Source organism: Lutra lutra, chromosome 4, assembly GCF_902655055.1.
Source record: "Lutra lutra chromosome 4, mLutLut1.2, whole genome shotgun sequence".
Classification (NCBI taxonomy): Eukaryota; Metazoa; Chordata; class Mammalia; order Carnivora; family Mustelidae; genus Lutra; species Lutra lutra.
In genome coordinates this window covers 126,653,065-126,941,422 of record NC_062281.1, presented here as the reverse complement: position 1 = coordinate 126,941,422, position 288,358 = coordinate 126,653,065, and the positions used below count along the sequence as shown (strand labels likewise).

Sequence of the window (288,358 nt, the reverse complement as noted above, 5' to 3'; positions counted from 1 at the left end):
CCCCAGGTGAGAGTGGGGCTAGATGGTATGCGTGCTCTGCCCAGATTCCCTTTATGGAGTGGGTCCACCAGTCCCAGGCTGCTGTGATTACTGTGTACAGTGATTCACAACGGCCTACCTCCCAACTTTGAGAATCATCCTTAGCAGACAAGAGCCCCCTCTCTAAAGAAATCACACTCACATAACGCCTCTTGGCCCCAGCCCAGGGGCAGCCCACAATGACTTAATTGGAGCAAAGAGGTGGGAAAGGCTTGTCCGACCCCTTGCTGGACAACTCTTGTGGAATGATTAATGCTTCAGAACTCCCTCCTTCCAGTAGATCAAGCAGCCAAGGCTGGCCTTGCTCTTACCCTGTCTCTATTCTCACCCTCTCACAGTTTTTTTTTTTTTTTCTCCTGAAGTGCACACTCGATAAATCAGGGGCACAGGAACTATGTCACAGGCTCTGCTCCTTGAAAACCTAAATTAAGACAGGTGCTGGGTTTTTTTTTTCTTTCTTTCTTGGCATAGATTTAATAATCTCTACAATACAGGCAATTCATGAAGATGAGAAACCTAAATCAGATTGTTAACTATTTAAGGGCTTACTGCTTTAAGTCCTGAGAGAAATCACGAGAAGAGGCAGTTCCAGGCCACAGGGGAATAGCATTTAGATGGGAACACATAACAAAGTATAAGCAAATCAAATGGTAAAATTAAATCATTGAAGATGACACCAGCTCTGTCAAGATGGCACACGATTAATTACCAAATGTATGGTGAAGATAGTTGCTCCAGAAATTGGTACAACCGAAAGTCAGACGAATTTCATTTCATTTTGCTTCCTGTGGGAATGCGCACAAGTCGCTTGATTTCTCTGGGCCTCAGTTTTATCAGCAAATGAAGGTGAATGATTAGATAATCCCAAAGATCTTTCTCAGTGTTGGCCTGGTGAGTGTGCTGCCTGGGGCGGAGCGGGCTTCCAGGCAGAAGTCCACGATATCAGAGATGGACAGAGTACTTTGCAGAGAGTGTGAGAACAGGTGCCAAGGAGTAGAAGTAGGAAAGCAAGTCTACTTGGATGGTTGGCATTAGAGTATTTTCTTAGAGTGTCTCAGAAGGTTGTACTGTCACTGGAAGCCAAATGGTAAAAGTATTTAATGCCAAGGAGAAGAAACATAGACCCTGTGCTATAAAATGCAATGTAATCTCATTGGCAAGGCCAGGATGGCACCCTACCTACCTTTCCTACAACCCACACCCCCCCCCGTGTACATGCATATACTCTGTGCAGGAATAATGTACTATCTGCAGTTTTTGGAAAATACCAGAGCCTATCACACTCCAGGGCCTTTGCACATGCCACCCCTTTGTCAGGAACATCGCCCCCACATTTCCCCCCTTATTAAGCCAGCTCACTTCTTAAGCCTCAGTGTAACTACCGCGTGTTATATGAAACTTGCCCTCCACCATGCCCACAAGGCAGAGCTGGCTACTGCCTTCTCAGTGCTGCCCTTGCACTTTGTCTGTATCTATAACATCTCTAACACCACTTCCCACATTGTATTGTGATGACCCATTCACACACACACACACACATTTTTTTTGAGAGCAAGAGCACCCACTTGAGGGGAGAGGGGTAGGCAGAGGGAGAAGGGAGCAATTCATATACTTTTCTCACTCATTGGGAATTCACATGTTCCTTGAAGACAAAAGATGGGTCCTCTTCATTTCATCTAATCTACCATTTCATCCCACTTTCTCCCCACCCCACACATATATCAGTTCTAGTGTGGTCCCTGACAAGTAGCAGGGAGTTCAGTAAACCCTGTTTGAATGAGTGAATCTGGACCAGTGACTCATGCCCATATCTTGCATGGGCCCTGGGCATTTTTTGCCTTCTTGGGTGACTTTTTCCACTTATAAATTTTTTTTTTTAAATTCTATTTTATAATCACAAGGTTATAAAGATGAATATATTAATATTATCTATTAAAACATTTCCTTTTACCTAAAAGTTCATTTTTTTCCTTCTGACTTTAAACGAACACAGTTTTGTGTGCCCCTGAGAGAGCTGTGGCTCCCCTACACTCTCCCTACTGAGCATAATGGATAAGCCAAACCCGAAATGAATGGCTAAATGTATTAATCAATGAAACTCAACTTACAAATATTTATCTTTACTTACATAAGCTGATTTAGATTTATTTCATCTGTTCTGAGTAAGATATAAAATGTTTGATTATATATTCCTTTGGCTTTATTTTCTTTTTCTTTTCTTTTTTTTTTTTCTGCCACAGTAGTTATTTTTTAATCATAAGTAACATCATGGGAAATTTAATAAAAATGCTCCTGTGAAACACTACTCAGTCTGTTTTGAATAGCAATTTAAAATGACTGGTCAAAATTATCACTAAGAGGGCACCCTACCAGTCTTTGAATAGAACAAGAGAAATGTATTAAAATCAAAAGGGAAAAATTAATTTCATAGTATAACATAAGGAATGATGATTTCAAACAGCACTGTATATTATTAGTTCATAACGACTATCTACAAAATGTCAAGAAAATTAGATTTCAGATGGTAGATGAGGTTTGTCTCGCTGAAAAAAGGGTTTTAATAAATATTAAGCACAGAAGTATTGGGGGATGATGAAGATTCAGTAATTAAGCATTGAACATGCAATGATCCATTTGACACCAAAGAATTAAAGGCACAAAAAATTGGTGAGCTAAATGCAAGTGCCAAGAGGGTTGAACTCACTATTTTTGTGCTCTAAAGAATGATAATTCATCTAGCAGCAAATCTTTCTTCCCCATTTATGAGTTGTTAGAAATACTGCATATTAGGATGAAATGGGATTTTTTGAGACACGGATTCTTAGGAATGAAGCAGGTCTTAGGCGATCTATTCCCTTCTCTGTATAGAAATAACAGCTTCAGCATCCCTGGAAAATGTTAGTGATGGCTCAGAATTCTCAGATTCTCAGATTCTCAGAAATGGAAACCAGCTACCTCCCAAAGCAGCCTATTCTGCTGCTACCCAAGTCTAATTAAAACAAAAACAAAAAAACCCCACCCTGTTCATGTCAAGCAGAAATTCTATTCCTCTCCCCACCAAAAAGTACACCAAGATGAACATTTCACTTTTGTGATACGTTGGGGGAATTATGGATAGATCTGGATTGATTCAGTTTCCAGATTAGCCAAGTATATAGGCATTAAGGCACTTTTTTTTTTAAATCTTAAACTGTTAAACTGAAAGATCAGCATCTTTCAGGTTGTGTCGAATCGTGGAGGGTTTTCAATCAGAAAAATCTAAGTTTGAATCCTGGCTCACTTACTAGCACTTGTCTGAATGACCTTAAGGAAATGGTTTAAACTCTGGAAGTCTCATTTTTCTATCTCCAAAACCTTGAGGGTTGAGAGGATTAGAGATAATGTATGTAAAGCACCTAGCATGGTTTTTGCTACAAAGTAAATGCTCAGAATATGCCAGCTACAATGAGTTTGTCTCCTTAAACGTTTGACATTTTAATGATTCGGGGTTTGATAATGATGAGCATTTACTAGTGCAGAGCACTTTGAAACAAGTCACAATGTTTATCATAACTTTAAAAGTGTCCCAAACTGCTTTTTCAGATTTTATGGTTGCTTTTTAATTTCTTTTTTATCCTTCCTTGCTGTCACATAATTCTGTCCGAGTGCCAGGCTTTCTCACTCCCATTTCTTGGTCTCTTCACTCAGTTTGCTCTGGTTCTGGAAACAAATGAGCAAAACCAAACTTGTTAGCACTGTGTTTAAATTAAGTGCCCATGGGGTCTTCATAGAAAGTCTGAAAAACTCTTAAATTAAGTATTATCATTTCAGAGCCTAGGGTTTAGTGCATGTGTCTTTGGCACATATTTTAGCCAATGCCAAGAAAATTTTGCCTGTCTCCTGGCTTATGACTATCTTTCAGAAGGTGGCAATTGTCAGATAACTGACCTTTAGATAAGTACAGAGGAGAGATGGGTGAGTGGGTGGATAGATAGACGGATAGATGGATGGATGGATGGATAGATGGATAGATGGATGGATGAATGGATAGAGGAGTAGATGACTGGAGAGAGATACATAGACACCTATCTTATGACATATGAACTAAAATTTTCAAATTGTTGAAATGGAAGATGGTTCAATCAAACTACATCCCCAACGTGATGGTATCATATCTCTATTTTTCATCTGTAAAATGGGGCAAAAAAACACATTTAACCTGACTTATTTCATAACTAAACTATGAGCATAGAACAAATAGGAAAGATATGAAGAACAGACATGAAAGTCCCCTATAAATACAACATGTTGATGCTATTATGTATTTTATACCTATCTTTTAAAAGGTGGAAGATGAACTCTTTGCATTTTTATCTAGTAGAGTAAATATTAAGCACATTGGCTCTCAGTTATACGGTTCCTTCTTTTCTTGAGATCCCACTGTATGCTTGCTTCCAACACCTTGCTAATCTAAGCAGAGTTCAACGCACAGATCCCATCTGTGAGCCCTGATGCTAAATTGTGTTGTGATTTATTTATGTAGTACTCAAGGTGTTTTTTAGCAATGCCATGCCATACCTAACTTTTTTTTTTTCAGATTTATTTATTCGTTTGAGAGAGAGAGAGTGGGGAGGGGTAGGGGGAGAGGGAGAGAGAATATCAAGCAGACTCCCCACTGAGTGCAACCTGAGGTCTCACAACCCTGAGATCATACCTGAGCTGAAGCCCAGAGTCAGACACTTAACCCACTGCGCCACCTAGGTGCCCCCATGCCTGATACTTTTACTAGTGAGTAAAAATAAAATACATTTGCTTATTTTTCTATTAAGTCTAATAATATTTCACCCAATGAACCTATTAAGTAAAACAAAAAAATTAGTATAAAGTCTTCCCTTGGTTAGATTTCCTCTTCTTTTTCTGATGGTATATATATATATATATATATATATATATATATATATACACACACACACACACACACACACACAAATATGCAAATATCTCTCTGCTTACAGAAACACACAATTGTTGGGATTAGTACTTATCTATTGCTTGTGGCAAATTAGCCCCAAACATAGCAGCTTAAATCAGGCACCATTTATTGTCTCAGAGTTCTTGGAGGCTGGGAATCTAGGTGTGGCATAACTGAGGGCCTCTGGCTCAAGGTGCAGTCAAGCCTTTGACTAGGGCTGCAGTCATGTCATGATTCAAGTGGCAGAGAAGAAGTTCCTTCCGATCCTGCTCGTGTAGCTGCCGGCAGGATGGAGAAGCTTCCATATCAGCTCGCTGGTATGGGCATCTCCACAGACTTGCCTGGGTGTCCTCCCACCATGGCAAGTGGCAATGACAGAAAGAGACAGAGAACAGAGAGAGGGAGATGAGAGTGAGGAGGAGAGATATGCCAGGGAGTAGTCAAGACAAAAGCCATAGTCTTTTTGTACCTCCACCCCAAAAGTCCCATCCCACCACATCAGCCGCATTATGTTCATTAAGAGGGAATCACTGCATTCTGCTCACATTCAAGGGAGGCAGGAATTACCCAAGACCGAGAGCACCAAGAGGTGGGGACCACTGAGGGAAGTTTTCAAGGCTGCCTAGTGCAGTGGGATAAACAAGTCTTACAATTGCTCATTTTTCTTTATCCTGATAGTTTAGTTATAATGTAACTTTTTTATTTTAATTTTTCTTTTCTTTCTTTTTTTCTTTTTTTAGCTTAGCTAATGACAGTTCAACAGAATCATGAACTAGGTGCTTATTTCATTTATTACAGAAATATCCTGGTTAAGCTAATACCAGAAACATTCAAGCACACTCAGTCTTTTGTTATATATAGCCCTTGTGGCATGTATCAAGTTCCAGTGGAATTATCTGTGTGCTTGTCTCCCTCTGTCTGAGGGAGCATGGCCCTGTGAGCTCCCTCAGGGCGGTGATGGACAAGGGAGCTAACATTTAGTGAGCTCCTATGCTCTAGGTAGGCCCTGTGCTAGACATGTTTACATAAATTATTTTTAATCTTCATCCAAACCTACTAAGAAGGCCCTCTTACTCACAATTTATGGATGAAGAAACTAAGGTTAAGTAACTAGCCCACAGCCACACAGGTTAAAAAAAATAATAATAAGCAATGGAATTGGAATTAAAAGCAGGGTTACAGGGGTCCAAAGACCATGACTTGTCTACTGATAAACCACACTGTGCCCATGTCATTGTGCCAAGGGCCTTAATTTTCCTCAGGAAATGCTTAATGAACGAATGCCACATTTTGGAAATTTGAAAGAGGAGATCAGAGACATCACTAATTCTAAAAGTCTTGTGAGCAAACAATAAATCAATAATAAATAAATTAATAATAATAAATATGTTGTGCCTGAGTTATAGTCCCTCCTAATTCATGTGTTGGAGTTCTAGCCTCCAGTACCTCAGAATATGACTGTATTTGGAGATAGGTCCTTTAAAAAGGTAATTAAGTCAAAAAAAAAAAAAAGGTAATTAAGTCAAAATGAGATTGTTAGGACTGGTCCTAATCCAATCTAGCCGGTTTCCCTACAAGAAGAGGGAACAGGGGCGCCTGTGTGGCTCAGTCGGTTGAGCCGCTGCCTTTGGCTCAGGTCACGATCCCGGGGTCCTGGGATCGAGCCCCACATCAGGCTCTCTGCTCAGCGGGGAGCCTGCTTTCCCCTCTCTCTCTGCCTGCCTCTTTGCCTACTTGTGAGCTCTGTCTGTCAAATAAATAAATAAAATCTTTAAAAAAAAAAAAGAAGAAGAAGAGGGAAACAGTGGAGAGACACAAGAAATGTAAATATACAGAGGTAAGACCATGCGAGGACCCAGAGAAAAGACGGTTGCCTGCAAGCTAAAGAGAGAGGCCTCGATAGAAATTAAACCTGCCCAGGACTTAGTCTTGGACCTCTGGCTTCCAGAACTATGAGAAAATAAATGTCTGTTGTTTAAGCTACACAGTCTATAGTTTTTTGTTATGACAACCCTAGCAAACTAATATTTTACATATATATAGAGCGTTGTATATACCTATACATATGCACACACTTTCATAAGTATATGCAATATACTAACATATGAAAATACAACATACAAAAGCATGCATATAATATAAATGTATATGTATATGCCTGAAACCCTTAAAATAAAATTTTATATTAAACTCTAAATAACATTCTCCGTACTGGGATTTGCATTAGGTGAGCTCACTAGGTATATTATGCTAGATTCTTTACCTGTCATTTTCCAAGAACTCCTGAGGCTCTCTGGTGGGTGGCAGAGAAGCAGTTAGGGAGTGAGCAAAGAGAATTAGACTCAGACAAACTGGCTTGAAGTTTTGGCTCCATCATTTATTTTCAGCTCTATGACCTTGGGCAATATGCTTAGGCTTTCTAAGCCCGTACTTCCTTATTTTTCCACTTCAGCTAACATTTCTTGAGTATCTACTATAGGCCAGTCTGTGCACCACTTGCTTTTGCATAAATCATCTCAATTTGTAAAATGTGATAACAATGCCACCTAGCAGAGCTGCTGCGACAATCAAGTGGGACAATGCACGAACAAGGGCTCTGCAAACCGCACAGGCTCGTACAAAGATCAGGGTGTGTCATTTTTCTGTTTTCCACATCAGTGCTTCCAAATGATAAAGCTGTAATTTTGACCTTAGCAACAACTGCTCATCTAGTTTTATTCTCTAGCTAAATGATCCAGAGGTAATCTAGGAGTTATTTTAATCATTCCCAAGCTCAGCTTTAAACCTATCACTCCCCTGCTGAATAAACAAATAAATCTCAAAAACCAGAGTAATATCCAAAACACCTGTGTAATGTGTGAATTTTTGGTCTTCCACAATCTAGCCTCAACCTCACTTTCCAGCTTTATTTTCCATTATGTATTCTGCAGAAGGTTTTCGACAAAGCAAAATGATTAGCCGGCCACCTATTTAAACCCTGAACTTTGCATGTCCTGTGCAGGGGATCCCCTTCTCTGGTCTTGGCAATTGCTGGTGTTTGCAAAGCATTAGCACAGAGCCTGGGATGTAGTGTGTTCTCCGTAAATGCTACCTGCTACTATTCTTTTTTTTTTTTTTAAAGATTTTATTTATTTATTTGACAGAGAGAGATCACAAGTAGACGGAGAGGCAGGCAGAGAGAGAGAGAGAGGGAAGCAGGCTCCCTGCTGAGCAGAGAGCCCGATGCGGGACTCGATCCCAGGACCCTGAGATCATGACCTGAGCCGAAGGCAGCGGCTTAACCCACTGAGCCACCCAGGCACCCCAACCTGCTACTATTCTTACTACTACTACTGCCACCACCACCGGTCTTACTGAATGAAATGTTTCCTGCGCTAGGAACCTTCTGAGTTACAGATGATTTTGTTTTCCTCTGCATGCCTGGAGCACTGTATCCTAAACTTCTGCAGGGATTTCAGCAACTTTCTGTGATATACTGAAGTTACATCCATGCATGCGAAATCAATGTGTTAAGCACCTACTTTGTGGGAAAGCCTATGTTGGAAAGGATACCTTGGCCAAGATGTGCCTTTGCTGAGACAGCTTGCGGTCAAACAGGGGAAGTGGACAGTGAATCAGACATATTCCGGTTGCCCCTGGAGCGCACAGCAGTCGCTGACTATGTCTCCCTCCTTCTAGCACCTCCACAGCCTGTCCTCAGCACGACCGCTAGCGCGAGCCTTCTGAAATGTACATCCGGTCACCTTGCTTCTCCGTTCCTCACCCCGCTGTGGGTCTCCATTTGACTTAGTTTGCACGTGCGAGGGCCTGAGAGACCCTATGCCACCCGACACTATGAACCTCTCCTGCTTTCACCACCTGCTGCTCCCCAGACACCCTGACCTGCCCCTTGTCCCTCACCCTACCACGTGTGCTCTCACCCTTGGCACTGACCCCTCCCTTTGCCTGGAATGCTCTTCCCCAAATATCTCCTTGGGTCACTTCTAAGTCCTCACTCAAGTGTTACTTCCCGTAGAAACCAACTCTGATCTCCCGGTTTACTTGGCTGCCCAGCCCTCTCACTTGTGATCAGTTTCTCCTTTGTCTATTGCATATATCCCCTCCAGCCACTATATATGTCACTTACTGTGTTAATTGCTAACTGTTGGGCGCTCCCCACTAGCTCAGAGGACAAGGAGCCAGGATTATTGTTTGTTATTCCCCATGTATTTATGAAGCTACAACAGTGGGTGAAACAAAGTAGGGCCCGATATTTGGCTTCCTCGGAGCACCTAGTACATCACGGTACAGCTAGGAGGTATTCAATATGTACTTGTCATTGAATCATGCTTAGTCTCTTTAAATCCTGTATTTAGTATTTTCTTCATTGTTCTATGATCCACTTGTATCTTTTTACATTTCTGGTAGAATATATTTCAAACAGGTTTTGGGCTTGTGTGAGAGAGTGTGTATATATCAGGATTTTATGAACATGTGAAGTTTTAAGGAAACGTTTTGCTTTTAAGTTTTATAGAAGTCATCCAAGTATATACTAGCTTCATGTTTTCTGGGCCTTTTTTTCTACTTAAGGCATTGATGTACATAGTGGGCATTTATCATTGGTAGAGCAATACATCTCAACGCATATTAGAGAGGAAAAAATCAATATAACTCAGCAAATATTTAATGAATGTCTACAATGTGAAATATTTTTACAGGTTTTACAAAGGTGGAAAAAAAAAAAACCACTTCCATTCCAAAATTGCCTGTAACCTCCTGGGTGAGAGAAATATATGGACAAGTCGCTATTAAAAAAAAAAAAAACAAGTACAGAGAAAGTTACAAAGCAGTATGGGGTGACTTGTTAAATTATGCACACCCAAGAAGACATGCATCTTTCTGTGATCCTTGGCCAAGCCCCTGCCCTAGGTAAGCTCTGTCCGTAAGTAGGTTAACCAGAATTTCCATTAATCAGAATGCCTTACTCCTCAAACTTGTCCAGTAACAAAGGAGTTGGCATTCTTTCATATTTTTTGTGCATCTATGCTATGTTTAAATGGCCATGTAAGCAGTAACCCTGAAGCTAGACTTTAAAGCTGATCACATTTATTTAGTAACTTGACCCCCTCTCCCCCAGCTCCCCACCATCCTGATGGATTTAGACAGGGGCCGCTCCGAGTTCCTTTGTAAGAATTTATGCTCAGGATGACTGATTGACAAGTGGAGCCTTTTCCTTTTCTGGGGGAAAAGAAATTTCCAGGGTCATGCTCCTGGTATTTGCAAAGAGCTCTAAAAGCTCCAGAGAGTGAACGAGTCAAAATTGACTTCTTGCTGATGATCACAAACTTCATGACAGGGGAAAGGGAAAAGAGAGGGGTGGGGGGAGATTGAGGCCACAGTACAGAATGTCAGGATAACTACAAGGAGGACGATTTCAAAACAAGCCTCCAGATAAATAGGAAGTTATATACTCGACTAGAAACCACAGGCATTAGATAGAGGGTGTAGAGGCCAAAAAACTTCCACCCCAATCAAGATGGTACCGGCGCCAGCTGCCTGTCAACAGAGAAGGATGACACTGTCTTGTGTGGATGGCTTTCTTTAAAAAAGGCACAATGCCCATCACAGTATCCGTGGACTTGCCATTCTTTCAATATGATCTAATGTCTGTCCTGACACATGTTTCAGTTGTTCCAGGAAGAAAATTATATTTCTATTATCCATATTCATATGCCTATAAACTATATCTGTATTCTAATATTCATCTTGATTTATTTATAAGGGCCTGCAAAATTCATGCTTTAGTGAGGAAATGTTTTAGCTCTTCATATCTATTTTGTGGTCATTTTCAAAACCAAATGACTAAAAGGTAGGAGTTTCAAGCTCCATTCGCTTCTGGAGAAAAAAAAAAAAGAGTTCTATATACTTTAGATCTTCATTTTTAACAACAAAGTTCTGGATTTTGAATGGAGGTATTTTTATCCCCAGGAAATAATCTTCTTCAGAAAAAAAATAGCTGGAAAAAAAAAAAACTAGTTATATTGGTATGTGTTTAAGCCTTTATATTGAGAAGGGAGATTATTAGCATAGTGGTTTGAGAAAATAAGTAGGATTCCTGTTTAATGAAATCCATTTTCATTACTGCCGGTCTTCGTGACTAGATAGCCGAAGGCAGGGAGGATGCAGGGACTGGTGGTGAACAGAGCTGTTCTAGAGTCTGAGAGAAAGGGGACTGATCACCCTGAAGTCACAGGAGACAAAGTGAGAAGCTGGCGGCATGACGTGTGAGAGCACAGGACCTGCAGAGCTATGAAGAGGAACTCTGAGAAGACAAGTGAGAAAGGGACGGGCCACAACAGGTGTCTGCCGTCTGTGTGACACCTGGATAGAAGCTGCTCTGAGTCACGTTGCTGAGGAAGCCTCCGATGCTCTGTCCTTTCCGTGACTTCCTCACTAACGAACCTGACTGCATCACCTGTGAGAACGAAAACCATTAGATTTCACGCAGTAATATTCCCAGGAATTCATTTCACCTTGGAACATCTCTAGTTTTACATCAGAGCTCAGAAACAAACAAAATGAAACTATGCTCATTTAGCTTTGCCCAAAGAAAGCACCAAACACAAAGGAATCATGAAATGTTAATGAGGGTGTATAGAGCCTTAAATATGGACATTTCATGTATGAATGCCCCATTTAGGGAGTAGCTTTTGACCAGGGATGCAAAGCCTGAAGGTGAGATCTGGTTCATCCCCCAAGGAAGACACGTCATAACATCATGGCCCCGTCCGCCCCACTGTAAAATAAAAAGTAAATAAATACACATTTCCCATTTGGCAGATAAGTATTAAATGGTTTAATTCAATAATTGACATGAGGGACATTGAGTTACTCGAATCAATGAGGTAATATGAAGGGGAAGTCTCACGAACTTTCATATCCGTGTATCATTCACGATCCCCCAATCATTAAGCAAGGTCTCTACAGAAGTATTTTTCCCATAAATCATTTTCTGAACATAAAGATAAAAACCCCAATGCTCTAGGAAGCATAAGGAAGAGCCATGCTATATAATTAGTTGACAGTGGAGTTGTGCTGGTCACTCCTCCAGCGCCAACACTGTCATCCAACCTCTAAAAACATTCAATCAAGTCATCCTATTGTTTACAAATCGGCTGCAATCCCAAATACTGCAAGGTTAGCCTGTTCTTCAAATAGCTACACTTCTGGCATAATTTCACAGCAACCTAGAAATACAGAGATTCAAGAGCTTTCCCAGTTGTTGTTAATCTTTCCACTCGAAATTATGCTGCTGTTCCTGTATTTTCTGCAACATTTGCTCTTTTTCAGGTGGAGTTGACAATTCTGAGGTCACACTGAGTCATCAATGGCAAGCTGACAGTAGGACATGGCTGTTTGAGCTAAGTTACTAATAAGTGAACCCATGGAGTGCCATTTCATTAGGGAATGTATCATTAAAAGCATCACCTCCATGACTTACTCATTGTTCTTTGCCCAGTCTCATCCCTGCCTTGAAGCCTTAAAAATAAAGAAACCATGCTAGCCTAGGGAAGGGCTGGGACCAGCTAATTAGTGGCCCCCTTCCTGCATATTCTCTTCTCTCTATGGCACGGAGGAAGAGCGCTTCTCTTCCCACTGCAACTACAGTTATGAATGAATGTATTTGAAGAAAAGAGGGAGGAAGATAATGAATCAAATAAGAGAAATAAAATCAAGGATCAAGGACAACAGCAGCTTGGGGCCAGTGGTCCAGGATCAATAACTATATTGATGGTATTTTGGTTGAATTTGTAAGTTGATGCTGGGGTTAAGCAGCCCTTTATATAAACCCATCTCTACCACTCAGCAGCTCTGTGGGCTCAGGCAAGTTACCTGATGTCTCTAAACCTTACTTCCCGCACTGATAAACTAAGAGTAATCAAAATACATGTCTCAAATGAGACACTTAATGTGAAGAGTTTAATGCAAATGCCTAAGTATTCCTATTAGCTTCAAAATTTGGCATCGACATCTCTAAAGTGATTCAAACATTTCCTCCCTGGGGTCTACTGGGACATTCTACATTCCCCATCCCCTAATGACCTTGTTGTCCATCTGAGTCCAGTTCCCAAGAGAGAGTTTTTGTGCTCTCCAAACACTTCTTTCACACGGTACTTATTAATCCGTCTCATCTCCTGTTCAAGATCATAAATATTTGGGGACATACACAGCTGAAAACAAAGTTGCATCTTTCAAGATGGCTTACTAACAACATTATCTATGAGGCAAGGCAGTCAGGGATGATATGAAATAGAGAGAAACTTGACCTGGAAGAGCCTTCTTTTATTCTTCAGCACACACTTGTCAAGAACTTACACATGCCATGTGCTAAGACAGAGCGGTAAACAAGATATAGATTCATTACCATTGTGATAAATGTTTGCAATGTGTCATCGTCTTGAGGCCATAGGAGGTTCTCCTTGTGGAATGATATATTAGGCAACTATGGTTGTAATTAATGCTGCATAACAAACGAACCACCAAACTTACTGACTTTCAACAGCAAGCACTTCCTCCTCTCAGTCACAGGTCTGCAGGCTGTCTGGGGCAGTTCTGCTTCAGACTCCATCAGCTGGGACCAGCTACAAGCCTCTGGTCAGATGCCTGTCTGCTCCGTGTGTCTCATTCTGGGGCCCATGGTGAAGAAGCAACAACATCATAGAACTTGCTCTCCTTGGGATGAGCAGAGGAGCCCAAGGGATCAAGCCCAACCTCACGAGCATACTTAAGGCTTTTGCTAGGGTCATAGCCTCTAATAGTCCAATGACATAAAGCAAGTCATACAACCAAGCCTAACATTGATGAAATGGGAAAAACACCTCCCCTACTCTAGCGATCTTGACAAAGAGTCTCACCTTGAGCAAACGTAAGCCAGGGTCCTCTGAACTCTCTCGTCAATTAGACCCTAACTTGTGAGCTTCTGTGTTCATTTCTGCCTTCTCCCATTTTCCAAGAATCCTGCTAAGTCAGTTTAATCAGAATCCGCCATCCTCCACTGATCACCCTCAATGTCTATCAGGTTCCTCAAACCCTTCTGTCCCCCATGATGTTTGATCACCAACCTTCTTCTCTAGCCCCCTCTCCATGTCCCTTGAGGAGATGGGCAGTACACTGCAATGGCTGTATGGGTATGCTGGGAGACTTTTTCCTATTCCTACAGAGAATTCTCTAAGACCTAAAAAGCTATATAAGACAATATGAGCACATGTTACAAATGGTAGCACTTATTCTCCTTAATTGAAATGTATGAGTACTGTGGAACAAGGGTAAAAGTAGGATTTGTCTATCTATCATTGTGACAAATGGACAGTTTATCGCCTTGCATTTGCTCAGCACTGCAGGAAAAGGGTATAAGTTCAGAAAATCTATTTCCCACAGAGCAATTATCAATTTTAATATTAAATTTTAAAATGATTTTTAATTTATCAACTGGCCCCTGAATTCAGGGTTGGAACTGTCAGATCTCTGCCTTGGATCTGAGGCCGATGGTGGTTCATATCCAAAGTCCATAGATAATGAACATTCTGTAAATCTGTAGGTGTAGTTCTTTTTCTTCCTCTCATTGTAAATTAATTGATTTTTTTTTTTTGTCATTAGGGAGATAATCAACTGCTCCACTTTCCTCTCTGTCTCCTTCACCTCTTTTTTGGTTCAAACACAAAGCAAAACATTCCCCAATACAACCCAATTTTAATTAAAGCTACCCTGGTCCCTGGAAAAGCTGCGTCCTCCTGCTTCACTGAGACTTTAAAGTTTCCTGCTTTGATGCACTGTTGAAAGTACAATAAAACAGGGGTGAGCGGCTTTAAAGCGAGAGGTCAAAAAAGTACGGGTCTCCTTTTGCCCTTCACTCTCTTGGCAGTGGAACCTTTCGCTGATCCACAGTTCAGAGTCCAAGAGAAAATTTGCATTCAGGAAGACCACAGACCAAAGTCAAATCATGCTCACCAAATCTCACCCGTGGGAAGCGGAGGCCGCCACCATCCTGCGTGGCCCTGACTTGACGCACACAATTGGAAGTGTTTGAGGAGGGCAAGCAGCCCCTGGGATCCGTAACGGTGCAGTTTAGATTGCCGTTAACAAAACTTAACTTTTTACCCCCCATGTTTAAAAATCACCCAGGCCTGTTCCAGCTTTAAGATACATAACGAAGCGACAGAAATTCTCTTCCTTAATCAGGTGAGCTGACTGAGAAATCAATATAGTATATTAATTCCTAGTCTTCCGCATAACTTCTAAATATAAAATCTAAATATACCATGACTTCTTTTCTCCCCCCCATCTTTGAGAATTGCTCTAATATCTCTAAAAGCCCATTACACCGTGGGAGAACTGAACAAAGTAATTAGTAGATTATTGTCAAGATTAGTGAATCCAAAGGTAAGCTCCTTATCACAGCTATCTTCTTTGGTAAAAAATATTCTTATCATTTTATATGGAAATGAGGACAACCAACCACACAAATAAATTGTGGGTGTAATTTTCTCCCCAATTTAATGGAAGTTAATGGGCCTAAAGCTCCATGAAGGTAAGTGTGACGTCTGCTACAGTCACGGCATCATCTCAGACACTTTGCACACGGCCTGGCGCTGGAGAGCCATCAAAATCCACCAGGAACACACAGATCAATATTTAAGTGTATAAATATATGAATGAATATGTAAATGACTGCCAAGCCAGCACAAGACTGTTTAATAACTCAAAATAACCTAAATCAAAAGAAAGAAGAGAAAACCTGGTTGTCTGGTAAAAGGTGTGATACTCCCCCACGCCCGCCCCAAGGAAACGTTTCAAGACCCCTTTCCCACTCCCAGGGAAAGAAAAGATCTGCGCCAGCAACACAGCAGTGGCCAGAAGCCCCACAGAGTATGCAGACCTGACAGAGGAGAGAAAATTGAGGCGAGGAAATAGATTTCACTTTTGAGCTTTAAAGCAGTTATTATAAGCAATAGGGAAGAAATAATTATTTCTAAAATGATAAGCGCTACCTGGACAATTGTGACAATCTTCTATGTAAATGCAACCTTGTGAAATGTGGCTATTTGGTGGGGACACGGGTCTCCTGCTCTGGATGCCTTGAGTCTGCCAGTGGGAAAAATAATTTTAAGAGTCAAAACACATCAAACAAGAAGCTGTTGGTTGCTGCTCTCATTTTCCCAAAGAGCATGATGGAAGGATCACTTAGCTCTCTTTGGAGGACCATAACATCAACAATCTTTTTTAAATGATTCTTATTCCCTTTATGCAAAACTAAAGAGGAAAGCCTTTTCCACCTCGTGACTTTCGGTGGCGTGTTTTAGTTTGTGATTTTATTTTTCTTTTTGATAACTTACAACCTCTTCAATTACGGAAAGAGAAAGAAGCAAGAGATAGCATCACAAACAGGACTCTGGCAGCCTTGGAAATTAGAACCTGGCCCTCTCTTCCTGAGCATAAAATTCAGAATCCTGCCTTTCAGCTGGCTCCTCTCATCTACCCATCCCCCGCCCACGATTTCCTTTCAGCACCTACAGAACACCTACAAAGAGGATGAGAAAAAATCGTCTCTTTCTCTTGATATGTCTTTTCAGCTTTGCCCCTCCACCACCCCCATCTTTGCACCAGTTCTAAGAAGCTGCTGTAGCAGGCAGGAACTATCAGCAACCTCTGTCCAGCCGACCTGAAGCAGAGAGGAGTCCCAGCAAAAACAGACAGAACCGGTGTAGCAGATCCAAGGACTGGACTATTTTCTCGTGGAACCTACTGAGTCTTGTTGACCAGACTTTTAGTCCCCAATAGAGTTGACTTGAGGCTTTGTTGTAACATGTGATGACCCTTAAGCACCAAACTGTCGGAGCTGATGATCATGAAAGAGTGGTCTCCACGAGGCCATGTGGAAATTGCCTAATAGTTTCCCATCCACATCAGAACCAAAGATCTGGAAATGGACCTTCATTCCTGACAGGGTTTCTTATAATTAAGTATGAATGGCCTTAGAAGTAAATACAGACTCTTCATTTTAAAAAAGTTCAAGGCAACTAAAGATCTACAGAAGAACCAAGGGCCAATGGGAGCCCCAGAATCCACAAGACCTAAGGAACCCTGATTAATATGGAGAAGAGGCTTTGGAGCAGTTCTTGAAATAATCCACTAATATGTAACTATAGAAATGGACGTGTGTGCAGATAGATAGACAGATGATAAATAGATAGATGATAGAAGATATATTTTATTCCATTCTCAATCCTGGAGAGTTATCATTCTTAAGGAGTTGGCTGAGCAGGAAGACCAAGTTTGTTTCCTTTGCCTTCAAGTGCTTCATGTCAGCTCATAAATGTACAAATCAGTCAAATATCTAAACTAACAGCATTTCATCAGTCTTACTTTGCCCTTAATAATTCATCCCTCTTATGTTTACTCTATTACTACTGCAGCATAAATATGCATGATACGCGGCTGTGTATGTTCAAGCACTTTCATGGATAGACTAACAGCAGGGGACTTTTGACCTTGGTCTGAAGAGGGAAAAGTTACTGCAATAACTAATGACAGAAATGACAGTCTCATACTTTAAATTAAAGAGGAAAGGGAGAAAAACATCCCCAAGAGAGAATTCCTTAACAGCAATGTAGATTTCAGCCTAAGAGGTGCTTTTTGTAAATTACATTTGAAAACAGTTGCTTTTCCTGCACCAGGTTTAACAAGGATAATACCTATCCTCTCGCAGAAAATCTCACAGAAGATGTTGTAAGAAATAATAAAAGGATGTCTGTGGAGGCTCTGAGCTACCTGGAATAAAGAGGCTGGTAAATATACGGGCTTCTTATTAATTCTAGTAAATATCCTTCTAGGAGGGAAAAAAAAAAGCCCACAATAAAAGTGAGAGTTGGGTGAAATCTACTAACTCCTAATCCAATTATTTCTGATGTTTTCATTATTTTTTCTGACTCCCTTAAATGTGTAAGGAGTGTATATTATGTATTTAACATCGTATTTTCTCATTGTTCAGGCTTCCCCCTACCCCATAGCTTGGCAAATAATACCAGATATTAAGAAGGACCGTGGATTGCTGGCAACTCAGTTTCTCCACTGCAATGAAGACACTATAAAAACATGGAGTTGTTGCCTTTGTTATGTATCACATGTTTTCAATCTCAAAGGGATTTTTCCAGATGTTTCAGACAGTCTTGTTGGTGTGTTTGAAAATGCTGGTCTGTTCACTGAGTCCATTTCCCCTAAAATATACAAACTCAGATGCTCAGGCTGAATTGAACTCAATCATCTTCTTTACCATCTCTCAATGAAGCGTTCTGTTCTGTCGTTAGGTGAAAAGGAGAACAATACCTTCAAGATCTCATTTGCAGATATAATATTATGAGAAACTTGACACAGATTTATGTACCAGCTTGTAATGGCACAATTAGGATCTTTATCAGTGCAGGGGAACGTAGGCCAAAAGGCATTTTTCATTTTCTGAACAAGGACCAACCAAACTTGGAAGGCCATTGAAGCTAAAGGAGAAAGACACAGGGTGCAGTGATAAGGTTTACTTGGTGATGCTTTTCCTGGACCCAAGAATGACAGACCCAGAAAATAACATTTGTCCTAGCAGCGATTCAAAACCTGTCCTGCAGCTATTACTGATGTTGGGAGGGTCACAATTAACATACCAGATGAGCAAAGAAAAAGAAACTTCTTTATTTTCTACAAGTGATAGAATCTTTTTCATAACCTCTCGCCCTGCTGGGAAGCTGATGGGGGTGAAGGGTGGGAAGCAATAGGCTTTGACTTTAAATTTGCCTATTAAAGATGTTTCAGCTCCTTCGGTTCCATAGTTTTTTGGGGATAATTTTTCAGTCGATTCCAAGTTCACTCCCTAATGAAACTGCTCCACTCTTTCCTCTCTTCCTTCATCAAATGGTGTTTGCATATAGGGGACAAGTTACAGCCCTCGTGGTTTGGGGATTGGGAAGTCCTGGGTTTCATGGCAGATGTCCACGATAGGCTGACTAACCTAGCCTTTGAGTGTGTCGCGGTTGGACATCCTATTGGGTTCACCTTTGAAATGAACAGCTGTGAGCAGCAAAATTCTTGGAGACCTAGGACATCTTCCTTGATGACTGATTCCCAAACTGGGTCTCACTAGCCAAACTTGAAGCTATATTGAGGTCTGTGACCTACATTTGGTGATCTCCTGGATCCAGACCTGTCACTCAGAATAGGTTTTACCATTTGTTTCATTACCCCCACCTTTTCTCCTTCTGCCACCCCATAGGGCAGTAGGCACAATCTATTTTCTCTTCCTCCTTAACCAGGACATCCCTCTCATCATTGATTTAGTAAGCTCAGGCTGCTATAACAAATTATCATTGACTGGTGGCTAAGAAAACAAATATTTATTTCACACAGCTCTGAAGGCTAGGAAGTCCCATAGCATGGTGATGGCTGATCTGGTTCCTGGTGAGAGCCCTCTTCCTGGTTTGCAGACAGCCATTGTCTCACTGTGTCTTCATATGGCAGAGAGAGAGAGAGGAAGCAAACTCTCTCATGGCTTCTTATAAGGACACTGATTCCATCATCAAGGCCTCTCAAAGGCCTCTTCTCTTCTCCAAATAGCACCACATTAGGGATTAGGGTTTCAACATAGGAACTGGGTTGGGGGTGGGGCAGCATATGCATTCTATCCTTAGCAATCATAGTTTTGATTTTTTTGTTCTGGGTCATATATCCGAACCCACACATTCCCAGGGATCATCTGATTCATGCTCAGCCTTGGCAGTGGGAGACTTCAAGGGAACAAAATTTAAGAGGCAATAAAACATGTAGTCTAATATTTTTGCAATATTGCCCTATTATAAGGCACCAAAATTGGAAGACTTTTTTTTAAAGGTGCAATTAAGAAATTAGCAGTATCTGTATGTGTGAAAAAGTGTATATGCGCATGCATGTGGGTGTGAATGGTCTTCCATGTGTGAGTATATACAACATGAGGTATGGGTCTGTAAAGACTCATAGGGAATGCAGTAATCGCAGCCTATGAGGGCAAGACCCTTTTGAATTATTCCAACCTTCACCATGTCAGAACTTACAGAGTATTTCATCACCTGCCATAGGTAATGGTGCTTTGAAAATAGACATGAGCTGTCAGCCCAAAACACACTCCCCTCTAGGAACCTGAATATTTCCTCCAGGAGGTATCAGGGAAATGTCAAATCATTTGAGACTGCCTTTCCAACCCCAGCTGGCCCTGACCTGGGATAAAATGCATGTTTCCTGAAAACACCTCATAATTTAGACTCTGTGACAGAGGTCCCTTCTGGATTTTCCACACAATATTTATTCTGCTCTTTCAGACTTCCTCATGGAGAATAGACATAGTGCTTCTGCTCCATTCTATGGATTAAGCCGATGTTTGAACAATCTTTTGTTTTCCCTCTGGAATAAAGTAAGTCTCTGTTTCTCTCCCAAATAGTATCCCAGAAGTTATTTTAAAATAGACTCAACCTTATGATGAAAGAAGGCAAGTAAAGAGGAAGTCAAGTAAATGAAATTTCTTAGGGGAAAGTCCATCTGGTAAATAATTATTCGCCATAAACTCTGGAGGAGTAAGTTGACCTAACATGGTAATCATCACACCTCACTTATAACCAATCTCTTTTTATAGCCAAGAGTGTAGTGTGTTGGCATCATCACACCTCACTTATAACCAATCTCTTTTTATAGCCAAGAGTGTAGTGTGTTGGCAGCTTTTAGCTATTCACATATTATTTATGAGTTTTATCCACATAAAATTTGCAGGTAATCTGCTTTCCTCATAACCTTTCTATTGCTGATAATTGAGACATGAAGTGTAATTGAATTAAACTTTATTGATTCAGGCATTAATTTTTTTTTTTTTGGTCAAGAATACGTAATTCTAAATAAATTAGTTTATTCTAAACTTTGCTTGAAAAATCCTGGGGTTAAAGTTACTCTTCTAAGTAGTGTTGTACAAAAAACCATGATTTGGGAAGTTAGAACTAGTTTCAAACCCTGACTCACTGTGACCTTTCTATTTTAGGAGAAGTTATTTTCAGTCTTATTTGATCATCTCTATAATGGAAATAATACTACCCACAGGAAGATTAGGAGGACTAAGTGAAATTAAGCTGTAGTAACCAGCAGGTTATTCTTGTCATGTTTAGAACACTCTCTCTCTCTATTTGAAAACCAAATCTAACATCAGCAGTTTAACATGTATCTAGGGAGGAGAGAAGCCACAGTCAGATAAAGAAATTTTTATCCAGGTCCTCCTGCATGATTGTGTTTCTTCCTTGGACTCAGGCTGAGTCACTTATATAATAAACATTGTAAGTATCGTAGCATAAGAGTCAACATAAAGAGGATGGTAGATTGGTAGATGATAAAGAAAAACCAAGATCCAACCCCAAAGGACAAAGCTACTGGAACACGGGTGCTCTGCACTGTCAACCCTGTGACATTATCAACAGACATGTCCCTGTGCTCAGTTTGCCTTGTAAACGGAGCAAATGTTGAGCACTCAGCTAGATAAGATGGATATAGTGATGAACAAGACAGCCCTTGCACTCAAACTGCTTATCTTCAAGTTGGGGATCAGGAAGTAATCCTGCAATTCTAGTTTGGCATAGTAACTGCTGGTCAAAGGGTAAGGACTGGGTGCCATGAAGGAGGGTCTCTCAGAGGAAGCAGTACCCATCCTGCAGAACAGGGATATTCTTAAAGCCACCAATGCCAGTTCATACATGAGGAAATCACCTACCTTGTTTTCTGTACTGTATAATTGGATTTAAGATTTCTGCTGCTGCCATATCCTCTTTCTCTCCCTTAGATAATTTTATGCTGTGTATAGTCTTATTTTTAGTTCTGAACCACAGTTTATTTACTTTCCCAATTTTTCTCAGTTGCATGTGAAATTAGTTATTAACTACTAGTTATTTAGTTGAATTCTTCAGGAGTCCTTGGATCCTGAGTTCACATTCATCTGAGTGTAGGCTATAGAAGCTGCTATTATGGTAATGTAACATCGTGTACGTTTTATAGCATCAAGCACATGCCATTTTTAATTTGTTCAAAAATATGTGCACCTCTATCTTGTAAAGCTTATATCATTTGTACTAATATAGACAAAAAGAAAACATGTTTGTTTGTTTATCTGGAGTCTTTTTGATAGAATTTATAGAAACCTAATTCAACATTAGCTTAAACAGAAAAAAAGAGAATTTTTCAAATTTTCAAAGATTGCTAGAGTCAGGTCCCCAGACATTGTCATCAGTGATCCTTCATTTTCTCTTCCTCCTTTCATCCACCCATCTCTTGGTTCTAATTTCTTTTTGTACTTGGCAAGTTTTTTGTACCTGGTGGCAAAAATAGTCCCCAGCAAATTAAATCAAAGCTTCTGTCATCTTTACAGCTTATTGCAAAGAGACTGGCTTCTTCCCTAACAAATTCAGCACTTTGTGAGGATGACTGTGGTTGGCTAAGTATGGGTCATGTGTCCACTTCTGGACCAATCATAAGAACAGAGAGGAGTAACCCAGATTGAGTCACATGCCCACCATCATGGCAGAGGAGGCAACAGCGTGGGATCAACATCTTCACCAGGTTGGAAGGGACAACTGGTGAAAATAAAGAAAAAAGATGGTGAACAGACAACATAGTGAACTATAATCACATGAAATAATCAAGCACACAGCGTTTTTGACCTAAACCAGGAGAGTGAGTAGGTGAGGCCAAATTGCTGGTTCACCTTGCAAGAGTGTCACCTCTGCTAAAGAATGAGTGAGAATTATCCCTAGAATCTACCTATACTTACAATTTTATTCAGCTCAAAGGGAATGAACCCCTCAAAAGTTAAACCCAAACCACAAGCTCGTGGTGAAATAGAAAACTTTAACTCTCTAGAAAAATGACAGAAAATTCAGAGAAATCTCACTTGGAAAACATCTCTATGAACACACATGGGCATAGAATGGAGCTAAGAGGCAAGTTAAGGGCTCTGACACAAAAACCCAATGCATGAATACTGCATTTGTGGGAATTTCTCAACTGGTCACTTAAATACCCAGATACTAAGCCTTGATGGGAAGTCTACATTTTAAAGCATTTGTGAGCAAGTTAAGACAGTTCCAAACTGGACAATGGAGATTTACAGAATATAAATACTGTCAAAGATTAGAAAAATATGGATTATTTAACAGATGAAAAACAAAGTGATCCCTTCATTCCCTTTTTGATTTCCCCAGAGCCCACGTAATAGATTAATTGTAAAAAGATGCTTTAAGCAGTCATCAAAAACACAAAGCTGCTCTGTGATACGAATTGTGCTAGGGGCTGAGGCATTGTCTTGTCCTCAAGGGAGTCATTGTTTTGTGGGAAAGAAAGCCCCTTCAGCAGACTATTAAAATATAATATTCTACATAGAAGTTTGTAAAAGGTGTTATTCTAACATGTAGTGTGAATTTAAGAGGTCACACCTGCAACTCTTCCAATAATTACGTTCCTCCATGTTGCCTGAAATCCACCATCAGAAGTTGATTCATCTGGGGTAGAAGATAGCTCTTTTAAATTTTCAATAGCCTAGGTAAGAATATCACTTAATCGGGATCTTCAGTTGTTCATGCTTTGTGTGAATTAATCAATCAGATCACTTCTGCTAATAAGTACCTCAAATCAATAAATTCGGGAAGTTGGTTTTGGGGTTTGGGATGGGAGGGTTTGTGCTTAAAGAGCAAAGATAATGAAAGAAGGAAATATTGAATATGCAGGACTAGAGAACCCCGATAACCAGACTTCCTCTGAGAGACCAGTTAAGTCTCAAGCTGGCCCAAAATAGCTGTGTTTACTCCTTCAATACACTGATGCATTCTATGAGAACATTTTAGGAATTCTTAACTGCTATAGGTTGGACAATTGAGTAATGATGTCTTTTTTGGCTGGCTCTAAGCTCATCAGGAAGAAATGAAATGCATTGGCCCCAGCACACCTCCTGTCTCCCTAGCTAAGGTACCAGGTATCTGGGTCCTAAAGGTTTGGGGGGCATTTTTCAGGTAGAGATGGACCCCAGCCAACAATCACTAACAGACTCTGCATACCCATTAAGGCAATTACGCTGAATTTGTCTGAAGAATTTAACTTCTGGTACCAGGTAGGACTTGGTTCCACAGGCCCTGAGAATTAGATTTGCAGGTTTTGAGAGAATGTGGGGACCTTAAACCACATGTGAGGGACGCCTGGGTGGCTCAGTTGGTTGGACGGCTGCCTTCGGCTCAGGTCATGATCCCGGAGTCCCGGGATCGAGTCCCGCATCGGGCTCCCAGCTCCATGGGGAGTCTGCTTCTCCCTCTGACCTTCTCCTCGCTCATGCTCTCTCTCACTGCCTCTCTCTCAAATAAATAAATAAAGTCTTTAAAAAAAAAAAAACACATGTGAGAAGACGTCATAGGGTTGGGCTGGGAGCACCACAGTGAAGCACTGTGGACTCAGGACCAGGAGTTCCATGCAACCTCTGGATCTATGTGAATTGCAGGATTCCCATCCATCAGAATGAAGGAAGGAAAGGAAACCATGAACAATAATGGATAGGTGACATCTCACCAGTCTTCATGAATAGGGATCAACCAGATTTAGTTTGTTCTTCACAAAGAAATGAGGAAGTGTTTGTACACAGGATGGCATGGCACCATCCCATGCTTATTACAGAGCCACCTAGAAGTTATTTCAGTAGGGGAGAAAGAAGATCAAAAGGAAAGGTAGTAAAAAGAAAGCATGGCTTGAATAGTAGTTGACTCTCCAAAGTCAATACTTTATCATACTGATAAAACTTTATCAGTAATTGGATTAGGAATAGGCATTTGACTTAATAGGGCTAATGAAAATGAAGGGAGGCCTGATGGAAATTTCTGGAAAGGATTATTCATTCCAAAGAAAGAGACATTAAAAAAGGGTGGGGGTTGGCCTTCCCTCTGGACGTTGTACATTTAGATAAGTCTTCTGGAACAGCTGTGGCCATCTTGCCACCAAGCCAAGGACAGTCAACACAGGAGCCACACCTAAGAGAATGGCTGAGAAATGGAGCTGGATCCCGACCTTCTTAACCTCTTGGAGAAGAGATGCTGTTCCTGTTTTCTGCCACTTGCTGCCGAAAGCCTTTGAGGTACGTGATATGACTGTTTCAATAGGATCACCCAGCACTTCGCACAGCAAGTTCATTAGGCTTCGCCCAAGACAGTGTTTTACTCCACGGTGTGATGGTTCCTCTTGTCCCCACTTCTGCCCATTCTTTACACTTTTTCAAAGTGCCATCACCCTAAAACAATCCAATCAGACTCTATCTCTGCCTAAACACATCTACGGCCTTTCTGTTTTGTAGAGGGGAAACTGTCAAGTCTCCCACGATTCCATCCCACGCACTCAGCATTCCATTCAGGCCATTCCTGTTTTCCCCAAGAGATTACCACTCTGTGTCTTTGGGACCATTTGTATGAATGTCATGCTGCCTGAAATGCCCTTCCTCATCTTTTCTGTCTAGAAATGCCCTTCCCATTCATATCTACCTGTGAATCCTTTCCCTGATTTTCCATTTCCTCTGTATTTCATAGCACCTGTGTCTTATCTACTGGGACCTTTTCATATATTTGCTTAAATGTACCTATGCTCCCTAATTGCCTGTGTCCCCTTGAGACCGTCTCTGCCACCTCAGCACCAGGTTCAGTTCTGGACCCATAACAGGCTTTCCATTAGGGGATGAATAAGTGAATGAATGAACAAATGAGTTCAACTCCCCAGGACTTAAGAGAGTTAAGAACAAATTCTATAATAACTGGAGTCCTTCTGCTGAGTAAACAACTACTTCCCACATCTCTTGAGGGTATCACAGCTAACCAGTTCTCTAATACTCACAAGCTGTACAGTTATTTATTCTACCACTGTAAGCTACATTCCTGATGACTGCTTATCCAAAGGTCTGGATCACTCTGGTGGGCATGACATTTTTATACCGTGTTTTAAGTGTGAATGTGAAAACCTGACTTCTAGCCACCACAGGGCTATTTGCAACGGTGGCTTAACACACGTATGGCACTGTGTTAAGAAATCTAAATTAGAAGCATGTCTCGTTACATGACATGCTTAACCCTGGGACCAAAACAAAGATCTTGTACATTTTTAATGAACTAGCTCTTAAATATATTTATCTATTGATCAGACAGAAAGCATATATATATATACATACACTATATATAATATATTCATATATATTTATATATTATGTGTATTTATATATTTTAAATATGTATATATATTTTTATATATAAGTATTTTCAAGGAAGAAAAATGTTGCTGGGAAAATTTAGTCATATTTTTATGTAAGATGGTATAATTAATACCAATTATGCCTGCATTAATCAGTATGAATATAGGTGGAAAGAATAAATATGTACGGAAAGATGAAACAGGCAAGAACACAGAATAATGTACCTAGGCATCCTGTCGATGCCATGTTTCTCAACAACTCTGCTCAGCTGCTCTCCATTAGGTCACAAACCATGGCGTTCGGGGTTTTGACAAAGCAGCACTGGTCTCCGGCAGTTTGGAACATTGGCTGCCAAGGGAGGCTTTCTCAGTGGTTGCCGACGATGGCATGTGGGTAGCCTCGGAGCCTGGGAGACACCGAGAGCTAAATGCTTCCCGTATTTCATTTTCTAAATTTCATAGCCTGATAGCAGTCGGGCTGCAGGCATTGTATTCTGAAAGGATTATTGCACTTTCAGAGAAGTTAAGTCACTCAGCTTTGGCCCCTATGGCTTGGGACACCAACCGAGACGTAGCGCAATCACACAGCTGCAATCCGCGGTCTCTCGTGGCTTCCCGCTTGATGATATTCCCAACATCAGATCCCCTTCTATTATGTAGACACTTTGCCACCAACTCCCTTCTGCTTCTTTCTAAGCCTTTTTCCATTTGCGTATTTACCTTATTTATCTTACCTTCACACTTCCCTGACCTGATTACCCTTAGACATAATCAGCTCCTCTTTTTCCTTTATGTCTCAGTGGCTGCCGCTTGATATTATGGCGTTATTTTAATATCGTAACGGAAAATGATAAAGGCCAATCAATTACTTTGTATTATCTATTGTGCTCCATTGGGATTGATTTTCCTCTATGTAATCATGTCTGCAGCCATAAAAACAAAGATTAAAAAGGGGTTTCTTTCTATTTTTCATGTTCAGAGGAGTCGTATCAGTGTCATCATGTCGCTGTGAAGAGAGCTACATCTCATCTAGAGGAGTGGAGCCCCTGGGACGGGACAGAGCCATGGGCAAGACTCAGTGCTGGCCCTTGGACTTTGGCCTATATCTTGTGTATTTATTTTCCCTAGTGCTCTTTAGAAAAATCTGGCATCACATTAATTATCTAATAAACGGCAATTCTGTGTTGGCTTCATGTTTTTGCATGTCATAAGAGGCTCGCATGTTGTCACTTTGCCTTCTCCTCACCACGTAAACTGCTTAAAATCTCCCACGTCAAATAACCTAGAAATGTACAGCTAATGAATCTTCCCCAGTACCGCTGTGCCATTCACTCAAACTCCAGGGCTCGCCGAGGCTCCTAGTCCTTGAGAATAAATATACATTAGACGCAAGCAGGGCGTGCACAGATGCCAGGAGATAATACAAAGCGAGCCAAGCAGCTTGCTGGGGAGACCTGGGGAAGACTCCCTGTCTCTACAGCAGGGAGCTTCTCCGAGCCAGGAATCCGCTTCAGGGAGATGGGCTACAGGAGCCTGGGTCCTCTACTCACAAGCCTTCTGTGCACGGAGATGGAAGGGCTGGACGGCAGCCACAGCCCCAGACCCGATGGAGAAGGAGCCGCCCTGCCTGCGATCCCTGTGACACAGTGGGTGACTGGCCGTTTGTCTTTTGTTTGGTAACACAACAGGAAACCTGCCTGTAGGAAAGCTTTGTGACTCTACCATTCTGTCTGACCTCACTTTTATTGCTCTCATCTTCTGACTATCCTTGCCCTCCTCTTGCTCCTAGACTGACCCTTTTCCCTGAAGTAAGCAAACAGCCTACATTCTAAAATCATTCCAGGTTGGGGAGTCGGGGAGTGGGGGCTTGTGGGGCGAGCATCGGGGTTTGTGATGCCGACATTCCCCTGCAGCATCCAGACGCATCCCGATGCATGTGGAATCTCAGAGAACGTGGGTATCTCCAGTGCAGCAACCAGGAGGCTCCCTGGGGGCCAAGTTCAGTGGGGCCACTCTGCTTCTCTCCAGAGCCCCATGAGACTCGTCTCTCGGGGGAAATCACAGATTCTGACAGTTGCCACAGTTCAGACTCTGGACCTTTAGGGTGTGATGTGAATCTTATTTTGCTCCTGTTTTTGTGAAAGCGTGTATAGAGACAGTGTGCCGTGGACCTGTGTATTCTGGACGGTGGCTCCAGGAGCTGTGTTCCGGTCCGCCCCTCCCAGAAGTTTCTGAGCTCTGCTGAGCCCTTCCCAGTCTCGGTGGCCGCTGCCTCACCCACAGAGTCCCGCGGGGCAGGGCTGGTGCCTCAGGAGCAAATGAAGCCTGAGGAAGACCCGCCACGAAGCCGGCTCTCCTCACAACAAAGCCCCAAGCTTCTGTTGGTTCATTTAGTTAAAACAAAGTCTCCAACTGCCTCCCGCAGCACCCTCCCTTTGAGAGGTCATGCTCAGAGCCACCAAGTAATTTTTATTATAGAACAAACAGTGGCTTCAATAGGTTGTCTCCAAACAGTCATTATCTCCCGCTCCACCTCCACCTACCCCAAGTCTCCTGGGGCGGGGGGGCGGGCAGGCCTCACAGCTGCTGTCAAGCCGTGCCCACTGCTCGCCTGTCCTCATAAATAAGCCCCAGGATTAGCAGACTGAGGGACCGGCTGCAGTGGGAGTGGTCGAATGATCTGGAACTTCTAAGAAAGCATTCCAAATGCTTCGCGGCACACAACACTTGGAGAGGAGGGCGGCGGTAGGAACGGGGTCAGCTTTCTTCCTCGGGGAAATTACTCCAATAGGTTCTTAAATTTATAGTCTGTGTTGTGATAATAAATAAAAATAAAATATACCTCCAAAGTCGGAGTCTCTTCGGCTGAAGAGGTCCTCGGGGGTTGGTCTCTCCACTGCTATTCTGTTTTGACAGGAAACTGGAGAGTAGTTTTCCAGAAAACACTCAGGGACGCGTGCCTCTGCTCGCCCTCGGCTTTGCCTCCCAGGGCTGCCTGCCTGCCACCAGCTTGCTTCCTCCGCAGAAACGGTTCCACTGCTGACACCCTGCCCCTCTCACCAGCCCATGTCCACTCCCACCGTGGTTCCTCCTTCTTTAGTCCTCTCCAGCCCCAGCAGAGAAGCCATCCCCAAGCAAAAGAAGCTTCGCTCCGCCGCTAACAGCACGCTGATGTCTAATAACAAAGCCTCAGTGGCCCTCAGCCTGTTACCCCTGCTGTCCCGGGCTCCCCCCCCCCCCCCGCGGCACCCCACTCCAGCTCATACCTGTTTGCAGCACAGCCCAGAAAGGCAACATGCAAAATTAAGTTTTAAACACTTAAAATCTAGAGTTCCAAGTTTGGGTGCAATTACACAGTCTACATTCATCACATTATGGAATAACCCAATTTGGGTTCAGGTTTTGGAGTCGCACTCAGGTAGGTGTTTTTCCCTGTTTTCTGAAAAGAACTGTGATGCACTGAAGGGGAGACGTTACTCCCTAACACATCTGATGAGCTGTGCCCGAATATGAGGAAAGCTTACTATTTTTGAAGTATCAACATCTGTCTTAATTTACTTGCTTCTGATTTAGGAGTCTAATTGCACTTGATATAACCTATTGTTGGATTCCCCCAGGGGTCTTGGAAAAAACTAGTGAAAACAATGTGGAATGGATTCCTTGTGTGAAAGCCACAGACTTCTTTTTTTGCCCCCCTTTTTTTCTTTGCCTTATATTAAATTAGAATTTATAACCCTCTATAGCCCATATGAAAAGCATTTCAAGTGATATGGCTGAAGTTATCTCCTAAAACTAATTTCTCATATGAAAATTGAACTGGCTGAACCTTTCTCGTAAGCAGCTGACAGGTAAAGAATCTTCAGTGAGTCAACCTCAGTTTTGGAATATTCTTCACATTAAACATATTATTTGGGCAAATACACCAAGTCATTTATAAATAGCATTTTGAATGTGTGCGTTTGTGCGTGTGTGTGTGTGTGTGTGTGTGTGAAGTCTGCTTTTGCGCTGATCTTTAATTTCAGGGCGCAGCATTAGAAAACATTCTCAGGGTACCTTCCACTGTTTTGTGTTGTAATCATAACAAAACATGAAGCCCATCTCAGTAGATTTAAAAAACAAAAACAAAAAAATTGCCCATAATGTATTCATTAGTGGGGAAAATAACTCGCAATTATTTCCCTTAATAACAGTTAATATTTTTAGTGCTTAAAATGTGCAGGGTACTGTTCTTAGGACTTACCAACATCATCTCTTTGATCTTCACAATGACTTTTTAAGGTAGTCTCCTTAGCCTCCTTTTACAGGTAAGGAAACTGAAGAGGTTAAGAATCACGCCCTGGGGGTAAGGGGCAGTCGCTGACCCAAACTGCAGATCACAGAAGCATTATGAAAACAGGGAACCCCCAAAAAGGGTGTTTGTTGTTGATGACTGTTTTGAACGTAGGCAGAATTTAGTGACTGGAGAATAGCTTATGTTTGAACAGGTAGAGAGGTTCCCAGAGGAAAGAGTTGGGTCTGCAAGGAAAGTGAACTTTTATGACTGTGTTGTTTCAGAAAACTTGGCAGTGCGGGTTACTCACAGCTCGCCTGTATCGCTCCGTTACTTAATCAGTATTATACAGCGCCACTTAATCCTTTTTACGGCTTAGCTTGTCTTGTAATGTTGTTGTACTGCTGATAAACCCATTCGCAGAAATAATGTACCTGTAAAAAAATCGACACCACGCGCGGTTTTTAAAGCAAGGACGCCTTGTTTGTGAAAGTTTCCATTATATCACAGCATTCATTACAGCACAGATGCTAACAACAAGTAAAGACTCGAGACAGATGAAACCGTATTTTAAAACAAATATTTATTGCACTGCCCTGTGAGATTCTGGTGGCAGGGTATGAGTGAGTCCTCTTGAACCACAGGTCAAAAACACCCAGATTAAATTTTTATCATGACATACATCAAGTTCTTCCACCGTTAAAACCAGAGTAAAAAAAAGAAATTTTTTTTTTTTTTTTAAGTAGAAAAGCATCTTAGTCCTGAGAACTAACACAGCTTTCCTTTTTTGGGGTAAGAAAGGCAGAATGTATTATCACCTCCTGCATAAAGGTTTTTCACAAATGTCCAGAAAAGGTGGCAGTTTTAATTTCACAAATACAGGCATGCTTAAACTGAAGAATTTTTAAGGACGCACTGTAGGAAAAAAAGGGGGGCAAAAAAAGAAGTCTGTGGATTTCACACAAGGAATCCATTCCACAACATCATTCTGCTTCCTCTGAGAATCAATTAGCAACTAAACAACTATCCCGGCTCTGTAATGATGCCGGGCTGTGGTATTTCCCCAAAATCACCTGGAGCAAGGTAAATGGCAGGAGAGTTTTGGTCACCAGGGAAAGCATGAAAGGATATGCCACACCTTCATGAAGGTATTCAGGAAAAATCTGTAAAAAAAGAATAACTGTATGACGCTACACGGCAGCTGTTTCAAATAATAAAATATCATTTGCATCTCAGCTGAGGGTTTTGATTTTGTCGGCTGGTGGTGTCCCGTGCATTTTTCCTGAATTCCTTTATTGCTCATTTTTTTTTTTTTTGAGCTTAGCCAGTTACAATTAAACCATCAAGTAGGTACACTTGTTTGTTGCAGATCTACGTGAGACAGTAAAGCTTCATTTCAAATAGGACGCCCAAGAGGAAAAAAATAGAAAGTGCTGTGCAAAGCTGTGAAACACTGGCAATTTAAATTGGAATCAGACAATTCAGCATGAATGGGGAAAAAAGAAAACGCTCACATACACAGTGTGCACAGTGGAGGGGGTGAGGGACGGTGAAATGGGTTTTATTTTTAGAAGGTTTTGCTAAGTTCTTTATAAGCATCTCAATCTTTGTTAAAAAGAAACAGCAGATATGCACATTTTCCTTAGGGGAGCATTTTTTTTTCCATATAAAATTTTAGTAGTTGGCTGCCTAGAGTGAGGCTTTTTGTAACAGAATATACAAATTGTATTTTTTATGGTTCCTTATTTATAGGGAAACAGCCGTTTTAATAAAATGATTCACTTAGGTTATTTTACTGCTTTTCATTACAGATCTTCATTTTTTTTTCATTTGTTCTTGTCTTTCTCCTCTTTAAAATTAAGATGTTTGACTCTGCAATTAATCCTAAATGCATTTGATTTTGAAGTACTGTCTCCTTTCAAAAATCTTATTAAAATATCTTTCTACAAATACGAATTTCAAAATCAATACAAACCATTTGACTGCTCATATAAGTCATCCCGGGACTGTGTTAAACGTTACTCAAGGCAAATATCTATTTCTTGGGAGTGGGGAGAGGCGATATAAACTTAGCACACAAAAAAGAAAAAAACCACCCTCGTCCCTTCCAATTATAGGAGCAGTATTGATACATGCTTAATGCATTTTTCCACAGTGGCAAGGCAATTGGTTTTTATTTGTTTTGTTGGAGGGATAGAGTTGGCTTTTGTTTTGTATTGGAAATATCATAACTTAAAGTGTATTCTATCACAGGGTTTTTCATGTGGTATGTACCATGGTTTATCTTCAGTGGAGAAGGAGAAATATTGTATTCAACAATGTAACTAGTGTTAAAGAAAATTCTTAGAATTATATATCTGAACACCAGTAAATCCATTTTAAAGCAACAGAGTTTATATTTGTGGAGATGAAGTTGATAAAATGTATCATATTAAATGAATGCCTTTCTCATGCCTGTTAGCAACTTAGGAGCATCATGACAGTCAACTGAATGTTTATGGCTCTTAAAAAAAATAGACTGTATCAATAAAAATTACTTCTCATCTTATTTCAAATGCAAGATCAAAATCAATGTTAAACACAACTGATGTTGTTAATGTAAAATTAATCTGCTAAAAAAATTGAAACTAGGGAACTTAAATACTGAAAAATTCAAGAGAACATTCTCTTTGTTTTGAAAGTATTATATTGCTGAATGTTCCATATATTGCTTTGACAACATACAATGCACCTAAAGATTTATAAAAAAAATGTGAGCGATTCCAATTAGAAAATACAGGTAAAGATAAATGTTGCCTTTATTATAAAAACATAGTCTCCCAGAACATGTAGGTGAATGTAAAAACATACATAAACACACACTGGCACAGAGCCTCTCCTCTACCTAATTTGCTGAGTTAATGTTCCTTCTCAGAAAATATATACTTTGAATAAGATGGATTAAATATCTTGGTTGGATTTTAGAGTGCAATAAAATAATTACATTAAAAATGACCGTCTTTAAGGGGAAAATAGCTATGTTGGGCTATTTTTGTTATTATTACTCGTTGCATTTAAAGAAACTTGGACCAGCGATCAAAGTGCATTTTGATTTGTTTGAAAATTGTAAATGACCCATTCCCAGATTTCCAACCCCATAAAGTCTGTGAGTACTCCGCGCTCTAATCAAGAAGGAAGGGGCTTCAGCTTCAAATGTCAATGCTGTAAACATGTTAAATCTGGAAAATATTTGCGAGGCAAGCAACCATGTGTAAAATTTACCGAACTTGTCATGAAAGGGCTGCAGCTGCAAACCTGCAAACTTCCCACTTCCATGAAGGCTCCAGATGTTGAGACGAGGAAGCGAGGTTTTCATCTTGGCTTCCCAGCTGTTGCACCTCAGACTTCGCCTGCCTCTGTCCTCACCACCAGTTTTTCCCCCAGGTAAAGGAGCAGCGACCAATTCTCGCCGGGAAAGCAACTCCTGGGCTTCTTTCAGAAAGTGTTCTGTATCATTTACGATGACATTGCCAGCCCAGCATCCCACCGTAAATGAGGGTTTGCAATCTGTCCGGCTGCCCAGATAAACCGAGCTAGTTTAACAAAAGCTTCCAAAATGCAGAGGGAAAATCATCAGCTAATTATAAAATCAAGCAATTGTCATGTGCTACTGCCAAAGACGATTGCCATTAAATTACACTTATGCATCATTTCACGAAAACTTTTTTAAAACCATGTTTGGTGCACATAACTAAAAACATCTTGGGATAAATTTAAAACTTTGCTTTACTACAGAAATGTAAAATCTGCCAGATATCATCATAAACAAACACAATTTGATGAATTTTTAAAAATCACTAACACTTCTTTTAACACCACTACCATTATATGTAATATTTACAATATGCAATCTTCTTTTATAATGTAAAGTGTTTTTAAAATGAAATCTGCACTTAAATGCCAATATCCTCTCCTTCTGGCTTCTCACTTTATGACACTAACATAGGATCTCATTCACCAAGCCAATTGAAATTTTAATAAAAGAAAGCAGGAGTTTCTAATAAACTCCTGCAGTGAGCTGATAATACTAAACATCTTTAGCAGCATGGTGTTTTTTATTATTATTTTAGCTGTATATTAATATGCTAGTATTTGTAAACTCCCCAGTGCCGCTAGATTTATTTCAGAAGCCTTCACTACATTCTTCTGTTGTGAAAAGTTTATCTGACAAAGAAAAATTCTTTTCCAGTGGTTTTCCACCCAACAACTCCATGACAGGAAAATATATGGTTGACAAATGGGTTGTGACTATTGCATTCAGTCCTGGAAGGAAGAGTGACGGATTTCACTTATGTGGTGCTGGTTCTGGGCTAACCAGGGAAACTGACATAATCCACTACAGTAAAGAGAAGCACTATTCGGGCTTTTGTTCGTGATTTAACAAAATATACTGACCTACATCTCACACCACCATACCTCCTAAATAACCTTGTCTTCTCTTCCACCCCCTCAATACCTCCACCCCTCACTTCCCCACCCCAGCTTCCCAACTAGACCACCATCACTCTTTTACCCAAGCAGTAGGGACTGTGGCTGCAGAGAGAGTCCACTTAAAACATAATATACAAGGATCCGTGTTTACAATGTAGTTTGGATTATGGAATTCAAATAAAACCGTGGGGGATATTCTTTTATGCTGCTGGGTATGACGCGGAACTGTTACTATCAATGGGCAATGAAATCCAACATATATTGTATATAATAAGCATCAACATTTAGACCGTGTTTATGGTGTGTCAGGCACTGTTCTGGGCACTTTACATGTATGGAGCCTATTAGATCCTTCCCACGCTCCTGGATGGCAGATACCATCCCTACCTGATAGATAATGAAACTAAGATGCGAGAAGACGACTTGCCAATGTCATGCAGTTAGAAGGACAGTGCAGGATTCAAACTCAAGAAGTCTAGGCAGAGGGTCCAGTTGTCCATCACTCTGCCTCTCTAAACTACATGCCTTTCAGATCAAGACTGTCTCAACAATTAGTTTTCACTGAGGCCTCTCCTATGGATCACACCCGTTCCACCGCTTTGTCACCCACAGGCTCTAAGTAAGCAGGATATCTCCGGTTTTCTTAATCTCAAGTTTAGGAAGGGAAACGAATCCTCTTACCTCCATCAATACTACTCCTTCCAATCCCATGAGGTAAAAACAGTTACAAAAGAAAAAAAAAAAAAGTTACCAAAAAAAAAAAAAAACAAGAAAGAAAAAAAAAGCATATATATATATATATATGCTTTTTTTTTTTTTAACACAAAGCTGAAAGAACACAGGAACAGCCCAGGCTATGCTGACCATTATGGGCCTTGTGAGTTCAGGATAAAGCCCAAAGATGCATGACTTGAGAAGCAGGGGATCCTTGCACAAAATATTACAAGTTACCTTTTCCTTGAGGCTGTCGGAGCCCAGGTAGAAGGCTTGGGGAGAAGGCGGCTTGGTGAAAGGCCCCACCATTTTCGGGGAGCATCCTATACAGAGCTGGGCTGGTCTAAGGTGGAAGAAAATGTACCGGCCCCTGGGGCCTGGCCCATAAAACCCTGATGACCAAAGCACGCATTTCAGGAAAGGAGAACTTTATTTCCAAAGCCGGCACACCGAATCAGCTCAACAGGATAACGGCAGCCCCAGGGGCAGAGGTTGGGAGCGAGTTGAAGCAGATGCACGATCAAAGCTGCCCCCAAGGCTGCAAGCTGATGTTCTTCCCAAAATGTCTTGTCTCCATCGCAAGGCCGGGGTTGGTTTTGAGCAGGTAGCGCAGAGGGCAGCACTCCGTCACTTCGGGAACTGCAATGGCAATGCGCTCACATCAGATGATTGACCAGTATGGCCGCTAATATTCAATCATGTATTGTCCATTAGGTGTTCTGGAACTGGTTTCTCCAAGCTGGCTACCAGAAGCTATAGGCACATTTGAAAAAAAAATAAGGTAACATTTGGTGAGAGAAATACCATATATCTTTGTTTAGAAGTAGTGGCTTCTATTAAATTTAATTACTTCCCCTGTGGCTTTAAATCAAGGGCAGCTTCTGTTAAATTTAATTACTTTCCCCTGCGGTTTACATGGCAAAGGTGTCAGTGCTACTTGCCGAGCGCTTCTGGCCAAAGTAAAAGCTTGGGTATGATTTGCTTCATTATACCAATGCCTCCCCTCCTAATTTTACTTTCTCCCTCTATCCAACATTTTTGTGGACATTTTATTCATGAAATCTGCCTTTGGTATCCTGAAAATTATTCAATTAGCAGCATGTGATTGGCAGCTGCAATCTGAAGAAAAAAAGAAATTCTAATAAATTTCAACCTAAACATAGCCTGCGTTCACTTTGCTGCTCTATTGTACCAATGTTTAGTACAACAGCACATTAAAAGTATTATGCAGAATCTGCATAAAGGTGCACTTTCTTAAATTCTCTGGATAAGGTGGTTATTACTGCTTTAGTTTTATTAGCTGCATGCCCAAACTGACAATTTTTACCACTGATCATGTCAACACCAATTCCAATTGCTCTTCTGCCCCCTAATTGTCAAAGCGCACATTCAACTGTAGCTACCTAGGAGCCTTGCCCTTTATGGAGTTGCCGCTGGAATTATTCACAGAAGTGAATTCCTAAAAGTTTGCTTCTCTCAAGATGAAGTGGATCTTCATTAACATTCTGGAAATGAAATGCCGCTTCATAAAAAAATAAGGCAGCTTTCAGACCATTTTAGAATTTCAGAGAAATTTTGCATTATCTTTCCCATGATTCTATGCTGATGTCAGGCTGTATTTCAACCGAAATGACAATGAAATCATTTCAATTCCATGCAATGTGCAAAAAAACAGTCAATTTTTCACTTGGCAAGCTGAAGTCTAAAGTAATTAAGCACTGCTGTGTGGGAGGCAGCTTCCTGCTCTGAAGTCAGCCTGAGATAATTACCATATTAAAGTCAAAACATCGTGTGCCGCACTGATAGATAGATGGATGGAGAGATTGGGCATCTATTAAATGATCCATTTTGTTATGCTTCCTGGGAAATGTGCCATTGATGCCAATTAAGAAATATATATTCCAAGTGAGTATTTCTAAGTGACAAAACTTCTATCCGGTAAATTGAATTTATTATTTACTGATCATGAAGTACTTAAAGTCATAAAATCTAGAGAGAGAGCAACCTATGAGGAGAATTACATGCTCTGACTCGGTTTACAAACCCCTCATTACCCAATTGCCACGTTAGCATCAAGTTTTCCCTGATAATATTTCTAGCCAAGGTACTAAGTTATTTCTGTCAGGAAAACTCGAGCTGGAATAATAATAATAGGATATTGCAGGTAAAATGGAAGCATTCAGAAGTTTCAAAGGCACCAACAAGTTAAGTGAAAAATTCATGTTTTATGTGTTTTAAGGAGGGTAAATGAAATACACTTCAAAGAGTAATCTTTCTTAAATATCTTTGAATCTCTGCTCATGGCATTGAGAAATGAACTGACCTCCTCTCCCCAACACTGAAGCTGGGGACTAAGCTATTCACACGGTACAGCTGAATGCACAGCAGTGAGATTAAATTATGTTAAAATTCTTAGCAGTCTCATTTATTAGAAGTTAATAATTTATTATTCTTTTTCCAGTGACCAAACATACGTATTATTTATGCTTTTATCATGATACTTGGTTAAGAATATACTTAATAAAGCAGTTAGGCCTGTGATTTAAATCTGCCCCCTCTTTATCAAAGTTTGCATTCCATTATAGAAGACAATAAAAGACAAGTTTATTTTCACATAAATATTAGCGAAAGAAGAGAAGACGATGCTGGCTTTCTGTTCTGAAAGAAGAGGGCATCTCCAAGTCAGGATCTTTTTTTTGAGTAAAAAAGAATAGGGACCTCTCTGTCTGCAGTGAAGGTTATGTTTGATCTTCTCTAACTACTTTCTGTGGGATTTATTCGTCACCATTTCCACTAGCGTATTGATACCATAAAGGATAGAGAACTAAAGCAGTATCCCTTTAAAATCAGAGACAAGAACTTTGAGGATCAAAACTAATATTTCTCTCATTGCCCCCCCCCCAAAAAAGTAGACCTTAAAATACAAAAATCCACCCATACAAAGATTAAATGATAATTATTTTCCCTAGGAGGTAATCTAAAGAATCAATAGTCTGCCTTAATATCAGATTCCGTCTATGCCCTCTGGCATATCACTTGATGGCGGGGGTTGTGGGGGGTGGTCCCAGTGAGTCAGGCACTCAACTGAGCAAGGCTGGCATCGCTAAATTCCAGGCTGTTCCGATAGACAGTTTCAGGCCTTTGGTTCTGTGTGTTTCAACAGAAATCCTAAAATGAATGCGATTTTAAATTACTTTGTGTGGGGGAGAAAGAAAAATGGAGTTTTTATTAGGGCTGGTTTCATGTGCCCTGGAATTCAAGAGGATAGTTCATTGCCTGACTTACCGTCCTCCTGCTGGCATTTATAGCAATACCATCCTCTCTTTCCTATCAATGGATAGAAAAATTGAGAAAAAGTAATAGTAACGGAGAGTAGGAAAGGATAAAGATTTCCTTTGATTCTGTGTATGTGTATGTGTATATGTGTATGTGTCTATAAAGACAGATGCACGCATATCCACACAGGCGTATATGCAGTAAAAGCTTTCCATTTAAAATCAAAAAGGGAAGCATCTGAATTAGTTAAAAATGAAAATCAAGATGTTTTTATTTTTAATAGGAGTTATGTCCTAGTAAACTATGACATTTTGTTTTGCTTCTACTTTGTTTTTACTTTCAAAATTTTCTGCAGTGAAGACATGCATAGTTGAAAAAAAAATTGTTTCCACTTTAAAAAAATTTTTTTTTTAATTTAGCAAGGAATATTTAGTCATTTTATAATACAGTCCAAAACAAAAGGGAGCATTTAGGCTTCAGGGTCGGGGAGACCACTTTGCAGCAGACAGTCCTGCTAGAAGAAACCAGAAAAGAGGCGTTAAGGTCTCATCCAGAACAGTCAGGAGTGGGAAGCCAATCCAGGCCAGAGCAGGAGCACTTATTTGGGGCCACTTGTGTTCCATTTTGCAGATGTGAATAAACGAATGCATTTAGAATGGCCCAGAGAGAGGGGATTTGGTTCAGTGACTAGAGCTGGAGTCTGTGAGTGAGGAGATCCAAGTTTCTATTTGTGACCTTACCCCTGACCCACTTTGTAAATTGGGACCGTCGAGAACTCCACTCTCTTTCTCCATCTGTAAAATGGAGGCAGTAATGTGCCCAGCTTACCCTTTAGCACAGTAGAATTAGCAAATAGTGTGGGAAAGAAAGTGCATACGTTCAGAGCATGATTTGTTCTGAGAGAATTTTGGTTCTTCGTTGTGAATTCTAGCATCGTTTTCAGCTGCCAAAACCCAGGTGCTACTCAGAGAATTCAAACTCAAACATTGCATTTATTTTCTGCCCTTTAAATGTCCATGGTTTTGAGGGTTTTCTCACCATATTAACTGCAACAGTGAAATTAGACTGTTCAGCTTCAGTTTATAGCCCATTTCATTCTTTAATTTCTGTGTTCAGAGATGATGAGTTTTAGTTTGCATTCACACTGTTCCAGAAAAATAACAGATAAAATGGGTTTTCACTGAAAACATTTAAACTTCATGAAAAAAAAAAAAAAAAGCAACAGCAACAACAACAAAAAACAAACCTGGCTTTCCCTGTTGCACTGCAGTATCGTGAATAGAAACAGAATAAGACATGTGAAAGCAGTTTAGGCTTTTCTAAGAACAGAGTCCCCGACTCTCATCCCCACCCCCCAGCACACACTTCTGTGCAACTAAAACTGAATTAAATCTTCCTTCTGAAGCCTCTTTTGATACCTTTCGGTTATGTACGGGAAAGCATATCTTTAAGATAGTTCTCCTAATATGCTAAAAACTGAAATAGATTAATTCTATCTCAGACTCCTAAATCAAATAAACAAGACATCAGGGCATGTAACCTTTCATTCACACTCCATCCTTTACTCTGCCGCATTTCACCCATGGTAATCTTCCATCTCTCAACAGATGTCATATCCAGTAACTCAATCATACATCTTCATCAAAAGCAATACGTGTAACACCTGACATGAATGAGAACCTACATAAACATAGGTTTTTGTACCTTCAAGTCTCTCTCAGACTGACACTGTTAACACTAGACAGCACTTCTCATCACTGGAAACACACCCCTGAATTCGTTAAGTGTTCAGCACCTTCTCTGACATCATGCGACGACAGCCAGCAGCAGTGTCATTGGATTTTAAAGCAGACTGGCACAGAAGAAGTTTCAGCTTCAGAATCAAGAAGAGGTAAAGGGAGTGTTTCCTTCACTACTGAGATATTTCCCCCACGTTGCTAGAATAATTACCCACCTTCACATAGTGTTTGTATGCCCAATTTGTCCCATCACTCCTGGCGACTAAGGTGATAAGAGGGATTTTCTTCTGCCTTCAAATTTCAAACCAGGGCAAAGAAACAAGATTTTTGGAAAGGACAAGCCAACGGATTTTCATCATGATGGAGTTTCATGCCCTGTTCACCAAGGCCATCGCCTTGCGAAGTAGGACCACTTCCACTGGGTACCTATAAGATATGGAGTCATTCTCTTCCCTCTCGTGTTTCTACAACTTGATGGGCCTTCTGATACTGTGGTAACACCACGTTAATGGTCAAGAGGATACAGACAGAAGAAAGGACACTCACATCTCTCGAACCCCTTACACAGCGTAGGCGCCCAGCTGGATGGCTTTGAGCATCTCATGACAATTTTCACAACAGCTCGGTTAGGCCAATCTTACTGCTCCTAATTTTTCACAATGAAGAAAAGTACTAAGCAAATTAGGAATAAAGCAAGCAGGTCACAGGCTGGAAAGGGACAGTATCAGGTGGGACTGCATATGGGAGATACTCCATGAATATTTGTTCGTCTGTGTATGAATCCATATCCAGATACCTCTACTGCTCAGGATTGTGCTGAATCTTTAGTTTCCATGCACAGCGCCCTCCCCCATTATCTTCCATCATCAACAAGTTAGAGATGATTTACCCCATTGTACAGCTGAGGAAATTGAAGTTCAGAGAATACAGTCATACAGCTAGTTAATGTCAATACAGCCTCACAGTGGGATTGCCCTTTTGGTGAGCTCATATATGGATATTGATGAAGAAAATCAGGCATAGTACCACCAACCAATAAATTTACCACCAGAGAGAAAAGTCATGTTTATCATGAATCTGTATAATGGTTTTGTTTTTGTTTTTGTTTTTGTTTTTCCCAATCTGCGTATCTCATAGGCATGATTATTGACCTGGGCATACTTGACCACAGTGCAACGTCAGGAGATTTGGTTCTGGTCCTGGCTTACCATTTATTGTAGATACTCAGTTTTTTCATACAGAATCGGAGAGTAAAGTATTTCCTTCCATTTTGGCTTACCGTGCATTCCAGGCATCAGTACCTGGAACAAATCAAGTCCTCAACAAGTACTTATTGAATAAATACATGAAATGATTGCCTCACAAGCAGTTACAGGAACAGTGCTTGTTCTCAGTAGAGTTGAGGAGTGATAACCCCACATCTCTAGGCCTTAGTTTTTTGTTTTTTGAAAATACAAGTTCCTAAATATTTATTTATGGAAAGCAGCTGCCTTTTAAAGTTGTCCAAGATGGTACATTTGTGTAATTTATCTTTTAATAGTTCATTTGGTCTGGTTTTTATATTAGTCTTTATTATGCTTTAAGCCAGTAATTGTCTTCTTACTACACAATGAAAAGATTTAGGTCAGGGGTCAACAAACTTTTCTGTAAATGGCCAGATAATAAGTATTTTAGCCTCGTGGGCCATATGGTCTCTGTTAAACTACTCAACTCAGCCATCAGAGTACAAAATCAACCCGACAATATCTAGACAAGTGAATGGGCTGAGCTGGGTGCCAACAAAAATTTATTTTAAAAAATAGATAGCAGGCCAGGTTTGGGCTGTATGGTTTGCCAAGCTCTGGTCTAGTATCTAAGTGACCACCAGAGAGCACTGTGTCTATCATTATAATGTTATCACAGGTGCTTTGTAGGGAGTTAGTGCTCAGTACACTTTGAGGAGCTAAAAGAACTTTTTGAGTTGCGCTAACCACCATATTGTGCACCCTACAGAACATAACGGAAAAGAAGATGGCAGGCTTGATTGCTTATGTCCAATGGCACACCCGAGAAAAGAGTTCATCAAGAAACACACCCAGGAGGGCTAATTGGTCCATGCAGTCCCTTCCTTGATAATGTTAACATAGACAATAGAAGGTGTTAGAATAAGATGTTCCTTTAAGGTTCGGGGCACATTCGTTCACCTACAATATATTAAAGTTTCTTCAATGATAAACTATGAGCTATAATATCACACCAATGACAAAATGAGAAACACATCTGAGTGATCTTTGTCAAGTCGAACACATCGAAAAAAGGTCTTAGCAGGAGCTGATTTCAGAGCTGGATTTTGGGGGCAGAGCATGTAGAGAGGAAGAGAAAGGTAAAGGCGTTCCAGGTGTGAGGGAAAACATATGCAAAGCCACAGACCAAAGCCAAGTAAAAGAGAAGTAGGTTCGTTTACATGAAACGCTTGGTAAATAAGACACAATATCAAAGATTTGCACAAGACCTCGCTCCCTAAGAGTCCCTCTTCTTTGTACACTTTATTTATCTTGAGAACTGGGACTATAGTCTAACAAAAAGTTCTAAAAAGCTGGCCATGTGGAATGAGATGATTTGTGGAAATCGTTCTTCCTAAGCACATTTGCCAAAGGTGAATGTTTTAGTATGATGGGTAGCAGATGAATGACAACAAAAAAGTGAAATTCATGAAAAACTTCCTGTTGCTACACCAGCTTTGACCCATCAAAATTCCATCAAGTAAAATTCTACCCAAACAACAGGGTATCCCAAGTGTAAGACCTAAGCACAACAAGAATTTCCTGGACTTGCCAGGGATGCTGAACTACCTTCATTCTATGGTACACTTAAGGGATAGTATAGTTTGTCATGTACTGGCCCCTTTATGGTCTTGAACTGACAATACTTGCAACAGACCACAGCTATCAAAATGCAGCTGGCTTTAGTGGGCAGGCAAACCTCCGTAGCCAAATCTCTTTTTTTTTATTTTCACCTTCATAGAAAGCAAAGGTCATTTTTAAGGCAAAGGACAAAATAGCTAACCCATATGCTCCCCACTTGGAAAAGCATCCTGTTTGTCCTGGGGTTAGAGTTTTTTGGCCTTTCTGCATGAAAAAGCTGTCCTCAGGGCTGGGAATATTCAAATGTCTCCCAGGTCGAGGCAATACATATAGCTCAGAAATGGGGTCTCTCTTCACCGTTCATCCTGGAAAAAACAAGTGTTAGGGTAGAAGGTGGGAAGAGGCCTTGGTTCACAGACCCGTTTAAGAATTTGTGAGTTAAAAAAAGGAAAAAAAAGGAAAAGAAAAGAAACTTCTTAGTTAAAGGAGAACTTTAGTGCCTGGAGAATGCCTCGTGAAATACACATTTCGTTTTTCTAGCAACTCAACTTGGCTAGATTTCTAGTTTTGTGGAATCTCCAGCTTGGCGTAATTCAAACCAAAAAATGAAAAAAGCCTAATCAGTGCAAATTAAAATAAAAAAGCAGAGCAAAGAAACAAAACCAAATGGCCAACAATAAGCCATGTAAATCTTACATGGCAAGGAGTCCTCTCCGAGATTCTCTGTGGTCCTGTGATCTACCACACGCTGCAACTGTAAAAACCAAAGTCACCCATTACCTGGAATGCCCGAACGGGTAGATACGCTGAAAACACTTCTCGGATTGACCTTAACTGCAATTAGTAAATTACTCTGTTTCTTTCAAAGCCCAGGCCTTTTGCTGGAAGACTGAGATGGAATTTGTCTTTGATGGGAAGCAGGGAAGCAAGTGCTTCCACGGGCCGAAGGCGCCAAAAGGAGGCACCGCGTCTCATCTCTCGCACCAGCTCTGCCGCGTGCATTCTTGAAGACAGAGTGACATCTAAAGGGATTTTGAAATAGCCAGGGCTGCTCTATGGCAGCAATCCTGACAAAGTCAAGGGCATGTCATATTTTGGAAAACTGATGAGTTTTCAGGTTTCCTGTGCTTGATTGTCCCAAGTAACCATGAAAAGAGGATCAAATTCCAATTTTAATGACATGCCTCAGGGTGCCCTCAGGACAACTGCCATTTTTATCTTAGATTCTGCAGGTCCTCAGTGAACAAAAGGGGGGAAAATCAGCTTTGAATAGATTCCTTACGCTCTTGTCAAAAGTAATCCAACTCTGAATATCTATATCCTAAAATATCATCATGCGGGCAGTTTTTATTAACCTAAAGAATTAATAGAGCAGAATATTTAAAATGGGGTTTCAGTTATTGATTCTCCAATTAGATCTCGTGTTCCCTAGGTGCTGTGTATAATAATGGTTTTCGCTCCGTCTCCCGCGCTCGCTGGCTTGCGCTCGCTCACTGCCTCTCTTTCTCTTGGTGTCTCTGTGTTTCTCCTGAGCAGACATGCTCTGAATACACATGTGATGCATAATGACCAGATCCGGGAGGCGAGGCTGCATTTGCAGATTCCGATTATGCTTTTGAAAAACACCCCCAACCCCCAAATTCAGTCTTTTCCAAGCTTATAATCCCCCGCTCTCCTTCCTTCGGCACAAAATCATTTTTACTTTGGAGTTGACTCCCCTAGTATGTGGCAGCTTAGCCAGAAAGCAGGGCCTGTGTGCTTGTTAACTGCACCCTGATGTTAACAATGAACTAATTACTTTTACTACTGATGTGCTCTGGGGCATTATTTCCTCTCTGTGCGCTTTCCTACTGAACTATTGTCATTACTCAATCAGAGGACTGAGAAAAGCAAAAGCAAACAACAACAACAAGGAAAAGTGAATGCGTTTGCCTTCCCAGGGCGGAAAGCAAAGTCCATATCCTAGGTCTCGTTTTTTTTTCTCCGCTTTCTTTAATTGTGCCTTCCTTGGGAAGTACGAATGCCTTCCGATGCGTTTTTACTTATTTATGAAAAAGAGTATAAAATCATGCAAGGCTCCCGGGATCCTCTAACACATTTATAACCATGATGCCCCAGTGAACCGCCAAAGCACAGATCAGCCGCAAACGGAGAAGTTACTCTTTCTTCTTTACCGAAGCCGAGTCAAAGTGGTAAAACAGTTTGTGGTGTATTCCCTTTTCGATAAAAGCGCCTCTGGAAAGGAGAAGTATGTGCGTTTCTCCATTTGCACCATAGTATTTCCAGTTTTATTGGAGTTGGGGGGCATGGCAGGGAGGGGAAGCAATGAGAAAGGATCACATTAGCCCAGAGAAAGCGATGATCAGAGAACATTTGCAATGGGATGGCATTTGCAGCAAAAGTGTTATTTTGCCTGAAGACAGAATTTGCTCACACAACTGATTTTCTGTGATTGTTTTTATACAAAACACCCACCCTAGACCCATTCGCACATCTACCCAAACAACAATATTTCACTTTCACGTCAAAAGAAGTTGGCATAGAAAATTCAGAACAAAACATGGAACCTGAGGCGTCGAAACGACAAATAATGACAGGACCTTTCAGCTCATCTTAATAAAGAAGATTAAAGCAACATGTAACCTAAGATTTATGTTAATAAAACAAGCGGTGAAAAATAATAACTTGACTACCCTAATAACAGACACATATCTTTACATTTCAATTAGGCTTTTGCCGGTGCTGTCTTTTTTTTTTTTTTTTTTTCAACACTTACGAATATATTGCAATCGTAGAAAAATGATGATTACCAAGCCCGAGCATTCTTGAAAATATGACTGTTCGGGTTGTTGTTTGAAAATAAGTCATCTTTCTCATTCGGTAACTTTTCATTCCAAGCCATCTCAATTAGAGCAAGGATCAATCATTGTGTGCTCAGACGCTGCTCAGTTTCCCAGGGCTGTCAGTGCCCACAGCCTGCCTACCTCAGAGGGCTGGAATTCTCATAAGAAATCAGAAATGTAAAGGCAGGGATGAGAAATCTTGGGGCGGGGGGCAATAATAATTAGAATCGTCTTTACCTCTTCTAATTCACAGACCAGCGTTTAGGGCCGGAAAGAAATCGGCTTCCTACTAATAATGCAGTTTGAACTTCATTGCTGAAATATTTCTTCGAGCATGAGTTAGAGATTCTCATTTTGATTCTTTTGTTCTCCCAATAGTTATTTTTTGCACTAAGATGTTGAAAGTTTAGCCATTTTCCTGCAGGAGAGAAACTATGCTAATACAATAGGGCTTTGTTCCTGCTTCTTGACCGAGTTGAGCAATAACAAGTGAAAAGAAACAGTAGAAGTGAGGAAGCAGACTGATGGCATCACTCGTCTATTATGCTGTATTAGCGTCACCATTCAGTTGCTAAGTCTGGCTCAGCTCTCGTTCCCATGTGAAACTGTAATTTTATGTGGCCATATCAGAATTTTAGGAAGTTGTTTCTTTTATAAAGGAAACATCTTGAAGACAGGATTTATGAAAGAGTACAAAGGTAAGCAGTGGAAACTCTATCAGAAGAAATATCTCTGAGAAGGATTATACTAAGCTATATACCACTTAGAGATCTTTCAATAGCGGTAAATAGAATCACAAAACTAAAATGCGGGCCAGTGCATGAATCCAGCAAAAAAAGAAAACCTTACATTTAAAAATTTAAAATCAAAGCGTCACCAAAAGTCTGCTGACTTGATATTTTTAAAGAGGGAGAAAAGCTTCTGATTAGAAAACAGATCATTTCAAGATTCTATGGTCTATTTCAGCGAGAGAGGGAGAAGGACAGGGAGCCAGAGCAAGCACGTTTGGGAGTGAGGCTGCCGATTCATTGCCAACCGCAGTTTTATTACTTAGCCTCTGTGGATTTCCCTGTGTCCTGTGGATGATGGACTTGACTAGACATAAACTCTTTATCTTGGTAGAAATTAATGAAGGCTTGAGCAATACCAAAATTCAAATAATGTTTTTTAAAAGATTTTCTCGGGAGTTTCTACAAGTTTACATCTGAATTATTTGGCCGCGATTTGGACTATTATGAAATAATCTGCTTTTCCTTATGCTGAAACAAATAATCCATAATATCCTCATGCATCACGTGTCATAATTTTTTAAATGGTATATGATTTAGGCAACTCTGGTGTAGAAGCCAAAAGGAAGAGAAGGACGAAGGGCTTATCTAGAGGGATTTAATTCCACGAGCCCCATGTGGCCAAAAGCAGGGTTCCAAGCACTATTTTCTCTTTGACAGGATAACGGTCATTAACATCCAGGAAGAGTGCGCGTAAGGTGTGCTTTGGACAGACCGTCATCAGTTTAAGTCCTAACAAACTGAACGATGCAGAAATTGATGAATTCCACACCCGGCGTTACCACATATCCATCCATATTGTGAATGGAAAATATAAGATGTAATTACAACGTTGGCTGAGCTTAGCTGACACTATTTCTGTCCTGAGTTACCAACCACTTCCACTCCTGGCTACACACGTGCCCACCCCAAACCCCTCAAGGAGGGTGTCTTTTCCTAGTTCTAATTTTAACTTGAAAAATCACATCTCAGGAAACCCAATATCTTTTTTAAGAGTAAGAACAATCAAAAAATGTATAATATATTCAGTTCATAGCAGAGTGAATCATTGGGGCAACTTCCAAGATATGAAATGTATCTGTTAAAGCTTAGACTTGGCTTTGTCAGAAAAGCAGTATTAAAAATAGCAAGGTGATTATATAACTGTGGGAGGGAAAAGTAAGGCATTAGCAAACAATGAATGAAGGGAAAAAATAAATCTAAATACCATCTTTATGAAGGTATCAAGAAATGAATTGTCCCAGAACAAAAGTGTAAGTTTCCAGCCAATGGGGAATCCATGCAAGAAGATAGATGTATTTTCGTTGGAACTAATGAAGCACCAGTTACTGATAAATATGTTGAATGGCCTTGTACCTTCTCTCAAAACATCACCCTAGGCTCCTTTCTTGTCGTGACCGTGCGTTTAGAACAGTATCCTTAACACCATTTTGAAGAGGACATAGCTATGACCTACATTTAATTCTCCTAATTTTCTTTTTTTTTTAAATGATTTTATTTATGTATTTATTTGAGAGAGAATGAGAGAGAGAGAGAAAGAGAGAGAGTGAAAGAGAGAGCATGAGAGGGGAGAAGGTCAGAGGGAGAAGAGACTCCCCATGAAGCTGGGAGCCTGATGTGGGACTCAATCCCAGGACTCCAGGATCATGACCTGAGCCAAAGGCAGTGGTTTAACCAATGGAGCCACCCAGGCACTCCTCTCCTAATTTTCTTAACATCAACTCAGACTTTAGTCTTTTTCCTTTCTTTTTAAATACCTTGAACCCCATCTAACATAAAAGACACGTGTTTTCCATAAGAGACTCAAACAAACTGAGGGTTGCTGGGGGGAGGTGGGTTGGGAGAGAGTGGTGGGGTTATGGACACTGGGGAGGGTGTGTGATATGGTGAGTGCTGTGAAGTGTGTAAACCTGGCAATTCACAGACCTGTATCCCTGGGGCTTATAATACATTATATGTTTATAAAAAAATAAAAAATTAAAAAAAAACACGTGTTTTCTAAGTGTCTATTGAATGAGGAAACAATTTAATAACTAACTCTGTAGGTAAAGATGTGCAAAAAGAAAAAAAAATATATTCTCGAAGCACATTCCAAACTTCTGTCTCAATTATTTTTATTACAGATGTTACCTGCAATCAGAAGACATCCCAGATTGGCCACAGCATTCATTTATTCAATAAATATTAATCGACCAACACGGTGTGACAGATGTGCAGATACAAAGATGAATATAACCCAGTTTGTGCTCTCAAGAACCCCAAAGGACTGCAAGGCAATGTCCCTATAGTTATAAAATGATATGATAAGTATAGTAATAGACACAGCCACAGGATACTACAGTAGTTCCAAGGAAGAATACAAAATACAGCAGGGAAATGAGGGGGAGATTCAGAAGCAGCTCCCTGGAAAAAGTTATCCAGGTAAAGAGGGAAGGGGAAGGGCATGGGCAGGGATTTCAAGCAAAGGGGTAGCACTGGGGTCCCCAAGGCTACCCTCAGGCTTTATGGTTCTCTAGGAAGACATATGGACTCAGCATATACTCACAGCTATGATCTCTTGCAGGGAAAGGATACAAAGAGAAATTGACAAGGGGGAAATGTGCATGGTGGTTAGGGGAAACCGTAAATAAGATTCCAAGAGTCTTTTCCCAACCGGGTCACACAGGATCCACCTAAATCTCCCAGAAGAGTTGTACCAACAAGTGTGAAATGTTGCCAACCAGGGAAGCTTGTTAGAGACATAGAACCCAGGATTTTTACTGGGGGATAGTCATGGAGACATCCTTTACCTAGAACATACTAGCATTCCAGACTCTCAGAAGGAGAGCAGGTGCTCAGCATAAACCATATTATTGGCATAGTTATCAGCTCCAGGAATGGCTGGAGCCCTCCTGAAATCCACATTTCCAGATGTAAACCTGGGACCATTTGCCACCAGGCCTCTCAAACTAGAGCTGTTAGGCCTCCTGGATCAACTTTTTTTTACACAAGGGGTTAACATGAATAACTTCAGATAAGCAAAAACTAGCTAAAGGCTTATAAGAGTAAAAGGAAGATCAATTAAATGCTAGGCCGGATGAAAAATGCCCTTGGTATGGACACACGAAGCAATAGTTCCGTGTGGCTAGAGGGCATGAGCAAGAGTTGGCTGAGGCTAGATCAGGGAAGGCTTTGAATTTTCAGAAGTTTAGGTTTTATCCATGGTGGTGAACTAATGAAGAGTGCTCCATAAGAGAAGAACAAGGCCACAGTTGTCCGGAAAATCTAATATTTTTAATTGATGAGAAACGCAAAAGAGAAACTGCTTCTCCTTTTCCCTCAAGTACCACGGCAATATAATGCACAGTAAAGAGCATAGACCTAAGCCCCAGACTCCAAAATTCTAATCCCAGATCTGCCACTTACTAGCTGTGACCTTGAACAAGTTAACACCCCATGCTTGAATTTACTCACCTCTAAAAATGGATAATAATAGTTGGTCCCTTCATGGACATTTATGTGGGAATTAAGTGACGACCTAATATTTCATCAGTTGGAATTCACCATCAACTGTAAGACACAGCAGACAAAAGAAAGCACTACCAATTAAACAATGGCTCATTGCCTTCTTATCACTTAAAATTTTTGTTTTAGTTATGAGTTAGACACAGCTTTTCTCCAATATTACTATTATGCATACATAAAGGGGAAAACACAATGAAATAAATTGTTTGTTGCTTTACAGGAAAACATCCAAATTATGAGCAGTCCTCCTACAACATTTACTTCACTAACACTACACTTTACTGGCTTTTCTTGCTTTTCTGAACACATGCTATCTTTTGGTTTCAGCGCTGAATCATAACGTAATCATTTTTACAGTGTTTACCACTGAAACTCAACGTAGGTACCAAAACTGCATACAGCTCAGCGGAAATGATGCCGGTAGGAACAGCCAGCCTCCCCAAGGTCATGCACACACGTAGGCAACAATGACTGTGCCGTGACTTCTGCCTGGCTGACAGCAATTACAAGATGCCGCAGCTTATAGCACATGTTCCATTTCCAGAGATGTTAAAATGGTGTTGGGGGGTGGGGTGGGATGTGCATCTCAAAATAAATGAAAGACAGTAATAGAAGAAGTGGATTATTGCAAGCCTGAGGAAGCTTCAGCTTCTCAATCATAGGCCCTTTCCAAAGCCCTGCTGGGAGCCCTAGGAATGTATTGACACAATTACATTGTTTTGAAAATCTTGTTTATCTATTAAAAAATAAAAAATAATTAAAAATCAGGGATCCAAGCTTCTACTTAAAGAAGATAGAAAAACAAAATCATATTAAACCAAAAGTAAATAGAAAAAAAAAAGCTAAAAAAAAAGAAGAAAGTAAATAGAGAAATAGAATATAGAGAAAGTAAATAGAAAAAAAAAATACAGTAAGTTAGGAAATCAGATAAAACATAAAAAAAAAAATCAACAAAGTCAAAAGTTGGTTCCTGGAAAGGATTTGTAAAATTGATAAATCCTTCAGAAGACCAATCAAGAAAAGAAATGAGAGAAAATGCAAATAGTTAATATCAAGAATAAAAAAAGGATATCACTTGACAGGTATTTAAAAAGATAAGAGGATACTATGACTAACCCTATGCCAATAAATTTGACAATTTAGACGAAGTGAAAAATTCCTTGAAAAACACAACTTAACAAAATTGATATAGGAATAAATGGAAAATCTGAAATGGCTCCATATGTAGCAGACAGATTCTAATAATTACCTAACAATTATCCCCACCTCCTAGTATTCATGTCCTTGTGTAATTGCCTTCCCTTCAGAGTGGGTTGGACCTGACTTGCTTCTAATAATAATGTAAGGCAAAATAGAGGGGATGTCACTTCCACAACTATGTTACATGAGATTGCGATCCCTGTTGTGCCAGCAGACTCTCTACACACATTACCCTTTGCTGACTTAGTGAAACTGCCACGTAGAGAGGCCCACATGACAAGAAACTGAGAAGAGACTCCAACCAACAGTCAGCAAAGAACTGAGGCCCATATTTCCTGAAAGGAACTAAATCCCATCCATACCCAGATAAGCTTGGAAGTAGATCTTTCTCTGGTTGAGCCACAGATGAGACCTCAGTCCTGTTCAACACCTCAACTGCACCCTTTTAAGAAACTCTGAGGGAGAGAATTCGGCTAAGCCATGCCTGCCTTCCTGACTCACAGAAAGTGTGAGATAATAAATATCTGTTGTAAAGCTGCTAAGTCTGTGGTAATTAGTTACCTGGAGGAAAGGCCTTGATGAGAATAAGGTACATTGTCCCCGCAATTCCTCACACTGGCCACCTTTTCCCACCTATTCCCATTTTATTTAATTATTTATTTATTTTTAAAGGTTTATTTATTTCAGAGAGAGAGAATGAGCAGGAGGGGCAGTGAGAGGAGGAGAGAGAATCTCAAGCAGACTCCACACTGAGGGCAGAGCCCGACTGGGGGCTTGATCCTGCAACCCTGAGATCATAACCTGAACTGAAACCAAGAGTCTGATGCTTAACCGACTGAGCCACCCGGGCGCCCCTCACCTGCCCTGTTGTAATAGCAAACACTGTCCTTTCTCAGTCCGATTGATCCATTTACTCAGGCCACAGGGTGACTTCTCCAATATGGAGGAGGATAAAAACAATTCATGAGGGGGACAAGGGATTAGCTGGAGTCAGGGTACTTCAGGGATATAGCAGGTGTTAAAATTCTCCTTGGAGGCAGCACAGGGCAGGAGAAGGAGAGACATGCCCAAGATGTCCTGTTCCATCTCTCAGAAAGCTATCCCAGCAATAAATAAATACAATTCATTTTTTACTGAATGTGCAATAATGTTCTCACTTCAAAACTTCAGGCCCAGAAGACACCAGTGGTGCATCTTACCAAACAACTAAGGAAGAAATAATACTAATCCTACAAAAACTTATTTCAGCATACAGAAGAGGATTTTATGAAGCCAACATAACCTTGAAATCAAGATCTGACAAAGTTTTTATAAGAGAAGAAAATTACAAATACATTTCTTGAAGATGGATATAAAAATCTTTAACAAAATACAAGCAAATTAAATCCAGAAAAACATAAAAGAGAAAACACACTGTAACCAAATGGGTTTATTCCAGGAATGAAAGTTTGGGTCAACATTTGAAAATCAATCAATGTAATTCACAGCAGAAGAAATGGTGGGGAAAGATCATCTAAGTAGAAGCAGAAAAAAAAATGGCAATGCTGATCTATGATAAAAACTCTCAGCAAGCCAAGAGTAATAGGGAATTTCCTCACCCTGATAAAGGTATGTAAGAAAAATCCATAGCTAATGTCATTATTTAATGGTTAAAGGTTAAGACTGAAGACAAGGTAAATATGACTGTTCTCACTACTACTTTTTAACATTACACGAGAAGCTCTAACTAGTGCAATAAAGGAAGACAAATACATAAAAGACATAACTATTGAAAAAAATAGTAAAACTGGAATTAGTTATAGACAATACGATTGTGTACCTATAGAACCCCATGAATCCACAAAAAATGACAACTGATAAGTGAATTTGGTATGGTTACAGAATACAAGGTCAATATTAAAAATCAATTTCATTTCTATATATTAGCAATGAGCAATTAGAGCATGAAAATGCTGTATACAATACTACCAAAAATATAAAATATCTAGGAAAAAGTTTAATGAAAATGTGCAAAAATGTTATACCAGATACTATGAAACACAGCTGAGAAAAGTTATTAGAGATATACATAGATGGAGAGATATATCATATTCATGGATTGGAAGACTCAATAGTGTTTCTTTGTCCATTTTCCCATGTTTACCTATATTGTCTACCCAATGCAATCCCTATCAAAATTCCAGCAAGCTTTTTTGAAGCAATTGGCAAGTTAATCCTAAACCTTAGATGGGATATGATAGATCTAGAGTAACAAATATATCTTGAAAAGAAGAATAACCTGGAGGACCCGTATTACCCAATTCCAAGAATTATTATGAACCACAATAATCAAGACACTGTGCTACTTAGCATAGGATATTAAAGCAATGGAAAAGTCAGTCAAGAAATAGACCCTCATATAGAAGGTCAATCAGTTTTGCACCACAGTACCAAATTAGTGGGGAAAAGAAATCCTCCTAACAAATGATGCTGAAACAACCAGATAGCTATGTGAAAAATGAGTACCAGGGCGCCTGGGTGGCTCAGTGGGTTGAGGCCTCTGCCTTTGGCTCGGGTCATGATTCCAGGGTTCTGCGATCGAGCCCCGTGTCGGGCTCTCTGCTCAGCGGGGAGCCTGCTTCCTCCTCACTCTCTGCCTGCCTCTCTGCCTACTTGTGATCTCTGTCAAGTAAATAAATAAAAAATCTTAAAAAAAAAAAGAATAACAAACTTGAGTCCCTATTTCACTCCACACACAAAAGTTAATCTAAATGGATCATAGACCTAAACGAACAAACAAAAACCCAGAACCATGACACTTCTAAAAGAAAACATAGACACAAGAGCATGTTTTTGCAACCTTGAGCTAAGCAAAGATATCTTGGACGGGACACAAAAAGCAATAACCATAAAAGAAAAATTTGATAAATTAGACTTCATCAAAATGACACTTTTCTGCTTATCAAAAGATGCTGTTAAGGAAGTGAATGGGCAAACCACAAAATAGGAGAAATATCTTTAAACATGTATGTATATTGTCTGTATATTTGAAAGGCCATGTAAATATGCACATATATTAAGAATACATAAACAAGTCCTACAACTCAAGAATAAAAAGACAACTAAATTTGGGCACCTGTGTGGCTCAGTCGGTTAAGTGTCTGCCTTTGACTCAGGTCATGATCCCAGGGTCCTTGGATAAACCTGCATCGGGCTCCCTGCTCAGTTGGCAGCCTGCTTCTCCCTCTCCTCCCTGCTCATACTCTCTCTCTCTCTCACTATCTCTATCTCTCTCTCAAATAAATAAATAAAATCTTAAAAAAAAAAAAAAAAGGACAATTAAATTTTAAAAGACCAAAAGCCTGGGATACTTTACAAAAGAATATAAACAAGTGGTCTAAAGCACCATTCAGTGTTCAATATTGGGAAAAAGCAAATTAAATCCACAATACGATGCCACTTCACACCCACCATAATGAAGAAAATTTAAAATATTGAAAATGCCAAATATGGGAGAAGATGTGGAGCAACTGGAACTCTCACAGTGGTGGACATGTAAAATGGCACAACGGCATTGAGGAACCGTGTGGTAAGTTCCTGTAAAGTTAAATATACATTCTTTGCAAACCTGAAATTCCATCCTAGGTTTTTGCCAAGAGGAAATAAAAATTATCTACACAAACAATTGTACTAGACTGTCAATGGGCCAAAACCTGGAAACAACCGTTTGCTATCCATCAGTAAAACAAATGGTATTATATCCCCAGAATGGAATGCTACTCAATAATAAAATAGTGAAGTACAAATTCAAGCAACAATACAAAGGAAACTCAAAAACATTAGGATGTGGAAAACAATCCCGATGCAGAAATATACTGCATGTTTTCATTGGCCTAGAATTCTAATAACGGGCAATGGAAGTAGGAAGTGGTTGAATTCAAACATGGGAGTGGACTTGATGAAGAGACATGAGCAAACTTTCATGGTGATGAAAATGTTCTGTTTTGTGGGGGACCAGCACTTACAGGTTAGAAAGAATCGGCAGACCTCATCAAATGCATAACTGAGATGTGTGAATTTCATTGTATGTTAATTATATGCCAGTTAAAAATTTTAAATTCCCAATCAGCAAGTGTATATTGAAAACCTACTATTTAGAAGACACTATTGTACTGTGAAAATGCCACATTCTTTTTTTTTTTAAGATTTTATTTATTTATTTGACAGAGAGAGATCACAAGTAGGCAGAGAGGCAGGCAGAGAGAGAGAGGAGGAAGCAGGCTCCCCGCGGAGCAGAGAGCCCGACGTGAGACTCGATCCCAGGACCCTGAGATCATGACCTGAGCTGAAGGCAGAGGCTTAACCCACTGAGCCACCCAGGCGCCCCAAAATGCCACATTCTTGAAATTGAGAGGAAGGTAGATAGATACACACCCTTAGCCAGGTAGCCCCATCTCTGCCAGCCAGTTAGTTAACAAAAGTTTAATCAAACCTGTATATTCACACCAAGTACACAATCAGGAAATATTTTTGTTCTTAAAATTCAGAAGAAAAAGACGGTTAGACTCATTCATCCAGACTAAATGGAAAAATGGCTGCCAAGAAGTGTTTCCTTGAAATGAAAAGTCCAGGGCATTCAAACAGGTAGAAAACACCAGAAGTAAATAAAAGGTCAACAGGAGAAGGGAGGATAAGGTTGATCACGCAAAGGCCCTTTGGCTAGGATGCCTGTGATCTCTCCTAGTCACCAAGTGACTGGCTCTATCGTTGTTATCGCTCGGGGCTCCCACCGAGTTTCTCACCGCAAAGACCAAGGCCTTATCCAATGAGCTCTCACTTAGCACGCAAGATAGTGGGAGAACCTATTCCACGTGCTTTCAAAATGCTGCACTAGGTAATTTCATTTGATTTAGCAACTTAGTTATTGCAATAAGGGGGTAAGGGAGACTCTTTATGGAAGGATTTGAACTTAAGTTACCCTGATCAGTTTTTATTTGTGTTTTTGTGAGATTTTTGCTGCTGCTAAACATTTTAAAATGAAATCAGTTAATTTAAATATTTTCTGGGATCAAGCCTAGAACCATCTACCTCTGCCTTTGATTAAACATCTTTGCCACCATTTCTTCATCCTTCCGTGGTTAAGGAAATATTGTGCACTATTTTATAAGCCACCTAGAAGCCATAGACATACCACATGGTACACAATACATGAGTTCTGACAAATATCTGTTGCCTGAATAAATGAACAAATGTGATGGTTATAACCAACATTTCATAACACCCTGTTCCAAATCCAGAACCAAATGGTTCAAAATACTGTTCAAATTATGGGCTTTGGGGTCAGTCTGCAAAATCTTGATTCCCAGTTTTCAAAATTATGAGATTATGAGATTATGGGCAATTTCTTAATTTTTTTTTTTTAGTCTTGATTTCATCCTGTGTAAATGGGGATTAAAAACTATTTATACCTGGACGCCTGGGTGGCTCAGTTGGTTAAGCAGCTGCCTTCGGCTCAGGTCATGATCCCAGTGTCCTGGGATCGAGTCCCACATCGGGCTCCTTGTTCTGTGGGGAGCCTGCTTCTCCCTCTGCCTCTGCCTGCCACTCTGTCTGCCTGTGCTCGCTCTCTCTCTCTCTGACAAATAAATAAATAAAATCTTTAAAAAAAAAAAAAAACTATTTATACCTGGGATGCCTGAGTGACTTAGTTGGTTGAGCATCCAACTCCTGTCTCAACTCAAAGACTCAACGGTCGTGAGTTTGAGCCCCACAATGGGTGCAGAGCCTATTAAAAAAAAAAAAAGGAACTATTCACACACCTAGTATCATTTAATGCTTACAAAGCATTTTGCAGCTGGCTTGTAAAAATCTCTCAACACGTACTTGTTGCTATTATTTTTAAGTTGTTTTCATCACTGTTTTGTATTATTTTGTTATGTCTGATAGCAACAGCACAAACTCTGGAGCTCACCCTCTCTGGCCGTTAGTTTTCACATCTATATGATTACTGGTAATGGTGATGGTACCTACTGCACGGGGCTGCAAGGAGGATCAAATAAGTTAACAAGTGACATGCCTAGAACTGTAAAAAGTTGTTCCTGTTGGTGGCATTAAGTGATATGTCCACCTGAGTAAGTGTGCTCTCAGTGTCATCTGGGTTTGAATCCCAGCTCTGCCCATTTCTTTGCTCTGTGTTTTTGAGCCAGTTAATTAACCACCCTGTGCCTCCTTTTCCTCATGCTCAAAGAGAAAATAATCACAGTACCCATCGCATGAAATTAGAGTTAGGATCAATGGAGAGAATGCACATAATGAGATTAGGCACCAAGGAAAACAAGCAAGTAACAAGGGTTTGCTGGTATTGTAAGGGAGTAGCTGTCATCATCACCATCATCTCTGCCAAAGGAATCCGTACTTACGGTCGAAGGCATTAACAGGAAGGAGCTCTGTCTCGAATGAACGGACAGTCAAGATTCTCATGTAGCATTTCTTTCATTCCCAAACCTAATGGTTCACAGTTTCAAGGTCCTAAATCTCGTAGCTGTTTTTTACACTTTCTTGTCCATCTAAATAGTTCAAAACTTCCCACCAACAAAGGCAACTCTTCCATATTAGATTTGGTAGGCCATTTTCACAAAAAGTCGCTATTTCTTTTAAACTAAAAAATATATAACTACAAATCCTGTCCCATAAAGACCAAGGCATATGAGTTCTGTGCCTGAAATTGCCACTAAATTAAATGTCGTTGGCTTACTCATCAGTTCTCTGAGTTGTATCCATTGATCCTAAGCAAGTATGTCCACAAACTAACCTATAAACTTAGGCACACCCAAGCCTGCATGTGAAAAATAAACCAACTCAGGGCACCAAACAAATACTCTATATTGGTTGTAATTACCATCATTAAAATTCCAAGAAACTCCATCAGGGATACGGCTGTAGTTGTCCTTCAGCAGTACTGGCCAAAGCTGGCTATTATAAACCAGCCATGCCCCCTTCATTCTGTCCAGTGGACAAGTAATATTTAATAGCTACTAGGGAAAAAAAATAGAATTAAAAGGTCCCAAAGCTGAGTGGGAAGAGCTATTACAGATCAATCAATCTGGGTAAGGAGAAAATGATAGTAAAAGATGTTAAATAACTTGACCAACACTATTTGTTTGGGGTAAATTTAGAAGTCAATTATTAATGATGTTAATAAAAGTATCTTATGCAGAAACCCCTTTACAGTTCTGAGAGCACGTTTACACTATTATATTTGATCCTCATGGCAACTTGTTGAGGTATAAAAACAAAAAGAAGTATTATTATCTACATCTCATAGCACAGAAACAGGCTAAGAGTGGTGACATGATTTAACTGAAGTAACCCAGCAAGTGCCTAGCAGAGCAGAGATCAGAAGTCTGTTCACCTAGATTCCTGTCTCCTGCTTTTATCTACTGTCTTAGACTATAATGTCAAGTCATCTAATAAAAGAAAAGCTGTGTGTTATTATAGTCTGAATGTGTACCCTCAATATTCATGTGTCAAAATCCTAACTCCCAAAGATGATGGTATTAGGAAGTAGAAGCTTTGGGAGGCTCTCAGGCCTTCAGGAATGGGATTGGTGCTCAATAAAAGCTCAATAAAAGCTAAGGGGAGAACCCGAGCTTCTCCACCATGTAAGGACACAGCGAGAGGCACTGGCTATGACCAGGAGAAGGGCCTTCAGTAGGACATGATCATGTTGGTGCCTCCATCTAAGACTTCCCAAAACAGTGAGAACTAAATGTCTATTGCTTACAAGCTACCTAGTCTGTAGTATTTTGTAACAACAGCCTGTAAGATTAAGACACGATGCTTCAAGAGTGTGGCTTTTTGTTTTGTGGTAGGAAGAATACAGAATATTTCTTATGTATTTTCCTCATATTGTAGAGATGGAAGGATCTCTGAGACTTGATCTGTTTTATCCTCCAGCATCAAAGCAGGATTTCACATAGGTCATATCTGGTGGACCAGACATTTATTTGATAAAGTGTTTTTCAAAATCCCCAGGGAAAGTAGTCTCAGCCAACATCATTCACAATATGTTTTTTACAAAATAATTTGACCAAATTGGTCTTTTATGCTTTACTTAATATTTTATGGAACTCCTCATAGAAAACTAAAATTTCTTTTGTATTCTAATTCAGAATAATTCAACTATTCTAAACTGAGGAGAATGTTTGAGTATCAATATGTATTTTATTTTAAAATAACAAAAATGATTGGTGGGTTAAATACTTATAAAAGGTCCTGATCAACCTAATCTTATCAGTGAACCGCATCTCTCAGGCTATTGTGATTGGTTCAATGATGGGCACATAACCCAGTCTGGACCAGTGAGACAATAGGAGATGGCTCCGAAGTCTTCTGGGAAAGGAGAGATGTTTTCACTTCCTGCTGGATGTGGAAGAAAAGGCACAGTGCCTCAGGAGCTGATCAAAGCACTTTGAGTCAGCAGTCTTGGGCGAAAGCCAACACTGGCAGTTTGGAAAACAGCAACAACAAAACCAGGAGTTTGGTGAAATGGTTGATGCACAATGTAACAGCCTTGTTTAAAACATATCTTATTTATTCACTTTAAGTGACTCGAGCCAATAAATGCCCTTAACTTTTTAGTCCTTCTAAACTTCCCAGTTTAAATGCAGTGTATGCAGTGTCAGTGTGTGTGTGTGCGCGTGCATGTGTGTTTGCGTGTAGCAGGCAGTTGACGCTGGCCCTTCCATGAAGCAGAGGAAACAGAGAGAGGGAAGAGGTCTTTCTCTGGCCACAAAGACAAGTGACACGTGGCATTACTAAGCAATATATCTTGTGGCCTGCCCATGAGAGATAGCCAATGATACACTGGCAAGCCCCAAGGGGGGTGGGAATGCTGCCCACTTTCCTGGAGTCTTCTTCTTCACTTGCCCAGTGGTCCAGGAACATAAAAGATGCAGAAAATGCAAGCTTTGCTATGAAGGCCTTCAGGAGCTAGTACATCAGCTACCAAAAGCTAAAACTCTAGGTGCTAGTAGATCAGGCTATCATGACCTAGAGACAGAAAAAAACGTTGCTATTCAGTCTTACCCTTAACTATCAAAGCCTAAGGATAACAGGTGCCTCCAGATGGAGCAGCTGATGGGAGAGTAGCTATCATTTTTTGAACGCTTTTCCTTTTTACTTTCACAAGCATCAGGTACCTCAAAATACTAGAGAAAAGCCCTATGTTGGAAACAAGATTACAAGAGAAATTTCATCTCTACCAAACTGCTACTTCCACCCTTGCTTAATGGAGAGACTACCTGCTTCTGTGGTCTGTCGTGCTACAGTTGAATTTTAACTGCAGTTCCTAGAAGGTCTCAAAGCTCATAAGAGGACTGTTTAAAATTGCCCAAGTTTTAATTTACCCATCCTAAGACTAACAATCAATTATTATAAATTTGGTCCTTGAAGAATAACTCCACTTCCCAGTTCCTGTAGACAGCAAACCCCACCACATCCTTGGCTTCTAGAACTCACCACACTCCTCAAACCACAACACTCCCTTTAACAGTAACTATAGCTTACAATTGTATGACCCTTCCCTTTCCTCATATTACATACAGTAGGAAATAACATGTCCTTTGAAAGACCCTTAGGAAATCCTTGTGTTAGCCGAGGACTCAGATCATCATTTAACAGAAATTCTTGGATAGGAAGTTTCATGGGAGATAGTCTGGCTTTTTTCTAAACCCATATGGAACACTAAGCCCCAGAAAGAAGCTGAGGAGGGACATATGTGGGTTTTCACTAATGCTTTTGGTCTTCCAAGTACAATTTCTTTTTTTCCCTGAGCACCCCCCTCATATTCTGCTTACCATATTCTACAGTGGGAGTACTCAGGAAGGAAGTGCTAGTGTATTAGTCCAGTCAGGGCCCTATAACAAAGCACTATAGGCTGGCTGGTTGTTAGACAGTTGCAATTTATGTCTCATGGTTCTGGAGACTGGAAGTCTGAGATCAGGATGCCAACATGGTTCAAGTTCTAGTGAGAGCCCTCTTGTGGGTCACAGACTGCTGACTTCTCATGCTATCCTCACATAGCAGAGAGCAGAGGGATGCAAGTTTTCATGATTGTTAAAAGGGCACTAATTCTAATTGGAGGGCTTCACCCTCATACCTCATCCTAATTACCTCTCAAAGGTCGCACCTCCAAATACCATCATATACTGTGTGTGTGCAGGGGATGGGTGGAAGGGGTTCAACATACAAATTTGGGGGGACACAAACATTCAATCTATAACACCGAGATACACTGAGACATCTTGGCCAGCTTAAATACTCTAGCCTTTGGAAAGTGTGGAGCCCAGATTGCTAGATGTAGGAATATGACTCTAACTTCATACCTTTTTTCATCAGATATTAACTCTGAGTAAATCAGGAAAACTCCAGCTCATTTATACCTTTGAGCTAGTCCAGTACTCTCAACAGCTGTAATATTTTGCCTCCTGTTTGCCCTAAACATGTCTTATCTTCTTTCTATAATATATAGAAGATAGTTTCACCTGTTTTCAATGTGTTCCCTAACACTGAAAATGTAGTTCCAGTCTAATTTTTAAGTATACTCATTAGGGTTATGTATTTCATAACTGATAGTGTCTAGTTTAAAGGGTAGCTTTCTATCTATAGGGAACATTTTCTTGATTTGGGGCTTCAGTCAGGCTATCTCTTACCACTTCATAAGATCCCCATGACTCTTTTTCTAGAAAGTAGGTAGACTCTCAGAGGGGCAGAATGAATATCAGACATTGACACATTAATGAAAGGTATATAAATAATTGTATTAATATATAAACAACAGCTTTGAGTGAGGCATAAATTCTTTCTATCACTTAAAGCCCAGAACACACTGGCACTAGGGAAAAAAAATCAGAGACTCTTCTTTTCCTTCTTCCTATAATTTTCTTGCAAATAGCATATTCACTGATGTTTTTGGAGAGTTCAGTTACTCGGATGAAATCTTAGAAGGAGAAGTAGGCCATAAGATTGAAATATTAATTGATAGTTACCATATTTCCTGCAAGAAATAATCTTTCTCATATTCAAAAATAAAATTAGGATATCTTATCGTTTCAGGTAACCAAATTCAAATAGTTAGTAGACAATTATGTATGGTATTTTATAGGCCACGAAAAGAAGCAACATACCATTTCTGATCTTAAAAGCACACAAACCTGGTTAGAAAAATAGTAAAGGTTTATAAATGTTAGAATATAGTCATTTTTCTTTAAAATAGAGAGCCACATTTTTTAAGACCGACAAAAAAGGTTTTAAGCTTTATGGAGATGGAAACTTCAAATCAGGTCTGGAGAAATTAGGTATGATTTCCAGAAGGAGCATTCTGGGAAAGATTGAAGTAAATCAGTGAGGAAATAAGTAAATTCTTTGATTAATTAAGTTATGTGTTAATGACAGAACTAAGAAGCTCCTGAATGAGAGCATAATAAATTGTTGCATATAATAAATAAGTAAATAGTATATGCACAAGTAATAAATACATGAAACTTTTCAGTCGTTTCATCTGGAAGGACGTTGCCCTCAACAAGAACACTTGATGTTACCCTCTGGCAAGATACAGCTGGAACTGTGAAGTTGAGTGCCAGTGGTTTAAATTAAGAAACAGCTTGTGATATTAAAATTAAGACTTTTGAAAAAAGCAACAAGACATATCACAAACTTCACAGAGCTATAAAGCCTTTCATATGGTTCAGCAAATACAGGAGCATGATTCTCTTTATTTATTAATTTGATATGCATTCATTAGGTACCACTGTCTACCCCATATTGCCCTAATTACTAGGAAGATGTAAAAGAAAGCATGGAAAGAGTCCTCTCCCGACAGGTTGCCTAATATCTAAGAGGTGAAATAAAATGTGTAAAAATAAAGTGGGAGATATTTCTGGACAAAATATGAGAAATTGAGAAATGCAAATGCTACCTACAGTTTTTCCTCTCTCCCAGGGGGCTCACAGCACATCATAATTACCTGGCAGAAAGTATCATTCTCATAAGCATTTTGCAACGTGATTGGCAGGGATGCAGAGAGTCTAAGCAATCTGTATAAAAACCTTGCGAGCTGAGTGGGAGAACTAGAAATTAGTTTTCTGTACGGTATATTGCCAGGAATATTGGTAGGTCCAGAGGCAAAAGTCCTCAAGGTTATTTTTCCCTCTACTTTTGAGGTATCAGGTGATTCCAGGAAAGTTATTTCTGAAATAAGGTTTCTCCCTCTGGGGATGATATCCTGGGATATCTACCTTATCTACCTCACAGGGGTCCTGTGTGAATTGAATTAGCTGAGAGAGGGGGTGGGGAATTTTAAAGAGCTTCATGATCCACAAAGCATTTTGTTAAGTATCTGGTAAAATATCAATATTGATTGATTGATTGATTGTGAGCCAGGATGTAGGTGAAAGGTGAAGAAAGTGTCCCTTAAAGACTGACCATTTGGAGAAATCTGCTATTCCAGTTGGTAAGCCTGCCAGTAGGCATAGTGTTAAGCTTTGTATGGAGAAGAAGTGAGAAGAGCTGAGAGATAGATACAAAAAGCCTCAGGTGCCCAGGCACAAATGCTAGAGGAGAATAGAGACAGCTGTGGAAGCATCTAGATTACAGAGGATCTGGGCAGCCCCACTGCATCTCTCTCAACTATGAAAAAAAGCACTGAAGTCTTTCCAATCCCACAAGATGGGTTCATAAATTAACTGAAAAAGAGAGAAAGCCAGCTGGCCCAAATGAGACTACTTGGTTGTCACAGAGAAGTACCACAAGAGAAAGCAATAAAGACCATAAAATCAGAAACAGTATAGAAACACGGGGATGTGGCTGCTCAGTGAGCACCATCATGGAGCAATGAACATGCCCAAAGACCTGCTCCAGCAGGGACAGACACCCCTGAATGGCCGCTTAACTCCCAGGTGATGCCATCAACCGTGTCATTCCCTCGGAATCTTGCCGCCAGGAAAAGTGAGGTGAAAAGTAAAGCCTGGCAAAATCACGACCAACTGAGTTTCAACGTGAAATGACTAAGAAAAACATGAAGTAACTGGGGTCATCTAGAATGAACTGGAAACATTTTCCACTATGAGTGAGTATAGAAAACCTGACATAGAAGTGAGGTATGGAAAAATTTGAAGCAGATGAGTGGCATCATCGGAAAGGAGTAAGAGGATGTTGACAGAAGGAAGTGGGAGGCGGAAGCGCGCTACAGAGCAGTCCCCAGGACCTCAGTGATCCTTAAATGGTGATGTGCGCACAGCTCACCTAGGGGGCTTGTTGAAACATATATTCGGATTTTTCCTGGTCCTAAGGGTGTCACTGAGGCTGATGCTTCAGTCCACGGAGCGTGTTTTGAGTAGCAAGCGTCTAAGTGACAGGTGACCTAAACCTGAACGAGGCAGTGACAATGGAAAAGCAGAAGGGATGTGGCTGAGAAGCAGTCAGAAATAGAAAAGACAAGACTCAGAGACTGATTAGGGAAAGAGGAAACATTATAACTCCAAGATTTTTAGGCCTGGACAATAGGGCAGGTCATAGGGCTATTAACTGAGTCCTTAGTAAATAAAGGTCTGTGCAGAAACACCTCAAGACCTTTCCATATATGTGTTTTATGCATACTTACTTCTACCGAGTTACTGAGAGATGCTCCTACTGTGTGAGATTGCTTTTTGGAGTCGTTTGAGATTGGAATCCACCTCTCTTTGCTTCGTGGGTCTGGGCTGCTTTGTTTTCATTGCACATTGCTCATGGCTTGACCCTGAATAAACTGAAAATAGACCATTAGGGAGATTGGCAGACATGGAATGTAAAAGCACGCTAGGGCAGCAGGAAAACTATTAAGGGAGTTCTTCCTAAGTAAGGAAGAAAACGTGGCAAACAGGTGTTTTAAGATTTTCCAAGTAATAGTCCAGAGAGGGCCCTGGACTCCAGCAGCCATCTTCACTGGCTTGTGAGTTTAGCTCTCAATCCGTGGGAATGATAAACAGATCAGGGGAGACCTCAGATTCCGCAAACGCTCAAGAGTCATTATGGGTGCAGGAGAGCATCCGGAGGGATCTGTGTAGTTGCCAAAAAGCATCCACCTAGATGAGCTTTTGGAAATGGTCGTGAGATTGTAGTTCTTGTTCCAGAGTCTTAGTGAAGTCAGACCAGATTAGACTCAAGCCCCAGTCTGTGCTCTGTGTGTGTTAGGAGGGAGGGGCGCCCCAGGGACAGAAAGACAAGGGGGGTAGGAAGGGTAGTATTGTGCTTCTGTGAACGGGTTTCCTTAATGCACCGAGGTAGCACTTAACGGTGGTTCATGGCTTCCCCAGGAAACCATTCTAAGTGGGCCAAGTGCCCAATGGTTTCTATCCCGGTTAAGTAAATAAATGAAATATGCTAATTAGCACCCTATTAGCTCACAGCAGGGAGTAATCCGTGGCATTTTGATTGGAAAGAATTCTGTCATCCAAAAGACTGGTCTGTAACAAAATGCAAACTGGCCCAATTTCCTCCCTCCCTTCCCCATGGCAGTTGTCCAAACGTCTGAGACGCAGACCTCACAACTCCGTGCAATTCCAAGGGTGTCGCGGGGCGCCGTGAGAGCACCTCCTGGCCTCCACGGAGCCTGGCGCCGCGCCGCGCTCTGAGAACAGATTTATACAATCCAGAAATGGGAGCCAGAACTCAGAAGCATCGAGCAGGTTTGGGAGGCGCTTTAGGGGGCAGCTCTTTTTCCTTTCGTTAGGACAATATCCCCACTTTTATTCTCTGGCCCTCCCCGACTCCAATCCAGAGCGCATTTCCTTGACTCGGGCAGACAGGCACGGGACCGTGGTCCTGTTCTGCAGAAGGAGGGCTTCTTAGGAAAACGCTAGAGCTGCGGGGTTTCAGTTGGGGAAAGGCAAGCTTGGGTAGGTTATCCTCTTTATATTTTTATTGTTTCGGCGGCAGAGAATCCACCTAGTGCCTGTTCTCCTATTCCCGTTTAAATGTCTAGATTCACATCTTGCCCATCTCCTACCATTTTGCAGAAGGAAGGATCGGGGGGCAGCGTGGACCCTGAAGGAAAAAGCCCAGGACAAAAACAGCGTGTTTTCCAATTTGGTCTTTTAAAACATCCACTTTCCAAGAGCTCTGTTGTTTACAGGGATTAGACATCATGACACATCTGTCAGGCTGCCTCAGAATTTATCAGAAATCCCCATCAGAGTGGGACTTAGGCAATGAAGCTTACTTATATCACCGTGAGGCTTCTAATACTTTTTCTGTTCTTGATACCAAATATTATAGGGATCACCTTGTATTTGCTGACAGCTGCTTAATAAGAGGGGTGGAGTGGGGAGATAGGGTTTTTAATCATCTGAATGTTATAGAGGTAAGTTGCCAGTATTGTTGGGGTTTTTCTCCCCCCTCAAGTTTGGCCCTTTCTATGCTGACCTATGCAAACCACATAGATATTGAATGCTTATGACAAGCCACGTGAAAACACTTTTCTCTGCACGCTCTTGTATTTCCTCCCTAATAAAAAAAGTGATGATACTTACTTAAAGTTTAAAATTGTTAATGGAATGTACTAGCTACAAATACATCACTCTTTTTCTCCCCCATACTCGTTTTTCTTTTTCCTAGGAAGAGAATCTATTAAATCTTGACTAGTTACAAATTCAAATCGAATGCTGAATACCAGCTGTTGTAAGGCAGCATTTTAAAATTCAACTTTAGATGAAATCTTTAAGAAAGCAAGTCCAAGAAAAACCTCATAGTAAAATTTAGGTCTCACTCACTAACATTACTACACCACATTGATTGCAGTACCTGAAGAAATCGTTCAGAACCATATGACACTGATGTCTGTTTAGAATGTTGTTGTTTTTTTTTTTTTTTAAATCCTGTATTGGAAAATAAGGCACATTACCTAAATGATTCAAATGACAAAAAAAAAAAAAAAAAATCATTCCTAAAAGCCATCTGTGAATTAACATATGGGCTTCTGGAACCCAACATCTTGGTTCTGTATGTGAGTCAGAAGAAAAAAAAAGAAGAAGAAGAAAAGAAAGAAGGAAAAGAAGAAAATGTGATCCTGTCTTTGAGTATGAAACATGGAATAATTTTCTCCAATCAAGGGGACTTCGAAGAGGGCAAGCATTTATGACAATGCAGCAATCAGCTGGACCTCACAGCAGATTGCCCCAAGACTGGTCCCAAGAGCAGTCACAAAACTTTGAAGCGAGCCAAGACCAGATTCTGCGAATGGAAAAATGTGTTCCTGAACCGGGGCTCTGTAAATCTAGGCACGTTCTGAACGCAATATAGGCTCTGTTGCTTTGGCAAATCTGTCTTGAACTGAAAAGCAGTTTAGTAAGGAATCAAGCAAGAACAGATATGAGTTAACAAGAAGCCTAGCAGTGGTAGCAGCCACTGAGATTACTAGGCAAGTGTTAGCGAGCATTAAAAGACCCTCATCTGCACAACTCCCTGTCCCCAACCTAGTTGTCAAAGTGTAACTTCTCTGCCTGGTAAAAAAAAAAAGCTGAATGTTTCTCTTGCATTTATCAGATACTGTGTATCTGGCTTGAATATGGAAGCTGATATAGCCTAGCCAAATCATGCGGATAGAGGGATGACGCCTAAATGCTTTTACATATTTTGGGTTTCTGGGGAATTTTTTTCCTTGAAATTCACATGTTCCAAATATCTGTCTTACTTTGAACCTGAATCCGCAACGGAGAACTCACAACCTGGGAGTGAGAACAAAAGACAGACAGAAACTCTGTGTTGACACTTTAAATTAAATGTGGTTTCGAGGCCACTCAAGATGAAAACTACCTCCACTGCAGTCCTGACCGACAGATTGCAAGCAAACATGCCCACTACCTGGTAATTCTACCTGATAGTTACTTGGAAAGATTCAGATACTCAACAATGGACCTGAATGTTTTTGTGAGTTTGAGGGCCCATTAGCGAGGGGAGTGGGGAGGACTTTAAAAAAAAAAAAAAACTGTGCAGTGAAGTTGACCACAGTGAAGTTGACAACAGGACCTGTTGAAATTCCATCAAAAAAAGTTTTGCATTTGAAAAAAAATATATTCTTGCAGCATAATGAAGCTTTTCAGGCATTCGGTCTCCTCAGACTTTTGCCTTTGCCAACAGTTATAACAATAAGGGAAACTGTATTAATGGTGTGGCAATTGTGTGCATTTGTGCACTGCCCCTAGAAACGCCCACTGAGCTGTCCGCCGGCTCTGCCAAGGGGCAAGTGCACAGTGAATTTCAGATAAGAGAAGACTTTGGATTCCAGCCCTAAAGTGATACTTGGGAGGTGCATGCGTGTCTTTCTGCATGGAGGAGAGCAGACGGGTGTGTGTGTGTGTGTGTGTGTGTGTGTGTGTGTGTGTGTGTGTGTGTTAGGGAAGCAAGAAAGATGAAAAGAAGCAGATGAAGAAATTCAGAGACAAGCTAACACTGCCTCCTTTTGCTTGTTTTTCTTCTCCTTGTTCCCAGTCCTCCCAGTGGGATAGCATCCAGGGAAATCCTGGGCCTCTCCCTGATGAGGACCAACATCAGTGCTATGACTGGCTCTGGCAATGAAAAGAACTGACCCCTGAAGGGAATCCTGGCCATGGAGCACTCCTTGGGGGCAGAGCTGAGAAATCCAGATGGTGAATGACTTGGCAAAGGTCACACAGGTTGCCATTCAAGGTAAAAATAATTAGTTCATCCATTCAGTGGAAATTTGCTGAGTGCCCATTATGTGCTCGATGGTAGCGATACATGGTCCATATACATAATTTAAGCACAATCATAACTGCTATGGAACTCATTCACTAAAGGATGAAAAAAGCATAGTTCCCCACCTCTAGGAAGCTCATAGTTCTAGAAATAATAACTATCCTTATATCTTTACTTTGTACTGTGACAAAAGCTATTTTAGTGTATCTTCATTATACCCCTTATAAGGTAAAGAGTATTATCCCATAAATTTATAATTGAGGAAAATGAGCCTTAACCTTGCTTAAGGTCACATAGTTAGGAAGCAGTGGCACCAAAACTTGAACTCAGGTGTCTTGATTCCCAGGTGTCTGGGACCACCATCCCAGCTGTCTGGACCTTGGCACACTTGTGAGTTTTGGTGGAATAAAACTCAGTTGAATTTAATACCAGATATCTCCAATCCCCCACTGGAAGCTGTCCACACTCAAAGATGTGTACCAGACCACTATGCCAGACCACTACTACAAAGATGTAAGAAGAGACACAAAAAAGATATGAAAGATCTCAAATCAATAACTTAACTTTACAACTTAGGGAATTAGAAAAAGAAGAACAAACTAAACCCAAAGCTAGTGGAAGGAAGGAAATTATAAAGATTACAACAGAGATAAATTAAATAGAAAACCAACAGAAAAAATTAACAACACCAAAAGTGGGTTCTTCAAAAAGATCAGCAGAATTGACAAAACTTTAGCTAGGTGAACTAGCAAGAAAAGAATACTCAAATTATTAAAATAAAAAATGAAATGTGAACATTTCTGCTGATTTTACAGAAATGAGAAGGATGGTAAGAGAGCGCACTGAGCAACTATATACAAATAAATTGAATAACCAAGATGAAATAGTAAAGTTCTTGGAAACACAAAACCTCACAAGACTCAACCACAAAACAAATAGAAAATCTGAATAGACTTCTAGCTAGTAGAGAGATTTAATCAGGAGTCAAAAATCTCTCAACAATAACAACAAAAAGCCCTGGAGCTGGTGACTTCACTGGTGAATTCTACCAATAATTTTAAAAAGAATTAACACCAGCCTTCTCAAATTTTTATTTTAATTAAAGTGGAGGGGCCACTCCATAATTTATTTTGTAAGACCAGCATTACCTTAATACCAAAGGCAGACAAAGGTACAAGAAAAGAAAACTGTACGTCAACATTGGTGCAAAAATGCTCAACAAAATATCAGCAAATGAAATTCAGCAGCATATTAAAAGGATTATACACCAAGAGCAAGTGGAATTTATTTATTCCTGGCTTGCAAGGATTGTTCAGTATAGGAGCACTGATCAATATAAAACACCACATTAATAGAATGAAGGAAAAAAATATGATTATCTCAGTTGATACAAAAATTCAATACCCTTTCACGATAAAAGCACTCAGAAAACCAGTAAGAGAAAGAAACTTCCTCAATATAATAAAAGCAATATATTTAAAAAAAAAAAAAAGCAACTACACCCAGTGGTGTAAGACTAGAAGCTAGACTAGATTGGGAACAAAGCAAGACGCCTGCTTTCATCGCTTCCATTCAACATAGCACTGGAAGTCTTAGCCAGAGCAATTAGGCAAGAAAAAGAAGTAAAAGGCACCTAAATTGGAAAAGAAGTAAAATGATTCTCTTCACAGATGATTGATCTTATGTATAGAAAATTAAAGATTCCACACACACACACAAAAAAACCCTGTTAGAACTAATTATATAAATTCAGCAAAGAAGCAGGATACATTGCATTTTTATACACTAACAATGCACAATCTAGAAAATGGAATCAAGAAAACAATTTCATTTGCAATAGCATCAAAAAGAATAATACTTAGGAATTAACAAAGGAGGTGAAAGACTTGTACAATGACAACTATAAAACATTTTTGAAAGAAATTAGACAGTTAAACGGAAAGCTATCTCATGTTTATGAATTGGAAGACTTAACATTGTTAAGATGCTGAGGCTACCTAAAGCAGTCTCCAGACATAATGTAATCCTTATCAAAATCCCAATGATGTATTTTTTTAGAAATAGAAAATTCATCCTAAAATTCATATGGTATCTCAACATCCTAGAAGGGAAAAATCTAGAGAACTCACACTTCCTGATTTCAAAACTTACTATAAAGCTATAGTAATCAAAATAGGATGGTACTAGCATGAAGACATACATGCAGACCAAAGGAATAGAACAGTCCAGAAATGCATCCTCACATATATGGTCAAATGATGTTCAGGGGAACCTGGGTGGCTTAGTTGGTTAAGCATCCAACCCTTGATTTTGGCTCAGGTCATGATCTCAGGGTCATGACATAGAGCCCCTTAACCAGCGGGGAGTCTGCTTGAAATTCTTTCCCTCCTCCCCTCCCCCAACTCACACATGCTCTCTCTCGCTCTCTCTCTAAAATAAAATCTTTAATAAAATGATGTTCAACAAGGGTGCCACAACCATTCGATGGTGAGAAGATAGTCTTTTCAACAAATGGTGCTGGAAAAACTGGCTATCCACCTGCAGAAGAATGAAGTTAGACCCTTACATTTTTCCACACACAGAAAATAACTCAAAATGGGCCATGACTTAAATGTAAGACCTGAAACTTATAAAATTCTTAGGAGAAAATACAAGGCTAAAAGCTTCATGAAACTGGATCCGGCAATGATTTTTTTTTGGATATAACCAAAGACGAAAATAACAAAAGAAAACATAAACAAATTGGACTTTATGAAAATTAAAAACTTCTGTGCACAAAAAGATACTAATAAACAGTAAAAATATAAATCACACAGTGACACGGTGGTTCATGAGATCACAGTCAAGCTGTCAGCTAGTACTGCAGCCATCTGAAAGCTCAACTGAGATTCAAGGATTTGCTTCCAAGAGGATTCAATCACATGGCTGGTGGGCGTCCTCAGTTCCTCGTTGTCTATTGGCAGGAAGTGTCAATTCCTCACCAAGTGAGGGCTCCATAGGGCTCCCTGAATGACCTTTCAAAATGGCAGCTGTCTTTCCCCAGAGCAAATGATTCAAGAGCAAGGAGGAAGCCACATGTGTCCTATGATGAAGGCCTGGAAGCCCCACATTATCACAACCAATACATTCTGTTTGTTAGAATCAAGTCACGAGGTCCAGCCTTCACGTAAGGGGAGGGATTAGCTTATATCTTTTGAAAGGAGGATTATCAAAGAATTTATGGATATATTTTAAAAGTCACCACAGTAATCATATTAGGGTTATAAGAGTGTCAGTAAGTTTTTCTTGATTAAACCAATTTTCTGTATTGTATTAATTGTGTTTCTACAATAAAAAAAACTTGAAAAGATAAACTTGTATTTCATTATAAACATTACCTCTGTATTTCAATGCACTCAGAAAATTTTTTTTAATAAAGACAACTCCAAAGGTCAAATTCAACTCTGTCAATTATTCCTTTGGTCTTTATCACACCCTCTGAAAATAATACACATGACAGACAGTTCATCCTCAAATGGCCACCATACTTGGAGAGGAGGGAAGATTTGGCGGAGCAAACCTAAAGCACAGAACCCACATCTGTCTACTTCCTGAGGCATTCTTGTGTCTATCCATCAGTCCAGGCCAGTGCATCAGCCTAGCTGCCCTTAGAATTGTCTTAAGCTGTACGAAAGCCCTGTGCCTTCAGATTTTCTCAGTTCTTACAAGAAATAGCCATCTGAAACCTGTTAGTATAAATTTTGTAAATCTGTTTTCAAGGACATTAAATACTATGCCTCTTGGTGTCATTTATAAAAGATTCCATTGGAGAAATATTTTCTAGAAGGCACTGCCAGGAAAAAATTGTTCCTGTGAAGAGTAAGTGTGCTTAGACATCTCTGAGTTATAAAGCTTGACATTTTTTTTCTTTCTTCTGGCTACAAGGAAACTCATAGTAATGTACTGTCTTTTGCAATTAACATAGGTCTCTTCTTTTCCACTATGTTGATATTACAATACTGTGAACTTATTTTGCATCAGCCCTTTATTCAAAGCCATGAAAAGTTTTTGTTGTTTTTTTTTTTTTTAGAAAAAAAAAAAGCATGTAGGAACCATAGCTACTATTTTAGTGCTTATCATGGTAACCACAAGCTAGATCTCTATATATGTAGTGAGGTTTCCAGTAAAGGAGGAACTTTTATTTTCTTTTTAAGCAATAGAAGTACTATTTGGGAGTGGTTTACAGTTTTCCATTCTCTAGATAGAGACCTTTGGAACATCCTTTTGGTAGTAGAAGGTTGAAATTATTACCAGGAAAATGTATTATCAATAATGCAAAGCAAGTTCCTATCCATAGTTTTTTTGGGAGGAAAAAACTGGATGTCGCCATAAATTTTAATGATCATGATACTAAGATAGTGAATGTCTTGTTTATTTCTACAATATAAACTAGATCGAGCTTTAACTATGCTATATCTTGGAAGTTGTTGAGAAATGTGTTTCCAAAATATAGATTTAGACTGGATTTTAGAGTCTACACACAACATTGCTTAAGTTGGAAAAAGCCTACTTTTTCAACAATATACTCTTAGCTTTTTGATTGTCTTGTCAGGACAATAGAGTTTAGACCATACCTCTGGGTGGGGTTAGGAACTGCCCTGAAGAAAATAAAAGTTTCCACTGTCAAACGGGAAACAACATGATGTCCTTGGACCCCCACCGATCTCATGCTGAGGACTGAGACAGGTGGGGGTCTGATGTGAAAAGCACTGTGATCTCTAGACAATCTCATGATGAGTGGGACCTCTCCTGCATGGAAGCCAGTGGGGATCAAAGCAAAGACCTTCAAATGAGGGTCAGAGCCTATAAGCCCCAAAAGTAATTACCATTGGCAGTAGAGTATATCATCACTTTTATGTCTTCACTGAACATTTATTGAAGACTTTCTCTTAATCAAAGAGTGTGATTTTTCTATATACTTCTAACTCACTTCATGTTATTGGCCACAATACTGACTCATATTTGTTTTTCTCTAAAATATTTTCCTCAAAATAAAAAAATTTAGAACATAAACATTTAATTGGCCATCTACTAGAGTCCACTTACTGCCTGTGGATAATACACCAGAGCTGGGGTTGCCAAGGAACAAGGAGGTTGGATGCCACAGACACTCTCATAGAGTAGAACACATTCTGGAATCTTCACTTCTCTATTGTTCCTCTTCCTGCCATTCATTTTTGGCAAATAGTTCTGATGCATAATAGCTGATAAAGGTAAGCAAATGAAGTGTTCTATTTGCCACAAAGAATGAGAATTATACTCAATGGTTCAAATGCAAGTTTTCTGGCTGGTCAAGCATACAATGGAGCAAACCAAGGGTAAAGATCAACAGGCAGAAGGGATGGTCTTTTTTCTTTTCTTTTTTTTTTTTTTTTGATTTGACAGAGAGAGAGAGAGAGAGAGCGCGAGTGAACAAGCAGGGGGCTCAGCAGAGGGAGAGGGAGAAGCAGGCTCCCCGCTGAATAGGGAGCCCCATACAGGACTTGATCCTAGGACCCTGGGATCATGACCTGAGCCCAAAGCAGAGGCTTAACCATCTGAGCCACCCACGCCCCCCAGAAGGGATGGTCTTTTGACATTAAGAAAGGCTTCGTAACTTCACTGCGGAATGGAAGAATATACCAACATTCTTATAAATGGTATCTACAAGAAACTAACACCTCAAAGCATGTCATGGCCTGTCTGCTCTTGTACCCCTTAGAATGTTAATTCATATCAACCCTATTTTTTTGCAGATTGGGCAACTAGAATCGCAGAAAACTTTGGATAAAGCTACTGAATGTTTCCAGCTAAGAATTATTATACAGCCAGTGTTTGGACACACGAAATCCTACTCTAGAACCACTTAATGGGTCACCACTTAATGAACTACTTCAATGGGTCACCTAGAGAGAGCTGAAGGCTCTCTGCATTATTATTTTCTTATTCTTCTCTGTGCTCAATTAAACTTCATCAAGTAAGACTCAAGTGGTTTTGAGCAGGGAGATGGGGTAATGGTAAGGGAGTGACTGGGTCCATGTTTGGAGCAAAGTAGAACTGGGAGCAAGAAAAACCGTCTGAGAAATTACTAGTTGCCAACTTCCAAGATCCATTTTCCCCTCCTCCTTAATAAGAGAATCACCATATAACCATGTACTCAGCTAATAAGATAACATTTCTGTTCCTTTTCAGGCACTTGTGTCATATGATTATTTTTTGGTCAATTTGATTTATGCAAAATGATCCTTATAAGCACAGGGTCATGCTCACTTCATCCCTGCTCCTTCCTACTTCTTAGAATTTGGATAAACTAGTGCGAGCTCCTTGGCTATCATGAGCCATCAGATGGCCCGGATGATATAAGCCATATGCTGAAGACAGCGGAACAGAAAAACAGGAATCTAGTGCTCTCTTGACACTATCACGTGGTCAAATCAGTCCTAGAAGACCTACTTCATTTGCATGAGCAGGAAGTAAACTATTATTTTGTTTAAGCCAGTATTACTTCGGGATTTTTCCATTATATGTAGCAAGGGACTATCCTGTTTATCATGGTTGTATTTTTTTTTTTTAATTGTCCAAAAGTATCTGGCAGAATAAGAGGGATGGGGTCTGAAATCCAACCTGTACCTCCTCAAATACAAACCATGAATCCTGAGATGGAGCTGAGTGCATTTGGATAAAGAGGACACTCTTTTCTCACGCATCCAAAGGACTAATCTTCTCCTGGAGGCCATGACCCTATCAGAGGGGACACCTATTTGTACTACATGGACTAGCTGAGGTTTCCTTCTAACTGATTCAAGTCCAGAAAATTGAGGTATGCAATGGCATGGGTTTTTTGGGAGTAACTGGAGCAGACATCTCTCAGAGAAATAATAACTATCACCTTAATTTGCAGGATTTGTATTTTTTTCCAGTATTCCCAGAAATAACTTGGGGGAAGAGGATCCAATGGCCTTCCTGCAATCTCTAAGATACTGGCCCAGGGTTAGTTTCTGAAAGGGAATGTGACTTTATTTTAACCATGGACTATTGTGCATTTATTACCTCATTTAATCCTCAAAACTACTTTATAATTTCATTGTCTCCGTTTTACCGAAGAGAAAACAACCTGGGAGTAAATAAGTTGTCCGAGAACACAGCTAATCAAAGGCAAAGCCAGGACTCCAGCCTCGATCTCTCCAGCTCCCAGACCTACGCATGTAACCACCACTCAGTACGTCAGCCTGGCTGCACCTACGTTCTTGCATGTCCAAGTTAGTGAAGTCCTAAATTTGGTCAAGCTTAAGCTTGGTGGAATCCTGAAAACCCTTTATGACAGGCGCTGATGTGTGAGACTCCTGTGGTTTAGAAAAAGAGGTTGCCTCCCTTTTACAGTTCTTTCTGCTTCTGAGAAAAGGAACACTCCACAGATGTGTGAAGCCGCCAGGATTCCTACTCAGCATGACACAGCCCACCCAGCATCAAGAAGCCAGACCCCGAACCCTCTGTGGAAAAGGGCGAGTCCTCTTTAGCGAAATTTCTCCTGTGGAGCCGCAGCTTCCTTCCCTCTGGTGCTCAACTTCAGTTCATCTTGGGATCGCCGTATCCTAAGTTATTTTAAGGCAGTATTCATGTTTTATGACTCATTTCCTAGTTTCCTGCTGGGAAAAAAAAAAATCACAGCTAGGCATTCGGTCTCAGACACTGAAAACAGCTGACGTGTAATTTGGAGATGTGTATTTTATTGTGAGTGGGAGGATATGCAAGAAATAGGAAAATATTTCTGTTGGAGTGATATCTGCTCCTTGTCCTTGCTTTATCCTAATGCCCCAGCAACCACACACACATACACCTGGGCTTCTGCCGACCTCTGCACTAACATCTCCTCTAGGACTATAAAATATCCCCTGGAGAGACCAGGTTTTGTTACGGAGCAATTTTTGCCTCAAAAAGTTGACTCGAGATCATTTTGTGGCTATGTCCTTGGATTATCTTGCTTTTTTATTCTATTGGCTTCTTCTTCTTTAGCCTCAAATGTGTGTGTGTGTGTGTGTGTGTGTGTGTGTGTGTGTGTGTGAGAATGTGAGTGGGCATTCGTGTGTGTGTGTGTGTGTGTGTGTGTGAGAATGTGAGTGGGCATGTGTGTGAATGTGAGTGGGCATTTGTATGTGTGTGTGTGCGTATTTGTGTGTAACAATTTAAAATAATATATATTTCTTCCTCCAAATAAAAGTTAATCCTAAATAAAGAGAACCCTAATGTAATTGTCCTAGTACCTAGGTGAGATCAGTAATGCATGTTTTCACATGTGGTTGAAAAGGACATGAATTGTTAGTATCTCCCTCTGAGTGACACAAAAGGCCCTGGGCTGAATCCATTCCCAGTGAGCTCTCCCACTGACCCCAATGCATAGGCAAAGCAGCCATTCCTTAGGTCTGCTCCTGGAACTGCTTCCACCACACCAGAGGGGAGAAACAGGTTTCCTATGGGTAACTAGTACAAACTGTGCTAAAAATAAAAATAAAAGCAAAGATAAAACAAACAAGAGGGAAAAATCAGGAAAAATGGCTTACAAAAACAAATTCTGAAGTCACTCACTCTGCCCGACGGTTGAGACCTGAGGTGCTAGGGTCATGTAGCTGGCTGTAGTCAAAGCTGTGAGGACAAGTGTACGTTAGAATTAAAAAGCATTTTATAGAACACAGATCTGCCACCATCTTACATTTGCATATTGACAAATTTGAATTTCTACAGATTCGTATGATTTTTAAACATACATCCTAGGGGTGCCTGGGTGGCTCAGTTGGTTAATCATCTGCCTCCCAAGGTCCTGGGATCGAGCCCCAGGTCTGGCTCCATGCTGGGCAGGGAGTCTGCTTCTCCTTCTCCCTCTGACTGCTGCTCCCCCTGCTTGTGCTCTCTCTCCGTCAAATAAATAAATAAAATATTTTAAAAAACAAATATATATACTAGGAAAAAGCATTTCTTTGTCTCATGTTAGAAAAGAACTTTGGCGGGGAGGCCAAGAACTGACTTTCCTAATTTGAAATACTTAGGTCCCTTTCTTTTAAAAAAAAAAATTTAACAATTGTTGAAGGATGACTTTATGTTAATCACATTACTTATTATTTCATTTACTCATCACATACTACATACCTGATATTGGTATTATTTTTCTCCCCTTTTAAGAGATAAAGAAGCTGAGGCATAGAGACTAAGTAACCTATTCAAGGCCATATACGTTTGAGCCAGACCTGTCCCGATTTACCACTCAAGTTTGGGAACCCAAACTTATGCTCCCAGATGCTTTGTCTAAATTTGTTCAGCAGGAGATGGTATCAGTGCAGACTGCTGGGATACGTACCAGGGAAAAAGTCCGAAATTGTAGGAGGCTCTGCTGTGATCAAACATTCTGTGGACATCAGTAACTGTGAGCATAATTTTCATGATGCACTATCTTAGTATAATAGTTTAAAGATGCACATTTTCTTTGTAATAACCTTATAATAAACTATTGCACATTTTTCCATAGACCAAATAAAATTAGATAAAATTATAAGCTCATGAATGATCACAAACAACTTGTAGATTCCTGCTAAGCAAGGCATCACAATGCTCAATAAATTGAAACTATTACATTGTTGTTGTTTTTGTTCTTATTATAGAAGACGTAGTATCTTGATGTCTTTAGAGCAAATGCATTTCCGCAGTGCATCTCTAACCAAACCACAGAACATATCAGGGCTAATCCTAAATGAATATATCTCTTCATTGAATCACCAAACATTTACTGAGGGCCTTCTCTAGGTCTAGCACTATTCTAGGCTCTGGAGCTACTGCAGGGAAGGAAATAAAATCCCTACATTCCAGGGATCCTCCATTCCAGAGCAAAAGACAAGCTTTGAACAAATAACAAATACATGTTTGTATATATAGAAAAAGTAAGCTGATTAAGGGACAGAAAGTGGTAGTGCTCGTTAGCTGGCCTTAATATAAACAGTGTAGTCGGGGAAGTCCTCCCTGAAGAGGTGATATTTAAGCAGAGACTGGAATGTCCTGGCTATGTGGGGAGATGGGCATCCAGGCATGGGAAGCAATGAGAGGGAAAGTCTTAAGTTGGGACCTGAGCTCTGTGTGGTGGGAAAGCCGGAGAGAGGTCCATGGGGTTAGAACACAGTGACTAAGGGAGAAAACGAGGAGATGAATTACAGAGTGGGCAGAGCCAGGTCTCTTAGGGGCACCTAGGCCATGTAAGGCTCTGACTTCTATTCTAGGTGAGATGGGAAGCCCCTGGATGACACCGAGCTGGACAATACTTATTATCTGACAAATTTTAAAGAATCACTGCACTCTGGCTGCTGTTTCAGAAATAGACCATAATAACTTGCAGTGAGAATAACATAATGTATAGACGTGTCCAATCACTGGGTTGTACACCTGAAACTGATGCAACACTGTGTGCCAACTATACTTCAGCAAAAAATAATAATAGTAAATAACTAAACAGACTGTAATATGTAATGATACTAATGCTAGGCGACAGCCACTTAGTGGTTTGGAGGTGACCGTGGTAGTAAATGTCAGCCGCACTGATTGCTGGTGTCTCCACCCTCGGCACACACAGAAACCGAGCCAAGGCAATTCAAACCTGCCCCTGGGGGAAACCTTAAGGTGGGCGTGTGTGAACTGAGCAGGAATGTGAACTTATGTCATAAATATGAACTTAAAAAATGTACATGTTTCTTTTTTTTAAGATTTTTAAAATGTATTTATTTGAGAGAGAGCATGCATGCATACAAGCCAGGGGGAGGGACCGAGGAAGGGGAAGAAGCCACCTCCCTGCTAAGCAGGGAACCCAACACAGGGCTCTGTCCCAGGACCCCAAGATCATAACCTGAGGCAAAAGCAGATGCTTAACCAACTGAGCCACCCAGGCGCCCCAGGAAGTTTACATGTTTCTCCTGAAGCCATTATAGTACAAAGTAACAGACCTCTGTTCTGGCATAAGGTGACCTAGGGCACCTCTGGGAATTCCAAACTCTAAACCTCCCCTGTGACATGGAGAATGAGATCCTGATGGAGTAACACAGGAATGGTCCAACTGTGGAGTGAACTGGTGATTATTTATTGGCCTCAGGTTAGAGCCAGGAGAGAAGGGGAACAGGGAAGGACAGGCATGAAACAAGAAAGCCAGGGTGATGGAAAGCAAAGTGGGCCTGCAGGAAATTAACTAGGAGGAAATTAACACTGCAGGCCTACTAGGTGCTGGGCACTGTACGAATATGATCTTGTTTAACTGGCACTACACCCCTGTGAAGAAAATGAGGCTCAGATATGTTCAATAGCCAGTCCAAGGTCATGCAGTTGGTGAATGACAGAGCAGACATTTAAGCTCAGGCTTTTTTCTTTTTCCCCAAAGCGTGTGCTTTATGCAACATCTAGTTATACTGATGGCATTGGCACAGTGACAGTGAGAAGATTGTCCTAAATAAATGTAAAAATAAATCCTGGGCTATTCATCACCCAAGCTTTATAAAAAAGCCATCTTCCTTGTGGCAGGACTGAGCTGAACTCAAGAAATCTCAATACACACATAAAGAAGCATCATTTAGTTTACAGTGCCCTTACTTGCTGGATGAGAGGGGCAGGGTCTGGAGGAGGAAATACCCCCAAAACTCTTTTACCTGGAGCCCAGTAAATAAAAGGGAAACAGAATTCCAGCTAATGGAAAAAGATCTCTCACATCAAGCTCTCCCTTTCATGCAGAAAACATTCATTATTAGTTTTTTTGTTTTATATATATATATATATATAATTTCATTGTTAGTTTTAACCAATTCTTATTAAATCTCTATCTGCTTTGGAATTCCCATGGAGAATGCAAATTGCAAAATGTTTTTAAAACATAGCCAGCGGCCTGAGTCCACCTCCATGAACATCAGCATCATTGGTTAATGCTTTCTTTTATGACTTCGTTAACAAATGTTTATTGAGCATCAATTTTGTGCCAGGCACTGGGGTAATTTGGCCAAGAAATTTCTAAATTCTGCTGGTATTAATGCTAAAGAAGCCAAGTCCCCCCTGACACATCACTAATTCTTTTTCTTTTTTAAGATTTTATTTATTCATTTGACAGAGAGAGAGATCACAAGCAGGCAGAGTGGCAGGCAGAGGGAGAGGAAGAAGCAGACTCCCCACTGAGCAGAGAGCCGGATGCGGGGCCTGAACCCAGGACCCCAAGACCACAACCCAAGTCGAAGGCAGAGGCCCAACCCACTGAGCCACCCAGGTGCACCTACATACTAATTCTTTTTTTTTTTTTTTAGATTTTATTTATTTATTGATAGACAGAGATCACAAGTAGGCAGAGAGGCAGACAGAGAGAGGCGGGGAAGCAGGAGGCTCCCCACCGAGCCGAGAGCCGGATGCGGGGCTCGATCCCAGGACCCTGAGATCATGACCTGAGCGGAAGGTAGAGGCTTAACCCACTGAGCCACCCAGGTGCCCCTATAACACTAATTCTTAATAACAAACACCGACCAGAAAGACCCCCAGTAAAATTGTATATAAAATCTACTGCCTTTGGAATTTGGAAATTTACACGATAAGAAAAAATAGGACGTACCATTTATTGCCCTTTATTTTTCAGTAGTCTTGCATCTTGTTCTCATTCTCTTAAAGTCTGGTTATTATTAAGTAGAGAGCATTCTCGGAACACTACGGCATATTAATTTCCTTTGGCAAACTGTCAACTGGAATGACTGATTTTTATGTGTGGTTGGCATGTGCGTGGACAGAGGTTGCTAAATCTTCCTCATGAGTTCTGAAACTCAGACAGGCCTGAGTGTGGGGAGATGAGAATCCCTTCATGGACCAGTGTTGCTCCTCTGGCTCGCGACCTTCTGGCTCCGCCAGCATCTCCAGAATTGATATTTGGAGGCCCTCCAAGGAAGTGTTCTCTGTGGCCAGTTCCCAATTGAGCCTCGAGTCACGCTGCTGGAATTATTCACGCCAGAAGAGAGCATAGATTTATCTCGAAGGCCATCTCTGTACTATTAGACCAGGGTGTGCTCCCTTCCTAGAGTTCCGCATGTCGGAGACACTAATTCTCCTGCCTGAGGAGAATTAAATCAGGCCAAGGTGACCAAACTGCCAAACCAGGCAGCCCCACATTAGTCAGAGACCTCCCTGGGATAGCTAGATACAGAGAACAGAGAGCTTTGGAACAAAGACCACCACAGAGCTGGTGGTGAGCTATAGTACATGAAAAACAGGAATCAGGGTGTTGAAGTTGAGAGCTGAAAGAGAGCTACATCAACCTCTCATTTTACAAATGAGGAAAGAGCCATCCAGAGAAATTAGGTGCTTTCTCTAAAGACATTCCATGTTAAATGGCAAAGCCAGGCCTGGACTCCACAGTGCCAGAACGCCCACCCCAGCTGTGCATGTGGAGCCACCGTGAGCAAATTTGTGCTGTATTTTCCAGAGATGTGTTTGCAATGGGCTATCCATGTAACCCCCATTAACATGGTAGCTGAGAACATGTACAGGCCTCTCCATAGGCACTTCTCTCCCCCAACTCTTTTTTTAAATAATCTCAAAGTTAGAGAAAAGTTGTACACAGAGTACAAAGAGCTGTTTTACCTAAACCACTTGAGAATAAGTGGCTAACATATTCTCCTGAATCCCTAAGTACTTGAGTTTATACATCCTATAAACACAGACAAGTCTCTCATGTTATTTTTAAAGCTCTCAATATATTTCTCTTATATCATCAAAAACAATCATCAAAATTAGGAAGTCAACACTGATACATTACTACCATCTAATCCACAGATCCCGTCCAAGTTTCCTCAGTTTCCCAAAAACATACTTTACAGCAAAGGAGTCCAGTTGGAATCATTAAATACATGTAGTTTTTATTGCCTTTTTCAACATGGAATGGTTTCTGGGTGTTTTCTTGACTTCTGTGACCTTGACACTTTTAAAGATTCCAGGGCAGATTTGTAGAATGGACTTCCTTTATCTTTGTCTGGTAAGAGTCAGGTTTTTACACTTTGGGCCAGAATATCAGAGAAATGATGCCGCGAGTCTCATTGTATATAATCAGGCTGCACATGATTTCGGTCTTTCCTTCTCGTGATGTTAGTATTGATTACTTAACTAAAGTGGTTTCTGCCAGGCTTCTCCACTGAAAAGTGCTTTTTCTTCCTTTTGTAATTAATAAGTATCTTGTGAGGAATGAGTCAACATACATAGTTGTCCCATCCCTCATCAAATTTTCAATGTATTCATTCAGTTACATATATCAGCGTGAGTACACAGATTACTAGTTTATTCAAAAGGTTATAAATAATCTGTTACCAGTGTTATTCATTTTGATGCTCACGTTGTCCCACGATTGGTCAGTGAGAGTCCCATCAGGCTGGAACCTATGTCCTTTTGGCATGTTCTCATCATTCTTTGAACTCATCGCTTCCAAAACAACAAGATTTTGCAGACTTATCTTGTTCTTCCCCTGCCCAACAATTGAATCAGAGAAAGACCTGGATGTTTGGTGTGCTTGTTGCTATAGGTGTGTGACCCTTGGCTTACAGGCTTGGGAAGTATAGATACACACACCAAAAACAAAACAAACAAATAAACAAATGAAAACAAGTCATACTCTTATATTTGTTTCTGACTCTCTCTCCACATATTGAAAATCATGAGTTCACACTGAAAACACCTAATTCTAATACAACACTACAGTGATCGATCTCATTTTCCCAATCCCATATGTGGAATTCCCTTCTCCAGTGGTAGAAAATCTGCTTCACATTATACTGAATATATTTACTTCCCTGATCAATCTCTACTGTGGCCAATGCAGTCTCCTCCCTAGATACCTTCCCCCTGTGCTTGAACTCCGACATCACATGGAGACACTTCTGTGGGCAGCCCTGCTTGCCCCACTTTGACTCCAACACCCCAAATTAGGCTGTGACTAGCTGTGTGGACACTTTTTCCCCTTGTTTGGAAGGACCACAGAGGCTTCCTCTCACCTTCTGGAGACAACTAGTAGCCGGTGCCTGGGAGGCTCATTCAGTCAAGCATCTGACTCTTGATTTCCGCTCAGGTCATCATCTCAGGGTCATGAGATTAAGCCCAGTGTCGGGCTTCCTGTGACTCCATGCTGGGAGCCTGCTTAAAATTCTCTGTCTTTCAGGGCACCTGGGTGGCTCAGTGGGTTAAAGCCTCTGCCTTCTGCTCAGGTTATGATCTTGGGGTCCTGAGATCAAGCTCCGCATCGGGCTCTCTGCTCAGTGGAGCGCCTGCTTCCCCCTCTCTCTCTGGCTGCCTCTCTGACTACTTGTGATCTCTGTCTGTCAAATAAATAAATAAAATCTTTATAAAAATTAATTAATTACAAAATAAAAAATAAAAGAAGATTCTCTCTCTTTCTCTGTGCCACCCCTCTACAATCTCTCTCTCTCAAAAAAAAAAAGACTACTGGTTGGTAGATTCAGTCCTCCCTAAAGCCTTTGTGGAGAATTGTTCAGGAGGGGAAGCAAAGGGGGGAAATAAAGAAAAAGAAGAAGAAACCCTCCTCCCCTTTTTTTCCCACATGACCAACACCCATACTCAGGTCCAACCTAACACTACTCCATGGTCTCCAGAACCCCCATCACTTCTTTCTTATGTGTAAACTGGCATGAATCCCATTGTATGTTGATCACTTGTACACATGTCTGTCCTTCTCACTGACTCTGACCTACTTGAGGCAAGGGGTATAGCCTACTCATTTTTTTATCCCCATAATCCAGCATAATATTTGACATAAAGTAGTGACACAATATATACCTGTCAAATAAATAAATTAAATACTACATAAAAGTTATAACCATGGTTATAAGTTATAACCATCTATTCGCTCCTTAGAAGCATTTTCCTTTTAACTAATATCTCTTAAAAATGAAATGTTTTCTAGAGCCAAATGAATGGAATAGTTTGGTTTAGTAGGAGTAGATAGATAGTAGCTATCTTGGTCCATGAGCCCATTTGGGCTGCCATAACAAAATACCATAAACTGGGTGGCTTTTAAACAAACAGAAACTTACTTCTTATAATTCTAGAGGCTTGAAAATTCAAGACCAAGTTGCGAGCAGAGCCAGTGTCTGCTGAGACTCCACTTCCTGGTTCATAGATGGCTGTCTTCTTGCTGTGTCTTCACATGGCAGAAGAGGAAAGCTTGCTCTCTGGAGTCTCTTTTATAAGGACACTAATTTCACACAGGAGGTCTCTATCCTCATGACATAACCACCTCACAAAGGCCAAGCTTCCTAATATGATCACAATGGGAATTGGGATTTCAACATATGAATGATACTCAGTCTATAGCAGTGGGAATGATATTTTTATACAGGGTTTGGGGTATTTTGGATCTTTCAAATCAAGTATTCTGCAGGAGCTCCTTGCTTTGCCATCTTGAGGAGCTAGCCATGTAATAATAAATGTAATAAATACTGTTTACAGTGCTCGAGGCACTTAACAAAAAGGTGTTCTACTTGATGCTTCACGTTTCTTCTTTTCTACCAGTTCATAAGTTACTTGACCTTCCAGGCCTAGATCACCGCTTATGCCATCCAACCATAAATCTTTCCTCAAAGTCTGTAATCCAGATGAACTCCTATTGCCTGAATCTCTATTGCTCTTATAGTCAGTACCACAAAGCCAGCACTGCATTTTTATTCAAATTATCTCTCAAAATAGGCTATAAATACCTTGGAAGTAGTGAGCATCTTTTTACTTCCTTATTTATTTCCTGCAGTATGAGAAAAATATTAAGTGCCTAATAAATATTTGATTGATTGATTGGTATATTGATTAACATCTGGTAAGTGATAATAGTAATTTTAGTAGTCAATACCCTTTAACCTACAAACATACTACTATTTTTGAATAATTTCAGCTGGCTCTAGGACATAGGGGCTGTCTGTGGTTGTCTGGTACCTGTCCAGAGTGTGAGAGCCTAATAAGTGAGATGACAGGGGATGTGGATTTAATCAACTGTTCAATAATGGGAATAGAATGATCTCTCCAACCAGGGCCTCAAAACTGGGTCAAGACAGTATTTTTTAGAAATGTATTATATTAAAACTTATTGTGCTAAAAAGAAATGAGCTATCAAGCCATGATAAGATATGGAGAAATCTTAAATGCACACTGCCAAATGAAAGAAGCCAATCTAAAAAGTCTACATACTGTACCATTCCCATTACAGAACACTGTGGAAAAGGTAAAACAGTGAAGACAGTAAAAAGATCAATCAGTGGTTGCCGGGGATTAAGGAGGAGGGTGGTATGATCAGGCAGAATGCAGAGGAGTTTTAGGGCAAGGAAATTCTTTTGTATGATGTTATAATGCATTCGTCTGAATGCCACAGAAAGTACAACACCGAGAATGAACCCTAATGTCAACTGTGGACTTTGGGTGATCCTGGTGTGTCATTGTAGATTCGGCAACTATACTATTCTAGTGCAGGATATTGGGAGTGGGAGAGGTTGTGCGTATCGGGAGTATATAGGAACTCTCTGTACTTTCCACACAATTTTTCCATGAACCCAATGCTGCTTTAAAAAAGGAAAAGCTATTCATTTTTTAAAAGAGGGGACATATGAAAGTCATCTAGAAACAAAAAAACTAAAGGAGTGATTCCTCTAAAAATCAAGAAAGAAAGAATGGGGACAATTATGACACCATTATGCAATGAAAAGTAGTATAAAGGTAGGTGGTAGAACCCTGTTATTACTAAAAGACAACCTAGAAAACAAAACCAGAATCATAGAATGTTTATTGGAGGCAGGTTACATGCCAACCATCATAAAAAGCATTCAAATAATGAGACAGTATCTCATGTCATCCTATTTAATCCTTATTTATTCCTCATGTAAAGGTGTTATTAACCTATTTTAAGTTGAGGAAATTGGGGATCAAAGTTGACAGGTGGTTTGTCCAATTTGATTAATTCAAGAAAGCAGAGTTATCTCCAGTGGACCAAGCAGTGCACTACACTGAGAAGATCCCACAATAAGTAAGAACCATCTTCTGTAGAATTGACAATTTCAAGAGAAGGCGGCCATCTAACCCACTAACCATATAGCATTCAGGGTATAGGAAATGTAGAAATGCGTGAAACAACAGACTTCACTTGGAAGGCATAAGAAGGCTCCATAAACAAGACAGCATTTAGAGCTGGGACTTGAAAGGTAAGTACAATTTCTAATAAGCATAAGATGTAGGAAAAAGTATTTCTGATCGGAATAATGGCAAAGGCAAAGAAATATAAAGAGCTGTAGGCCCAGAATAGATGAAGTGTGGCCCCAAAGTGAGATAGAAAGCAACTGTATCCTTTGAGGAGGAAGGTTACACAGTTCAATATATGGTTTGGGAATATCACTTGTGGAAAATATCAAATATCCTTTGGAATATCACCGTGGCAGTGTAGGACTGCCAATCAGAACCAGCACTGGGGGGAAGGAGACCAGAAGGAGGCAAGGGGGCTGCAATGATGTCAGAACAGGGTTCATGGAAGGATAAAACAAGTCCGAAGTACTGAGGTTTTAGGCACCTGGGTGGCTCAATCCCCATTAAATATCTGACTCTTGATTTTGGCACAGGTCATGATCTCAGAGTCACAGGATGGAGCCTCAAGTTGGGCTCTGCGCTCGGTGCAGAGTGTGCTTCTCTCCCTCTTCCCTTGTTGGCTCTATCTCTCTCAAAAATAAATAAATAAAATCTTAAAAAAAAAAGTGCTGAGGTTTTACTCAGAAAAAGTATAGTACGCTCTTCAAATTGCTTCTGAGTAACTTTTACCTTAAATGTTTGTCTAAATGTCATCTTCTCAATGAGGTCACTGCTAACCACCTAGTTAAAATTGCAGCTTCACCTCAGACTCCTGATCCCCAATCTGCCTTACTCTTATCAATATACCTGCTAACATTCCATATAATTTACTTTTGTAATTGTTTATTGGTTTTTGGTGTTTTTGTCCGTCTTCCCTCACTGGAATATAAGTTTCATAGAGAGAGACATGTCTGAGAGCGCCTAGGTGGCTACAAGCATCCAAATCTTGGTTTTGGCTCAGGTCCTGATTTCAAGTTTGTCGGATCCAGCCCTGTGCCCATCTCTGTGCTCAGTGTGGAGTCTGCTTTAGATTCTCTCTCCCTCTCCCTTTGCCCCTCCCTGTTCCTGGGCATGCTCTCCCTCTATCTCTCTTTCTCTCAAATGAATAAATAAAATATTTTTATTAAAAAAAGTTTGTTTGGTTTATTGATTATTGCAAACACTTAGAGCAGAGCCTAAGACATAGTAGATGCATAACAAATATTGCTGAATGAATGAATGTGTGCATTGACTCACGTCCAGCAGTGCTTTAACGTAAGCAGCTGGGATAACAGAAGCTCTCTAGGGTACTAAGAGATGAAATATTTTCTATCAAAACATTTACACATGTATCTAGGTAGAAATAACTAGAAAAGGGATCCATGATCAGTAAACAGCACATAACACCAGTCAAGGAGACCATATTTTTTACATGTACTAAAACCTTCTTTGGTACTATTATTCTCATAGATTGTAGTGATTGATGACAAGGAGGAATGTTTTAGGTGTGGGGATTGAGTCATGGCAGAAAACTGTGACAAGATTCTACATGCCATATTTATCACTTTAGCATGTCAGATTTATTTTCTATATATTTTATCTCAAATTTTGTAAAAGCATGACATCACTGTAATGTATAGCTATTTCTATCTAATGGAGGAGGAAACTGAGGCTCAAAAAAGGCAACTGGTTTGCCTTTCTGTGACATAGCTCAAACAAGTGCATCCAGCTTCAATGCCTGTGTGCTTATCGCTATGCCAAGAAAATTTTAACATAACCAGGAAAAAAAAAGATTTTACTGAATATTTATTCTGGACCAGATACTGTGCTCCTCACATTACAAGAACCATATAAGAAGACGAACATTAGTTTACTGTTTTACATATGGGAAGCCTAGCAAAGAGAATTGAATTGTTCATGAGCACATGTCTAGAAGGTTCTAGAACTAGGACTCAAACACAGGCCTTATGGACTCTAATGCCAATGCTCATAACCACTACACCATATTGCCAAGTGGAAAACAATGATAACGCCAGATGGAACAGGCTGAGGTTTTGCTGATTTAGGGGAAAGGGAACTAGTAAAAGATCGGTTTCCACAAGGCAAGTGCAAAGAGATAAACATTTAGCAAATTAATGCAGTAATTTGAAGGGTAGTTTGAGCAGATGCCATGTGGAAGCTACCAGAGAAAACATCAGTTCTTTAAGCCAAATGGTATTTTGAGAGTATGAAAAGAATGTAATTATAAGATTTTTTACCATAAAAACAAATCCATATACATAAACACTTAGCTAGAAGGAGAACGGGGCATATTGCTGAGAATATTACATTAAACAAGTCTTTTACTAATTAATAAGATATTGGTCATCATGAAATTACAAGTGCTCAAATGCAGTGATATTGGCATTTGATGTACGATTACTGATGTTAATGTTTGTACAGGAATATGAATCTTCCCACTCACTTCTCCCAGCGGAGGGTCCTGCGAAGCCACGACAGAAGCCGAGAATATCTCATCCGTGACAGTTCAGGGCCCGCCAACTCAGAGAACAGAGCCAGGAGCCGTGCTAGAAAAAGAAGTCTGAAGGGAGCTGAAATCAGTCCCCAAAACAAGGATACCATGGCAGAGACCAGCAACCGCCTAAACAGATGCTATGCTTTTCACGTGAGCCATCTTGCCTCTCGCTTTTATCTGCACATCGGGAGGTACAAGAGGGAAAGAGCCAGGTGGGAAAGGGAAGGAACTTAAGAGTTGACAAAGAACTCTGACATGTATGAATTACCTTACTGGACAATGAATAATTCAAAGGTAAAGCTAATCCGTCTTTGTTAACCCCGCTCCGGGTGTGAGCCTAACAAGTTGCTCAGCAAAAGTCTGTTGACAAAAGAAGGACTGGTCTCGTCATCAACACACCAGTGATGACTCTTTGACTATCAGGAGCAGCTTGGACATGCCAAGGGATAAAAACCAACTACTGAAATCATCAAACATCCCTACCTGCCTATATATAGCTCAGTTCATCCCTGCCATATTAGGAGACGATTACCAGAAACAAAGTTCACTCGTCTGACGCGACGGGCGAGCTAAGTATGTTGGGTCTCAGCGCCTCAGGTCAGGTCAGCAGGTATTAAGCATAGATGTGCGCATGCCAACATGGAAAGAATAGGACACGTCTACACTGACCGTTATGGGAACGAGACGCACACACACAGAGAGAAGAGCTCGCTAATGAACAGCCATCGTTGCGTTCAACGGTGAGGAATGCTCACATCTCTTCCCAGCCCGCTCACTTTGAGCAACGGAAAAAAACAAAAGCTTTTCTCATTCTATCACATTTATTCTACAAGCAGTCAACATCTCTGCCTTTGCCCTTCTGAATGCCATGCTCAGGTGGAAGTCTCTGCCCTCTTTTGTATTGTATTAAAAAATTGTAAGGCAGAAGTGGAAGGAAAGGCAAAACAACAATGGGGCAAAACAAAAGAGCAGAGAAATACTTGACCAAGTGCAAGCTAACAAACTAATTTAGTAGTTTTTATTTTCCTAGTCATTGGCAAGTCAATCTTAGGAAAGTTACAAGCTAAAAATGCTGTAAACGATCATGTGCATGACACGTGATTGGTACTCGGTGAATACATGTCGAATTACTACATTTTTCCCAGCTTTAGCAGGACCATGCCAGATGTGAAGATTCAGCATCACTGTGACAACATCGCCAGCTCCACTCACCTGACTTCTGTCAAGCCATGCTTTGCCAATTCTCATTCTTCTTCTCACCCAGTGTCTCTGTCATTGGCATTCCCTTCCTCTGTCTATGCAAAGACACTGCATCCCCCAGGGACTGAATTTAGCTTCTCTTTCTTCCCACTGCACACATTCCATGTGTGTGCTTAATCTGGTCTTAACCCCAGCCTACATGGTAATGACCCCATGTTTCCATCTCTAGCCTAGAGCTTCCTGTGTCCACATATTCCCTCTGTCCTTTCCTGCTGCTTCCCCACATCCTCATCTGGACTACTGCAGTGACACTCGTCCTCTCCCTCAGTCTTTCTTCTCAAATCCATTCCACCAAGCTGCTAAACGCAAACTAAACCGTACTAGTACTGGCCTCAAGTTGAATCCCCCACCCCAACCACCTCCTATGGCAGACCACTTCACCTGTCTTATGTGGCAACCACGTGTCTCTGCTTCCTTTTCTACCCTCCTCTGTTCCGTTTTTTTTTTTTTTTTTTTTAATTTTATCTATTTGTCAGAGAGAGAGACAGAGAGAAAGAGCACCAGCAGGGGGAGGGGCGGGCAGAGGAAGAAGCAGGTTCCCTGCTGAGCAAGGAGCTTGATGGAGGACTGGGTCCTAAGACCCTGGGATCATGACCTGAGCTGGAAGGCAGGCGTCCCTGCTTCACTCTTTTATTTATTTATTTTTTTTTGAAAAGAGTTTATTTATTTATTTGACAGACAGAGATCACAGGTAGGCTGGGAGGGGGTGGGTGGGGGGTGGGAGCAGGCTCCCCGCCAAGCAGAGAGCCCGACATAGGGCTTGATCCCAGGACCCCGAGATCATGACCCGAGCCGAAGGCAGAGGCTTAACCCACAGAGCCACCCAGGCGCCCCCCTGCTTCACTCTTTATCCCACTCTCTAATTACTAGCAATTCAGGCTGCTTGGGACTCCATGCTGTTTCATGCCTCCCAGTCTTTGCCTTCCTTGTTTCCCTAAACCCCACTTCCTTTCAAAGATCCAGTTCCAGCAGCCACTCCTGCCCTGAGGCCTTCCTGACTCTCCCGACCCTCTGTAGACTGGGGCAGGCACCCCTGATCCTGAGTTACCCTTTTTCATGCCCAGGGCTATCAGGGAGTTTGCCACGCGGCCTTCACATAATCTGTGAGCAGTTCCTCCTCCCATAGACGGCACTGAGAGAGGACTAAGACTGTACTTCCTTCAGCTTCTGGTATTCAGCCCACAATGCTGGTCTCTGGTACAGAGGATTAAAAAAAAAAAAAAAACAACTCAATATTTGTGGAATAAAACTGAACTGGTGGTTGCAGATATGTGAATTAATTAGCATCTCAACAATCTCTGAGTGCCTGAGCACAATCAATTATTCCATTTTCTAAATTCCCCTGAGGAAGGAACTTGCCCCACTCAATGCCATTCAGAGGCACAACTGCTTAACTGATACTGCCAAACTGGACCTCAAGTAATGAGAAAAGCCCCATGCCCTCAGCTGGGAAGGTTGTGGTCCACACAAAATGATGCTAGGATCCTCGTCTCTTGGCCTCCGTTGTTAGGACATGATGCCTCATCAAGTACACTTCAAGTAACCGCATCCCGGACCAGAAGAACAATTCTGCCACAGGTAGGCTTCCCGGTTAACTTCGCCGGAATTCCCATTTCTCTGTCTCTGCCCTGTGTGCAGAAATAAAGTGCTGGTTCTGTTGATGCAAGCACATTCTCAAACAACTTGAAACTACTCCAAAAACCAACAGCCACGTGAGAGGGGGAAAAAGACGAAATGTAGTCTGTGGGAAGTAAATTCTTGATGATGTTGGAATTAAAGGGTATGTGCTTTGTTGCATTCTCAGGAGTTCCAGAGAAGAGGCCCAGTAGTGTTTTACCCCTACGTCAAACACAGGGCTGGCAATTTACTGTGCAAAATAAACAGATGGAGAAAAATAGAAAGGTGGGATGTCTGCTTTTTAACTACATTCCTCAAGGGTCATCACGAGGAGAGAAGTCATAATTATAGCAACAGAGCGGGTGTTCTCTTGCCTCTTAGAAAGCTTTATAGGCCAGTTGTTTACTGCTAACTTTTGGTGAAAGACTAGTTTAAGTATATCAAAGCTTTATGGCCTGAGTGGGAGCCATTACATATGGAAGCTGACCTGACTGTTACTTACCGGGGGACCAGAGACTGGTATTCAAAAAAATAATAATGTGACTATTGCAAAGAGAGAATAAGATTGTCCTAGGAGATCATTTTGAGGAATCAGGGCACTAGTTTTCTGCCACCTCGATGTGCAGGGACAATAGGTGCGTTGACCCCACTGAAAGAGAAAGAAAAAGGAAAGAAGCTCTACCCTGAGAATTGGTGAGTGGGCATACACTTACAGAGTTGGAAAAAAGTCACAGCTAGCATCTGGGGCTCGTTTTGAGGTGACTAAATAGATACAAAATAGAACTCCAAACAGCCCAATGTGTGCTAAAGACTGGCTGACATTCAGCTCTTGGCTGAGCTGTTACAGATATAAAAATGCTGGTGAACACAGCAATGTCCAGGTGTTCTTAATCCCTTCTGTTCCTTCGTGGCTTTTCCCATGGTCAAGAGCTTCATCCAAGACATTATTCTTTCAGACCTACTTAACGGGGCTCCTACCTGAAGACTTTCCCTTTTCCAGTCTCTTCGTTCCAACCTGACCTCCACTGTCTAGACCTTAAATACTATTTGGGTAGCACAAACATCCACCCACTTCCATTCCTTCAGGGAACTGTTGGTTCCCTCTTAAACCCTGTGTTTCAGGCTGAGGGAAAGATGTTGCTAATCATAAGTATCCCCTCTGAGATAAGAGCCTTACCTGGAGAGGATTAATCATGCCTCTCCATTGCCTTTGCCGCAGTTGGTTGGGGTACATGCTCAAAATTTTTACTGGTAAGAAATCAGCAAAATTTGAGACTTCTGCACAGATGGATTTACTGTGAAGCTAAAGAGGTTGACTCCTTTGGACCCATTGCTAGAAAGGCTCCTGGGAGTCTTGGACATGCTGGGAGTGTCCTAGTGGGGAGGGAGGGAACTTTTCAGTCATGTGCATTTTGATGTAGGCATTGCTGGTAACTCGCCCAAAAAAAAAAAAAAAAAAAAAAAAAAAAAAATCGCAGGAGACAGAAACCTGAATCTTCAAGACTCCAATAATTTGGTGAGGGTTTTTTTTTTTTTTAATTCTAAATAATTTCTAATTTATATATGTAAGTTTACATCCACAATTTTCTATTCTTTTTCTTAAAGAGGGCCCCTCAAATCATATAAATGACAGGCTACTATTTCAAAGCAGAGCTTTACGTGTTATCAATCTTTGAAATCCCCTCTGATATATGTCCCATCCCAGCCTCCTTCCTCACAACCCTCCTGCCCACGTGCATCCGGGTTTCCATCCTCCCCACTTCATCACTCCTCCAAGGTCCCTCTCTCTCCAGCTTAGTCTCTGCACATTCCTTCCACCGGGGATCAAGTGCAGGGTCAGCCCAAGACCAATCCTTCAGGCCTCGCAAAAACCCCACCTTCTCCATGATGTGATCCCGAATTTTAATTTTACTGTCTTTCCATGCTCCTTGTAGAAAATGAATGAATATTTGCTTAATGACATTGGATTAGGTTAGGGTACTCATCGCAATAGGCCTTGCATTAGTTACCTGCATCTCCATTTTTTTCACCTTTATTAACTTCTGGAGGTGGAGACTCTATTTGCTTCAAGTTTACATCTCTACAGCCCCTGTCACGGCTTTGCACAAAATGAGAGCTCAACAAATAACGGAACTGAATTGAACAGATGTGCTCATTAAATAGTTGCTGATTGACTACAGGATTTCTATTTTGGCATCTATATCCTGGGCTCAGTGGCCTGGTATGCTGACATAAAGGCAACGACTTCTTTCCATTTTTCAGATTTTCCTCCTTCAGCGCAAGGAAGTGCATGGTGGGAAAACGGGCACAGCTGTCTTGTACTATCTGGAGTGGAAACGGAAGTGCTGTTGAAACAATTTCCCTCCCCCTCACAGTCCCAGCCCACAGTTATAACTCCTTTGCTCCTGCGAGGCCCTGCCTAGCCAGGGTTATTGGTTTGTGATATCCGCTGGCAATCAATATCTTACCTCCTTACAACTTTCACTAAACAAGCCTCGCTGGAGGGTATCTGAAGAAAGGCATAGCCAAGGACCCTGAGGGGTAGACGGCCAAAGCAAAACCACTTTTCCAAACCCTCTGTTGAGGCAGTAAAAGCCATCTACATAAATAAATAGCAAGACCAATCACATTTCATAGTGGTTAATCCGCTTCTACTCAGGGTATGTGAGAGGAAAACATGGAAGATTGCAAATTGCACAGGAGGCTGCATTGCTCAGTTCAGATTCAAGGCATATCGCTTGCGGTTACCTGGGGGTGATTTGTTAACCATCTTCTTAGTTTTTGTTCAAAGAAAAATTGTTCTTTGTGTAATGTTTAGGTCCAGATCTACATGGCAGGGTCTTTCCTGTGTTGTATGGACTTGTTACAAGGCGGCTGTTTGCACCAGAATATTTCCCTTGTAAGGCTGGAATTTGAAGCCTGTTCCTTTTGCAAGCTCAGGCTGCCAAGATGAGGAAGGCGTCCTTCTTTCCTACCAGCCCCAGGTATCTCACTTATGATGCAGAGAGAGTAGCTCAGTCAGGGGAGTAGCTAGAATCCACAGGCGAAAGGGAAAAAGAAAAAAAGGATTCCATTTTGGGCTCGACCTCTGCCTGGTCCAGGAAGATTGAATTTGCTATCCATGTCGGAACAAGCTCCCAGAGGTTAGTGAGCTCTCCCATTCGAGGCTCCCCTTTGTCACAGGGTAAAGAATTTATTAGTGAAAAATTTCAATTTCAGACCTTCAAATTGCCTTGCTTGGTCTCCAATTCTGTCCCTACCATGTATTTTTAATATACTTCCTATCATTGTTTGAACATCTTTGTTCACCCTGTAATCCCTTCCATGTTTGTTTTTAAAGTGATTTTGTTTTAAAACAGAGGAATTATTACTTCATTTGAGCAATTATATCCAGTCTCCTGAAAGATTCTTCTTTTTTTTCTTTAAGATTTTTTTTTTATTTATTTGACAGATCACAAGTAGGCAGAGAGGCTGGTAGAGAGAGACAGGAGGAGGAGGCAGTCTCCCTGCTGAGCAGAGAGCCCGATGCGGGACTCCATCCCAGGACCCTGAGATCATGACCTGAGCCGAAGGCAGCGGCCTTAACCACTGAGCCACCCAGGGGCCCCTCCCGAAAGATTCTTAACAGGCTCATGATAGTTCTTAATGGACTTAGCCAGGAAAGAAAGCTGCACATGTGCAGTGCCACGCACTAGTCAGCCCGCAGAACTCTTGAGGGTGGGGTGCCCACCCGCCCACGTGGAGAGGGCGTATCCATCTTCCTTTACTTCCTTTGCTAGAGCTGCCCCAGGAGAAAGCCACAGCCTGGGTGGCTTAAAACAACAGAAACTTGCTGTCTCACAGTTCTGGAGGCTGGAAGACAGAAAAATGTATCAGCAGGGTGCCTTCTGCCCATGGAAAGGGCCGGGGTGGATTCGGTTCCAGGCCTCTCCTCTCTGCCTTCATCCTCAGGTGGCATTCTTCCTATGTGAGTGCCTCCGTGTCCAAATTTCTCCCTTTTGTAATGGTACCAGTTATTTTGGATTAAAGCCCACACTAATGATCTCATCTTAACTAGTTAAATCTGTAGTGACTCTATTTGAAGAAAGAAAAAAAAAAAAAGCCACATTCGGAGGTATTTGCGCTTTGGACTTCAACACACAATTTTGGGGATGGAGACACAACTTAAATCATAACAATTACTAAGAAGAGGCCGGGAGGCCCTTGCAAAAACCCAGCGCCATGAGTCAAGTCTTTATGTCATTTATCAATGATAATCCTGTACTAGTCAGAAGAGACTAGGATATGTTTTGGTAAAAATAACTCATGGCTTAACATACTAAAGGTTGATTTCTCACTCATGCCTAAGTCTGGTGGGGGGGTCTGATAGCCTTTTCAAGGATAGGGGAGAGAGACACTTTCCTTTAACAGTGACTCGGATCCTCCAGGCTGCTTTCACCTTGCATCTCCAACAGCTCAAAGTTCTTCCTTTCCAGCCTTGCAGATGGGTAAGAAAGAGCATGGAGAACTCACCCTTGTTCTCAATTGCTTTAGATTAGAAGTGACACATACCATTTCTACTCTAAGTGAATAGACCAGGATTAGTCATGTGATCTCAACTCAACAGCAGAACAGGCTGGAGAATATAGAAAAGCACATGGGTGTTTGGTGAGCACAAACTACCCTTGCTATATTTTCCTTCACCTAGAACATGATAGGTTTGATAAGTGATTCTAGGAGGTAGAATAGATAAGCATTGGTTTAAAACCTGGAGTTTGAAGCAGGACTGGATTTGAATGTTAGTTCACCACGTAGTAGCTGAATATATTGACCAAGTCACTTCATCTCTTTGTCCCTCGTTCTCCTTATAAAAGGAGGATAGTAATACTTCCTATCTAATAAGCTTGTTCTGAGGATTCAATGTGTTACGAGTTTTGAATGTAAGTATTTCTAGGGCATGATATCACAAGAATTGAGCCATTTCATTTGCAGAAGATAATTTACATATCTTAAACAAAAAAGTGGGAGAGGGTCACGTAGGAAATTTTATTGATCTCAGTCCTGAGTAAGTATGTGTCTTGGTGTCGGTAAAGTTTGGCAGCCCAAATGAGAAAGAACAGTCATAATTGATGTCATCACTGTCAATCATTTCACCTATAAGGGTAGGTTAGGTCATGTTGCTCCTATAAAGCTGGGAGCAATTATTTCTATAGAACACTGCTCACCCCTTACATAGATGAGAGAACCTCCATATTTGTGGCAAAATTTCACTAGAAAAGTTAGGAGACAGAGTGCAAGTAATAATCTGGTTCTTAATATCATCCTTAGTAGAGAAAAAAAAAAAAGATGGGACTTTGTTGAAAAAGTCTTTTTTGTATTTTTGAACTTTTTAAATTGAGGTAAAATGCACATAACATAGAATTAATTATTTTAATATGTGCAATTCAATGGCATTTGATATATTCAAAATGTTGTGCAACATACTTCCAAAACATTTTCACAGCCCTAATGGACATCTTATAGTTATTAAATAGTAGTCATTTCCCATCCCCTATGTCCTCTGAGCCCTTAAAAACCAACCCTCTGTTTTCTGTCTCGATGGATTTATCCACTTGGGATATTTCATATAAACAGAATCATGCCATGTGTCACCTCGTTGCCTGGCTTCTTTTGCTTGGCATAATGTTTTCAAAGTTTGTCCATGTTATAGCATGGATCCTTTTAATGAGTAAATAATACTCTATTGTATGAATTTACCATGGTTTGTTTATCCATTCATTAGTAAATGGACTTTTGAGTTGTTTCCATCTTTCGGAGATTGTGAATAGTGCAGTCATGAACATTCATTTATAAATTGGGTTTTTAAAAATACCTGTTTTCAGTTATGTTAGGTATATATCTAGGAGTGGAATTTCTAGGTCATATGGCAATTCTATATTTAACTTTTTGAGAACTGCCAAACTGTTCCCCATAGTGACTGCACCATTTTATATTCCCACTAGCAACATGCCACTGTTCAATTTCTCCACACCCTCATCAGCATATCATTTTCTACATTTTCTAAAAAAATTGTAGCCATCCTCACATGCACCCCAATGTTTATAGCAGCAATGTCCACAATAGCCAAACTATGGAAAGAGCCTAGGTGTCAATCAACAGATGAACGGATAAATAAGAGGTAGTATATATCTACAATGGAATATTATGCAGCCATCAAAAATAAAATCTTGCCATTTACAATAACGTGGGTGGAACAAGAGGTTATTATGCTAAGCAAAATTAGTCAATCAGAGAAAGACAATTATCATATGATCTTGCTGGTATGTGGAATTTGAGAAACAAAGTAGAGGCTCATGGGGTACGAGAGGAGAAAATGAAACTGGATGAAACCAGAGAGGAGACAAACCATAAGAGACTCCTAATCTCAGGAAACAAACTGAGGGTTGCTGGATGGAGAGGGATGGGAGGGTTAGGGTGGATGGGTGATGGACATTAGGGAGGGTATGTGCTATGGTGGGCACTGTGAATTGTGTAAGACTGATGAATCACAGAACTGTGCCCCTGAAACAAATAATACATTATATGTTAATAATTAAAAAAAAAAAAAACTGTAGCCATCTTAGTGGGTAGGAAGTGGTAATTCATTGTGGTTTTGATTTTTATTTCTCTAATGTTAATGATGTTGAGTGTCTTTTCATGTGCTTGTTGGACATTTGTATATCATTGTTGGAGAAATATCTATTCAAGTCCTATGCTAATTTTTAATTGGGTTTTTGTCATTTTGTTGTGGGGTTGAGAGAGGTCTTTGTGTATTCTGGATACTAAGCCCTTATTACACATGATTTATAAATATTTTCTTCCACTCTGCAGGTTGTATTTTCACTTTCCTGATAGTATCCTTTGATGAACAAAAGTTTTTAATTTTGATGAAATCCAATTTATCTACTTTTTTTGTTGCTTGTACTTTTGGTATATCTGAAAAAGCCTCTTAGAAGATTTCTAGTTTTTAAAGTTTGACTCACAAACTAATTGGAAAGAAAAACTAATTTATTAATCAAGACCCAGGAAGAGTAAAGTAGTTTTCTGTGATCTTCACCACTTATCTTTGATCAAGAATTTACTAAAATTAGTTTCCAATTTGTAATATATTTCCCCAAAATATGTATCTGTCATTAGTATGTCTTTGTAGTTATATGGAGAATCAGACAGGTATGAGAAATATGCAGAATACAATTAGATGTCATTAAAATATCTGTAAGTGCTATGGCCCTGAGGGGCAAAGAGAATATGAAAAAGATCCAGAATTTAATCAGGAAATTTAGAAAATAAAAAACAAACTGTCAGCAGTTCATTATATCCTGGTTGGGGGCAGAGACTGGCACCTAACCAAATTAGCTGAAGCAATTAGGTAAAAACGTTCCTTGAACCCAGAAGATAGGAGTTGCTACACGATATAACTTACAGTCTTCGTTTTCATAGCAACTACTAAAAAGGGCTCCAGGTGTCCATATTTGAGATAAAAAGAATAACCCTGAACATACAAAGCCTCAGATTCCACATCTGAGACGAAAAAACTTTCATGAGGGTCTTTGCAAATCCAGGATGGTTGAGTATTAATTATACAGATGATGAAGTATTAATACTTTAGTGTCAAGTTCAAGAATAGGTTTTTAATCATCAGGACAATCTGTGTATATTCAGTATTTAAAGTGTTTGTAGTGATTTAGAATTGGTGTAATAGAGATTGTGACAGATTAGCCTTGTGATTCCAATTTAGAATATGTAATTGACTTATGATTCAAGTTGAAGGTGCAAGATTTTTTACTAAGTTTGTAAACAGAATAAGAATGCTTAAGAGAACTAGATTTACTAAATTTATATGTTTAATAATTTATTAGACTGGAAGACAGTTTTGTTCATTAGAGATATAAACTTGTCTTGTCTGGTCAAGTACCTAAAGTGCTTAAAAAGAAAACTGAATATGTTACATTTGTAGCTGCAATTTAAAATGCCCACGCTTGTGGGGCGCCTGGGTGGCTCATTGGGTTAAGGCCTCTGCCTTCGGCTCAGGTCATGATCCCAGGGTCCTGGGATCGAGCCCCGCATCGGGCTCTCTGCTCTGCAGGGAGCCTGCTTCCTCCTCTCTCTCTCTCTCTGCCTGCCTCTCTGCCTACTTGTGATCTCTCTCTGTCAAATAAATAAATAAAAAATCTTTAAAAAAAAAAAAAAGAATTTAAAATGCCCACGCTTGTAAATGAGACTGATTGTTTAAAGAGATCATAGTTTGTTAAGTCAATCAGACACATAATCAATTCCTTAAAGTTATGGTTCTTAGTTACTAAAAAGTTTGTACTTTAAACAACAACCATATTTGTAAGTTGAACTTCAAAATTTAGGAAAGACTACAGGGTCTTAATTTAAAGAATTCAATACTAATTGAAATTATAGGTAAGCCTGATTGTATAATATACTGGATTTTGAAATTCTCAAATTTTATAAATAATGAGGGTGGTTTTCAATATAGAGAATCTCTAGTAATGGGACTAATGGATATTATAAAGTAACTTCTCACTGATCTATTTTTGTTTGGATTACATTATTTAGAAAGAGCCAGAGAACTTTCAGGTTAGCAAATTATAGATAGGATAAGCTGAAAATGGTTCTAGAACTAGGTTACAGTTGATATGAATCCTACGACTTGAGTGCTTTTTGTTCACAAAAAAATCAAACAGAAAATGAAAGAGAAATGGCCAAAATCCTTAAATAGGCAATATGTTTAAGTACCCCCATCTACAAGTCATTTCCTAGCAGACTGGTGTTATGTGAGATGCTCTTCAGTCATCATCCCCATTCGAGTTGTTTAAACAAGGAGCAGTCCTTCTGGGATAAAAAGAAATGCCGTTAATGAGCAAAGGTCAGTATGAGATAGACTGGGTGTGGGCAATTCCACATAAATTAGGGAAAGGCTTAGCTTTTTTTTAATAAGTGGAAAAGTCAGTCTCCTTCTAAGCAATTAAAAAAAGAAAAAACAGCTTTAGCATAAGGTACTGTTCCCTGAATTCTGCTAATGGAGAAATATAATTACGTGTCTCTGAAACACTGGTGACCAGACTAAATCTCCCAGGAAAGACAAGGTCTTGACATTCAGGATGGCTGAGCTCAACATCCTTTAAACTGCTTGCATATGACTTTGTGGTTTTAAAATGGAAAACCTTTAAAGACCTGAAGGAGTGAATAGCTGATAGAGTTCTCTAGTGGAAAATGAAGTGCCATCAGATGGCTTAGAAATATGCCTTTGGAGTCAGATACCTTGGGTTCAAATCTTAGCTCAGCCACTTCTTAAATGAATGACCTTGGACAAATCACTAATGCTCTGGAAGTTCAGTTATTTAGTAGAGCCATAAGTAGAGAAGGTAATAACTATCTTTTAGGGTCATGAAATATTGTAAAGAGCTTAACACCACAATCAACACGTAAGAACCACTCAATTATTTATGTCACTGCTTTCACTTGCATTGTTAGATGTAGGAAATTTCTGTAAAAGGACATGAATCCTCCATTTACGTGGTTGCCGTCTTTTTCTGTCTTCAGCCTCTGGCCAAGAAATATACTTTAGTGTTTTACATTAAGTTTGTGTTTTTCATGCTGCTTAAAGCAAGTTGTCTCTTTAAGAATCAAGAGTGATACACTGTCATCTGTTAAACATTTGAGGAAAGGACATAAATACTGAAAGCTTTTATTAAAGTTTCTCTAGATATGAAATAACATTATTCTCATTGAATGGTCATAAATTGAGAAGTATGAAGAAAGCCAGTTGGCACAGCTGTGAACATCTACTTATTGTAAAGCAAAAGTTGACTTTTAAATACCTTATCCATGTATAAAACTACAAAATCATTAAAATATGTGATAGTTTAGGAATGTTAGACATAATTTGGTTGTTCTCTTAACTGGTGTTTCAAAACTCTACTGTCATTTAAATTAATTCTCACAGATCAGCCTTGACCAGTTAAAAGCATTAATAAAATGACCAGGACCATACCGTGTATGTCGTTGGGTAAATTTGGGATTCTAGAGATGACTGTAGGAAACAGTGTCATCTAAGGTCTCTGAGGACTCATTGGAAAATAAGGGAAACCATCCTTCTGAAAACTACCCCATGGTTTACATCCAATTACCTAAATTTCCACAAAGACAGTCTTCCTGTAAGAAAACTGCTCTGCTCAATAAATATTACAATGAGACTTGAAATTTGATTTAGTGGCAAATGACATTTTTCAAAACAATGTGTTCCCTATGGTTTCAATAAGTAGCAATTTTTACTGAACTTATAAGAAACTGGGATTTCATTTGTTTTCATTAGTTAAGGAATATTTCAAATAAAGAAATCAGGATTTCATTTTTAATCATTTTTTATCATGAATAAAGAAATTATATACAGATATGGACCAGCTGTCCTTGATCTTCATTAGAAGGGGGAAAATTAAATTAGGAAAGGAAGCCCTCGAATGCACAGGACATTTAAAGGATGAGACTAACCGAAGAAGGTTTGGAACCTTTGTGCTTGGAGGTCTTCCAAAGGACAGTCCACAACCCACCCGGGGTGACGAGGTCCTCCTGGGCCAGATGCCATTGCAAAGCCCCAATTAATCTAAATATTCCATTTTGACAGATATACTCTTGGGGTTTCTATGACAGGAAACTGAAATTTGTAGTTGAGAAGTGCATCTCTGATTGTTAAGCACTGAAATATCTGCCCAAATGAGCCTGACCCAGGATGTGGACTTTGATCTCAGAATGGTTGAATCCTGAAAATACTGTCATTGTCTTTAAAAGCCCCAAGAACTGGAGACAGCTTTTTAAGTAGTATAATTAGTGGGGAAGCATAACATTCCATGAACCTGAGAGACTTCCTCACACCCAGCAACTGGGATGGTCCCGTGTACCAAGTTGAAAAAAAAAAAAAAAAAAAAGCCTTGAAACCAACTAAGGCACACTTAGGGCTCAAAAATTGAAGCACTTAAGAGGATTTATTTAAATCTGCCAAATAACAGCTTGAAAACAAATCCTGTTAAATGCTCCATTTCCCTGTTCTTGTCACAAATTTTTGCTTGGCCCTTTCCCTTTTATTAAACTCTGTAACTATTCATTACATTGCAACATAACGGGTATGGTTGTTAGCAGTCACCTGCAGCTACTGGCGCTTCTGAAAGCAAAGCCTTAAGACTGCTCTTATGGTAATGCTGGATTATGAAGATATGATTCATCAGAGAAAATCAACGAAGGCAATTTTTTTTGAAATGCCGTGAACACACACCCTCTTCTTCAGATCTTTTCCCCTATTAGCATCATGTGCAAGAACTGTTTGCCCTACAAAGGGTTACCAAGACCAAGTTTTCAACTGAATATATACTACTGTAAAAATCCACTGGCGTTTGGCTGTCCCAGAGGCTGGAAAGGAAGACCAGCCAGGTCTTATTTGCAAGAAACTCAAGGAGTCGGGAAAGCCATAGAAATCCTGGGGCGGACACATGACTTCCAGGGCTAAGATCCGTGCTCTGTCTAGAAGTGAGGCTTCCCACAAGCCCAAGCAGGGCACCTGAATAGACACTGTGAAGGGATGAAAAAGATGATGTTGGTCCAATGGGGGAAAGAAGCCATCGGAAGAGGAAAAAGTGGAAGTCCCAACACTTGACCAAGGGACATGATTGGGGAGAGCGGTTGGGGGGCAGGGTATGGGTAGTCACAAGGGATCAATGACTTCGACTATCTCTTGGTTTGGTGACACTCATTATCTTCAAAGGAAAATGCATATAAAAATATTGAATCATGTGGAATAGGCAAGCTGTCAGATATGAGAAATGAACAAAGCAAGGGAGAGAAGAGGAGTGTTTTCCCCCTTCCATGTGGAGACCACTGGAGCAGGACCAAACAACAACCAGAACTAAGCTACTTGAAAATAGCAGAAGAGAACACCACAGACACCTGGGAGTCTCCAAGCCATTGCTGAGCAGTTGAGCAGAAATAACAAGGTGAGACATGTAGGTGTCAGCTGTATCAAAAGACTTGATAAGAGACCCCAGGGTACTTCTTTGATCCATAGTTAGGATTTGGAGGAAGTAGGGTTCCAGTAATTTCACAGGTGGGTGCTAAGCCAGAGATGATTGTTTCCCGACATTTTATTGTGATCCTGTTGGGGGTGCAGATAAGAATCCCATAGAAAGCAAGTATAAATGGTATACTTAGCAATCTGAACCCTAAAGGGCTCATTCCTGTTGCATACTTCTTATAAGAGAGATACTCTCTGACATGATTTCTTCCAATCTCCTCTCTTTATCTGCACCTCCTTGCTGCTAGTGTCCCTTCATCTGGCACTTGGTCAGCATCCTGGCCACATGGTACGACCAGCTACCTCCCGGAGTCCTAAAGGTCCAAAAGAAACTCATAGACCCCTACTAGGACAAACAGTAGTGTCACTGTGGGTAGTATTTCCATTCCCTCTCTTCCTGACAATATTTCGTTCCCATTTCTCACCAGTTCCTTTACCCTTTTTTCAACTCAGCGAATCCACTTTATATGCAGGTGCCCACCTGTAGAAAAGAAGCCAGTCTCCCCCTATTTTAAATTAAAGTCCCCCTTACAAATTTAAGAGGGTTCTCTTACATCTCCCCTCACTTGATTTGGTGGGTGGAGGAGGTAGATGCTCCAAGAATGTGACACGCACTAAGCAGACAATTTCTCTGATTATTCTTTTTGACGCCTTTATAAAATGGAGAGAGTATAGCAGAGCTGGTTTGGCCATTTTTTAAGCAGGTTCTGTAAGGATTTGGGGAAGCTGCCTTTAGAATGGGACACCTGCTGTTCTCCTTTTAGGGGATTTAGCTGCATATCTGAGGCACAGAAACATTTCAGTTTGACATCCTGTTACATCCAGTAGACACCTTAGTAGAGAGACATCAAATGAGGTAGCAGAAACGCTTCTACTCAAAGGAGCAATCTTGAATCTTCGTTAAGGTAATGTCACTGTCATTCTGTTGATACGAAATATGACAGAAATATTATTTTTATCCCCATTCTATGGACAATCAAAGTGGAACTCAGATTAAGCAGTTTGCCCAAGATCACACAACTAATAACTAAGGGGTGAAGACAAGTATCTCAGTTCTGTCTTGAACTGAAATTTACCATTTGACTTCTTATTTATCATACTGTCACTAGTATCTCATATTTTGTCCTCTTCATTGTGAATCTCTTATCTGATTAAATCAGTATCTATGGGTTCAGGGGTTCAGGTGCCTGAATATTTGTTACTAAAAACATAGCATCTCAAGTAGATGTTACTTGAACATTAGCCTAAACTTACAGCTAGATTCTCTATATCCAAAGGAGTAATCATTTATAAATTGATTCTTCATATTCTAACTCTAATTGTTTTGGTAAAAGTGAGAATTTATCCTCTAGTCATGTGAGGAGAGCCCAGATTTCATAAGTATGATAGTTCTTATGTAAATATTCTCAACTTGACACTACCTCATACATCGTCTAATAAACACAGGCCAATTACATGAGAGTTAGGTGGTGGGAAAAAATCATTAGTGAAACTAGATTTAGCACAACTAGCTTCCCAGGCAAATACCTCTGCAAGAGAAAAAAAATTAATCTGACCCAGCTTGACCCTAAAGAAAGTGCAATTATATTTATTCATTTTATCATGTCCAATACAGCATATCAACAATACTGGTGAATTTTAACATCATGTCGAGAAATATTGCTAAATAATGACAAATAGATTTGATAAACTTGTATAGGGTAGATAACTTTTAACTCTTCTCAGCTTTTTAGAGACATTGGTTTTTGTTAAGATTTTATTTATTTATTTACTTATTTAGAGAGAGAGAGCACGCACAAGGTTGGGGGGGGTGGGCAGAGGGAGAGAATCTCTGGCAGACTCACTGTTCAGTGTAGATCCTGGCTCGAGGCTCGATCCCACAACCCTGAGATCATGACCTGAGCTGAAATCAAGGGCCAGGTGTTTAACCAACAGAGCCACCTAGACACCCTGGCATTGGGGTTTGGTTTTTTTTTTTTGAGAGGTTTTAGGTTCACAAAACAATTGAGAGGAAGGTACAGAGATTTCCCAAATACCTACCACCCCCACATATACATAGCCTCCTGTATTATCAGCATCACTCGATAGAGTGATGCCTTTGTTACAACCGATGAACCTATGATACAGACACATGATAATCACCCAAACTTTGTATTTACAGTAGAGTTCACTCTTGGTATTCTACATCCTATAGGTTTGGACAAATGTATAATGACATATATCCGCCATTACAGTATCACACAGAGTAGTTTCACTGCCCTAAAAATCCCCTGTGCACCACAAAATTTATCCCTCTCCCCACCCCAACCAGAAACCACTAATCTTTTCACTGTCTCCACTGTTTTGTCTTTTCCAGAAAATCACATAGTTGGAATAATACAGTATATAGTCTTTCAGATTTACTTCTTCTTTTGCTTGTTTTCATTTAAATTCCAGTTAGTTATCATACAGTGTAATATTAGTTTCAGGTATAGAATTTAGTGATTCATCTTACATACATACATACATACATTCATACTTACATACAACACCCAGTGCTCACTTGGTAACATGCATTTAAGTTTCCTCCATGTCTTTCCATGGCTTGATATCTCATTTCTTTTTATCCCTGAATAGTATTACATTATCTGGATATACTATAGTTTATTTATCCATTCACCTACTGGAGAACATCTTGTTGCTTCCAAGTTTTGGTAGTTACTAATCAACATCTGTGTGGACAGGTTTTTGTGTAAGTTTTCAAGTCCTTTGGGTAAATACAAAGGAAAGCAATTGCGGATCATATAGTATGCTTAATTTTGTAATTAACCCCAAACCGTTCTAAAATGGGTGTTGCGTTTTATATTCTTATCAGCCATGAATGAGAATCCTTGTTGTTCTACATGCTATCCAGCATTTAGTGTTGTCAGTGCTCCAGATTTATGCCATTTTCATAGGTGTGTAGTGGTATCTCATTTTATTTTCTAATTTTTTTTAAAGATTTTATTTATTTATTTGACAGAGATCACAAGTAGGCAGAGAGGCAGGCAGAGAGAGAAGGAGGAGGAAGCAGGCTCCCGTTGAGCAGAGAGCCCGATGCGGGGCTTGATCCCAGGACCCCAGGACCATGACCTGAGCCAAAGGCAGAGGCTTTAACACACTGAGCCACCCAGGTCTCTCATTTTAATATGCATTTCCTTGATGACCTAAGATGTGGAGCATCTATTTGTATGCTTATTAGCAATTTGAATATCTTCTTTAGTGAGGCTTCCATTACAGTCTTTGGCCCATTTTTTAATCCAGTTACTTGCTTTCTAAGAGACCTTTACATATTTTGGATAACAGTCCTTTATCAGATGGGTCTTTTGCAAATATTTTCTCAAAGTCTGTGGGTTTTCTCCTCATTTCTTGACCAGCTTTTAATTTTGTCCTGAATTTTTCTAACATGACTCAGGACATGTGAGACAAAGACCAATTTAAGTTCTTAAGACCCTGCAAGGGTCAGGGCCATGGCCTGAGCCAAAGTGAATTCACAAAGACAAATGCTACTTTATGAGTTGGGAATGAAGAGACTTTATAGAAAATCCAGTCTAACTCCATCTCGACCTCCCCATCAATTATTGGTATCCTACTACATATCATATCTGAAAAAGATTATTTGACCTGATGGTTTCCAAACTTGGTTTTATATCAAAAGTATCAAAGTTTAAAAACAATACAACTCCTAGACTCCCAGTCCTGGAAGTAATTCTCAGGTGGGCTTAGGAATCTGTGTATTTAGGCAACCTCTCTAGGTGACTCTGATACATCCTATTCCACCTTCAGACTATGCTGAGGACTAGAAAGTTCTTCCTTTAATTGACTCAAGGTGTACTGAACTGTAGATTTATGTTCATTAGCACAAATTTTAATTCTTGGAGTAAAAAGAATAATGATTCTTCCCTCTTTTCCTCAACAACTTTCAGATACATAAAGGCAACTACATTGTCCTACATGTCCTCCTCCACTTTCAGACTACCTCAAGGCCTGTGATTTTCAGTGTTTCTAACCTTTCCTCTCATGCCAAGATTTAAGTCCCTTTATTTTCCAGGTTGCCTTTCTCTGATGCTCTTCAAGTTATTCTTTAAGTTTTAGATATTTGATTCATTCAGACAATGTACCTATTTTTGCAAACAAAGATCACATTAGCTTATGTTTGGTCATATCATACACGGTCCATTGGTTAAGCTCTCCAAATCATTTTTTTAACAGAAGTTGTTGCCAAGTTAGTTTCCTCCCTCTTTCCCTGACACTGTATCATTGTAGTTTGTTGACTTTTTATTTGGACCCACATGCATGACCTTACTGTTAACTCCTTTAAAAATTTGTCTTCTGGGGCGCCTGGGTGGCTCAGTGGGTTAAGCCGCTGCCTTCGGCTCAGGTCATGATCTCAGAGTCCTGGGATCGAGCCCCGCATCGAGCCCCGCATCGGGCTCTCCGCTCAGCAGGGAGCCTGCTTCCTCCTCTCTCTCTGCCTGCTTCTCTGCCTGCTTGTGATCTCTCTGTCAAATAAATAAAATCTTTAAAAAAAAAAATTTGTCTTCTTAGGTTCTGCTTATCCCTTCAGCTTGTCAGTATCTTCAGACATACTTGTCATTTTGTTCTCTAAATCAAAGTGACTTGGTTCTTCAAAAAGTTAAAAATAGAACTACCCTATGATCCAGTATCTGTGCTACTGGGTATTTACCAAAAAAATACAAAAACACTAATTCAAAGGAAAACATGCACCCTATTCTTATTGCAGAATTATTTATAATTCCAAATTATGGAAGTGGCCCAAGTGTCCATCCACAGGTGAATAGAAAGAAGATGTGATATATATGTATAATGGAGTATTATTCAGCCACAAAAAATAATGGATCTAGTCATTTGCAACAACTTGGATAGAGCTAGAGACTAAGGCTAAGTGAAATATGTCAGTCTAAGAAAGACAAATACCATACAATTTCACTCATATGTAGAATTAAGAAACAAATGAGCAAAGAGGGAGAGAGAGAGAGACCAAGAAACACTCTTAGCTATGAGAACAAACTGATAGTTACCAGAGGGGAGGTGGGTAGAGGGGAGTGGATGAAATAGGTGATGCAATTAAAGTGTACATTTATGATGATTATGATGAGTGTGGAGTAATGTATAGAATTGTTGAATCACTGTATTGTACACCTCAAACTAATAGAACACTGTATGTTAACTATATAGGAATTAACGTGAAAAACTTAATAATAAAAAAGGAGTAGCTCTTCTGTAAGTTCTTATGTATTTTTTTTATAGATTTTATTTATTTATTTGAGAGAGAGGATGAGAGAATGAGCAGGAAGAGTGCAGAGAGAGAAGGAGAAGCAGACTCCCTGCTGAACAGGGATTCTGATGAGGGGCTCTATCCCAGGATGCTGGAATCATGACCGGAACAGAAGGCAGATGCTTAAACAACTGGGCCACTCAGGCACCCCAGTTTTTATGTATTCTGCTTAGTTTCCTTAACTACCATTCACCAAATCTCTGGGTTCCTAACATGTTCCATGAACCCTTGGGTTCCTAACATGTGATGGGAATAATGACATTTAGAGTATAACCTTCTGTGCTAGGAGACTCAACATCATGTAGAATATCTTGGTTTTCTCAAAATTTGTCTCCTTGGCTCTGTTTTTCATGTATAATTTTAGTTCTGCAATATTTAGTTTCAAGATTAGTTTCCTTCACAAACAACGAACAAAAACAAGGGGTTATGGAGTATTTATTTTTTTCTTTTCTTTCAATATTATGCCATCAGTCCTTAACAATTAAATAAAGTTTGTGTTTTAATCTGGTTGATTAGTATAGGTTGAGTCCGCTTCCTTTTAATTGTGATTAAATAGCCTAATTTCAATAATTTATCCATGTCCTTTGAATTCACTTATTCCAAAAATATTTCTGGGAGCCTTCTATTTGCCAGATCCTCTTCTAAGCTGATGATACATTTATAAACAAAACAAGGACAAAATTCTGTTCTTTGGAGCCTACATTCTAGTCTGAGGAGAAAAAAATCAGCAAACAAGTATAAATATAACATCAGGTGGTGAAAGTGCTGTAATGAAAAATAAGGTCATGTAAGAGAGATAGCAAATAAAGGTGATGAAGGAAAGCCTCTCAAGGTCACATGTGAGCAGAGTGGAAGTGAGGGAACGAGTTATAAGGATTTCTGGGGGTATAACTTAATAGGCAGATAAAATAAAATAAAGCCTTGAGTTGGGACTGCTTTCTGTAGTGGATAAAGTAGAGTGAGTAAAGTAGGGAAGTGAGTAAAATAAAATGGAATACTGAAAGTAGAAAAGGAATACAGGAAAAAGATTAAAAGTAAACAGATGGAACAAATAGAAAATAAATAGCAAGAATTGAAGATGTAATCCAACCATATCAATAATTACATTAAATACATATGGTCTAAACCAATTAAAAATCAGAATTGTCAATCTGGTTTAAAAGCAAGACTCAACTATATGCTATCTGTAAGAAACAGCTGTGTATAAGAATCTTTAAATAAAATGATTCAGTGAGATTAAAAGTAACAGGATGGCAAAAAATATATATATAATCAGTAACCGTAAGAAACCTAGTATAGGTATACTAATGTCAGAAAAAAGACTTTAAGATAAGAAGGATTTTCAGTATATAAAGAAGGACGTTTTATAATATTATAAGGGTAGATTCATCAGGAAGACATAACAATCATTTTTTATTGTGATAAAATGTATATAAGATAAAATTGCTATTTAACCACTTTAAGATATACAGTTCAGTGCCATTGAGTACATTCACATTGTTATACAACCAGGACCATCATTCATCTCCAGAACTTTTCCATCTCCCCAAACTAAATAATTTATACACATTAAACAATAACTTCTAATTTCACGACTACCACCACTCTGCCCCAGTAACCACCATTTTACTTTCTGTCCCTATGATGTTGACTACTCTAGATACCTCATATAAGGTGAATCATTCAGTATTTTGCCTTTTGTGTCTCGTTTATTTCACTTAGGAAAATATCTTCAGATTTCATTCATTTTATGGCATGCATCAAAATTTCATTTCCTTTTAAATCTGAATACCATTCCATTGTATGTATATACCACAAATGTCTATCTGTCAATAGACATTTGGGTTGCTTCCACTTTTTGGCTATTATAAATAACACTGCTATGGACACATGTGTACAAATATCTGTTTAATTACCTGCTGACAATTGTTTTAGGCATATATCCAGAAATGGAAATGTTGGATCATGTGTAATTCTATAATTATTTGAGGAATAGCCATACCATTTTCCACAGTAGCTACACCACTCTACATTTCTACCAGCTATGCATAGAGGCTCCAATTTCTCCTCATCAACACTTATTTCTCCTTCCTTCCTTTTTTCCTTCCTTCCTTCCTTCCTCTCTTTTGTAACCACTGTCCTTAATGGATATGAACTTTTATCTCATTGTGGTTTTGATTTATATTTCTCTAAAGGTTAGGGTTGTTGAGCATCTTTTCATGTGCTTATTGACCATCTGTGTCTTCTTTGGAGAAATGTTTTTATTCAATTCCTTTATCCATTTTTCATTGTTTGATTTTATTATGAGCTGTAGCTATTCCTTATATATTCTGGATGTTATTCCCTTATTAGGTATATGAATTGCAAATATTTTCTCCCATTGTGTTGGTTGCTTTTTCACTCTACCGATCTTGTCCTTCAACACATATATAACAATCTTAATGAAGTTCAAAATACATGAAAAAAAATTAACCAAATTAAAAGGATAAGTAATCCATGATCACAGTTGGTTCTTTTAACATCCCTCACTTAGGAATTGATGGAATAATGAAACAAAAATACTTGTCAGAATAATGAAGATTTGAATAACCAAGCTGACCTAACTGACATTTTTAAAAAAGTTAATAACTGCAGACTAAAATTTTATAGATTATCTGAGCACAATAGAAGTAGAAATTAATAACAGAAAGAGAGCTACAAAATGTCGGAATATTCTTAAATAACTCATGAGCCAAAAATAAATCAGTTTTAGTTCGATTAAAATAGATTTTAATTAAATATTTCATTTACAAAGAATCAGCAAAGAATCAACACATCAAAATTTGTATAATGCAAATTATAGGGAAATTTATAGGTTCTAATACATATATTAGAAAGAAAAAGTTGTAAAAATGTGATTTAAACTTCTACCTTATGAAGCTAGAAAAGAAAGTGTAAATGAAAGCCAAAGCAAGTAGAGGGAAGGAAATAGTAAATATCAGAGCAGAAATAAATAAAATAGAAAACAAAAAACAGAAAGTTAACAAAATCAAAAGATGGTTGTTTGAAAAACTAAAATAATTGATAAAGTTCTAGTGGCCTGAACAAGAAATCAAGACAGAAAAACAAACAAATAAGAGGAACTACCACTCCAGATCCTACAGAACTGAAAACTGTATTAGGGTCATTCTACTCCTAGGTTAGATATAGAAAGTTGCAAGAGACCATCATTCTCATTCTTTTTTTTTTTTTAAGATTTTATTTATTTATTTGACAGACAGAGATCACAAGTAGGCAGAGATGCAGGCAGGGGGTTGGGGGGAGGGGAAGCAGGCTCCCTGGTGAGCAGAGAAGCCCTGGTGAGCAGAAAGCCCAATACAGGACTCGATTCCAGGATCCTGAGATCATGACCTGAGCCGAAGGCAGAGGCTTAACCCACTGAGCCACCCAGGTGGTCCCATCACTCTCATTCTACCAACCAAAACAAGGTAAATCAGATGAACTATAAAATCACAGTATTATAAAACCAATTAAAATACTGAGGATAGAAACAACCACAAATCACTTAAATGCAAGAAATGAGGAGCCATATTAAGTAAGAAAGGTAAAACTCTCAAGGGTTCTCATTCCAGGCAGAAATGTGAAGGATAAAGAGTATACCCTATAAAATTAGGATACAAGATAATAAATGCAATTAGATGTCTATATCCTGGTAGTAAAAAAATTGGAAAGTAAGAGTTTTTAGCAAAAGATTAGAAAGTAAGAGTTCTCCATTTAAAAAGTACCAAAATTTATAATGCTTAACAACATAACTAACAAAAACCAAGTGAGGCATGTATGTTGGAAATTCAAATTATTCTGACAAATATTAAAGAAATCCTCAACAAATGGATGAATAAACCATGTTTAGACAGTAGAAGACTCATTAATATTAAGATGTTAACTTTAGGGGCGCCTGGGTGGCTCAGTGGGTTAAGCCACTGCCTTCGGCTCAGGTCATGATCTCGGAGTCCTGGGATCGAGCCCCGCATCTGGCTCTCTGCTCAGCAGGGAGCCTGCTTCCTCCTCTCTCTCTGCCTGCCTCTCTGCCTGCTTGTGATCTCTCTGTCAAATAAATAAATAAAATCTTTAAAAAAAAAAAAAGATGTTAACTTTACTTAAACTGATGTATAGATTCAATGTAATCCCAATCAAAACCCCAGGAGAATTTTATTAAAATTGACATACATATCCTCAAATTTCTATTCTAATGTAAAGGGGTTTAAAACAGCAAACAACATCAAAAAAGAAAGAAGGCAAAATAAAGCTGGATTTTTAAGACTTCATTAAAAAGCCACCGTAATTAGGTGATATGTATGTGGCATTAGTGTAAAGATAGACCAAAAAAATAAAAAAAATCTATGAAAAAGATTTGTGAAGATGATCAAGAGATTTTTGACTGAAGTCAAAGACGATTCAATGGGAAGGAAAAAAAAACTTTTCGACAAGTGGTACTGGAACAATAGGATATACTTATGGAAAAATAAACTTCAGCCTCTATTTCACTCAGTACAAAAGTTTCTGATAGATTATAGACCTAACTACAAAAGTTAAATCCATAAAACTTGGAGAAGAAAATATAAAAGAACATCATCATCTTGCAGTATGTAAAAGTTTCTTAAATTGGACACAGAAAGGAACACTGGCCATAAAGAAAATGTTGATAAAGCAGCAGCATCAATATTAAAGACTTGTTCTTAAAAATATATACAACTTAAGCAAATACAAAGGCTGGCAATGGACTATAAGAAATTACTAAACTATATGCATCTAACAGAAGATTTGCAAACAGATACTATAATCAATAATATAAAGAAAAACAGCCCCATTTTTAAAAATGGAGAAAAGATTTGGACAATTTTATAAAGAGATATGCAAATGGCTAATAAGCACATGAAAAGTGCTCATCAGAGAAGCGCGAATTTAAAGGAAAATGTCCTGCCACCTCACACACACTGGATTGGCCAACATTAAAATACTGACACCATTATATGTTCGTGAGAATGTGCAGCGACTGGAGCTCTCATACCCTTCTGGCAGAAGTATAAAAATACTACAACCGCTCAAAATTAGCAGTTTCCTCTACAGTTAAACAAATACCTACCCAATTACCTAGCAGTTCCTCTCCTAGATATTTACCCAAGGGAAATAAAGACATATGCCAACAAAAATATTTGCACAAGAATATTCATAGTTGCCTTATTCATAATAGCCAAAAAATGGAAACAATGCAAATATCCATCAACAAAAGGATAGAGTACAAGCAAACAAAATAATACAACCAGGGCATAGCCATACGATGGGTTGCTATTGAGCAAGAACAAAAAGAATGCATTATTGATTCAAGCACCACCTGGATGAATCTCAAAAACATTATGTTGGGCACAAAACCTAAACACATACTTTATTATTCCATTTATACGAAATTCAGAAACAGGTAGAACAAATCTAAGCATAAAAAATCAGAACACTGATGGGGATGGGGAACATTCAGATTCGTCTCAATGAGAGACAGAGAGAGCTAGAAAAGGAGAGAGAAGCAGAGAGAGCAAATGAGAGAGAGAGAATGGGAAAAGAGTGCAGATGACAAGGAGGGAGAACTCTCTGGGGAAGTACTGCTTTAAAGAGTTTCAGAAAAAAATGCACAGGAAGGAAATGTGGAATCAAGATAAGGTTCTTTTGGGATGTCTGGGTGGTTCGTTCAGTTAAGTGCCTGACTTCAGCTCAGGTCACGATCTCAGGGTCCTGGGATTGAACCCTGTGTTGGTCTCCCCACTCAGCAGGGAGTCTGTCTCCCTCTGCCCCTCCCCCCCACTTGTGCGCATTCTCTTTCTCGCTCTCAAATAAATATATAAAATCATTTAAAAAAAAAAAAGATAAGGTTGTTTTTATAAAGTTGGGTGATGTTCCAGATTTTTTGCGCCATGATTTGGAAAAGAGGGAGTAGATGAAGATGGGGGAGGGGGAGGGGACACAAATGTAGAAGTGATATTTCTGAGAGGGAGAAATGGGGGGAGGATCCAGCGTCTGAGTGGAGGGACTTTTCAGAAAGGCTGGTTTCTGTAAGCATCCCAAACTGAAAGAGCTATCACACTTAAAATGTTTATTGCAATTATATTCAGTTGTCAAACAAACTCCTGTTGCTGTTCCTTTCTCTCTTCTGTGATAACACAGATCACACACCCTGGGTGAGATTTCACAACAACGTTATCTTTCTTCCAGCATGCAAAGAAAGCAAACTTTGTTAACTAATGAAGGCTGATGAACATGGGTTAACGGATGGCGACAAAGGCTTTAGAAACTGATAACTTTAATAGCTGTTCTCAAAAGACAAGCACAGCAAAACGGGGACATGTAAAAGCTTCTTGGTCCAATTCAGGTTCAAGAGCTGAATGAAGGTTACAGGAGAACAACCGCTAATCGTGCTTTTCTCATTCTGATCAGATTACAAACTCCGACTCTTCCATAAATGCTGCACATATCCTTAACTGCCTGCGATTTCTGCAAGCCTCACCGGTTTAGAATTAATATCAACACTCCATTCTCACCACATACAGGACTCTCCCTCTCCCTCTCTCCCTCCCTCTCTCTCTCTCATGCACACACACACACACATACACAAAGCCTGCACTCCACATCGACAAATACCCACAGTTTGAGATTAATAGTCAGGAATTAGGAGGGCAAGAACCTTCGATAAAAGCCACATGTAAAGGCCAAAGTGGATTTTTAATATTGGGGACAACAAGCATTAACTAATTTTTCCTACTGGAGTGCGCTGTCCTTTAGTCTCTGTTTTTGCTCCTAATTGTTCCTGCAGGTAGTAGGTTAACACGTAAAGGTACTTAGAGAAGGAAGCAATTGAATATGGCATAGATACTGAAAGAAAAGGCTCAATAAAAGAGCAGCGTGTGCTCTAATCTGGCCTTTTACAACATCCACTATCAAAGAGCTTTGGGGGTTTAAGGGGATTAGATACCATAACCCATCTGTCAGGTCATTATGTAAGGAAACACTCCTGCTGTTTTCAAGGGAAGATGCCCTACTGTATATTATTATCATTAAGCATTTATAGAGGACTGTAGACTCACAAAGCTCTTTCAAGGCATTTTTATTTGTTGCTCCTTACAAAGTGCTGTCAACTCTGAGTCTTATTTACAAATGAAGAAACTGAGGTACAGGAAGATGATGGCAAACACCTCAGTCCCCCAGGGAGTAGCAGGAGTTATGAGGGGAACTTGGAGCCTGGAGAAAAGGGAATATTTACTATAGACTTCTACCTAAAAATACACCAAAGGTTTTTGGAATTTCATTCGTTGGCTTGCCTTTTTTTTTTTTTAAGTCAAGATTAATTCTCCTGTGTTTTCCTGCAATCTTATACATTATTCTGTAACAAATACTTATGGGTTATGTTCTGTAGATACAAGTTGTATCTTAACAACGGCTGCATATCATGATTGACACTGTTCCATATGGGAGGAGAAGCAGGACGCGTTCAAGCGTGAGTGCCGTGCGTATAAGGATGGAGTGATATATCGTAACTATCATTTACAAAACTGGAGATCCCAAATCTAAGGCATAATGAGGCAAAAATGAAATACTACATGTCTATTCATCCATGTTGCTTATAATTTGCTAGAGATAATTTAGCATTCTAGTAAACCGTAAGCAAGCAACTTAGTATTCAGGGGAAAAAATAAAGATACCTGCTGGAAAACAGCAAAGCTATCTACTGTGGGCTCCTTGGAGAGCTCTAACACGTCACAGTAACATGGAGGCGGTTACCTGGGAACATTTATATTTCTAGGGTTTTTTCCCTCCCATTTAGAACAGAATTATGGGACTCCATTTTGTGAATTGTAACATGAAAGGATTATAGTTTCCCTCTGAAAGAGAATTAATCCCCACTTAAAATAAAGGAACGAACAGCACTGATATATTCAGACCTTAATGTCTGAAAATATATTCCTCAATTGTGCAAAATTGTACCAATATATTGATCAAACTTGAAGACTTAATTAAAAGACCATGCTTTATATCTTTTAAAGTTCCTGCATCTTCCCCCATTAAGAAGGAAACTCATAACGTTCTTTAATTGTGAGTTGATAAAGTACTGATCTACATATTATCTACTGAGGACCTACTATATGCCAGACATAATTCCTTTCCTAAGGAGTCTATAGTCGGATAGAAGAGATAAGATCTATGCATATGCAACCTTATACAAGGTAGAACGTGATGGTAAGTAAATGATAGGTAAGTTATTCTGGAGTTTGAGGAAAAGCCCAGCGCTGGACAGGACTACCATCTCCTTCACTGGGGGAGGCAGGGCAGGGTCCTGTGAGGAAGGAGGAGAGATGTGGAAAAGCTTTACATGAGAGATTTCAGTTGTGGTGGTCCCCCAAGGCTGTGTAGGAATTGGGTCAGCAGGAAAGAAGGAAACAGATCATTCTAGGAGAAGGTGGTGGCACAGGGAAAGGGGCAAAGAAGATATGCAGGGGAGCATGAAGGATAGTGGGGTAGTTCGTCGTCGTTACTACTGCCCCCTAAATGGTTAATGGATCACAGATGCATGTGATAGGAAACAGGAGAGAAGGTAAAGCCAGACCAGTTAGTGCTATGGTTCACTGGTTTGGTTAATCATCAAGGAGATTCTGACGAAGGGGGTCTGGCATACAGCGTTTCAATCTATGTAGCTATAACTATCCGTGGGTCATTTGGAAATTCAGCCAGTGGCTAGTGGAGCCTTGGCCACTTTCAATTGTCTCTCATTCAACTGTCTCCTCAGTTCACACCCATTCCCACAGTCCTACATCAGGTCTTGTTTACCTACCACCCGGAGAAGCACAAGAGCCTGCTGCCTCACTTCTCATTATCGCTAGAATCATGTTTCTAAAATGGATGTAGGCTCCTCACCAGCCCACTTCAAAACCATGCATGGCTCCACATTGCCTCTTACAAAGGACATGGCTTACGAGGTTAGTCGAAAGCTGGCCCAGCCTACCTTTCCTGCTTTATCTGCTTCTAGCACAAATGTGTGCTCACCACTGCCACTCCAGAGCCCATTCAGCTTCTGTTGGAATGCTCTGTGCCCCATTCCTTTCTGGTAAAGATCCAAATGTCATTTAGCCTTTTGCTCCTGGAATTTATTCTAAAGAGATCATCTAAAGTGTCTATGTTAAAATCATGTTAAAGGGCCTCCCTTTAGCCCCATTTCCTGTCGTCTTGCACCCCACTCCTTACTGCCAGCTGTAAGAACTACTTGCAGGTGTTGTTGTCTTCCTGCCTTTGGACATGGTCCACCTCTGCTTTGTGGCTCCTTACTGGATAATATTTCCTCCCCCCTTGCTTTTCACCTACCTGTATTTTACCTTTAAAGAACCAGTTCAAGGGGGCGCCTGGGTGGCTCAGTGGGTTAAAGCCTCTGCCTTCGGCTCAGGTCATGATCCCAGGATTCTGGGATCGGGCCCCGCATCAGGATCTCTGCTCGGCGGGGAGCCTGCTTCCTCCTCTCTCTCTGTCTGCCTCTCTGCCTACTTGTGATCTCTCTGTCCAATAAATAAATAAAATCTTAAAAAAAAAAAAAAAAAGAACCAGTTCAGGGATGCCTGGGTGGCTCAGCTGGTTAAGCAGCTGCCTTTGGCTCAGGTCATGATCCCAGCATCCTGGGATCGAGTCCCACATCGGGCTCCTTGCTCATCCGGGAGCCTGCTTCTCCCTCTGCCTCTGCCTGCCATTCTGTCTGCCTGTGCTCGCTCTCTCTCCCTCTCTCTCTCTCTGACAAATAAATAAATAAAATCTTTAAAAAAAATAAATAAAGAACCAGTTCAAAGTCCCCCTTAACAAGTTGTCTCCATTCTGTTAAACAGTTAGCTGTGCCCTTCACCAAACTTCCTAGTGCCTTGACCATATCCCCACTAGCGCACACATCTCACTGCATCAGAATGGTGCCCAGTCTATTGCTCTCTAAACCACGAGGGCCCAAAACAAAACAAACAAAAAAAAAACATGTCTTGTCCAGCTGTGAGCTTAAATTTATAAATTGTGCACAGTAAGAGATTAACAGCAATGACAAATAATAAAAAGAGCACTGCTAACAATATACTGTATTAGAATTCACGTGAATGTGGTCTCTCTCTGAAAACATTGTATTGTATGGTACTCGCCCTTCCCGTGATGATGTGAGATAATAAAATGTCTACGAGATGAAGTGAGCAGTGAGGGGAATGACGTGGGCACTGTGACATAGCGTTAGGCTACTGACCTTCAGATGAGTCTTCAGAGAGAGGATCATCTGTTTCAGGATGGCGGGTAACGGAAACCAGGAAAAGCAAAACCACAGATAAGGGAGGGCTACTAGGCAGGTTTGTTGCCTGTTAAACGTGAGTGGTAAAGCTAAGTGACATGTCAAAGTCAAAGTCAAGTTGAGGTGATGGGGATGATGATCTTGCCCACAGAAATCAGAAAACACAGGAGGAGAGAGAGGTTAAAAGGGGAATCTTGACAAATTCAGCCTGGGGCTTCAGGAAGGGGAGAGAACTCTGGGTTCCAGACACAAACTCGGAGCCACACGAATCAGCTCATTCATCCCTCTCCTCAGGCTGGGAAATCAGAACATTTCCATGCTCTGTGTACAATTCTCCAGTTCTCTGTCTTTTAGCTCTCAGGCTATTGAGATGCAGTGTGGCTTGCTATTAGTCACTGTAGGACTACATAGGATCAATAGATGTATAACCAGTTTATTGAAAAGGGCTGTGTGTAATGAGTACAAACAGGAAGCAGCTGTATTTTCCTCCTACCACTGCCTTTCCACGTGTCAGATACCCCTTTCCCATACCTTAATGAAATTTCGGGCAACTCCAGTAGCTTTCTGGCCATTTTTGGCAATAACAACAAAAAATCAGTCTCATGTCAGTAATTATGACTCACTTCAAGGTAGTAGAAGGCTCTGTTAAATTTAAGACTTTAATCTCACATCTCATTCACGGCTTCTCCCCTCCCGCAACACAAGCTCTGGCCCAATCCAACACCAGGCTCCTGTTGAAAAGAAACTGGGCATCATCTCTCTCCTCTCCCTTCATCTCCTCCATCACTGACTTCTGCTTTGCTGGAGTCCGAGCAAAAAGAGGAGTGTGTAAAAAAAGGAACAAAACATTTTCACTTAGGTGGTACTGATTATAGTCTGGTGTTGACTGTTCCTACTTATATACCATCTGTATGTTCATGTTATCTTTTTTGCAGGGTCTGTTTGTAGGTAGTAAAAGCCCTTTATGCACTGATGTGGGCCCTCTCCACCTGTCTTCTTATTACACACACACACACACACACACACACACACACGAAAGTCTCCCCAAAGCAGCTGGAGCCCGGTGACTCCAAGCACTTGCTCTACGGGAAATACATATTTGCGTGACACCAGATGATGGGAGCAGAGGCTTGCCTTAAGGCTGGCCCCTCTCCCTGCACAGGTGGCGCCATAAGCCCCACAAAATCCTGATGAACCCATCACACAATAATGAATAGCCTTCTTTGTCTCTGGGAGATCAGCCTTGTTATAACAGGAATGAAAAGGGAAAAAAAAAAGAAACAGTCAATGCTCAGTTTTTAAATTTTAAAGTAGATTTGTGAAACCGATAGCAGAGACAAAAGTGTAAAGTCTCTTGCAAGCTTTTCCTTGCAAGAACCAGGCTATTTTGCAAAAAAAGAAAAGAAAAGAAAGAAAGAAAGAAAAATTTTTAACTCAAAATCATGGTTTGGGGAATTGGGCGAGGAATAAGAAGGAAAAGTACTGAAGAAACTCAGGGCATAAAGTTTATGCCCTAAACATCCATTAGAAAGACCAAAATAGAGCCGGATTATAGCACTCCAGAGGAGCTAAGGACTCAGTGTGCTGGAGGAGGAGGATGTGATGGGTGGGAGGGGGTCATGAGGCCCAGGACAAGGGCCTGAGCCTGCAGGAGGAAACAGTGCACCCAGAAACTGCCCAGCCTTAGTCGGGTCAAAAGCCATATTTTACAAGCACCAGAGAGGCATAGAGAAGCCTCTCATTGTCCTACGTCTATTCTAAGAGCATCCAGTGGGCCACAGCACTTCACTTCCGCTAAGAAATTCCACGAGCTCTTTGTCCATTACCATCAGGGAACTTTCTCTGCACAGCCGTGTATTTATCACCTGCTGATCGTGCCCTTATGAAGAGCCCCACCCTGAACCATCCTTCGTAGATAATTCACACCCTCCCACTGGCCCTGCAGTAGCTCAGGACACTTCAAAGTTCCAACAATGTCCCAGAGTCTTCAAACCATAGTATCCCAGTAGAAGGAGAGTCCCTCAGCACCCCCATTCTACATGTGGATCATACTGAGGGATTACTGTCACCAATACCCCTAGCAGCAGCCACCTCCCATGCCAAAACACTGGTTATATGTCGTTTCTCTTAGGATAAGGTCTAAACACACCTTAAAACCATAAACCATGGCTTACCTAGCAGAAAAGCATGACAACAACAAAAATCTGTCAATTTGGAAAAAGGAGAATAAGGCAAGTTTCCTTCCTAGTACTACAGGTTTTTCACATCAGCTGTCATAACCCCTTTCACCACCTGAACATGCAGGAAAATGGCTTTCCTGGGGAGCTAGGGTTCAGACCAAGTTCTTCCTCGTCTCATATATTAAGAACAGTATAATAAGAATACTACAATCTTTTCTAGAAGCTATAAGTGGCATCAAATAGGTTTCTTGCCTTATCAAAAAAAAACTAAGAAAAGGACACTATGTAGAAGTTGTAAGTTTGTGAGGAGGTCCAAAGTTGAATCAAGATAGGTAGTAAGAGACACTGTATACTGGATTTGGTAATACTTGGTTTTCCAAATTAAATACCAAAATTTTTTTTAATTTTTTAAATTTTTTTAATTAACATATAATGTATTATTAGCCCCAGGGGTACAGGTCTATGAATCATCAGGTTTACACACTTCACAGCACTCACCATAGCACATACCTTCCCCAATGTCCATAACCCAACCACCCTTTCCCTAACCCCCTACCCCTAGCAATCCTCAGTTTGTTTTGTGAGATTAAGAGTCTCTTATGGTTTGTTTCCCTCCCGATCCCATCTTGTTTCATTTATTCCCTTCCTACCCCCCAAACCCCCCACATTGCATCTCTACTTCCTCATATCAGGGAGATCATATGATAATTGTCTTTTTCTGATTGACTTATTTCGCTCAGCATAATACCCTCTAGTTCCATCCACATCATCACAAATGGCAAGATTCCATTTCTTTTGATGGCTCCATAGTATTCCATTATATATATATATACCACCTCTTCTTTATCCATTCATCTGTTGATGGACATCTAGATTCTTTCCATAGTTTGGCTATTGTGGACATTGCTGCTATAAACATTCAGGTGCACGTGCCCCTTCAGATCACTACGTTTGTATCTTTAGGGTAAATACCCAGTAGTGCAATCACTGGGTCATAGGGTAGCTCTATTTTCAACTTTTTGAGGAACTTCCATGCCGTTTTCCAGAGTGGTTGCACCAGCTTGCATTCCCACCAACAGTGTTGGAGGGTCCCCCTTTCTCTGCATCCTCGCCAGCATCTGTCATTTCCTGACTTGTTAATTTTAGCCATTCTGACTGGTGTGAGGTGGTATCTCATTGTGGTTTTGATTTGTATTTCCCTGATGCTGAGTGATGTGGACACTTCTTCATGTGTCTGTTGGCCATCTGGATGTCTTCTTTGCAGAAATGTCTGTTCATGCCCTCTGCCCATTTCTTGATTGGATTATTTGTTCTTTGGGTGTTGAGTTTGCTAAGCTCTTTTTTAGATTTTGGATACTAGCCCTTTATCTGATATGCCATTTGCAAATATCTTCTCCCATTCTGTCAATTATCTTTTGGTTTTGTTAACTGTTACCTTTGCTGTGCAGAAGCTTTTGATCTTGATGAAGTCCCAATAGTTCATTTTTGCCCTTGCTTCCCTTGCCTTTGGCGATGTTCCTAGGAAGAAGTTGCTGCGGCTGAGGTCGAAGAGGTTGCTGTGTTCTCCTCAAGGATTTTGATGGATTCCTGTCTCACATTGAGGTCCTTCATCCATTTTGAGTCTATTTTCATGTGTGTGTAAGGAAATGGTCCAGTTTCATTTTTCTGTGTGTGGCTGTCCAATTTTCCCAACACCATTTGTTGAACAGACTGTCTTTTTTCCACTGGACATTCTTTTTCTGCTTTGTTGAAGATTAGTTGACCATAGAGTTGAGGGTCTATTTCTGTTCCATTGATCTATGTGTCTGTTTTTGTGCCAGTACCATACTGTCTTAATGATGACAGCTTTGTAATAGAGCTTGAAGTCTGGAATTGTGAGGCCACCAACTTTGGCTTTCTTTACAATATTCCTCTGGCTATTCGAGGTCTTTTCTGGTTCCATATAAATTTTAGGATTATTTGTTCCTAAATAACAAAAATTTACCAGGTCCTAGAAAACACTGATATTGCATCATTCCACATTTCTCTAGATAATCACAAGTATATATGCCATTCAGCCTTACGAGAAATTTCCTAGAAGGTCTTTTGAAATGAATTTGTACTGACCATTTCAGAACCTATCAATGCAGACCTCAACAATTCCAAGTCACAACTCCTACCTCCCATCACTTTCCACAACAACAGGCTGAAACATAGGTGAAAATCCTTCAGCATTCAGTTAATTTCTTCCAGTCCTTGGAGAAGTGACTAGAGTTTACATAGTCTATTCATGACTAAAGTTGCAAGGTACTTTGTAGGCTATGAGATAGTACTTGATAAAATTGTTTTCTGCTTTTTCAACATTTTAACAAGCTCTTACAAAGAACCTACCTTGTTGTGCTAGAAGCTAAGAATACAAATAAATGGGAAACCACCCTTGCCTTTAGGAAGTTCATAATCCCTTTTATTTGGTGTATTTATATGGCATTCTCTTCTTCTTTCTATTCAACTTACCTAGATAAATGAAGCATGCATGTGAAACTTTGCATTCATACCTATGTTGCTGTGTTTTAGGGGAAATCTGATTCTCCCTCCCCTTCTTTGTGGCTCTTCATATGAATGTCAGAGGTCTACTTTTTTTTCTGGCTCTTTGTCTCTCTCCACCTCAAACATCCTTGTATTGATTCTGTTTTCCTGGATGAGTTAGATGAAGGTGCATTTTATTTGCTAGGTTTGTTAAGTTTTTGTGTTTCCCTGATCTTAAATTTTAATTTTTACATTTTGATTTTTTCTTTATTACTTATGTAGGCCTTGTATGATTTTTCCTTCTACCTGTCAGTAGAACTTGACAGAAAAACACATTCCTTATCTTCCTAGCTGACAGATTCGAGGTTTTTATATGTTTATGTATATATGAGTGTGTGTATATGAATATATCTATATGTTTAGAGTTTATCCCAAAACAGGTACCTATGAAATTCAATGATAATAATAAAAACCCATAAATAATAGAGGGATGATTACATTCCTTTCTCATTTCTACTTATTGTCTGATAGCAAAAGTCCTAGTCTATGCATTTCATTAGGCTTGACCCGATTTCTTTCATCTTCGTAGTAGATGAGCCAGGATAAAGTGATTTAATTTAAGAGCAATAAGAAATACCTTTGAAAAGAAATCAGGAAATGGATAGGTTATGAACAAAAATAAAAATTCTGTAATACCTAGAGAATAACATATGAACAAACCCAGTTCAATCACTGTTTTACTTTACTTCATGTCCCTATATAATTAACTCCCTGGTACAAAAGGAAATCAAGTTTTACAAGTATATTAATTGCCCCCTGGTTTCTGAAACTCCCAACATTCTAAAATCAAATTATTCACGTCATTCATTCTTATTTTGGGACTCTTCATTATTAAGCCTTAGCCTTAGCTCAAAGTACTCAGTGCCTCTATCACAGCTGGTCTCTCCTAGAAAGTTCACCTCCAGTCTGCTTGTGAACTCCCAGCTGCGGAAAGCTGCAGCTCCCTGTTTCTCTGAGGCTGCACACAGGTCTGAGTTCTCTCTGTGGGGACCTTCCATCCTTTGTTCTGACAGCTGCCTTCTTTCTGGGTCGTGTCACCTGTCTGCATTTGGATTTTAAAGTGGAAGTGGATGGCACCGCTCTCAAGGCTACCTCGAGGCCCCCTGTGCTCCAACATTGCTAACGCTCTCCTTCTCCCCATCCTGGTCCATGCAGGCCTCCTGATCAACTCACACAGCTGGACCTAAGGAATGCTTAGAGGTTTCTGGAATACGTACTCTGTGCCACACAATCTGATAGGAGTTTTGAGATACAAAACACAAAGAGAGGAACCTTGCATTAATTAGCACACAATTAATAGGAAAAGCATATAATGTTTTTTTTTTTAAGATTTTATTTATTTATTTGACAGAGAGAGATCACAAGTAGATGGAGAGGCAGGCAGAGAGAGAGAGAGAGAGAGGGAAGCAGGCTCCCCGCTGAGCAGAGAGCCCGATGTGGGCCTCAATCCCAGGACCCTGAGATCATGACCTGAGCCGAAGGCAGCGGCTTAACCCACTGAGCCACCCAGGCGCCCATGCATATAATGTTTTAATGCAACTTTAGAGTTTTAATCTCTCTCTAAAAGTTTTAACGCAACTTTAATCACAAAAAGTTTTAATAAGACCTCTATTAGCCTTAACATAAAGGACCAGGGAGGTTACTAATGAGGGTATTAGGGGCAGGTAGAGATTTCAACAGATTTCACGTAACAGGAAAACATTTTACAAAAGGAAAAACAAGGAGGTGAACAACCACTTCTTTTTTTTTTTTAATTTTTTTTTTATTTTTTATAAACATATAATATATTTTTATCCCCAGGGGTACAGGTCTGTGAATCGCCAGGTTTACACATTTCACAGCACTCACCGATAGCACATACCCAACCCCAATGTCCATAACCCCACCCCACCCCCAATCCCCCTCCCCCCATCAACCCTCAGTTCGTTTTGTGAGATTAAGAGTCATTTATGAACAACCACTTCTTCTAAGAATTGCCTCAAACAAATGTTACAGATAAAAAAGAGGCTCAGAGAGGTTCTGTAAAAGGCCTAAGATGGGGGGATAATGTTAGATTGAGAACGAATGCTCAGGTCTATCTGACTCGAGTCCATGTTCACCATACCACTGCCTCAGAACGGGATGCGAGTCACTGTCCATGTCAACACATAGATAACAACATGAGAAACCTTCTCAATGCTGTGTCCATGCTTGTGTTTCCCACAGTAAGTTCAACCTAATTTGAGTTTTGCTCTGCTGAAACTGTTCTTGTGATGATCACAGACAGCCCTGTGTTGACCAATGCACCTCTCTCCTCACCTTACTCCATGTCTGTGGAACTTTCACCTCTTTCCTCTTGACTTCTATGACCCGTCATATCCCTGGTTGTCCTTGGACCCCAGTGGCTGCTTGTTCTCAATCTCCCTTCTTCTCTCCTTCACCACCTCTAACGGAAGAGTACACAGGCATGGCTGTGTGTCTTTCTACTCTCCATTGAACTTCTCTTCCCAAGTGAGCTCATTCCAGTACCGCCACTGTAAGTATCTCTGACTCTGTGTGCCAGAATGACAGAAGTGTAGACTCTGGAGCCAGGCTTTCTGCATTCAGATCCCAGCTCCACTGACTAAACTAAGCTGGTGACCTTGGGCTAGCTGCTTAACCTCCCTATGCCTCATTTTTCTCATCTGAAAACAGGATAATAGTAGCTGTTTTTATACATAACCATCTTCTCAGCACCTCTGCTTGAATTTCACATTAAAAGTGTCCGAACTGAATTCCATATTCCCTAGTCCTCACAAACATATGCCTCCCCGTGTGAAAAAAGCACACGATCATATACTCAGATGTTCGAGTCAAAAAGGTATAAAAACATCCTGATTCTTTCCCTTTACTGACTCCCAACATGAGCAGTTCCATCTGTTCCTCATCCCAAATATATTTCAAATCGCTCCAGTCTTCTTCACCTTCACTCTCCCACCCTAACTAAAACTACCATCACCCCTTGCCCCAAGAACGTTAGTAACCTTCCAACTGGCCTCATAGTCACTCTTGCCACATGACAGTCTGTTTTCCACACAGGATAGGAATTCCCTTTCTTAAAAGCATAGCAGCACATCACCCCTCTGCTTAAAACTTCCAGTGGCTTCCCACTGAACTTAAAATCAGGGTCCATACCATGACCTAGGAAGCCCTGTGTCAATAGCCCCTTCCTCTCTATCCTCATCTGTACCGTCTTCCCTGACACATTACACGCCCGCTACTGGCCTTTCTCTGTTCCTTCAGCAAACTATCCTATTCCATTCCAGGCCCTTTGAGTGGAATGTTCTTTCACTGGCAGAGATAATTTACCACTGGATATTAGTTCTTACAAGAGTGCCTGAAACATAGTAAGTGCTTAGTATATGGCCTGTTTGCTTGCTTGCTTGACTGAGGGTTTTTTAAAGTCTGTAGGTCAGGATTTCATTCATCTAATTTATAGTTTAAATTCTTTAGGGGAGCTTTCTGTGTAAAGGAACTCTGAAGTAAAATATTTTTAAATGTGTAGAATAATTCCTAAATTATAATCATAGTTATAAAATTGTGACTTTTCAAGTTATTTAGTTATTTTGCAGCTATCATATATATATCTGATCTAGGGATGCTTTAGAAAAAGTGGGTCGATGGAGCACGTCGGTGGCTCAGTCAGTTAGGTTAAGTGCTGCCTTTGGCTTAGGTCGTGGTCCTGGGGTCCTGGGATCAAGCCCCATATGGGGCTCCCTGCTCCACAGGGAGCCTGCTTCTCTCTCTCTCTCCCTCTGCCTGCTGCTCTGCCTACTTGGGCTCTCTATCTCTCTGTCAAATAAATAAAATAAATAAAAATCTTTAAAAAAAATGAAAAGAAAAAGTCGGTGGTTCACTGAATACATAAAATTCATTATATTCTGAGGTAACCATGTCAAGTATGGAATTAGACCCAGGGTCTTAGATATTTACTGGTTTTTGTTTTGCTTTGTTTTGTTTTTTAAAAACTAAGTATGCAAGGGCAAGAGCAACACCAGACCTCAAGGGTACAAAGACACAGGGCAATGCCTCCTTGTGACATTAACATTCCTAGCTTATGCCTGTCAATATTCCTGAGACAAGCTACAGAAACCATGCAAATATTTACATGGAATTTTTTAAATCCACAAGGTTCTTCCTATAAAGACTTCTAAAAATAAATCTTTAAAAAATAAATGCCTTCAATGTATTTTAACCTTTAAAAATTTTCCTGAATTTAAAAGCACATGAAAACAACTTTCTTAAAAGCACAGAATTAATACATTTATTTGTAGCCATGACTTTGGGGTTTTTCTGTTGTTGTTTCTTTTTTTTTTTTTCTGCCCTCACCCTGGTAAATGACCCCCCAGAGGTTGAAAGGTATCTAAAGATCCATAAAACATGAATTTAATAAGTATAATAAATCATTTGTCACTGGCATTTTTAAGATTTGGCCTTATCGAGTTTTTTTTTTTTTTTTTTAAAGATTTTTTTTATTTATTTATTTGACAGAGAGATCACAAGTAGGCAGAGAGGCAGGCAGAGAGAGAGGAGGAAGCAGGCTCCCTGCCGAGCAGAGAGCCCGATGTGGGGCTCGATCCCAGGACTCTGAGATCATGACCTGAGCCGAAGGCAGAGGCTTAACCCACTGAGCCACCCAGGCGCCCCGGCCTTATCGAGTTTTAACTGATATGTTTTGCAGGTATTCCTGCTGTTATACGGAAGCAAAATAGAAGTTTAATATTCTGTTACTGCAACCCAAAGACACCATGTTTTACTGAAGTATGAACACCTTGAGAGGAAAGAGTGTCCCCAAAAGACTTAAGATTTTTAAGCCACAGATCCAGCAAAAATTTTAAAGTTAATCATAATTAATTCTTTGAAAGTACATACTTTATTGGTGAAATCTCCACACTTCTGCTTTATGGTCCAATGTCTGCTGTTTGTATTTGGGGCAGGGAGTACATTTTATATCACTAAACTCTTCCAAAAGACAGTCTCCAGACACACCAGTTTTCTTAAAGTTAGATGTTATGCACCTTGATTATGTTAAAACAACAGGAAAATTAAAAATCCACCACTCGTGCATTTAAAATTCTTACAGTTTTACCTAACTTCATTGTACCAGTTGGAGAAAATAGATCCTGTTGAAAACCATTTCTGACAGGAAAAACAATGCCAATATTCAGAAACTCATACACATGCATGGTGAGTGAAATCATAAAGAAACACAGAGTGCATAAAAATACAGCTGAAAATAAAATTATCATCCTTACAGAACTCACCATCAATTGCGATTTGCCTAACTAATCACTGCTCCTTGTCCACAAAGTTCAGAAGCAGGTAAAGTAACAGGTTCCTAAATAAAGCAGGGACATGAGGCCACCACTCACAGCGTAAAAGGACCATGGAAGTGTATTTCTGTAAAGTGTGCTTATGTTGCTCTCTCTTGGTGAAAAAGTAGTACTGTTCAAATTGATTGCCGCTGATTTTTTAAACTTTTTTTAAGGTTTTCTTTTTAAGAGAAACAGTCTGTTTTGATACAGGATTTTCAGTGCCATTTGCACAAATTAAAGTGCTAATTGCTAACCTTAGAACAGCTAGAACTACTTTAAATAATTCTAAGTTTCTAAATTGACATGAATTAAAAAGCCAGTTAGAGCACACACTCAAATGTTTTCATTAATGGACTCACAGGAAATTTCCTTTTGTGATAAAGTAGCAAAGAGAATGAATCGGAGGGTACGAACTCCGTGAGAAATGCTATGTGAGTGTGGAAACCTGATTCACTGGAAGAAGCAAAAATAATTTCAGTGTTGTAAGTGCTCTACTGATTTAATGTTTGCAATAACAAACCACAGTCCATTTGAAAAGAAAATTTAGTTGATAGACACAAGTAGTGGCAGAAGGTTTAAATGTTTAAAAACACCACCACCGGGGCGCCTGGGTGGCTCAGTGGGTTAAAGCCTCTGCCTTCGGCTCAGGTCATGATCCCAGGGTCCTGGGATCGAGCCCCACATCGGGCTCTCTGCTCAGCAGGGAGCCTGCTTCCCTCTCTCTCTCTGCCTGCTTCTCTGCCTACTTGTGATCTCTCTCTGTCAAATAAATAAATAAAATCTTTAAAAAAAATAAAATAAATAAAAATAAATAAAAACACCACCACCACCACTTGGGTGATGACCAATTTTAGAATCAGGACCCATGGTTTACTGGAGCCAAATGGTATCACCTTGTAAGACCTGATTGTGCTCCTAACTTCCCAGTTGCATGGTTAGTGACGTAGTGCTGATAGTTGAAATCTGTCATGGCAGGAGTTGGCAAACGCTATAAATTAGAGTTGTGTGTGTGTGTGTGTGTGTGTTGCGTGTGTGTGTTTGGGGGTCTCACGGTTAAACATTTACCAGCATACCACTAGAAATGCCAAAACTGAAAGAACATGCCAAAAAATCCTTTGCCTTTGATCAATGACAATTGATAATCGAATTAGCAAATTTTCCTAATTGCAGTGAATGTGAATACTCAATAAAGGACCTCTCAGAAATTGTTACATGTTAACCATTGTATAAGTGCAGATACTACCAAATTTACTGTGGTATCTTGAGACAAAAGGGCATCTTTCCCCCTCTTTAATCCACTTAGAAATCCAACGATAGGGTGCCTCAGTGGGTTAAAACCTCAGCCTTCAGCTCAGGTCAGGATCCCGGGGTCTTGGAATCAAACCCCGCATCAACATCATCGGGCTCTCTGCTCAGCGGGGAGCCTGCTTCCCCCTCTCTGCCTGCCTCTCTGCCTTCTTGTGAGCTCTGTCTGTCAAATAAATAAGTAAAATCTTTTTTTAAAAAAAGATTAAAGAAATCCAACGGTAAATACTTCGTTGTCAGAATAGAAACTATTTACAATGACTATTTCATCATATCCTTTCCTCCAAATCAAGAGTCTTTCAGAGAAGCACTCCAATCATATTTTTAAACAGATCTCTACCACGGTCAAACAGAGCTGGGTAACCTTTGGGAAATTTTTAATTTATCAAAATGCCACACTCAACCAAAATGAGAGAGTGTTTTATATGCTTTTGTATTTTTAATATGAGACTGAATAAAGTGGATGTTCCAAGGAATAAACGAAGGCATAAAAGATGCAAGCCAAAGTTTGACAAAGACCTTGACAATGATGTTCCATAAGCCAAGGCCTTTGTGTGCTCCCTGGGTGACATTCACCTTTGGGAAGCAAGACTTAGATTTTTCAGTCTTCCTTTCCCTTGGAAGGCTTACTCGTACACTTAGAGAAATAAACGCAAGAAACCACTGTTCGTCTGTTTAAACCGCAGAACAGGGCGTCCTCGCTACAAGACAGGAAAACCGAACATCTATAGTACGAGAGCCTTCTGCTGCTCACATACGTCAAAGGCACTGAAATGAGCTCGTCACGCAGGGCCTAGCAGCCCACAACTGTATGAGGCCCAGCTCACTGTGCGGGGAGGATGATCAAGGGAAGGTCTGATTGATTATTATGCCAGTTCTGCCTGCCCCCTGGATCCACTTGAAGATGTTATACCTCGAGGTTATTATTTTATTGGAAAGAATATAATATTAATTAATTAACAATTACATATAAATAATGGAAAGAGACTAATTGAGCAATAGTTCAGTTAAATGGCTCGACCAACGTCACTAACAGTGACAGCACAGCTGAACAGTTGATAAACAGTACCAGACATCGAGGGCAAAAATAGTGCCATTTAAATTAATCTTTCCGGGACGCCTGGGTGGCTCAGTTGGTTAAGCAGCTGCCTTCGGCTCAGGTCATGATCCCAGCGTCCTGGGATCGAGTCGCACATCGGGCTTCTTGTTTGGCGGGGAGCCTGCTTCTCCCTCTGCCTCTGCCTGCCATTCTGTCCGCCTGTGCTCGCTCTCTCTCCCTCTCTCTCTGACAAATAAATAAAAAAAAAAAATTAATCTTTCCATGTATTTTTTCATGATGAAAACCAATAACGGAAGCATATTTGAGATGAAAAGATGTTTGAGAAGATTTAATCGTTAAAGCAGCAAGACTCGTCTCTTTATCATTAAAACTCGGAATGGAAATATATCTAGTGATGTAAGATTGTTTCTAGTATTGTTGACAGAAGGACAGGAAGATCATCATATCGGTAGCATAGAAAGAGCGAGCTATCACACTGCAAAGAACAATCAATGGGAGTGCAGTTTTCAATGTTACAAGTCATCCAATTGAAGATATATGAGAACCAGTTTTAAATACAGTATATCATCAGGATCTATTGTGAAACCATGTAATATGAAGATGACTTTTTTTTTCAAAGATTTTATTTATTTATTTATTTATTTATTTATTTATTTATTGACAGAGACAGAAATCACAAGTAGGCAGAGAGGCAGGCAGAGAGAGGAGGAAGCAGGCTCCCTGCCGAACAGAGAGCCCGATGCGGGGCTCGATCCCAGAACCCTGGGATCATGACCTGAGCCAAAGGCAGAGGCTTTAACCCACTGAGTCACCCAGGCGCCCCAAGATGACTTTTTAAAAAACTGCGCCAAATCAGTAAGGTATTTATTTAATAAAATAAAAACCTCACTTCTGGTACAGTTATTTTGAAGGTTTTTTATCATAAAAAATGAAAAGAAGACTTCATCTCTGAAGTCTTCAGGAATGCACAAATCAATCTTCATAACCACTTTATGGCTACTATCACTATTATCCCCATTTTACAGATAAAGAGAATGAGGAACAGGGTATAAAAGAACGTACCCAAGAGCAGACTGGTAGGAAGGGATGGGGCTGAGATTTAAATTCTGCCCTTCATCTCCTGAATCCTCTTAGCTCTATACTACATACCTCTCATCATTTGGATTCAAGATAAAACTGGAGAAAGTCCAGGAGTCCTTTCTGAAGACAAAATTTATCTTGAGCTGTTTCTTCTCTCAATAGTCTAGAATATTCATCATCAATTCTGGTTTCTGTATTACTCATTATAACTGATGCCTATAAGGGCCATTCCGTCTGGGAGCCCCAGCTAGGGCCCTCATATTACGTAGAATGCTCTGTGCTAACAGCAGTGGAATGTTTTATACAATCCCTTACATATAACTCTGTTATGTATCCTTATTACATTTCATTGTCATGGTTTAGATGAATTTTTCCTGTACTAGAATCTGAGCTCATGGAAAGTGAGGATGTTATCTTATTAATAATAATTTGTTTCTCTGATATTTAGCAGAGCCCCTGACACAGAGCTGATACTCAATACATGTCTGTCAGAAGGAAATTACATGCCATAGCCAAGGCAAGCAGATTGAAAGGAACAACTTCAGCCTGCATATTAAACACACAATCATTTTTTACACTAAGTTTTTTTCACAACAACGAAAACATGTTTAGACAGTTCCTCAGTTGCTCTTCTTCATTCCTCATACAAAATACACCAGAAAATCATAAGGCTTATTCCTCAGAAATGTTTCTTAAGTCTGGATTATGGCCATCCCACCAAAGTTCAGGCCATCATCCTAACCCACCTGCACTCCAGTCACAGTGCCCTACTTCTCTGCCCCCAATGCCCATCTTTATCCCTCTCCACAAGGCAACCCCATGACATGCAGACCCCAACTCCTCATTACTTGATATTAAAAAAAATGATCATGGATTCCACCGTGTAAAGGGTAAAATCCAAAGAGTTAGGAGGCCAGTGCCTTATCCATTAGGCAACTGGGGCAAATCCAAACAGTTAGAGTGGTATCTAAGGATTTTGTGATTTGGCCCCAATCTACCTCTCTCCTTCCATCAACACCCTAACCCACATTCAGGCATGCTGAGTCTCTCTGTTTCCTGAGTGAGTCAGGCCCTCTCACCTCAGATGTCCCTGTGTGTCACCTCGGGTGCCTGTGTTTGGCACCCCCCCCTTTTTAACCCCATATGTTGAAATCCTGCTCACATACTAAGACCCAGCTCAAACACACCCTTATGACACTGGCCCCAGGTCTCCCATACAGCATACTCATAATTTCTGCTATCCTCCCACAGACCCCTCATATTATCTGGTAGTGAGTGATGATGTACCTCCCCACCCAGAATGTGAGCTCTTCATATCCAGAGCTCAGTTCAGTGGTGTTTGGCCAGCAGAAGACCTATTGCTGTTTGTGGTGTTAACACTCATCACGCCCTGCTGAACAAAACCAGAACTAGTCAATAAATCTCTCTCATTTATAATTTTTCTCTACACCTTCTTATTTCAGAAGAGGCATGTGTGTGGTAATTCTATAATGTTTATACCTACCTTTCCTAAAAACAAGTATGACTATTTCTTAAAGATTGTTCAATTCACCCTTCAATTCACTGTTTCCTCAGAGATCCAATGGTTAGGGGAACTTTTAGGAATTGAGCAACTACATTGTCCCCTTGTCCAAAACTGACATACTATAAGAGGAAGAACAAGGTGGAGGGCAAGGTTAGAAAACGTGTGATGGCGGGGGCGGGGGGGTGGGTGCCTGAGTGGCTCAGTGGGTTAAGCCTCTGCCTTGGGCTCAGGTCATGGTCTCAGGGTCCTGGGATCAAGCCCTGTATTGGGCTCCTTGCCCAGCAGGGAGCCTGCTTCCCCTTCTCCCTCTGCCTGCCTCTCTGCCTACTTGTGCTCTCTCTCTGTCAAATAAATAAATAAAATCTTAAAAAAGAAGAAGTAGAAAAAGACTTTAAAAAAAAAAAAAGGTGTGATGGGAGAACTTGGAGCATGATCCAGAATACCGGACTGGCTTTAGGAGCCCTTAATCTTAAAATACATCAACAGAATTTTGTTTCTCTGGAGACAGTAGAGAAAGTCATGTGGAAATAAAAAAAGCAACAACAAATATCTATTGGGAGGCCTGTGCTAGACTCACAACTCTACATGGGATATCCCAATTAATTCCCTTCAACACTATGGAGAAACCCCTACTCTACCAGGAAGAAACTGGGGCCCAGAGTCAATGAGACCCAGGTCATCTGGCATCAGAGGTCACTTACTTTACCGGGAATAACAAAATCTAGGAGTTTTGGTTTTGTTTTGTCTAAAATTCTTGGCTGTGTAAATAACTTACTTTGTGATTTTGAGAGTGAATTTACTGGGTCCACCAAAGGTTTTTATTGAATGAATGAAGATGATTACCATCTGGTAACAAGTTTCCTTCATCCCATTCTTGTAGAACCTGCAGCCTAGTGATACCCTACCAGGCTGAGAATCACAAAGCAGAGTCTTTGGATCATCGGTGAGACATTTTTTATATACAGTGAGGAAATTACAATACTTTGCAACAGAAACTAGGGCTTCCTATTTTCCTCACAACAAAACTCTCCTGCAGACAGAGTTGCTATTATTTTTAGGAAATGAAGACTCTTCCATCCAGGTAGTTCACAGCAAAACCAGGGTTGGAACTCATATCATCTGCTCCTATTCTACTGTATTTTCTATGACATAGAAGTAAATAATAAAGCAGATTAAAAATAATAAACTGAGAAAAATGGTAGAGACTCCATTCTTTGTGAGGAACTTCATTTCATTTTCCCAAAGCCTTGGAATTACTTGGCAAGGTGTTATGATGCTATGGAGTCTTTTAGAAATCTGTACTCCCCATTTAATAATTACTTATCTAGGTCAGATCTGAAAACTGCTGTGGAAATTTCTAGCATGTACAGGGAGAAGCAAGATCAATATTAGAATACTTCAGGTCTAGAAGTGGGCTTCTCATGGTTTTCCAGGACATACGGTCTCAGGAGATTCTGAGCAACCACAGAATTTAGAGTAGTTTAACCATTCACCTGCTACCCAGAGAAATAGGACACTAGGACTATGAGCCAAATGGTTTAAAAAAAAAAAAAAAAAAAATATATATATATATATATATATATATATATAGAGAGAGAGAGAGAGAGAGAGAGAGATAAATATATAGATTATATCTATATAGATATATATATCTATAGGTAGATAGATATATATCTCCAAAAGTATAAACAATAATGCAGAAGTGGGATCTGCCTTTACTCTTTCCGTACACTTACAAGAACTCAATCTTTTAGTTAAAACAACCAAAGTGGGCAGTGATTATTCTTAAATGAGAGCAATATGGCAATGCTTCACATGGGAAAAGTAGAACTGAATGAGATGAAATGGAGAAACTTAGAAATGGTCAGGAGAAATGAATTCAAAAGCAAATTGTAAGTAATCTTTGGCTGAGAAACCTGAGGCTAAAATACAAAATTAAGCTAATTTCTGAGGAATCTACTTATTCCTTATTTGTACTAAATGTTTTATGGCAAGTGTATTGCTTCAGTTTGGGAAGAATCAAAAAGATAATGGAATTAGCTGAAGTTGCTTATTTTAAAAATCCCTTGTTTCTTCCCTAAATTTGAGTTTTTCTTTGTACTTTTCACATTATGATATAGAACATTTACTTAATAAATACCAATCTGAGTGAAAATGATATTAGGTTTTGATGATCTACCTATTTTTAGCCTAAGGACTAAGTGATTTTCTGAATTCACATTTTCATCATTTTAATGAAAATGAAGTAATATGCTGAATGGTATTTTCTTAGATTGTATTAAGGTTTACATACTCTAGATTTCTCATATACACTATGTCATTCATTTTTTCCTGAGTCAGATATATTACAAACATGCAGATACATTTTTACTGCAAACAGAATACCACAAGCTTAAAAGTGAATTTTATTATGTTCCTTGACCTTTTTAAAGTTATTTATTCTAATACTAGCAACAGCCTATCTATAATGAAACAGAGCTTTGCTAAATTTATATAGTTTTGAATTATTCTTGCAGGTTTTTGTCACAACAGTGTCAATTTAGTACTTACAGGATTTATGTCTGCTTGCACCTGTTCTTAGGACAAGATTTGGAATTTGCTTTTTTTATTAACATATAATGTATTATTTGTTTCAGGGGTCTAGGTCTGTGATTCATCAGTTCACAGCACTCACCATAGCACATACCCTCCCCCAAAATTTGCTTTTTCTTACTCTGTGTTTTTATTACTGTATCTGTATATGTATTCCCCCCCCCCCCCCAGGAGGTCAGGAAATATTTTATTGACAACTAGGGACATGGCCATAGGAGAGGGAAGCACACAGGACTGCAAACTAAAACCCAATAGCCAGCAAGGGCCCTTTGGGCCAGGAACCCTGCATCCTGGGGTCCTCACGGTCTCCCACCAAACAAGACTGGGCATCCAGGAGAAGGGGCAGTGGCTCTGGTGTCCCACAGAGTGAGAGGATATATGATGCCTCATTTCGAGAGACAGGGTAAGGAGGTAAAATGGAGGGAGGGTCCATCACTGTCTAAGACCACCTCCTCCTCTCAGAGCCAACACCAGATGGAGGACTGAACCACCTAGGATCTTGTAATCAGCTGCTGTCTTCTCATCATTCATCTGTTTTCCACTGTAGATGAGCCGCTGCTGCTGTGGGGGGATTCCCTCTTTCTCCTCCACACGCTCCTTGATTCGCTCCACCTTGTCTGTAGGTTCAATGTCAATTTCAATCTCCTTTCCGGTCAGCGTCTTCACTTTAATTAGCATCTTCTTCCCAGTTTGGAGCTGCACACAGATACTTTGCTGCTTCTACCGCTGCGGTGGCCGCTGCCGCTCCCCAGCAATCTGCTTGCGGGAGTCACTTCTGCTTCCGGGTCACTGCCTGGCTCCCTTTTTTTTTTTTTTTTTTCCAGGAGGTCAGAAAATATTTTATTGACAACTAGGGACATGGCCATAAGAGAGGGAATAAATGTTGAAGCCTGGCTTATTAAAAAGATATAAAAATGGTGTCATTTCTGCACAATAACCAAGACACTACTTTCTAAGTCAAAATTTCAACGTTTTTGATAACTATATATAATGGTTCAGTTTAGGCCATTATAGTACCATTCAGTATATAACTCTGTAGATACACTGAACTACATTTTTAAAAGGGAGATTAATTGGGCAATATTTCACATGGGACAAAACAGGACTGAGATGAAACTTCTTAAAGATTCCAAAGTGCCTAACATATTGCTTAAGGAAAACCTAGACATAGGGTGAAAATTGTCTCCATAAATTTTCTCTCATAAATAATACAACAAACTTTTAATAAATTCTAGCTTTGAAGGAAATTTGTTGTAAACCAACAGGACTTTTTGTTTGTATAAGAAAATACTTTGGGGGCGCCTGGGCGGCTCAGTGGGATGAGCTTCTGCCTTCGGCTCAGGTCATGATCTCAGCGTCCTGGGATCCAGCCCAGCATCAGGCTCTCTGCTCAGCGGGGACCCTGCTTCCCTCTCTGTCTCTTTGCCTCTCTGCCTACTTGTGATCTCTCTCTGTCAAATAAATAAATAAAATCTTTAAAAAAAATAAAAACATATTTTCAAATGCTAAGTGCTTCTATATACACTATGTGTTATGCAAAGCTTTTATCTCCTGATGGGTGACAACAGATTCTTATTAAAGACAAACTTTTATCATATTAGACCCAATAAATCATTAATATCTTTTCCTAAGAGCTTGGACCTCATTCTGACCACAATCTAAAACATTTTACACCACTCTGCATATCACCATTATGTTGCAAATGTCTAATAGAGCTCATTTTTACCATTTAGACAATTTAACTAGGACTATTATTCCTGGGTCAAACCAGCCCTCTTGAAACCCTGGTTCAAATATTCCCCTAGAAATGGCCAAATTCTCAACTGACAAGTGCAAGTAAATTCCTGCACTATATTTGTCAGTATTCACAATTATACCTCCAGTGTATATTTGATAAATGATTAATAAATACCTTGACTGCTTTATCAATAAATGAATTGGTTTAGTTTGTTGTTTTCCAAAGTTTGGTCAACGGAAGACTAGTCCTCAGAGATGCATTTCAATTAAAGGTACCATAGTGAAATTAGTTTAGAAACCGATGTACGTTCTAGTCTCTTGCTGAAAACTCCCTCTGGATCTTAAGACACTAAAGACTCAGAGAGGTCCTAAAAGTAGAGAAACACATCACAGTTTTTACACCTGATGTTTTACAAATCTACCTGATCATGGGGCTAGACATTGTTGTCACCATGTTCTATACATACATGAATAATCATTAAATGATAACTTTCTCCAAATTAACCTAAAGATCTACTATCTTCCTCTCTGCAAACAAGCAGGTGTTAATTTTGATTTAAGGCACTATATGATGTTTTGTACACTTGAAATTATTTCAGGATGATTTATTTTATAATATAAAAAGATTTCCAGTCACTTAATTGAATGGAATATATACATATGTATATATATATCCATATAAATCTTACAAATTATCCTATAAAATAGGGAGATACCAAACTATCCACACTGGTCTCGTCTTTGTCACTGAAAAAAAAGTCAAAAAATTAAAGCATTCATAGAATATTTTAACCTTATAAAAATAATGACAAATTTAAAAATTACATTTTTAAAAGTCAATATTATACCATGTGGTTATCAATCCAAAAACTAAGTCATACATGGCATTAATGTTATTACTGCATAACAAGATTTTTAACCAAAGTATTTCCTTTCTTTAAAGGAAGAATATTCTCACTTCTTTCTATATAAACATCTTAAACAAAAATAATATGAATACCAATGAGACTAAGATATGCTTCTTATTGAGACTTAGTATGATGTTTTAATGATGATAAAGCTATAAATTCCTAGGAAAAATAAAAGTCATAACTAAGATGCTGACATAATTCTATTTAGATTAATAATATTGTTGTTATAATCAATGATACTAGAAAGATATAAATGTGTCATTTCTAAATTCTAAAAGGGTCTGCCTTTCAGCTAACTAGGAGAGAAATTGACACCAATTTTGTTTACTCGACCTGACTTTAATAGCAGTAAAAGTTATCCCCATAGTGCTATTGCTGTCTGTACAGCAGAAGAAAATAACTGTGAAAACATATTTCATCACCTGAAAGCTTAATTAAAGCCAGACTCCTCTACTAAAAAGTGTGTGTGTGTGTGTGTGTCTGTGTGTGTAAGACAGAAATAACCATTTGATGACATGTTGTTGCTTTCTTATGTTAAACATTTTTTATTATAGTAATTGAAATAACTTCACCATACAGATATCACATGCTGAAGCATGACAATGCAATATTAATTGCACATAGTGTTGACATTTCAAGCATATTTTCTGTAACAACATTTGCATTCATATACAGGTAGTAAACACATGGGGATAATTTGAGTCATGATTCATGGTAGCAAATGTATTGCTTTCAAGCTAATCTTGAAACCCAGAATCTTCAACAAATCTATTAATAGTTGATATTGTAGCATGTACAGTAGTAACTATACGAACCAAGTCAGGACCAAGAACTACCATTGTTAACCTTTGAAAGAAAAATATCAGCATTATCTGATTACTTTTGCAAGGTAAGTCTTCTTACTAATTGAAAAAATATTAGTCTATTGAGCAATGACTTTACCAATAGTTTTCAAGTTAGTGGTGGGGATAAAATAAAAGTTTTATGTAGCCCTTCTTAGATAATACAGCCCAGTTAATACAAAATATGTTACCTGAATAGATTTTCTTCAATATACCATATACCCACTTACGACAAGGCGAAAAATCACCAAAAAGGGTGGCAATCTCAAGGAGTGCCATAAGTTTTAATATACTACTTTTGGTTTGCAAGACTGTTATTTGTAGCCATGTACCTTGGTTCAAAGAGTCTAGACAATGTTTTTTAGGTATAGAAACTTGATTCTTAAAAGTCTCAGCAGACAAACTGAACTCTAATAACACATTTTACCTAAGTTTAATTTTTGCTGAAGTAAAAATACACCACCATAAAATTCAAGGAAAACCAATATTTAAAAGGCAGGATTTATCCTTTCTGGACTTTGTCCATCAAAGGTCAAAACTTCAAAGGTTATAGGAGGAAGAAGAGGTGGTGGTGAAGGAAGGAAAAAAGAAAGAAAAAGCAGCATAAGGAATACAATTTTGATAATGAATATATTTCTAATTTTTTAATTTATTTATAAATAGTATTTACCCAGAATATTTAGATAACTAATTCAGAACCTGAAAACATAAGTTTCTCAATTTAAAGAGAAAAGCCAATATTCAAAAATCATTAGATCACAGCAACACAACTAACTGAAGTTACACTTGTTATTGCTTAACCTTAGAGCCAGTAAACTAAGACTCGAAATGTAAACTAGCATTACAGAACAGAAAAGGAAGGTATTTTCTGTCACTCTTCTCGAGGTATTTGCTATTATTTTTTAAAGAAAACACATTTAAGAATGAATCAGTGCTTTGCAGAAACCTAGAAATAATCGACTTTATGCAACTATCAACTTTTTTGGTATATTTGAAAAGGTCAAATATGTCTATGTTTAGATTTAAAAAGAATTTGTACATAGAATGGCTTTGATTTGATAAATATGAAAGCATTTGGATTAATTTGTACTAAAATGTGAAATTTCAAGTTAGATAACAAAATTCTAAAATCATATGCTTTCCAAATTAAAAAGAAAATTAGAATGAAGTCCTTGATGTCTAGAAGCCTCCATCATCTAGTTGTTTGTAAATACTACGTGAAAAGAAAGTTGGGTTTTTTGTTTGTCTGAGTTTGGTTCATTTTAGTTTTAGGGAGGAGGAATTAGTAGACAATTTTCGTGTGTTTAGAAATATGAAAAAAAATCTGTATAAACCTTTGCATCTGGCAGAGGTTATTTCCATATTTGATCCTGTTATAACTTCGTTTTTATATAAGCAAGGTAAATAAAATGCTAGTAAAATAAAATGTGTTGCTAGTAAAAATAAACATAATATGAATCATAATAGTTCCCTCAACAGATTACATAAAGCAAATGGTAACTAATTACAAGGCTGGATAATTAAAGTGAAAACAAATCTGCCATCTCATACCATGTCATAGATGAGGTTTAAAACTAAGGTTGCTTTTTGTATAATTTTGGAAATCATTGCAATCATATATAGTTCTGGGAAGCATTCTAATCTTAGATTTACAGAATGAGTAGGGACTTTTTTTTTTAATAACAGAATGATTATAACTTTAAGTAAACCAAATTCCCTATTAAAAACTCCTGGTAATATTGAATAACTTCTGAAGTTTTTCAAATAAAGTTACTTTCTCTCCTGGAAGAGAGAGAAAATCAGACCCATACTATCATTATATTGATATGTTTTCACCTTATGAATAAAAAATTTATAATAAAATCTGAGGAATATTTTATACCTCTAAAACATTTCTATGGCCTCTAGAGATTTTCGTGGTTTACTACTGAATCTTCTCTTCTTAGTTTCTCATTAGGGAATAAGCACTATGGCAACCATAATCCACAGCAAACCAGGTAGTATAATTAAATAATGAGCACATGGCTTTTATTCACAACATTATCACATCAAACCAGATCAGTATAAATATGCAAATGTGAGCAAGAAAATTCTAGTGCTCAAAAAAACCCAGATCTAAGTAGCTAGAGAAATAAAATTTGTTCATTAATTAGTTGGGTAGTTTCACACATTTTAACTTTTTTTTTTCAAAGGTTCTTAAATAGTGTGTGTGTGTGTGTGTGTGTGTGTGTGTGTGTGTGTGTGTGTGTGTGTTTTCTAAGGGGAGAGGGTTCATCCCTACGTTGAGTATTCTTGTTTTAAATAAAAACTTTGTTCTTTTATCATTAAAGACAGAAGTCCCAAAGCACCCACTCTAGCACACTAAATAACTGTTTTGATTTAAGTTAATGCAAGTGAGTGACCAACAAACTGGATAGATACCACATACCAGACACTTGAAAATTATGTTTCATTCGTGGACAAATCATGAATTTAAAAGAAAAATTATTAAAAATGCTTCATGAAAAGACCTACTTGCTTCTCTTACAGTGATTTTGTAATATCCCAATTTTTGCATTATTTATTCTAAGAAATCTGTAATATATTTAAGAATTCACAAAATGGAGTCACAAACACTCCAAGTTATACTTAATTTCCTTTACTCTGACATCCTTATCCTCTTTTTCCTCAAAGACTATAACAAATTCTTCTTTGGGATGCATTTAGCAAGGAAAACTATCTACTGGAATATGGATGTTAGGTAATCATAAAGAATCAAGTAGTGATAATTTAAGGAAAAACCTATTTTAGCCTATCACAGCCTCAGAATATGGCTTTAAAACCAAAATAGATCTAACTTACAACTTTGGGTTGCCAATTATCCTTTTTGCAAATTAAACTAGGATAGTTTGTTTCTCTCAGTTTTCCTGTTTGGGGGCCATTTCTTGATTTACCGGGAGTAGTTTCTAGGATACTTAAAGGTAAAACACTCTTAAATTTTGTTAATAATTAGTATCTGTGAGAAAGTAAGACTGTTGGGAGAAGTTTAAACAAACTTCTACAAGATGCATATTGTAATTTCTAAGGATTTCCATGTCAATGATAGTGCTATTTATATTTTTATGGAAAACTGAAACCTCACCTCACTCTCTCACTCATTGTTTTTGAAACTATAAGCAAGGAAAGGAAGTAAATTCCTATGAAATGTATGCATAATAACTTCAGATAGAAAACTCCATCCTCTATTTTGATTTTAGAAAATTCTCAAGGGTACATCCATGATTAATAATATCTAGTAACCAGAATCTTCTATTTGCAACAATTAGATTATTTTCTATGCTGCAATGTGAAGCTCTATATTAGACTTCATAATGTAAGTTGGTTTCATCATTAAGAGACTTATAAAATAAGTGTGACACATTATCCTATAACACCAAAATGAGTTTGAAATGTCAACTCTTCTACTTCCAAAGAACAGAAGAAACTGTAGCTGATCATACATACCCGTCGGAGATATACTTTCCAAATAAAAGTGAGTGGTATGAGATACAAAAATCAGATGGAAAGATTCTGTCATCAGCATCATTTTCTGTTCCTTTATGTGACTCCCAATGAAAAGTAGAAAATAAAAGTTTGTTTACATTTTGTTTAATTTTAACCCACTGGATTGTCTTCCATTGTAGATCACTGCATGGCCTTACTAAAGCCTAACTGAAAATGTACACTATTGCAAGTAGCTAAATTTCCACATAGAGGAATAAAAAATTGGGAAAATCAGGTTGAAATTTTTATAGTACTTTGTAGTGTGCTACAGTAATGATAAACCCGTTTTATATTTAATTCTATCATCAAGCAACACCAGGCTTCTAGCTTTGTTTTTCATTTTAAATGGCTACTATATATAAGAGAATTAATAAGGTTTTATACTATTAATGCTTTTTCAAGTCAAAAGAAGTGTTATCTAGAAAATAATTTAACACTGAAATGGGATCAATTCTGTTTTATATACTCTGCAGCAAAAATAACATTTCTAGTAGGAAGATATTAATTATAAACCTAGCAAATTCTAGACATTCACATATTTGTGTAAACAATTTAACATGGTTTATTACATTTCCAGAAAGGTTAAGTCTTATATCCAGTTTCCTGCTAATTCTTCTTTCATATATTATAATAAATATATGTTATTTTAGTGCACATGTATATATTTTCACACATATATGTCATATATACATAAAACAGCACTTAATGGTCACTTTCTTTGCATGTTTAAATTGGAGGGGAAAAAATGAATTGCTATTATGCATAATCCATGGCAATCTTCCTTTTGTTTCACAAATGGCCATATCGGGATGTAAACAAAACATTGGAGCGAGTCATTCCAGGTGAACTGTATTTCAAGGTGTAGGTTGGTGTTCTCATGAAGAATTGTGTACTTCCTGGTAATAAATACCTACAAATGACAGTTAAAAAATTATACTTTACAAAAAAGTTAATATTAACATCTCTCACTAAAGTGTTCTGTGGTTAATAATTTATATATGCTACATGAGAAACAATACTATAACAACAATGCATTCTACATCAAAAAAATGTTCTCTCCCAAGCTCAGGTGGGAAGGTGGAAGATGGTCATAAAAGCCTCACTTAAAAAGCTGAATATAGTTGCAACATATGATCTTAGTATCTCGAGACAACCCTGAAAAAGCCATTATACTCGCATGCTAGTAAACTATTTCCATGGCTCATGTTAATTTGAAATTCATCATTAATCTCTATAAATAATATATGAAACTAGTCAAATATTTCTTAAAAACATGTGATATGAGAATTTGGCTGGCCACATTACCAATAATTGTTTGTTTCAAGGATGTTGGAAACATTAATTACAATTTGATGATATTTCATTAACATATTATGACTATAGGTAATCTAAGAGAAAAAGACTAAATTCATAATTATAAAATTTATATTCCTAGACCACATTGTTCTTATAACAGAACACCAAAAATAATCATGATTACAGGTTACATGCAATCCTTGCAGACAAATGTATTTCAGAATACATGAATTTTCCAGATTTTAAAATGATACAGTGTATATACTATATATAATATAATATCTCCGTTGAGGCCTCGGAGCAGCATCCTGAAGTCAAACCATTAATATTTCTGTAGTGAAATGTATGAATACTCACAATAAACAGGATGAAAACAATAAATAACTTCATGTCAATTCAGGTCAGGTCAGATTTGCCAATAAAAAGGTCACTCTTCCTTTCTTTTTAGTTTTTAGAGATTTGAGAATAAGAAATTATAAATAAGAATGTGCACCTGTATAATTTGTTTCTCTCTGGAAAAACTTTGATTAGCATTAGGCCACTCCAATCTATATATCTAGAGAAAAAATGGAAATCCACAAGGAAATCCACATGAGCAAATGCAAGTAAACATGACTATTAAAAGTATAAACCCTGGTAATGACAAGATGGACATGCTATAAAGTCAGGACAAAGACATCTAGGAGGAATTTCCAAAACCAGGAGTAGCAAGTAGCAATAGAAGGAGATGTGAAATTTTTGAAAAAATGAACAATGGTAGACAATCAACTCATTTATTTTTTTCACTTTATGTTAGAATCTTCCAACAACAGTATTCATACTTCCATAGATACACAATGAAACTGAGGGCCAAGAGTACTATTAGCTACCTATTCTACATTAAATAATGTTGATAACTACTATGCTTCCATGCCAATGGAAAGTTACATTTATAGTTGGGTTATATGAATTTTGTAGAAGAATATGAACTCATTATGATCAAGCTGCATACAGCATTCAGATTAAAATGGAAGAATTCTCCATAACATCCATAAATATCATTTTATCATGAATTATCTAATAATATATTCTAAATCTATTACCTAGTATCACAAACTATAAATAATTGCTCAAATCATTAAGTTAATAGAGCAGTAAAATAATACACAACAAACCAAATTAAATCAAAATTGCACAATGGGTGATGAATAATGAAACAACTGGTTTCTCACATCACAGATTATATAAACTATTTTCTTAATATCACTTGGGTAATTTATATGGATTAATTATTATGTCAAGAGCTAGTGGAGTCATGATGATTAATCTGATATCTTCTGTGATGAAAAGGCTCCCGTCCTATCTAAGGCAAAGTTGCAAAAGAAAATAATGTGTTTGAACAAAACCCACTACTTTTTATTAGTTGAAAGTTATTCTACCTTCTATTGAAAATGCATTCTGATTATACTGATAATTATCAGAGCAAACAACAAATTCTACCAACTTCCTTTTTAACAATTTCCAAGCAAGAGTTACTACTGACATTACAATAACATTGACATATCCTTTTGAGTTAAAGATCTCCAGTCCACAGAGGAAAAATAAAAGTATAAAGTCTAGGGTTACAGCTAACCTATACTATTTTATTTAACACTATGTAATACTTAGGGTTTTCTATGTGCTCAGCACTATTCTAATTACTTTACAAATATTAAATCATTTATTCTCATAACAATTCTATACAGTAGATATTATTGTATGCTTCATTTTATAGATGAATACAATGAAGCATAAAGGGGTCAAATGTCTTCTTGCCCACAGTTACATAGCTAGTAAATGGCAGAGCTTGGACTCCAACTCCAGAATCAGTGCTCCTAGCAACTATACTATATTGTCGTTTCTCTGTATGAATCTCAGTTTTAAAACTAATGGATACAAACTACAAAGTATAAAATAACCTAGAAAATAGAAGGTTATACATCCACAAACCTAAACTTTTTAAAAGAAGCAGAAAAAAACTAAAATGAAACTTTCATAAGAAAAAGAGTTGAGTATGAGCTTAAAAAAGAAAACAAAAAGCATATGAAATCACATTGGAGGAAACATTTTGTTTCCCTAAAGCAAGTGCTGTGGGATATTTTAAAGCATTACAGGGAAACAGAATGGATTATTTGTCTTAATATCTCCATTAATACCTCTTGGGAGATCCCACACTAGCTGAACATCAAAGATTATTTTTGGAAATGTTCTTTGCAATAAAATTAAAATACAATTTGATTGTTTTTAGCAAGAAGAATATCTCTGGGAAGTACATTTATAGACTATCTATATCTAAAGAGTCTGTTAAAGGACCAAAAAATGTGAAAAGTTTACAGCTTTACCTCTGTTCCATCTTACTCCTGATGTATAAAAATAGCTAACTTGTAAGTACCAAGGAGAAATACCTCAGATTACCCTGTTTGCTTCACACATGCACCCTCACTCCTCATCACTGAGGCTATGTGTACACAACCTCAAACATCCATCACATAGACATAAAACATGCATTTGCCCAGTTCCTACTTGATGTAGAATTGGTCTGTCATGTACCGACTTACTGCTGACCATGGGGATCTCTAGAACATAAACATTTCAAGACCAGTAGGGAATTAGCCTTGAAAACGTAAGCTACACCCACCTTCTGAGATTTTCCTGGAGTAAGATCAGGACCCCTGATACCCCCCAAATAAACTCAGCTTCCTGGTTTGGGGAACAAATGTAAATAAAGTTCATCATAATATTTATCCTGTGTTTAAAATTTTTTTCTACTGTGGTATAATTATATATATATGTGTGTGTGTGTGTATAATCATGAAACTTACTAGTTTTTCATCTTTAAGTGTACAATTCAGTGTATTAAGTACAGTTAAAATGCTGTTTAACCATCACAACCTAGTTCAGAACTTTTTCATCCCAAACAGAAACTCCTTGTCCATTGAACACCAAATCCCCATTTCTCCCCTCCCCATTCCCTAGTAAACTCTATTCTATTTTCTGTCTCTATGAATTTGCCTACTCTAGCTACCTCATATATAGTGGAATCATATACCGTATTTATCCTTTTGTGTCTGGCTCACTTAATTAGCCTGCTTTCAAGGTTCATCCATGTTGCAGCATGTGTCAGAATTTCATTCTTCTATATAAACTGAACACTATTCCATTGTATGTCTATATCACATTGTGTTTATCCATTCATCTGTTGGTGGACACCTGAGTTGTTTCCACCTTTTGGCTATTATTGTGAATAATGTTGCTATAAACACTGTTGTACAAGCATCTATTTGAGCCCTTGTTTTCAGTGCTTTTGGGTATATATCCAGCAGTGAAATTGCTGGGTCATACGGCAATTCTATATTTAACCTTTTGAGGCACTACCAAACTTTTCCACAGCAGCCACTTCATTCCACGTTCTGAGATAGTGAAAGCAGGGCATAAGGATTCCAACTTCTCAATATCCTTACCAACATTTATTATTTTGCATTTGGGGGATAATAGCCATCCTAGTGAGTGTGGATCATTCCATTGTTTTAACTTTGATTTGGGCAAGGGGTTGGGGAAAGCTCTAGTTTCAAGTCCTACCTCTGTGCAGCATAGCTAGTAATGTGGGTTTGGAGAAGTCATTTAACCTCTTCAGGCCTCAGTTTTCAGTTTTCTCATCTGTGGAAAGAGTCCAGTAGTTTCTCCCATGCTTGGCTCACAGAGTATAGAGCCAATGAAATAGTGCACAAGTGTGAAATATAACTTACGTGTTACGAACATCAGCCTCACAAGGCAAGACAATCCTTGTTCTGAAATATATGTTTCAAGCTATCATAGATAGCCTGGGGCCATATTGGTGTGATGTATTTAACTCAATTGTAAAAGTATAGTACACATTTGAAAGTGCATAAAACATAAATGTCCAGCTTAATGAATATTATAAAGTAATTACTTGTATAACTGCTACCAGGTTAAATAACTGAATATTCCTAACACCCCAGAGCCCAGTATTACAGTATTATAGAGCCCTTCCTTTCTTCCCAATATCACCCCCATTTTCTCATAGACTGTTTGGTTTTTCCCCTAGAAGTTAGTAGGACTTCTTATATGATCTAAGAATCTTCTATAGGTTATATGGATTGCACATGCCTTCTTCCACTCATTGGCCTGCTTTTTCACCCTCTTAATGGGGTCTTCTGATGAATATATATTCTTAATCTTAATATAGTAAAATTCATTTTCTCATTTATGATCTGCACCTTTTGGCCCTATTTTTTTATAATATTTGCTTACCTCAAAGTCATGAAAATATTGCCCTGCATTATCTTCTGTAATCTTTAGTTTTGCCTTTCACATTTGTGTAGACAATTTTTTTTTTTTTTTTGCGTATGGTTTTGGTAAAATCAAGTTTCTTTTTTTAAATTATTATTTAGAAACCCAACTGTCTCATCACCATTTTAAAAAATAAATTTCTTTTTTGCATTTGTCATAAATCATATGTACCTCTTTTTCTCATAAATTAAGTCTCTATAGATATGCCTGGATCTACTTATGACTTTTCTGAATGGTTTCATGGTCTGTCTATACTTTTGACAATATTACACTGTCTTAAATTACTTTAATTTATTATAAGTCTTAGTACACTATAGTTAAAGAATCTTACCATTATATTTTTCTATTTCAATATAATTTCTATTCTTACCATTATATTATCTATTCTTGGCCCTTTGTTTTTCTGTATAAATGTTAAAACAAGCTTTGGTCAAAGACTGCCTCCTCCAAAAAATTTGTTGAGATTTATATTATGACTACATTGAATTTAGAAATGTTCAGAACTATTTACGAGCTGACATTTGATTATATCAATCCTATGATAATAAGGTATATCTTCCCATTTTTTACATTTTGCTAAATAAAAGTCTTGTACATTTTTGTTACATTTATTACTAAGTATTAATTATTCTTTCTACAACTGAAAATATCATACCTAAAATTTCATACTCTTGCTGTTTGTTGCTGATATTGGAAAAATACAATTGATTTTCTTATCTTTACTTTGATTTCACTAAACTTGTTAAATTTACTTAATAATTTATCTGTAGATTTATTTTGATTTCTACAAACAGATTCATATCCATTAGTAAAGAGTTTCAGTTTAGTGCTTTTTATTTCTTTTGCTTGACTTATTGAACCAACTAAAACCTCTACTACAATGTTAAATAGAAGTTATAATAAGAGGCAATCTTGTCTTATTCCTTATCTGAGAAGGAAAGCCTTCAACATTTCATCCTTAGGTAAGGTTTTATAAGTTTTGTAGTTATTCTTCATTAGATTAAGGAATTTCCCTTTTGTTTCTAGCTTGCTACACATTTTTTTAAAATCATATATACTGAATTCTATCAAATGATTTAGCTGTATCTTTTGAAATGATCTTTTATTCTATTAAAATCACACTGATCACTTTTTAATGTTATTTCACCCTTAAATTGATGCAATAAACAGAAATTGGTCATGGATACATTATCCAATTTAAAGTTCCTGAGTTCATTTTGCTGGCATTTTATTTAAGACTTTTGCATCTATGCTCAGGAGTAACACTGAACTTTCACTATCCTTTGACATAATGTTTTGGTTAGGTTTTAGAATCAATGGTATGGGAGTTTCATTAAACAAGGTGCAGAATGTCCTCTCCTTTTCTGTTCTCTGGATGGGTTTAATAGAATTGGATAGTGAAGACCTGTGAATCTGGAATTATCTTTGCGAGAGGAATTTTAATTACTGATCCAATTTCTTCAATAGTTAAGACTATTTACTATTTTTTATATAGGACTTTCTAACAAGAAATTTTGTCATTAAAAAAAAAAGAAATTTTGTCATTTTTGGTAATATGTGTTTTTCCAAGAATTTGTTAATCTAAATTACCAAATCAGCATGAAATTGTTCATATTTTCTTATAAAATTTTCAATGCTTGTAGGATCTGTAGTGATGTCTCAATCTTTGTTCTTGATGTTAACTCTTTCCTTTCATATTAGTCTTTCCAAAGACATATTTTGGCCATGTTGATCTTCTTTATGCTATTTGTTTCATTATATTATTAATTTCTGCTGTCATTTTTATTCCCTTTCTCTACATTCTTTGGGTTTATTTTAATGTCATTTTGTCACTTTTCAAAATCATTGCTGATGTCATTTAATTTTTGCCTTTCCTTTTGCCTAAGGTGTTCATGTAAGTCTATAAATATGCCTATAACAATTATTTGTCTACATATTACAATTTTTTGTGTGTTATCATCCAGTTCAAAATACTTTTGTATATCCATTATGATTTCTTTGATTCATGAGGTAATTAAAAGTATTTTTTTTATCCTTCCAAAGTATGGATATTTCAATTTTAATTTTTGCCTTTGTTTTATAGCTTAATGGCATGGGATCAGGAAAAAAAAAAAAACCTGTATGATTTAAGTCTTCTGAAACTTGTTAAAATATGCTTAATTATTTTACTTTATGATTGACTTTTATAAAAGTTCCTGGTGTACTTGGTGTTTCATATTCTGAGATTATTGGATTGACTTCTATATATGAGAGTTAGGTCTGTTAGTTACATTGTTAACATGGTCTATATCTTTAATTTTTAAAAAATACATATATATGTTGAAATATACATATACATACAAATGTAGAAAAAACATATCTATAGATAGATCAACCAATCTCAAAATCTCCATCTATGGTGGTAGATTTGTCTATTTTTCCTTGTAATTCTGTTAACTTTTGCCTTGCAAAACACTGGGAACACTGTTACTCCTAGGAATCTAGGATATTCACCAATATTCCCACCTTTGGCAGGCCTTGAACTCCTACTTTTTCCATTAGGCCATGATCTATCAAAAGTGTTACTAAGTACTAACAAGCACTCATCTAGTACCTGGTTACCTCTCCAGTGTCTTCAAGCAAGGTTTTCGTACTTTGTCTAGCTTTTCTACTTGTCATTAAAGGGAGGATTTGTCCAAAAACCTAGTGCTCTGTTACCAAAGGCACAAGTCTGCACTCAGTGGTTTTTAAAAATATTTTTAACCATGACACCCCTTATGAAATGAGCTTACATGGAAGTTCATGAAATATAGAAACACAGAGATGTTGATGATAGAAAGTATTTGGAGATCCCAAAGCTTCCCAAGTAAGTGTGGTTACAGTAAAATATTGAGCTGGTCCCAAGAACTTTAGTTTCCTGGAGATAGATAGATAGATAGATATCTGAGCTTATATATCAGTTCTATTTGCTTAGTTAGGAGTCTACCTCTGAGAAATGGCTTTCCACTTGATATGCCTATTAAGTTGTTATTTTTATAAGACTTAAAGATTCAAGTCTTTGTTCCATGGAATGGGTGACATGCACACTTTAAAGTCTCTTTCAAAAGAACATGCAGATCTTTCATCAAGATAAATATGGTCCATAAACCTGACGTTATCTCTATTTTCTTCTCTTTAAATTTTACAGATAAATTACCTAAATATATATCTCCTCATAAAGTGTTTAGGTATACATCATATATTATTTATATTAGGCATATATATTAATTTATAAATATTAATTTATACTTTATTAGGTATACTTCATAAAAGAAATTTATCTATTAATAAATATCAAATTAAGTGACTTCTACATGTAAAGTAAAAAGCTATAGGTTCCTAATTGATAAGGGAAGAAAATATGGCCAGTTTTCACATGTTTTTAAATTAGCGTGACATCAACTTGGGTTTTAATAGCTAGGTATGAGGAGGATGTGTTTATTTCTCTCTCCTCCTTGTGTTTCAAGTAGAAGAATTTCCACCAAATTTCTGGCCTTTTACCAGAAGTAAGTTATCTGATTTTCAGGTTTAAAAGAAGGAAGCAGGTATGCCTGGCTCAGTCCCTTTCTCTTGTTGGATCAGCCTATCTGCAAAAAGGAGGCATCCTTACTTGCTCACTAGCCAACACTAACAGAACTAGACTTTATGGGGTAGTGTTAGTGGAACGTTTGGGTTGATCTAGATCTGCCCATCACTGGATCAGTACATTTAATTCTAGAACTCAATTTTAGAGAACTTACTTGGCTCAAATCTACACCGTAGTCCCTCAGTACAGCTTTACTCAGTAACGAAGCTACATTCTGATGATCGTCTGTCTGATTCCTACATTTCTCTCTCTCTCAAATGGTACTGAACTTGGGCGGGAATAAAGGGTGTGTTTTACTAACCCCTCTTCACCCAGAATTCTTATAATCATCCTATTGGGGTTATATTGAGTATTTAACAGAAGTTCAGAACTCAAGATTCCAGAATAGGAATATCTCTACTGACCATCAGAAAGGGAAGAAAATAAAAAGGCCTGACACAATTGTAAGGTATAACTTCTCCCTCCAGAGTGACCTCATTCTATTTTGCCTACCCACTAAAGTTATAAGAGCCCTCAATAGAAAATGTGTTACAAAATCTATAATTGCAAGAGTGACATTAAAGAGTTTGAAACCATCCTTCCTAGACTGGAACTTAATATTTTCCTGATCATCACTCCTTAAAGTGAAGCCTCTTCATTTATATGTTGTAATGTCTTAATGATGACCACCATTCTTTTAAATCATACAAAAACATTAATGAAAATAATGTTTTATTTTAATAATTTGCTTCAGTCAAATCATTAAACTGTAGAATATTGTTTTGATATTTACATATCTCAAATACTAATGGCTAGTTTTACCTCTCTCATTGTTGTGATCACTGCTGAATGATTTATAGGGGGAGAGTTAAAATCAGTTAAAGGTATGACAAAGTATAATGTCAGAATCCAAGACAAACAAAGATTAAAGTATATCTTTCAACACTTTTTGTGAAATATACTCCAAGCCATTCTGCTGTTGCAGGTCACTTTTTAAAAAGTTAGCTTTATTAACTATTTTCTATGATCTCTTATTAATAAGCAGATCAATTTCTAGGTGTTTCAAAGACAATCCCGGCTATGGTGTTTCATTTTCCTCATCGCTTATTCAACTGTTAGTTGAATGCTATCATCATTTGACTATCACTTAATTTTCCAAAGTCATAATTCACTCTCTTCTATCCAGAGTAGTACTGTAACTTATACCTGTTAAAAATAAAGTCACATGTTCATCTTTAATTCTAATGGGCACTATGGATTATACAGAGAAATGGTAAAATGTACTATTTTTTCAATCTGTGTATTTTCTGCAGCTTAAAAACAATATTATTTCTCATGATTTGTTAAACTACCTATTTTAACGACAGTATTTATTAAAATTCAATTTTTAAATGGAACTTAATGAAATTCAACTCCCATAGATGTGTGTCATGATGAAGGGAGTAAAGATTAAACTAAAGGCATCTTCTCAACTTTTCAGGCTGAAGGATAAATTTGAAATCTCCCTATTGGTGAAAACAGTCAAGTTTATGTTTGGATGTTTTCCTTGGCATTTGAAAGCAAAATTATATAAGCCAAATAATCTTATTTTCAAGTAGGTTATTTCTGTCACCTTCAGGTTTGTGGTTGCTGTCCTTGTTCGGTCCTTTAAAAGTAAAGATGGTGCAAATTTAGAAGTCTTTTGTAGATAAGAGCATGTATGAATTTTCGGTCTTTAGCTTTTTCTATAGCTATATAAACAAAAAGAGACTTTCAATTTCAAACTGCACTGTGGCATTACTTTATATAAAACTCACAGGGTGTAGAAATGTAAACAAGTACCTGGAATTACCCCAATCAGTACCAATGCCTGAGACTGATCCTCTTGAGTCAGTTGCATATTTGTAAACCACTAGCAGGCACTGTTTACAAAGTTCAACCAGGCGCTGGCAACATTGGAGCTGCAAAGGAGTCACCACCTCTGGGCTTTTACTGAAAATACTCTCCCAAGAGGATCTGTTGGCATGGAAACAGACATGACCTCATGTGGCTGTTAAAAATGACAACCAGCTTTATCACTTACCTAGCAACAAACCAGTAAGGAAAAGTAGAAATGGACTCAGACATTTGAATTGACTACAAATGGTTGAAAGGTATAAAACAAATACAAATTTGAAAATTAATCTTTATAATAAAAAACACAACACAGAATTCATATACTATTTATCTTTAAAGATTTTACTGATGCCAAATGTGGGTAGCTATCAGGGTGGTTTCTCAACACCTCTGGAAAAAAAAAGAGTTACTCTGTATTAAGGCATATGTAAAATACTGAGCTTATTTCTCAAAATTCAGATACTCTAAAACTTTAGGTTTCCTAGAAAACCATCTTTACCTTTACATTAGTAATGACCCCACAGTAGAGTTTAAAATTTGCTTCAATTTCACTTGTGCCCTCTCTGTATTAGGAGAATTTAAGTGAATCCCTTGATTATGACCACTCCTCTCAAAACACTTCAAGGTGTAATTATGTCCATGATATTCCTAGTGTACAGGTTCTGTATTCTAGAAATCATGTTATCTCAGCAGTGCTGCCTGACCATAATCACAAAGGTAATGCCCTTCCTCCTTAAGTTCACTCAGCTTATACCAAAGCATGTGGTAGTACAAACTATCTTGGTAAACTTCAAGTGTGTGTGTGTGCATGTATGCATGCACACAGGTAAACAAATACATATAATGTACTTACAATTCCTAAATTTACCATACTGATCCAAATCAGGGAACACCTCATCACCCCAACCATGAAAAAGAGAGAGACAGAGAGAGAGAAGGAGACTTATTTCCTTAGTGTAAATGAAACTTTTCAAGTCTAAAGGGGAAAGTTCCGTTTGATACTTGGTAATGGTTCAAGTCTCATTTTACATAAACTGATTCACTTAACCCTTAGAGAAAGAAAAGAGTAGATTTTCAGAAAAAAAAAATTAAGGAAAATATTTTTCTGAAGAAATGTACTTCCCAATGGGAAATTCAAAGAGTCCACTTCCAATCTTCTATGGATATTTGATACCTTTGGAATTTTAAAAAATGTTTTAGAAACACAGAAAGGTATTTTTTAGTAGAAAGGTTACTGTTTATTTTTTCAGGAGAAACATGGTCCTAAAAAGATAGCATATCATCTGTGAATGACAGGTATTCTTAAAAGGAATTGGATTCAAATGAGTAGACTGAAAGGAATAAATTTTCTTCCATATTCTGAGATGTTTGGAACTAAAGATAATACTGTTTTTATTATTTTAAAAAAGTTATTTCCATTCAAGAAACAGGAATATGCTAGTTAAATTAACTCTAAAAATAAATTTTAATACTAAATATAAGAAAAACTAGCTATAATACATATGTGTTTGCATATATCCATATATATCTATACATGTGTATATGTATAATCAACTTAATTTGATCAAGAAAAATATTGGAGAATACCAATTAATTAGGGAATGTGTTTATAATTAGTATGTCCTAATTTCAAAGCCCTATATGTTTAGGCCCAGAGAAATAAAAATTTCATATAAATACAAATATATACAGGAAAACCTCCTGTGTTTTGACTGTCTGCTTAGCACTTTCCTCTCCACTGAAATTCTGAGCATTGCTACATCCTCTCCTCTCAATTTGGATATATTTTTATTTTGATCCTTTGGAGCCATTTGATTAGATCCACTATCAAGTTACACACATCATGGTAATTTTTCTTTTCCTGATTTGGAGTATAGAGGTAAGAAAAGAACAAATAAAATGGAGGAAAGATAAAAGAGCTTCTTCTATCATAGTTTAATTTGATGTAACATTCTGAATACTACGTTAGTTATAATCTGACCAGCTTTGGCTTCTCATTCTCTCATTCTTCCTTAAATACTTAAAATAAACATATGGACCAAAGTCCTTTACCAATTTTTGGTGTGTATGTTCCCCACCCCTAGCCAAAGACCACATTCTACTCTATTAATACATATTTAAGTGTCAGCACACCAGAACTCCTTATAAAGAAAAAAGAAAATGAACAGGTCTTGCTTCATTTGGTATCAGGTTAACTTCTTGTGCACAAAGGAAACCTGTCCTTCAAACTGAGTGTATTAGAACTATGTCCCTCACCTCCTATTCACCAGCTGGCATAACTGAGTAAACGTGCAATGCCTCTGTAACGCTACAGTGTCTCGATTTTCAATATTAACACAAAAAAATTTTTTTTAAGATTTTATTTATTTATTTGACAGAGAGAGATCACAAGTGGGCAGAGAGAGGCAGGCAGAGAGAGAGAGGAAGGGAAGCAGGCTTCCTGCCGAGCAGAGAGCCCAATGCAGGGCTCGATCCCAGGACCCTGAGACCATGACCTGAGCTGAAGGCAAAGGCTTTAACCCACTGAGCCACCCAGGTGCCCCTAACGTAAAAATTTTTAAGAAGGTGAAAGTATATAGAAATAATTTACAATAGCAGTGCCTTTATCAAAGAACTCAAAGTCTTATCTGCTTTCTTTCTGAATCTAAAGTACAAAACAAAACAGAATTTGAAAAGAAAACTTAAGTGGTTTAGAAGTTCATTTGGTCCTCCCTAATCCTCAGAGATGTTTAACAGGAAAGAACTTTAAATGACCCTTTTTAGTAATGTAACAATAAGATACAGAATGCTAAATACTTCTGTCAACAAAGGGGAGTTGTTATTAATGAAATCCAGAGACTTGAAAAGCCTCTCATTGTCCAGCAATCCAATATTTTTCACCAACTTTCTCATCAAAACATTTAAGAAAGCAGTTACCTAAAAAGTAAAACTGATTCATTTCTTTCTCTTTCTCTGGTAGAAGTCCGAATGCATGACTGAGTGGACCAAAGTAGCAGAAAGGAGAAAGGAAAGTAAAATCAAAGCAAAACAAAACAAAACAAACAAAAACTGGACTACACCAACTGGATAAACAGCAACAACGAGCTGAAAAGTACTAACAATAATGTATCCAATCGAAAGTGATATGAGAACATAAGATTCAGGTCATTTTTCCTCTGTATGATGCATACATTTTTTTTTTAAGATTATTTATTTATTTATTTGACAGACAGAGATCACAAGTAGGCAGAGAGGCAGGCAGAGAGAGAGAGGAGGAAGCAGGCTCCCTGCTGTGCAGAGAGCCTGATTCGGGGCTCGATCTCAGGACCCTGGGATCATGACCTGAGCCAAAGGCAGAGGCTTTAACCCACTGAGCCACCCAGGCGCCCTGATGCACACATTTTTAAGTGGATTGTAAGTCTAGAAGTAGACTGCTTAGAATAATCCTTACCATTTCCTCTTGTCCAAAGATGCTAAATGAAAAAGTTTTCAATGAGTAACTTCCACTGGAAAATGCCTTTGGCTAAAGGGTCCAAAAAGATTCTCTTTGGGGTTTACATATCATAGTTTTGAGTGGAGAGGGGACTTTACCAAACAATACATTCCTCTCCCATTTACCCACTGCCTCCTACTCCTTATTTTACCTAGAAAATTCTTCTTCCTCTTCCTACAAGACTCAGCTGAAATGTTACATCCTTTGGCCACATTTCCTGAGTTCTCAGGCCTGAGTTTAAATCCCATAGTATCTAAACTTCCTATACCCCAGTAAAACATGGCAGATAATTTTATTCATGAAAATTCCAAGAGCTATTCTCCTGTAGAGAATACATTCAGAATGTGAAAACAAGAAAAGTTTCCATGTGATAACAAGGTTCACTAAGCATGGGCTTCACAGTCTGGAAGAACAAGAAAGAGGGATAAAGGTGTGTTCTATGTCATGTGTCAGTAAAACCCTTGGACCAACTCTAGGGAAAAACTACCACAGAGATCTACAATATTCTTTGATGTTTCTGGATGTTGACAGGGAGTGGTTTATTTATTTTGTTTTATTATTGGGGTGTTGACAGGCAGAGGCAAGAATCAAGGTGGCCGAGTAATTTGGATTACACTTTTCCAAGATTTTACACCTAACTGTGAAAGACAGTTATGCCTTTTACTAAAATCATTCCTTTAAAAGATACAGATGTAGTGAAAAGAAGGGGCACATGCACCCAAATGTCCATAGTACAATGTCCACAATAGCCAAACTGTGGAAGGAGCCGAGATGCCCTTCAGAAGATGAATGGATAAAGAAGATGTGGTTCATATATACAATGGAAAATTATTCAGCCATCAGAAAGGATGAATACACACCATTTGCATTGACATGGATGGAACTAGAGGGGATTAAGCTAAGTGAAATAAGTCAATCAGAGAAAGACAATTATCATATGGTTTCACTTGTATGTGGAACATAAGTAATAGCACAGAGGGCCATAGGGGAAGGGAGTGAAAACAGAAAGGGGAGAAATCAAAGAGAGAGATGAACCATGAGAGACTATGCACCAGGAAACAAACTGAGGGTTTCAGAGGGAAGGGGTTGGAGGATGGGATAACTGGATAAAGGGGAATTAAGGAGGGCACGTGTTGTGATGAGCACTGGGTGTTATATGCAACTAATGAACCATTGAACACTATAGCAAAAACTAATGATGTACTACTGTATGGTGACTAACATAACACAATAAAAATTTTTTTAAAATTTTAAAAAAGAACATTTGATCTACAGTAAAACAAAAGACTATATAATATGTAAAATAGTATCAGGCATTTAGTAAGTCAAATGCTATTAACTCTCATTATCAACACTAGTAGTAATAGATACCACCAGGGAAATTTAAGGGGAGTATTGGCCAAGGAAGAAAAAAATGATTCTGAATCATTTAGAATATATTACCAATATAGTTCACGGAAGAGGTGTCAGAGGAAAAGAAGAACCCAACTTTATGGGCATCTTTAGGGTATGGGGTTAGAGATTATCTCATGGATTCAAAACTACCAATACCAATTTCAGTAGCAGACTATCTGACCATTTTCCCTGCTGAAGAATAGCTAGGATTCATATACAGCATTCCAACTGATGTGGAAAACAAAGGCAGATGTAAGTATAGATAAAGTTCCTTAAAACGTGCAGCCCAATGACAAATACTTGAGGTGAGCAGAGTATAACCTTCCTCCAGGAACTCCCAACTGTCTTAATGTTAATGCTTTGCTAGAGGGAAAAACAACCTTAGCTTGATGGTAGCTAGGTCTCCAGATTTCTGTGCATCTTCTTTAGCATATGAAAATCCTTTAGCATATGAAAATCAGGAAGCTTACCTGATCTTTACCTCCCACAACTCCACAATAATTGTTCACACATCGTTCCTCACAATATCGGGGCAGTCTTTCTGCCCTCAAGTATTCTTTCTAGGCCATTAACTCTGAACCCCAACATTTCCACAAGTATTCTCAAGCATTCTTTCTTGGCCATTGACTCTGAACCCCAACATTTCCACATCACAACCAATGGATCAACAAGCAGAAACAAAATTCCAATTATAAGCCCAGATTGAGAGAACTTCTACAGAAAACCAACTAATAGGCCATGGAATATAGTTCAAACATTCCACTTAAATCTCTATAGAAATAATTTATAGCCAAGATTACTCTCAGATTTTACCACAAGCCAGAGCACCTTATAAATTCTTTCTGTTTTTAAGTGGCTATTGAGGAACATGATAGTGGTGAGAATAAGTCTGAAAATGGTATAAATTAATCAGTACTAGATGACTAGAATATTTAAATGGAGGACATTGGAGATCACTTCAGACTGTGATAGTCTAAGATTTTACCAAAAAGGGGGATACACCCTGGGTGTTTATATTGGATTTAAATAATACAGAAAGGATTGGAGGTTTGGGGTTATAGAAGGCAGCCCTATCCGTTACTCAATGATAGCAAAACCTCAGAGCAAGAAAAGAATAAATTTTAAAATTATTTGAAAAATAATGAGTTTCTTTTTCTGGAACAAACTTTAAGTAAAAGAGTAATGAGAGGGAAGATCAGAGAAATAAGAAAGCACCAGCATGTTAGAAAGTGTTGTATCTCTAGATAAGAAGTCTAAACTTTAATGATAAATGAGGGAAATCACTGGAGAGTTTAGGAAATGACCCTGACAGTAGGATAGTTATGGGAAACAAAAAGCTGGAGACAAAATTGTCTAGAAATCTATTAATTTTACCTAGGCCTTCTACCAAAAGGTTCCGCCTATCTGAAATCCTATAATACTTTATCTAGTTCTCTTTCATAATCATTACTTTTATATATATTTTATTTTATCTACTAGAAGCAGCAGAACTTACTGGTTCAGACCATAAACTCTGGCGCCAGGCTCCCCAAGTCCAAATCCCACTTGCACTAAGTCCTTAGTGCCTATCTATGCCTCAGTTTCCTTATCTATGAAATGGAGATAAATCATAGAACTTGCTTCAAAGTGTTGTTATAAAGATTATCACTCAATATACATAAAGTATTTAGGGCAAAGCCTGGCACATAGTAAGTAGAATAGCTTTAGCAATTACCATTTTTAAGAGTCTTGACAGCAGGATCTGTGTCAAAATCAACTTTGTCTCTCCAAAAGTATTTAACACAGTGGTAAGTACTGGATAATTGCTAAGAACGATGAAAAACAATCTAAAGTAGCCACAGTGGGAATGTGACAGAAAAACCAACAGGATTCAGCAAACCACTGAATAAAGACTGGGAAGGAGAAGACATATGCAGATGCCCATGAGATATCAAACCTGAGTGACAGGGGGGATAACAACGGGATTAAGGGAAGGCCAGAAAAGAAGCTGTTTCTGAATGAAAGGGAGGTTCAGAATGTCTGGTTTTAGACATCTTAAGGCTAATAAGAAAATGAGTTATAACAGCTTTGGCAGGACTGAAACTCTGGTGAGGAGCACAAGTGTAGCCATATTTTGGAAGTCTGTTACATGAAGACAAGAGCAGAAGAAACTTAAAGATAAGATGATTTGTAATTTAGATTTTTCATTAAGACTACCTTGGCACTGAGGTGGGGGGAGAGTTCCAAGATGGTGGAGTAGTAGGGGGACCCTGAACTTGCCTTGTCCTTTGAATACCATTAGATCAACTTTCACATTTTGAACAACTAGGAAAAGGATTGGAAGAATATGAAAACAACCTGCAGAGCTGGAACCAGAGAATTTGGCAGAGGCCAGTTTCAGAGCCCTGTAGTGGGGGAGAGGGAAGCCGCGCAGCCAGAAGAGGGGGAAGCCCAGTTGGACGAGCAGTCAGGAAGAGGGAGAAAGTTGGACAGATTGCCCCGGTTTATAACCTCACAATAAGCCATGATGAGTGGGTCTCTGTGTTACTCAGGGAAAGAGTGCTCCCTTTCCTCGAGGGCATTTGGAGGAACATATTTGTCCTCTCCAGAGACAAGGGGACAGCTGGGAGCCATTGAGTGGAGCTTAGCAGCACCATCAGAGGAGCACATAGACGGCAGAAAACCTCTTAACTTTTTGGTGTGAACCACAATAGTCTTAAACCTTTGTGTGCGTGCCAATCGACCCCTTTGCTGGGACTAACAGAGCAAGTGCAGACTGCAACAGACTGAGGATAACCTGATCGCTACTTTTTGCTATCTGGCACAATAGATTCAAGCCTCTGCAATGGCTTTTCTGGGACAAAGGGGCATAGGGGACTAAGCTGAGTACAGATGGCTGATAACCTGGCTCCAGCTTTTTGCTGAGCATTACAATAAACTCTAGCCTCTGAGTGTCCACTGTGCGATGGCTTTTAAGAAATGGGTCAGTGCTGGGTACACCCTGAGCCTCCCCACTGAAAGGGCATGCACATTACTAGGCCATTTAAAACTTGAGTTTTGAATCCCAGCCACTGGTCAGAGTTAAAATACAGGAAATTTCTAGCTCTGGGTGTACCAACAACCTGGGCACAGACAGATTAGGGCAGGGAACTGATGAGGGCCCAGGTCACAGGAGATTGCTCGCTTTTGTAAGACAGACAGCTGAGCAGGAGCTTCTGGGAGTCCTCCTCCCCGGAGACGAGGGTGAGGTGATGTTATATTCTACCTCTTGCACTATCCATTCCTCCTCCCACCCACCAGCACAGTCAGACGCAAGAGAGAAACACAGCACCTCTAGTGGAGGTTGGAGTCCCCTACACTAAACCCCACCCCTCTCACTTGGCAGGAACATCTTTAGGAGAGCAAGTCAGTTTGTTAATGAGCACAGAAGGCCTCTTCCTCAGAAGACCAACACAAATCACCCCCCCGCAAGACTAAGTCTACTGATTAAAGAACATCAGCTCCCAGCTTAACTTCACAAACAAGTCAAAGCATACCTACCTAAAGGAACAAACACTTCCCACTACAAGCAAGGAGGAACTATGTAGAGGAAGAACCAGGGGAAAGAGCAGTCAAAACACAAAAGCAGAGTGTACACAGCATGCGGCAGAATCACTCCCTAAAAATGTTGTCATTGATATTATTATTGCTGCTTTTGCTGGTTTTTTTTTTTCTTTTTCTTTTTTTCTTTTTCTTTCCACCTTTCTTTTCTGGACAAAATGACTAGAAGGAGAAATCACAGTAAAAGAAAGAACCAGAGTTAGCATTCTGCCATAGATTTAATCAATATGGATATAAGTAAGATGTTGGAACTAAAATCTAGAACTATAAAGATACTAGTGCCTTTGAAAAAAGCATAAAAGACACTAGAGAATCCCTTACTACAGAAATAAAAAAACTAAAATCTAATTGGGCCAAAATTAAAAATGCTATTACTGAAATGCAGTAAAAAAAAAAAAAAAAAAAAAAAAAAAATGGAGGCTCTAACTTCTGGGTAAATGAGGCAGAAGAGAAGGTCAGTAATTTAGTAGACAAAATGATGGAAAGTAATAAAGCTGAGAAAAAGAAAAAAAAAACTACTGGATCATGAGGGGAGAATTTGAGAAATCAGTGACCATAAAGCTCAATAATACTTGAATAATAGGGGTGCCAGAAGATGAGGGGGGGGCAGGTTTATTTGACAAAATTAAAGCTAAGAATTTCCCTAATCTGAGGAAGGAAACAGGCATTCAAATCCAGGAGGCACAGAAAACCCCCATCAAAATCAATAAAAATAGGTCAACACCCCAACATATACTAGTGGGGCTTGAAAATTTCAGAGATAAAGAGAAAATCCTGAAAGCAGCTTGAGATAAAGCTTAACCTGCAAATGTAGAAACATAAGCCAGGCAACAGAACTATCCACAGAGACCTGGTAGGCCAGAAAGGACAAGGTGCTAAATGAGAAAATATGCGGTCAAGAATACTTTATCCAGCAAGATTGTTATTCAGAATGGAAGGCAAGATAAAGAGCTTCTAGGACAAACAGAAGAGAAAAGAATGTGTGATCACTAAACCAACCCTGCAAGAAATATTAAAGGGGATCATTTGAGTGAAGAGAGAGTATAAAAGTAATAAAGATCAGAAAGGAACAGAGACAACCTATAGAAACAGTGACTTTAAAGATAATACAGTGGGGCACCTGGGTGGCTCAGTGGGTTAAGCCGCTGCCTTCAGCTCAGGTCATGATCTCAGGGTCCTGGGATCGAGTCCCGCATCGGGCTCTCTGCTCAGCAGGGAGCCTGCTTCCCTCTCTCTCTCTCTGCCTGCCTCTCTGTCTACTTGTGATCTCTCTCTGTCAAATAAATAAATAAAATATTTTTTTAAAAAAGGATAATACAGTGGCAAGAAATTTATATCTTTCAATAATTCCTCTGGATGGAAATGGACTAAAAGCTCCAATTCAAAGACAACAGATATCAGATTGGATTTAAAAAAAAAAAATCAATAGGTGGTATACAGGAGACTCATTTTAGATCCAAAGATTGAAAGGGGGTGGGGATAACCATTTATCATGCTAATGGCATCAAAAGAAAGCTAGGATAGCAATCCTTATATCAGACAAATTAGATTTTAAACCAAAGACTGTAATAAGAAATGAAGAGGGACACTATATTATAATTAAAGGGTCTATCCAACAATAAGATCTAACAATTGTAAATATTTATGCCCCTAACTTGGGAGCAGCCAATTAACTAATAACAAAATTAAAGAAACACACTGATAGTAATACAATAGTAGTAGGGGACTTTAACACTCCACTAACAGCAATGGACAGATCATCTAAGCAGAAGATCAACAATGAAACAAGGGCTTTGAATGACACACTGGACCAGATAGACTTCACGATATATTCAGAACATTGCATCCTAAAACGACAGAATACACATTCTTCTTGAGTGCACATGGAACATTCTCCAGAATAGACCACATACTGGCTCACAAATCAGGTCTCAACTAATACCAAAAGATGAGGATATTCCCTGCATATTCTCAGACCATGATGCTTTAAAACTTGGAACTCATTCACAAGAGAAAATTTGGAAGGAACACAAATACATGGAGGTTAAAGAGCATTCTACTAAAGAATAAATGGATCAACCAGAAAATTAAAGAAAATTTTTAAAATTTTCATGGAAGCAAATAAAAATTAAAACACAAAATTTCAGAACCTTTGGGAGGCATCAAAGGTGGGTCTAGGAAGGCAGTATATAGCAATATAGGCCTTTCTCAAGAACAAGAAAAGGCTCAAATATACAAGCTAATCTTATACCTAAAGGAGCAGTAAAAAAGCACAGCAAAAAAAGGCTAAACACAGCAACAGAAAAGAAATAATAAAGATTAGAGCAGAAACCAATTAAATAGCAGAAACCAATTAAAATTTTAAAAAAATAAAAGAAGAACAGTAGAACAGATCAATGAAACTAGGAGCAAGTTCTTTGAAAGAATTAATAAGAACGATAAACCCCTAGCCAGACTTACCAAAAAGAAAAGAGAAAGGATCTAAATTAGTAAAATTACAAATGAAAGAGGAGAGATCACAACACCAAAGAAATATAATTATACAAATATATTACATCAACTATATGCAAAAAAATTAGGCAATCTGGAAAAAATGGATACATTCCTAGAACATATGAACTACCAAAATTGAATGAGGAAGAAATAGAAAAACTGAACAGACCCATAACCACTAAGGAAACTGAAGCAATAATCAAAAATCTCCCAAAAATCAAGAGTCTAGAGCTGGATGGCTTCCCAAGAAAATTCTACCTAACATTTAAAGAATTAATATGTATTCTTCTGAAGCTGTTTCAAGAAACAGAAACAGAAGGAAAACTTCCAAACTCATTCTATGTGGCCAGAATTACTTTGATCCCAAAACCAGACAAAACCAACCAAAAAGGAGAATTACAGATCAATATCCCTGACGAACATGGATGCCAAAATTCTCACCAAGATACTAGTCAATAGGATCCAACAGTGCCTTAAAAGGATTATTCACCACAACCAAATGAGATTTATTCCTGGGCTGCAAGGATGGTTCAATATTCACAAATCAATCAATTTGATATCCTACATTAATAAAAGAAAGAACAAGAACCATATGATCCTCTCAATAGATGCAGAAAAACTATTTGACAAAACACAGCATCCTTTCTTGATTTAAAACTCTTCACAGTATAGGGATAGAGGGAACATACCTCAATATCATAGAAGCCATATATGAAAAGCCCACAGCGAATATCATTCTCAATAGGAAACAGAACTATTCCCCTAAGGTCAGGAACCCACTTTCACCACTGTTGTTCAACATAGTACTAGAAGTCCTAGCCTAAGCAATCAAAGAAAAAGAAATAAATCAGCATCCGAATTGGCAAAGAACTCAAACTTTCATTCCTCACAGATGACATGATAATCTTCATAGGAAACACAAAAGACTTCAACACCAAAATTGCTAGAACTCATCAGGAATTTATCAAAGTTATAAGACATAAAATCAATGCACAGAAATCAGTTGCATTCCTATACACTAACAAGGAAACAGAAGAAAGAGAAATTAAGGAAATGATCCCATTTACAATGGCACCAAATACCGTAAGATACCTAGGAATAAACCTAACCAAAGAGGTAAATGATCAGTTACCCAAAAGCTAGAGAACACTTATGAAAGAATTGAGGAAGACATAAAGAAATGGAAAAACTGTCCATGCTCACAGATTGGAAGAACAAATATTGTGAAAATGTCTATAAAGCAATCTATACATTCAATGCAATCCATATCAAAATACCATCAACATTTTTCACAGAGCTGCAACAAATAATCCTAAAATTTGTACAGAACCAGAAAAGACCCCAAATAGCCAAAGGAATGTTGAAAAAGAAAATCAAAGCTATGGCATCACAATTCTGGACTTTAAGCTCTATCACAAAATTGTAATCATCAAGATAGTATGGTTCTGGCATAAAAACAGACATAGATCAAAGGAACAGAATAGAGAACCCAGAAATGAACCTTCAACTCTATGGTCAGCTAATCTTTGACAAAGCAGGAAAGAAGGTCCAATGGAAAAAAGACAGTCTTTTCAACAAACAGTGTTGGGAAAATTGGACATCCACTTGCAGGAGAATGAAACCGGATCACTTTCTTACACCAAACATAAAAATAAACTCAAAATGGATGAAAGACCTAAATGTGAGACAAGACTCCATCAAAATCCTTGAGGAGAATACAGGCAGCAACATCTCTGACCTTGGCCACAGCAACTTCTTGCTAGACAGGTTTCCAAAGGCAAGGGAAACAAAAGCAAAAATGAACTATTGGGACTTCATCAAGATAAAAATCTTTTGCATAGCAAAGGAAACAGCCAATAAAACTAAAAGACAACCAAGAGAATGGGAGAAGATATTTGCAAATGACATATCAGATAAAGGGCTGGTATCCAAAATCTATAAAGAACTTATCAAACTCAACACCTAAAGAACAAGGAATCTAGTCAAGAAATGGGCAGAGGACACGAACAGACATTTCTCCAAACATATCAGACAGACAGATGGTCAATAGACACATGAAGAAACGCTCAATATCACTCAGCAACAGGAAAATACAAACCAAAACCACAATGAGATACCACCTCACATTGGTCAGAATGGCTAAAATGAACAAGTCAGGAAACAAGAAATGGTGAGATGTGGAGAAAGGGGACCCCTTTTACACTGCTGGTGGGCATGCAAGCAGGTACAGAGACTCTGAAAAACAGCATGGAGATTTCTCAAAAAGTTAAAAATAGAGCTACCCAACAACCCAGCAATTGCACTATTAGGGATTTATCCTAAAGATACAAATGTAGTGACCTGAAGGGGCACCTACACCCTTAATGTTTATAGCAGCAATGTCCACAATAGCCAAACTATGGAAAGAGCACAGATGTCCATCGACAGGTGAATGACTAAAGAAATGTGGTATATATGTACATACATATGTGTATGTATGTGTACACACACACACACATATATTCTTTATTCTTTATTCATATATATATATATATATGTATATATATATATATATATGCTGGAATATTATGCAGCCATTAAAAATTAAAATCTTGGGACGCCTGGATGGCTCAGTTGGTTGAGCTGCTGCCTTCAGCTCAGGTCATGATCCCAGCGTCCTGGGATCGAGTCCCACATCGGGCTCCTTGCTCAGCGGGGAGCCTGCTTCTCCCTCTGCCTCTGCCTGCCACTCTGTCTGCCTGTGCTCATGCTCTCTCTCTCTCTCTCTCTAACAAATAAATAAATAAAATCTTTAAAAAAAAAATTAAAATCTTGCCATTTGCAATGATGTGGATGAAACTAGAGAGTATTATGCTAAGTGAAATAAGTCAATCAGAGAAAGAAAATTATCATATGATTTCACTCATATGTAGAATTTAAGAAACAAAACAGAGGATCATAGGGGAAGGGAGGGAAAAATAAAAGAAGGTGAAATCAGAGAGGGAGACAAAATAATGATAGAAAATTTAACTGAAGTTTGCTAGAGGGGATAGGGGTGGTGCGATTGGGTAATTGGGTGATGGCCATTAAGGAGGGTACTTGATGTAATGAGTACTGTGTGTTAACATGCAACTAATGAATCACTAACTTCTACCTCTGAAACTAATAACATACGATATGTAAATTAATTGAATTTAAATAAAACAAAATTAAAGACTACCTTCTTTCCACTGAATTCAAATTAGTTAGGTGTTGTGTTCATATTCATGATCTCATCTAAATCAGTCTGCTATAAATTATAGCCAAATACAAAACTAAATGCAGTAAAAAAAAGTTCCATATTTTAACAGATCATTATAGAAATTCAACCATTTTATTGGGATTCCTATATAACTAAATAGTAAAATGTTAAAAGTTAACAATAATAAAAGGCAACTTAGAACTTACCCTGAATCACAGAAACAGTTCCACAGTCCTTGGCCATGACTCCAGAGTAGGCGATTAAAAACCCGGTTGAAAATCCGATATAAACTTACTTCCTCAACATCAGGTACCTTCCAGATACGTGGAAGAATTGTACGAATACTTGTTTTTACTATGTCCAAAACCTAGTGGAAAAACCAAAGTTATTTCAAAATCTAAGCATGTAAGTGTGTGTCTAAAATTCGAAGATGAATATATATAATTCAAAGACAATTCATACACACACTTATACACACTCATTCACTGAACAACAGCACAGAGTAAAAATCCCAGAAATAGGCCCATAGATTTGTGAAACTCTAGTGTATGATGTAGGTGGCAAGTCAGACCATTGGTATAAGAGATTAAGTTTAAAATTTAAACCTCAATTAAATCTAAATTAAATCAATAAATGGAGACTGAAAAATAGCAAGTTTTACTAAGAAAGTAAAGTTGAATCCTCACTCAACTAACAAAAATCAACTCTAGAGGGATTAGGACCTTAGGCTTAAAAAATGAATCATTAACTATATTACTGAAAACTCACTATTGGTGAATATCTTTTCATTTTTAGGTTAGAAAAAGGTTACTTTAAGTCATAAAAAAAGTATAGACCATCAAATATTAATAAATTGATTATACTAAAGTTAAGAACTTCTGGACATCAAAAGATACCTTAAGGAAAATAAAAGATCAAGTTACAAACTCGGAAAATATATTTAAAACATATACCTCCAACAAAAGATTAATATCAGAATTACATAAGAATTGGAAGCAGATAAAAGAATTATTTAATTTGTCTCTCTTTAAAACAGCCACAGTTTAAAAAGTGATATTCCTTATTTCTGATAAGGCACATGTAGAATAAACATCCGTCAAGTCAATTCAGTAAAAAGTTTTCAAAATATTTTATTTTGAGAAGAATGTCAACTTCAGCTTCTCATGAGAAATGGCGTGAGCAGTCTCAGGCTTTCCCTTCCCATTCCCGCTTCCTTCCCCATGAAGTGGGAACAGTACTGCAACCCCCACAGCGGGTCAGGGGCATGTCAGATGAGGGGCGGCGAATAAGGAGAAAGAATGCAATCTGCAATAAAGTCACGTGGGAAAAGCTTGTTACTACAGATAACAAATGTTTAAGAAGGATTTATTTTTGAAACTTTACTATGAATTACTCACAAGAATACTGCTATGTCCATTGGGCATGAATGCATACCTTTATATGTTTTACAATTTTCATTTAATCTATTAGTTTAACTCTATATTTTTTTAAGGTGGAAAGAAGTACTCATGACTGATGTGGTAGAAGTGTCCACACTAGCAGTAAATGACACATTTAAGTCATTTCTCTATTTTCCTTCCTACTTTCTTTAAAGATTTTGTTTATTTTTTTTATTTGACATACAGAGATTACAAGTAGGCAGAGAGAGGCAGGCAGAGAGAGAGAGGGAGAAGCAGGCTACCCGCTGAGCAGAGAGCCTGATACGGGGCTCGATCCCAGGACCTTGAGATCATGACCTGAGCCGAAGGCAGAGGCTTAGTCCACTGAGCCACCCAGGCGCCCCTCCTTCCTACTTTCTATGTGAGTAATAACAGGCTAAAAGTTGTAATGCAGGAAAAAATGTAAAAAGTAGCCATGTTTACATTAATTTCATATTATACTATTTTTTTAAGATTTGTTAATTTATTTTACAGAGAGGAAAAGGACAGAGGGAGAAGGAGAAGAGCAGACTCCCCGCTGAGGGCAGAGCCCCAGAGCTCCATCTCATGACCCTGGGATCATGACCTGAGCCAAAATCAAGAGTCTGCCACTCAAAGGACTGAGCCACCCAGGTGCCCCTTTCATACTCTATTATTAAATAATTATTCAACTTTATAGCATTTGAGATTATAGAGTACTTATTTCTTTTTTTTTTTTTTTTAGGTTTTAAATTTTTTTTTAATTTTATTTTTTATAAACATATATTTTTATCCCCAGGGGTACAGGTCTGCGAATCGCCAGGTTTACACACTTCACAGCACTCACCATAGCACATACCCTCCCCAATATCCATAACCCCACCCCCCCTCTCCCAACCCCCCTCCCCTCATCAACCCTCAGTTTGTTTTGTGAGATTAAGAGTCACTTATGGTTTGTCTACTTATTTCTTTTTTAATACATTTTATGGTAAAATACATGTGATGCATAAGAACCAAAGAGAAGGGCGGCTAACATGTATGGCCTGCCTGCTCTATACGAAGCACCATACTAGTACATTGCTTCATGGACACTCTGTACGTGCTTTATTCTCACTTTAGAGGGAATTTTAAAACCATGATGGTCTAATATTCTCACCCACACATGACAAAAAGCAACTTCTGAAAGTGGCCAGGGAGTTAGGGGTGAAGAATGTTTCTGCTCTACTCCTGATATTTCCTCCAACATGGAGAGATGAATAAAATATTCTAGGCTTCTTGCAACACGAGCATCTCGGCCTGAATGGTTTCTCAGAATCATGAGACTAGTATGACCTAGGCAATACAGGAACTTGCCCCTGTTTCTCCTGAGCCGCTTATGGGGAACATACATTCTCCTTTGCTTTTCTTTGCCTTCAGTTTTAAAGGAGGCAAGCTCCCTGGTCCTGGAGAAAGGAATGGGTTAGAGAGACCTATAATTTGGAGGGCACGAGGGCATGCAAACCAAGGGTACAAGAACCTGACTCCCTCATCTCCACTCTGAGCATTCACATACACTCCTGCCTCTGCTTGGGACAGTCTCCCCTTACCTATTCACCTGGTGAATGTATAGAGGGAGACCTTTACCTGCCACTGACCTATGATCCCTTCATCCCCCATTCTTCCCCTATTAATAATTATCTTGCCTTATTTTCATTTCCTGTTTATTAATACAGACCATTATCCACATAAAGAGAAGCATTATGCTCATCTTGGGGGAAAAAAAACTTATCACATCCCCGAGGCTCAGCAGGTGTTTATCTTAGTGAAACTATTCTTCGAAGCAAAGTGAAATCTATGCAGACAAGGTAAAAATCAGAGCTAACACTTATTGAGGGCTTACTATGGACCTCGCTGTGGACCAGGGATTGTTCTAAACACTTTTACATATAGCAATTCATTTAGTCCTCAAAACAAAAACATAAGGTAGACACAAATTGGTCCACAGTCCCTTTTCAAAACATCTTGAGGCTAGATTCCATAATCATACATATTACTATTGCTGCAGGAAAATATGTGAACATGCAAACCAGGAGACAAGACAAAAATAATACATAACTTCCTGTCAGGTCATTGTCACCAATGGAATTCAGGTAAGTTAGGTTGTGTTGCCTAATGGTTGTGAAAATTTTTTTTTGTTTTGAGGACATTTTGGGGTCTCATTTTATGGATGAGAATGCTCAGGAATGGATCAGATAAGTAATTTTGCCAAGATTGCAGAGCTGGTAAGTGGACAGCAGTATAGAGAGATCTCTCCTCCTAAGCACTACCCAGCAACTCAAAATTACTTCACAATTACTTCAATCTAACCAGGTGTCAACAACAAATCCTAGAAAAGAATCAAGTTGTCACTTCTTGGATTCAGATTTGCCTCTAGTCAAGTAACACTTGGGAAAATGGGTGGGGTCATTGTGTACAGAGAAGACTGCCCGGGCACCCCCTCCATCAGGGCCAGGGCAAAGGGTCTAATCTGCTTAAAAGGCTATACAGATAGGGAGACACTGACTGCACCTTTAGCAAAACATCCACTGAATAATTTTAGCAAGGCAGAGAGCAGACAGGCAAGAAATCAGACTGGAAAGAGGTAAACTAATGCTAGCTCATGAGTAATGCTATTTTGGATAACTAGATGCTTTGGGGTTAGAACAAAAAGGATAGAAGATGACTAATTTGCAAAACATGAAAACAAATGGCCAGCAAGGTGCCCTTTGTGTTTATCTGTGGACTCAAGTGAGGCTAAGTTGTAGAATACAGGTATCCTTTCCTGACATTGTGACTTTTAAAAGCATCCTGATCCAACATTAAGCTCTCCAAGGGAAAAAAATAAATGGGAGATTCAGTCAATGAAAACATTAATAAAATGGAAAGATTTGTCTTTTCCATATGAAATATAGCACATTTGAAGGCATGAAGTACACAGATTCATATTTTGCAAGAACACACAGATGTTGAGTGACAAACTGCCCCATATGGCTGAACAGTTGGTTCTAAATTAAAATAATGGCATGAGGTGAGAGAGGTTTAGAAATAACATTAACATCACTACATGCTGTACTAATGGTACATGCAGTAGCCATGGCTATAGGGTAAAGGCATTTGTGCTGATGCAAAACGAACCACTCTGTACAGCATCGATGTCAGCCCAAATGAAAAAGAGATGGAAAATAATAACATCAAAATGCATGCAGAAGCAACTACACTGGGTATTAAAAAGAAATTGCTATTTAGAGAAGAAACACTTGATCAACAAAGATCTTTTAGAACCCCCACATAAATGCAAATATAGTATAAGCTTAATATCACTATATATTTTCTCTTCATCCTCCAATCTTAGTTTATGCCTAGATATCACATCAGAGAATAAGCTTTTCAGCAAATCTGGCATTCTTCACAGCGCACCAACACTGCAATATTTTCATACTTAACATATATTCCTTATAAATTATATAAAGCAACTGCATTCTTGGCAGAAAGCTAAATTATGCAACTGTGGAGTTACCACAACATGATGTTAAATAAGATTAGCTGTTTCCATTTCCACCTGGTGAGGATTCTTTTCAGTATTTAATTCCCTCATCCTTGACCTTTAAAGTTTACATCCATTAAGGAAAATCTGAAATAAGGCACGTGAAAGAGTTTGTGTTTGCGGGTTCTAATCTTAGAGTTTTATAACATTTTAATGAGCAACCAGCAAATGCTTTGATCCTGAAACAGAAAAAGGGAGATACATATTTCAACAATGGTCCATAAGTGGAAAAAAGATTTCAGTGAGAGTTTTGGGCATTCTACACCTAGAATAGTGCTTGGGACATGGTGGTCCCCCAATCAATATTGTTGAATGCATGTTAGAATGAGCAAGTAACTAAATGAATGAGTGAACAACTCCCCAAATCTCCAATGTGCTTAGCATTGTTCTTATACAAAAGGGCAACCAATAAATGTTTGTCAACTTAAATCATAGTACATACAGCCTTTGTGGAATGCCATTGGACTCACCCTGCTTTCAAGAGTGCAGTTAACTGACAGCTTCCCCGTTCAGGAGCCACTGCCACATTCAAGCTTATGCTCTCCTCTGCTCCCAACCAAAGGACTGAGCATGGATGGGAGAACCATAGAGGGGTCATTTTCATCTAGCAAGGTCCCTCTACAGGCAACCTTTGTTCTGGCTCCCCATCAGCCCTATGAGGCTCTCTGAGAACTTCACTAGTTTAGGTTCTTCTTCCCCAACCCTCCTGAGCTCCCTTCACCACTGTCAGGTGCAAATAGCAATCTGAAGGCTCTACCTACCTACTTGAACTCTCTCTTTTATTTTTTGGAGGTGTTTTCTCTTACAAATCTCTTTCGCTTCCAATTCTATCTTATCTCTGCTCCCCAGGAGATCGAGCTGACACAGCTTCCAATGATTACTATCATCCCGGCTCTAAGAAGGATAGATCTGATTAACCCACATCTAAATGTAAAGTAGTTAAATCTCTGGTTTTCTAAACAGATAATTTTTTTATAATATCTAATTCTACATATTATGGCTAACCCACATTCTAGGTTTCTTTTTGTTCTCTTGGATGCAGTTTTTGGTTTTATAGTAAGCAATAGCACAGGTTTCAAACAGGCAAATAAATGGCTAATATATTACAACCCAGCAGACAATTTTTTACACTTCATTTCTACATACTCTACATCAGCCTGCATTTCATACCTTCCAAGGCCAGAGCACCCTCCCTATGAAGTGTCACATCACAAGAACCCTCCAATACTTAATGTTATAAATCTCAGAGAAGTTCTGAGAAGTCACCTGCCCCAAGTAAAGGGCAGAGGCAGTAGTGAACCCAAATTGATGTGACTACAAGTCTAGTACCTCTTTCCACTATGTAATATTAACATATAATATTTTTAGCTTTTAAAATCTTTTTCAATGCACTTTTCAACTCATTATTATACTGGCTCTCATGTTACAAGAAAAAAATATTTCAGTCAGTCATTCTCTGATCCCACTTTATCTCTGATTTCATTGGAAATAAACAAGATTGGGAAGAGGTAGAGGGAAAAAAATCTTTATAAATAACATTTTAGTTTATAAAAAATAAAAAAAATTTAAAAATAACATTTTATATATACATATATACATATATAAAGAAATCAGACAAACATATTTAACTTTGTCTCAATGATTATTTTCACCATCTATCTCTATACTTATCCTATCTAAGCTAAATTTTAAGTATTTCACTTAATTCATTCTAATGCTACTGATTAAGTGAACAAAATGTTAAAAAAAAAAAAAGTCCCAATTAAAAACTCTTTATGTCAGAGCTCAAGACCTCTATACTACTGGCTGGCCTGATGATTTGCATTCATGATGAGTGTATTTGTTATGCTTCCTTTTGTGAGCATGGGTGAAAGAACCTATAAACTTGGCAGCGTTAATTTTACAGAAAGGAAAAGTTTTCCAGAAATTCATTTCCTTATTATTCAAATAATTACTCATGGGTGAGAGCTCTTCAATGACCCTTGCTTAAGTAGGGGGAGGAATGCCATCACAGTATGAATGCTGCTGAAAGCTGCCTTCTGTTTCTTTTCCTAGGAGTGTCTCACCTTCTACCACGTATCTGAGCACATACAATCTGTTTTAGAAAAGGGTCTTAAAGAATAAAATGTTTGAGGGAAGAAAGGGAAACATAGCGATCATGACCACAGCAAGAAAACTGCCACAAATGGGTTGCAAGTGTGTAAATTCTGGGCTTTCCCTTTCTCATCACAGCCTAGCCTACCATTCCTGAGCCATCTTTCAGGGCATCCATGAAAGTGGTCAACTTGACAGGATGAATTTGCTCTATTAAAATCAGCCCTTACTGCTTAGAGTCAAAATTCAAGCTACAAATTCTTCTGCCAAAAATAGAACCGTCTATTAAATTACCTATGTAGAAGTTTTACTATAATTGCTTAGGTAGTCTAAACTATGGGACTTTAACAAGATTTGTATTGAAGATGGGATGTCTTACTACTTTTTACAAGGATGGAAGATAAATAGTACTTTTGGTTTATGCTGAAAGTACCAACAAAAGGGCTCAAAGAAAAGTAACTAGGTATATAAGTTGTACTAAACACCATGCCCCCCACACTGAGGCTTTCTCCACTTCTGTAACAGAACAGTTTGGATAAACACAGAGATGGAGATGCCGAGGAAAGGATTATACAAACATAACTCCTTCCAAATATTCATAGAGTAAATCAAGCAGATACTGGCAAAAGTACTTGCAAGTAAATTTATAAGCAACTGTTTAATTTCACTCAAAATTTATAAACCAAATTGAGCATAACAATCCTAAAACAGTTTCACAATTCCAATTCACAAATATTACTATGCACACACATCATCTGATCATCCCATACCATGTTTATCAGACCTTCTCAAACCACATTTAAGGATTTTTTTTTTAGATTTTATTTATTTATCAGAGAGAGAGAGGGAGAGAGAGAGAGCACAGGCAGACAGAATGGCAGGCAGAGGCAGAGGGAGAAGCAGGCTCCCTGCCGAGCAAGGAGCCCGATGTGGGACTCGATCCCAGGACGCTGGGATCATGACCTGAGCCGAAGGCAGCTGCTTAACCAACTGAGCCACCCAGGCGTCCCTCAAACCACATTTAAAAAGCAGAATGACAGTGTCTTAATTTGCTGATGCTGTTCAAATAAACACACATCACTAGTGAAGAAAAATGGAAGCAGAAAGAAGCTAGCTGCCATTGACAGAGTTCCTAAGAGTCTAGAACTGAATCAACTTAATAAGTGTTTATAGAAATCCTCCTACAGGTGACTACAAAGTAAGACAAGCCCCTGGCTTTTAGAGAAGTGGAAAAAAAATTAGTACAAAACCTCTCAAGGCAGATCGTGTAAGTACAAATGAGTAAAAGTGCCATAAGGACTTAGAATAAAGAAAGTTAATATCTGATTGCGGGGGGCAAGATGGGGGGGGGGTAGTCCAGACAGCCTTCAAAGGAATGCCTGTGTCTCCCTGTCATTCTGTCATTTTTAAAAAGATTATTTTAACTTGAAAAAAATACGGAGAAATACACAAAAACAATAATGACACCAAATGTCACTGCTTTCTTTCTCCTGGCTCAGTACATCTACCTACCCTTGAGAAAAACACCATCTTAACAACTTGGTACCTGGTTTGTAAAAATTTTAAGGAAAAAAACTTTGAAGTACATACACATAAGTCATTTTAAATTTTTTAATAAAATAATTTATTTTATATACAAAATAATAGTTTATCTGTAAATATGTATAAAATAAATTATATGTGTAAAATATATATAAAATAAAATACTTATTTTAATAAGTAGTATTTAATAAAATAGTATTTTAATAAAATAGTTTAAAATAGTACATGCACGTAAGTCATTTAAAATGGGACTATATTATTGTACAACATGATGTGTTCATTTAATTTGCTAACTTGATATCCTTTTTGGCTGGTATATAGAAGGGAAAAAGTTGACAGAGGCATCACTTCTTCGAGATGCCCATGACAATGATGACCTTACTGGATATTCTTGCAAACCCTCTAATAAAATTTTCTAGCAAAGAGATAAATGAGAAAGTCCTATCAACTACAGTAGCTACTAGACACATTTGGTTATTTAAATTTAAATTAATTAAAATTAAAAGTTTAATTCCTCAATCACAATAGCCACATTTCAAATGCTCAATCAATGGCCACATGTATCTAGTGACCACTGTACTGGACATCACGAATAAAGAACATTGCCATCTTTGCAGAGAGTTCTATCAGACAACATAGTCAATCAACCTTTTCATTTCAGCTGGCTAGAGAATGGAAATTAGTCACAAAGACTACATGGGTGACTAATGGAGAAGGAAAATGAAAGCCACACAAATCTGGAAGTCTCCCTCTGTACTAAGGTGATCCATACATAGTTGGCACTTATCACCCTGAACCCAGAATGCCTCTGGGCATTTGAAAAGGGACACCTGAGAGCTGATGGGCTCATGGCCTCCTGGGCTTACTGACTGTATCCTTCAGTCATAATTAGTAAAGTTTGGCTAATTTTACTAATGTATGTATGTTTCATATGTTTTAAGTCATAATCCTGTTCTACCTCTCAGGTTAAGATCTATGATTTCAGCAGAGTATTCAATGTAATGCAATTAAATAGTGTAAAGGCACTATAATTTATTTAAACATAAATCTCCTGATAAGATATTTAGGCTGCTTCAAATGTTTTACCTTCACAAATACCATGGCAACGAATGCTCATGTATGTCAATCTTTCCTATACTCACACAATTATTCTGTAGGATAGAACACTGAAAGTAGTTTTGCTGAGTCATAAGGTTATGAACATTTGTAATTTTAATAGATACTGCATATCACTGTTCCAGTTGTACCAATGTATTATTCTCCCTCTAATAGTATAGCAAGGGCTCTTTTATGCATACTATTTCTATCACTGATATTATCTGTCTTATTAATTTTTGCCAATATGATGGTTTTTACTTGCTTTTCCTTCATCATTAGTGAGGCCAAGTATCTATTTATATGATAATTGGCTATTTGAAGATCCATAAATTGTCTTTTCATGGCCTTTTTATGTACTTTGCCATTTTATTTATTAATATTTATAGGGTAGTTTGTCTTTTGCTGGTTGATTTGTAGGAGGTTTTGTTTTATTGGTGTTACTTTGGGTTTTATGTGCTGCAAGTATCTATCTTCCTCAATACCCCTCACCCCATTCTCCTCACAGCTTCTGCTTTTTAATTTGTTTCAAAGCTTTCATGTAATCAAAGCTGTCAATATTTTCTTTAAGTTTTCTGGGTTTGAGGTCTTTCTTAAGAAGTGGTTCCCCCGTTGTAAGGTTACAAACATATCCTTTTCTTTTAAGCTTTTAATAGTTTCTCTTTTTACAAATAAAGCTATAATCTATCTAGAATGTATTTTTGCATATGGTGAGAGATTAGGCTCCAACCTAATTTTCTTACAAATAGGTAGCCAATTGCTTTAGTATCATTTGGGGGGGTAATTATCTTTTCTCTACTGCTTTTAAATAATAAATTCTTTAATCTGCTTTTGGACTTTTTCATTTTAATTAGCAACTTAACCTACAGTCTTCCATCTTCTAGATTACAAAAGGTATATGGACTTGAGGAAATTTAGGGTTCCAATTCTAGTAAGAAGTCCTTATTTTAATCAGTCAAGGCCATAGTCAGTGACTTGGCAAACGTGTATTCAGGGCTTATAATGTGTTTTCAGTCTACCTCTGTACCAGCTTTGCTATAGCTTCCTCAACAGCAGCCCAGTATTTGGCATGTGTCAGAACACCAAGTAATTATTTGTTCAATGTGTTAATGCTAAATTGTGAATTCAGTTCACTCGAATGAAAGTATGTAATTTAAAAGTCATCACTTGATCAGTGTCAACTTTCAGCTTATTAGCAATAAATCTTGGAAGAGGAAATGATAGCTTGCATTCCCGAAGGAATACAACTTCATTAAAGCTACTAATATAATATACCTTCCCCCAAATAATATTGCAGGGCACTTGATGGGCTAGGCAGGCTTGCTGGCCACTCCCCTCTCCTACTGTCCAAGATAACTATCACATACATTTTACCATATCCTTCAATCTCTAAAACCCCTCCCCAGCAGAAGAAAACCTTTACATCTTCCCTCCATGATGCCAGACTCTGCCTTCTCCTACTAGAACAAATGCTCCTGGTTAGGACAAACCATCCCAGCTTACTTACACAAGGATTTTCTATCACCTCTATTTTTCTGTGCCATTCCTGTCTTCTACATCATTTTGATCAGCACACAAACAACTGCAAATATCTTCATCTTTAAAAACAAAACAAAACAAAACAAAACAAAACCTTGTCATTAACCCACATCGCTCTCCAGCTACCATATTTTCCCTATCCTCTCTACAGCAAAACTCCTTGAAAAAGGGCCTGTGCTGTGTTTTTTTCCTCTGTGCCTTTCATTCCTTGAAACTAACTCCACTCAAGTGTACTCCCTACCATTCCCCTAATTGTTATGATGAGGTAACTGCTAACTTCCTATTGCCAAAAACAGCAGTCAGGTCTTCCTGCTCACCATACAGCCCCGATCAGCCACATCCGACTCAGCTGATCACACTGTCCTTAAAATAGTTTCCTAGCTTGGCTTCAGGGACACCCAGTTCTCATGGGTTCTCAAGAAGGCTGCTCCTTCTTGGTCCCCTTAAGTTAACTCCATTCCCCCTGACACACACACACACACACACACACACACACACCCCTGTCTGATTTCTACAGGTAGATGTGGTGAAGGGCTCAGCTCCTAAAACTCTTCTCTTTCCTGACCGCACTCACTCTGGAGGTAATCTCATCTAGTCCTACCAGTTTAAATATCCTGGTTGACCCCTAAATTTTGTATCTCCATACACAGCCTTAGGTCTGAACTCAAAAACTCATATATACACTACACAGTCAATACCTTCAACTGGATGCCAAATCAATGTATCAGCCTTAGTACATCCAAAACCAAAATCAAAGTGAAATGAAACAACAGTAATAATAGCAGGAAACCCCTGCTCTTCACCAGCATCCACCCATTCAGTTACTCCCCCCAGCTAATCAACCATTAGCTCTTGCCTCCATCACTCTAAAAACCTTCTAGTTGGTCTCTGCTTCTATGCTGCCACATTCCCTCTCCCCCACTTCTATTCTCTAAGCTCTCACGATCCTTATAAACTATAAACCAGACTATGTAACTCTTCTGCTCAAAATTTTCCAGTGACCTCCCATCACTTGGAATAAAAGCCATGTTGTTCATATAGCCTCTGAAGCTGTGATCTGACCCCGGCCCACGCATCCCACTTCAGTGTTCACTACCATTTCACTCTTCACCACCACAGGCCAACTATCCTATCAAAAGGGAATGAAATGATGCCTTCTGTGCCTCGTGCACACATCAAGCTGACTTGTGACTCAGGGCCTTGGTAACTGCTCTTCCCTCCTCCTGATACCTCGTACTTGCAGGTATCGGCACAGCACTAGTCCAATTAGGTCTCTGCTCTAAGGTTACCTTCTAGGTGTTTTTCACCGTCACTTATTTTTCTTTGTGGAACTTAAAACTACCCTACATTCTATTACACATTGTTTATTATCAAACACCTTAACTAAAATATAAGATCTATGAGATGATGGGGCTTTTCTTAAATTCATTTTTTTTTAATCCTTAGAACCTAGAACAGTACCTGAAACACAGTAGTTGTATAATAAATATTTGGTGAAGAAATGAGTAAATAAATGAACATGAACATAGTTTGATTATGAATATGATTTAATGACCTTAATACATAACCCCAAAAGGCAAATCTATTTTTTTGGCATTACTCACTTTCCGTTGTTTTACAGAGTCCAATTTTATAAGCCAATATGAAGCCACTTTTGTTTTATGATATTTCCAGTTATCAATGATCTGTTTTGGGGGAGAAACATTAAGAAATTTAGTTTAAAATTTTCCTCAAAAGTAACGAAGAGTAAATGAAATAATTTTACTAATTAATTTGTGAAACAGAAGTACCGTAATATTACTTGCAATAAAGAATGTCTACTTTCATAAAGACATGTGCAAAGATTTCTAAGTTAAAGAAACCATCAGAATCCAAAGTTTCCTCTTCTTGCTACAAAAAGTACACAGTCTCTAATAAATGGAAGTCAAATGTCTTCAGGTACATAGGACTGGGAAGAAGCCCAAAACACAGATATTCCATTTTAATTCCAAGAGCTATATTTACCACATCACCCTATACAATAACAGAATATTGAACAATACATTAGAAGGTAGCTTATATATAATTAAGGTTCTATTATTCCTTTGTTTCATTTTTATTGGGTTTTTACTGGTAAAAATCTGCAAAAATTCTGAATATATACTCCAGCAATATATATTCAGCAGCAAACAAATTAAAATATTTTCTGCATATAGTAAATGTATAGTAAACAATCTAATATCTTATATAATTATCCACTATATTTTATTAATTATGTAAGCCGATATTCTTTATAAAGCAATCACATCAGCCACAAATATTAGTTCTACTCTCTGATTATCTAATTTTTCTTCTACCTGATTTAAAAGGTTGGTGTATAACTAATATCTCTAAGAAATATGAGTAAAATGGTACAAAATTTTTGTCTTTACCTAGAAGAGAACTTGATTGAGTAAGGTAATATGCAAATAAAAACACACCTACAGAATGCTTTATAACTAGTGTTTGTTTTTCCTCCTTTTTCCTTGATGTAACAAATATCAGCTTGTTTGTAAGTAAGATACCATTTTCAGTTTTTTAAATATTCATATAACAAAATAATGTATAATATTTGGGGATTTTGCTTATAATTATGTCATGATTACGAAATAGAAATTGCCACTATTATTTTTTTTAATTAAGAAAGTTAAATTTTTATTATTATTTGTTGGGGAGGGGTTGTTTGTTTTGTTTCAGAAAGACAGTTGTTTCAGATAGGTCTAAAGTAATGATAAAATATGAAGTGCATCATTCTGGGTCTTATCTTCCAACTGGCCACTAGATGGTGCCTTCTCCTCTGGAACAAAAACAGCGACAACAAAAACAAACCAAAAAAAACCTCCCCAAAAAAACAAAAACAAAAACACCCCAAAAACTACAAACCAAAAACCAAAAACCAAAATCCCAACCAAAACTAAACAAAACAGGGAAACCACAAAACAATCTTCTGTTACTGAGGGATTACCTAGGAATGTCAATTTGAGACAGACGTTTCTAAAGGAAACCAATCTTTGAAGGAATGCTCTTTCACCTGAAATATCTGAATAACTTGACCTTCTTTCTAAAATAGGAATAAGTCATTGACTTTAACGTGAATTTTTAGGACTGTGTCATTTTAGAATGTTCCACTGGGTGGTGCAAATGTGTTTATAACAAGAAAAACACACCCAATATAAGCCATTTCACAATTTGACAAAAACCATTCACAGTGTCACATTCAAATATTCTTGACATTTTATACCCAGGGCTCTATTTTTTTCATTACAACTCATTCCATGTTAGATCCTTCTAAATCTTTACAGAAGGAGGCTTAACTTTGATATTTCTTTCATCATTAAGTGCAGTAATTATTTAACAGTAATTATTCTTGCTTGATGAAGCAATTGCATCATTAAAATAGGACTAGACACTAAAAGATATTTTGCATTACTGATTATGTGATCTCACTGCTCATGGATCATAATAATTAAAATAACCCCTGTATTTTCTAAAGCTTGTTGAGGTTGAAAAGAACATCAATTAAGCTTACCATGTCATTGAGAATAACACCATCAGGAAATAAATTTTAATATTTTAAGAATAACAAAAAAAGTGAGCTCCTTGAAATTTCGTATATGTCAAATACTCACATCTTCTATCAGAAGTAATGATTCTGCATCTGATTTTCCTGGAAACCGGATCTTCATGTCCTTGAGGACAAATAAGGTCTGACTTGTTAGATCGTCTTCTTGTTCCTTTGTTCTCAGTTGCCGCAAAGACTCACTCTTAAATTTGAAAGAATACAGATATTTGGAGGGGGTCTTATTTCATTGTGCCACTATAATCTGAAAGATATTTCTAGGTAAAAATGATGCACTTTTAATTAAAAAAAATAACAGTGAAAAGGAAAATAATTTCTTTTACATTTATTCTTAGGATTAAATGGATATGATTTCCCAAGAGTGTCTTTGGCACTTCCACACAGTTATAGTTTATGTAGCTCAAAATAAAATAAAAATATAAGTGTTTTAAAAAGATTTCCTGGTCAGTTCCTTTGTTACATACTCCGTAGGCAATTCTTGATTAGAGAAAATAATTATTATTACCAAGTGAAATTCATTCATTTATATTTTCTAAACTCTTCTCTTTGGGAACAGATCCACATTAAATAAACAAATTAAATAAGTTCCTGGCCTATGTGTAGGTACAAGGAGACATCTATTTGAGCATCCACAAGTAAGCCTGGTTGCAAAATAAATTCACTGACTTCTTCAACACGAATCTCTGGGATTCATGCTAAGGAGAGAATGCTATATGTTACTTTAAATATCAAGAAAACATTATCAACAATGTTAATATTTCAGTGCTCTAAGGATAATTTATCAATGATTTGGTTTTTAACCTATTAATCAGAAGTCCTTTAAGGAAAATTTACCATCCAACAAATTCCCCCAAATTTACAGCTGTACTGCACAGTACACTGCAAAATGATATCCTTGCACAGGTGAAATTCAACAAAATTATCCAATACCATTAGCAAATAGAAAATAAAATAACATTCTCAGTGTCCATCCCCAATTCTATGAAATAGGGGAGTCTGCTTTTTAAGTTATAGGTTAAGAGGGATGAACAACCCAAATTCCACTAGACTATGAGCTGAATTATAGCAAGGATCTGGAGTTCAATCTGTCTTCCTCCCAGCCGGTCCCTTTGCCACCTAAATCCTGAGTGTAGTGCTTCCTGTGATCTCAGAGGACCAAATGGATGACTTACCATCTGAGAGTTAGGAAAGCTGGCATCATTAGTGTGAGGCACGTGCCTCATGTAGGAGGAGGCACGGTTTAAAGAATGTGACCGAGACCCTGAAGTTGGCCGGGACGCTGGTGTCATTTGTTGAGCAGAAAAGGGGCGGCTGTCTGCGCTGGAAGGTGATTGAGAAGAGATGGACCGAGGGCAACTGACTGAACGCCTAATGGAGCCTAGGATAATGGAGCAGAGGGGTAGTACAGCAGCAGAGTTAGTGAAGTTTCCCACTGTATTGGAGTTAAACTAACAATTAGACCACATGGTGGCAAAACAGCAATAAATTTAAAAGCATAATCATCATCATGAGAATATAAGCTTAAGTTAATGGACATACACCTTATATTTAGGGATGTATTACAATTTAAACAGTAAACTTGGTGCAGAACCCCTATGACGTATTAAGAATGGCTACGATAAGAATGATTTTTTAACCAGTTCTGTTCTTGAAACATGACTTAAAAGAACCAGAAGAAAGGAAAACTAACATTCATGGAGCACTTTCTATAAGCCAGACAACTTGCTAGGTGCTACACTTTAATCTTAATCTTCACAGAAACCCTCTGAAGTAGGAATCTGCATCACCTGAAGACTCAGAACTTTCTCAAGTCACATGACAAGAAAGTGACCAGACTCAGGTTTAAGTCCTGACCTATATAATGTCAGCGTCCTTCCTCTTTCTAAAGCATGATGCCACCTACTATCTTTGCATTAGACTGGTCATTTATTAGAATTTGTGTACAGATTCTATAAAATAGAATACTTTATAGCAAGACTCATAGAGGGGGATGGAAAGGAGTCTAGAGAGTGGCCAGAATAAATGGATGTTACAAAATTTAGGACACAAAATTTAAAAAACCCGTAAAACAGAAGAAAAACATAAAGATCATCCTAATGGAGTTTAAATATATAATTGGTTATTACAAGAGTAGTAGTAGACAAGTAGTCTTATTATTCACAGGAGAGAAGAATGAAAAAAAAAAAAAAAAACTAGATTTAAATTCCCACAGTAGAAGATTTAAGTCAAGGAAAAAAATGTCTGGATCTAGAGGGTTGTTATCAGAACAAGCTAGGGAAAACCAAAGACTATCTTTCCCAATGAATACCATTTAAAAAAGAGAACCAAGTGTTCCAGGTAAATTTTGACTCCTGACACAGGGAAATAGAATATCCCTCAATATCATCAAAAGTTATATACTTTTTAGTTCATATTTAGTAAATTTCTTCTGTTCTATATTCTCTCTCTGCTCAGGGAATACATCAATCTTCAGTAATTAAATAATTTAATAAAACTCACATGAGGCAAGTTGAATACCCAAACATTTCTCTTCATTAGCTGTTGAAAAAAAATTAAACCTTTGTAAAGGCAATGGACATACACCTTATATTTAGGGATGTATTTCCATAGGATATTTTGAGTCAATGATAATCTTAAAACCGTTTGGGTTCTGGTGAATATAAAAAATATACTCATTAAAGCTATAGAAGATGTTCAAAAAAAAAAAAAAAACTTCCATTTGTTCCAATTATTAACTTTCTTCTGAACCTAAAAGTCACATCCAATTTTTTTAAAAGGACCATGCTTCTAGAAAAGGGCTGTGTGAGGAACATATCACTGGTCAGTCTTCTATTAGGAAAATACACAAAAGCATGTACTACTACCTACACCTTGGTTCTGCTCTCTTTGAGGGCTTAAAGTGGTAGTTTGGAATGTACAATCTGATCACAGGTACAGAAGGAAAATATCCTTTCTCTTGAATCACCACAGATTCCCATTTTTTTCCCTGCATACACTGGAAATTCAGACAGAATAATTAAATCACTAGATATGGCAATAATATTTAGGTAGATTAGCAAAAAATGGTTGTAACTTGCATATACAAGTTACATGAGAAAACTATTTCATATAGTTTTATGTATGAACACCTTATATCAATCCAAAATATATCTTTGAAATTACAGCAAGGGTAAATTTCCTAAGTTATTTCTACACCAGAATATGTTACACATAATCTGGATTCTGCCATCCATCATTAGCATCACTGTGGAAAGAAAACTCAAGGAGGGTTTGTGGCTATGGTATTCCTTAGTGTAATACTAAAGAGAGAATATAAAACAAATGGAAACCTTCATGGTAATTCCTAATGACTATAAAAATAATATATAACTAAAAAGGAAAAATACATATAACTGAATTAAACTAGCTTTAAAATGTGAACTCACACTCAAAAACACTTTTAGTACACTATTTTTCTGATCTCAATTTATTTTTAGCCTGAGAAAAGAGAACAATCTCAGAGCTTTAGGAATCTTGGCCACATTTCCACAACCCCACCCTCATCCACGGTTGGCTCACAGTCTTAGGGATGCCCACCTTAAACGAGGGATTAAACAACTGGTAAGATCTGGACAGGACAATTTCCTCTTCCAAAAGAGAAAGAGAGCCTTACTTTCAGACATACACTGAGAGCACATAAGGCATCTTAAAGAAAAAAAGGAAGTAATTGATAAAATAGCTTGCAACTCTAGAACAGGTGCTCAATAGACATCTTAAATGAGTAAATAAATGAAATGGAACATAATACGTTATTTCTCCTCCAAACACATGAACTCTCAAAGACAGGAACACTACCATGTATCTCTATAAAATAATTCAGTAAAAGAAAGTAAAGGAAAAGGAAAAGGAAAAGACCATTAAAAATCTTCATGATATTTGGTAAGAGATAATTAAAAATCTTCGTCTGTTTGTACTGTATTCCTCCTGGCATTTTGCCATAAGTATGGAAGGCCAAGTTTAAAACACACTCATTTCCAGAGAAATGACACATTAAATAAGCCACTGCTGGAGATCAAAGAAGGCTCACAGTTGTGTTTACTGCCTGACTGAACTGGTCCCTTTCCTGGAACCCTGAGACAATGGAGGACGAGCAGAGACAGGAGAGATTAGAGTTAAGAAAACCCCTGCCTTGGAGGCAGAATGGGGAAAGGGGATCCAAGTGAGCCTGAGAAAACAGCAATACCACGCTGGACATTTGTGGATGAAAGAATTGTGAACTCATCTGAAATCAAAGAAGGAATGAATGACCAAATGGGAGAGAGAAGGGATGTGAAAAGAAAGGAAGAAAGAGAAAAGAGGAAGGTGGAAAGGAAGCCAACAGAGCAGCTGGTTGGTTACTGTCCGGAATACTTGCTGTAGGTATCCCAAAGCCCTGACTCAAGTGCTCAGCCCTGATGAAAATGGGAGGGAACAAAACTTCAACTATTTCACAATTGCGTGGCTCACAGAGATGTTCAAGTCAAGTACCTAGAGAGATACACACATTTTTAAAAAGAGGTGAACATATAAAATAAAACTGGTGACCAAAAGGGAGGGAAAGCACAAGGGTGGGGTGGAGAATGGAGCGAGGGAACATAAAGTCTTAAAAGAGAATGCAGCCCACAGATCAGCTGCCATGAGGCCCATTTCACAAAATCCATGCAACAATCCAGGACACAACAAAAACTATGAAACAGAGAAGAAAGTGCTCTCAGAGATCCTTCATTCAACCTGTTTGTTCTCCCTCTGCAGCCCCTGGAAGGGACTGTGCGGTGTGCCCAGGTCAGGGTTAGGGAATGAAGTGAAGTGGAGTCCAGGTCCCCTCATACAGGACAAGGGTCCATTTGGCCCAAGCTTTTATTGAGTTCAGTAACTGCCGTTCCATAATTCCTCACATAACAACAAAACTAGAAGAAATGAACTTACTGGACTGTTGAATTAATTTGTAGTTGTTGGACTGTTTAAAGTTATACGTGACTTGCTTTTCTCTGTTCTTATTTTGGTACTCTTCTTTCTCATTGTCCTCGGATTCCGAAGCGCTGCTGCTACTGTTGTAACTACTGTCACTGCTGTAGTATTTCTGTCTTTTCATTACCTCAGAGCTCTCAGGCATGGAGGACAGAGGCTGAACCAGAGGGAAATGTGTCCTGTTAGAATTCAGAGCACTGCTAATGAACTATGAGCATAATCAGTTACTATTTTTAATTTCCTGCTTACACTGGCTGCTTTTCTCCAAAGCCTGAAACCCACCCAAAGCATGACGGCAACCACATGCTGTTAGCCTACTGTGCTCTTCACTGAGGTTTCTGTTTCTGCAAAATGTTCCCTCTTAAATGGTACAGAGCTCAGTTGTGATGAGGAAAATGCTGTGTGATGTGAAGAAATGACCAGAGTACCCACAAAGAATAGCAAAATAAAATATTTGAGATGAAAATGAAAATATGAAAATCAGAAACATAATCAGCTTTTCTTCATTCCATACAGAGAGATTACTCACTACTCATCAAAACTCAGAGCTGTACTTTTGTTGTATCATTGATGTTCAGAACCACTCAGTAAATGCGTGTTTGTGTGTTGTGTGTGTGTGTGTGTGTTGCTTTTGAGAGAGAGAAGAAAGGGCCGGGGGAAGAAAGGCAGAAAGAGTAAGAAAAGCCAGTTAAACCACTGCAAGTAAAGAGGCACCTGGATGGCTCAGTCGGTTAAGTATCTGCCATCCGCTCAGGTCATGATCCTGGGGTCCTGGGATCGAGCCCTGCGGGGCTCCCTGCTCAGCAGGGAGTCTGTTTCTCCCTCCTCTCCTCCCCCTGCTTGTTCTCCTTCTCTCTCTCTCTCATAAATAAATAAAATCTAAATAAAATCTTTTTTAAAAATCGCTGTAGATAAAATAAGATAAATTACTGTAAGTATAGTAAGGCCACTCATAAAACAGAGCCTATGAGCCTATCCACTCACATAATGTATAACACAAAGCAAGATATTCCTTACATGTCTAATTAGCTCTGGATATTTTTACAAATCAAAATTTTTAGTTAATTGTCTACTTTCCAAATGGGTTCTGAACAGCTTGTGCCTCTTCTCACAGGACTTCTGAATTTGACATAAAGGTTAGGCCATAATGGAGCAACACTGCTTTTCATTGTCCATGCTACCCAAAAAAGTGGTATCATGTAAAAATCAGTATGGCAAGAATTTTTGGAGAAGAGATACCATGTAGAAGGGTAAAACTATAATGCTTCAAAGTTCCCTGCTATTATGTTCCAGTATTTCCATTAGAATTACTTGTCTCTAAACCTCCTAAACACTGTGTTTCCAAGGATGCCAGGCGAGGGAATAAAAAAGATAAGGGAAGTAGGACAGCTTCACTTCAGAAAGAATGTACACAACCAAGAACAAGGCATTTTTACGACTTAGTCATTTTAAGAGACTATTTATTATACAAACCATATGCCTCTTGCTCCTGCTGGGAAAGGTTCCTGTAGCTATACACTAGATTCTTGTTCTCTGTTTAACAAAAATTCTTTGATGCTAGCATACACAATAAGGAAAGCCTTGGTTACCATGGGACTTCACTGAAATAAGGTATATCTTCTCATGTGTCAGTGTAGAATGAAAGATAAAGAGAGAAATAGCATGTCATGAAGTGCCTGGAAGACACAGTAAGACAAAGCATGATCCTCTTAAAGTTACCGCCTTTGCAAACGGTGGAAAAATAACCAAAGTAGGGAAAGTAATTTAATACACTATGGTACCAACTTGTATTTGAAAGTGTTTTTCTCTTAATAGTCCAATATTTTCCTGAGCACTAACAATGTTCAAAGAGATATGCATAAAAACACTAACTAGTACACAATCATGGAACATTTTGATAGTCTTGGGGAATATGAGTTCTAGAGGAAGCTTGTTTCTTCAGAAGTCTCGCAGGCCCCCAAAGAGACAATGGCACAACCGGCCTTGCTAGTAGTGTCCTCCTTCATGTAGGCAAATAGCTTTCAGGTTTCTCAAAGAGCTTGACTACATAATGAGTTATTTGATCCTATAATGAATCACTAGGGGAAATGGATAGCTGAAACTTTGTGTCATATATGCATTTGGGACTTTTTGACCAACACACTGTTCAAGCAATAATTAATAAGAAGTGATAGTAGTCTGAAGTTTGAACAGTACCTTAACTGCAAAATGGAATTTGTAAATTGGCATTGAGTTAGGATACACATCATACTACTTATTTTTATGTCCTATTGTATTATGAACTGGGCCACACATAAAAATATATAAATAGCAAAAAGATTAGTAATCACTCAGCTGAAAAAAAAGAACAATGCTCACAGCTAATACTTTATGTGGTATTTATTATTTATAGAGCTAATTAATATTTCTTAGTTTCTCAAATAAATGAAAAATTATTTCTCCTAGTACAAGTTTCATTTAAACTTCACTATATCTTCATTTATTCTTCTACCATAAACATACTGAAAATTAATGTTTACCATGTGATAGCATCCCTCTAAAATGAAAGGCTGCTTTGAAGTTTGGCTCACCCCAGACACTGACCGTACATAAAGTTAAAAGTTATAACATGTTTTTACTTCAGACTGATTATGCAACTTTCAACCATTTTGAAATATTTCTGGCAGTAAAACCTACAGAAACTAGCCAATTCATTTCATTTCAACAAATACAGTTATCTTCTACTACTTGCCTAGAATAAGAGGGGCTGAAAAAAATATACAATGTGAATTCTGCCTTCCAGGAGCTTATTTTTTTTATTTGGATGCTAAGTATTATTTAATGAAGCAAACAAGAGTATGATAGACGGTCTCAGGGCCTTTGCATTTCTCATTCTGCCTCAGTTCTGCGCCCGCAAGTTGTCTCACAACTGGTTTGCGGAGTTGCAATGATTAATACACAAAGCTTAGAACCTATTCACTTTTAAAGATACTCTAAAATATATTAGAGCCATTATCAATAGCATCAGTCACAATTCTTCAGTATAAAGCACATATTTCAGAAGGGTGCCTGACATCCAAGGTCTCTGATCTCTACCAGAAACATATTTTTCACCAGGTTCATCTTGTACTATTTTACTCCCCAGGAATCTTCCATTTGAGTGATACCAAATACTTTCTTGTTTCTCCAATACTCTATGCAATGTCACACCTCTATGTTTTTGCCTTAAATATTCCCTCTAAACTGAAGATCCTTCCCCTCATCCTTAATGTTTAGAGCACTACTCGTTTTTTAAGACCTAATTCCAATGTCACTTCCTGTGCAAGGCCATCCAGTCTACCAGTCCTTTGCTTCTCTATGTAATTATAGCACTTTCCACTCCCTTTATTAAAGCACTTGCCACAATACAGCCTGGACTTTGGTTCACCTACCTGTTCTTCCACTAGCCAATGAGGTCATTGTGGATACATTCAACAAACTTAATTAATGGCTTTTGATAACTTTCTAAGTACCAAACACTGTGCTAGGTGCTAGAAATAACAACATACTTCCTACCCTCAAAGTATTTACAAGTTCATTCTAAACCAAACATGCACACAATTTTCACAACTCACTAAAAGTGTTATTTGTAGCACAAGAGAAAAAGCAGAAGAAGGAAGATCTAAGTCTAACTAGGGGAATGAGGGAAGATTTCACAATGGCAGCAATGGTTCAGCTGGATTAGAAGGGGATCTGTAATCAAGCAATGAATGGATTTTTTTTTTTTTAATAGGAAGGCATTCCCGAAGCTTGGAAAAAGCATGAAAGCATGACAGAGCATGATGATGTGTACGAGGACATAGTGATAGCTTTGTATTGCTGAAATGTAAACTAAAACAACAGCAACAATAATAATGACAACTGAATAAAAAAGTTTCCAAGATTTTACAAATTCAACACTTTCCAACTCTACTAGCAAGGCCTTTAGCATATAAAAAAGGACCATGTAGATCATCACTACAAAGAGAATGAAGGTAAGGCAAACACATGTCCATTTTTGCTTGCATGATAGCTTCCTATTTATTCCTAGAAACCATACCTATTTTAACTAACACAATTTCAATGTTACTGAGTCAACAATAAGTGGGGCTCCCCATGAGGATTTCCAGAGTGATAATTTGCCTTACCTATAATGCTACACATCTCTGAAAATTGTTAAGTCTAGAGATAGGAGAAAAATGTAATACTGAGTATAGAATAAGGGTACTAGTTTTAAGTCCCTCTTGGCCCTAACTCAGGGTCTTTACTAGCCTTAGGCAAAGAATTAAAAAATGAAGGAAACTTGGAGTGCCTGGGTGGGCTCAGTCAACTAAGCATCTGCCTTTGGCTCAAGTCATGATCCCAGGGTTCTGGGATTGAGCCCCACATGGGGCTCTCTGCCTCTCTGCTCAGCAGGGAGTCTATTTCTCCCTCTCCCTCTGCCTGCCACTCTGCCTGCTTGTGCTCACCCTCTCTCTCTCTCTGTCAAATAAATAAATAAAATTTAAAAAAATATATAAAAATTGAAGAAAACAAACAATACTTCTCTTGAGTATATCTCCCTAACTCTAACTGCACAGGTCCATACAGTTCCTTGAAAGTGGCATCAGTCATTCTTACAGTAAGAACAATGAAGGTAAAATCAACTGTACTTAGTAGCATCTACTTTGATAGTAAAGAATGTAGAGGTACTGCACCTTTGGCCCTCGAGGCTTGGTAGTTTTGCCCATCAATTTTTCATCATCAATTTCACATTGTTCCAGAAGATCTAAAATATCTTCTTCCTTAAAAAAATATTAAAATTGTGATCACTAATGGACTCTACAATATTTCCAAGGTCATTAATGTCCATAAAATAGTGTACAACAAGGTGTCCTAGAACTATTTAAGGAAGATTGCTTAGATCAAATGAAAAATAAAGAATCATGGAAAAATCTCTTGAGGAAACCTTCATGGAAATCTGGCAATATAAACAATACATAACTGAAATCTATCATGCATTAATATCATAAATAAATATGTCTTTACATTATAGTACACTATTAAAATCTTAGAGTACAATACTTCAATAAATTAGCCTATTGATGATTCATATTGAGCATATTGAACATTAAAATTTCTAAAAGTTCACTCTAGTTTTCCAGAGCAAAATTTCATCAATCATCTCTATATTAATTAGTGCAAAATAATATTACAACTTCAGAAGAAAATTGATGATGGCCTAAGAGTTTCATTTAGAACAATCTAATGTTAGTATTTAGTAAATGGGTACAATTTAAGGTGACTCTTTCAAAATTTTAACTATTGTGCAAGAGTATCTTTAGAACTTTGTGAAGGATTTTCATTCTATGGGTCTAATACTTGCTCTTCCAGAATCATTGCGAAGTCAAGGGGCAAAGTTATAAAAACAAGTAACTGAAATAGATTTTGAGCAAACCAAAGTGATAGGAGTATAACAGCTACACTGAAAGAGGTTCCTTGAGTTATTTATTCAATCTATAAAAATATCACATCTCCATTTGTATATTTATGACATGTTTTGGTGTCTCCTATAAAAAGGTTTTTGAAGAAACTAGAAATCTCACTGTGCAATGGAAATTTGTAAAAAATAAGTTACTCTTCATGCCAATCCAATAAAGCTTAAGTATTAAAATACCAAAATACCTTTGCTATAATGTTTTGATTAAACAATAATTCTACAATGAATTCCCGTGACAGCAACACAAGATAGTTAAAAAGAAACTCAAAGAGTTCTGTTTCTGCTTAGGAGAAAGAAGATCATAACAGATAATACTTTCATTATAGCAGCTAGAAAAAGACAGATAAACTAAACAATCATAGTTTTTAAGACATCAGAAAGCTGTGGATAAAGCGTAGTGTAAAATAAACTAAATACCAGAGCGGGGAAAAGTTCTAGGCAAGCAGAGATGAGTAGCCATTTTCTACTTTGGAATCATTTGTCAAGTCTGCACACAGATGGGCAGAGACCACATCTATAAAAGGCTGGGATAAAAAGGAGAGTTTTCAATGGTCATGTGAGCTAGTGTAACATCTAGAACCGTCCCACAGAGCTTGTTCTCTTGACCTCCAGGGTCTCTCCGACAGCAATTTTAGTGAGCATGTAGTGGAATAGGAAGATAGAGGCATGTGAAAACCAGTCTTACAGTTTTTAGATACCAATAGAAAATGAGGTCCATAATAAACACTGAATAAATTTCATCCTTGAAAATGAAATCTTGCCATTTGCGACGACGTGGATGGAACTAAAGGGTATTACGCTTAGCAAAATAAGTCAATCGGAGAAAGACAGCTATCATATGATCTCCCTGATATGAGGAACTCAAGAAGCAACATGGGGGGGTTGGTGGGTAGGAAAAGAATAAATGAAACAAGATGGGATCGGGAGGGAGACAAACCATAAGAGACTCTTAATCTCACAAAACAAAGAGGGTTGCGGGGGGTGGGGAGGTGGGGAGATGTAGGGAGAGGGTGGTTAGGTTATGGACATTGGGGAGGGTATGTGCTATGGTGAGTGCTGTGAAGTGTGTAAACCTAGCTACTCACAGACCTGTACCCTGGGGCTAATAATACATTATATGTTAATAAAAAAGATGTAGTTCCATTCTGTTGATTTTTGCTTTTGTTCAACTTCTCTTTGGCTCAAAATGATTAGCCCCTTACCTTAGCACCCTGAAAGAAGAAGGATATACCTTTTTTTGGAAAAAAATAATATCTGTTCAGTTTTTATGATTCTTTTATAGACACTATCAAACAAATAAAAACTGTAGGATATCCAAAATAACAGGAAAATGTGACCCATGAAATAGAGGAAAAAACATTTTAAAGAGCAGGTCCTTAAGTGATCCAGATGTTAATATTAACAAATAAGGATTTTAAAATAACTACTACATACATATTAAAGAAAATTGATGAAAAATGGACAAAATGAATGGAAGATGCAGAATTTCAACAGAGAAATGAGATTTTAAAGAAATAAATGAACATTCTTGAGTTGAAAAATATAATCAAAAATTAAGAAGTGACTGGATATGCTTGCAGCAGACTGGGCACAGCAAAGATATGAGATTTACACTGAGGTGTAAATTATCTAAACTGAAGCACACAGAAAGATAAAAGAAAAACAGAACAGAGTAAACAAGATACATGGGATGCTGTCCAATCACCTAATATATGTGTCATTAGAGTCCCATAAGAGACAAATACAAAATAACATAGCAACAATATCTGAAGAAGAAATGGAGAAGAACTTTCCAAAACCAATGGAATACATCAACCCAGAGCCTCAAGAAATTGAGAAAACTACAAGCTGGATTAATACAAAGAAAACCACACATAAGCACATCAAAGTCAAAATGCTAGTGATGGGGGAGGGTGTGGAATCATCCAGGGGAAAGGACACATTACATTTAGGAGGAAAATAAAAATAAGAATAGAATTATGAATAGAAACAATAGGAACCAGCAGACAAATAAATGACATCTATAACAGTGCTGAAACAAACAAACAAAGAGCCTGTCAAGACAGAATTCTATATCCAATTAAATTTCACTTAATGAAGATAAAATGAAAAACAATTTCTTACCAAAACACAAGACAGAGAGAAAACTAATCAATACCACACTTCTGCTACAAGGCATATGAAGTACTAAAGAAAGTTTCTGAAACTGAAGAAAGACAACCCTTGTTAGAAGCATGAATCTGCATGACAGGATGGAAGAACATGAGAAAGGGTATATATGTGAGTAAACATGAAATGTTAGTTAGAAAACTATTAAAGACCACTGCTTGCTTAGACAATATTAACAATGTATTCTGAGGTTCATAACGTAAGTAAAAGTAAAATATATGTTAACAGCACAAAGTCAGAGGTATGCTACAATATAACTAAAAGCCAAAAGAGAAGATAAAATAGTATAAGAAAAAATAATTGATTTTTCCAAAAGAATACAGGGAGCAACGAAAAAAATAATGAACAGATGGAATAGAGAAGAAAGAGCAAGAGGGAAGACATAACCCCAACTATACTAGTAAATGTGCGAAATGACTAAGAGACAGATAGTGTCAGACTGAATTTTAAAGCAAATATGACCCAACTGCATGGTTTTTACCAGAGATATTTTAAATATAAGAACACAGATAAGTTGATAAATAGATAGAATGATATATCAACCAAACAGTAACCATAACAAAGAAACTAGTTATCCACATTAGTCACACAACGTAAGCTTTAAGACACGGGATATTATCAAAGGGAAAGATAAACATTTCATAATGATAAAATAGAAATGATGAATTCATTAGAAAGACACCTTCATAACTTCGAAGTATATGAAACAAAACAACAGAACCGCATCCACAGTCACAGTTGGTAGTTTCAACAACCTTTTTCAGGAATTGCTAGAACAAGTAGGCGAAAAAAAAATTTTTTGGAAAGGATTAGGATATTTGAACAACACTAACAGCCAAATTTACTTTTGACATGTATAAAACTCTATAACCAACCTGCAGTAGCCTATTATTTTCACATATACTTGGAACATTCACAAGAATACGTACTCTATTGACTTGAAGTATCAATTCATTTTACAATATTGAAATCAGAATGTTTTCTAATACCAATGAAATAAACTAGAAATTTTTAACAAAAATAAAGCGAGAAAATTTCAATGCATAGAAATTAAACAAAAAACTTCTAAATAACCAAATAAAAACCAGGATGGCAATTAATATATAATATAATATATAAAATTGCTAGATACAAGGACAAGATAAAAAAATCAGATGTAACAATGTGAAAAAAATTTAAAAATAAAAAATTTTTTAAATTATATTACTGGCAACAGCAGCAAAAACAACAAATACTTAAGAATAAATTTAATTAAAGATGTACAAAAACTATACACCAAAAGCTATAAACACAGTTGAGTAATAGACTCAAGTACATGGAGAGATATGCCATATTAGTGGATCAGAAGACTCAGTACTATTAATTCCTCGGTACAGTTAATATTACTGTTAATATAGATTCCACACAGTGCCAATTAAAAACCTAGCAGCTACTTTGTATTAAAAAATTAATCAAAATTTAAAATCAAGCCGATTCTTAAATGTAAATGGAAGCATTAAGGACCTACAAAGTCCAAAAGCAACAGTACTGAAGATAGTGTGATGTTTGTGTGAGAAGAGGCTCACAAACCAATGGGATAGGGCAAGCAAACTGGTGACATTTAAACAAGATTTTGAAGAAGACAAGGAAGAAGGGAATTCGGATTTGAAGCCTATTATGTGACAAGTACTTTAAACAGACTATTTTAATTAACCTCCATTTTATTTTAACCACAAGCCTGTTATAGTTTTAATACTACTATATTAGTGATGAGCAAACTACTGATCAAATAGTTTAGTCTAAGGTTACATAATTTACACATGGGGGAGCTGGAATTTGAATGTACATCGATCTGCTCCAAAATTCCAAGGTTTTCTAGCAGAAAAAGTGGGGGTAGGGGAGCAGAGTAATGAGAAGATGAACAGACATGGTAATCACAGGAGAGACCAGTACAGAATAGGTGACAGAAAATGAACAAAGGTCTCCTACTGTCTTAATTAAGAAAAACAAAGGGCCACAGAATATAATTCTACTGGTGGAAATGTGTATGTCAAAAGAAAGACTTTGGGAGGAAAAGAACATTGAGGTCCACATTATTCCTTTAGCTCCTGTCTCAGGTTTAGCCAGCTTGAAAGTGGCTCTGTACCTTGTTGCAGAATTTGAGTGAAAAGACCATAGCAAAATCTATGAATAATAAATTTTATCATTTTTTAATAACTCAATATAACAGGGTATCCAAGAAATGGGAGGTTATCACTGTAGTGGAATGTCCAGTAATATAAAGTGCATTTTAATGAGTCCACACAAACTTATTTGTCCAGTGAGATTTTAGCAAGCACAGGCTTAACAAGCACTTGCACACTGGGGATGTCCTCTTGAAATGCTTCCTTTTGAAACTCCAAGCTACCTAGCAAAGAAATGAGATCTGGCTCCTAGCAAAGAAATCATGTAAAGAGAAAGAAACATCAAGCCAGCTCCTCAGACGTTCCAGCTATCTTAACTGAGGCACCAGACATGTGAGGCCTTCCTGGATTTCTAATCCCAGTTGAGCTTCCAAATAAATGCAACTATGATTCACTCCAAGCAAGCCAAGCTGAAGAACTACTCAGCTGAGCTGAGCCAAGATTACAGAATATGAGCAAATACTTGGTTTACTATGCAACAAAAGATAACTGACAGATATTTTGATAAAAAGATTACTGTGTGTGTATATGTGTGTGTGTGTGTGTGTGTGTGTGTGTGTGTGTGTGTTTTAATTACTTCTCATATACCAGGTCTATGCAGTGTATCAGGGGGGAAAATACTGCATAAAGAAGCTAGTTACAATCCAAATAACGAGAGCATCACAAAACACTAGGTTAATTCAATGGATTTTTTTTTTTATTCAGGTACCTATACACACCTCTGTAAGAAGACATGTTTACTATAATAAATTGATATTACAACATAACATCAACATTCTCTACTGCATAATTTGTCCTGTTAGCTTACTTATGAAATCACTTGGTTGGTTATGAAATGCTAGCAACTGCTAAAATAGAAGGAAAGTGCATCTTAAAACAAATGTTTTTACAAATGGCTCTAAGGTGGGTTGCTTTTAAAAACATATTATTTGGCTTCATTCACTTCTGTCTCTATAAGCACTCATTCCTTTACCTTCATCCTTTTCAAAGGATTATTCAGCTCTCGCTGGAATGAAGCTGCTCTCCCTGAAAGGAAGGTCTGAAATGCAACAGCCAACAAATTCTCATACTTTTCAAGCAGAGTTTTATCTTCGGGAGGATAAATTCGTCTACAATAAATCAGACAAACCAATTTGTTTAAAAGAAGCTACTGTAGTGCAATAGCTAAGTTCAATTACACAGATAGTCCTTGACCACCTACTCTCTACCAGTTGCTTCACTAGGTGCTAGAAATAAAGATGAATGCAGCTATAAGAAATTCACACAAATTTTCATCAGTTATTTATACAAAGTTTATCTAGAGAATGGTCATTAAACAATGAAGCTCCAGAAAGCACAGTAAAAGGGTTGGTTGTGGAGCAGTGGTTGGAGAAGAATTGCAATTAGGCATATTGAAGAAATATGGATCTTCATGGGAGAGAGCAGGTGATGGGGAATAATCTGGAAATATGCTATTACAGTGTGGTTACTGACATATACAAGAATGTGGGCATTCATCTTGATATTCTCTTTTGGGATGGTGGAATGTGCCTCTCTGAAGAAGAGAAGAAGGTAGAGGTAGAATGAGAGGAATGTGTTCTCAGAGTTGCTGTTGATGGTGTTAAGGCAGAAAAGAATGTTTTACTAAGAGTGTGAGAAGCTCTGTGGCCCCAAGTTCTCCTAATCCTTAATGACATTAAGTTAATGTCAAGCTTGGGAAGAGCGGCACTCTGTCCAAGAACACAAGGAATTCAGAAGGGATGTCCTCTTTTATCTTCTCAGAGGATACCATGGAGGGGTTCCAGTTCAACACAGTCCACCCCTCTGTATTGTCTCATATCTGCCTCCTTTAAACATTTTCATTATTTGCCTGGTTCTTGATATATGCGAGTTTAAACAAAGTAGAGCAACCACTCTGAACTGACAGAAAGAAAACTATGAGACCTAAAACCTGACTTTCTCAAAATACTACATTATAAGTAAATAAGGTCACAGAATAGTATCAGACTTAAAAGATCTCATACAACCACCCACGAAGCTGGCTAGCAGGAATGAAACAAATAGTGCTCAAAATAAGTATAAAAGGTTAAAAATGTAGAACAGTTGTTTTGACACTTTACCTTTTCAATCTATAAGAAAATGGAGGCACAGTTACCTATAATTCCCCATATGCCGATTTTCATGTTCCTCTTTTAAAATCTGCTTTCGTAACTGAGCGAGTCTCTCTTTCTAGAAATGAAGAAATTTGACAAATAAAATCTGACCAATGAATTATGCAATTCAAATTGTGGATATATTCTAAAAATTTTCATACCAACTCTTCTTTCCGCCTCTCTAACTGATGTCTCTGCTGTTCCCAGTCTGAGGACCCTGGTAAGAGCCTTTTTATTGAATTTTGACCATATAGTCTCCTTTGAGCCTCAGCTTTTTGTTTGGCCAAGTTCCTCCTTTTATCACTGGTCCTGAAATTTAAAACACAGGAATTCAAGTAAGTCCTGATCTTATCCCTGTGAGGAGAATGAGCAGAAGAGGAGACACAGTGGGGCTATGAATCAATGTTTATATATATCCACATCCGTCATATCCATCTAATCATCCATCAACTATGGGTCTCCGTATACTAAACTGAAGTTCTGTATTCCCAGGAGCTGTGATGGAATACTCTGAGCAATCTACATTCTTTGGTATTTTCTTGAGATTAAAAGCATATATCCTTACAAAATGAACTTTGAGGTATACATGGAGCCACACTCTAAGTAAAACATTGTGTTAAGAATTGTGCAGACTTGGGGGCGCCTGGGTGGCTCAGTGGGTTGGGGCCTCTGCCTTTGGCTCGGGTCATGATCCCAGGGTCCTGGAATCAAGCCCCGCATTGGGCTCTCTGCTCTGCGGGGAGCCTGCTTCCTCCTCTCTCTCTGCCTCAGCTAGTTGTGATTTCTCTCTGTCAAATAAATAAAATATTTAAAAAAAAAAAGAATTGTGCAGACTTGAAAGACAAGTCTAACACATATATGCCCATGGAGCACTCCATCTGGATGGAGAGAAAAGGCACATCTATAATGTAAACTTCATTAGCATATGCTCAAAGTGTTAAGAATTGTACTAAATTCTTTGAGTGGAACAACACTAAGAAAAATAAGGAAAACGAATTCCAATTTTCCTTTATTTTTAAGTCTAGAAATTTCTCACTGTCTGAACTATGTATATCTCACTTTTAAGAAGACAAAAACACCCATAGATTATGTCCTGAACTGGTTGGCAAAGACACGCAAAAAGCAAAAACAAAAACAAAAATAATAATAAGGCTTACTTATATAATAATAATAAATGTAAAAGAAAGTATAGGTATACTGTTTGAATAATCCAAAATATTTGATGCACTTGTGTAAGCTAAATAAACAAAAATTTCACTTTCTATATCCCCTCTATTCATTTATTTTAGGATAATTGAAATGTCAGTTAAATTGAGGTGAATCATTCTTTGATCAAGCAAAAAAGGGGCCATATGAAAATTTCTTAACAAATTTACCTATCCAAAAAAAAAAAAAACAGAAAAACGAATTCATGCATTGATCTCTTTTTTTAATAATGCTTTCCATAGAAAGCTACTTCTTGAGCAGGTATCTGCTAAATGCTTGGAAACATTTAAAATAAATAAATTGCTTGGAAGCATCCCACAACTCTTTTAGAGTTCTTTAAATGACGATTAGAATCAATTGAAATAATAAAATCCCTGGGCTTAAATGACCTCAGAGGTCCTTTAATCCAACACCCTAAACACTATTTGAACACTTAATGGTAAACGCCTCACAACTTCATTAAGCAGTTCAATTAAACTTCTAACAAATTTCTTTCATACTGAGCCAAAAGCTTTCCTACAATATAGCATTTTAAATATTTGAGATCCATGATCATTTATACTGCAACCAACCTAATAATATTCTGTTGGTGCAGTAATCCCCCAAGTACATATCCAAAGGAGTGGAAATTGGGCTGCAAAGAGATACCTGCACTCCCATGCTCATTACAGCATTATTCACAATAGTCAAGACAGAGAAGCAAACTAAATGTTCCTCAATAAATGAATGATAAAGAGAATGTGGTATATACATACAATGGACTACTATCCAGCATAGGGGACGGGGAGAAATTCCTGGCTATGCTTTTCTTTTTTTTTTTTTTGCAAAAAAATTTTTTTTATGTTTTCAGGTTTTTTTTTCATTTTTATTTATTTTCAGCATAACAGTATTCATTGTTTTTGTACCACACCCAGTGCTCCATGCAGTCCGTGCCCTCTCTAATACCCACCACCTGGTTCCCCCAACCTCCCACCCCCCCACCTCTTCAAACCCTTCAGATTGTTTTTCAGAGTCCATAGTCTCTCATTGTTCACCTCCCCTTCCAATTTCCCCCAACTGCCTTCTCCTAACTCCCCATGTCCTCCATGCTATTTGTTATGCTCCACAAATAAGTGAAACCATATGATAATTGACTCTCTCTGCTTGACTTATTTCACTCAGCGTAATCTCTTCCAGTCCCGTCCATGTTGCTACAAAAGTTGGGTGTTCATCCTTTCTGATGGAGGGATAATACTCCATAGTGTATATGGACCACATCTTCCTTATCCATTCATCCGTTGAAGGGCATCTTGGTTCTTTCCACAGTTTTGCAACCGTGGCCAGTGCTGCTATAAACATTGGGGTACAGATGGCCCTTCTTTTCGCTACATCTGTACCTTTGGGATAAATACCCAGTAGTGCAGGGGATGCCTGGGTGGCTCAGTTGGTTAAGCAGCTGCCTTCGGCTCAGGTCATGATCCCAGCGTCCTGGGATCGAGTCCCACATCGGGCTCCTTGCTCGACAGGGAGCCTGCTTCTCCCTCTGCCTCTGCCTGCCATTCTGTCTGCCTGTGCTTGCTCTCTCTCTCCCTCTCTCTCTGACAAATAAATAAATAAAAATCTTTAAAAAAATAAATAAATAAATAAATAAATACCCAGTAGTGCAATTGCAGGGTCATAGGGAAATTCTATTTTCAATTTCCTGAGGAATCTCCATGGCTATGCTTTTCAATGGGACGGTTAACCCTGACTTAACAACTTAACAACTGCCTCTTTTTTGTTTACCCAGGCAGCAAGACCCAGTGGTTGGTCCTCTGAACAGAAAGGTAGGAAATCCATGTGTTTGAGGGTTGTTACTTTTTTAACTTCCTGAATGAACTATGCTTTAGTTTCTTCTTGTGAGGTGAGGAAGATAATGTAGAGATTTTCCTCAGGTATTCTCCAATACAACCTTACACTCTATATTGAATAATTATACACTCACTGTAATTTACCCTATTTACTGAATATTCAGAACATGATATGGAGAGAAGAAAAAGCAGTTTGTAGAGAGGAAAAGATATTTAAAAAGAAAACACTAAATGGGTTTGAAGAATGGAATCAAGAAATTCAAAATATAAAATAAGAAAAAATTACAAGCCAATCCCATGTACAAGTGATTGTTCTATGCCAAAGGTGGTGAAAACCTTCCAAAAGATGGAGGAAACACTTTACCTGATGTTTAGCAGCTTTAGAGCATTTAGCAGCACTCCCCTTTTTACATCATAGTCTATTTTCTGATCAGTTCCAAAGCTTGGAGCACGATTAATCTGAAATTTACAAAGAAAAGATGAGAATAGCCAAATGGTGGTGGTTAATTAATATTCAAAACATATTTGTTAAGCTAATGCAAGATCCCAAACCAGTAGAAAAACTCTACAATAAATCTCAAGGCTCTGCATGGTAGATGGTCCAGTTACCACTGCCATGTCTTCCTTCCCCACCACCCTAAGTCAAAGAGTTGCAAGGAATTGACTGCTCTCATGGTCCACCTCCCCCTGCTGCCTTAGCTCAGGATCTTCAGTAAGCATTTGTGCCCTCTCCCTCTTCTCCACCTTCTCCAACCCAACACCTCATGCACTCTAGGTTTTAAGTTTAGGGAAGTTAAAAGTGACTCATCCTGACAAAATTTTAGAAGACCAGTATTAACAATAATAATAATGATGTAACAAAAATAATATGCATGTTACCAATACAGTAATAATTAAATGTACTTATTTAGCATATAGAAACTCTCAGTGCCCTCTTTGCACTGCTTCAGATCTTCTGGATGATTTCATCTGTTGCTGCCTAAAAAAGAAATTATTTTCTTTCTACCTGGATCAAACAATAAATCATCAATTTTCATTTCCAAAGACACTGACTATAGAACTCAGAAGATACCATTAAAGATAACTGCAGATTAACTTCTATGAGTTTCTCTAACCGTTTAAGGACTCATGGGAATAAGCAAGACATTTATGGGTGTTCTTTTCAACAATTTTTCCAGGATTTCATTAAGATGAAAAATAGGAAGTAATAGTAACTGCATATACCCTGAAATCCATTTTACAATACACTACCACCTCAAGAGCAGGAATTTTTGTCTTTGTCTTTTTTGCTATGAAAACATAACTAGAATAACAAGTGTTTAAGAAAATTACTTAATTAATTCAGTTGGCTAGAACACTGCTGAGTTCAAACCTACAGCTTAGCTTCATGACCACCACCAAATCTCATAGCCTATCTCAAAAAAATATGACACCATTAGTCATAGAAGAGGGTTGTCTTATACAATTCTATTCCATAAGAGACAAAATAACTAACAGTATGCATTTCACAACTGGCAGCTATAAGCAATATAAATAAGTAGAAGTATGTACATAGAAGTCAAACAGACAACAAAAAGATCACCTGTAATCCCATTACCCAGTAGACTATAATCCATCTGATAAATGGTGTATTGCTAACCATTTGATAAATGATAAATTTTTGTTATGCATATTTATAATTTTTATTTTATCTTCCAAATACATACCTATACTAACAATATTATTCTATAATCCAAGTTTCTTTAAAATATATCATGAAAATCTTTCATGTCATCATTTTGACCATGGTATTCCATTTATAGAAATGTGCCAAACTATATTATGCTTTTGCTGATCTCTGATTTAGAAGGTGATGGATATATTTCTGCCCATGTGATGTGGTCTCAAGGAGAAGGGAACAGTGTGGTAACTTTAAGAACATCCATTTATTTCAGGCAAAATTTAAGAAAGGGAGTTTATTAATCTGTTACTTCAAAACTCTTAAGTATTTCCACTTACAAGTGTGAAGAAAGGATACGGTAATATCTTTTATATGAAAAATCTTTTAAAAATAAAATACTTTCTATACTATTCTATTCTGATTCAAATCTCTGCAATTTGTTATACAACTAACAACAGCTCTGCTGCTACACAGGACAGGATTATAAATTGAACCAGACATTTAGGAACCAATGACTAAATGGGTCACTGAAATGTTATCTATCTTTATAGAATTCCTTAGGTGTTCCATTCTAAAATCGCCATCTGGAATTCTACCAGACATATCTGTCCTCCAGGATGGAAGTAACCTCAGACCCTCTGTTACCTATGTCAGAATATTCCCTCTACTACCATAGAAAAGAAATTGGGTCTACTGAGAAATGTACCCACACAAGGTAAACTAATATGTGAAAAGGTAGAAGAAAACTTTTTTCAATTCACATTTTGGATTTTTCAAAAGTTTTATGAGAAAGGTAAAGTAAAAAATAAAGATAGAAGGATAAAGTAAAAAATAAAGACAGAAGAAATTCTGAAAATTAAGGTTCCATTCAGTCAAAATTTTACCCTGGGGTGTCTGGGTGGCACAATGGGTTAAGTGTTCAACTCTTGGCTTTGGCTCAGGTTGTTATCTCAGGGTCCTGAAATGGAGCCCAGCATCGAGAGACTCTCTCTCCCACCAGCTATGCCTCTCCCCACTGCCTCTCTCTCTCACAAATAAATAAATAAGTCTTTAAAAAAAAAATCTATTCTGTGATGTTGATGGCTTCTTTGGTTCTCATTTCCTACCCCAATTCTAGAACAAACAAAGCTCAGCAGATGTTAGAGTCTTAAAGTTCAGTAGCTTGTAAATGCATGCAAAAATAAAAACTATTGGAAAGCAAATTAAATTAATAAATACTATTTATTAGCCAACCAAATCATAATTTTATTATCAAAACAAGCAAAATAATTTTATGCATATATCAAAGTATCCATATTAGATTCTAGGCTCCCAAATTACCATTGTTCCCTTGGTCTAGCAACTTATCCCCATTGCACCCCCATCTTTCCTAACCCCCAATCCCCACTGCACCTTCCACAGCCTTAAGCACTCTGCTCAGGTGTTCCCTCCTCTGCAAAGATTTTTTTAACTGTCAAATAAACACATGCACACAGAGAGATTAATCACTTTATTGTTTGTGCTGGTACCCTGTTCCTTACTTTTTACTCATAACTATTACTGTAAGACACATATCTGAGTCCCCACTAGACCAGGGTAAGTGTTCTGTCTTCTTGGGTCTCCACCCCCTGACACAAGGGCTTGTTAAAATTAATTCATGGGTAATTAAAGTATCAACAGCTTATTCATATCCTACCCAATTTCCATATTTTCCTCCCAAAAAATGTTTCTGTGCTTGAAAATTTCTGCAATTTTGCCACTATGAATTATTACCTGCAATTATTCCAGTTAACTAAAAGTTATCATATTCTCAGATGCACCTTCTATCTTATTCCACTTGATGGTGCCAAAAGGTTTTTAACAACATATGTTAGAACCACTACAATTGCAGCTGAGAGAAAACACAAAGAAGCAAGATCTAAATAAGATTCCTTTAATTATTTTAATATAACAAATCTTTCATTATCCATAGCTGTTGGTTACTGTAAAGTTTCTGTAATGGTTCTGACTGATCTGGAAATGAAGAAATGAATCAAAAATGAAAATATGTTAATGCAAATAATGTTATTTAGCTCTTGATTATTGTCGAGTTTTTTAATGGCTATTGATCTGGACATGATGAAGAGAATAAATGAAGAAACATTAATGCAAACAACAGTGTTTTGAGCCTTTAAAAAAATACAAAATTCAACCGTTCAGTCAATTCTGATATACCAAACTCATACAAAGCTCATTAGACAAATGCTTTTAAAACCAGGTCAACTAATCATCTGCAGTCATTATTCCCTGATATACTTTCAGTTCCACCTCATGCATGCGCCGTACTTCTTCCCCACCCCATCAAAGACAAAGGACAAGCAGCAAGAGCAGGAAAAGTGGATCTATAGTTAAGAACAGGAAAGGAAAATTGCAGACAAAGTAGGAAACCTAAGGAAGAAAATATCAGGCCCTAGTAAGATGCAAAGTCAAGTGTTTTCATATTCATATATATGTAATGAAAGAAGCAAAAAGACAAGCAAAATTCCTCACATTTTTCTTATTTCGAGGACCCAGGCAAGAATAAAATTTGAACATCTGACACCTATAGTTGATTGGAAACATAAGATACATTCCTGGAACATAGAATGAACACACACACACACACACACACACACACACACACACACACACCCCATAAGCCCTCCAACTGGGAAAGTGCTCTTTCTTGAAGATATACTTTGAATCTCTTGATTATCTATCACTCATTCAACTTGCTTTTTCAAGTTACAGATGGAACTTCCAACTTCAAAATCATTACCAAAAAAAAAGAGATGATCAGCTTAAAATGAAAGGTACTTGGTGACTGTGCCTTCTACAGCAGTATGTCCCACAGTGTAACTAATCTAATCAACACTGGTGTTAAGTATGTGCTGTTTTCCTGGTAAAGTTTCCTAAGCACAGTGTTCTGTGCCCATGCACTCTGTGACTCCAGATCTGGGGTCTGAGAGGGAGATGCTGAATGGGTTAGTACTGCACCACATAACTTCTAAGTTTTGTTTTTGTTTTTTGTTTTTTGATGTAACATAGATATGACTGGAAGGAAATGTACAAAAATCTTAAACAGAGACTATTCTTATTTTTCCCTTATATCATCTCATCTTTTCCTAATACTAAGTGACCTTTTATAATAGGAGAAAAGTAATGATGACTCTGACCATAGCAGGGACTGGCAGCAAATCCAAAGGAACACAGTTAACAGGCTGGGTATGAGCGGAGCCCCAGGCATATTATATGGCCTTAAGGGAGAATCCATGCCAGCTGGGGTATGAGGTACTGAATACTGATTAATGAACCAGTGGAGCCTCTCTCTTCTTGGAGAGTTTGAATGGCTATGATCCTGAAGCCCAGCCACCCACACAGAGGAAAGACAACACCCAGAAGTCACGAAGTGGTAGAGGCCGTGAGGCTGGGAAAACAGCGGAGAAAGTAGATAACAAATCAGTAAAAGCAGATCCATGCATATATTCAAAATTCCTGGCCTAGAAATTCACTCGACATTCATTTAGGAAAAGTAGTATCAAGCACATACTGGCCCATTCCTGGATCTGTTCTATTCTCCGAAATTTTGTTCTCTTCCTCCCACATGCTCCATTCAAGCCTCTTTCTGCCCAGTTAATGAGCCAACTGTGCCAAGTACACATTTAAAAAACATTTGTTTTCATGCACAAGGACAGTAGTAACTTCACTTTCTTCTTAAAAGAAATGTCTTACCTCCAGAAGCCATGGCTTTAGTTTTCTGTCCAACAAAATATCGAATCCCAGGACTTCGAAACAGACACTTTCACTTCCTGGAGGTTGACCGGGTCTGCACATTCGATACGCATGCAGGACATGAGGCTCTGCTACAATCAAAGTCTTTACAACCAACTCCTGCACGCATAGTGATTTAAAGAAAAAGAAAAAAAAAGGTGAAAATGCCTTACAGAAAAAGTTTACATATATGGAAATAAGGCCTGGACCTACAAACAGCACCCTGGTCAAGTTCCCAAAGCTCTATGCCATGTGGCCCCTGCCACTGCTCTGATTCCACTTCATGCCACGCCTGCCCTGCTCACTACCCCCCACGCAGGCTTCCTGCTCAGGGCTCCTGGTCATAACTGGGTCCTCCTTCTGGAACACCTCTCCTGATAGTCCCACGCCCGGCCTTGATATTCAGAGAGACTTCCCCAAAGCTGGAGTCAACAGTAGCTGCTGTCATTCTTTCTTGCACCACTTCTCACAGTATAGAATCAGCACATCTTTTCCTTTTTTTTGTTGAGAGCCATGGCCTTGTGCCTATGTTAGTGCCTGCCATTTAGAAGATGCTCAAAATAGTTATGAATAAGTAAAAAAGTTGATAAATGTGGCTTCTATCGGTTAAATAAATAAGGCTAAGATCATATGCTAGCCTTCTCAGAAACCATGCAGAAGGGTTTAGGAGTGGCAGGGAAGAAAAACTACAAGGAGGATAAACTATTTCACAGACAGCATAGAACTTCCACTTAGACAAAAGCTGGAAAGGTGGGATAGAATCTAGGGGAGGTGGGCTTCTTTGTGTGGTAGTGATTTTGCAGTTCATAAGGTTTACCTGAGAAGAGAGTCCAGCCGATTACAGAAATAGCTATCAACACTTTCTGCGAGGACACACGACACTACTAGAGTGAGTTATGAATACTCATAAAACAAAAAGTTGGTTTACTGAAGTTTAAGAACAAGTTACGGATTGTGGAAAAGCTGTCTTGCAGGGGTTTTTGGCTTAGGATATATGTCTTTTTAAGTCCCTCTCTACAGGTATAGGCAATTTAGCAAGGCAATTAAGAACTTAGCTCAAAAATCAGGCTTTCTGGGTTTATTCTTGGCTTTGCTTCTTGCTAGATGTACAACCTCAGTTACGTTGCTTTAACTTCGTCTCACTTTCCCCAAGATAAAGGGGAAGTAGTAGTAATACCTACTGCAAAAGACTGATGTAAGGACAGAATGAGACTCCATTTAAAACTCTCAGCATAGTGCCTAGAACAGAGTAAACCTTCAATAAGTGTTAACTACTACTATTATTATAGTTATTCTATCATTCCTCCCAAACCCCACCTCCTGTGTCAGGTCAGAAACAAACATTCTACTACCTGGTGGCAGCAATATTCACTGTATGAGAGAAAAAAAATGAGAGACAGAAATTAACTTTGCTGTTACCCAGACCCCCAATCCAGATCATATTTGGGTTAAGTATCAGAGATGGCATGAGAGGTTGTTTTACAAAATTTTCATCAAAATAAAAAATTAACAGTAACACTAAAGGATATAAAGACCAAAGCCAAAAAACCACTTCATATAAATCTTTGGATATATTAGTGAAGTCACTAGAGAATAAAGGAAAAAAAGTTAAAATCTTGGCTAATAAGTATCTGCATGAAACAACTCACGCAGGGTGGGGAGAGTGAATAGTAATAAATCCTGAATTACAAATCTGTGTTTTTTCTACATAAAACACACATTTGTAAGGAATGCAAAGGCAAGACTGCAGATATACGTGAAAATCAGGAGTGACATAACCAAACATGAATCAAATTCCATTAATGCTTTTGAGAATTTCCAACACAGTGGCATTGCTTTGAAATATGATTTGTAGATTTGTACATATATGTAAATATACAAAAAGCATTCAGTAAGGATGGTTTTACGAGTGATTACAATGGTTGTAATTTCTGTGGCTTGATTTTCTAGTGATTTCTTATTCATTCTTGACCTGCACAAAAGTATATATCTCTGTGCTACATATGGGGTACTACTGTATGTCAGTTTTCATGCACAGTCACTTTTTAGAGAAATTACCCCCCTAAAAAAAAGGTCATTAGTTAAAAAAGTCCTAAGTTAAATTCATGAAATTTGCAAACTATGACATTAAGATAAAAATTTACTGATTGACACTTTATCTCCTCCTGTTTTTATATTATTTCATTAACTCATCTTAAACAGATATCTTTATATATAGTTCTTAGTAAAGATAAATATAATTATAAAATATAATTATAAGATAATTATAAAATATGGAAAAGTAAGTATTAACAGTCTCTTAAGTATTAACTCATTGCTTATTTATAGATTGTTAATAAAATTATACATTCTAATGTAGGCAAGAATGATATAAAATTTACCCATTTATAGAAGGGATCATAAATGTTTCTGAGCTTATAGGTGCACATTGACCACATTTAAGTTATATATGAAAATTATATTTTAGGCTCTAACAGAAAGGTTCATTTCTACACCCTCTTATTAACATGAGTCTTACTTCTATGCCTTCTCCCAATTCAATCATGTAGGGAAAGTACCACTTAAAGCCAGTTTTTCTCTCTGATTGATTCTCTCTACTCATTCTTCACCAAGGCAGTCCAAGAAGTTACACCTTTCCACGAGGACTTCTTCAAAGAAGTGAAAACCCAGATGGAAGTGAAAATTTGGTAAAGAAAAAGGAATATCACAGGGCATAGAGAACTTTCTTGTTCTCAGTGAGCTAGTCATCACATGATTCATTCATTAAATCGTCCAGGTAGCATCAGGACTGATCTTCCATGTATGAGCCACTGCCCCAAAAAAACAAATTTCACCCCTTTGATGAATCTAACCTGCTATGATAATAAACTATTATTATTAAAATATTTTCTTGAATTTCTGCAAAATTGGCATTGGTAGAATAAATAAGTAGATAAATAAACACGGCATTATTGTACTCAAAATTCTTGTTTGGATGTATTGAGGTTATCAGGAAGATAGAGTAGAAAGTTAACAAGTTGATGGACCTCTTACAAAATTCAGTGGACAAACATTTATGCTGGAGCCCCTGAATTTCTAAAAAGTTTTGAATGTGTTGCCAATATTTATAATCAAGAGACTTAGAGTTTTCACTGGCAAATTAGAAGAATGAGTCACACTGGGCCCTGAATACCATGTAGCACCAAAAGGCTGGTGCTGAGTAGTGTCCACCCCCTTCAGATGTCTTATGCTTTTCAAATCTCCACAGTAAACACCCTATTTACTTCTTTGCAGACCATTTCACTCCTTTTTACTTGTCTGACACCCAAGGGTCTCTGGATTTATGTTCTGTGATATAGAAAATAAAATAAAATAAAAATAAAAATAAGAAGAAATAAAAATTAAAATTAAAAATATCAACCAACAAAACAACAAAAGGATAAATACAATGATGCTGATTTTTCTGATTTTCTCAAGAGAACCATATTCACTATGAACTTTCATGTCCATTTTCCATGATAGATTTATTTAAATTATATAGTATTTGTCCCCAAAGGCAAGCTAAACCATACTGCATAGCCCTCTCATATTAAGTCCTCTTCTAACTTTGAATACCATTGTGATACCTCTGCTGGGATTAATAAAGGGTCAGTTTCACTGAGGTTATCTTCTCAGATCTGCTTCCTTTATTCTCTTTACCATTACCATTTGCAACCCACTGCCATGGCTTTAAGTACCAATCACACCCCAAACCTACACTTCGAACTGCCTGCTTGATCTTTATACCCGAGAAAACATTTTAAGTTCAACAAGTCTCTACTGGAACTCATTATCATAGCCTCATGACCTTTTAACAGTTTAGTGCAGGTGTCAGTGCCTCCAGAAAGCCCTTCTCCAATCCCCACCCATAGAAAGCTACTATCTGGTCTTCAGAATCCTGTGCATGGCTCTGTTGTTGTATGTGTTAAATTACACTTTATTAACAACTTCTACGTGGGTCTTTCCCACCAAACTCCAAGTTTTTTGAGGATTGGAGCTGTATCTCATAAATCTTCAGATTATCAGCCAGAAACAAGCATATATTATGGGTTCATTAAGTGTTTACTGAATGACTGAATGAAAGTAATGAAGAGAACTCTTTTCCCTCACCTATAAAACTAAACTCTAGATTATCTCAAAATAAATTCCTTTCTACTCTATTTCAGATAAAGCCACGCCCATTCTCCCTATAATTCCTCCTTAAAACTGCAGAGGAATGTCTGACTACTTCTCCCTGATTTTGGACATTCAGTTAATGTCAATGCTGACCTCACTGTCCCCTCTTCTACTGTGGTTCATTTCAGGCCATTCTTTTCACTTAAACTACCTCTAGGTGCCTTCCTCTACCTACTCTTGGTCTGTACTATACCAATATTCAGATTTACCTTTTAAATTCACAGTCATTGGCCTTACTACTCTCCTCCTACTCTCCTCCCTTAAAATCTGGAAGGAATGAATCTTTACTGCCTATCAAGTTAAGCCTTGATTTTCAGACCTAAAATTTTGCCTCCACATATCTTTTCAGCCGTAAGTCCCCACAAAATTCCCAAAATACCATATGTGTCAACCTGGGCCACTTACCACTATTTTCATACATCTATGCCTTTACTTATGCTTTTATTTGCACCTAGAACTCCCTCTCTCCAATCCCTAGCAATAAAAATAGCATTTATCAAGGTCTGTCACAATTCTCACTTCCCTCATGAAAATAGTTTATCTGCCCAATCTAATGTAATCTGTTCTTTAGTTAAAATGCTGATGATGGGGCGCCTGGGTGGCTCAGTGGGTTAAAGACTCTGCCTTCAACTCAGGTCATGATCCCAGGGTCCTGAGATCAAGCCCCGCATCGGGATCTCGGCTTAGCAGGGAGCCTGCTTCCTCCTCTATCTCTCTCTGCCTGCCTCTCTGCCTACTTGTGATCTCTGTCAAATAAATAAATAAAATCTTTTAAAAAATTTTTAAAAAGAATAAAATGCTGATGATCCTTTAATCTGAAGAAAGACAGTTATAATTGTGAAAATGGTATAATCTTACTGAAATATCACTCCAAAACTTAGCAACATCATGTTGATTTGCTTGTAGGAATTCTGTAAACCACTTGATGGAACGTTTGCTGCCTTTGTTTTCCGTCTCATCCCTTTCAAAACGCTCATTGTGCTTGTTCACAGAGTAGTTTGTTAGATGCATGTATAACTGGGTCTGTAACAAGAAAGAACCAAAGTTGTCATCAGCTATGAAACTCTAGAACTGTGAGGTTTCACAGACCATAAAGCAACCAAAGATGAAAGACTATTTTAAAGTTTTAAAATATACAGATCAACAATTTCATGATGACTTAGATAATTTTCAAATTAAATACAATGGCATATTTCTAATAAAAGGATTACAAATGTAGTCATCTACAAAGTTACTCTATATATTATTCAAAATATATCTACCATTAAAAGCATTAAAATAATTATATGAAACTGAAATTACACACTGCTAAGCAAGAAAAACAGTTTGTTTTTGTTAATTTGTTTTTAATTTTTTTTTTCCTGATAGTTCTCACCCATATTTGTTTTGGGAAGAGAATTTTCTAAGAGAGCATTCTGTGTTTTTTCAAAAAATAAAAAATGAAATATCAAGTAAGTAGCATGAATCAAAAGGCAGGACTACCAAACACAACCTCTGCCTTGCATAGGAACTAGGAGGCCACCGGAACTCATTCACGAGACAGAGCGTACTTCAAATCACCAGACAGAAGCAGCACACAAGGCTGTACAGAGTCTAAATGATTAACAGTAAATTAACAGTACTCCTTACTGGAGCTGTTATGCCTTAGCCTCTTTATACTTTTATATTTGTTGTTACTGTTATCCTCAAATAACTTGAAAAAGAATCCAAAATTTTAATCCTTTCGTAATTGTCAACTAATACATATCTAATGATTCCTTATCAATCTAGCATAAACATTCATCAAATCTGTATCTCCTACCCTCATGAGCCTATTCCCAGGAGTTACTTTAGAGAGCAATGTTGCATCACAATGAATATATACTTCATGTATATTTACTTCATGTATACTTCATGATTATTATTTAGGTTTGTTATTAACCAAGTATATTTGTATCATATTTTATTTTCACTGCAGTTACTTAGGTCTACAATATAAAATCCTTGAAACAAGTGTGCAGAAGTGATCATTTGAGCTACATGTTGTTTACTATCCCAAGTGCCCATCACTAATTAAGAATTTATTTTTTCGGGGCGCCTGGGTGGCTCAGTGGGTTAAGCCGCTGCCTTCAGCTCAGGTCATGATCCCAGGTCCTGGGTTTGAGCCCCACATCGGGCTTTCTGCTCAGCAGGGAGCCTGCTTCCTCCTCTCTCTCTCTCTGCCTGCCTCTCTGCCTACTTGTGATTTCTCTCTGTCAAATAAATAAATAAAATCTTTAAAAAAAAAAAAAAAGAATTTATTTTTTCATTCTGGGACACCTGGGTGGCTCAGGTCCTGATCCCAGGGTCCTGGGATAGAGCCCCACATTGGGCTTCCTGCTCAGAGGGAAACCTGCTTCTCCCTCTCCCACTACCCCTGCCTGTATTCCCTCCCTCACTGTCTTTCTCTCTGTCAAATAAACAAAAATCTTTAAATTAAAAAAAAAAGAATTTATTTTTTCATTCATTAAACAGTACTTATGGAGCACCTACTTACTATCTACAGGAACTGGTACTGGGCACTGTGGATACATAGATAAACAAGATAGATACAGTCCCTACCCTAATGAAACTTAGGAAAAAGCTTTAAATTAAGTGATATTTAAAAGAAAGAGCATGAATCTTATGCTTATCTGTGTTTCACCTGAAGAAAAAGTAAATTAATCGAACTATAGAATTTCCTAGTTGCCAAAATATAAATCATTTTTCAATTTTAAAAAAGTTGAAAAATAATTTTTTGAGGGGGTTCTCCATTTGGCAAGAATTTCTTGAAATAAATAATAATAGCAGTAATAAAGACTCTAGCTATCCTAGTGAAAAAGTGAGTAAAAAATGGAACTGTGCATTTTTCTTAAAACAGGATCTTTGGGGCACCTCGGTGGCTCAGTTGCTTAAGTGACTGCCTTCGGCTCAGGTCATGATCCTGGAGTCTTGGGATCAAGTCCCACATCAGGCTCCCTGCTCGGTAAGGAGTCTGCTCCTCCCGCTGACCTCTCTCCTCTCATACTCTCTCTCTCTTAAATAAATAAATAAATAAATAAAATCTTAAAAAAAAAAAAAAAAAAACAGTATCTTTGTAAGTAGGATTGGAAATTCTAGTTTCATATCCACCTCAACAAACATCCCCTTCTAAGTAGTTCATTGCCAGTTCGACATTAGCCATAAGCAATAAACCAAATAGTAACTTGCAAGGAAAAGGATAAAACTATTCTCCACCCCATTTTTTTAGCATGTAGGCTCAATACAGTGAATTGGGATATACAAAACTTTTCAAGAACCAGCCAAATGTTACATTGGTAGCAAAGAATAAATGGTTATTATATTTCAATGCCTGAAATTCTCTGTCTTATGATTTCCTCATATGTAGTTTACCAATATTTAATTCTTAGAAATACACACAGCTCTTCATAAAATACATGCTATTTTAAAAACTGGAAATAGGAAGAAACAAATACTCAACAGTATGCCAGTGAGAAGCATTGATTTATTTTTTCCAGCCTTTTTTTCTTAAGCTTACATTTTATATAATTGGGATCTTACTTTACATAAAACTTAAAATTCTATATATTTTTTTTACTCTTTCATTTCTTAATCTAGGAATTTGATCATGAAGTTGAAAAAGGTGAACTTTTAAATTTTAGAGACCTATTAGGAACTGACACTTATATAGGAGAAGATCATTCTTTTTACATGTGAACCAAAGCCACAAGTTTACATGATTCAAAAGCAATTGGCAAAGTGAGACCTTGAGGTTACATTTCCTGACTACCATACTTTCTTTATGATTTCCTAATCTAGTGTATTTAAGCAAATCACATACACATAATTTAAGACATTAAAATAAATCACTTTATTACCTAAATGAGCTTACAAGTCTTATTACTCTTTTTTCTCAAAACATGACTATCTACCTTACAATGTATTATTCACACGAATTATTTTAATTATAAGCTAAGAGCTGATGAGTCTCAAATTAGGCCTATAGCTTGGTTCTCTCTTCTGAACTCTACACTTATGCTATATATCTAAATGCTTATAGCCTAGATCCATTTGGAGGCTGTGCAGGTGTGTCAAACCAAACACACTGGCTTCCTGCAAGACCTTTAATAGCCCCTACGTTTCCTACCACAGTGAATCATACATCATCCATCCCATTGGCCCATGCCACAATTCTTGAGTTTTATCCTTAATTTCTCTCTCCTTTCTCCTCCTGTTCTACAAATCTAACCTATCAGTATATCAATGTTATCCACATTATCATAAATATATCTTAAATCTATATTCTTATTATTAGTATAGTCCTTCTGCTGCTACTTCAGATAAGGCCACCCTTCCCCTCACAGGTGGTTAGACTGGAAAACAGCTTCTCCCGTACCCTCACCTCTCCCATCCACCTACATCTACATCCATCTCTCAGATTCCCCACAGATAAACCAAGTGAGTTTTTAAGATAAAAATCTCACTCCTTCTTTCCTTCTTTAAAATTTTTCAATGCTTCCCTTCTTCTTAGGTTAAATTCCAAAATCCTAGACATGGCCTAAAAAGCCCTGAAAGATCTGTTCTGTAGGCTCTTCACCCTCATCTCCGAACACCCACCCCACCATGGTCTGTATTGAGCCACACGGAACATGAGTGCTTTCTCAGGACACACCATACCTCTGGGCCATTTTTCTCTACGAACTTCCACCCCACCCCACCCTGCCCCCAACCTGGCTAGCCCTTCATTATTCATATTTCACTTAACAATCTCCCTCTCTAAACTTTATCTCCAGCTGCGTTAGTGCCCTTGCTATGCACTGCCTTCGCACCCTCAGTGTCGTAGACCATTACACTTACCATCAGGTATTATAATTGCTTATTTTATTTTCTGCCTCCCCACTAGACTGTTGCTTTTGAGAGGTCAAGCACTGTATCTGTCTTGGTCACTGTTTTTCCAAAACCAGCACAATGCCTAGAATGCAGTAGAGTGCAAATATTACTTGGTGATTGAATATATTCACACCTTATGACCTTTAAAGAGATGATTCTTTCCTTTATCTTCCTTTCCAGTGAAAAATTTACAGTTCTCTTATTCTTCCTTTGCCAGGTTTACAACATTTTTCATTAATTGAACATAGCAACATTTATGATCAGTCATTATGTAATTTTTAAAATACGACTTTCAGTGCAGTTAATTGTGTGCATAACATTGGAGGAGAATAATAACCAGGCTTTTGACAAAATGGGAAATGATAATTATAATTTTTACTATAATTAGTAGGTCCAAAAATAGGGTAGAGGTTAACTAAACTTTTAAGTATGGATAATAAAATTTGTGACTTTCATGATAAATTATGATAATAAATTACAGTTTGACCTTCATAAACCATAAACTGCTGTTTTGACTTTCATCAATGTGTTATGCCTATACAAAGGAAATCTTAATGGAAAAATATCTATAGAAAGCTCCATTTAATAGATTTTCAAATGCACACTAAGACTACCAGTTTATGTCTCTACTTTACATTTGGTCACTGTAAATTTACCATCTTTTCTTTTGTGCAAAGTGACAAGTTAATAACTCTACTTTCTGATAACTCTCACTTTCTTTGTTTCAGATACTTTCCCCCACATCCTACTTGTTAAACCCTAACCTGTGATATAAAGCTTGCTCAAATACCACCTCCTCCATGAAAAGCTAAACATAAACTATCCTTCTACTCAACTCCATGATACTCTGTCTATACTTCTCAATGAGATATTATTTCTATTTATATTTCTAAATAAATCATTTCTATCCAGGGCCAAAGCATACACACATGTGTTTTGGAATCCATTTCTATATAGGGTTATTGTATATACATGTGTACACGTCATTTCTATGCAAGGCCACTACATACACATGTGCTTTGAAATCCAGCTTTGTACTTGCAGACAGCACCCAAAGGGAGGGCCCTCTCCTAATTAGCCTGCCAGAGGAGACACCTTTTTATCTTTCTAATTTTCACAAAGCTGTCCATAAATGAGAAGAAGTCTTGTTTATGTACACAATTCCTAACTATAAAAACCTGATAAGGGGTACTTTGATTCATAGAATCTTTACATTCAGAGCATACTCTAAGAAGTACAAGTTGAACAAATTAATAAAACCATAGATTCTGTCTGGTATCACTTACCAAATTAGACTCATTAGGTGGAATGTATTTCTCTGTTCCCATTCGCACAAGTCCATCATGGTAGAGAAATATTTTCAGCGGATCACATGATGTCACCAGAATATAAATTCGTAAATCAAACTTGTAACCCTCCATTAGAAAAGGCTTTTCAATGTACTCTTGAACAATCAAATGATCCTGAGATGGAAGTTTGTCACCATTTCTTATCAAAGAAATTCTAAGTTAAAAAAAAAAAGAATTAAAAGACTAATTTGATATGGGGTCAAGATATTTACAAAGTTACAGGTAATACTCAAGAGCAAAATGGTGGAGTAGGGAATTCCAGCGTCTGTCCCTCCACAAAAGCAATAAACAGCCAAAAGATAGTCAGAATCAACTTTTTTGGAAAACTAGAAACTGACCAAAAGCTTATAACAACCAAAGAGCACTTAAAAAAAAAAAAAAAAAAAAGCCCGAATCTATATAAAATGAGCTTTGTGGCATTTTAACTTACTCTGGCCCATTCCCCAACCTCAACTCATCCTCAGACTTAAACAATAGCCCATGTTCCCAGTACAGGTCCTGGTTCCGGAGGGAGCAGAATAGACCTTATTCTTGTAGTAGTTTTATTTCTCTTGTTACTGTTGTTTTTCCTGTCTGATGGCTCCCTGAAGGAACTCAAGGACCGCTTTTATCTTGCCTAATTAGGAACTCTCCTAATGTAGTTGAGGCAGCTACTTGTGGGGGAGTGGGGGAGGGGGCAGGGGGCATTGTTGAAAACATTTGAAGACAAATGCATTAGTTCCTGCTGCCTATGACAACCAATAAATGTTGGAGAAAACAATATACTAACTAAAAATATTGGAAAGAAAAACTAAAGTATGAGAATCTTTGGGGAATAAAAGCTTTGAAAAGCTCAGACATATTTCTGGGAATCTAGAACACCATGTGCATGCCCAAGGCTAAGTGCATGCTCAGGAAAGACTTGAAAGGCCCTAAGCTCTTACCTCTGGTTAACCATCAGGCTCTGCACAAGCATGAAATGAAGACTAGGGCAGAGTTTTAAACTGCCTAGTTGAATGCTGAAGGCATATTCCAACACACATATACACCCCTTCTGCAAGGACTGGGAGTTTGGGTTTCGGGGAGGTTTTCTTGGTTAGTTTCATTTTGTTTTGTTTTGTTGGTTGCAAGTGTTTGAGGAGATGTCTGTCCACTTACAAGCTAAGCACCCACCCAAAAGAACAGGAACTTCAGTTCCACACACAACAAAAAATACAAACTTCCCAAAATTATTTCAGAAAGATAACTAAACAAATAAAGAGCAACCATAACAAGCAGCAACAAAAAACCTTTTAGGGGAGAGAATCCGATTTCCAGCGTTGCTACATTATAACATTCAAAAGGTCTGATTTCCAACAAAAAACTATGAGTCATGCAAAGAAAATTAAAGTATGGCCCATACACAGGAAAGTTACCAATTAATAGAAAGACAGACATTGGGCTTACTAGACAATCAATAATTTAGATCAACTGTTTTAAATCTGTTCACAGGGTTAAAGGAAACCATATGGAGAGAACTGAAGGCAACCACGAGAAGAATATCTCGCCAAATAGAGAGTATCAACAGAGATAGAAGTTTTTGTTTGTTTGTTTGTTTTGGGGTGGTTTTTTTTTTGTTGTTTGTTTGTTTGTTTTTTTAAGGAAGAGTGGAGGGAACCAAACTGAAATTCTGGAGTTAAAAAATAACAATAACTGAAACAAAAAAATTCATTAGCAAGGCTAAACAGAAGATACAGGAAGTCAGAAAAAAAATTAATGAACTTGAAGGTAGTTCAATTGAGACTGACTAGGTCTGAGGAACGGAAAGAAAAAAGAATGAAGAAAAATGAACAGAGGTTAAGAGTTCTATGGGACACCATCAAGAATATCAACATACACGTAATAGGAATCTCAAAAGAAGAGGAGAGAGAGAAAGGGACAGAAAGAATATTTAAAGAATTAATGGCTGCAAACTTCCCAAATTGTTGAAAAACATTAACTACATATCTAAAGAACCCAATTAACTCCAAGTAGGATAAATTCAAAGACATCCACACTGAGACATATTATAATAAAACTGTCAAAAGCCAAGACAGAGAGAATCTTCAAAGTAAGACTAAAGCTACTTATCACACTCTATTAATCCTCAATAAGATAAATAGCTGATTTCTCAACAGAAACAATGGAGACTAGAGGCAGTAAGATGATATATTCAAAGTGTTGACAGAAAGACAGAGGAGAAAATAGAATAAAATAAAATAAAATAACCTGTTAACCAATAATTCTATATCTGGCAAAAGTACTCAAAATTGAAGAAGAAATTAAGATATTCCCAGATAAATCTGATAGCTTGTTAATAATATAGTTGGCCTATAAGAAATGCTGAAGAGAATTCTTCTGACTGAAATGAAAAGACATTAGACAGTAACTCAAATCCACACAAATAAATAAAAAACACTTGGTAAAGGTCACTACATAAGTAAATATGAAAGTCACTATTAATGTAGTTTAGATTTATAATTCTTTTTTCCTATTTTATGTAAAATACAACTGCATTAAACAGTAATTATAAATCTATGTTGATGGGCACACAATGTATGAAAATGTAATTTGTAATAATAATAATATAAAGAGGGACAGAGCTATATAGAAGCAAAATGAGGGGCTCTTTTGTTTTTGTTTTACTACTGAAACTAAGTTGATATTAATCTAAACAAGATTGTTATAAATTGAGGTATTAATTATAATCCCAGGGAAACCATTTAAAAAAACTCCAAAACAGATTCAAAGGGGGTACATGCAACCTGGTGTTTATAGCAGCGATATCAACAATGGCCAACTATGGAAAGAGCCCAAGTGTCCACCAAATGATGAATGGATAAAGATGTAGTGTGTATATGTGCAATGGAATATTACTCAGCCATCAAAAAGAATGAAATCTTGCCATTTATAGCAATGGGAATGGAGCTAGAGTGCATGATGCTAAGCGAAGTAAGGCAGTCCGGGATAGACAAATACCATAAGATTTCACTCATATGGGGAATTTAGGAAACAAAATAGATAAACATGTGGGAAGGGGGAAAAAAGAGAGAAGGAGAGAGGGGGAGGCAAACCATAAGAGGCTCTTAAAAATAGAGGACAAACAGGGTTGATGGAGGGAAGTGGGCAGGGAATGAGCTAAATGGGTGATGGGTATTAAGGACAGCACACATGTACAATGAGCACTGGGTATTGTATGTAAGTGAGTCAAGAAATTCTATTTCTGAAAAAAAAATAAAATAATTTAAAAATTTTTAAACTCACAAATATATAGTAAAAGAAATGACCAGAAAATTAAAATAGCACACAATAAAATATTTAATATAAAAGAGAGTAGAAAAGGAGGAATTGAGGAATGAAAACTATATTAAGACACAGATAACAAATAGCAAAATGGCTGAAATAAGTCTTTCCTTATCAATAATTACAAATGGATTAACTCTCCAACTAAGACTAGCATTGGCAGAATGTATTAAAAAAAAAAACATGGTCCAATCACAGACTGTCTACAAGAGATTCACTTCAGATTCAAAGATACAAATAACTTGAAAGTGAACAAATAGAAAAGATACTCCATGCCGAAAGTAGTAAGAGAGAACTGGAGTGGTATACTAGTATTACACAAAACAGACTTAAGGAGAAAATTTGTTGTAAAAGACAAGGACAATATGCAATGATAAAATGATAAATCAAAAGATTAAAATAACATATATGTGTTTTTATTAAAAGCAGCCTTGGGACATCTGGGTGACTCAGTTAAGTGTCTGCCTTCAGCTCAGGTCATGATCCTGGGGTCCTGGGATCAAGTCCCGCATCCGGACCCAGCTCAATGGGGAGCCTACCGCTTCCCCTACTTGTGTGCTCTCTCTCTCTATGACAAATATGTAAGTAAAATCTTTAAAAATAAAAAAATTAAAGCAGCCTCAGCCATATTTTCTCTGAAAAAATACATTGCAGAAAATGAACATTAGAAAGCAAAAGGACACAGGAATATTAAGTTGTGTAATCTATGTTCAGCTAACACGTCTAGTTCATGGTACCTTAGCTTAAAATGTGTTTTACTCATTCTTAATTTAATCACTATGGCTCGATAAAGAAAAAAACTTATTTGTAAAGCAAAGAGGATATAATTATTTTGCTTTAAATGTCTAGCTATTGAAAGAGTAACTACCTATTTTTTTCTCCAAGTCAATTTGGCTCTACTATCAACTGAATTTTATCCTCCAAGGTTACTCTAAAATTATTATAAATACAAATTTTATGTTTAAGAAAAAAATTAGAAAATATCTTTTTTCTCTATTTTGTTGTCTCCTATAAAAGTCTTTCAACTGATTTAATCTTTAAATTGAAGAACTGAAGCCTGTGGAACAGGAAAAAATAGCTCAATAAATATTTAGTTCCAAAAAAGCAACAGAGACCCATTTTATTATTTTTTCATATTCAACCATGAGTGAATGCTCACATTTATTCTTTCCCCCCCAATTTTTTTTAAACTTTTATATGTTCTGAGTGAAAAATACCTACCCATGACCCATTGCACCATTGGCTGGTTTTACTATAAAAGTTTTCTGCTTTCTTTTTTTCTTCAATTCTTTCATGTAGTTCTGGAATTGGGTATATTCAGCAGGGAAGATCCATGTTCGAGGAACAAAGGTATAATCCAGAGGCCGGGACTTGATCATTCTGTAAATTAGAGATAATATGAAAAGTAATTTCTATTCATACTTTTCTAAATTTTCTTTCTCTGTGCTACTGGCATTTATTGCAAGGATTTAAATTCCCATGATTTCTTCATTTACTGATTCATTCCATATATGTCTATAAAGCACCTACTATGTGCTAGGCATTATTCTGGACACTGGGGATACATCAATGAAAGAAAAGGACAAGATTCTCTGTCCTGTGTACCAATTCATATATTGGTAGATCATTCGAGTATACACTATATGCTAGGCACTAGGGATATTAAGATAAATTAATATGGGATAGGGCACTAGGTATACACTATATGCTAGTTTACACTATATGCTATAGTGTACTATATTCGAGTATACACTATATGCTAGGCACTAGGGATATTAAGATAAATTAATATTCTCTACCCTAAGGAATTTACAAATGGGCTATTAAATACAATGTGGTAAGTGCAATAAAGACATACAGGCAAATGATGAGGAATGAGGAATAATGAGGAAATAGTCATTAACTCTGCCCCTGGGATGAGAGGGTGGATAGCAGGAAATAGTTCACCACCAGGTGCCGTTCATGTTGTGTCTTTGAAGATAACTTTGAGTCCTCTGAGGCACCCATAAGGAGCAGTTTTGATCATTTTTTCCTATACTATTTTTGAAGTTTAACTACTTTTCTAAAAAAAACCATGTGAACCTCTGAGTATACTTGAAATATTGTTTCATTTTGTTTTAACATGAACTACATATGGTTTTACTACATGTGGTTTTATGGCTACAATGTATGTCCTGATATTTTTATATTTGCTACTAATCAGGCTGCCTATTTGATACATAATTTAAGGATAAAACTAGGTATAAAATACTTACTTTTGATTAATCCCAATATTGACCATTTTGTACATATTGATTCCCAATAAAAATGAAGAAATCATAAGAAATATTTTCAAATATTATTTATTAAAGAAAATCTGATTATTTCCCAAAAAAGCTCCTTTTAATAAATGTAAGCAAGTCTCTTATAGATAAGGAGATACTGTTCCCAGATGAGATTGGTAAAATCTAAAATGAAACCACAGTACATGGAAAGCACGGAGGCCGGGCCGACATTCTGAAACTAGGGTGTGGCATATGGAAGCCACATGGCTTTCCACAGCTATAGGTTCCTATGGTTATCATATTTCAAGTGCTCTTTCAAGAAAACCCTATAAGAAAGTTATATTTCCACCATGAGAAGGGAAATAATTATCAACTCTTATCTGTGAAATCCAGAATAAGCCAATAAACTAAAGAATCTCAATACAAAATAGGCTAACACTGACTGGTTTGGAAAACGCACATACACACATATACACAAAACTAAAGGAAACACAGGAACAGTGCTGATGTCCTTGTTTTTTGTGTCCAATACCTTTAAATGTATTTATTATATTTTTAACAGTGATATGAAATTAGATCCATTTAAAGTTTTAATTAAAATAATATATTTTAAACTAACCACGCAGAGTATTTATGAATGATATCATTCTTTCACATACATACATACATACTTGGAAAAAATCCAAGCACACATACATTCAAGAGAAAACTTTATTCCATTTAGCAATCTAGCACAAATCATTTGGTGTAAAAATGTATAGCTTCAAAACAGACATGCAATCTTACTTAGGAATTTGGAAATATGGAATAATTTCTGTTCATAGTTGTCATGGACTTACTAAATGATATTAAGCATGTAATTTAATTAATTTGATTTTTATATAAGTAGGTCACTACTTTCCATTTAATAGAAGGTTCTTTTTTCCTTAAGAAAAATTCCAAGGATCTTAGAAAAATAAGAAATTGCCTATGTGTAACAGGTACTAATAAATCTACAGTTAACCTTCTTGTTCTCTACAAAGCAGGTAGAATGATCTTTTCAAAATGCAAATTTGTCATTCTACCAGCTTCACCCCCACTCCTCCTCTCCTATGGAATTTAGGATAAGGACTATAATCCTAACCATTACCCTTCAGCTAATCTCTCCCATTCCCATCAATGTCTCTGTGCTCCAGCTACACTTGACTTTATTTCAGTATCCTGACTATTCTTGCTTTCTCCCACCATATGACCTCAGACCATACACTTTTTCCTGCCCAGAAAACTGTTCTCTATCATTTTCACCAATAAACTCCTCTCAGCATTCATATTTAAGCTACCACATCACATCCACGCGGAAACTCTCCAATGTCTCCCTCCGCCAGAAGTCCTTCACTATCCATTAATTGACTACTATGTAACTCTACTTCATTGCACTTATCACAGTTACAACCCAAAGCTGTATAATCCACAAGTTTGATTTTGATCACCTGATGTGCCCAAAGGCCAGGACACTGCCCAGCGTATAGTAGATATTTAATAAATGTTAGATGAAAGTAAGCGACTTCAATGAAACACATGTCCAAAAATTTACAGAGGGAATTCCCTTTCCTCTGAAGTCTGTTCTTGCTATAATCCCTGTGTTAGTAAATTGCCCCCACCTACATGTTTCCTAAGCCAGAAGCCTAGCAGTCATCTCGGACACTGCTCTCCTCCTCCCCTTTGATTCGCACATCACAGCAGCTTTCCAGTCCTGTCAGTTCTTTCTTTTCCCTATTTTCCAGATGCATTTTCTCTCCACCATTCCCACTACCTCTCCTTTGGTTTATCAGATGTTGACCATCATCACCTCCTTCAGGGCTTCCTCCCTCCTTTCTCCCCCTTCTTTGAATCCATGATCTACAGGCCCACCAAGAGTATGGAAAATATATCATTTCTCTACTCAAAGCCATTAAAAAAGTTCTCATTTTTCTCAGAATAAACAGAAATGTCTGCTAAGTAGTTAAAGAAATTAAAGAATCAATGATGAAATGATTGAATAAAACAGAGTAACATGGTGAATGCAGCCTGGCCTTTGCATTTACCTGCAGCAGCATCACAAACTGAGCCTCCCGACACCCTATAAAACCACAGGAACTACTTAGAAGTTCCCCCAAACCTAACATGTTGGTTTAAGTTTCCATATAGTTCCTCCCACTGCCATCTTTGCCTACAGTCTCCTTGCCTTCTTCGCAAAGGGTGAACTCCTATACACTCTTCAATATCCATTTTGCATTTGAATTCCCCAGAAAACCACCCAAACCCTCCTGGAAATAACCTCTGTCATCATCTTTGTCACTGCCTTACACTGACTCTCCCCTGTGGTACCATCAAACTGTATTATATGTACATCACTCTTTCTCCCTTACTAAAATTTGAGTTCTAGGCAGGGACTAGACCTTATTCATCTTGTTTGCCTGTTAGCAGTCTCTAGTCTATAACAGACACACAAAAAATATTTGTTGGGTGAGTGTATAAACTTTCACATGATGCATATAATATTTAGTTATATATCAAGTTTCCTAACCTTTCTCTGTTTGAGTTTTCTTTTTTAAAAATTTTCTTAAATTATCACTCAACTTCCTTAAACTAAAAAAAAAAAAAAAACTAATCCACAGAAATATAAATTGCACAAAAATTCTGCAGTTCATTTGGTATAACGCTTGAGAACTTGTGAACAGTTTTTCCCATAACAGTAGAATTGTTACTCCAAATAGTGGTCTCAGAGATAAGTATATATATATTTATCTCAGAGACCTGGGTAGGGACATACACATATGCCTGTGTGTATGTGTGTGCACAAATGCACCTACTCTCATGTCTGGCACACATTAGATGCTCAATAAAACATAGATGCTCAATAAACATGGTTTGAACACACACACACAGTGTATTATGTTGCTAAACTGCAGTGAAAAGAGTCTGAGATTCTGGAGCCCAGGATTCTGCTCTGGCTCCACGATTCACTATTTGTTTTACTTGTGCAAGATACTCATTTCTCTGATTCTCAGTTACCTCCTCTACAAAATGAAGGAAGAACCAGGAAACTTCTAAGATCTGCTAGCTCTAAAATTCTATCTCTTCCATCAAAATACCATTTCAAATCAATGTAACCTGGTGAAAGATACACTCTAACATTCAAAACAAACTTTGAAAAGGTCTTCTCTATTACAAGAAAATGAAGATTACTTGGTCATATTTCTTGCTAAGAAATCCTTTCTACAGATCTCCCCCATTCCTGGAAAATGGTTGATCCTCTGGAAAATAAAAAGGTAAACATTAATATTCCCATGGACTTAATGAATACATTCATTTATACTACAATAAAGTTACATCCATCCTGAGTTTAATGTTCTTTAAAAACTGACTATTAATGTAAAATATTTAAAATGAAATGACTATAATGACTTTATAGAATTAAAGAATCTACAATAAGCAAAGAAGAAAATTGCAAATTTTTTTAAGAAATCAGAAAACCGTGTTTACAGAGATATGGGTGTTACAATTTTCCGTGTTGAATAACTGGTCATTCAATGTCTATTTCTACTATTCTAAATTTACTATATTCATACAGATAAGCATTGTAGAAATATTGGCAAGAATGGCCTTGTTAGTATCCTATAGCCAATTTTGTATTACACTCTATACTGACAAACTATACAAAATGTTGATTGTCTAAAATTCTGTGTATTTGGCTTTTTAGTTTGATTTCTACTTTTTAATATGTTTGTTTGACATTCTACAAATAAAAGAATGAAGCCCACATGGCAGATATTACAAGGTAGTTCCACTTCCTGATTTCTCTGTGCAATTTTTCCACGTCACTCGTCTTTAAGAGTAATGCAAAGCACCTGTGTAGGAAGTGTTTTCTCCTATTAATTCTTCCTTAAAGATGGAAAGAGGTTAAAGTTAGACTGGAAGGAACTCAGGCTTTTATGCAAAGAGTCAGGACTACTGGACAGCAACAAAACAGGCTATTTAGATAAGTTAGAAATGAAATTTAATATATCCACACATTAAGAATCCTATCTGAGTAAAATTATGATGGAATTCATAGAACTCTCCTAAAACCAATAACTGGTCATGATTAATCCCCACCTGGTAATTTTGCAGCTCTGCAATCTTCTCCTGCTGAACCGCAGAATCACACCATATAAGGTTACTTGTTTCATCCTCATCTGGAGTTTTCATAAATCCCATTTCATCTATCACTAAACGAACTGCAAGTAAATGATTAAGTTAAATGAAAATTAAAATACTACTGAAATATATTCATTGTGGAAACAGGTTTTATATATGTAAATTTTATCTCAAAGTATTTCATTTGCAAAATATCCATTAGTTATAGCATTCCCTTATTTTTAGCTACAACAGTTTATCTAGGGCCAAATTATACTCACAGTAACTGAGAACTGTTTTTAGGTTGCACTCAAAATCCTCGGTTTCAACCGTCAGAGTTTCAGCAGGTACACAACTCTGCTAAAAAGTTCAGTGACTAATCATGGCACAGTGAAAACACATACACAGCTGAGACAACACCTCTACTCAGGAAAATGGACTTCATGGCTTTTTTTTTGTGACCTTGGGCTAAAAGGGAAAAGGTAAAAATAGTTCCTGATCATTAGACCTATCCTATACTTTCCACCTCCCCAGTTCAAATTATTTTTAGCAATTAAAACCAAGTCAGTGTTGACTCAGGATATGAAATAATGAAGCAGAATTCACCGTAGAGATCTGGAAACTGGCCCTCCTATCTGCTCCTAACACCTTCATCTGACTGAAAAAATTTGTGCTCAGAGGAAAGCTTGTTTTTCAGTACAAACTATTTATATGCTCCTCTCTGATCTGGATACCAAATTAACATACTAACACTTTTCTTCCAATGAATTTCAAGTTTAGAATAAAGATAAGCAAAATATTTAGGATAAATTTTGGATCCCAACAGAATTCTGAGTCTTAATAGAAAGGTGTAACTATATGGCAGCCCTTCGATGTTTTCTTTTTAAATGTTTTCCTTTACTGTACACCCTATGCATGAGGAGAAATGGTAAAGGGGGATCAGTTGTCTGAATTCACTTGGCTCAAGTACAAAACTGATGAGCAGACACTTGTCAGTCTCAAGTTCTAGAGACTCTTGATTGCTTTTTGGCTGAGGAGAAAGAAAAGATTTTTTATGCAATGGTTCCTAGACTACAGACATAAAAGAAGAGAACAGTGATTGGAGAGGGATGATGCTAGGGTGGGGAGGAATGCTGAACTGAAATCACCATTCTCCATGAAAGGCTCAGAAAAACTTGGGGCTGTTCTGAAGGTGCAGGTGATAATGTACAAAACAAGACTTGGGGGAAGGGCCGTTGTCTTGTCTGCCCCCGACCACCACGCAACTTTGCTGACCTGAGGGCTCACAGGGAGGGCAAGGGCCGCAGCTACCCAGCCTGGGAGACTGCTTTAACTCACTCATAAGCAGTAAAAAAATAATGAGGCCAGAATAACTGCTCACAAGCAGACCTGTTCCTGAGTACAGGAGATACATTGTCTGGGGCTGTTCAGAGATAACTGAGAAGACCTTAGAGAGAGATGAAACTGGCGGCAGTTACAGAGGGAAGGAGTATAATGAGCTACTAAAATGTATGCATGAATGTACACATGATGAATGTACACATGAACCAGTGAGGCTGGGAACATTCAGGTTACATAACAATAGTGGAAAAGATCCATTATTTCCTTAGATTCACAAACCAAATCTATAAGGTCAATCATATATAAATCTCTTCTATTAAGAAATTCAAAGCTTGGAGAGCTGACAAAGTTGAACTTCAAAGAAAAACACAATGCTAGGTTATTATAAAGTCTCTTTTCTCAGGTAAGCCATTTAATCAAATTTTTATTTGAACTGAAATTTTTGGAATCTTTTAAGGATATCATCCTCGACTGCATGGAAAAGAAATCCCTTTAATGCATCAGCTCCAAATAGAAATTTGTTGACAGCTAAAGCCTACCTCTGTGCCTTGAAATGCTGATATTTTAGGAGCTCTCTTTTAATAAGAGGGTAAAAAATAATTGTCTCTACACTGAATTTCTACCAGACCGAACACTCCATTGGTAAAACAGAGATAACCGTATGAAACATTTCCTCAGATTTCCCTTTATATATTACATAACCCCCTCTCCAATCCTTCTTGTCCCCATTAAATAAAAATTACCAAAAATATACTCCTCATAATTTGTCCTATGATCTTTTCCCTTGATCCATAGAGCTTTCAGAGGCTGTTCAGGAGTTTTAAAAATAGGAATCCATGCAACTCTCTGAATCTTAGATATAGAAGATACATTTGTGTTTCTCAATTTAAATTTCAATTCACATTTTACTTAGGCAATATGATATAGTAAAAAGAAAACTGAATTTGGAAACAAATGAATTTAGGTTCAAGTTCCACTTTTGTCATCTGTGTGAACTTGGGTAAGTTGCTAACTCTCACTGGACTTGTTTATTCAACTTTCTATAGAGGATGTATAAAAAATAATGTGGAATTTCATAATGTAGTAATTATAGAACCAGTGAGAGAACATACTTCATTACTCCATATGTCTTCATAAGAAACTAAAAGAAAAATTTCTCTCAAGACTCAGGAATACAGAAGTCATATATCCTTCGAATAACCAATGATTTTATCTTCTGGGCACTGTGCAGTCTATAACTGATTATGTTTTAATATTTGCTTTGGTTGCTAGGAAGCTCTGAGTCAAATCCATGTCCATCTCGAACTACAGAGAGTCTCGCGGAATGTATTTTGTACTCTTACCAGCCAGAAGATTCATCTTAGTTTTACTGTCTTTATTTTCCCATGTTTATCTTCTTAATGCTATTAGCCACTTCAAATTCACCTCACTATTATAGTGTAGAAAGGCAGGGGAAAGAGAGGAAGGGAGTAATGCAGCCTATTTTACAGGTTTATTTGGAAGATTAAATGAGGTAATGCATATGGAAATGTTTGGTCAATGGCTATAAAAATATTACGATTAAAACTATAGCAAAGTATTCTACATGAGGAAACAGGCAACACCAGGGCAAAAATACAGGTGTTCTGATTATGGCTTAAGTGTATTTCCATTATATAATTCGAAATGCCAAGATAGCAGTAATTAAATTATAAGAAGTAAGGTGTTGCATAAACATGCTTAAATAAGGGAAAAAGCAAGGTAGCTTTCTTTCTCCTTGACACATGGCCAATTCCCTCTTTCCCTTCCCTATACTTAGCTCTGTATTCTCCAAACAGTCCCTGATCCAAGGACTGAGCCAGGAATTCTGTTAAACACCACAGCACAGCAAGGAGGTAGGAATCAGTATAAAGAAAACTGGTAGTGGGTATTAAGGAGGGCATGTATTGCATCGAGTACTGGGTGTTATACATAAACAACGAATCTCGGAACACTACATCAAAAACTAATGATGTATTGTATGGTGACTCGCATAGCACAATAAAATAATTTTTTTTTTAATTCTAAAAAAAGGATGCTAAGGCAACTTCAGCCCTGGGAAAACTTCCTGGGAAAGTGAGAGAGAACTGAGTTGAAACACTCTTCTGTAGATCAAGGTTCCTTATGAACCCCACCAAAACCTTAAAGTAAATAATAGGATAACACCACCCATCAATCACTTATAAATGGTCACTTACTCTTGTTTCTAGAAAACATGCTGCAAATAAACCTGAATCTTTCACATCTCACCCTCCCATGCTAACCTGCTTCAAGTCCCCGCCTCTGAGGACCACTTATTGGAACAGAGTATCGGGGCGCCTCAATTCCAATGAAATATTCCCACTGACCACTCAAGAACTTTGGTGAATTACTATAAATGAAAATGAGACTCTCAAAGATGGATAAGAGTAAGAATAATTGACATACTTTGATTTTCCTTAACTCTCTCAATGCAAAATGGCTAAGAGGAAGATTAGCTGAGTATCTCTGGTATTTATTAAGAGTTCTGCAAGGCTGGGGGTGCCTGGGTGGCTCAGTAGTTAAGCATCTGCCTTTGGCTCAGGTGGTGATCCCAGGGTCCTGGGGTCCAGCCCCACACCTAGTCTGGCATCCAGTCCCCTGCTCTGAGAGGACCTTGCTTCCCCCTCTCCTACTCCCCCTGCTCGTATCCCCTCTCTTGCTGTGTCTCTCTCTGTCAAATAAATAAAATATTTTAAAAAAAAGTTCTGCAATGCTGGGCAAGTGTATCATAATTTAAGACAACTATTCTTCTTATCTACTCTCTATACCACAGATACTGCTTATACATAAAAACTGGAACTTCATTAATAAAAAGCAACAGCATCATCAAAAGAATTTTTTTTTTAAACACAGAGAGAAATGTGTTGTTCCTCTATTCCTGAAGTCAGTCATTGTTTGATAAAAATCTCAAAGTTTGTAATTTTTTAAATTTTACATCTAACATTTTAATCTTTGTAATGTTTACTTCATACTTGATTTAAAAATTAAGTATTAATCAAAATCACATATATAATACCATCTCATTAATAGCTAAAGCCTTTAGTTTACATTGATGTTCTTTTTGTTTATTAACATGTTAAATATCTCATAAAAAAGAACATTTTATAGAAGGCATTTAAAAATGAATTGCACAAACGGTATCTCCCTGAATTTCAACATTGTTTTCAACATCAAACCAATCTTTCCAACAGTGATGAAAATCTCATGATTCTGAGGAGACCTACCAATTTCAAACTTTGTCCCAGCAACATTTGCTGTAATGGTTCCCTTCTTTTTCTTTTTTCTGACTTTCCTTTTCATTGTGCTTTGGTAAGGCAATTCTGTATTCAGATCCAGGGGAGAGGGTCCCTGAATAACTTTAAAAGAAATGTAAACCAATCAAGTATCACTAAAATAACAAAAATTTCATAGCAGAGAACACAGATGCCCCCCCACCAAAAAAAAAAAAGGTAAAACTAAAAATTCTGGTTCGTTAAGAGTCCTCAATTAATTTTTAATTCTTAGAAAAAATTCTCAGAGATGATCTATAATAATACAATCATGTCAATCTGCTTACCTCTTTCTTGAGGCAAAGATGGCATTATTGCCTGTGCCTGTTACAGTGTGTGCTGTTGTACCAAGCTCTCAGGATATCTGGGAGGCCTGCATTAGTCTAAGTAGGATATGGCTCCAGATCACTGAAAGTTCCTATCATATTATCTTGGTGGAATCCTCAGATTTCAGGACACTGAAGTTATGGGATGAGAAGTTACCTGTAGGGATTTTAAAACAAAGTCATTTAGAAAACAATTTTTATGAAATGTTTCTGTTCTTTTTAAAAGTCAAGTAAAGGTGAAAGTTAATGTACATATTCAATCAACAAATATTTGTTAACTCATTAAACCTTATGCAAAATGCCAAGTGATGGTTCCCTGTCCTAAAAAGTTCACAGAGTAGAAGAGGAGAATTTTATTTAAGTCATATATTTACACACAATAAATAACATGCCATACACCAACAATAACAATAACCATATTCACTACCAACTATTGAACACTTGCTGTCATGGGTCACTTAAGCCACTTAATCTTTCAACAAAAGTATGAGGTAGAACTTTTATCCCTGTCTTACAGTTAACTGACCTCGGAAAGGACAAATCTTTACCAAAAAAGTGACAAAATTAACATCTCTCCGATGTCAAAGTCAGTGCCCTTAATTGGGACTCCACACAACCTTCAACCCAATGTCTGAAACTTAGGTCCAGCATTACTTTTCATATGAAACAGTGAAGTAAGTGCCAGGACAGAGATCACATAGCAAGAGAATACAGAAAAAAGGGATTTCTCATTAGTGAGGGGGGCAGTGGTTGGCAGGGAGGAAGGTGACGACTTTATAAAGTAGACCACATTTGAACTGTGGCTTAAAAAATGGAAACAATTTCGGAAAGGCAGAAAACGAGAGGAGTTGTTATTACAATGAGCTTATTTGGTCACACAGAGGAATGCTGTAAACATTTTTTAATGAACAAATTTGATCTGCTACACCTCAGCATGGCATATATGACACCTGTATTTTCACTGTGTACGTAGAACCCAGGTATTCATGCCCTGACTAGACTATTCTGCTCAGTCTATACTATCAATTTCCTAATTTCTCCCTTCACAATGTAAGAATTGTTGAGTTCTTGGAAATGTCTCTAAACACAATGAAAAATTATAAAAGTTATCATGATAAACAAAGGTATGGTATCAATACATTTACCAGGAGATTATTAGGTTTATCAGAAATTCAACTACATAAAATGTGACTCATATACATCACATCCAATAGTCATTATTAATAATAAGATTCATTATTTAAGAAAATTTAAATCTTAGTTTGTTCTCAAGTACCATTTTTAGTAGAATAATTACCTAGACTAATTAAATCTGAAAGCTAGGAAATATTTATTACAGACCAACTGTGGGTAGCACTGTTAGGAATCTAAAATATCTTACCTTATTAACAAACCTGGAATTTAGATACCATTTCTGCAATTTTCCAGATATGGAAATTAAGTCTAAATAAGTTAAATAAATCAAGATAACAATTTATAAATAGAAAACCTAGGCTTTGAGCCCCATTCTGTCCAATTGTTCATACTATTCACAAAGCCCCACTATTTTCAGACACTGTGCTAATATGCTATATAGATGTAAAAAAAAATTTTCACAACCCAATTGTATTACAAGGGGCAAGATATGGGCATATTCAGGGAAATCACAATACTTCAAACCAAACAGAGAAATCACAGTAAACACACCTAGCTTGATTTAAGCTCGCAATTCCAAGCTGGAAATAGACTGGATTACTTTTCAGAATAAAAGAAAGGAGTGATCTAAAATTCAGTGTGATTTCTTCCTGGAAGCTCTCTGATACCTCAGGGAGGTAACTATTTGGGTTTATAAGTCCTTGTCCAACATCTTGTTACTGGAGTAAACAAAGATCCTCTTATGGTAACAGAGTACGTATTACATTGAAAGTAGGTGACAAAGTCAACAAGAGTGTGAGACAATGTCTGCCTAACTATACTGACAATAAATCAGTAATTGTTACAGGCTCTAAAAACAGATTTGTTAATTTCTGACTTAAATAATGAGCCAAACACTCTGATTAGAACAAGCTCAGAACAAAACTGTTATCTCTTCCCCTACCACATAAGAATTTAAAGGCCTTAAATTTAGTCTCACCACATATGTGCCCTATTTAATTGCATTTATGTTTTGGTGAATAACAGTAAGAGTTCTTATCAAACTCAAGAATTTCATTCTACCGTCCAATTCTAATCATTTCACTTTATTCTTAGTGAGAGACGTGAGACAACAGACTGATCACACCACTCAAATGAGCCATGGTTACCTACTTTTCAGAAGCACACAGCATGGTTCAGTTACCTCCGAGATACTTTAGCCAAGGGTTTCTTAAGCTCGGTTGCAAAGTGGAATCACTTGAGGAACTTCTGAAAATCCTAGTAACCAAGCCATACCCCAGATCCCTGGTGGGGCCCAACTATCAGCATATTTTAAGCTTTCCACATAACTATATCATGCAGCCAAGACTGACAACCTCTGCTCTAAGTATATAGTGACACTGAATCAAATAATAGTTATAACATACACATATCAAAAAAAAGTAAAACAAAGAAAAAAAACTTTGAACCTATATAAAAGAAGGCCAAGTATTTAGGTAAAAATCATCCATTAAAATCCTCATTTCTAGTTGAAGTAAACAAACTGAGAGAAAAAAAAAAGAATTAGAAAATCAGCAGGAATTGGTTCCTCTTTTTTTAATTTATTTTATTTTATTATTGTGTTATGTTAGTCACCATACAGTACACCATTAGTTTTTGATGTACTGTTCCATGATTCATTGTTCGTGTATAACACCCAGTGCTCCATGCAATCCGTGCCCTCCTTAATACTGATCACCAGGCTCACCCATTCCCACATTCTCGTCCCTTCTAAAACCCTCATTTAGTTTACCGGAGTCCAGAGTCTCTCACAGTTTATCTCTCATTCTGATTTCCCCCTTCATTTTCCCCTTCCTTCTCCTAATGTCCTCCATGCTATTCCTTATGTTCCACAAATAATTGAAACCATATGATAATTGACTTTCTCTGCTTGACTTAATTCACTTAGCATATTCCCCTCCATATTCCCCATCCATGTTGATGCAAAAGTTGGGTATTCATCATTTCTGATGCCTGGGTAATATTCCATTGTATATATGGACCACATCTTCTTTACCCATTCATCTGTCAAAGGGCATTTCAGCTCTTTTCACAGTTTGGCTACTGTGAACATTGCTGCTATGAACATTGGGGTGCAATGGCTTTTCTTTTTTTTTTTTTTTGTTTGTTTTTTTTTTTCCTTTTTTATTTTTTTTTAATTTTTTTATTAATTCTTTATTTTTTCAGCATAACAGTATTCATTGTTTTTGCACCACACCCAGTGCTCCATGCAATCTGTGCCCTCCACAATACCCACCACCTGGTGCCCCCAACCTCCCACCCCCCACCCCTTCAAAATTCTCAGATCGTTTTTCAGAGTCCATAGTCTCTCATGGTTCACCTCCCCTTCCAATTTCCCTCAACTCCCTTCTCCTCTCCATCTCCCCTTGTCCTCCATGCTATTTGTTATGCTCCACAAATAAGTGAAACCATATGATAATTGACTCTCTCTGCTTGACTTATTTCACTCAGCATAATCTCTTCCAGTCCCGTCCATGTTGCTACAAAACTTGGGTATTCATCCTTTCTTTTTTCTTTTTCTTTTCACTATATCTGTATCTTGGGGTAAATATCCAATAGTGCAATTACTGGGTCATCGGGTAGCTCTATTTTTAACTTTCTCAGGAACTTCCACACTGTTTTTCTATGTGGCTGCACCAACTTACATTCCCACTAACAGTGTAAGAGGGTTCCCTTTTCTCCACAACCTCTCCAACACTTGTTTCTTGCCTTGTCAATTTTTGCCATTCTAACTGGTATAAGGTGGTATCTCAATGTGGTTTTAATTTGAATTTCCCTAATGGCTAATGATGATATCTGCAAATGACACTACAAAGGGCTGATATCCAAGATCTATAAAGAACTTCTCAAACTCACCACCCAAAAAAAAATAATAATCAAGTCAAAAAATGGGCAGGAAACATGAACAGACACTTCTTAAAAGAAGACATACAAATGGCTAACAGACACAGAAACTGATTTCTAAGACAAATAAATAATTTTACTTTGCAAATAAAGAAGCCATTTCCAAAAGGAATCAATTTCCCAAAATGTTAAGCAAATGGAAACCTCAAATGTAGAAGCTCAAGTGTTACCATGAAAAACAATAGATACATAAGACTAAAACAAAAAAACTGTAACTCCAATGCATTTGTGTTGGAGTGCTCTTTCTTCCCAGTTCTTCACATTGAATTACGAGCACTTAAAATCCAGATAGATTTCCACTTTTCTCTTAAAGCTTCCTCTGATTATGTTTGAAGAAATTCATTTCTCCCACTTCCATTCTATCACAGAGGCCATCATATCACCAACCATGAATTAGGAAGGTAAACTCTGCAAAGACAAGTGGTTTTCTTGTCCCCTATCTTGTCGACCCTTCTGCTCCCAGAGCTTAGAATATTGCCTGACATAATGCTAAATAAGCACCTATTCATGTTACTGCCTGGGAGTAAACAGAGTTGATCATGGAGTTCTGAGAAGCAAATACACATCATTTACAAAGATTACTTTCACATTTTTAAGTGAAAAAGCAAAGTATCTAAAAGTTTACATTTGGGTAAAATAACAGACGAAAATGTGGAATATATGCACTGAGTAGTGGTGGTCTGCTGTGGCTGGGGGCAGAGCTAACAGAGACTTTCATGTACAACTTTTAGTATTCTGTGCATGTATTACCTATTTAAGAAGTAAAATATATGTGATAAAATTGTGTTACAACATTAACATGTTAATAACAAAACCCATTGAACTTTGTATTTCATTTATTTTCCTTAAAGATTTATTTATTTGAGAGAGCCCATGTGCACATGAGCTGGGGAAGGGGGAGCAGAGGGAGAGGGAGAGAAGCAGACTCCCCACTAAGCACAGGGCACTACATTCATTCTCACAGTGCAAAAGGAATAAATTGATTTTTCCCAGTGGTGGATATTAAGGAGGGCACCTATTACATTCAGCACTCAGTGTGGTGCATAAACAATGAATCTTAGAACACTGAAAAAATAAAATTAAATTAAAAAAATAAAAATAGGGGCGCCTGGGTGGCTCAGTGGGTTAAGCCGCTGCCTTCGGCTCAGGTCATGATCTCAGGGTCCTGGGATCGAGTCCCGCATCGGGCTCTCTGCTCGGCAGGGAGCCTGCTTCCCTTCCTCTCTCTCTGCCTGCCTCTCTGCCTACTTGTGATCTCTGTCTGTCAAATAAATAAATAAAATCTTTAAAAAAAAAAATAAATAAAATAAAATAAAATAAAATGCCAGCCAATGAAGATAGCATTGGTGGCATTTTTGAAACAACAAGATGAACACAAAACATCTTTTGTGTAAATTACACAAGAGAAACTCAGATCTTCCCAACAATCCCCAAAAATACATACCCTGGTGAATGCTATATAAAATGGGTTCTTCATATGTACTGGTGAAATTTTAGCTTACCATGGATTACTAAAACAATCTTCATTGAAGATCAGTGGAAACCAAAATTAGGTTAAGTTGAAAATACATAAAATAACATTAATAAAAATTTAATAAAAGTTGTTTTTATGGTGAGGGGAGGGAAGAAGAAAGAAATAGATATAAACCAGTACCTACTGTGTACTAAGTATTTCACATAATTTTGTGTGTATTTACCTCACCCAGTAAATGCCCCAGTATGTTTTATTCTAATTCTACATGGAGGAAAACTTAGACTTCATGGCTAAGTAACTTGCCCAAAGTCACACCTAACAGGTGACAATGAAGAGGCTTGTCTCTAAATTCCATGACATTTTCCACTTTGTATGTTAACTCCAAAATTCAGTCTTTAAATACAACAGTTGAAGATTTCACAAAGAAGTTTAATTCTGCTTGCCTGGAGCTATTTTAAAAGCTAGGGAATGAGAGTAAGAGAATCAGGCTGTGGTTTAACATGCAGTTGAAATCACAAAGTTGCATCAGAATTATTAATCTCTCTTCTTTGAACACCAGGCAGCTATCAATATTCAGACTGTCGTCCTATTTTTTTTCCTTCATGAAGGTACTACAATTCAATAAAGACTCTCATATAGCTGTTTCTATTCTCAGTGAACATAACAGATAACAATTTTCTTTCTTTGTGGTGCTTGCATTCTAGTGTGGGAGAGAGAAACAATAACAGCAAACATATTAAGTAAACTATAGAAAATGCTAAGTACTATAGGGAGAGTCAGCACAACTGGTCAGGAGATCAGGAGTGTAGGGGAAAAGGAAGGAGAAGAGTTGGAAGGAAAAGTTTTAAATACTGAATCCAGATGGTCCTCATTGGGAAGGTAATGACTTGTCTGAAGTGGAGTTGATAAAAAAAACAGATGTATCCTGGAACACTGAAAAGAAATAAAATAAAATGGAGGAAAAAAACAGAAATATATGTGTACATATGTGCATGAAAGCATGTGAGGATGTGAACATGTGTGATGGGGAGGGAATGGGGAAACATCATTTCTGAGTATTGAACACTCTTAAAGCCCTCCGATATGGTTCTTTTTCCTAAATCCTGGCGTTCCTAAGTATCTATTTTCTATACTGATTTTTAAATTACTATTTTCACACTGAAAAGGAGAATAAACATGTTTCACAGTATATATAACTAGTTGTATGTACTTTTGGTAGTGTATCACTCTTCTGATGGACAGGGAGATAGGAGGTGCAGGGAGATCCCAACCTTGCCGTGTACTTTGTATCCCCATTACTGTCATTAGATTTTCACACACTGCTGACTCTCTTTGGTTCTTGTCTCCTAGCATCATAGATTTTGGCATCTGAATTACTCCCATCCCCCCTTCCATACTTACTGCCCTATTGTATGGCTTTTCAGTTTTCAAAACCCATCAAGAACAATCTGTATTAGGACAGGCTACACTTCATGGCAAAAACATCCCCCAAATCTCAGGAGCTTAAAATAACTATGGTCTATTTCTTAATCATGCTACATATCCAACAAAGACCGGCAGGGGTGCTTGGCATTTCACAGTCACACAGGAACCCAAGCTGTTACATCAGCAATCATCTTAAACCCAGCCACTGCACCAGAAGGAAAGAGTTTTGGAGGATCTCATATAGGCAACTAATAACACACAAAATTTCTACTCACAAGTCAATGACCTAAATAAGTCACATGACCTCTACCAACAAGAGTTTGGGAGTATAGTCATACCATATGGCCAATCGGAATAAGAGCCAGGAGGCGCCTGAGTGGCTCAGTTGGTTAAGCCACTGATGCTTGATTTTAGGCTCAGGTCATGATCTCAGGGTCATGGGATTGAGCCCTGTATCGGGCTCCATGCAGGGCATAGAGCCTGCTTAAGATTCTCTCCTTCCCTCTCTCTTTGCCCGTCCCATAAGGAATGAAATCTAGTAAGTAACACTAACAACCATTAACCATCACAGACTCCAGCCAATTAATTACTCCCTATTTTAAATTTGCCACCTACCCCTGGACACTATTTTCTAGTTCTCCATAGCTCCATTTTATAGTATTCTTCTCTGACTGAAGAATGGGTGGGGGGGGAGCTGAGACTTGTACTGAGCCCAGTCTGCCCCTTGACTTTATACAATGGATAATTAAACATCTCTATCCTTGGCCACTATGGACTGTAATAACGCTGATGAGGAAAAGGAAGAACACAAGGAAGAAAAGGAGAAGAATGGGATTGATACAGTCACTTAATGTAAAACATGCTATGTGCCCAGGCACTCTTCAAGGTTTTTATACATAAAACTCTAATCTTCTGGGGCGCCTGGGTGGCTCAGTTGGTTAAGTGTCTGCCTTCAGCTCAGGTCATGATCCCAGGGTCCTGAATCAAGCCCCACATTGGGCTCCCTGCTCAGTGGGAAACCTGCTTCTCCCTCTCCCACTTCCCTCCCTCTCCCACTTCCCTTTTGCTCTCTCTCTCTCTCTCTCTGTCAAATAAGTAAATAAATAAAATATTTAAAAATTAAATAAATGAATAAATAAATAAAACTCTGATCTTCACAACCCTAAAATATGCCCTGTTATTATTATCCACATAGATAGCTGTCTAAAGAAGAGATGTATAATGAACAATGACATTGAAACACAACATATAAGAAAATTTTAAAATAATAATTCTGCAAATCTGCCTCGAAATAATCCTCTCTGCATTTCTAAACTGTAATTATCTGATGAAAGGTGTTCCTACTATTACTTCAAAATAATTGAAAAATAATAAATATAGCAAAAATTATATCAAATTAAGCTTTTACTTTAGGGAAAAAACACTCTCCACACATATGGTGTATTATTGGAAAGAAGTTATTGCAAATTGCAGTCAGAAATCTATTACTTCATGAAAATTATCAAAATGAGGCAGTTATTTTTTTGTGCATAAAGAAGGTAATGCTTCCAGACATCAGGTCATGAATACAATTTTGTCTATTGTTGCGCTGTAACACATCATTAAATTTCAGCACTTGTTCCCCAAATCAAATTTGATATGCTATTTTTATTTTCAAAAAAATGAAAGTAAGTGAAACATGTGCCAACGTTTAAACATTAATATCCGAAATGTTTCTTATTTGATAATATCAGGATTGGATCTAATGTGTACTCTAGACCAGGGGCTTCTCAAACTTAATGGGCATGCCAATCATCTGGGAATACTGTTGAAGCTCAGATTCTGATTCATTAGTTCTAGGGTGGCACCTGTGAGTCTACTTTGCTAACCAGTCCCCAGATATGCTGGTTCACAGCTCACACTTAGAGGAGCAAGGCTCTAGATGACCACAATGTTTAATACTATGCTGACATAATATTTTTAACTTAAAGTCTTTCTGTATAACATGTGACAATAACAAAATTATAAAAATGATTTTAAAATTAATATAAGTGATGTAAAATTACATATGAAAGTTAAAAGATCCCATGAGTCAAAAAAATAAAAATAAAAAATAAAAGATTAGGAAATGTTGACCTAGAGCAGTGGTTCTCAAAATATAATATGGTTCAGGAACAGCAAGCAGTGTCAGCATCACCTGGTAGCTTATTAGATATGCATATTCTTGGGCTCAACCCCAGAATTTTTTTTTTTAAAGATTTTATTTATTTATTTGACAGAGAGAAATCACAAGTAGGCAGAGAGGCAGGCAGAGAGAGAGGAGGAAGCAGGCTCCCTGCTGAGCAGAAAGCCCGATGTGGGGCTCGAACCCAGGACCTGGGATCATGACCTGAGCCGAAGGCAGCGGCTTAACCCACTGAGCCACCCAGGCGCCCCAACCCCAGAATTTTTTAATCAAATTCTGGGGGCAGGACCCAACAACTGACAAGCCGTGCAGGTGATTCTGATGTAGGCTAAAGTTTCAGAACCACTGGACTAGAAGGACAAGAGCTAGTAGCATGGGCAAACTCCAAGAAAATGGAGGACACTACTGCTGGAGTCTGCTGGAGTCCATTCCCTCCCCATTGGTCTTCTAAAGTAGAACCACGTGGATGACTTAGAAATCCCCTGGCCAAGCAAGAAATGCAAAAGAAAATATTTGCCAAGCAGGACTCTGAGCAGCGAGAAAGGAAGATACTTGCTACAAAGGATCTCATTTACTACTGGAGTAAGCCCTGCTAAGTGAGGTGAGGTTTTGTTAATCTAGAAAAACAGTTTACATTCCTTCTCTGAGTCCAAACTAGCTGCCAATGCTGACCAACCAAGACATTCGTGTTAAAGATAATCTACCAAAAATCATTAAACATATGAGGAGGATTAACAGCAACCACAAAGATTAATAATATACCCTCTCCTCCAAAGCACTGAGCCAAGAGCAGAGTAACTTGACCTTTTTAGAAATGAAAAGTTGGGGGGGGAGGCTGCAGATGGACAACAACATTGTGTATATTGTTGGTGCATACATACAATGAAAGTACTACACAAGTAAAAATAAATGAACCAGAACTACATGATGAATCACACAAGTAAGGCACATGAAAAAAGCTGAGGAATACAAACATTAGTATATTATTAATATAAAGTTAAAATAATTAGATAAAATAAAAACAAATGGTATACACTGAGAGAGAGAGAGAGAGAAAGATCAGTCAGGAATTAATACATACGAAATAAAAGTGTAAAGAACTACATGGGGATGATAAACACCATCTCTGACACCTCTTGAGTGTTAAGGAGAGGATGCGATAGCCAGTCCTATCCTACAGAGAAAGAGCACCAAAGATATCATTTCTAACGTAAAGAATGAATGTACCCTTATCATGGTTTAGCTTTCTGAAATAATAGGTAAAAATAAAATAGCCAAGATTCTTTTGTTCGAACCATCATGTTTCCTTGGAAAAACTGTGTTCTAAGTCACACTGTTGGAAACTTAGGTCTGATCCTGACTCACAAGTAATGCGGAGTCACTGACAGACTTGAAGAGGAGTAACACAATCCAATTTTCTTTTTAATAGATTACACTGACAGTAATCATGAGCACTGGATGGGAGAGGGGCAAGAATGGAGACAGGCTCCTAAGAGGGTGTCACAAAAGTGCGGAAGAGAGATGGTACAAGCTTGCTCACAGATAGAAGCAAAAGACACAGGGCCAAAGAATACTGTTACTACAGAACATGAACAGAAGTTGGTGATCAATAAAGGAAAAGTAATCTCAGACGACTTGCAGATTTCTGGTTTAGAGGAACTGGGTAGAAGATGGTATCATTCATCAAGAGAATGCCTGCAGAAAGAAGAGTCACTTTGAGGGGTAAGATGGTATCAGTTTTATATTTGCAGGAAAGGACAGACAGGAAAAAAATAGAAAATAACACAACAGAATTAGTGACTGACTATAGATAAGGAAAACCTCTACTTTTATATATAAAATAGTTTTAATTAAACACAGAAAGGTCCATTCCAAAGCTAATGGCTCCCCATTTCTGTGCTCTCTGCCAAGAAATTACAATAGATTTTCAAAATGCCCAGCTGCCTGACTGGTGAACAAATGACATCACCCAAACCACAGTCCTAACAAGAGTACGGTGGCACCGCTCATTGTGTGTACAAATTAAAAAGGTTTTCAGAGAAGCTACTTACTCCCTGAACATAGAAACTTTTGTATCCCTTCCTCAGAGTGGGTATATTCCCAAAGGCTAGATCTGTAGTGTTTTAGACCTGAAAAAAACATTTGATCAACCACTTCCAAAAACCTGAAAGAGGACAAGTGTGACATTATATAAGAATAAACAGAAGCATTATTTATTCATTCTAGTTACAATTAAAATTGACTTTGAGCAACAGTAGCTCCCTCTAACATACTGCTTGTTTTCCAAATTGCTTTCGCCTGCTTCTTATTTGTTTAATGTTTTGGGTTAAATTGCAGCATCCACAAAAAACCATCCACTAAGCTCTGTGGAATGTCTTATCTTGGAAATTTAGCCTAGTATGACATGAAAAAAAAAAAACAACTAATAAATAGGTATTGATAATACAGCGTACCTTGAAGGCACTGTTCCCTTATTAATCACTGTTTTATTTTCAGTACTTAGAATTATGAAAAGGGCTTATTCAGTAAATGTTCAACTAAATAAATTTCAAAAAGGTTAACATCTATAATTCAGTTAATAAAGGGACAAAAGACAAGGTGATTTCATAAAATGCTTAAGTAGAGTCAAAAGCCATTACAGGTTTATTTCCTTTAGAATATAATCCTGCAGCTCTATCTAATTCTCAGTAGCCTAAAAAAAAGTCCACTTGCTCCTTAGGAATAACACGTAATGTTATCAGTTAATTTTTGCATACATCACTCACTTTTGTGAATCCATTTGCCTCCTCTCATCCCCTTGTCCTGCAAAGAACAATACCGGTCTAATACAGTTGAGCCTCACATCCTCAAAACCCCCAACCTGTGCTTGACTACACCAAGACTTCTCTTGTTCTAAGCTATGGAGTTGGAACTGTGGTCCTGGGGATGCAGCTCTCCCTAACTTTCAGTAACCTAGATCACAAGGTAAAGGAGAGGGACTAAGAGAAGCGGAAAATTTCTAAAATCTCCAGTTCTCTGTTCTGTGCCAGAAAATGCACAATAGATATCAAAATGTGCAGCTGCTTAGCTGGTGAACAAATGACATCACCCGAATGTCATCTGATACCAACATTTATACTTTTAAATGTCCAAAACTTAACTCTTTAACTTCCCCTGAAAACCTGGCACTTCCTCTTATGATCCTTATCTTGGCAGAGGACATCACTACAGCCGAACATCCAATAGGCAGATAAATTAGAATCATCTCTTGTTTTGTAAGGTTTTCTTATTTATTTATTTGAGAGAGAGAGAGAGAGAGAATGAATGAGCAGGGCGGGGGTGGGGGGAAGCAGAGAAAGAAAGGGAGAAGCAGACTCCCGGCTGAGCAGGGAGCCCAACCCTAGGCTCAATCCCAGGACCCTCACATCATGACCTGAGCTGAAGGCAAACATTTAACTGACTGAGTCACCTAGGTGCCTCAGTCAGAACCATCGTTAACTCTTACTTTGACTCTCTTATTTGACACCAATTCACTGCACACCTCGTTACCAGTTTTAGGGTATGATTAGTTTTATTATTTATATTTCTATCTACTTCTAAAATAGTTTCTGTTATCCCCATCTAAATGCACCTTGTAATGGACACGCTATGTCAATACAAATTATTGTTTTGATTTCTGAAAAAGAAATATCAGCCTAAATGCACAGTCATGAGCACAATGCCTTTGGACATCTCACTTTTGCCACAGCCCACACTCCGCTATTTCCTGTGAACAGTAATCTGAATATCCACTGGTAAAGCACTATTACCCTTCAATCTATGTGCTTTAGATGGAGTTGATGCCAATCCTGGCTCCAATGCTGGACAGATGACTTAGATCTAAAATAACTGTGGAATCCCATCTTCCTGACCATGGAACTGGTTCAGAGACAAACACAGGATCCAACTAAGACCAGCAAGAGTCAAGCCCAGAACTCATTTCCAGATTCTTAAAGAATATAGCTTCTCTTTCGAGCCAGATTTGAATCTGAGATGGTACCTACCTGCATTGCTGGTCCCCATCTCATGCCTACACAGAACCTAAGGATGAAGCCATATAAAGAAGGCAGAGAGAAAGATAGATAACACGTTCCCAAACTTTCCAGCAACAGAAACTAAAAAATTTCTTTTTTGCTTCAACCAGGTTCCTAACCAATACAAATAATAATGAATTAGGTTCCATTTTTAATTCTGTTTTTTAAATAAAGAGAATTACCTCAAATGTCCTTGCACAAAATGCCATAACTCAAATTAAATAAAAGGAGGCTTCATTTACGTTTCCTCCATGAGACAACTGGCTCCCAGGCAGCAGCTTTAAAAATGTCTTTTAATTTACATATTCCTCAATCTCAAACGCAGAATCTGAAATATCAGAGCTAAACTGCTGAGCTGCCATATCAGAGGAATACTATTTGTTAGGAGGTTTTGAGATAAATTTTCAATGGTATTCACTTCTAGAATCAGGTAAATTTGTCACAGCTTTCAAATCCCTATAAATGAAATTAAATCCCAGTAAAATTATGCCATGGTCTGAGAGTCATGCAGTCAAGGTTCAGAAAATCCATACAGAAAAAAGAAAATGCACAGGCTGAGTTCATATAATGCTCTGCCTGTCTCCATCAGCTAAACTAAGATGTGTAAAATGGTTAGATCTTAGGGAAGGAAAGAATACAATTATTTTGTTTCTAGGTGCAAAATAAATTTATAAGGCCAATCTTTGTAGAGAAATAAAATACTAATAGCCTTTATCTAAGGCCCACTATTAAGAAAACTAATTAAACTTAACTACATTTCAGTAAGTTTAGCTTATTTTAAAATACGAGTATTTCCCGCAAGTCATTCCAGGCATTTAAAAACACCATCTATCTGGAGCTGTAATCTTTGATGTGAAACTAGTCCTTTTATGGAAATGCAAAGGAAAGAACTATTTTTGTCCTTTATTCTAATGAACAATAATGGAACAGAACAGAAGCAGTACCTGAAGTTAACCAGAGAGCAGTAATATAATATCTACAGATGTTATACTCTCAAATAGTATGAATTTATTTTCTAATTGTTCTTTCTTGGCCTCTCCATTTCCTTTATACATGGAATAAGTAAACACTATCAAGGTATATCACAAATGTGTTTAAAAGTGTACTTTTCCCTTCATTATTTCATTACATTTCTAGTTAAGGCAATAAACATTTTTTAATGTTAATCATTTCATAAGGTGCTCTTGTGAGGGAAAAATAAAATGCGCCCGGCTTTCACTATCTACATTTTCTTTTAGCAAAGTTAATTAGTAAATCCCAAACTACCCAAAAGAAAAGAATTCATCCAAAACATATATGATATATAACTATATCAATATAAATACACTCAAGAATGAAAGTTGACCCAAAATATCTATAAAATTATGTATGTAAACATATATAACATCTATAACATGTGTCTCGGTGTTGTAAGTTAAATATTATACTAAATCAACACAGTTGATTTTCAGTTATGCCTCATAAGATTTGGGTTAACTATTTTTAAATCTTGCCTAGTATTCAAAATTATCTATGAATACAAGCATGACTAGAAAAAAAAAGTGCATTATTTAGAACAACTTTAATCAACGTATTGCAGAATTTTCATCTACTTCTGTCTTGAACTGGCTTTGGTGACTATTACATTACTGGATTTTATACTACCAGATTATTTTTAAAAGCTTCATTATATTTTCCCAAACAATCTATTGAAAAAAAAACAGGTTTGCTTTCATAAATGATATGAAAAAGAAAAGAAAAAGCAATAACATTATATACTTGGTATGCAATTTTAAATATTGTCTCTATCTACATTATTGCTTTCAGCTATTGTTTGATTAAACATTCATTTGAATGTCTTCTTTAAACAGCTATAATATAACCTTCTGGGAAGTGCATATATGCAGCATTCTCCACAGCACTACACATCTTTAAAATGTGGGAGGGCCTCATTCAATTACCTGAAGGCTTTAAGAGAAAGCACACGGAGGTCCCCCAAGAAAAGAGGAAATTTAGCCTTTGACTATCTTTTTTTTTTTTTAAGATTTTATTTATTTACTTGACACAGACAGAGATCACAAGTAGGCAGAGAGGCAGGCAGAGAGAGAGAGAGGAGGAAGCAGGCTCCCCGCTGAGCAGAGAGCCCGATGCGGGCCTCAATCCCAGGACCCTGACACCATGACCTGAGCAGAAGGCAGAGGCTTAACCCACTGAGCCACCCAGGCGCCCCAGCCTTTGACTATCTTTGGACTTGAGCTGCAACATCAGCTCTTCCCTGGGTCCCAGCTTGACAACCTACTCTGCACATTTTGGACCTGTCAACCTCCATAGTCAAATAACCCAATTCATACTCATTTATTCTCTCTCTTTCTCTCTCTGTCTCTCACCCCATTTCCATCTGTTCCTACCTCTCTTTACGTGTGCGTGTGCATGTGTGTATTACTGGTTTTTTTATTTCTCTACGGAAGCCTGACTAATATATTCATTATTCTACAGGGTCAGCTACATTTCACGAGACTAAAAATCTATTTTGAAATACTCTTTAAGGCAAGAAGTTTCTGGAGAAAATTACATACCAGCCTAAATATAACCAAGGCCTAAACTATAGATGGTACCTTATTATAAAAAGAATGAATCGTACAACTGTCTAAAGAACGACTTATGAGATTTATCTCTAGAATACAAGTGAGGAAATGAGTAGTTAACAGACTACTCCATAATTACCACCGTATTTCTTTGATTCTCAGCTATACTGTTTGGTTTCTTAAAAATTTAAAAACATCTGAAATTGTGATGCACCTTATAATCACCGTCAGCCAGGTGGCAGTCCTGAGCGGCTATCATATGCCTGTGCCTATACATCAAAATTAGCCGAATCCATGCCAGGCGCTGAGAGAAAAACTCAGATGTATAATAATAATGTAACACTCTTTTATGAAATGTTGCAACACCAACTCTCCATGACACAGAGGATGATGATGTCTGGAAGAGCACGCACAATGAATGAAGGAGACATTCAAGTATCTGTCTTTGAATTGGAAGAAGTTTAAGGAATGCTTTGATCAATTTATTTTACTTACATTTTCCTTTTTTGTATGCATAAAGTAATGACATTTTAAAAATTTACCTTTCAAAAGGCTCTTCCAACATGATACAATTATACTAAGAAAGAGCTATTCCATAATTGAAATTGCAGAGGCGTTTTTTCCCAAGTAAATAAAAGAACAATGTGTCTTACAATGAACATAATCTTAACTATGATGAAAAATAGCAGTGTATTGACTATCGGAATTTCTAGTGTGTAGAACTAATGACAACTTCAAAGACACTGTGGGCTTTTACTCTATGCTAGCAGTTCTCAAAATTAAATATGTACCAGAATCTCCTGGAGAGCTTAAATAAGATTGCTGGGCCCCAACCCTGAGCTTGTAGTTCAAGGCAGCACAACTCATACAAGACCTCACTCAACAGCAGGGCTGAGAATCTTCATGTACTCTTTGAATTGGGCAGGATTAGCTCAGGGGCAAAGAGTTGAGCCTGCAGAGAAAGGATGTCAGTACCTGTCCCTCACGGGGAAAGAGGAAGCAACGACTGCCTTGTGAATGATCCATTTCCAAACCCAATTCTGACACCAACAATCTGTGTCATAACTGCACAAGGCACTCATGTTTCCAATTATTAATCTGAAAAAAAGAGAAAATGGAATTAAGACCTCCTCTAGCTCTAAAATTCTATAATCTTTGACCACACAAAAAAGTACAATTTAGAGCATTCATGATCTAGAATGGTTTTCTACTCAGGTCTCATTCAAAATATAACTTCCAATATTCCAATTAAAATTGGACCCAGATACAGATACAGATGTAGTGAAAAGAAGGGCAATCTGTACCCCAATGTTCATAGCAGCAATGGCCACAGTTGCCAAACTGTGGAAAGAACCGAGATGCCCTTCAATGGACGAATGGATAAGGAAGATGTAGTCCATATATACTATGGAGTATTATGCCTCCATCAGAAAGGATGAATACCCAACTTTTGTAGCAACATGGACGGGACTGGAAGAGATTATGCTGAGTGAAATAAGTCAAGCAGAAAGAGTCAATTATCATATGGTTTCTCTTATTTGTGGAGCATAAGGAATAACACAGAGGACCTGGGGAGATGGAGAGGAGAAGAGAGTTGGGGAAAACTGGAGAGGGAGACAAACCATGAGAGACTGTGGACTCTGAAAAACAACCTGAGGATTTTGGAGGGGGGGGGTGGAAGGTTGGGATAACCTGGTGGTGGGTATTATGGAGGGCTCGTATTGCATGGACCACTGGGTGTGGTGCATAAACAATGAATTCTGGAACACTGAAAAGAAATTTAAAAAATAAATAAAAATAAAAATAAAAATTGGACCCAGAATGCAGAACTTCCAAAACAGTAGAGTGAGGAGTTCAGCAATTCCTCTCTCCAAAAACAATGATAAAATGGCACAAAATTGTCCCAGCTCTTTTCAGGAGCCTGGAAAAAGCCCAAAGGCTTACAAGAAAGCTTTATTCAACAAGAACTACTGAACTTGGGGTAAGAACAGAGGAAGTGGCATTTGAGCTTGGAGCCATCCCCATACCGCAGCCCCCTCCACTTCCATCTGCGCAGCTGTTCTTCCTGGGCTGGGCAAAGCATGAAACGCAGTAGTTTTGCTGCTTCAGGGAACTCACCTGATTTGGAGCAAAGTGTGGGAAAGCACCATGCCCACAGGCACTGTCGAAAAGGAAAGCAAGCTCTATGGCAAAAATCAGAGAAGGCCACTATCATGGTTGCATGTGGTTGTGACCCTGGCCAACATTATTGTACCAGAAAAATAGCACAATCCTGAGTACCTACCCCTCTATCACACCTAATCCCCAAGGAAGTTGCCTGCCAGTTTCTCTGCTCTCCTTACTCATCACCTCTACTCCTCACCCACCCATTACAGGGATAAGAATTTTAGTATGAAATTCAAAGGCAAACAGATTATGCCTAAATTCATGTTTTCAATGAAGACATCACTCCACTTCTGCTTTGCAGACAACAATTATATCTACTTCTTAACTCTCAACTGGGTTCTAGGTAGATGAGACTATAAAGCAGCTGAGCTCCAAGCAGAACAGGTTTTATTACAAACACTAATAAAAGTCAGCTAGGATACTGGACTGGAAAATTACCACTTCTTTTGGCCTCTTATAACACTGAGGCTAGGGAACACAGTATTTTTCTCAGCCTAGGCTGAGAAAGATTATTCCCCCAACAGAAGTCCCATCTTTTGCTGTCAAAGAAAAATGAGAACACTGACTTCATAATCTCAATCTATAAGGCTGGGAAATGGAATTTTCCTTCACCCAAAGAGGCGGTAAGTTGCAGTGAGGAATAGTCATAATAAACATTAAAGATGCAAAGTTAATAATAAACATTAAAGAAGTTCTCCCTGCTGATGCTTCAATTTTATAATTTATTTTTATATAATTATTCTTCTTACTGACAAGAATGAGTTAAAGATTAAGAGATGTTTATTTCAATATAAAGTCTATGTTAAGAAAAATTTATACACAAGAGCAATTTTCCCTTGAATTCAGAAATACCTTCTGAACATCATAGGCACTCCATAAATGTCTTGAATTAAATTAATAATTTTAAACAATTGTTGCAAAAAAATTCTATTCCTTTTTATTGTTTACAATTATTATCTGAAAGCAAACATGTACATTCTTAGAAATTTATCAAGAACATCCATTTGATGATATTCAATGTTAGTGCTTTCCTGGTTACATTACTTTACTCAGATATACGGTTAGTAAAATGACCATGAAGTAATAAAGTAATCTGGTAAATAAAATATTTAGGTTTTCAGAGAGGATGCACATACACTAGAACAAGCTGGTTATGACAGATAATGGTTAAATTTCCCAGTTTACTCTCTAGATAATACTGACTCCAATCAATGTTACATCAATAAATTTGAAATGTTATTTATAAGTAATAGCTCATATAACAAAAAATTAAACATATTGCTTTGTGTACATAAGTTATCACTTTAAGAATAATCCACTGACTTTAGCACTATTAACATTAGAAAATTGAACATAATAAATTAAAATCCCAATAACTGAAACCAACTCAAACCAACATGTTATTAATTCACTCATTTTAAGGTAGCTTATAATTTTTTTCACTCACTAAAGAAAATATTCTAGGAAGCAATTAAGAATATATCAAAAATCTAAATTATGTATGTGTTTAAGCTCATGGCTTCATAATTCCACTTCTAGGAAAATCCATCCTAATGAAATCACCCAAAATGTTGAGGCATATTAGTGAACAGGGATGTACATCAAGACATTATTTACAGCTGTAACTGAAAACAACCTAAATGTATCCAATAGAGAAATTTAGTAAATTATGATACAGCCAAACAATGGGTTATTGTATGATCATTTAAACTGGCTATGAAGGGGTGCCTGGGTGGCTCAGTGGGTTAAAGCCTCTGCCTTCGAGGTCCTAGGATCGAGACCCGCAACGGGCTCTCCGCTCAGTGGGGAGCCCGTTTCCCCCCCCCCTCTCTCACTCTGCCTCCCTCTCTGCCTACTTGTGATCTCTCTCTGTCAAATAAATAAATAAAATCTTTTAAACTGGCTATGAAGAATTTTTACTCATGTGGGAGGCATATAATTATTTGAGAAAGAATATAAATGATTCACAATAAATTGTATAATATCATTTATTTTCTCATTAATGAATGAGTGATAAAATTGTAGAAAGTCCATTTTAATTCACTAAACCTAACAAATATACCTCAGCTGGGATATTATATTCACCATCTATCTGCTTTACATGTCACATTCCATTTGTTTTGTGAAAGTTCAGAATATTTTAAAGCAAAGATATGGAAATACTTGATTACAAATCATATGTCAGGATGAATTTTTCTATACAGTATTAATAAAAATCTCTTAAAATAGATCTATAAAATGGGCTAATTCCAAAAGAGACTGATTCCTAAGTAGTAGACAAGTATTGAGTGTGAATTACATTTTGCATTTATTTTGGCACATGGAATATTTACTAAACGACCTCTGAGGTTAACACTTCTAGAGTAAATCATTACTTGATTCCAGGAATTCAAGCCAAGATCAGATCATCAAGTAAAAATAGCTAGCAGTGAAGCTATAGTATCATTTATATTTGTTTTGAAGTGCTACTCACACCCCAAATCAGAAAAATTAGGAAAATACAGTACATACTAAATTCATTTTAAAAATTTTCCTTTTAGAAGGGCGCCTATGTGGCTCAGTGGGTTGAAGCCTCTGCCTTCGGCTCAGGTCATGATCTCAGGGTCCTGGGATCAAGCCCCACATCGGGCTCTCTGCTCAGCAGGGAGCCTGCTTCCCCCTCTCTCTCTGCCTACCTCTGTGCCTACTTGTGATCTCTCTCTCTCTCTGTCAAATAAATATATTTTTTTAATTTTCCTTTTAGAGACAAATGGAAAGAAAGTAAAATCCTAGAAATCTTTTTTTCCTAATGAGAGTGGGAGCAACTGTTTTTTAAGTACTGATTTCAGTTTGGCCATGACAGGTTTGAGATTATCAACAGCATGTCTACATAGAAACTCCAGGCAGCAGTCAGAAGTTAAAGTAATTGTTAATCAAAAATAAATAAATAAATAGCCTGCAGTTCTTCCCTTACCTGCCTTTATTTGTGGGTATTATTCAAAAGACCTTGGTTTGAGTTCCCCAGAAACAGATTCTAAAATTAGGATTCAAGTACAAATAGTTTATTTGGAGATGTGCAAGAAACACTGATAGGGGAGCAGGGATGTGAGACAGGGAAGAGAAGGCAGCCAATAAAGTGTAACTTACAAAGCCAGCTACACTCCGGGAAGCTGGAGTTTAATTCCCTATGGCACTCTGAGACCAGTATAAAATACATCTGCTTCAGAGTTAACCCAAAGAGGAGTTCATCACTGGTTGAGGGCCACAGTCGGGGTACAGTGCATATTAATTTCATGGCATTTCCAGCCCTCCTGGGGGAGTGAGAATGAGAGCCTGGGAAAGGAGGCCTGCACAGGGAAGGGATTCCTAGCCTCATGGCCCCCAGAAAAGTCCTCTTAAGCCCTAGGGAAAGAAATGCGGACATTGGCAGGCAACTGTAAGTAGGAAGAGCATAATGAGGTGGTAAGGTGCCAGGGAGATGGGCAAGGCACTGAGGGCATAAACTCAAACAACTATCCCTAAATTACATTATTTATCCCCAAGACTTCAATCATCTTTTACCTGATGGATCCATTCCACACATGGCTTTAAATTCAACCAACAGACCATCCACCATGGCCTGACTATCATGTAAAAACAAGTTAAAATATTAGCACTGGTTCTTAGCAAGGTCTGGTATCCAGTTTCCATATGGGGGATTTAAGAATGACAATCTGGTTTAGGGGAGTGGTGAAGAAGATGTGATATTGCATAGCAAATATACTATAATTTATACTGTTTGTTGTATTTGCATAGCAGGTTTCTGTATTTACTTGGATTGGGTTTGCGTGTGTGTGCAACTTTGACGGAGTTGATGGAGAATGGTCATATGTGGCTCACATCCACAGGATACCCCTCAGTGGCCCACTGCTAGAACCTTAATTGTCTGTCAGCTCTACTGCATTGCCTGGAGTTGGCTGGACTCTAGGCTCAGTATCCCATCCCTGAATGCATCTTCTAGGCCCTGCCATCTTACAGCCCACTCATTCTTATCTTCTAGCTCTTGGCACATAATCCTTGGTTCTCCCTACTGTTATGGTTTTGAGGCCTCTGCCATGTCCAATAATGAACTCCCCATTCTAGTCCCTCTGCCCTGTAAAACCCATCAATAGTCCTAGACATCCTAAAAATAGTAAGTGAAGGACAAAAGAAGAGATGGAAAGAAGGGATTTAGTTGAACCTCTAGTTCCTAACTCTCCTTAGAACTCCAGATCCTATTGCCAAGGCTTTTCCCTCACATTTCATACTTAGTGTCATTTTCTATCTCAATATGTCAACAATCCCAATAAGGGCATATGTCTACCAAAAGACCTAGACAAGACTGTTAATATCAGCTTTAGTAAAAATAGCCCAAACCCGAAACAACCCAAATATCAACAAAATGTAATATGAATACATAAACTGTGGTATATTCATATGATGTAACTATACAACAATACAAAAGAATGAACTACAGCTATTCACAACATGAACTCCTAACAGTATACTGATGAGTGAAGAAAGCTGGGTACAGAAGAGTGTGTCCATATATTCTGTATATTCTGTATATTCTGTATTATTTTATTTAGATGTGGTTCAAGAATGGAAAAAACTTGGGGTGCCTGGGTGGCTCAGTGGGTTAAAGCCTCTGCCTTTGGCTCAGGTCATGATCCCAGAGTCCTGGGATCGAGCCCCACATTGGGCTCTCTGCTCAGTGGGGAGCCTGCTTCCTCCTCTCTCTCTGCCTGCCTCTCTGCCTACTTGTGATCTCTGTCTGTCAAATAAATAATTAAAATCTTTAAAAAAAAAAAGAATGGAAAAAACTAAAACTGGACCACTTTATTACACTATATACAAAAATAAATTCAAAATGGATTAAAGATCTAAATGTGAGACCTGAAAACATAAAAATCCTAGGAGAGAGCATAGGCAGTGATTTCTCTAACATCAGCCGTAGCAATATTTTTCTAAATATGCCTCCTGAGGCATGGGAAATAAAAGCAAAAATAAACTACTGGGACTACATCAAAATAAAAAGCTTCTGCACAGCAAAGGAAATAATCAATAAAATTAAAAGGCAGCCTACTTAATGGGAGAAGATACTGCAAATGACATATCCAACAAAAAGTATCCAAAACATATAAAGAATTTAAACAAATCAACACCCCAAAAAACAAATAATCCAATTTAAAAATGGGCAGGAGACATGAAGAGACATTTCTTCAAAGAAGACACCCAAAAAAGACACACAAAAAGTTGTTCAATATCACTTATCATCAGGGAAACGCAAATCAAAACTACAATGAGATATCACCTCGCACTTGTCGTAATGGCTAAAATAAAAAACACAAGAAACAAGTGACAGTGAGGATGTGGAGAAAAAGGAATCTTTCTGCACCGTTGGTGGGAATGCAAACCACTATACCAACGTGGAAAACAGTTCCTCAAAAAGTTAAAAGTAGGACTACCCTATATTGTGCTACTCCATATTTACCCAAAAAACACAAAAACACTAATTCAAAGGGATACATGCACCTCTGTTTACTGCAGCAATGTTTACAATAGCCAAGTTATGGAGATAGCCCAAGTATCCATCAACAGATGAATGGATAAAGAAGATGGGGTACATATATGCAATGGAATATTATTCAGCCATAAAAATAGAATGAAAGCTTGTCATTTGCAATGACATGCATGGAGCTAGAGAGTATTATGCTAAGTAAAATAACTCAGTCGGAGAAAGACAAATACCAGATGAGTTCACTTATATATGAAATTTAAGAAATAGAATAAATGAGCAAAGAAAAAAGAGAGAAAGAGACGAGCCAAGAAACAGAGCCTTAACTACAGAAAACAAACTGATGGTTACCAGAGGGGAAGTGGGTGGGGGGATGGGTGAAATAGGTGATGGGGATTAAGAGTACACCTACTGTGATGAGCACTGAGTAATCTATAGAATTGTTGAATCATTGTATTGTATGCCTGAAACTAATATAACACTGTTTGTTAACTATACTAGAAGTAAAAGATGGGAAAAACTAAATTTAAAATGATAGAAGTCAGAATAAAGGTCACTTGCTAGGCAGGATCAGGGATCACTAACTGAGAATAGTCATTAGGGAACATTTTGGGGTGCTGGGAATGCTCTATATCTTGACCTAGGTGATGTTTACAAAAATGTATGCATACTTAAAAATCCATCAAGCTGTACCCTTAAGATGTGTGCAGTTTACTCTATATGTTACATATTGTGTGTGTGTGTGTGTGTGACCTTCGTTTTTTAAAAGGTAGTAATATATAACCATCAGAAATAGCAGGAGACTCCAGGGTCACAGAATTCAAGGGAGAACAAGATTTCCACAAAGATACAAGTAAAGGAAGGAAAGATCCAAAAAGAAAAAGACTAAGAAGTAGTTATTTCATTAGGAAAGTGGAGGTTGTGATTATTTTGCAGACAGCCACAGAAAAAGATTACCGCCAGTTTACTAGATACGAGGAAGAGATGACCTTCAAAAAGTAACAGGGGGAGGCGGGGGAAGATGGCACGAAGTTTAATGGAAAGAAGATCTAAAGGAAAGATTTGGGTTTTCTTTATTTTGTTGTTGTTGTTGTTGTTGTTTTGGTGAAGAGGAATATGATAGTAAAAAATATGTTTGAGAGCCAGTACGTTAAAGATAATTAAAAATATAAGAGAAACGAAATGCCTAATGGGTTAGGCACAAGGGTCCAACTACAGTACACACACCAAATCCAGCCCACTACTTATTTTATAAATAAAGATTTAGTGGAACACAGACACCCCTATTTCTTTATGTATTGTCTAAGACTGTTTTTGCCCTAAAAAGGCAGGACTGAATAGTTGTAATAGAAACCGTCTGACCACACACAGAAAAGTTTACTAACCCCTCAACGAGTGTCCTCTAGGAGTCAAGAAGAGATAGAATTAACAGAAGTAGAGAGGTTACCCCTCGGAAAAGAGTAGAAAATGTGTGATTATGCCAATATGTAGTGGATGAGCAAAGGAGGGATATAAAAAAAATTAGTCCTGGGGCACCTGGATGGCCCAGTCAGTTAAGCATCTGACTCTTGGTTTCAGCTCCAGTCATGATCTCAGGGTCATCAGATGAAGCCCTGTACTGGGTTCCAAGATCAGCGCAGTCTGCTTAAGACTCTCTCTCCCTCTACCTCTACACCCCTAACCCCTCTCTAAAATAAATAAATTATTATTATTTTTAAATTAGTCCTATTCTATGCTAGAAAATGAGCAGTGCACTGAGTACCAATAAAAAATAAGAAATGATGTCAGGCTCCCAGAAACTAAGTCAACTGTAATATTAACAACTATTACTGATAAATCTACAACTATAGCAATGACTAATGTTAATATCATACTGCTTACTGAACACTTCCACCTGGATATTCTCAGTGCCACCACAAACCCAAAATATCCAAACCAAACTCATGATCTTGGCACCTTCCTCTTTTTCAATCCCTAGTAATTCCATCTCTATCCTATTTTCTTTATCCTCTGAGTATCTCTGGAATCCATCTACTTGTTACCATTCCCTTAACCTCCACATCTACTCCTAGCTGCCATCAATCTCTCACTTGTACCACTGCACTAGGTTCCTAATAGAGGTACTGATACCCACGCTTAGTCCCCTGCAATCCACTTTCTACATATAGATTTCAAAAATGTGTCTGTGTGTGTGCATGCGCACACAAGCGTGCGCAAGGGAATATTAGCCATAAAAAAGAATGAGATCTTGCCATTTGCAACAATATGGATGGAGCTAGAAAGTATTAGGCAAAGTGAAATAAGTCAGACAGAGAAAGAAAAACACCATATGATTTCACTTATATGTGGTATCTAAAAAACAAAACAAATGAACAAAGTAGAAACAAACCCATAAATACAGTGAACAAATAGTGGTTGCCACAGGGAAGGGGACAGAGGTGGGCAAAAAAGGGGTGAAAGGAAGTGGGAGATACAGGCTTCCAGTTATGGACTGAGTAGGTCATGGGGATGAAAGATATAGCTTAAGGAATACAATCAATAGTAACGTAATAGCATTGTATGGTGACATACACTTGTGAGAAAAGCATAATATATAAAGTTGTCAAATCACTGTATTGTATACCTGAAACTAATCTAAGACTGTGTCAACTACACTTCAATTTAAAAAAATGCAAATCTAATCACAAATCAGTCGTGTTACTCTCCCATTTCCTTCCCCCAACTACCCTAGCTGGCTGAAACTCCTTCGATAGCTTTTCAGTTCTCATCTGATAAAATTCAAAAGCCCATTCATGACCAAGAAAGACCTTTCAAAAAAAGCCCTTGGTACTAGTCAATTTAACTAAGCTAACAATATTTCCTAGAAATTAGTTCCAGGTTATTTAGCCAAAAAGAAATCTGCATGCAATTTTGAAGGCACAAGTAAAGCAACAGACATTGTGCTCTGAAGGTCAATATAAGGCACCATGCGCTGTTTGCTTGTACATTTTGACAATGATCTGTTTGCTCCCCTGTTGAGATAGGAAGCCACTGAACTTGCAGTTACTCCAGCTCCTTGCCAGATCTTCAGGTTTCTGAATCCTAACACATCCAGCTTCCCTGGACCAGGCATATGTGAAGCTCTTGGCAAAGAACATCAGCTATTTCTGGAGGTCACCCCCACCGTCAAGACTGGAGGGGGTAAGAGTCAGGCATAGGCTTTAGTTTCATTCCTACAGGCTCCAATTTATCCTAGTGGGATCTAGTTCATCTCAGTTGTCCCTTCTAACTGCTAACCTGCTGACCCACCACCAGATATAAGATACAAGCCCTCTATAAACTTCTTCTCATCCCTATCATAAATGTCTTTTCCATATCACTCTTAGTGATTCCTCTTCCCTGATGGAACCCCTAACAGATATTGTTTACTAGCCTGCTTATCTTTCCAGCCTGATTCTCAGCTACTTTCTCTGTCACTCTCTGTGTCATAACCACCCACCGCATAGACCCACTACATAGACTTTATAATGCTATTCTTTCTGACAGAATCCAACCCCCATCTGTCCCTGGCCTTTGCCTAGTTAGGGCCCACCTTTCCTGACATTACTCTCACAGCTCACGTACCTTTCCTTCATAGCACTTACTGTAGCAATTATATATTTATTTTTAATTAATTCTATCTCATTGGCCTAAAAACTTGCAAAGAACAGGGACTTGGATTGATTTTGCTCACAGGTGTATTCCGAGAACCCAGAAGAGCACCCGGGACATGATAAACACTCAGTAAATACTTGATGAGTAAGTGAATGAATGAATGAATACTTGCTCTGTGCCAAGCACTATGTTAAATGCTTTATGTAGATTATCTCAAATGATACTTAAAAAACACTTTGAGACTAGTACTATTATCATCCTCGTTTTGCATATGAATAGATGAAATTACACTGCTATAAGTGTAAGACTCATATCCTTCCATTTATGTGCAAAGAACAGTTTTACTCAGGCATTCATCCTCTTACTCTCTTTGCCCTTCACAGCACTATAAGACCAGTTTAATAGGACTATTTATTTTTTTCATGTAACAAATGAAGAAGCTCATATTTAAGAAGTTAGTTAACTTGCTTAATGCCATACAAGGTATCAGCTACAGCTAGAACACAGATCCAACACCAAGTTCATTGCTTTTTTAAAAACTTGATCCCTCTACTTCCTTACACCAGGCCCCAATTTTATCCCTATACTGTGATCCACATTCAGATTCACCAAATATCTCCTGCCCTCCACCGTAAATTCTCTACAAGCACTATCTTCATTTTAGAAATCAATAAAGGTGATGGGAAGACATAGCACAGCACCTTAAACAATACATAGTTGTATGGTAATGACCAACAATGCCCTGGCTTATACTTTACTAGGATCATTTTAACATATTTCAAACTTATCGTAAAAGGGAATGGGGGAAAATGTATAAAATACTATATTTACATGAAAAAGTTTTTCAAAGGATGCAGTTAATTTTTTATAAGGAGAAGGAAGGAAGAAGAAAGAAAAAGAGTAAGGAAGGAAAGTGAAAGGAAGAAGGTGGGAGGGAAGGATTGAAAGATAAATTTTCCTTCCCAGCAAAATCAAGCCAGCTTTTTCAGTCACATGGGAAAGTAAAATTTCATTAGCCTCTACGCAATATGCTTAGTCATTAATCCTAAGTAAATCACATGGCCTCTAACAATGCTGTCCTAAAAACCTATCTGTGTGACACATTCTATATTTCAATTTTCAATTTTCAATCACAAGAGATCCTTACAGTTCCACAATGTCAAAGGAGATTTTGAGAATGATGACAGCAGAAAAAGACGACAAGGCAGATAATCACATTGACAACACATGTCAGTCTTTGTAAAACTCAACTCAATAGTTCAGCTACTTCTCACAAATTCTAGAATCCAATCCAAGTCAATTATTCCTAGCTTGGGTTTTACCATATTCTAATGCCTTAGAAACAATCCTTCATTCAAAACCTACATTCAGAAAATGTTCTTTCACTCTCTATTAATATTTTATCTCCAAACTGTTCTATTGCTTTTGAGTGAATTTAATCTTGTGTCTACAAAGGCTAACAATGTAAAGGATTAAGCACTTCTTTAGGCTTAAAATTCTTCAATTTTCTTAATACTCTTTTTTTTTAAAGGTTTTATTTGTTTATTTGACAGAGATCACAAGTAGGCAGCAAGGCAGGCGGGGCGGGGGCGGGGGGAGCAGGCTCCCTGCTGAGAAGAGAGCCTGATGCGGGGCTCGATCCCAGGACCCCAAGACCATGACCCGAGCCTAAAGCAGAGGCTTAACCCACTGGGCCACCCAGGCACTCCCAATTTTCTTAATATTCTTAATAGCAAAGCTTTTTAAACTAAATTATTTGTAAAGTCTCAAAAAGTTAATTTCCCTTCCGAGAATCAGACACTTCAACATTAAATACCTAATTTTAACTTTGAGTATATAATGCCTGTTGGTTTACCAAGCATTTCATTTTCAAGTGCATTGACAAGCAGGAATAGCAACTTTTATTCTTAGTCACAAAACCTAAGTTCTTTAATTTCCTTTGCAAATATTTGGATCTACCATAGTACACTTTTTTGTTAGCATTTTTGTAAGTCACTGGCACTGGACCATGAATGACATGTACTAAATGCTTAATAAGCACCAGGCACTACTCTAAGAACTTTACATCTATTAACCCATTTAAGTTTAAGGCTATAGGCATCCCACAAATTTAACTTATTACTAAATAGTAAATTAAATATTATTAAACAATATAATTTATTATTAATTTAATAATAGGGCAAAAGAAAATGTGCAAAGGAAAAAATTAGAATAGTAAGATAAGCATGTATTTCATCTAAACAAAGTTGATATAGCAATTTATAAATCTATTTACTGGGGCCCCTGGGTGGCTCAATGGGTTAAAGCCTTTGCCTTCAGCTCAGGTCATGATCCCAGGGTTCTAGGATCGAGCCCCCACCCCCCCATCAAGCTCTCTGCTCAGCAGGGAGCCTGCTTCCCCCTCTCACTCTGTCTGCCTCTCTGCCTACTTGTGATCTCTGTCAAATAAATAAATAAAATCTTTTAAATAAATAAATAAATCTATTTACTGGACAGAAGAAATGGTTTGTTGTTATTTGAAGATGTGCAAAACATAAAAAACACATACACCCATGAAAAAAGAATGCTTCCTTTTGGGGGGAGGTGGTTTACAAGTACAGTTTTTTAAAAATGCTTTCTTAGTCACCATTATAAAGGCTTATTGAAAACCAAGAAGCAAACTAAAGATTATAAGAATGAGTAAATTTTAAGGGCGCCTGGGTGGCTCAGTGGGTTAAAGTCTCTCCCTGCCTCTCTGCCTACTTGTGATCTCTGTCTGTCAAATAAATAAAGAAAATCTTAAAAAAAAAAAAGAATGAGAAAATTTTTATTTAAATGCAAAGAAAATGAATAAATTATATATTTGAAATAAATCAGTAATTTAGATGTTCTTTTTAAACCAGTTACTATAGAAAATTACATTGCAAAATAAATATAATAAATATACTTTCTAAGACCAAAATCAAAACAGTAACAAGAAACATACCAGCAGATTCCTAAATATACCTACTTCATAAAATGGAAAATACAGACCTTGTTAACAAACATGAAAAATGTTCTTGTCATCATGACATTAAGCCTAACGGATTTTGGTGTAAAGTGAATGATAACATGGAAGAAGCATTTATAGGTTAACATTCACTCCTTTGGGAAATCTAGAAAATATATATCAGATATCATCTACTACATAGTATCAATATACTTCTGTTAAAATTAGTATTGTTACATATTGTTACATATTGGAGGTATTTATCTGTAACAAATTAATCTGTTACACCTGCCCTGCAAGTCATTGTGTAAAGTTTACACTGTAATTTAAAATGACTTTAAAGTATTCAGTCTATATTATTGAGGCAGTTCAATGAAAGCTAACTCCATAACTCATTGAAATAATTACCTGGGTAACTGAGCTCCTGATGATAAAAGTAGCCATTTCCTCCCTAATAAGCAAGTGCTCTCCCTTTTTATGTTAGCCATATGGTATTTTATTATTTGACAGAACAATAACAAAAACAAAGCACAGTGTTTTCTACATGATATGAAAGTGTTGCTCACATTGCCTAAAACACAGTAAGCACCACAAAAAAGTTAGTGATTTAAAATCATAATTGTTGGGGTTCCTGGGTGGCTCAGTCATTAAACATCAGGGTCCTGGGATCAAGCCCCGCATCAGGCTCCCTGCTCAGTGGAAAGCCTGCTTCTCCCTCTCCCACTTCCCCTGCTTGTGTTTCCTCTCTTGCTGTCTCTCTCTCTGTCAAATAAATAAATAAAATATTTATAAAAAATCATAATTATTGATATTAACCAAGGAAACCAGACATGATCCAAACACCTACCATTCCACACATTGCACTACAGCCTTTATGATTAGGCATTTCAACATAGACTGCACCAGAGGAGCTTTAAAAAATATCAATGCCTGTAAAATACTTGGGAATATACTTAACTAAGGATGTGAAAGACTGCAAACTACAAAACATTGATGAAAGAACTTAAAATAGACAAATAAATGGAAAGACATCCCATGTTTATAGAATGGAACAATTAATACTGTTAAAATGCCCATACTACCCAAAATGATTTATAGATTCAGTGTAATCCTTATCAAAATCCCAAAGGCACTTTTTACAGAAATAGGAAAAACAACCTTAAAATACACATGAAATTATAAAAGACCCCAAGAAAACAAAACAATTTTAAGAACAACAAAGCTGAAAGCATCACACTTACTGATTTCAAAATACATTACAAAGTTATAGTAATTAAAACAGTAAGATATTGGCATATAGACAGACATACAGACCAATGAAAAATAGAAAATCCAGAAATAAAACCATGTAAATACAGTAAACTTATCTCCAACAAGGATTCCAAGAAAACGTGAGGAGAAAGGATAGTCTCTTCAACAAATGGTGTTGGGAAAACTGGATATCCAGATGCAAAAGAATGAAACTGGACCCTGATCTTACACAATACATGAAAAATCAACTCAAGGGGCTCCTGGGTGGCTCAGTGGGTTAAGCCTCTGCCTTCAGCTCAGGTCGTGGCCTCAGAGTCCTGGGATCGAGCGCCACATCGGGCTCTCTGCATGGCGGGGAGCCTGCTTCCTCCTTCCCTGCCTCTCTGCCTACTTGTGATCTCTCTCTCTCTCTCTCTCTGTTGAATAAATAAAATCTTAAAAAAAAAAAACCTCAAAATGGATTAAAGACTTAAATGTAAGACTGTAAAATTCCTAAAAGAAAACAGAGAGGAAATGCTTCATGACAATGGTCTTTGCAATAATTTCTTGGATATGACACCAAAAGCACAGGCAACAAAAGCAAAGATAGACAAGTGGGATTACATCAAACTAAAAAGCTTCTGCACAGGGGCGCCTGGGTGGCTCAGTGGGTTAAGCCGCTGCCTTCGGCTCAGGTCATGATCTCAGGGTCCTGGGATCGAGTCCCGCATCGAGCTCTCTGCTCAGCAGGGAGCCTGCTTCCCTCTCTCTCTCTCTCTCTCTGCCTGCCTCTCCGTCTACTTGTGATCTCTCTCTGTCAAATAAATAAAATCTTAAAAAAAGAAAAAGCTTCTGCACAGCAAATGAAACATTTAAAAAAAGTGAAAAGACAACCTACAGAATGAGAGAAAATATTTGCAAACCATATATCTAAAATGGGCTAATATCCAAATATATAAGAAACTCCTTCAACTCAATAGCAAAAAAAATAAAAATGGCAATTGTTGTCATGAGCACTGGGTGTTGTGATGAATCACTGAATTCTACTTCAGAAACCAATACAGTGTATGTTCACTAAAATTTAAATATAAATAAATAAATAAATAAATAAGCAAGCAAGCAAAGGACTTGAATAGACATTTCTCCAAGGAAGACATGCAAATGGCTAACAGATGTATGAAAAGATGTTCAACATCACTAATTATTAGAGAAATGAAAATGAAAGCCACAAAGAGATTATAACCTCATACCTATTGAAATGGCTATTATAAAAAAAAACAGACAAAAGATAGCCACTGTTGGTGAGGATGAAGAAAAGTTGGAATTCTTGCATGATGTCATTGGTATATACAATGGTACAACCACTGTGAAAAACAGTATGGAGACTCCTCAGAAAGTTAAAAAGAGAACTACCCTATGACCCAGCAATCCCACTTCTGAGTATATATCTAAAATAATTTAAATCAAAGTTATATAATAAATCAGGGTTACAACAAAGAGGTATTTGCACTCCCATGTTCACTGCAGCATGATTCACAAAAGCCAAGATGTGGAAACAACCTAAAGGTCCATCAGTGGATGAGTGAGTAGATAAAAGAATGTGGTGTATACCTATAGATGGAATATTATTCAGCTTTAAGAAAGAAAGAAATCTTGCTCATATATGACAATACAAATGAACTCTGAGGACATTATGTTAGCTGAAATAAACCAGTCACCTAAGGACAAACATTGCATGGTACCATCTTTATAAGGTATTTTAAAAAGCCAAACAAACGGAAACACAGGTGAAATGGTGGCTGCTAAGACATGAAGGGAAGGGCATATGGAGAGTTGCTATTCAGGAAACATTAAGTCTCAAAAGAAAAAAAAAAAAACAAAACAAAACAAATACTGATGGATGGGTCCAAGCCCCAAACATTCCAATTTAATTGGTTTGGAATGCAGCCTGTGCACAAAAATTTGTTAATGCTTGCATGTGATTTAAATATAGAGCCAAGTTTGAGAACTGCTGTTTAAATAGATATGTTATTTTATTTAGTCCTTTTTGTGCCCGAGTTTTCGCGGCAGAGAGACCACCAAGGAGCCAACACCGATGCAATCACACGAGGGTTTATTCGACAAGCTTAAGCTTGGGTCCAAGTATACCCTACACAGTGAGTGGGGACTTGGACCCCGAGCTTAGTTAAGGCAGGGGTATTTATGGTTTCCTGTTACTAAAGCAGGGTGGGGGTCTCTGGAACCAAAGCAGGGTGGGGCTTCCTGGAACTAAAGTAGGGTGGGGGTCCTTAGAACTAAAGTAGGGTGAGGTTTCCTGGAACTAAAGCAAAGTAGGGGAAAGTTCAGCCCTTGGGCACACAGGTCTGAGATGGCTGCCAGAGCTAAGATGGCTGTACCTATGCTAAGGCTAAACCTGACGTGGGATGGCCTTGATTTTTCTCCGTCTCCACAGTCCTCAGAGACTGTATTATTAATTCTATTTTACAAAACAGAAAACTGAGACTCGGAGAGATACAGTAACTTGCCAAAGACCTAGATCTGTTCCACTCTCAAAACCTTCACACTATACTATGTTGCCTTCTGAATTGTAAATATCCTAAGGCTATCAGTCTATTTCTTACAATCTTCAAATTCTGCTGAAAAAAAAATCAACTGTTGCTTTGCAAATCTGCACAGTGGTATTAAAGGGGTCTCCTTATGAATTCTGAGCTCTGGTACAGGATTTTGTTTTTGTTTTGCTTTCAAAAACAAACCTTGACCCACAGAAGGTCATGAAATCAAATCAATGAGATTCAATAGCATTTTTAAATTAAATAATAGAATAGATAAAAATGGAACAGTGCCAGACTATATTGCATGTAATAGAAAAAGTATTAACTGTAAGTACTGAGTCTTAAACTTTTATTTCTGTGTGTGTGTGTGTGTGCGTGTGTGTAATGTGTAATATGGCAAGTAGTGAATCATATTTCTCACCATGAGTTGCAGCCAAATATGTTTAAAAGTTATTCTAGTTGGGATAAAATCATAGAATAAAAAGACAATCCTGAAAACACTATTCATTTTCTTTTTTTATTTTTTTTAAGATTTTATTTTTAAGTAATCTCTACACCCAATGTGGGGCTCAAACTCATAAGCCCTAGATCAAGAGCCACATGCTCCATGACTGAACCAGCCAGGTACCCTTGTTATTCATCTTCTGAATTGTGTACACTTATGTTTAATTCTAGAATGTCTTCATTTGCTACCCAGCATTCAAACCACAGCTTAGTTGTCCCCTCCTTTTCTTCTATCTCCTAGGCAGAATTAACTGTTGTTAACTACTGTTAACAGTACCAACCACACTGTATCATATTTTTAAAGTATTTGATTTAAAAAGGGCAGTGTCTCTCATTCTCAGAAATATGAAAAAACACAGAGCCTGATACATAGCATAGCTTAGTTTTTTGTGTTTTTTTTTAACAATTAGGGACAGCAGGTCTCTATTATTTTATTCATGAAATTCTGATGATTCAAAATATAAATTAAGAATGAATCACATCTTCTATCTTCCTGAATAATCACAAATTAGCACTAGAGTTACTTTAACATCTGGCTTATCCACACCTAGTCTAGATGATAGTTTTCTCTGCCAAAGCCTATATCAAACAAGAAAGAAGAAAAACTTTGAAATTAGGTTTGTTGGATTAGTTTACATTGTTTTTACCAGCCTACTCTTTTTTTTTTTTTACCAGCCTACTCTCTTATCTTATTCTAATATTAAATCACCTTCTCCAATTCCTATTGCTATACTTGGTATTAAATTAAATAAATTTTTGAGTACTTACCAAATAAAATGTGCTAAATAAGTTGTGATTTGTTTCCATTTTATGAATGATAATAGGAAAAAAATTTGCTAAAATGCAAATCCAAAGGGAACAAAAAAATCTATTCTCTTGATCTTAAATTCTTAATTCCATCAAAGTTTTTATCATCTATATTCATCTAAATAAAGGCATCTTAAGTCTTTGAAATATTGGGACTATTTAATCATTCAAGAAGGTACTTTAAAAATAAATATTATATATACACATATATAAGTATAAATATACAAATATAAAAACATATGAGTTTACTATCTTATATTCCTGGCCAGGCAAAAGTCAAATATTATCATAATAATCTGAATAATTAAGACTTAACAGATATCATCCACTATATTGAGTAAGTTCCAAGTAGCTACAGAAAAAAAACCATATAAATTTATATAAACTAGAACTAAAATTTATTTAACATTAGAAGAAAGTTAAAGTTATAATAGGACAGAAATGAAAATTAAAATTGGAAGAAAGCCAGAGAGCATGCTCCATAAAAATCTATTTCAGTAATCCACATGAAAAATTCAGTCTTTCTGCAAAGTCTGAAAAATGCCAGTCTTTCTGCAAAGTTAACCTTCAAATTTTATAGTTACAAATTTGTGCAATCTTAAAATGTAAAAAAGAAAACCACATACCATTTCTTTGTTTCAAATTTTTGGCCCTAATTAAATGGCTCTACCACCTTCTACATTATGCAGCTTCACATAACATTATGGGCCCATCTATTAGAGTCAACAGCCAGCCATGGTTGGAGCTGACTGGTAGACAGCATCGCAGATTCATTTTAGGAAAAAACAGGCTGCTCTGGTGATGCCCAAAGAGGGTAAAGAACTGGTCACAAGCCAAGTATTTCCTCTTGGAGCACAGACAGAAGGACTCTATGTAGACATTACTCAGAACTTCTACATTTGAATCTTAACTCAAATGTGGTACTTTGGGACCAGAAAAAGAGGTAGGGGAAGGTACAATTAATAATTTCCAAAGCCATACCATGGTCCCAAGACTGGACAACTTAGGCATGTTTTTACAATACAACAATGTTTTCCTTAATCATCTAATTCCAATAAAAAGAGTTATGTGACTATTTCACCTATACTATGCTAAATACTTAAGTTCACACTTTTAAACATAACTCCCTCTAGACAGCCTATAACAAAACAATGAACTGCTTGTTTTCCTTAACAAGGAAAGCTTGTTTTCCATAACAAGAGTTATGTGACTATTTCACCTATACTACGCTAAATATTCAAGTTCTTACTTTAAATGTAACTCCCTCTAGTTAGCCTATAACAAAACAATGAATTTCTTATTTTCTTCATTTCAGTGCATTAGATTTTATATACTATTTATCTCACCTACCAACTACATACCTAAACATCATAGAGTTAAAATAACCCTTTATCTATTACGGAGTCTGAGGCAACTGCTTAAGTGGGCCATCAGGATAAAAAATGATGCAGACACCAGTCAGAAAGGGAGATTGAGTTACAAATGTGCCCAGGAGGGCTATATGAACCAAAGCAGCTCTCCTTTCTCAGCTTCCCATTCCATTTAGCTGACTCCTCAGCTAAGAAACCACAAATTAAAGAATGCAACCCAACCAAGGGACCCTGAACCAGAACCATATCCAAAACTCAAAAGAGACAGATAAGTGAAGGAAGGAAGGAAGGAAGAAAGGAAGGAAGGAAAGGGAAAAGAAGAAAAGAAAGAGAAAGGAAAAGAAGAAAAGAAATGAGAAAAAAGAAAAGAAAGGAAAGGTTGCTCTCCTTAATCACTCTTTAAAACGGCATACTGGAGATCTTATAGATCATAGAGAAGAAATGCTCTTTGTCAAAAATCAAACAACTTTCCTATGAGAATCTACAAATCCAACCATGAAAGCAATATTAATAAATAGGTGGTATAAATCTAATCTTTAATCTTTCAATATTTTTATAATTGGCTTTTCTAATTCATTTTATAACTCATTTTTTAAGGATCAGTTTAAATCAAAAGTATACCAGAAAGCATTCCAATAAAGCAAGAGGTGTTTTCATATTTGTAGAAGGTGAAGTAAATGAGAACTAAAATTTATTTTATTATAACATATAATACTATATATTAGTCATTATTAATATCTAATAATTATATAATTAGTAGAATTATATTATGTATATATTATAAACAAATGAGCCTCTATTAAAACCTGGACATTCTAATCTGCCAGTGATAAAAATGGAAATTTCTCATGTGAAAGATATTTGGCTATGTTATTATCAAATTAGTTGCCTATAATTTCAAAACAGTTATGGGAGCTAGGATATAAACTTGATCCTAATTCATTCATTAGTTCAACACATATCAAAAGTACCTAATTGACTCTGAACCTACTAAATTAGTTTGGACAAGAAAGATCTGGGCTTTTCATTGAAGCAGAGAGAAGGGAGTGTGCTCTAGCCACTGCAGACAACCACAGTAAAATCTGAGTTAGTCCTCATGGGTCACCCCAGAAGGCTTTTAATGATGTGGAAAATGGATAGGAACTGTAGGGCTTGCTTAAGGCATTCTCAAGAGATTACTAATGAAAGAAAATTCTACTCTAATAAGAACTCAAAAGATTTTAAAAAATCAAACACTGATTTACATTGTTTTGATAGTTGACTTTAAAAGACTACTAAGGAAGAAAATGAACCTTCCGGAATGTTTGCAAAATTACTACAAATTAATTTTATTGCTATGTTCAAAATAATCTAGGGCCTAATTCAACTTTTACTAAGTGAGAATTTACCAGACCCCAACAATCTGGTTTTTAGCCTCCCTCTATAGAGACTTGACTAATGGTTTAAAAAACACTCTAGTAAAAATATTTTGGTCTGAAGAAAAAAAATTATGTTCCTCTACAAGAAAGGTGGAAGTGGTAGTACCACGTCTTTTATTTATAAAGAAGACTGTGCCACCTTAAATAAACATTTGAAGCCACATTCCGCGTCATAAGTTTGGGACCTCCATCACCCACTTCTGTGGTGCAAAACTGACTTTGGAGGAAGTTTTTTTTTTTTAAAGATTTTATTTATTTATTTGACAGAGAGAAATCACAAGTAAGCAGAGAGGCAGGCAGAGAAAGAGGAGGAAGCAGGCTCCCTGCTGAGCAGAAAGCCCGATGTGGGGCTCGAACCCAGGACCTGGGATCATGACCTGAGCCGAAGGCAGTGGCTTAACCCACTGAGCCACCCAGGCGCCCCTGGAGGAAGTTTTAAAACTAGCCTAGGGTCATTCCTTCAGTGCAGACCTGCAACAGCCTTCTAGTTAGGTAATAGAAATTTGATAAGACCCTGTCACTCAACCCAGCAGACTCTCAAATCATGGGATTCTTTACTTGACTGAAAACAAATTAATTTGAGGGAATAAAGCCTCAAATGCATTGCCCCTCAAAATAATATGCCTGAAGGAATTCCTAAAAGATATGCAGAACTTTCATTCTTTGAGACACTATAATGTCCATTCCTGAATGAAGCCAGCTTATCAGAGACTATGTACCAGGCCCACACCACAGCCACCCTAACAGAACTGCTTTAAGAAAAAGAATAATTATTTACTGAGCACATACAGTCTTTACCAAGATAGATGTTATTCTCAGGTTAGAGAAGAAAATAATCAGATCTCAAGAGGTTATTTCCCCTCAAAGACACAGAGCCACATCATGGGCCTAGATGAAGGACATTATGAAAAATGGCCCAATGAATCCTGCTAACTTTAGGTGTAAGAGTGTTGAGGAAACTGTATTATACTATACTGAATCCACTTTTAAGGAAACTATAGGAAAAATTTCATTCTGGATTCTAGACAGGAACAGCTTTGTTCCTCTTGGGCAACTGGTTTGTTTTTCTCATGGATGAGCTTTTCAATCATCACATTTTTCATGTTTTCCTCTTTGCGTGGAAGTTAGAAAACTCAAAATTAAGTGTGTGCCCAGCTCTAATACACATAAAGGATTTCAAACATGGATTCTATGAGCTAATGTTTCTCCTAGCTCCTTTCATCTTGTTTTATTCTTCATTGATATTCTCAGATTCAAAAATCTCATATGTTCATCCTATTATGAACTATGTATCTTCAAATGCTATTTTGCAAAATCTTGCAAAAACTCTCCAAATTATACATTACACAATAAATAAATTATATTCAATAAAGTTCGAGGGAAAAGTACAAAAGAAAAACCATTTATAATAATCAAAATCAAAGACAATAATTCAAATATCTCCTATACTATCTTTGAGTCAATTCTTGACAAAACACTTTAAATTACTTCTTCCTTGCATAAGCAATCACAGAATTAACATTATAATTTTATATGTGGATTTATTAAAGTTAGAATGCAGAAAATTTTGAGGGATTTCATTTCATAAAGATTGCATTGTAAAGTTCTATTGGTCTTTTTATCATATTTACCCTTGGGGAAAGGAATACATATTGGTGAGTCATTGTGGAGGAAAAAGCATCTTTAGTGTTATAAGTCTTAAAACAAACACATAGAACAACTTGGTAAAACCAATGCCAGTGTGAGAGGCACATGCCCACGCCTTTGGCTTTACTTTTCTCCTTGTCTTGGTTGTCTTGGTAGAGTCTAATTTTTTTGGTATTGGAACTCTTCACACTCTGTACATTTTGTTGACTTTTAGTTTTTGTAGGTTATACCTACTAATATTTACCCTACTAGAAACTAAAATTGATATATGTTGAAAACCATTTGTGTATCAATAAAAACATTTTTTTTTAAGATTTTATTTATTTATTTGACAGAGATCACAAGCAGGCAGAGAGGCAGGCAGAGAGAGAGGAGGAAGCAGGCTCCCTGCTGAGCAGAGAGCCCAATGCAGGGCTCAATCCCAGGACCCTGAAACCATGACATGAGCCAAAGGCAGAGGCTTACCTCACTGAGCCACCCAGGTGCCCCAAAAGACATTTTATTTTTAAATAACTATATGTTTTTCTTTTTTTTTTTTTTTAAGATTTTATTTATTTATTTGACAGAGAGAGATCACAAGCAGGCAGAGAGGCAGGCAGAGAGAGAGGAGGAAGCAGGCTCCCTGCTGAGCAGAGAGCCCGATGCGGGGCTCGATCCCAGGACCCCGAGATCATGACCTGAGCCGAAGGCAGCGGCTTAACCCACTGAGCCACCCAGGCGCCCCATAACTATATGTTTTTCAAAAAAAAAAAAAAAAAAGAAAGAAAGAAATGAGTGGTGCTTTGTACTTTTATTTTTTTTTAAGATTTTTTTATTTGACAGAGACAGACACAGAGAGAAAGAGAGAACACAAGCAGAGGCAGAGACAGTGGGAGAAGCAGGCTTCCAGCTGAGCAGGGAGCCCAATGTGGGGCTCGATCCAAGGATCATGACCTGAGCTAAAGGCAGACACTTAAAGATTGAGCCACCCAGGTGCCCCAAGTGCTTTGTACTTTTTAAAATCTCTTTAACATCTTGTTTCAAAGAGCAGATTCTCATATCCACTTTTGCATATATTCTGAGAAGTTGTTTTTGTTGAAAGTACATGAAAAAATTTGGCCGCACAGAGATATGTAGTGGAAAAAGAAGTATTTTAATAGCCTGCTCAGGTAATTATGGATATTTGGATTTAAAACAACACCCAAATTCAATGAATTGTAGTTTCTTAGTACCACATGAGGCTGGTAGTATTCTAATAAGCAGAGCCAAATAAAGAAAGCACAACAGAAAGGAAACTACAACCATTATCCCTCATGAACTTAAATGCAAAAACCTTTAATAAAATTTTAGCAAATCAAATGCAACATTATGTGTGTGTGTGTGTGTGTGATGTGTTTATATGACCAAAATGATTTAATCCATGTGTGCAAGGTTAATTCAATATTCAAAAGTTAATCAGTGTACTCCACCATATCAAGAGGATAAGGAAAAAGTCATACGTTCACATCAATTAATGCAAAAATAAATCTGATGTAATTCAACTTCCATTCAGGATAAAAAGTATCAGTACACTAGAATCAGAAGGGGAATCTTCTCAACCTAATAAAGAACATCTACAAAAAGCCTACAGTCAACTTCATACTTAATAGTAAAAGACTGAATAATTTTCCTTTAAGATCAGGAACAAGGCAGGGATGTCTACTCTCACCATTTTTATTTGGCAATACTAGATTTTCTAGCACATGCAATAAGGCAAGAAAAACAATTAAAGATGTACTTTAATTTTAACAGACTGAAGAGAAAGAAAGTCTTGGTTTGCAGATGATTAAAAAAAAAAAAATTCTCAAAGGATCTACAATCCTAGATCCAAAATGTACCTTCAGTAAGGTTTCAGGATACAAGATCAATACATGGAAACCAACTGCATTTTTATGTATTGACAACAAACAAATGGAAACAAATTAAAATGAATGTCATTTATAGTTACTTCAAAAAAAATGAAATAATTAGGTTAATTCTAACAAAGGGACTCCTGGGTGGCTCAGTTGATTAAGCATCTGTCTTTGGCTCAGGTCCTGATCCCAGGGGCCTGGAACAGAGTTAGGCATCTAGGCTTCTTGCTCAGCAGGAAGACTGCTTCTCCCTCTGCCTGCTGGTCCCTTACTTGTGCTCACTCATGTTCTTTCTTATTCTCTCTCTCCTGACAAATAAATGGGTAAGATCTGTAAAAAAAAATTCTAACAAAACATGGGTAATATCTGTATAATGAAAATTATAAATTGCTAATTAAAGAAATCAAAGAAGACCTAAATCCTGAAGACATTCTGTGTTTACAGATTGGAAGAATGAACATAGTAAATAAGTCTCCCTAAATTGATGTACAGGTTTAACACAATTCCTATTAACATATGCTTAAATTACAGCAACTAAATTCTTACACTGGACATTTTAAAAAGTGACTCCTCAAAAAAAATTTCTTTAAAAATTCAGTTTAATTTGTTGAACAATTACACTAGTCATCATAATTCCATAATCTCAAAAATAATCATGTATGCTTTAAAGAATAAGGTAGGAAAGAATTAGTAAACAGCAATTTGTAACAATTCTGTGAATACATTTTTAAAATGCTAAAAGTAATCAATGCTACATAGGCAACAAAAGCAAAAAAAAGAAAAATGGGACTATATTAAACAATTTTTTTTTGTACATCAAAGGACACAATCAATAGAGTTCAAAGGCAACCTATGGAGTAGGAGAAAATCATATATCTGATAAGGGGTTAATATCCAGAATATAGAAAGAACTCCAACAACTCAAAAACAAACAAACAAACAAAAATCCAATAACCAAATTTAAAAAAATGGAGAAAGAACCTAAGTAGACATTTCTCCAAAGATGATATACAAACAGCTGACAGGCACATGAAAAGATGCTCAATAGCACTAATCATTAGAGCAATGCAAATCAAAATCACAATGAGATATCCACACCTCATACCCATTAGGATGACTACAATACAACAATTAACCAATTAATTAATCAATAACCAGTGCTGGTGTGTGTGTGGAAAAATTAGAATCCTTACACACTGTTGGGAATGTAAAATAGTGCCAGCACTATGGAAAACAGTATGAAAGTTTTCCAAAAAATTAAAAATAGAACAACCCTGTGATCCAGTAATCTACTTCTGGGTATACATCTAAAAGAATTGAAAGCAGGGCCTCAGGGAGATATTTGTACAATTATGTTCATAGCAGCACTATTTTCAGTGACAAAAAGGTGAAAGCAACCCCAACTGTCCACTGACAGATGAATGCATAAACAAAATGTGATCTACATATACAATGGAATATTATTAAGCTTTAAAAGAGAGGGCAGGGGCCCTGGGTGGCTCAGTGGGTTAAGCCTCTGCCTTCGGCTCAGGTCATAGTTTCAGGGTCCTGGAATCGAGCCCCGCATCGGGATCTCTGCTCAGCAGGGAGCCTGCTTCCCCTCTCTCTCTCTCTGCCTGCCTCTCTGCCGACTTGTGATCTCTGTCGAATAAATAAATAAAATCTTTTAAAAAAATAAAAAATAAAAAAATAAAATAAAAGAGAGGGCAATCCTCACATATACTACAAAATGGATGAACCTTTAAGGCATTACATTAAGTGAAATAAATCAATCACAAAAAGACAAATACCGTATGATTTCATTTATATTAAGTATCTAAAGTAGTAAAATTCATAAAAAAAGAAAAAAAATTCATAAAAACCAGGGGCTTGGGAAGGGGGAAATGAAGGTTATTTAACGAGTATAAAATTTTAGATTTTTAAGATGAGAAAGTTCTGAAGATCTGTTTCACAACAATGTAATTATATTTAGCACTACCAACTGTACTTAAAAATGGTTAACATGGTAAATTTTATGTCATGTGTTTTTTATAACAATAAAAATTATATAAAAATAATACTAAATATTAAGTGGAAGAAAAAGTTGCATTTGTGGAATCCCTAAAAAAATGTCAGAAATCACCCAGATAAATACAAAGTCACAATATTTTCATTTTATTCTGAAAGAAAAAGTTATTACCTTTTTCTTCTAGAAAGCATGATAATCAATTTCATAATACCATAATATGTTCAGTTATATCAAAGGGAGGAAAACTACTGGACCATTAGGTAATTTTATCTAGAGATCTAAATATATATTAAACATGGATATTGCTAAGTCTATCTGCTTAATTTTATTCCCAATAGAAGCTACACTTTAGGGATGCCTGTGTGGCTCAGTCAGTTAAGCTGCTGCCTTCGGTCCCAGTCATAATCCCAGGGTCCTGGTATCCAGTCCTTCATCAGGCTCTTTGCTCAGTCAGGAGCCTGTTTCTCCTTCTGTCTGCCACTCCCCCTGTTTCCCCTGCTTGTTCTCTCTCTTTCTCTCTCTCTCTCTGACAAATAAATAAAATCTTTAAAAAAAAATAAAAGGAGCTATACTTTAGGAATCTTACTTCATATTTATATTTATTCTGGTTCCTTATAGATTCTAAAAATAAAATCCACAGATATACTCTTAAGTACATTATTGAAGTAAATATGCTATACTATAACCAACGAGGTACACATTTAACTTTTAATTGCTTAGTTGAGGATGAAAATAGCTATCACATATTCTATGCCCAAGATAAATTTTTAAAAAAGAGAAAATGCCTCCTATTCTGAAATGACAGCCCCCTCACATATGGAGCAGTAAACTTTTCTTTCTTCCTGAAATACTCATTTGGCACTGATTTTCGACAAGTGAAAAAGCTTTTCCACACACTTACAGTCCACCTGATTTTTAAGAAGCACTGATCACCCCTCTTTCAAACTTTCCTTAATATTTAAGATGTCTACTTTCCTTTAATTTTTGTAACAAGTTGCAGAAATAACTTGTTTTGATTTTCCAAAAATAATGGGTTGAAATGTGTGTGTTGACCAAGGGGGATGCTGATGTGGACTAAATGTAGATGTCAGAGATTTTAAAAAGTATTCAGTGGGGGCACCTGGGTGGCTTAATCGGTTAAGCTTCCAACTCTTGATCTCAGCTCAGGTCTGGATCTCAGTGTCATGAGTTCAAACCCTGCATTGGGCTCCACACAGAGTATGGAGCCTACTTAAAAAACATAAAGGAATGAAAAAATGAATGAATGGATGAATGAATGAATATTCAATGAATTTGACAAGTTATTTTTTCCTCAAATATCCTAAAAGAAGTAAAACTATTAAAACTATCGATTAAATGAATAAAAGTCATTCTTTTGTTAATATATAATAGTAAATACGAGCATCTATTATCAAAATTAGTATCTAAAGGGGCAACTGTAGATCAATTTTTAATTGTACTATGTTTGGGCATACAAATTACACCTTTTTTTTCTCTCTTTCTCACTTGATTTTTTTACATTGTTGAAATTAAGAAACAATATTTAGTATTCTAGATTGAGACATATTAAGTAACTAAATGTTATCATCTTGCATGTGATCAAACCTAAAGCTAAATAAAAATGCCCCATCTGGTTTCATGTAAATTGAGCTGATTATAGAAAGTGTCCAATTTCTATCATTCCTCTCCATAAAGTAGCTAGCATATATTTGTTGGGTAACTGCAGACTGACTGATTCTAAATATAAACCAAGTTGTGTGCTAAAATTGTCCTGATTTTTTAAGCAATCACTATGAGTATCACACATGGTTACAGATTTTAAGTACCTTGAAAAAATAGTTTAAATAATAATGACAAAACTACACATGAAAATTTTCCCATTAAACATAATGATTCAAATTAAATCCATAGTTCTTAACTTCTAATACTCCACACATATGGTCATCCATATCATAAAACCCATCAAACCGAGTATTAAGACCACATCAATTAAAGTAGATTTTACACAAAAAAGTTTTAAGTGAGATCACTTCTCTTACAAAAGAACCATGGTACTACCTTAAAAGAGAGGTATACTTAAGCAGCTCTAAAATTCTAATCTAACAAAAAGCCTGAAAATAATCTTGAAGCTGTTGCCTGGATTATTGCTGATCCATCTTCCAAATCTACAAATGTTCAATTTACTTTAAAAAGTCCATTTCACAAAAATACATTAATGGAGGAGAAAGGAGAATTTGTGTAAAAATAAGCTAATGCCATCTTATTGAATTAGATGTGACACAGGCCAGACATTGCAAACTAGTGGGTAAAAGAGATAGAAATGTTTGAAATAATCCTTTGTCAAACATGATGTTCCATTTCACATGGCTAAGCAGAAGAACAAAATAACATAGAAGTTTGGAAACTCGGGAGCCACAACACAATTTTAAAAAAAAAAATCCAACAACGTGGATGGTTCAATGTACCCAGAGAACCAAGAATACCATCAATTTCAAAGGGAAGGAGTTCTCAGACCTCTGGGTCAGCCTCGGAGAATTCCCAGTGGTCACTTGACCACCTAACTCCAAACCTTCAAAGGAGTCAAAGGAACATAGGTAAACCAGTCACTTGCAAGAAAAAGTGAAGGAAAAAGGAGTAAAACTGTTTTATCACTCACCGCCCCAGAGCCCAAACAGTCCCAACACTTTGGCTTTGTCAACTACTATGTATACTATGGTGGGAGTGTGTAAACAAATAATGTTAAATGGGAATTAACAGAAATAAGGGTAGTGGAGAAAAATAGGCAAGCATATTTAAATTTAAGTTGTTTTACTTTAAGTTAACCCTAGGGAAACTGTGGCTAAGCCCAGTTCAACTTTGACAGATAATACCTAAGAGGAATGGAAATAAATTTGCCACTTTCTAAGAGCTTAAGGAAATTGTTTTAAATAACATGTCTCAACTACGCACAGGGCAAATTCTCCCTCAATGTCCAACTTCCACCAGAAATCATCTGTCAGGTCCTAAGAAGGGGGGTGCTATCTTGGATTTGTAAAGTTGATGCTTCAGTTTTCATTTCCTTTCAGGTCTCCCAAGACTAATAGTGCATTATAAAAACCTGCATATGCTCCATACTTATGCCCTCAAGGCACGTTCATATCCCAGTGATTCTACTTCCAATGGTCCCCGGTGACCCTTAATGGCCTCCCTGCCTCAATGGCTTCTGATATTCCAAGTAGGATGGGGGTAGGACCCAGAGGAAGCACAGGTGAGAGACTGTTCCGAGGAATAAGAGACCAGGCTAAAGCAAAGGAGGTAGTGTCAGTGGTCACAACTGGGGGAGTAAGGGAGGCATAGTCTCTCTCCTCCTTCTAGGGAATTTCCTTTAGTGAAAGATTACTGGAAACAAGGGGAAGGTAGAGGGTTACTGGAAACAAGGGGAAGGAAGTGTCTGAATGCTCAGGAGAAATGCTGGGAATGTTCTGTGTCTCCCAAATGCCACTGTTCTCAGAGGCTGTCTCTAGCAATGTACAAGGCAGAGGGGGCAGAAGTCGTCGATGTCCATCACACTCTCTTGTACCTTGTAACCAGGGCTTCTGCTGAGAACTGAAAGGAAGTCTGAAATTCCCACCCTCACCTACGTGGATTCGCTAAATTTAGAGTGCAAGAGTAAGTTTACATGCTTTACACTGCCAGGATACTGATACAGGAGGACAGAAGAAGTTGAAGTTTAAAATACATAAGGGTGGGGGTAGATACTTGAAGGGAGGATGGAGGGAAGGAAATTGAGGCCCACAAAGACAATGCTAAAACCAGAAGGTAGTTCATCATATATTCCCTTCACGGACTATAAACTCTTGCCAACTCACCAAACATGCTCTCCCGCTTCATTTAAATCTTCTCTCCTCAGGCCCCAACTGCCTGCTTTTCTCCCACTGCTCATGAATTTTTTTTTTTAATTGAAGTACAGTTGACATACAATATTACATTAGTTTCAGGTGTAAAACAAAGTGATTTGACAATGCTATACATTATGCAATGCTCACCACTGCACCAAATAAGTAGATATATCATCTATCACCATACAAAGTCATTATAATATTACGGACTATATTCTCTATGTTGTCCTTTTCATCCGCATGGCTTATTTATTTTATAACTGGAAGTCTGTACCTCTTAATCCCTTTCATCTGTTTTGCCCAGTAGCCATGACTAAAATATTTTTTCTAATCAAAAGAGGAGAGTGCCTGAAAAAGTATAATCTGAGGACCCACAAATAGGAGTGTTAGTTAATTAACAATATGCCAGTATCTTATAGTTAATTTGTGATATCCAAAGAACATGCAGAATCTAGTGGAGTTTCAAAAGTTGCATAAAATAGTCAAACTACACATCATTTAAAAAAATGTAACTGTATGTGGGGCGCCTGGGTGGCTCAGTGGGTTAAGCCGCTGCCTTTGGCTCAGGTCATGATCTCAGGGTCCTGGGATCGAGTCCCACATCGGGCTCTCTGCTCAGCAAGAAGCCTGCTTCCCTCGCTCTCTCTCTCTCTCTCTGCCTTCCTCTCCGTCTACTTGTGATCTCTCTCTGTCAAATAAATAAATAAAATCTTTAAAAAAAAAAAAAAGAAAAAAAATGTAACTGTGTGATGGATATTTATTAGACTTAGTGTGGTGATCATCTGCAATATATGTAAATATCAAATCATTATGTTACACCTGAACTGATGTTATATGTCAATTATAACTCAATTTTTTAAAAAAATTGAACTAAGATTTCATATTTTAACCCAGAAATTTCATTTCTGAGGCACTGTAGTAAGAAACCAACTTCTAAAATATAGAAAAAAGTTTATGAACAAAGATGTTCACCACAGTGTTAGTTATTATCATCAAAAATGTAGCAATGCTGAGAAATGGTTAAGAAATATCGTACATCTACCTAATGGAAAATTACGTAGATATTTTAAAAGTTCACTTTCCAGTTGTAATTAAGTGAAATTTAATGTTACAAAATTTAAAGTTAAAATATTTTTAAAAGTTATATATAAATATCATGATTAAAACCATGCACAGAAAAAAGAGTGGAAGAAAATATCAAAATCATATCAAAATATTAATAGTGCCTATCTTTAGTACAAGTATGGTGATTTTTTTTCTTTTTTATATTCTTATAGTTTCTAAATTGTTCATAATTCTAAAATGGAAAGGGAACGCTTTTAAAAGGGCAAGTTTCTTTGAAAGAGGAAAAATGTTACTTATGTAGAAAACTCTTTCTGGGTTCAGTTGACAATTAATCCTCTTCATATCAGTACCCAGGAACTAAAGCATTTTCTGGAAGGGCACTTGGAACAAGGAATATGGAGAATGTGAGTAAGACCAGCCAAAGAGAAACTTGGCCTGCTTAGTAACCTAAACTGCTAGCTCACTATCTATGACTACCAGAGAGGAGCAGAGTTCAGTGCCTGATATGCAAGGTTCTTCACAATTTATCACTGTGCATTCAAACAGTATATGAGCACTTAGCTGAACTTCCTTGTCTGGCTTTGTCTTTCCTATGCAAATCCTTCCCATCTGGCAGAGTAATTTACTTCACTTCCATCCATGAAGTTTCCTGATTCTCTTATGAAATCAGCCTCTATGATTTCTCCTTCTTTGACGGTTCATATAGCATTTATAGCACCACCTTTCCCTGGTATTAGGCCAATTCTAATTATTTTGTTAATTATTCAATGTGTAAGTAAATACCTCCCCAGCTAGACTTTAAGTTCCTTGAAGTCAAGAATTTGAAAGGTCTGCAGACAGTAATGATTCAACAAATACATACATTATATAGAAAGAGAGAAGAGTGAGAAAAGATGCAGCGCTAAAGTCAGGTTGGTATTATATTCATACTTGGTGGTGTTTTCCAAATAAAATGTGTTGCCTCTATTTTAAAATGTTCCTGCTGGGGCGCCTGGGTGGCTCAGAGGGTTAAGCCTCTGCCTTCAGCTCAGGTCATGGTCTCAGGGTCCTGGGATCAAGCCCCGCATCTAGCTCTCTGCTCAGCAGGGAGCCTGCTTTCTCCTCTCTCTCTACCTGCCTCTCTGCCTACTTGTGATCTCTCTCTCTCTGTCAAATAAATAAATAAAATTTAAAAAAAGAAAAATGTTCCTGCTGACCATCACTAGGACATGCACTTTCTTTCTTTCTTTCTTTCTTTTTTTAAATAGCAGTGGGATCGTAGTTTTGCTTATTTACTCATACCAATTCTGCCATCCTCCTTATAGTTAAACAGATTGGACTGCAAGATGCCTCACTGAGGTTCAGGATATAGTCAACAACCACATAATCAACAAAAAGAAATGACCTCCAAGAAATCAAATTTGAGTCATCACATGATACTACTTCTCTTACAGTCTTGTGTGAACAACATATATAAATTTATGCCTCCGTTTTATGGCCTTATTTAGGCAATGGGCTTTAGTCTCTCGATATCCTCATCAATAATTCTTCAGTGTAAATAGTTCCATACTTTAGAAATGACAAACTAAAATGATTATGTTCCTCTCTGCCATCAAGTACTATTCCAGTACTTAGAAATAATGAGCATTTGTACTATAGCAACCTGCCTCCGGAGACATCAAGAAGAGTTTCACATCTTAAGGGAGAATATATAAATCATAAATGAAAGCATATCCAATGGCCAAACAACAGACAAAGAAAAACCCAGCATCCATTATTTTTTCAGAAGGAGTACACAGGTCAATATAATTGTTGACTCTGAAGGGCAGAGCAAAAACAAATCAATGCAGTTTCCCTGTATCAGAACTACGTTTTGCTACAAATCACATATTTTTTGTAAGTCAGTGTTTGTCCAGATTCCATCACTTACTAGCCATGTGATCTTGAACCTTCTATTTCAGTTCCTTAGTCTGTAAAATGGAGTTATCACCTACTATGCCAAATCACAGTAGAAATGAATCAAATAACATTATCAGTCTGAGTTCATCAGTCACCCTATCAGGGGATGACACACCCCACAAAAACAGTTCAGTCACACACCCCATGAACTAGGTAACCATTCTTTTGCAAATGTTTCCATTAAGTTTTAAAAAAGAAAAATATTTCCAGGTGTTTTGTTTTATTTTACTTTCCTAATTGATTTTTCCAACATTTGAGCATTCATCATATATCACTGCCAAAAACGCTTTAAACATCTGCTAGACCTAGCTCTCCCTTTGCAATGTTGTCTGGATATTTTTTGGCATATGTTTTCTAAGAAAATGGGGTTTTTTCCACATAATTCAAAGCCCTTTCTTACTAAAAGAACAATAATTCCATATACAGTAAGTTTACAGGTTGTTCCTAATTGAGATCACTCTTACGGAAAATTAATTTTGTTTAATATCTAATGGGTCATCTATATGTTCGCTTACATTTGGGACACACAGCTCTGTAATACAGGGGAAGATCCATGGGCTTTGGAGTCAGGGAGACTTGTATTCAAATTCCTGTGCTGTGACCTTGAGCATGTAATTTAACTTCCAGGCTCCTCACTTTCCACCTTTGGTTCTGGGTAGTTGTGATGATTTAATAAAATAATACATCTAAAAGTAAGTGTCTAGACTCTGAAAGTATTATTTCCTACCTCCCTTACATCTTCTCCTCTGCCAAGACCAAGCAAACCCACTCTGAACAAGACAACTTGGACGCGCATCTGTTTCACACATTAGCCTGGGAATGCTATGCAATCAAAAACGGAGCGGCCGATGGCTTCAATTCGGTATCCAAGGGAGCAAGAAGTAAAGAAACTGACAGGTATAGACAAGGGCCCCATACTTCACTCGCATGTGGGAAAAAGACACTTTTTAATCTGACACACTTTAAAGATTGCACGGCACACTCACAGAGGTTTGTACCACGCTCTGGGAAAAAGACGGAATTACGGAACAAGCCAGCAGGGAGCCTCCTTGTTCACCCGACCCGACCCCACCCGCCCGGGTGATACCTCAGAAGCCTAGACACGGAGGTGACAGCGCAGCGACTGACCTCGCCCCCCCCCCCTCCCACACACACACCCTCCCCCATTCTGCCCAAATCTCTCTCGGGGCACGAATGGTGCTGAATCATTAGTCCTAACAGTAGCAGTTCCCGGTTCCGCCGCTCCCGCGAGAGCCAGTGTCCCTAGGGCTGTGACCGTCCCTGGTGGGGGCCAAGACCTCGGGGCGGTGGGGACAGTGAAAGGGGGTCGGTGAGGATCGGGGCAGCAGGTACTCACCGAGGTGAGGAAAGCCCAGCCCCGGTCCTCTCCTCCCCGCTGCAGGCGGTCCCTCCGCGGCCCCTCCGCTTCCCGGTTTCCCGCGGGCGGTTGCCCCCCGGGCCGGGCAGCCTGCGCTGGTGGTCCGGTGCTCCGCTCCGCCCGCCCGCCGCCCGAAGCAGCCACGGCTCGGGGCTCCAGCGTTCCACCCGGAGCAGCTGGAGCAGCTGTCGCTGCCGAAGGGGGTGGCGGCTACCGACGGGCCAGACCATTCGCGGGCTGCGACCGGGGGTGCGCGACGTGCGGAGCGGGGCGGACGTGGAGGGCGCCGAGGACCGGCGACGGTTGGGAGGAACCAAGAACGAGGGGAATCCTCCGCCTCCCAGCAGCGCCGGGAGGGCTTGGGGGCAGAAGCGACCCACAGAGGAGCAGCCGTTCTCCCTGACTGCTGACTGAACACAATCCCTTCTCTTTTCCGGGCACCCCCCTCTGGGTCCGCCTTGGTTCCGCTCAGGACTCCTTTAGAAAGCGGCAAACAGAGGACCTAGCAACGGGTGC

At 37.9% G+C, this 288,358-nt stretch overlaps 2 protein-coding genes across 4 annotated transcripts; both read right to left on the bottom strand.

The window, feature by feature from the left end:
* Nucleotides 1-138,730: 138,730 nt before the first annotated feature.
* On the bottom strand, nucleotides 138,731-139,346 carry LOC125098009 (NEDD8). The gene has a single exon (XM_047726325.1). It carries the CDS (start codon nucleotides 139,239-139,241, stop codon nucleotides 138,996-138,998), a length of 246 nt encoding a protein of 81 aa, XP_047582281.1. The 5' UTR covers nucleotides 139,242-139,346; the 3' UTR covers nucleotides 138,731-138,995.
* A 2,383-nt stretch (nucleotides 139,347-141,729) lies between these two features.
* Nucleotides 141,730-288,114, bottom strand: TTLL7 (tubulin tyrosine ligase like 7). 3 transcript variants are annotated; one of them, XR_007126697.1, is made up of 22 exons: nucleotides 287,822-288,114; nucleotides 236,100-236,295; nucleotides 235,768-235,899; nucleotides 231,143-231,264; nucleotides 230,234-230,301; nucleotides 225,984-226,142; nucleotides 221,400-221,616; nucleotides 216,085-216,249; nucleotides 210,994-211,152; nucleotides 205,969-206,063; nucleotides 202,731-202,878; nucleotides 202,572-202,645; nucleotides 201,411-201,546; nucleotides 195,325-195,411; nucleotides 190,589-190,787; nucleotides 186,817-187,022; nucleotides 185,694-185,828; nucleotides 183,651-183,731; nucleotides 171,024-171,184; nucleotides 156,605-156,778; nucleotides 156,396-156,513; nucleotides 155,940-155,989 (listed from the first exon to the last, which is right to left on the bottom strand). XR_007126697.1 is itself a non-coding variant. In XM_047726458.1 (21 exons), exons 2-21 carry the CDS (start codon nucleotides 236,122-236,124, stop codon nucleotides 146,365-146,367), a joined length of 2,664 nt encoding a protein of 887 aa, XP_047582414.1. In that variant the 5' UTR covers nucleotides 236,125-236,295; nucleotides 287,822-288,114; the 3' UTR covers nucleotides 141,730-146,364. The 3 variants fall into 3 exon arrangements, 2 of the variants coding, with proteins under 2 accessions (XP_047582414.1, XP_047582415.1); XM_047726458.1 differs by lacking the exons at nucleotides 155,940-155,989; nucleotides 156,396-156,513 and adding an exon at nucleotides 141,730-146,485; XM_047726459.1 differs by lacking the exon at nucleotides 156,396-156,513.
* Nucleotides 288,115-288,358: the final 244 nt, after the last annotated feature.

Bases quoted from the DNA above. Each gene is read 5' to 3' on its own strand.
- LOC125098009 (XM_047726325.1), bottom strand. From the start codon at position 139,241: ATGCTAATTAAAGTGAAGACGCTGACCGGAAAGGAGATTGAAATTGAC.
- TTLL7 (XM_047726458.1), bottom strand. From the start codon at position 236,124: ATGCCATCTTTGCCTCAAGAAAGAG. The intron at 235,900-236,099 runs GTAAGCAGATTG...TTTCTTTTAAAG, and splicing joins ATCTTTGCCTCAAGAAAGAG to TTATTCAGGGACCCTCTCCC. The intron at 171,185-183,650 runs GTGAGTAATGCC...TTTTTCCACTAG, and splicing joins ACTCTGTAAAACAACGGAAA to GTTTTGGACATAGTAAAAAC.